This window comes from Schistocerca gregaria, chromosome 1 (assembly GCF_023897955.1).
Source record: "Schistocerca gregaria isolate iqSchGreg1 chromosome 1, iqSchGreg1.2, whole genome shotgun sequence".
Classification (NCBI taxonomy): domain Eukaryota; kingdom Metazoa; phylum Arthropoda; class Insecta; order Orthoptera; family Acrididae; genus Schistocerca; species Schistocerca gregaria.
In genome coordinates this window covers 1,052,575,188-1,052,858,196 of record NC_064920.1, presented here as the reverse complement: position 1 = coordinate 1,052,858,196, position 283,009 = coordinate 1,052,575,188, and the positions used below count along the sequence as shown (strand labels likewise).

The 283,009-nt window shown below is 42.4% G+C and overlaps 1 protein-coding gene across 1 annotated transcript; it reads left to right on the top strand.

Annotated features, from left to right (window-relative positions):
* The first annotated feature begins 50,779 nt into the window (after window positions 1–50,779).
* LOC126280991 (apolipoprotein D-like) lies at window positions 50,780–266,998 on the top strand. The gene is made up of 4 exons (XM_049979808.1): window positions 50,780–50,969; window positions 248,996–249,126; window positions 254,623–254,825; window positions 266,261–266,998. Exons 1-4 carry the CDS (start codon window positions 50,823–50,825, stop codon window positions 266,395–266,397), a joined length of 618 nt encoding a protein of 205 aa, XP_049835765.1. The 5' UTR covers window positions 50,780–50,822; the 3' UTR covers window positions 266,398–266,998.
* Window positions 266,999–283,009: the final 16,011 nt, after the last annotated feature.

The window sequence follows — 283,009 nt, the reverse complement described above, 5'->3', positions numbered from 1 at the left end:
CATTTAAGGTGAATCAATCTCACAGACCGTGAAATTTGACTAGGTCATAGTTTTTTTTTTTTTGGTTCTCTGCTGTTTTTGTGGAGTTACTTTTGGGGTAAGGCACCTAAAATAATATTCAGCAGACGCAAGCAGCAAGAATATTGTGTAAAGTGGATATTTGTGCATCTTACAGGATCTTGTAATTTGTACACTTATGTCTACAATTTAGATTGGAGTTACATATTTTGGTGAAAAAGTATCCAACAAGTTCCCATCTAATGTTAAACAGGAAATGGAATCTCCCTGCTAATTAAAAATAAAATAAGAAAACATATTTGATGGTCCACTCCTACAAATTGTCTGGTTATCTGCATTCAAGGACTGAAAATCCTATTTGCTGCACAGGAAAGGTAAAAGTGCATGACAAGTAGTACATTGTAAACATACCTTAGTTGTTACAGCCAAGTAAATATTAACCTACCAAGAGGAGAAAGAACTGAGGAAGAAGTAAATTTCTTTTCCTTCAAAGTGGCAACTTGTATTCTAATTTATAATGTTAGAATTGACCATGGGCATGGTGTGAATGGTAGGCAGGTGGGGGCTTGTTGATGTCATGAGGAGGTCACTGCTCTGACTGGTCATGGTGATGTCAGAGTTTGTTAGGGTCAAGAGAAGTTGTCTCAGCTCATGGCTGGCAGGCTGTTACGAATGCAACTGTAGGAACTGCACGTTAGCCCACTGTCATTGTTGCCTACATGATTCATACAATGTTTCTGTAACATGATTGAATGTATCTGATCTGCTAGTTTAAGATGAGCATCCAGAAGTTCATGCTGATGGGCAACTATAGCCAGTTGTACTTGCATAGGAAATTTCACAACCCAAAGAGTGCATAGCATATGGTCCAACTTGAGATGAATGTCAATCTGTGTAGAAAGATGGCTCCATAATTGTGGTGGTGTTTTATCACTAACGACATTGTCATAAATTACATGATGAATTTGTCCTCTGGAAAGTAACTCAAGTGACAAAGTAGAGCAGCTTACAAAGTTTTCATTTTACTGTCTGTTGGTAGCACAAGGATGATATCACTTATAGTATCTGTGGTGTCTCCTAAGTGACTTAGGAGCATAACGAACTTGGTGGTATCACGGATTGCATCATTCAGAGTGGAGATATTGTCCGTGATGGTGAACCACTGCACTGGTTGGTCTGGTCTCAAAGGCAATAATTTGGAGATGGATCCTGTAGTTGATGGGTTACCTTGATGATATTTGTATTGGGATTAAAGCAGGGCACATGTTACCTGACAGCAGCAAAATGTGATGCACATTAGACAGCGTAAAAAGTGATGCAGCCAGCTGCATGAATTTCAGTGTGGTCTTATTTAAGCACGGCACGGTTGACTGATCAAATGTGTTTATGCATATGTGCAATCGGTTGGGTTGTCTTGATTTGGGTGTGACTTGATTGCCGAAAGGAGTGGAGTTCCAAGTGAAATCACAAAGCTCATTGTTTAGCACATTCCATTGTTCAAGTTGTTGTACACTGATGTAGCACTATCCAAAAGAATGTCACTATCACTTTTTGTCACATGGACTGCATTGCTATCCACACTGGCAGGAACCATGCATGAAGAGATTTTGTATGTGAGTGAAATCTCAGAGAGTCCCTTGTACCAGTCAAGTTGAGTGGCAGCGTTCCCATAGTTTCAAGCAATGGAAAATCCTGGATGGAATGTAGCAATATAGAGAAGGAAAGTTGCTACTCACCATATAGCGGAGATGCTGAGTCACGATAAGCACAACAAAAAGATACTTCCATCTATAAACCTTGCCACAGTGACCCCATTCCAGTAATCCAGCAGGATTTCCAGTCACTACTAAAATCCTTAGGCCCATCCCAGGACCTCTCACCAGAGTCCATTTCTGTACTTGCTCCTACCACTCCTCGCACCCCCACCTTCTACATGTTTCCTAAAGTCCATAAACCCAACCACCCAGAATGACCCATTGTGGCCAGTTACTGGTCCCCAACTGAGAGAATCTCTGCTCTCATTGGCCAACACCTTCAACCTATCCTCCTATGTAAAAGATACCAACCATTTCCTCCACCGACTCTCCACAGTTCCTGTCCCTTTACCACAATGTGCCGTGCTCATCACTGTTGATGCCATCTCCCTGTACACTAACATTCCTAGTGCCCATGGCCTTACTGATATTGAACACTACCTTTAGAGACACCCTACAGATTCCAAACCAACACCCTCCTTCCTAGTCGCAATGACCAACTATATCCTCACCCACAATTACTTCTCCTTTCGAAGGCATTACCTACAAACAGATCTGGGGTACAGCTGTGGGCACCCACATGGCACCATCCCACACCAGCCTATTCATGGGCCATCTAGAGGCATCCTCCTTAAAAACCCAGACTCCTTAACCCCTCACCTGGTTCACATTCCTCCAGAACCTCAACAACTTCTCCCACATTTGCTTCACCTGGTCATACTCAACCCAACAATCCACCTTCCTAGATGTTGACCTCCATCTCAGAGATGGCTACATCCATATCCATATCAAACCTACTAACCACCAGTAATACCCCCACTTCGACAGCTGCCACCCATTCCATACCAAAAAGTCTCTTCCATACAACCTAGCCACCCATGGTTGTGGCATCTGCAGTGATGAGCAGTCTCTCTCAAAATATACTGAGGGTCTCACTGTCACCTTGTACAAAAACAAATCTCCCGTGCCTTTCCAGTCTCCCCCCACCTCCCTAAGTCCCACAGTTCGGCCACAGAGGAGCATTCCACTCGTAACTCAGTACCATCCGGGACTGGAGCAACTGAATTACATTCTCCACCAGGGTTTTGATTACCTCTTGTCATGCCCTGAAATCTGAAATGTCCTGCCCACTATCCTTCCCACCCCTCCTACAGTGGACCCACATTCGGGAGGATGATGGTTCAATCCTGTGTCCAGCCATCCTGATTTAGGTTTTCCGTGATTTCCCTAAATCACTCCAAGCAAATGCCAGGATGGTTCCTCTGAAAGGGCACGGCTGACTTCCTTCCCTGTCCTTCCCTAACCCGATGAGACTGATGACCTCGCTGTCTGGTCTCCTTCCCCAAACAACCCCAACCCTCCTACAGTGGGATTCCGCAGTCCATTGAACCTTCACAATATACTCGTTCATCCTTACACAACCCCTGCTCACAGTCCCTTACCTCATGGCTCATACCCCTGTAATAGACCTAGATGCAAGACCTGTTCCGTACATCCTCCTACCACCACCTACTCCAGTCCGGTCACTAACATCACCCATCCCTATCCCATCAAAGGCAGGGCTACCTGTGAAACAAGTCATGTGATTTACAACCACTGTGCTTCATTCTATGTAGGCATGGCAACCAACAAGCTCTCTTTTCTCATGAATGGCCACCGACAAACTGTGGCCAAAAAACAAGTAGACAACCCTGTTGCTGAACACGCTGCCAAACATGATATCCCTCATCTCAATGACTGCTTCACAGCCTGTGCCATATGGATCCTTCCCACCAACACCAGCTTTTCTGAATTGGACAGGTGGGAACTTTCCCTGCAATACATCCTACATTCCCATAATCCTCCTGGTCTCAGCCTTCATCAGTCACTGTCCTCACCCATCCAGCCCTCTCCCTGTTCCCATTCCAGAACTACACAGATGTCATTTCACCGTCACACCCAGTCTTTTAATTTCTTTTTGTTTCTCTCCTTTCCACTACTTCCTCCCCCCCCCCCCATCCCCACCTTCTGTCTTGCCATCCGTCCCTGCCTCAGCCTCCTCCTTACCCCCACCCAGTCACCACTCCCATCATAAACTGGTGCGTGTACTTGCATTGTGGTTTCTGTTCTCTGAGACTGCATATGCGTGTGCAAGTTGCATTTGTGTGTGCGTGTGTGTTTGTGTGTCTATTGCTGACCAAGGCCTTAATGGCTGAAAGCTATAATTGTGTGAATCTTTTTGTCGTGCCTGTCATGACTCAGCATCTCCGCTATATGCTTAGTAGCAAATTTCCTTCTCTAAAATTGTTACTCACATAGTTTGACACTTATTGGTGAGACTCATCACACACCCTCCCCTTGTTAAATTTAAATTTGGAATTGGGTAAACTGAACAGTTATTGACCATTTAAAGAAATTTTTCACATTTCATACAATAGAAGGGTTAATATTTCATTTGAAAATAATTTCAAATTCATTTTTAGAAAGCCTATTTATTCACCTAAACATGTACAGACAGGAGATGCATTAAGAAATTTTAAAAATAAAAACGAAAACTAGGATGATACATGCTAAAAATGTACAGTTATTTGCCACTTTAGACAGTTATTGGCCACTATAGTTATGGTTATGGGCCACTATGAGCTTTTCATAACAAATGAATATTCTGATAAAATTTACTGCACCAGGATCTTTGTCACAAGGCTGAACAATTGCTCATCATTATCATCATCTTCATCTTTGTCTTCTGCAGTGCTGAAATGTGCCTCTATTTCACTGGCATTGATGTCATTTGGCCTTACCTTGTAGCAGTCGTGACACAAAATTTCACCTCCATCTTGTCAATCAGGAATGTGTACTTTGTGATGCTCAGGAACACTCTTTTGAGGGAAGACTCTCTTACATTTATCGCAACATAAGCTGTACTTAACCTTAGCAGCTTTAAAACAAGCTGAGCAAGAGTTAACTGTCTGTAATTTTGTGAGTAACTTCCGCTTTGCAGTTATAGTTGAATAAAATGCTACGTTTGTCATTTATTTTGCTTCAAGTCGCTTTATTTTCCTTTCTTTCAGTTTCTTCTTCCACTTTGTGTTTCCCTTGCTTTTTTACTCACATGTATTTTGGTGCATTCTTGATGTTCGAGCACAAAATTGTCTTGGAACTTGCCTTTTCCCTTTGCACTTTGGCATGAAAGTCCACATGAGGAATTCCTTGATAGGCCTCTGTTTGTTAAGCCTACTTGTACTGCTACTGGTATAGGGCTCACGATGTAGCTCACTATCTAGTAAACCATGTGGTTCATTTTTTATCATCACCAAAAGTTCATTCTACAATTTTACAGGGAAGTAAATTTTCTCCTATTGGCATGGAAAAGCTGAACACTCTCTGGAACACAGTCACTGTATCCTAAAGTCACTAACACATCTCTGACTTGAATGGGGAGCCATCTGTTCTTTTGAAACTTCGCCCAGAGACAGCAATAAGTAAAAAAAGTCTCAATTGTCATTAATACATCTGATATCCTCTCTGATAATACTATTATTAATTCTTGTGAACCTCTCCACTCTCTTCTTCATGGCAATGCTGACCAATGTGCTGTAGCCATGGGAGCAAGTGCTCCTTCTAGCACTTCTGTCATAGAGGCATCCTTACTATTTGTGCTGGTAGCCACGTTTTTACACAGACATTTAATGTAATCCACAGCATTAGCATTGAGTGGGTACAGACCACATGCCTAGAAGCTATTGACTAATGTTTTTGATAGTATGGTAGGTGCTATTAGTTCTTTAAGAAATGGTGCAAATGATTCCTTCTCTAAAACTTCACCTGGGTGTTTTGTATACCAGTCTCTGACTGCTTTGCACCAACCTAGTTTTACTGGCTGAAATACAACTACAAATGCAGGTTGCAGTATCCTTTGATTAGATTACATTAGATTAGATTAGTTTTTTGTTCCATGGATCCGTGTTGAGGAGATCCTCGTGGATGTGGAACATATCATCTTTCATATATATATAAATGAATGGACACAGGCAGAAAGACACTCTTGGTGGAGTGGGGAGGTCATCCCTATGAAATCCCCAAACCACGTTCCCTACCCTCTGGCTCCTACCCTTGTAACCACCCCCAGTGTAAAACCTGTCCTATGCACCCTCCCACCACCACCTACTCCAGTCCTGTAACCCAGAAGGTGTACACGATCAAAGGCAGAGCCACGTGTGAAAGCACCCACGTGATTTACCAACTGACCTGCCTACACTGTGATGCCTTCCATGTGGGAATGACCAGCAACAAACTGTCCATTCACATGAATGGACACAGGCAGACAGGCCGAAAGACACTCTTGGTGGAGTGGGGAGGATTTCATGAAATCATCCCCACTCCACCAAGAGTGTCTTTCCGCCGTCCACCTAACCTTCGTAACCTCTTGGTTCATCCCTATGAAATCCCCAAACCACCTTCCCTACCCTCTGGCTCCTACCCTTGTAACCGCCCCCAGTGTAAAACTTGTCCTATGCACCCTCCCACCACCACCTACTCCAGTCCTGTAACCCAGAAGGTGTACACGATCAAAGGCAGAGCCACGTGTGAAAGCACTCATTTGATTTACCAACTGACCTGCCTACACTGTGATGCTTTCTATGTGGGAATGACCAGCAACAAACTGTCCATTCGCATGAATGGACACAGGCAGACAGTGTTTGTTGGTAATGAGGATCACCCTGTGGCTTATGACTCTTTACCCTCTCTCTTAAAACCCACATCCTTTCATCTTTCCTTTTCCTTCCCTCTTTCCTGGCGAAGCAGCCGCCGGTTGCGAAAGCTTGAAATTCTGTGTGTGTGTTTGTGTGTTTTATTCATTGTGCCTATCTACCGGCGCTTTCCCACTTGGTAAGTCTTGGAATCTTTGTTTTTATTATATATAAGCTGAAATAACAATACTAATAGTATAAATATATACAACACGTCATTTGTTTCTATTAAAAATTCATCAATGGAGTAGAAGGAGTTGGCCACTAGTAAGTCTTTCAGGCTCCTTTTAAACTGATCTCTATTTATAACTATATTTTTTATGTTTGCTGGCAAATTATTGAAGATGAGTGTTCCTGAGTAGTGGACCCCTTTTTGAACTAAAGTAAGTACTTTTTAGTCCTTGTGCAGATCATTTTGTTCCTGGTATTGTATGTATGAACTGAGCTGTTTGTTGGAAAAAGATATATATTATTTAGGACAAATTTCATTAAGGAGTAAGTATACTGAGAGGCAGTAGTTAGTATAGCCAGTTCTTTGAAGAGGTTTCTACAAGACGTCCTTGAGTTTATTCCACAAATAATTCGTATTACACGCTTTTGGACTCTGAAAACTTTTGTTTGACTTGAAGAGTTACCCCAAAATATTATACCATATGACATTATGGAATGAAAGTAGGCAAAGTATGCAAGCTTTTACACTTTTATGTCGCCTATGTCTGCTAACACTCGAATTGCAAATACAGATTTGTTAAGGCGTTTCTGCAGTTCTGTGTTTTGATAGTGCTATGATTGCACAGACCACCCAACTGTATGTGACATGCGATTTATGATCATCAACAAACAGAACCATGGGAAATTTTATTTCTTGAGAAATAAGATATGGGTGGAAAAAACTGGCAATGTATTCATTGAATACTTCAGATGTCATCCGTCCTCTGTCACTTTGAGCAAGTCCCCATTCAAATGGAACTGTCTGGAAAATCCTCTCTGGGATTTTTTAAAATAAATATATACTATCATTGGACAGCATCTGCTGAAAACATAAATATCACTGTTGCATTTTCCTTTGAAATTCCTTTGTCAACAGGGTATACGTTGTTTACCCGTTTTCTTGTGAAGACATGAGCTGTGGATGGAAAAATCTGAAACCTTGTTTTGAGTCCATTATTTATTCATGATGGGTTGTTCAGCACTTCCTCCAAATTTTTCTCTTTGACATAGTCTTCAACTTCATTGAACCATTTCCTAATATTTTCTTGTGAAACACGTACACTCGCTGCTTCTCTTGTCCTTCCTCATATTTCAGGACGCTGCCACAGTAAAGCCTGTGATGAAAGAATACAAACGTACTCACAATTCACAAGTTGTAATGACAGTAATAGGTTTCTCTAGGTCATATTTCCAAATAGGAGTGCAATGTCTGTATGAAACATAAACAATTTTCTTCTCCTTTACCTTCATCCAGTCATCACCAGGTCGATTATTTTTGAATGGGTTTGGTTTAGGTTGCAAAATCAAGAAATTCTGAATGCTTGAAATTACATTTTCTTTCCTCCTCCTGCGAAAACCTAATCTTGCCATATCTTGTATGCACCTTCAATGAAATGTGCACACTCATTAGCAGTGACATAGTCAATACAAAATAGGCTTACAAGGTAGCTCTCCTAGGCAGTAAAGCATGTGCTCGCAACAGGATACAGTCTTACCTAACTAATGTCTGATCTTCGTATGTGTGAGAATACGATTTGGACCATTAGATTTCTTGTGCTGTGGACTTTTTATTGTGAACTGCAGACTTGTCGTTCGGACCACATATTTCTTTGCAGCTGCCCTTAATTATATTCTGGAATTACTTATTTCTTGACTTGCTGCCTCCAAAGTATCAGAGTCACAAGGAACTCATTTAGGCATTTTGACTGCCTACTGATAATCAGAAATAAGTAAGGTAGTATAGAGCATAGTAATGGGCCATGTGCCATGTCATTATTGGCCACCTGGCCAATAACTGCTTACATAATCCACAAAAGGTAATATCTAAGATAGATATTTCAGAATAATAAAAGGGTGCAAGAAAATCAATGGTATACACATCAGCAATGATGATGGGAGGGGGGGGGGGGGGTGAGGGAGGGTCAATAACTAAATATTCCTCATTATCACAGTCAGTTATTGGCCACACACAATCTTACAATGAATCAAAATATAATTACTTGAAATTCATTGTCTATGAATACATACAGCTTCCACTTACCTACTAAACCATTCACAGGCCTCCAACAATAAATTTTCAATTACCAGAAAGATTCAGACTTTTTGTATCCTTAATGATTTAACAAGAATCACAATATCTACAATCAGTGTTATGCACCGGCAGCTATTAAATTTCTCAGAGTAAGCAATGCAAAGATAACACAGTAAGGCAGTCAGAGGGAAACAATGCACTGCCATCTGGCAGCTGAAATAATAAATTTCAATAAACCACTTCCTTATTTTGAAATGTTATGTGCCAGATGGCCAGTAACGGGCAAGTGACTAATAATTGTATGGTTTACCCTAAGTCTTCCTAATTCTTAACCTCACATTTTGTCCTCCAAAAACCTACTGGAAAAGGGCCTCTTCAAAAGATTACCTACAGAATTCGTCATGTTGCTCGCACAGTACCTTACAAGCACTTTCAGAGAAAAATACTGACCTGGTGCTGTGAGCACTGGAGCACCTTTAGAGTCAGCAACAATGATGTCACATTAGAGCATGTGCAGTCTAAAACAGGCAGCTGTGTTTCTCCCCTGAGATGATTGTAGAAGGCTGATCATCATTTCAGTACTTGACAAAAAAAGAAAAAAAAACCGACAACATAGGGCTGTAGATGAAGATGTTGAATGACACACATTTCACTGTCAAGAGAGCAGCCTTCAGTGAATACTGTCAAATGATCTTTCACAAAATCCAAAGAAATTCTGGTTGTATGTAAAGAATTTTAATGGCACCAAAAGTTAGTGTCCAGTCACTTTACAATGAGACAGAAACTGAAACTGAGATCTACAAAACAACAGCGGAAATGCTTAATTCTGTTTTCAGATGTTCAGTTACAAAGGAAAAGCTAGGTGAACTGCTCCAATTTAAGATAAGTGAAATATGTCAGGTAAGTGGCATTGAGTAAGAGCTGAAAACGTTAGACAGAACAAAGCTCCAGGGCCAAATGGAATCCCTATCAGATCCAATATTGAATTTGCAGTTGAATTAACCCCTCTTTAACTATAATCTACCATAGATCCCTTGAGCAAAATGCTGTGTCCAGTAGTTGGTACGAAGGTCAGTTCACATCCATCTACAAGAAGGGTAGTAGAAGTGATCCATAAAACTAACACTAAATAGCTTTGATATCGGTTTGCTGCAGAATGTTTAAACATATTCTGGGTGAGACATAGTGTGGTATCACAAACAGAATGGCAAAAAATTATTATGTTTCACGAGGGGGGCATGACAGAAAAAGTTGGAGAACCTCTGTCATATTTCATCCCATTAGAGATGGAATTTTGGAAAATCCCTTCTTAAACGACGCCTACAAAATAGGATCAACACCCTCTCAAATAGTGATTAGCACTGTGAGATGATGTGCCAGTGAATCAGTCAGGACATTTTCTTTTACATATGGAGATTATAGAGGTGTAATTCTCTGTGATGGGTAGATTGTGTTAGTGTTGTTCGTGTTTACTATTGTTGCCAGACCCAGTGAGGTATATAAGGGGTGTAAACAGTGATCGTTGTGAAAAACACAGAGATGCCACGTGTATTTGTGAGACAATGTTATTGTTATAGGCTGGACAGTGAAGGGGGAGGCGTGTTTATAGCGATAAGAAGTGCAATAGTATCGAAGGAAATTGACGGAGATTCGAATTGTGAAATGATTTGGGTGAAGGTCACGGTTAAAGCAGGCTCAGACATGGTAATTGGATGTCTCTATAGGCCCCCGGGCTCAGCAGCTGTTGTGGCTCAGCACCTAAAGAATAATTTGGAAAATATTTCGAGTAGATTTCCCCACCATGTTATAGTTCTAGGTGGAGATTTTAATTTGCCGGATATAGACTGGGAGACTCAAACGTTCATAACGGGTGGCAGGGACAAAGAATCCAGTGAAATATTTTTAAGTGCTTTATCTGAAAACTACCTTGAGCAGTTAAACAGAAAACCGACTCGTGGCGATAACATATTAGACCTTCTGGTCACAAACAGACCCGAACTATTTGAATCAGTTAATGCAGAACAGGGAATCAGCGATCATAAAGCGGTTACTGCATCGATGATTTCGGCCGTAAATAGAAATATTAAAAAAGGTAGGAAGATTTTTCTGTTTAGCAAAAGTGACAAAAAGCAGATTTCAGAGTACTTGGTGGCTCAACACAAAAGTTTTGTCTCAAGTACAGACAGTGTTGAGGATCAGTGGACAAAGTTCAAAACCATGGTACAATATGCGTTAGATGAGTATGTGCCAAGCAAGATCGTAAGAGATGGGAAAGAGCCACCGTGGTACAACAACCGAGTTAGAAAACTGCTGCGGAAGCAAAGGGAACTTCACAGCAAACATAAACATAGCCAAAGCCTTGCAGACAAACAAAAATTACGCGAAGCGAAATGCAGTGTGAGGAGGGCTATGCGAGAGGCTTTCAATGAATTCGAAAGTAAAGTTCTATGTACTGACTTGGCAGAAAATCCTAAGAAATTTTGGTCCTATGTCAAAGCGGTAGGTGGATCAAAACAAAATTTCCAGACACTCTGTGACCAAAATGGTACTGAAACAGAGGATGACAGACTAAAGGCCGAATTACTAAATGTCTTCTTCCAAAGCTGTTTCACAGAGGTAGACTGCACTGTGCTTCCTTCTCTAGAGTGTCGCACAGTTGACAAAATGGTAGATATCGAAGTAGACGACAGAGGGATAGAGAAACAATTAAAATCGCTCAAAAGAGGAAAGGCCGCTGGTCCTGATGGAATACCAGTTCGATTTTACACAGAATACGCGAAGGAACTTGCCCCCCTTCTTGCAGCGGTGTACCGTAGGTCTCTAGAAGAGCGAAGCGTTCCAAAGGATTGGAAAAGGGCACAGGTCATCCCCGTTTTCAAGAAGGGACGTCGAACAGATGTGCAGAACTATAGACCTATATCTCTAACATCAATCAGTTGTAGAATTTTGGAACACGTATTATGTTCGAGTATAATGTCTTTTCTGGAGACTAGAAATCTACTCTGTAGGAATCAGCATGGGTTTCGAAAAAGACGGTCGTGTGAAACCCAGCTCGCGCTATTCGTCCACGAGACTCAGAGGGCCTTATACACGGGTTCACAGGTAGATGCCGTGTTTCTTGACTTCCGCAAGGCGTTTGACACAGTTCCCCACAGTCGTTTAATGAACAAAGTAAGAGCATACGGACTATCAGATCAATTGTGTGATTGGATTGAGGAGTTCCTAGATAACAGAACGCAGCATGTCATTCTCAATGGAGAGAAGTCCTCCGAAGTAAGAGTGATTTCAGGTGTGCCGCAGGGGAGTGTCATAGGACCGTTGCTATTCACAATATACATAAATGACCTGGTGGATGACATCGGAAGTTCACTGAGGCTTTTTGCAGATGATGCTGTGGTGTATCGAGAGGTTGCAACAATGGAAAATTGTACTGAAATGCAGGAGGATCTGCAGCGAATTGACGCATGGTGCACGGAATGGCAATTGAATCTCAATGTAGACAAGTGTAATGTGATGCGAATACATAGAAAGATAGGTCCCTTATCATTTAGCTACAAAATAGCGAGGTCAGCAACTGGAAGCAGTTAATTCCATAAATTATCTGGGAGTACTCATTAGGAGTGATTTAAAATGGAATGATCATATAAAGTTGATCGTCGGTAAAGCAGATGCCAGACTGAGATTCATTGGAAGAATCCTAAGGAAATGCAATCCGACAACAAAGGAAGTAGGTTACAGTACGCTTATTCGCCCAATGCTTGAATAATGCTCAGCAGTGTGGGATCCGCACCAGGTAGGGTTGATAGAAGAGATAGAGAAGATCCAACGGAGAGCAGCGCGCTTCGTTACAGGATCATTTAGTAATTGCGAAAGCGTTACGGAGATGATAGATAAACTCCAGTGGAAGACTCTGCAGGAGAGACGCTCAGTAGCTCGGTACGGGCTTTTGTTAAAGTTTCGAGAACATACCTTCACCGAAGAGTCAAGCAGTATGTTGCTCCCTCCTACGTATATCTCGCGAAGAGACCATGAGGATAAAATCAAAGAGATTAGAGCCCACACAGAAGCATACCGACAATCCTTCTTTCCACGTACAATACGAGACTGGAATAGAAGGTAGAACCTATAGAGGTTCTCAGGGTACCCTCCGCCACACACCGTCAGGTGGCTTGCGGAGTGTGGATGTAGATGTAGATGTAGAGGTATCTGACAGATTTTGGAAGGGGCTTCATTGTGGGTCTCCAATTTGCTGGCTGGTTGAATTGTACAATATTCACTTTGATTTTATCCATACTGGATCAGAGGCCGCGGTTGTGAATGTCGAAGTTAAAAAATATATCGGCTCAACCACTTGTTTATAGAGTAAAACACTAAGATTGATGCGTTTCGGAAGTCAGGCTTCCATCATCAGAATAATAAAAAGTAAAAGAACCTGTTAAAACACGCTAAAATGGAACATGCACCAGGCACAATAAAAATGATAAAAAAATTAAAACATCATGGCTACTTCCCTTGTTGCAGCCGTCTTCCAAGGTGCATCTCCACATAGTCGCCAATCTTGGACAGCTTGCAGCTATACCAACATATTATTCCCATTTTTCCCTCTACTTACATACCCATCATATTCTATCCCAAGAAAATTCCAATCGCTTCCTCTCTGTTGCTAACATAGAACACCAAGCTCACTGTTACCTATCTTCCCAGTTATATTCCTAGCCCCATATCCTCTATTTAGATCAAAGCTCCAGTATCCCTTGTAGTCTTCTGACCACTAAAGCTCTTTCTTCCTTCCATAACCTTATGACTGTTAGAGCTGTAGACTTTCCAGAAGAAGTTTCTTCATCTACACTGTATTACTTGTGTTTCTGTAGTAATATCTAATAGGTTTAATCTTTTATTCCACATTACTTAAATGATTTTGTTAGTTTGAACTGTATGAACTATGTGAGTGTTCTTAATAATGTCACATAGAAGGAGGTGTAATTAGATGAATGACAAACACCAACTTTACTTAACGAAGGTTTATTCAGCACTTGCACATACAACAGCGCAAAGTCAACTGCCTCCAGCCACAACACATATGTATATACAAGGTGGTCCATTGATCGTGAGTGGGCCAAATATCTCACGAAATAAGCATCAAACGAAAAAACTACAAAGAACGAAACTCGTCTAGCATGAAGGGGGAAACCAGATGGCGCTATGGTTGGTCCGCTAGATGGCGCTGCCATAGCTCAAACGGATATCAACTGAGTTTTTTTTATAAGGAACTCCCATTTTTTATTACATATTCATGTAGTACGTAAAGAAATATGAATGTTTTAGTTGGACCACTTTTTTCGCTTTGTGATAGATGGCGCTGTAATAGTCACAAACGTATAAGTACGTGGTATCATGTAACATTCTGCCAATGCGGACGGTATTTGTTTCGTGATACATTACCTGTGTTAAAATGGACTGTTTACCAATTGCGGAAAAGGTCTATATCGTGTTGATGTATGGCTATTGTGATCAAAATGGCCAACGGACTTGTGCTATGTATGCTGCTCGGTATGCTGGACAACATCATCTAAATGTCCGGACCGTTCACCGGATAGTTACGTTTTTTAAGGAAACAGGAGGTTTTCAGCCACATGTGAAATGTCAACCACGACCTGCAACAAATGATGATGCCCAAGTAGGTGTTTCAGCTGCTGTCGTGGCTAATCCGAACATCAGTAGCAGACAAATTGCTCGAGAATCGGGAATCTCAAAAACGTCAGTGTTGAGAAAGCTACATCAACACCGATTGCAGCCATACCATATTTCTATACACAAGGAATTGGACGTCGTGTACAGTTCTGTCACAAGAGAAATTGCGGGACGATGACAGATTTTTTGCACGTGTTCTATTTAGCAACGAAGTGTCATCCACCAACAGCGGTAACGTGAACTGGCATAATAAGCACTATTGGGCAACGGAAAATCCACGATGGCTGCGACAAGTGGAACATCAGCGACCTTGGCAGGTTAATGTAGGGGTGCGGCATTATGGGAGGAAGGATAATTGGCCCCCATTTTGTCGATGGCAATCTAAATGGTGCAGTGTATGCTGATTTCCTATGTAATGTTGTACAGATGTTACCACAAAATGTTTCACTACATGATAGAATGGCGCTGTACTTCCAACATGATGGGTGTCAGGCACATAGCTCGCGTGCGGTTGAAGCGGTATTGAATAGCATATTTCATGACAGGTGGATTGGTCGTCGAAGCACAATACCATGGCCCGCACGTTCACCGGATCTGACGTCCCCGGATTTCTTTCTGTGGGGAAAGATGAAGGATATTTGCTATCGTGATCCACCAAAACGCCTGACAACATGAGTTAGCGCATGTGCGAACATTATGGAAGGCAAACTACTCACTGTTGAGAGGAAAACCGTTACACGTATTGCCAAATGCATTGAGGTTGACGGACATCATTTTGAGCATTTATTGCATTAATGTGGTATTTACAGGTAATCACGCTCTAACAGCTTGCATTCTCAGAAATGATAAGTTCACAAAGGTACATGTATCACATTGTAATAACCGAAATAAAATGTTCAAACGTATCTACGTTCTGTATTTGAATTTAAAAAACCTACCTGTTACCAACTGTTCGTCTAAAATTGTGAGCCATTTGTTGGTGACTATTACAGCGCCATGTATCACAAAGTGGTAAAAAAGTGGTGCAGCTAAAACATTCATATTTCTTTACATACTACACTAATATGTAATATAAATGGGAGTTCCTATTTAAAAAAATCGCAGTTGATATACGTTTGACCTATGGCAGCGCCATAAAGTGGGCCAACCATAGTGCCATCTGGTTTCCCCCTTCAAACTAGACAAGTTTTGTTCTTTGTAGTTTTTTCGTTTGACACTTATTTTGTGAGATATTTGGCCTGCTCACGATCAATGGACCACTCTGTATACAGCTACAGAACATTACAGTACAATGAATCTTGTCATTTGTGGATACATCTAGAACATACTCGACCCGAATATAGAACTTAAAATTTTACAGTTTAGGTGAGTTTTGAACTCACGACTCTCACTGCAAGAGTCATGTATTATAATCACTACACTACAGCGATTGTGCTTCTCAGTTTCTTCTGCGACATTGGTGCCTCCTTAAGAGAACAGCGTTTCGGTGTTACATCCTGCTAATCTACATCTACATATACATCCATACTCCGGAAGCCACCTGACGGTGTGTGGCGGATGGTACCCTGAGTACCTCAATCGGTTCTCCCTTCTATTCCAGTCTCATATCGTTCGTGGAAAGAAGGATTGCGATTACTAAATGATCTTGTAACGAAGTGCGCTGCTCTCCCTTGGATCTTCTCTATCTCTTTCATCAAGCCTATCTGGTACGGATCCCACACTGTTGAGCAGTATTCAAACAGTGGGCGAACAAGCATACAGTAACCTACTTCCTTTGTTTTCGGATTGCATTTCCTTAGGATTCTTCCAATGAATCTCAGTCTGGGATCTGTTTTACCGATGATCAACCTTATATGATCATTACATTTTAAATCACTCCTAATGCATACTTCCAGATAATTTATGGAATTAACTGCTTCCAGTTGTTGACCTGCTATTTTGTAACTAAATGATAAGGGAACTATCTTTCTATGTATTTGCAGCACATTATACTTGTCTACATTGAGGTTCAATTGCCATTCCTTGCACGATGCGTCAATTCGCTGCAGATCCTCCTATTTCAGTACAATTTTCCATTGTTACAACCTCTCGATACACCACAGCATCATCTGCAAAAAGCCTCAGTGAACTTCGGATGTCATCTACAAGGTCATTTATGTATATTGTGAATAGCAACGGTCCCATGACACTCTCCTGCGGCACACCCAAAATCACTCGCACTCAGGAACGAGTCATCAGTCCTGTATACTTCGACTCCTGATAACTGATGTTCGCCCTGGCGGTGATCTTCTTAGAACTTCTCTTGCCGCTACGTTCTTCATCTCCTTTCTGCTTGTTGTCTGTCGCTGGAGCTTCGAATTTACCCTGGGTTGCAGGATCCTTATAGAACTTCATTCAAAGGACGTAGACCGTATCTCTGATCTTTCGTCATCTTGTGTTGGGGTCGAAATCTTACAGCTTTATAAGGTCCAAGGTAGTGCCTTCGGAGCTTCCTCAGAGAGACCAACGTTCCGAATAGGAGTGAAGATCCAGACGAGGTCACCAGGCTGGTAAACAACAGGGCGGTGGCTCACGTCATACCTTCGGTGATCGTTTTCTTGAGCCTGCAGCGTGCGGAGTCAAGCTCACTGCCGAGCTTCCTCAGCTATGGTTAACACCTGGCTGACGTAGTCGTTGTCCATGTCATCAGTATGTAATGGAAGCACAGTGTCCATCGGCGTTGTCACCTCATGCCCATGCACCAGGAAAAATGGCGTAAATCCTGTGGTGTCTTGTTTGGCAGTGTTGTAGGCAAACGTCACGAAAGGTAGAAAAGCATCCCAGTTGCTACGCTCAACATGTTGATAGCATGTCGGCCAAGGTCTTATTAAGGTGTTCAGTGAGAAAATTAGTGTACAGATGATAGGCAGTTGTTATGTGATGCTTAGTGTTGCACTGACGGTTCATCTCCGTCACAAGATTCGATTGAAAAACTTTCCCTACATCCGTACTTAATGACCTTGGGGCACCGTGTTTTAATACAATGTCTTCTATGATGAATTTCGCTACCTCGAATGCTTCAGCTGTTTTCATGGCTTTAATAATGGCACAGCATGTCAGATAATCAGTGCAAACAATAATCCATCTATTACCACTAGCAGACGTTGGAAATCGTCCGAGGATGTCAATCCCAACACGCTAGAAAGGCGTTTCGGCTGGTGGAATTCATGTGAGTCGGCCAGGTGGTTTCTGAGGAACTGCCTTCTTCCTCTGGCTCTTTCGGCAGTGCGGCACATAGTGACAGACACTCCTAAATAAACCTGGCCAGAAAAATCTCTTGCGGATCCTATCGTATGTCTTAATAAACCCTAAATGTCCAGCCTCAGGTGTGTCATGGAATTTCTGTAGAACATCTAAGCGCATGTGTTAAGAAATCTCTGGTAGCCACATCTTTTCAAACGGATCAAAGTTTTTCTTGCAAAGTAATCCATTAACTACCTTAAATTGTCCTTTCACATCCTCTGACTGATTGGAGGCAAGCATAATTTGAGATATGTTGGCGTCCTTCTTCTGCTCAGCAGAGAGATCCTGGAGTGCAGCGAGGCAGTCACTATCTTCATCAAAAGTCTTGCTGGTAATGCACAGGGTTTCTTGAGAGACAGTCAGCATCTTGGTGTTTTCTTCCACTTTTGTACACTATGGTAATGTCGTACTCTTGAAGACGTAGTGTGCACCTGGCGAGTCGTCCTGTTGGATCCTTAAGACCTGTTAAGCAGCAAAGTGAATGATGGTCTGTAACAACTGTAAATGGCCTTCGATACAGATACTGTCGAAATTTGCACATGGCTCAGATCACAGCAAGGCATTATTTTTCTGTAGTTGAGTAGTTTCCGTCGGCTTTTGTAAGTGTCCTAGAGGCATAGTCTATAACCTTCTCTTTTCCATCTGAAGTCTGCACCAGAACAGCACCTATCCCATACCCACTGGCATCTGTGCGTAATTCTGTAGGTGCTATCTCATCATACAGACCAGATCAAGTACACGGTCAGTTGCCAGAGCTTTTCGCAGCACATCAAAAGAATCTTGTTGAGCACCACCCCAGATAAATTTAGCATCGGCTTTTAACAACTCTTGGAGTGGCCTTGCGGCGGCGTGGTTCCTTCCATCTCTTTACGACTAACCTGCACCTTCACCTTCACCTTCAACGTGAACCAGGCTGCAATTAAAGTCACTAATCTAAGTTTCGGGAGAAAGTTTTCAAATGAAATGAAAGGTTGGAAATTTTGCCCTCAATTAAAACATTCTGAAACTTAGGTGAACAAGTATCACTGCCAAGCCCGTGCAAGTCTTAACACAGTCACTCACAATCCCTTTAACTCACGCTAGCAAGTTTTTGGTGTTGCATTTTCCAAAAATGTAATAGCTACGAAAATACTGATTGTTTTTGATTGATAATGCTAGGCTCCGACTCTTCCCTAGAATACTCTGTCTTCTCTACCAACAGAGAAAGGTGCGCGAAGAATATTGCTTTACCGTCAGTTTACTCAACAAACAACATTCTCCCGCATCAGTCCGCGTTTTTCATCAATAATCAATCGCAAAATAGTAAACCTAACGACTGCACTTTTTACCCACGTAATTATCTAATATTCTGAAGTTTTGCTTATGAATAAAGTTATTTACTATTGTTATTTATATCTGAATTAACTTTCCACTTACCATAAACTTACTTTACACATCTATTCTACAAAAATTCCCTTTGTCCATTTCCATACTTCTTCGAAATGTTTCCACCACACTACATACCACTACATAACTCGTAAAACAATTATCTTCATATTAATCTTAAACCACACTCACGCATCATACATACTGCTAAAACACATTTATAACATTTTACATACACAAAAGACGTAATACCGGTAACACTTTATGAAAATACTAGGACAGTTTATGAAAAACATTCTATCGCTTTAATGCACTCTAGTGGGCACAATTGAAACTAAAATCACAGTCCCCCTATCCAATATTGTCCTCTATCGACTGATACACGGGCGCGTCCAGTCTCGCGTCACCATCTATCACTATCCAGCTGTAAGAGACATCTCCCACTTAACCGCCTCCAACGCAAGATCGGTATGCGGCGCTACGGCTCATCCAGAGGTCTTTGATAGAACGACGGTAATAAGAAAATAATCCGACGAAGCTTCTCACATATCTAACACTTTTAGGATTAGGAAATTCCGTTATAGATCTCATCTTTTATGGGTCTTGCAGCACACCTTCGTTTTACACAAGGTGTCCAAGTATTTTGATTTCTTTTGCTCCAAAGAGACACTTTCTTGGATTAAGTTTCAGTCCGGCTCGTTGGAGACACTTAAGAACGGCCCTCTGTCTTTTTATGTGTTTATCAAATGTCTCTGAGACCACTATAATGTCATCTAAATAACAAAGACACATCATCCACTTCAGGTGACTGGGAAGATTATCCATCATCCGTTTAAAAGTTGCTGGTGCATTACACAGACCAAATGGTATTACCTTAAACTCATACAGGCCTTCAGGGGTGATGAATGTAGTTTTCTCGCGATCAGCCTCGTCTACTTCGATTTGCCTGTATCCCGAGTACATGTCCATGGCTGAGAAAAACTTAGCCCCCTTCAGGTAATCCAGTGTATCCTCAATTCGTGGAAGAGGGTAAACGTCCTTTTTAGTTATCTTATTAAGCTTCAAGTAATCAACGCAAAAAGGCCCAACTGCCATCCTTCTTCCTGACGAAGATTACTAGTGACGACCATGGGCTCTGCGAAGGCTGAATGATGTCATTCTTCATCATTTTCTCTACCTCGTCGCGAATTATTCGACTTTCCGTTGCTGACACACAGTATACTCTCTGGCTTATTGGTTGGTGGTCTCCAGTGCTAATCCGGTGCTTTACCGTCGATTTGTCTAAGTTGCTCTTCACCTGTGGATCGAAGCCGTCAGAGAACTCCTGAAGAATGGCAAGTAGCTCCTTCTGTTGTTCCTTAGTGAGATCTGGTGATAGTCGAGCTAGAAAATCTTGTCTCGTAGTGTTAGCGCAAATTTCGCGCACAGACTCGGCAAGGGACGTTTCTATGACCCTCAGATATTCTGCAATTAACGGCTCGGCGTTTGCTACGCACATGCGTCTTGGAAGGATCTGAGGTTCTCGGCGGCAGTTAACTATCCACAATTCACAGAATCTGTTCTGAAACGAGACGACAGAGGCTGGGACGACGAGGTTATTCTTCAATGGCATGCTTCTCTTACATTCCACTGCAAGATCCATGGATTGATGCATGGCATGACACATGACAGTTACCTTGCTAGCGCTGACTGCAGGAATGATCACTTCATCCGCACACATAGTCTCCACACACTCGGATGAGCATCTCCCTGTCCACAGTACCTCATCTCGTCTAGCATAATCTTCGAGTGACCACAATCTATAACTACCTGAGAAACTTTCAACAAGTCCCATCCGAGAATGACAAATGGCTCTGAGCACTATGGGTCTTAACATCTGAGGTCATCTGTCCCCTAGAACTTAGAACTACTTAAACATAACTAACCTAAGGATATCACACACATCCATTCCCGAGGCAGGATTCGAACCTGCGACCGTAGCGGTCGCACGGTTCCAGACTGAAGCGCCTAGAACCGCTCGGCCACTGCGGCCGGCTCCGAGAATGATGTCATGACTACGCTCTTGTAAGACGGTGAATTCTAAGGACTGTATATGACCACTTATACCCACACGAATGACACATCTTCCTGTAGGTGGTCTGCTGCTGAGCTCCATGTTCAACAATGCACGGTAAATGGTGTGTTCCGAAACACTTGTGCGTGCACCAGTAGTGTGCTCTTTCGGCAGACATGCCACAAGTCACAGTCCAACGTGCTTTGCAGTGCGGATAAGCCTCTGAACCACATTGTGTGAAGAGTCGTTGATGTCCAGCCATTTAGCTCCTAGTAGTAGTTTCACTGTCTTTCTGCCCTTCCCTAGGTGCTCACGACAGTAGCGCGTGAACATTCGATCAGCTTCACTGTTTTCAAGGTACTAATTCACATGTTCTGCGTAATAATAATCTGCGCTTTGTCAAATTCACTTACCTCAATGGATTTCCCAATTTGCATCCCTTATTTTCGTTAGGGTGATGCTCTGCTTACATACTTTCGTTACCGCATCACGTGTCCCCAACGGCAACTGGTGGCATCCAACGTTGCCATTGGCAGTGGTCATAATGTTTTGGCTTATCAGTGTAGAATGGATTACTTCTGCGACGACTGGTGCACGTCACTGTCCTCGGACGTTCCTGTTTTCGCTGTTTACGATACCCGTTATCGGGCTAATTATGGCAGGAAACCGACACGATTTGGCTAGAGCGTTATTACTGTACTCAATACACAAACTGAAAGCTTTGTATTTATTTTGTTTGTTTGTTGTTGTTGTGGTTTTCAGTCTGAGGACTGGTTTGAAGCAGCTGTCCATGCTATTTTATGTGCTGGCCTCTTCATCTGCAAATAACCTCTGCAACCTGCATCTTACCGAATCTGCTTACTGTAGTCATCTTCAGATCTCCCTCTAAGATTTTTAACCCCTACCCACACATACAATTTCGTTCAGTACTAAATTGGTGATCCCTTTGTGTCTCAGAATGTATCATACTTACTGATCTATTCTTTTAGTCAGGTTGTGACACAAATTTCTTGCCTCCCCAATTCTGTTCAGTACCACCTCATTACCTACGCGTTATACCATCTAAATCTTCAGCATTCTTCTGTAGCACCACATTTCAAAAGCCTCTATTCTCTTCTTATCTAAATCATTTATCGCCCATGTTTCACTTCCGTATGTGGCTGAACTCCAGAGAAATTCCTTCAGAAAAGAGTTACTAATACTTAGAACTATACTCAACGTCAAGAAACCTCTCTTTTGGAGAGACGCTTTTCTTGCCACTGGCGGTCTACATTTTATATCCTTTCTACATTAGCTGTTTACTGTTTCAGTAAAAGTAGGCAGTGTACCAACAGAGCAAATCTGACTGTGCGACGAAGAAAGGAGAAAAGCCACAGGGTAGATATTAAAACACTTAGCCTGATCAAAGTAATGGAGGTGCAAATTGAAAGTAACGTAATTGTGATGTTGCCGAAGCAACTTAACGCTTCGACTGCCGATCACGTAAACCTCTCCGTTTCTTAGAATACCGGCCGTTTTTATGATTTTTTCCTACCTGTCTCTCGCAATGCAATGTCGACATACTTGATTTTGTATTAAACGACGGAAACAGTCGTACCCTGACAAATGACGGGATCGGCGGTCTACTGAAATTCTCAGTCGTAGCCTGTCAAATGACGGGATCGACAGTCTCTGAAATTTTCGCGTCCCAATGACTGACGGGATTGGCAGTTCGCGTATTAAGTAAAGTGGACAGATACAGTAAATCATGGAATAAGAAAGTACTGCAAAGAAAAGATGAGGAAATAAATTTGTCAAGAAATGGCATATCGGAATAAGAGATAGGTTAGTATGATATACGATACAGATGAAGGAACTTAGCGTTGGTAAGAACTGTCAACCAGAAAGACAGTGCCGGAGAAATTAAAGATTAGAATATGCCGAACAGATTGCCAAAGATATTTAGTATGTAAATGATAAAAAGGGGAACCAGTCAAAACATTGCTGATTTCTGTAAAAAAAAAATTAAAAGAAAGAGCAGCGAGAGAATTGTGGAGGTCATGGCATTGTGTCACTAAGACTTAACAGTCAGTCTCTGGTTTAAAAATATCCATCAACTGAAAGACGTACAGTGGAAACAGCATTCTTCCGTCAGCACAAAGCTGAGATTATATTTCAACACAACGTTGAATAGCGTGTTGCCTTCAATGCTGAAGTATTGTTTGTTGCTAGCAGATATTATACTTTTGTCTCTGGTTTACCTATTAGACCAATATGTCTTTGTATGGGAATACTTTTATCAAGATCAAATGGTAGTTGGCTTTTTCGTTAGTGTGAGTGATTTGTCCAATCTTTTCTTAACTAAACTACATACATGATAAAATTACGAGATGAAATACAACATAGGCGTATATTATTCTCTTCACCTTCATTACAAAAAAAATCCAATTTTTGTTTCCATCGCATTCTCATATACAAGGTGGTCCATTGCTCGTGACCGGGAAAATATCTGACGAAATAAGCGTCAAACGAAAAAACTACAAACAACGAAACTTGTCTAGCTTCAAGGGGGAAACCAGATGGCGCTATGGTTGGCCCGCTTTATGGCGCTGCCATAGGTTAAACGGATATCAGCTACGTTTTTTTTTTAAATAGGAATCCCCATTTTTATTACATATTCGTGTAGTACGTAAATAAATATGAATGTTTTAGTTGGACCACTTTTTTCGCTTTGTGATAGATGGCGCTGTAATAATCACAAACATATGGCTCACAATTTTAGACGAACAGTTGGTAACAGGTAGGTTTTTTAAATTAAAATACAGAACGTACGTACGTTTAAACATTTTATTTCAGTTGTTCATCTGTGATACATGTACCTTTGTGAATTTATCATTTCTGAGAACGCATGCTGTTACAGCGCGATTACCTGTAAATACCACATTAATGCAATAAATGCTCAAAATTATGTCCGTCAACCTCAATGCATTTGGCAATACGTGTAACGACATTCCTCTTAACAGCGAGTAGTTCGCCTTCCGCAATTTCCGCACATGCATTGACAATGCGCTGACGCATGTTGTCAGCTGTTGTCGGTGGATCACGATAGCAAGTATCCTTCATCTTTCCCCACAGAAAGAAATCCGGGGACGTCAGATACGGTGAACGAGCGGGCCACCTATCATGAAATATGCTATTCAATACCGCTTCAACCGCACGCGAGCTATGTGCCGGGCAACCATCATGTTGGAAGTACATCGCATTCTGTCACGCAATGAAACGTCTTGTAGTAACATCGGTAGAACATTACATAGGAAATCAGCATACATTGCACCATTTAGATTGCCATCTATAAAATGGAGACCAATTATCCTTCCTCCCATAATGCCACACGACAAATTAACCCGCCAAGGTCGCTGATGTTCCACTTGTCGCAGCCATCGTGGATTTTCCGTTGCCCAATAGTACATATTATGCCGGTTTAAGTTAACGCTTCGTAGCTAAATAGAACACGTGCAAAAAATCTGTCATCATCCCGTAATTTCTCTTGTGCCCAATGGCAGAACTGTACACGACGTTCAAAGTCGTCGCCATGCAATTCCTGGTGCAAAGAAATATGGTACGGGTGCAATCGATGGCGATGTAGCATTCTCAACACCGACGTTTTTGAGATTCCCGATTCTAGAACAATTTGTCTGCTACTGATTTTCGGATTAGCCGCGACATCAGCTAAAACACCTACTTGGGCATCATCATTTAGTTGCAGGTCCTGATTGACGTTTCACATGTGGCTGAACACTTCCTGTTTCCTTAAGTAACCTAACTATCCGGCGAACGGTCCGGGCACTTGGATGATGTCGTCCAGGATCACGAGCAGCATACATAGCACAAGTCCGTTGGGCATTTTGATCCCAATAGCCATACATCAACACGATATCGACCTTTTCCGCAATTGGTAAACGGTCCATTTTAACATGGGTAATGTATCATGAAGCAAATACCGCCCGCACTGACGGAATGGTACGTGATACCACGTACTCACACGTTTGTGACTATTACAGCGCCATCAATCACAAAGCGAAAAAAGTGGTCCAACTAAAACGTTCATATTTCTTTACGTACTACACGAACATGTAATAAAAATGGGGGTTCTTATTTTTAAAAAAACGCAGTTGATATCAGTATGACCTATGGCAGCGCCATCTAGATAGACGAGTTTCGTTCTTTGTTTGATGCTTATTTCGTGAGATATTTGGCCCGTTTACTATCAACGGACCACCCTATATAGTCTCAAAACAGCATTCATTATTTTCTTATTCTTTTTCTCCGGCGTTTCTCCCCAGGAGTTAGCAGTTTTCGACCTCCACGGGCCACTTTCCTGCCAGCCATCCGGCACTGTAGATCTATCTTGCATTGCTTTCTGTACGTATTTTCACAGTGTTAACGCTGACCTATTCCTCTTTTCAGGCTGCTTCCAGTTTAAAACCTGCATTGACCATCAATGGTAAGGCATTCTCTATCGCGTCTGTACTACAGGAGCGCTCCGTTCTCCAAAGCTATACCTCAGAAATGATTATAACGCAATGTACAGAGTGTCCCTTATGAAACCGGTACGTCTAACGTACCAGTAATCATCTCTGGTCGAACTGCTGGTAAAGTGGCAACACTGTCTCGAAGGTTAGTCACAACGCGTTTTACCGTAAAGTTGAGTGCAGTTGTATGTTCATGTGTCAGTTTTTATGAGAAGCTTGTATTGCTGAGTTGTTACAGAAACGGGGTAGTATGCATTGAATTGATATTGTGGAGTGTTACATAAAGACAGACTGTATCAAGGAATGTAAAGAACTGTTTCAAGCGAAGTGTCCTGGGAGTAAATTCCCCACTATGAGCACTATTCAAGTTGTGCACAAAAAATGAAGGGCTATAAAATCCGTTCAGATTGACAGCAGAATAGGCGACAGACAGTGAGGGCACCTGAAACTATAGACAGAATTCACATGGATATTACGAGAAGCCCCGCAAGTCGGTAAGGAGGTTATGGCAGTGGATCGATGTATTTCGTACATTGTGTCATCGTGTACTAAAAATTAAATGCCTGTCTTGTGAGTGTGGTACAAGAGTTGAAATTTGAGGCAATAAAACAGAGTTCATTATTGTAACTGGCTTTTAATATCAATTGCCAACTTTTGCTTGGACCCCTTACTTTACTTTATGTCCAATGAGACCTGGTTTCATTTATCAGAACTGCAGATATTGGTCGCAGGACACGCCACATATTCTGCATGAAGAACCTCTCCACTCAGAGAAGATAGGTGTTTGGTGTGTGTTGTCCGGCGTGTGCATTGACTCTTTCTGTGCAAAATCAACAGACGTAGTATTCCAACAAGATGGAGCTACCGCTCACACATCCAACCGAAGTATGGCCCACATCACCAACGTGTTCCCTGAAGACAGAATTGTCACTAGAGGCCTCTGGCCCCTAAAGTTCCTGGACAGAACGACATGTGATTTTTATTTATGGAGCCCACCAAAAAGCAAAGTGTTTGCTGACAATCCTCACACGACACACCTTCTTAAATGGAACACTGATAGGGTAAGTCTGTTTATATTGGTCAAAATAATGTACATTCAAAAGTTCCAAAAATAAGAGAGTCCAAGTTACCGAATCTGTCTTCCAGCTCCCTGAGCACTGTATCCAAAATATAGGGTGTTTATAAACTACCTTTACTGCTTAAGGCTTTAATGTCTGTAAAGCTATACTAGTTATCAACAAATGGTTTTCAACGTGCGATGAGACAACTCATAGAGCTTTGTTTTCCCATTCATACATATCAATGCGTGCAACTTTAGTGGCACTGATAATGTGTAGTCGGAATTCCATTCCTCTCTAAGTACGATCCAATATCTCCACGGTGACGTGTTCAAAAATACATTGCGAACGCGTGCCTGTAAGTTCCTGTAGTTCTTTAATCTTAGTTTGGTACACCAGATCCTTTACAAAATTCCACTGGAAGGAGTATAGTGGTGTGAGGTCAAGGGATCGTGGCGGGCATTGAATTAGACCATCTCGTCCAATCAACTATCCGGAAAGTTTTCGTTAGAAACTGACGGACTTTTAGAGACCAGTGGTGTGGTATTCCATCCTGCTTGATTATGACATCAGGTTGCAGGTGTTCCAGTTGTGACACAGAAGACTCCTGCAACATGTCCAGGTCGACGGAATATCCAATGAAAAAGGATGGACCAGTGATGCAGTTCTGCATCAGTCCGCATCAAACGCTGACCCAGGGACTGCCTGTTTCCATTTCTCGTGTGCCATGGGGATGCTGTGAACTACATATACGAGCGTTATAAAGATTCAGTTTGACGGATACATGGAACGTTGCCTGATAAGAGAAACGGATCTTTTCCAAAAAGTCATTGTATGTGTCAATCTTATCTAGTATATCCATTGTACACCGTTTGCGTTGAAGTTTGTCCGTAGACTTTACAGTCTGAGGCAGGCCTCGTAGAAATATAGCCGTAATTTCTTATGCAAGACACTGTGCGCTGTTATCGTCTCATTTCCAACTCTCTGCCCGCGGCGCGCACCGATTTTGTTGGACTTCTTGCAAACGCCTACCGCACATTGCTCACGGTGGCGCCTGAAACAGACGGACGAACCGCCCGCTCCCTATGGAGAATACTACCTGTTTCCATAAACGAAGTATTCCAAGTCCGAATAGCTGGTCGGGACGGTGGTTGCCTTCCATACGGCGTTCGAAAGCTTCGTTGCACTTAGGTATCGGACGACGTCTGTATGAAGCACGGCACACATTAAGCTTTGTCCTGAGGGGAATACATTTTATCAGATTTTCAAGTTCTACTTCGCACCAGAATTGCGTCACCTTGAAGGTAAATAGTTTTATATGTTAAATTATCATATGTTGAAAACCATTTGTTAATATTTGATATAGTTATTGAAGTCTTAAGTTGTAAAGATAATTTATGGACACCCTGTATTACAGTAGATTCTTACAACGTTTGTTTTCAAATTGACAACAGCGTCATTCCTAGGACGTCTATTTAGTCGTTAATCCGTACGTTGGATTTGAATTACTCTCTCCCGCATTCCTTAAAATCTGTCACGTTTGGTCAACATTTCTTGAAATTCATTAATTTTTGTTACAAATTAGCCAATGTCGTAAGTTTTGGAATGCAATATATCAAATAAGGAGTCAGTGTCGGGAAAATTTCTGCAAAGTCACTTAGAATGAAACTGACTTGCATCATGATTTCAGAGCCGTGAGTAGCATCAAACTATATGTAGAACTCTGTCGCATGGCAACTTGAGGCACTCGCTTCTTTACTGTCATACGTAGTGCTCGGAATATTTTTGGCGACTTGCAAAAGGAGTAGCAAGGCCATTCAAAATGAGCGAAAAATTCTGCATATTTTGATCTTTGATATGACTTACGACAGCACTGAATTCAGTCGACGAGTGAAATAGTGAACGAACGTTGCGGTATAAAACCTATTTATCAGTCTTGATTACAATCCATTCCCTAATTGCAGCTCCATCGTAGCTCTGAGCTTGTTCGTATATTTTGAAATTCTTACATCGTTATGGCCAACAACTTTGACATAATGAAACTCTGAGGAGACCTATAAGAAATTACATACATCACATACTTCATACAGAGTAACTTATCGCCGATCTTGTTTTATTCATGAACGTGTCTGAAACAAGAGCAGTCAGTACTACAGCTGATGTCGTAACCTGTATGTGCGCCACATATAGTTCCTATGAAAAGAAATGCATTGACCAGTAAAATTTGGAACGTTTACTTGCTTGAAACTGAAATAACGCAAAATTAATCTTGCATATCAACCCGAATTTTACAAGCAAAAAAAATTAGTTCTTCAGTATTGCAGCATGGGGTTCCCTGATGACAACGGAGACACTTTACAGCATATTTATCCGTGCTACGTCATTTTATAAACTATGTTTCCGAATCACACCGGATTTTACGTACGTCTACAAGTAGAGTAACTCTGAACCTCTATATCTGGAAACGGATACAGATATGAAGAAAATTTTCAAGGTTGTCAGAGAGCTCGATTTTAGGAATGAGCCGGCGGGATTGCCACATGGTCTTGGGCGCCTTGTCACGGTTCGCGTGGCTCCCCTCGTCGGAGGTTAGAGTCCTCCCTCGGGCATGGGTGTGTGTGTTGTCCTTAGCGTAATTTAGTTTAAGTTAGATTAAGTAGTGCGTAAGCTTAGGGACCGATGACCTCAGCAGTTTGGTCCCATAAGACCTTACCGCAAATTTGCAAATTTTCTTAGGAATACATTGTAAAAATTACAACCATTTGTTGTGCATAGCTGTCTCGGAATGCAAGGCTGGTTTTGGAACCCAAAAAACAACTATTTCGGATGCTTCTAGGTAATGGATAAAGATTTTTGAAAATGGGGAGCTGGCTCTTCTAGATAAATATCTAAAGAATATACCGTTCAAATGAGAGCCACAGACGGTGCTCCAGGAATCGACCTCTGGAAGGTCCAGCAACAAACACTTTCGCGAACGATGAGATAGGCAGCCAAGATGGTAACTCAGACTAGTGGCAGTCCAACGAATGACTAATGATAATCTTGCTGAAGCTACCTGACGTCCGATAAACCAAATGTAATATGGAACAATACGCCAATGCCGGAACCGCCGGTCTGCACTACGTCCCCAGGATACTGTGTTTAGGGCGCTCGGGATGAGAAAGGAATCACTACCTCCAGAGTAGAAGAATCACCAACCGGCCTACAATCAAGAAACCTGTTAAAACTACAAGCCTTACCGGACAGCAGCGGCAAGGCGAGGAATCGTACACTGCCGTTACATACACTAACCCCCAGGGCAGGTAACTGGGGCGTTAGCGGCCGCCAGACAAGAAAAATTACCGCTGGTTGAACTTAACAAATTGCAACAAGTTGAACGCAGTAAACAGTAATAAGAAGTCGAGGAAAGCTAATCAGATCCGCCTTCCACAAGCACTCCACTCGCTGCTACAAGCAGCAATACGAATCCAAGTCACTGATGAATCGCTAGATATCACAATGGTGGAGGTTTCTCTATTTGGATTGAAATGCACTCATCTTAAAGCTTGCTGGATCCGGTTTACAACGAGGTCTTGCACCCTCACGACCACAGCCCTTCCATCTGGCAGTCCATGCGTGCCGCCAGCGGTCCCGGCGTGTTCTGGCACTGCGCGGACCTGGCTCCTCCTGAGTCTCCAACCGAACTGGCCCACACACACGACCCGGAAAAACAACGATGTCTCCCTAAAGATAGGTCAACAGTCCCTACATATCGATAACCGCCGCTGCTGCCACTAGCGGACAGACAATGCTTGCGAAATCGACTGGCACCAGTCAACACGAGAAGAAGACAAACAACAGAGGATGAAAACCTACAAACAGCATCAACGCGAGTCACAGCACGGCTCAGTAGAGTAACTTTGAACATCTGTGTCTTGGAAAGGATAAAGATATCAAGATAACTTTCAAGGTAGTTCGAGATCAGGGTCTTAGGAATATATCGTAAAAATTTCAGCCATTTGCTGTGCATGGTTGTCTTCGAATCCACTGCTGAGTTTTGATCCACTGGTGATGTCGAAAATATACTAAAAACCTTTTTGTGAGATTTTCCGAGGAACCGTCCATGAACTAACGGTGTCTCCATAGGTCCCATTAAGCCCACCGTAGACTGCATAAAATGCAAAAAGAATCAACCGATTTGCCGAATTTCTCCATTTACTTAAGCAGGGGGAAGTGTGTAATATTCATATTTGACCCTGTAGTGTAGGATAGTGACGCTAAGATGATCTTTCTGTTGGGTATATAAATAGTCCTAGCCCAAGGGCTGTCCACAACAGCTGACCCAACCTTTTTATCGCCCATAAAACCCGAGGTCTGTGCACCGAAAAATTCTGTTTTTATGTCCTATGCATACTCGTACGCACAATACGCTCTTCACTGCAGTCTCTGGCGTACATACAGCGAAGCTCTAGCGTTACGCGTGTGACGCGGTCCCTCAAAAAAATAGGTAACAAACGAAAGCTAGAGGGCACTCGTGTGTTTACTCAAGGGTCTCGTTCGATGCAGATGGCTGTTGGTTGGAATGGGTGCAGCCGGCTGCAAATCATATATTTCGGCACGAATAGCACCTACGGCGTCGATTCGGAGTGGTCCTCAGCTCCCTCAGATGGCTGGGGCCGGCTGAGTTAGGAAGATAGATAGCCTCGCAAGCTGGATGGAGGCACAGCTCAGGACTTGCATCGCAGCACCCAGAACCGGTCGCGGTCCTCTGGTTAGGTACCGAGCGGAGTGTTTAAACAGGAGGCCTAAACGACTCTGCGATGGTCTCGTACGTGGATGTTCGTTCTCGGACGCGAATTTATTTATCTCCGGTGCAGGTTGGAGAATCTTAGGTCCCTTCTTGATTAGCCAGGTATGGACTATATACATACAGAAAGAGGTTATTCGGATTTTAGGGTACGTGTGACCTGAACATTTTATGTGCGATGAAGAATTCAGTCCTTAGATCTGAAGATAATTACATACTTTGTGCATTGAGATCAACATTCTTTCTGTAAAGGAGGGAAGAAAAAATGGTAGGTAGCTGTTGGAGCGTTCGCGATTAAGTCCTAGAAAGACCCTTTATTAATGGTACAAGTGACGACGTAGGGATGGGAATAGAAAGGTGGATGAAACCTGAAGTGAAATGCAGGGAAATCTTAAGTTTCATTTCGAGCCTATAGAGAATCGCAAGGAAAGACCGGTCGTCAGTGCGATGCGTTTGTTGCCGTAGTGTAGAGAGATTACTACACATTTAAAATGGGTATAATCTGAGTACGAATACTATGTTCAAGAATCACTAGAGGAGAAGGTATACTTGGAAATGGCCGGGAGATACGGCAAGATTTCAGTTAGATTACATCATGGTCAGGCAGAGATTCCGAAATCAGATCTTGGACTGTAAGGCGTACCCAGCAGCAGCTGTAGACTCAGATCACAATATAGAAATTATGAAAAGTAGGCTGAAGTTTAAGAGATTAGTAAGAAAGAATCAATAAGCAAAGAAGTGGGATACGTAAGTACCAAGGAATGAAGAGATAACGTTCAAAGTTCTCTGAGGCTATAGATACTGCGCTAAGGAATAACTTAGTAGGTATTTCAGTTGAAGAGGAATGGACATCTCTAAAAAGGGCAATCAAAGAAGCTGGAAAGATGAACATAGTTACAAAGAAGGTAACTGTGAAAAACATGGGTAAGAGAAGAAATAGTTCACTTGATCGACGAAAGAAGGAAGTACAAAAATATTCTCGTAAATTTAGGAATACAGAAATACAAGTGAGTGAGAAATGAAAAAAAAAAGGCTGAGTGCAGGGGAGCTAAAGCGAAAAGGCTACAAGAAAAGCGTGAAGAAATCGAACAAGAAACGACTGTCGGGAGCACTGACTCAGCATATAGAAAAGTCAAAACAACTTTCGGTGAAATTAAAACAAAGGATGGTAACATTAAGAGTGCAACGGAAATTCCACTGTTAAATGCAGGGGAGAGGGCGGGTAGCTGGAAAGAATACATTTAAAGCCTCGATGAGGGACAAGGTTTGTCTAATGTGATAGAAGAAGAAACAGGAATCGATTTAGAAGAGATGGGGGATCCACTATTAAAATCAGAATTTAAAAGACCTTTGGAAGACTTAAATCAAATAAAGCAGAAGGAATAGAAATTTCTAAAATCATTGAGAACAATGTCAACAAAACGAGTATACACGTTGGTGCGTAGAATGTACGAGTCTGGCGACATACCATCTGACTTCCGGAAGAAACGTCATCCACACAATCCCGAAGACCGCAAGAACCGTCAAGTGCGAGAATTATCGCACATTCAGCTTAACAGTTCATGTATCCAAATTGCTGATGAGAATAAAAATATGCATAAGAATAGAAAAGAAAACCAAGGTTGTGTTCGATGACGATCGGTTTGGCTTTAGGAAAGGTAATGACACCAGAGAGGCAGTTCTGACGTTGCGGTTGATAATGGAAGAGAGACTGGAAAAAATTCAAGACTCCTTCATAGGATTTGTGAATACGGTAAAAGTGTTCAACAATGTAAAATGATGCAAGATGTTCGAAATCCTGAGGAAAATAGGGGGGAGTTGTAGGGAAAGACGGGTAATATACAATATGTACAGAGCCAGGAGGGAATAATAAGAGTGGAAGACCAAGAACGAAGTGCTCGGATTAAAGAGGATATAATCTTTCGCCCCCTACTGTTCAATTTATATATAGAAGAAGCAATGACGGAAAAATATTCGAGGCGAAAGGATATTAATGATAAAACTCACTGGTGACATTGGTATTATCAGTGAGAGTGAAGAAGAATTATGGTATGTGTTGAGTAACGAACAGTCCATTGAGTACGGATTATGAATTGAGAGTAAATCAAGTAAAGGCAAAAGTAATGAGTAGTAACAGAAATGAGAAAAGCGAGAAACATCAGAATTGGGGATCACGAAGTAGATGAAGTTAAGGAATTATTCTGCTACGTAGGCAGCAAAATAACCCATGATGGAAGGAGCAAAGACATAAAAAGCAGACTAGTTTTGTGCAAAAGGGCATTCCTGGCCAATGGTAGTGAAACACGGACTGTGGGAAAACCGGGACAGAAGAAAGTCGCAGCACATGGTACTACTGAAGAATGTTGAATATTAGGTGAGCTGATAAGGTATGCAATGAGGAGGTTCTCCGCAGAATAGGCCAGGAACGGAACATACGAAAAAAGTGACAAGAGGAAGGGACAGGATGGTAGTATGTCTGTTAAGACATCAGGGAATGACTTCCATGGTACTAGAGGGAGCTGTAGGGGGTAAGAACTGTAGAGGAGGACAGAGAGTGGAACACGTCCAGCAAGTAACTGAGGACGTAGGTTGCAATTGTTACTCTGAGATGGAGAAATAAGCACGGGTAAGGAATTCGTGGCGGACTGCATCAAACCACTCAGATGACCGCTCCTTAAGAGAACTTGTAGTTTTACAGTAGTTCTCTCTCGATGTCGCAAGTTTTTAGGTGCAGAATTGTAAGAGTACATGTTATGGGTAAGGCATGAAACCCAAATGAATTTTTTTTTCGGCACTGAGAGCTCCCTTCTTCATGATATCATTATTCACTGACAGTTACTAGTGAAAATGTATTTACACGGTTCTGAAAGGGGTATGGGTCTCATGTGAAAGTTAAGGGATGAGAAAATCCTGGACGTTGTTACTTACTGGACTGCCACTGCACAGAAACAAAAACAATGAAAAGCTGTGGCCCCCTACATTTCTAGAGTATTGCTCCACCATGTGAAACCGTTGTCAAGAAGGCGTGAGCAGAAGACATCAAGCTAGGGTCGTAATAGGTCGGCATAGCCCACAGAAAATTGTAACAGACATAACACGGAGTAATTAGATGGGGGTCTTTGGAATAAAAGTGACGTTATTCTCGTGAAACTCCGCTGATTAAATGTGTGAATTCGATATATTCGAGAAAGACTGTGCGACAGTTCCACGCTACCATCGCATGTCTGACGAACAATCATGAAAGATAGTGGAGTTTACAGAGAAGTACAGTAATTTTTCCTTCGACCACAAGGAGATGGCATCAGATACGGCCAATCGATTCGGCTCCTGTCTGGGAGGTCGCTTGTCTGCAACTTAAAATGAAAGACTTTAAGATATTTTGGCTCAACACCTCGTTTTTGAGAAAACTAACCCTAAAGTTCAGTAAGTGCAGACGACGAGATTGACAGACAATTGAAAATTGAAAATTTTTTATCGTCGAATATGGGGACTGCAAAGCGTATTTTCCTAAAAAAAAAAGGGAATAACTGTCATGACCGCCCCTTATGTATCCATAATGTATACGCTTGTAAACGAAAGCTCCGCTGGCCTAGTGAACAGCCGACACGGTAGCTCAGCGTGTTTGGTCAGAGAGATGGTTGGCCTCTATACTAAAAAAAACTGTGTGGAAGGATCAACAAACGAACTTTAACGAATGTCATGTGGTGTCCCCAACGATCAACTACGAAAAAAAGCGTGTTCGGTAATAAAAAAAAACTGAGTCAAGGAATCAACGAAAAACTTGAAGTCTTGTGACGTCCGCCCAGACCAAACGTAACGAACTATATCTAACACAAAAAAGTAACAAGGCAATTGGCTCGGGAGCAGAGAACAAGAACGAATTCTGGTATTTTCTTTTAAGTTTTTTTCGTATCGAATTTTGTAGGAATCGGAGGGTTAATAAGGTAAGTAAAACAATAAAGAATAATGATGAGGTAGGCAAACAAATTTCTCAACCGACTTTGATTAGTAAAGAACTAAAATTTAATCCCACTCGCATTACAATGGCTCTTTCACTCATTCTGTTACATGTCCTCACTTTCCTTCGAACAACTACTTGTACGGAATATGACACATAAGGACTCAGCATAAACATTCACGGCATCAGCAATATCTAATGAATACGATACCCGCACAATTCTGTTGTTCCTTCCGAAGATTCGGTGAGAAACTGACCTGCTTTAAATATTAAGTATTTGTTTTTCGGGGGTCGCAGGTTCGAATCCTGCTTCGGGCATGAATGTGTGTGATGTCCTTACGTTATTTAGGTTTAAGTAGTTCTAAGTTCAAGGAGACTGATGACCACAGTTGTTAAGTCCCATAGTGCTCAGAGCCATTTTTTGTTTTTCGGGAATTACTTTTGATGTGACAAGTTATACGAAAACGCGTTGAAAAATCGGTGCTAACAGTATATCATGAATCACGCCATCAATCATTATTGCATCCGCGCGGTTGGGTAATATCCGTTGAGTTTCCAGAAAAACATTGCAATTCTGAAACCTCAAAATAAAATTCTGTTCCGCGCCTTAAACTACAAACAAGCGTTGTGCTGTTGGCTGTCTTCGGTCACTCGTGACAAATTCGCAGCAGTCTTACTTGGAACTGTTTTCGTGCGGCAACGCTCAAAATTTTAATTCTTTACTAATCAAAGTAGTTTGCGAAATTTGTTGTCCTTACCTTGTTATTATCCATTATAGGTTTACTTACCTTATTAACCTTCCTATTTGTACCAGTTTCAATCACATATGCTGACGAAAAGTGTCCAATCTTCATGTATCTATCGACCACGTCAATTCTGAGTCGACTGCACGTTGAGCCAACATATTTTAGAGTCTTCCTTTTTACGTTGTACTTGCACTAGCGACCTGCCAGATATGGGCCGAATCAGTAGGTCGTGTCTAAGGCCTTGTCCTTGTCACTAAGAGATTGGAACAGAGTGGAAAATCCTATATGGCTCTGCCCAGTAGTTCAGCAGAAATACTTCGACTTTCCTCATTCTGTTCGTCTGTTAGCCTGTGAGGGGCGAGTTTTGCATTAAGTTTCCGTTTCCCTAAATCTTCTCGTAAAATCTTATGACACACATCACGATTCAAATTAAGTTTTCTGATATCGCTTGCACAGTTGCACGACGGACTTCTTGCATTAATTGCTTTACGCGCTTCACGTTTGCATCAATATGTTCTGCAGACGGGCGACCAGGTCTGGGATCGTCTTGAACTGAATCTCTGCCTTCACGAATCCTTGTGCCACAAGACACCACTTCTTGGAAGTGCCCGCCTGCATATGCCTGCTTTCACAAGGGGTTTCCCGAGCTTAACGCAGAACTTTACGTTTACTCTTTGTTCATAATCAGCATCCAGTGTGCCACTGTAAGTAAGAAGCCATGAACCCAAAAACTGTGTTGCCAAGCACTGCCCTGCCACCTACTGAGTTTCTGCGGATACATGGCCATGTCATTTCAAGGGTGCACACATACCACATAACATAAAAACGTTTGTTTCTTTTTAGTATTGTAAACTAAGAAACGCCTCGCGGGATTAGCCGAGCTGTCATAGGCCCTGCAGTAATTGACCTTGCGGCAGGTCCCGGCGGAGGTTCGAGTCCTCCCTCGGGCATGGGTGTGTGTGTTTGTCCTTAGGATAATCTAGGTTAAGTAGTGTGTAAGCTTAGGGTCTGATGACCTTAGCAGTTAAGTCCCATAAGATTTCACACACATTTTTCTTAAACTAAGAAATGAAAAAAAAACTGTCCATTAACTTTAATGACAAAGTTAAAAAGTCTTTTCTCCCCGAAATGAACCTCGCAATAAAATAACGCTAAAAATATTACTTCGCAATGTGACCACTGAAGGAGGATAGGTTCGTTTATGGAACGTGCTTTAAGCTCTTATGGCTGCGAGAATGGCTGCCGTTACGTTGCATCATCGTGTTAAGACGACAACGAATATTTACTGGAAGACATTGAAAAAAATTATTTGAGGACAAGGAATAAATTAAATAATAAGAAGTGAATCAAGTAAATGTTCATGACATTATAATTAATGGCTTTTAATGGCTCTGAGCACTATGGGACTTGACATCTGAGGTCATCAGTCCCCTAGAACTTAGAACTACTTAAACCTAAGTAACTTAAGGACATCACACACATCCATGCCCGAGGCAGGATTCGGACCTGCGGTCGTAGCAGTCGCGCGGTTCCGGACTAAAGCGCCTAGAACCGCCAGGGTACCACGACCAGGATTATAATTAACATTGTATCAGACAGGACACTACCTATATGTGGCATCGAATGAGATAAGACTTGCACTTGGCGGCCGAACCCCCAGAAAGGGGCCTCCTGGCCAACGATGCCATACACTCATTTCATTTCCATATGGGAAATGAACCAAAACACTATTACCGGTGCCCACATAAGATTGAATGCCGCCTGGTCTCGTCGTGGGCGCTTGACACGGTGATGAAAGTATATAAGCGGAGCAGAGACGATGGGAAATCAAAAATGTACCACCAACCATTGACCTGACCACGATCAACGACTTATCTTCTGACAATCACCCTCCGGCGCATGACCATACCAAAGAGTAGGTACACCAGGAACGTCATAAAAAAGATGACTCACCAAAACACCCAAAGAAACCTTAAATTTACGATGGAGGACGATATAATCTATGCAGTCGATTTCCTGACCCAAAAAAGTCATTCGATATACGACAATTGTCATGTTCCCCGACCAGCTAATGGAAGATCTTCTCCATGAACTCGGACATAAAAAAGCTGACTGAGGTGCAGGTGACAAACTTATAGAAACCCCTAAGAAAGATGCCAGATGCATAGAGTGCAAAGGCAACTGAGCGTCAGACTTATGGAGTGGAAACGAGGAAGGTTGGAGGACAAGAGGGAGGCTTTCCATTTCCAATAAAAACAAGAAAGGCATTTGGTGAAAGCCATAAGAACACGACGACACGAATACGGAGCAGTAGTAGCTGTTTTATTAAGAAGTACGATGTAATATTCCTTCAGACACGTTTATATGTCCGAAGGAATAGGCGCCGCTGCGACTACAGCCGCCAAGAAATACAGGAAATGTATTCGCAGTTGTCAATATGAACCACTTTCGGCTGTATAATAGAAGACGACCGTGAAAATTTTGGCCGCACTGGTTATCTAACCCATATTTCCCGTTTCACGCGAGCGGACGTCTTGATAACGTTGGCTACGCGTGCACGAATCACGACTAGACCCAAATTCCATACGTCGTCGTCCTTGTGTCAAAGGACAAAGACATACAGAAGTTCGGGTCTGGCCGAGATTCGTGCACAGATAACCGAGGCGTTTGCTCGCAGAAAGCAGGTAATTCTGGTTCGAGTCCCGATCCGGCACAAATTTTCATTGTCGTCATTCTAATATACAGCCGAAGGTAGTACATGTTCGGAACCGCGAATATATTTCATGTAACTCTACGACAAGCGAAGCGAGCCTGAGCGTTTGCTCAGAGAGTAGTGTACGAAACTTTCCGGACAGCGTAAAATTGCGACGACACTTGTGAACGAAAAGAACTTTCCCACTGCACGACATAAACACAGAAGTACGGCTCGAGGAATACTGCACACTCCAGTTTGTAGAAGACTGCAGATGACGCCTGTTACCATCATGAAACATAAAGGCACATCTGCATCTGGCATGAACCGCGCGTCCATGAGCACCTGAAGAAAGTTCCGAGGAAACCTCTCGGACTTCAGTAAGTGTCTCCAATTGAATTTCTTTCCCCGATAATGGAAGAAGGCAAAAACCAGCTTCAAATCTTGGAAGTTACAGGCCCATCAGCTTGCTCAGCAATATGAGTAAAGTCTTACAAAAAGCCTTACTCAACATAATCTAACAACAGCTAACAGCAGATGCATATTCGGCCAGAACAGATTGTCCTCCAAATGAAATGCTGGTGCTTCTTCTGCTGAAACACGTTCGATCCTTTCGCCGACTTTATTCAACGTTTACGTCGACCTACCCTCGAGAACAATGTGAAGCTCGCGCAGTGCGTAGATGATACTGCGCTTTTTGATAGCAGTATACAGCTCTCTGAGCCCCGCGGGGTAGCCGTGCGGTCTCAGGCGCCTTTCCACTGTTCGCGCGGCTACACCCCGCCCCCTCCCCCCCTCCCCCCCCCCCCCGTCGGTGTTGGAGGCTTGAGTCCTCCCTTGGGCATGGGTGTGTGTGTTATCCTTAGCGTAAGTTAGTTTACGTTAAATTAAGTTGTGTGTAAACCTAGGGACCGATGACCTCAGCAGATTGGTCACATACAACTTACCATAAATTTCCAATTTTTACAGCTCTTGGAACATGTCGCCCATCTGCAGAAGCAGATGAGACAGCAGTTATACGTTGCGGGAGCAATGTCATCTTAAACGCAAATAAAACAACGGCTGTGTGTTTTTCAAAGAAGCGACCAGGTTTAGAAGTGCAGGTCCTAAGAACTCCATGGTCCCCTTGCGTGAGATACCTCGGGATCACGTTGGACACGGGTCTGTTTTTTCATAGGCATATTGAGACAAAACGTCAAAAACGTCATTCGGGTGGCAAAAATCCGCACATCCTTCATCCGTGACGAGCTCGAACGGAGAGCAAAAATCCACGTATACCAAGCTATGTCACTTCTGGCTCTTCTCTTCAGTAGCGTAGCTTGGGCACCCATATCCATAAGTTGCAAGTACTCCAGAACAAAGTCCTCCGATAAGTTCTCAGGGCGCCTTTCGATTGTTCGCGCGGCTACCTCTGTCGGAAGTTTGAGTCTTCCCTTGGGAAAAGTCAACGAAACAGATCTCGTGCGTTCCAAGCAGACAATTACACTCTTCAACAACGTGAGAACCACCGATGGCGCGATACCGAGGAAGCCTGGTTAAGGACGTCTAAGGTCCCTTGCAGCCCACTCCTTTCAAGCGAAGTTTTATTAAGACTAATGGGATAAAAAATTTCTCCCTAACCTGGTCCACTCAGCAATGGCAAATGTTACAACCAATGGGACTGTCACACACCACAAGAAAAAACAAGAAAAGACAAGGAAATCCTACTATCGACGACATGGGGCCGCAAGAGTGTATAATCCACTGATATAAGTGACTTTGAAGGAGCAGATTATTATGGTCTGGTGCCTGGAAACGAGCATCTCGTAATGGACAGATTTGTCGGCTGTTCGCGGCTGCGGTTGTAAGCATCTAATGAGTCTTTGAAGGACGGTGAAAACTTGAGTACGAAAAAAGGACGTCCACGCCTCATCACTGAACGTAGACGCTGGGCGCTTCTCAGCTTTGTAAAGCATGATAGACGACTCTCTGTGGTGGATATGTCCAACAATACAAAGTGGGTGCAGCCACAAGTGTTTCAGAGCACTCCGTTTAGAGCACATTGTTCGACATGGGCTCTGTAGCTGACCATTTTGGCCGATGCAACAAAACCCTCTAGGACTCTGTTCAGCCACACCAGGGTATAGTTTATCCATACTGAGGGGTTGTAAGTAGAGTTGTAAAACTACTGTGGACTATCGTAAGTAAGTGTAGATTACAGTAGCTTTCCTAGTAGCTTTGGTCAGTTATGATCGTAACTGCATTACCTGTAGAGTAGGTGTGTTGCATACCTGCAGGCGTTACCTTTTTTCGATCGAATTGTTTGCATATGCGATCAGTGTTTCACTAGAAAACCAGAGGTGATGAACCGTCTAGAAAGTAAGAGAGCATATAAAGGGCCACATAACCTATGGAGTATTTTTGTTATACAGAGCTATCCTCCTGTCAGTTACTTAAAAATAAACAGTATTCATAGCAAAATTGAAATTGTCGTTGTTTAATTCAGGTTTTATTCGAAAATTGTTGATTTATAATGTGAAATACAGGTGTGTTGTAGTAAAAAAAATATGCTATACGTATTTATCATATAGCGCTAGGAAACGCAGTTTTCTCCAGAAAGGTAAAATTAAGAAATTCAAAACAAGTACATATCAAACATCGCTTCAACACTTCTTCGAGTTTATACAAAACATGTTTCTGTTGCTGCTAAACAAGTTTCGCACGTATCCCTTATAAAAGCAAACTCTTACCTTTGATCGTGATTAAGAACACTCTGTTGTTGTTGTGGTCTTCAGTCCTGAGCCTGGTTTGATGTAGCTCTCCATGCTACTCTATCCTGTGCAAGCCGCTTCATGTCCCAGTATGTAGTGCAGCCTACATCCTTCTGAATCTGCTTGGTGTATTCATCTATTGAGTGCAAAATAACAATAAAAATTGTATAGATAATTCTTGTGTTTGTGCATGTAAACTGGACTTACTTCAAAATTAATTTTTTGGTTGTATAACAGTGTATAATTTACATGAGCTGCTAATTTATTTTACTTGTAAAATGCAGTTTATATATAGTAAGGATGTAAAATACACAATGCACTAACATTGAACAATGTGCGACTCTAATTATATGCAAAACAAGCGAACAAACAAAAAACAGTTCCTCTCTCACACATTTATTTATGATTATTTCTCTACCAGTGCTACCAATACTACTGATAATTCTACCATTTAGTGCTTCATTTATGTACTGCGCCAAAACTACCGAAACGTAGTTTTGATAGACTTCAACTGCAGTACTAACTGATTTATCACGATCTCCATGGTCAGAAGGCTTCAGGGAGCCTGTTTGTGCGCACTCTGTTTTGACTCTGCAGGCAGTATCCGTGCTAAATTTATCTTAAGAGTTCTCTATCGGGTGAAGTTAGTGGAGCTTTTATAGTTCGTACTTTTTCTCTGTTGGATGGTAGAGAATAACAAAGATAGCATGTTAGGGTGATAGACGTGAATGGGCCCTGAGGGATGTGGATCTGCTTCGGACAGCAGTTCTTGTATGTAGTTTCGAGACTCACCACAATGCAGTAGCAAAATCCTCGCCCTTTCCCCAGTTCCCATACTGTCTTTTATACTACTTCGTGTTGCAGTAGCAGGTTTCGTTTAGAACTGACCTTACACATCGTACACTGTCGGCAGAGCTATGACAACATGTTCCCATTTTCACCGAGTGGTCAAAAGATGGCCCTGTCGCACTAACTCAGATCACTATGCTTCTACACAGGTTGCAGAAGGTGGTAGATACAGCTCTCTTCGACTTTTGTTCAGTTCCGACTTAAACTGGAATGATCACATGCCCAAAGCTGCATAAATGGCAGCAGTTGCATGAGGCATAGGGACTATCTAAAATTGTACTGTAGCTGATAGGTTTGAAAAGGTCACTTGTTTCAGGATATGAGAGTGTCAGAAATATGATTCACTAAAGGCTGTAATCATTAAAAGACTTCTCCATAGGATCCAACTCAGGTATGTGGTTGAATGGAAAGACTTGATTCCAAATCCCAGACAGCATTTCTACCGGAGAGGGTAACACTAGATATCTGAAAGGTTTGTGTACATTTCTTACAACCTCAATCAGCACACAATCTACTGTTTGTGATCTTTCTCAATCAATCTTCGCCTATAACTCAGTCGGTATATCGCACAACCTCTGACATGGCATCAAGACGGAATGCATTACAAACACTGGAGAAATATCTGGTGGCGGCATGAGGTAGTTGCAAATACCGGTTTCATACCATGTTCCTTACCCAAATCACTTTTTAAATTCAGTGATTTTATCATGAGATTACTTCGTTGGCTATGTATAACAGCACTGTTGGTCTGATAATATACAGTCCAGCCATCACCGCCTGTATTCAGTGTCGCGGTATTTGTCTGGAAAAACCACTCCATTCGGAGGTAACGCCATGCATCGCCTTATAAAGCCAGTGGATACTTGTGTGTATCTGGAGGACCAAGACCTCTTGTGATAGTGATATGATCGTTGCGATCGTGTTTTTTTAACATATGGCGGTTTGAAAGATGATCACGCCTTTCTTTCTAAGACACGGTGGTACAACTAGCAAGAAAAATTTATGAGATATGTTCAGCCATCGTTGATTTTCGATCAGTATTATTTTGTATCGCCGACAGTCAGTTATTGGCCAAGTATTACACTTAGTAGGAGGGGATGTGTGATAGGTTCGCCTTGAACATCAGGTTTATAGAGTATGTGTGTGTTATGACATGTGCTAAGGAAATGAGTATGTACAGTTGTAAGGAACGTATGGATTTGACTTGGAATACTGTGACAGCAAAGGGAATAGTATGTCAAGTCATAAGTATGGTACAGAAATTTCTATTTTCAGAGTCACAGCCATCAGCAGGGTGTATTACTGATACTTCGCTCATTGTCGAATGTTGTCCAGTTAAGACCACGATTGTAATATTTAATTGTAAGTACAGTGATAAAATATATATGTGGCTTTTTTCCTAGGATGATTCTGTCTATGCGTGCTTGGCGTGCAGCGCTGGTGACCTGTGGAGGAAATGACTCACGTTTCTGGCTAACGGTAGGACCTACCTGAATAGAGAGGCCTGTTGGGATGCAGGAAAGTCCTCTAGACGACCGAATAGCAAACTAATACTTAGTATGTGTTGGACTGCTTTCAAGATTGCGTAGTTCATTTATTACACTGACACAAAACACATGCTCTGACAATACACAGCCTACAGACCTGCAAACTTCTCGCAAATTATCTAAATAATGCAGTACACTGATGTAAAGACACGTAAACAACTCGTAAGTTACCGAAATAATACAGTACACAGCATACATACCTGCAAACTACTCGTAAACTGTCGAAATAATGCAGTACAATGATTTCCAGACACGAAAAGCAAGTCGAAAATTGTCAATATGATGCATGTATAACACTCTGCAAACAAACTCACTAATTCTAAACTGTCCAATATGGATATGTGTTTGCACTGGACCATTATTCCCTCCCATGTAAATTGTCCGACTGACTGCTTCTTCACACTTCCCATCTTTATTTAGTTGCGAGAACATCGATTGTGGTGTGCGTATCTAGCAGGTGAAGCCATGTGGAAAATACATTTCCTAATTCTCTAGACATGAGAAATATCTCAGTTGACTTTGTAAATTATAGGAATGATTTGGACTCTGTTACATGACCAACATCAGTAGTCGCGAGTAAAAATATCAGTTTCCTCTACTTTTTTTTCGAGTTTTCATGTAGAGCTCTTCATAGACGGGATAAATGGTTTACAGCACACTACACCTTTTGGGCATCCAGTCTATATCTTCGGATATAGAGCGATAATGCTATGCAGGCGATAATGCTTCATCGCCTCCCACACAGTAGTAGGACACCACTCTGCACTGTTGCCAAATGTATTCAAGGTGACGGATCCAAGATGGCGGCAATAAATATGGCAACATGCAGTGATCTTATGGCAGGAAGTTCAAATTTTGCTGGGAAAGTAGGTCAATTGGGCTACCTCCACTAACCTAAACCCCTCCCTTCCCCCCTCCCCTCCTCTCGCCCAGCAAATGGTGGGAAGATCAAATTCCAGCAGGACAATGCAACACACCATGGCCACCTCCACTAACCTAAGAAACTGGCGGCAAAATAGGTCACTTTGGCTACTAACACTAAGCTAAGTCATCTGACCGCCACCTCTTCCTAGGAATTGGCGGGAAAATGACTCAGCCTGTTCTTGGCTGCTGAAGAGAGGGAGGAGTGTACTTTATTTATTCTGGAATAATTTACTTAGTGGTGGATTTCTCGTAGTTCATTTATTACATTGAAACAAAACACACACTCTGACAATACACAGCCTACAGACCTGAAAACTACTCGTAAATTATCTAAATAATGCAGTACACTGATGTACAGACATGCAAACAACTCGTAAATTACCGAAATAGTGCAGTACACAGCATACAGTATTCCAGTCTACTCGTAAACTGTCGAAATAATGCAGTACAATGATGTACAGACACACAAACAGCTCGAAAATTGTCAACATAGTGCATCTGTAATGCTCTATAAACAAATTCGCTGATTCTAAACCGTCCAAATAATGCAGTACATAGCCTACAGAACTGCAAACTACTCGTAAATCACCAAAATAATGCAAGTAAAAGGCTCTGCAAACACACGCACAATGCTTAAGCAGCTGAAAATAATGTAATGCACAAACACTCACTTCGCGTAACAAAAAACCTTTCGAACTATCGTCAACCATGATTATCAGCGAACTGTTCCAACATGCGCACATGTCGACACCACTACGAGCCACCAACAGACAGACAAATGCATGGGGCACGAGCCACTGCTCTCGCGCCGCTGCCAATGGCAGCCAGCAGGTGGACGTTCTGACCATTTTCGGGTATACAGTTAGAGTTCTTTGAGTGCTATACTGACGTCACATGCCTATGTAAATAAGAGTCAAGTCAGTCCCTGGTTCAGATTGGTTCTGAGCACTATGGGACTTAACATCTGAGGTCATTAGTGCCCTAGAACTTAGAACTACTTAAACCTAACTAACCTAAGGACATCACACACATCCATGCCCCAGGCAGGATTCGAATCTGCGACCGTAGCGGTCGCGCAATTCCAGACTGAAGAGCCTACAACCGCTCAGCCACGCCGGCCAGCTCACCCCCTGGGCCATGCGCATGTGTTTACCATTGTTGGCATGACACCTCTCTATCTGTGGATACTGATGTCACAGGTCGCGCAATAGAAATCTCTTCCGATGCTTCCCAGAATAGCACAGGGTGTATTGTACATAGTGATCCTAATGGGATGTGAGAGATGCGTCTAGCAGTGCAGGCATTTTCCTGCCAAGCATGGCTGACACATCATCACAAAATGTTCACATGGTGACTAACCATCTAAAAGTTTCTCAGTTTTATACAGATGTCACATGGCCGTGTAAATAAGAGCCAAGTCGACATCTCGGAAATTGTAAAGTGCTGCACAAATAGTTAATGATCGCTTTTGTAAGAGCTTTCATCTTGTCTCAGCTTGTCTGCATGGATATTCTTGTCCTAACATGACCTGTTAACGAAAATAGCCCAGAATAGCACCGACTGCTTTCTCCCTCGCGTCTGTAACGCGACACCTTGTCCATTACTTATCAGTTTCTTCTAGAAATTGGTAAAGTGCTGCAGAAATAGTTAACCATCGCTTTTGTAGGAGCTTTAGTCATGTCTCATCTTGTCAGTATGGAAATTCTTGTCCTAAGAGAACTGTTTACGAAAATAGTCCAGAATAATTCCGACTACATGCGTCCTGATGGTGCCAATGTGGCATACATTACCCTTCGTGTAAATCGTTAAGTCCTCTTTTCAACAAACATCTCCAAAAAAATTACGTTCTCACCGCTATGTAGACGCTCCTATGCCCCTGCAAAAACGATGTCTTGTGAATGAATGGAGCATTATGATCGGCTGTTACTGAATTAACCCGCCGAATTACTGATGCTGCCAGTGTGGAAGGACTGTCCGCCTTTTTCTTTCTGTGGATGAGACATTCAGCTGCAAAATTATTTTGTACAGATCGCCATATTGCATTGACAGTTAAACCCTGCAAAAGTGACCAACATATCGTCAAATATGGAAAGATTCTTACTTAATAACACTGCTTTGGCACTGAGGGCGGAAGCTTGAATATTAGAACGCGAAACAGATCTCCAATGCAGCAATATATCACCGCTCACCATGTCGATGCAGTAAACGTACTATTCATATCCTGAGACATACAGAATCGCCCCGTTCGCATCATTCATATAGCTATCGACTGCCAGACACTCGTACATATACCGCAAAGACAGACAGCACCATATATACTCCTCACAGCACTGATATTTCCCACAAGGTTGAGTGGTCACAAGTCATCCACTCCCGACACGTGACCAGAGCGCCCTCAGCAGACTGATGTCACTCTCCGAGCTGTTGTACAAAGATGGGCTCGTTTCCCCTTGGCCTACAGGGGTCACTGTTTCTGGTCCCAACCTGCTTGCTTGCTTGTTTTCTACATGAATCTCCAGACTCTGGGATTAGAAGAACACATATATATTCACATGCTTTGCCAGAATATTTTAGAATTTACGTGTTACTTCTCAATATCAAGCACATAGCAATATCGCCTGCATAGCATTATCGCTCTATATCCGAAGATATAGACTGGAAGCCCAAAAGGTGTAGTGTGCTGTAAACCACTTATCCCATCTATGAAGAGCTCTACATGAAAACTCGAAAAAAAAGTAGAGGAAACATATTTTTACTCGCGACTACTGATGTTGGTCATGTAACAGATTCCAAATCATTCCTATAATTTACAAAGTCAACTGAGATATTTCTCATGTCTAGTGAATTAGGAAATGTATTTTCCACATGGCTTCACCTGCTAGATACGCACACCACAATCGATGTTCTCGCAACTAAATAAAGATGGGAAGTGTGAAGAAGCAGTCAGTCGGCAATTTACATGGGAGGGAATAATGGTCCAGTGCAAACACATATCCATATTGGACAGTTTAGAATTAGTGAGTTTGTTTGCAGAGCGTTATACATGCATCATATTGACAATTTTCGACTTGTTTTTCGTGTCTGGAAATCATTGTACTGCTGCGGTTACCCTTGACGCAGCATCACAACCAGGAGCGCCTGCGATGTGTACTCAACGAGGAACCTGGGTGCACGAATGACAAAACGTATTTTTTTCGGATGAATCGAGGTTCTGGTTACAGCATCATGGTGGTCGCATCCGTGTTTGGCGACATCGCGGTGAACGGACATTGGAAGCTTGTATTCGTCATCGCTATACTGTCGTTTCACCCGGCTTGATGGTATGGGGTGCCATTGGTTACACGTCTCGGTCACCTCTTGTTCGCATTGACGACGCTTTGAACAGTGGACATTACACTTCAGATGTGTTACGACCCGTGGCTCTATCCTTCATTCGATCCCTGCTAAACCCTGCAGGATAATGCACGACCGCATGTTGCAGGTCCTGTACGGGCCTTTCTGGATACAGAAAATGTTCGACTGCTGCCCTGGCCAGCACATTCTCCAGATCTCTCACCAATTGAAAACATCTGTTCAATGGGGGCCGAGCAACTGGCTCGTCACAATACGCCAGTCACTACTCTTGATGAACTGTGGTATCGTGTTGAAGCTGCATGGGCAGTTGTACCTGTACACGCCATCCAAGCTCTGTTTGACTCAATGCCCAGGCGTATCAAGGCCGTTTTTACGGCCAGCGGTGGTTGTTCTGGGTACTGATTTCTCAGGATCTATGCACCCAAATTACGTGAAAATATAATAAAAAATGGTTTAAATGGCTCTGAGCACTATGGGACTTAACTTCTAAGGTCATCAGTCCCCTATAACTTAGAACCACTTAAATCTAACTAACCTAAGAACATCACACACATCCATGCTCGAGGCAGGATTCAAACCTGCGACCGTAGCTGTGGCGCGGTTCCAGACTGGAGGGCCTGGAACTGCTCGACCACTGCGGCCGGCAAAATGTAATCACATGTTGGTTATAGTATAATACACTCCTGGAAATTGAAATAAGAACACCGTGAATTCATTGTCCCAGGAAGGGGAAACTTTATTGACACATTCCTGGGGTCAGATACATCACATGATCACACTGACAGAACCACAGGCACATAGACACAGTCAACAGAGCACGCACAATGTCGGCACTAGTACAGTGTATATCCACCTTTCGCAGCAATGCAGGCTGCTATTCTCCCATGGAGACGATCGTAGAGATGCTAGATGTAGTCCTGTGGAACGGCTTGCCATGCCATTTCCACCTGGCGCCTCAGTTGGATCAGCGTTCGTGCTGGACGTGCAGACCGCGTGAGACGACGCTTCATCCAGTCCCAAACATGCTCAATGGGGGACAGATCCGGAGATCTTGCTGGCCAGGGTAGTTGACTTATATCTTCTAGAGCACGTTGGGTGGCACGGGATACATGCGGACGTGCATTGTCCTGTTGGAACAGCAAGTTCCCTTGCCGGTCTAGGAATGGTAGAACGATGGGATCGATGACGGTTTGGATGTACCGTGCACTATTCAGTGTCCCCTCGACGATCACCAGAGGTGTACGGCCAGTGTAGGAGATCGCTCCCCACACCATGATGCCGGGTGTTGGCCCTGTGTGCCTCGGTCGTATGCAGTCCTGATTGTGGCGCTCACCTGCACGGCGCCAAACACGCATACGACCATCATTGGCACCAAAGCAGAAGCGACTCTCATCGCTGAAGACGACACGTCTCCATTCGTCCCTCCATTCACGCCTGTCGCGACACCACTGGAGGCGGGCTGCACGATGTTGGGGCGTGAGCGGAAGACGGCCTAACGGTGTGTGGGACCGTAGCCCAGCTTCATGGAGACGGTTGCGAATGGTCCTCGCCGATACCCCAGGAGCAACAGTGTCCCTAATTTGCTGGGAAGTGGCGGTGCGGTCCCCTACGGCACTGCGTAGGATCCTACGGTCTTGGCGTGCATCCGTGCGTCGCTGCGGTCCGGTCCCAGGTCGACGGGCACGTGCACCTTTCGCCGACCACTGGCGACAGCATCGATGTACTGTGGAGACCTCACGCCCCACGTGTTGAGCAATTCGGCGGTACGTCCACCCGGCCTCCCGCATGCCCACTATACGCCCTCGCTCAAAGTCCGTCAACTGCACATACGGTTCACGTCCACGCTGTCGCGGCATGCTACCAGTGTTAAAGACTGCGATGGAGCTCCGTATGCCACGGCAAACTGGCTGACACTGACGGCGGCGGTGCACAAATGCTGCGCAGCTAGCGTCATTCGACGGCCAACACCGCGGTTCCTGGTGTGTCCGCTGTGGCGTGCATGTGATCATTGCTTGTACAGCCCTCTCGCAGTGTTCGGAGCAAGTATGGTGGGTCTGACACACCGGTGTCAATGTGTTCTTTTTTCCATTTCCAGGAGTGTATATTTGTCCCATGAATACCCGTTTATCATCTGCATTTCTTCTTGGTGTGGCAATTTTAATGGCCAGTTGTGTATTTGGTGCTACAGGCCTCCGGAAGTTTACCAATGACTTGTCGAGTCAGTGTCTCACAAAACCAGTGCTGTATCGTGTTCCACTGGTGGATCAACACACTACAGCCGGTGGTCGTAATGCTTTGGTTCACTATTGGATGCAGTCTGCAAGGCAAAAGGAATATATACTGCACAGTAGAAGACCAGTGCAGAACGGAGGAAGTCGCACAGTGGTGGCGAGCGGCGAGCGGCAGCGTTCGGCGCGGGCGCTGACCGCGGTGCGTGGCGGCGCTGGTGTCTGCGGCCGACGCGGGGACACCGCGCAGGATCCCGCCTCTCGCCACTCCGCCGCCTGCCGCCATGGCGACCACTGCCGCGATGTGTGCGCCCGCGCTCGCGCTCCTGCTGCTGCTCGTGTCGATGGACGCGCCAGGCGCCGCGGCCCAGAGGCTCGGGTTCGGCAGGTGCCCGTCACACCGCGGCATGCGGGATTTCGACATCAAGAAGGTCAGTCACGTCTCTTACTTCACAGTCACCCAGTCTGACCCCCTCTCGGCGACTCAGGCCATCAACAACAAAGCAGCTCTCATATGTCAGTGCTACCGGGCACACAGGAATTGTGACAACAGTTAGTCACCACGTTAACAGCATGTACAGGTGCTAGCTTCACTGGGAGAAATCTGTCAAGCGGACTGTGGTTTGTAAGCTCGATATTCAGTGAAGAACAAAGCACTGTTACGGTTCGCAGTCGAAGACTGTTCAACCTGGAATGAGATTTTCACTCTGCAGCGGAGTGTGCGCTGATGTGAAACTTCCTGACAGCTTAAAACTGTGTGCCTGACCGAGACTCGAACTCGGGACCTTTGCCTTTCGCGGGCAAGTGCTCTACCAACTGAGCTACCCAACTTGTGGCTTAGCCATGTCTCTGCAATATCCTTTCTTCCAGGAGTGCTAGTCCTGTAAGGTTCGCAGGAGAGCTTCTGTAAAGTTTGAAAGGTAAGAGACGACGTACTGGCGGAAGAAAAGCTGTGAGGACGGGGTGTGTCGTGCTTGGGTAGCTCAGGTGGTAGAGCACTTGCCCGCGAATGGCAAAGGTCCCGAGTTCGAGTCTCGGTCTGGCACAGGGTTTTAGTCTGCTAGGAAGTTTCACTGTTCAACCCGTTTCCTTGGGCACGGTTATACTTGTTTGATTCATAATATGAGGTGAAAAAAATAGACTGGTGTTAAAAATTGCACAGAACTTGTAAGAACCAAACAGAAACACTCTCGTAAGTTGTTTTATGGCACGCACTGACGAGGAGAACACGGCAACTCGATTCCCCAGAAACTTCACTGAGTGGGACAGGGGTCAAAATAAACAACACGCGTCTCGGCGTAGCTGTAGAACTCGATCGTTACTGAGAAAACGACGGTCAAAATTCGAGGTACTTTATGTGCCTTTTTGCGAATATACAGTTCAACCGAAGCGTTGGCACAGAAGCTAGCGTTGCGGCTTAACACTTTGGCGTCCCGTGTTCGTAACCCGCTTTTTTACTTTTATTTTTATCAGTTTGTGTACCGTTGTCTTTAGAAGTTTGTTACACGAATGTTTGCCAGTTCATATTGTTATAATGTTCTCCTTATTCGCTTGCTAATTGTATCTATGGTGAATTAATAAATAAAAATTAAATGAGTGAAAAATAATTTGGAATTGTTTTCGACAAAATTGATTCAAAATCAACTGCAAGCTTGACTTTTCGGAAAAGTGGTCCGTTATGCGTAGTTTGCCATGAAATTATTGGCATTTCTTGAAACCTTCTGCAATGTTAACGACATTTCTCTCCCGAGTGACAGTCATTCGAAGAAATGTCGCTGTGGCGAACCTGCCTTTATGCGATGCCGGTGCTACTCGGAATTTCTATGTTCCTAATGTTTCCACGATCGATATCATCCAAAGGTATGCATAAAATATGCGAATCAAGAATTGATAAAAGAGAATTTAAAAAAAACTTGAAATTGCCGTAGACACATACATAATAAATTAAGAAACATTCTACATGCTTAGACAAACGAAAATAAATAAATAAAAACAGTAAAAGGGTTTGGAACACAAGAAGCGGAAATGAGAAGTGACGACTATGTCACCAGAGTTACTGCGATTACCACGCGGTGAAAGACATCTGAAGAACGACGAAACCTTTGACGGCCGTTTTCTCAGAAATGGTCTAATATCTATGGATAAGCCGAGACACGTAGTCGCTTAGTGTGATTCCTCTTTCACTGAGCGAAGTTTCTGGGAAATCGGGTTATGGCACTTGCTATGTTCACCTCGTGAGCGATTTGATTTGAAGAATCCTTGGTGTTCATTGGTTCGCTAGACTAACAGCATTTCTCGAGAGACAATGGAGGCAAATTTGCTTTTCTTGAGAGTCTATTAAATGTTATTTTAGTCTTACAGACTCTTTTACCATTAAAATGTGTGTCTCTGATAGAGCTTGGACCTTTGTAGTTTCAACACCGGAGGCGGGGGTTCGCTTTCATCGCATTGTCTTTGGGGAAACAGTTTGGAACGTCCCCTTTGAAAAATTATTAAGTGACAGTGCTGGAAAAACTCTTATGTTATTTGATTTTCAAACAGCTGAGCCAAACTGAACGTACTCAAACATTTTTCTCTTTGCTCATTCTGATCATCACTAAACTGACACACAATATTTTAGCCCAACGCGATCTGGCTTTCAATAATCTTCACAAAGGAATGCCCTGACTAACAATAACCTATACCTTTCATGAATCACTTACCTCACAAAAATCTTCGTTACTCGGACTACTGCAATACAGCGAGCGCCAATACTGCCAGCTAAATAAAAGATCCTAACTAGTGAAGGCACTAACTACTGATAGGAATAGTTAGCAAATGAAAAATTTTGATAGAGAACAGATAATGTATTTACCTTAATGATGTTCAAAAGTCATCATATATATATCTATCAATTCATGACATCCGACTTTACAAATTTCCTTTTTCTGGCGGAATACGTCGTCCGATTATAGTAACCTCTCAAAACTCTGGCATCTCTTTCTCTCCACATCCACTACTCCTGGTGGCTCACCTCCAACTGTACAACGCTACGCGCTTTTCACATCCAACTACCCAACAATACACAAGCGAATATTTTAACAATGAGTCCAACCAGCCATAGACCGCACACAGCCGAGTCAGCGATTTTCATACATAGCACTACGTGACGTTACCAATATATAATCCTAAATAGCCTACTTGCAAGCATAGGAAACACCAGGTGCTGGACCTGTTTAATAGTCAGTTTGGTCACTAGATTTCGCCGATGTGTTTCTTCTTCTGAGATCGTCTGAAGAGCCTCACTGAGGAGAATTGTTGCATGTCATATGCCCAATGCTAACATCTGTGCGTTATTCTCCTGGGACGCTGGAGTCTTTGTACCACAAAAATATCTGTGCTACACATTTTGATTAGTTATTTCAATAAAATACGCCAGTTTAGTAGCTGAAAAGGTATTGTATTGTTTTCATCTCTTCATCATTGTTGATCTGGCATATCGGATGCAAGCAGCCGCAATATACAGGGTCTCGCAGTAGCGACCGTCAATGTTCAGCGATATAACAAGAACGACCATTCGAAGCAAAAGAGGTCTCGTATAAATAGGTTCTAAAAGGCATATCTTAACAGCAGTGAGCAATTTTTCATCTTCGATACAGTGAAACAAATCTCTTTCACTCTTTTCTTTGCTTTCGTTATTTTGGGAGGGGGTAGTATGGAGCAAAAAAAGAAAAAATTGGGCTCTAACATTCACATATAAAGGAAAACGAGCACTAGTTCCGTAGAAGAGATGTGTTTCGCAGTAGCGAAGATGAGGCAGTGCTGATAGCTCTTAAGATATGAAGTTTAGATTCAAAGTTTACTTGCCTTTTTTTCTTCGAATGATCGTTCCTGCCCTATTCCTGGATACTGATCATTCCTAATGGGACAACCAGTATTTTTACTAAAGGGGTGTGGAAGATTACATTCCTCAAATTCCAATTTGTTGATTCTGATTATTCATTGGACCGATTTCGGAAAACATGTTCCATCGTCTATATAGATATGATTGGTTTCTCAGATACATGAGATGATTGAATGTGCTGGTACTGCGAACGGCTGAAAGCAAGGGGAAACTACAGCCGTAATTTTCCCGAGCACATGCAGCTTTACTGTATGATTAAATTATGATGGCATCCTCTTGGGTAAAATATACCGGAGGTAAAATAGTCCCCCATTCGGGTCTCCGGGCGGGGACTACTCAAGAGGACGTCATTATCAGGAGAAAGAAAACAGGCGTTCTACGGATCGGAGCGTGGAATGTCAGATGCCTTAATCGGGCAGGTAGGTTAGAAAATTTAAAAAGGGAAATGGATAGGTTAAAGTTGGATATAGTGGGAATTAGTGAAGTTCGGTGGCAGGAGGAACGAGACTTTTGGTCAGGTGAATACAGGGTTATAAATACAAATTCAAATAGGGGTAATGCAGGAGTAGGTTTAATAATGAATAAAAAATAGGAGTGCGGGTTAGCTACTACAAACAGCATAGAGAACATATTATTGTGGCCAAGATAGGAACAAAACCCATGCCTACTACAGTAGTACAAGTTTATATGCCAACTAGCTCTGCAGATGATGAAGAAATTGATGAAATGTATGAAGAAATAAAAGAAATTATTCAGGTAGTGAAGGGAGACGAAAATTTAATAGTCATGGGTGACTGGCATTCGTCAGTAGGAAAAGGGAGAGAAGGAAACATATCAGGTGAATATGGATTGGGGGGAAGAAATGAAAGAGAAAGCCGTCTGGTAGAATTTTGCACAGAGCATAACTTAATCATAGCTAATACTTGGTTCAAGAATCATAAAAGAAGGTAGTGTACATGGAAGAATCCTGGAGATACTAAAAGGTATCAGATAGATTGTATAATGATAAGACAGAGATTTAGGAACCAAGTTTTAAATTTTAAGACATTTCCAGGGGCAGATGTGGGCTCTGACCACAATCTATTGGTTATGAACTGTAGATTAAAACTGAAGAAACTACAAAAACGTGCTAATTTAAGGAGATGGGACCTGGATAAAGTGACTAAACAAGAGGTTGTGGAGAGTTTCAGGGAGAGCATAAGGGAACAATTGACAGGAATGGGGGAAAGAAATACAGTAGAAGAAGAATGGGTAGCTCTGAGGGATGAAGTAGTGAAGGCAGCAGACGATCAAGTAGGTAAAAAAACGAGGGCTAATAGAAATCCTTGGGTAACAGAAGAAATATTGAATTTAATTGATGAAAGGAGAAAATATAAAAACGCAGTAGATTAAGCAGGCAAAAAGGAATACAAATGTCTCAAAAATGAGATCGACAAGAAGTGCAAAATGGCTAAGGAGGGACGGCTAGAGGACAAATGTAAGGATGTAGAGGTTTATCTCGCTAGAGGCAAGATAGATACTGCCTACAGGAAAATTAAAGAGACCTTTGGAGATAAGAGAATCACTTGTATGAATATCAAGAGCTCAGATGGAAACCCAGTTCTAAGCAAAGAAGGAAAAGCAGAAAGGTGGAAGGAGTATATAGAGGGTTCATACAAGGGCGACGTACTTGAAGACAATATTATGGAAACGGAAGAGGATGTAGATGAAGACGAAATGGGAGATAAGATACTGCGTGAAGAGTTTGACAGATCACTGAAAGACCTGAGTCGAAACAAGGCCCCGGGAGTAGATAATACTATTAGAACTACTGATGGCCTTGGGAGAGCCAGTCATGACAAAACTCTACCATCTGGAGACCAAGATGTATGAGACAGGCGAAATACCCTCAGACTTCAAGAAGAATATAATAATTCCAATCCCAAAGAAAGCAGGTGTTGACAGATGTGAAAATTACCGAACTATCAGTTTAATAAGTCACAGCTGCAAAATACTAACACGAATTCTTTACAGACGAATGGAAAAACTGGTAGAAGCGAACCTCGGGGAAGATCAGATTGGATTGCGTAGAAATGTTGGAGCACGTGAGGCAATACTAACCTTACGACTTATCTTAGAAGAAAGATTAAGAAAAGGCAAACCTACGTTTCTAGCATTTGTAGACTTAGAGAAAGCTTTTGACAATGTTGATTGGAATACTCTCTATCAAATTCTGAAGGTGGCAGGGGTAAAATACAGGGAGCGAAAGGCTCTTTACAATTTGTACAGAAACCAGATGTCAGTTATAAGAATCGAGGGGCATGAAAGGGAAGCAGTGGTTGGGAAAGGAGGGAGACAATGTTGTAGCCTCTTCCCGATGTTATTCAATCTGTATATTGAGCAAGCAGTAAAGGAAACAAAAGAAAAATTCGGAGTAGGTATTAAAATTCATGGAGATGAAGTAAAAACTTTGAGTTTCGCCGATGACATTGTAATCCTGTCAGAGACGGCAAAGGACTTGGAAGAGCATTTGAACGGAATGGACAGTATCTTGAAAGGAGGATATAAGATGAACATCAACAAAAGCAAAACGAGGATAGTGGAATGTAGTCAAATTAAATCGGGTGATGCTGAGGGAATTAGATTAGGAAATGCGACACTTAAAGTAGTAAAGGAGTTTTGCTATTTGGGGAGCAAAATAACTGATGATTGTCGATGTAGAGAGGATATAAAATGTAGACTGGCAATGGCAAGGAAATCGTTTCTGAAGAAGAGAAATTTGTTAAAATCGAGTATAGATTTAAGTGTCAAGAATTCGTTTCTGAAAGTATTTGTTTGGAGCGTAGCCATGTATGGAAGTGAAACATGGACAATAAATAGTTTGGACAAGAAGAAAATAGAAGGTTTCGAAATGTGGTGCTACAGAAGAATGCTGAAGATAAGGTGGGTAGATCACGTAACTAATGAGGAGGTATTGATTAGGATTGGGAAGAAGAGACGTTTGTGGCACAACGTGACTAAAAGAAGGGATCGGCTGGTAGGACATGTTTTGAGGCATCAAGGGATCACAAATTTAGCATTGGAGGGCAGCGTGGAGGGTAAAAATCGTAGAGGGAGGCCAAGAGAGGAATACACTAAACAGATTCAGAAGGATGTAGGTTGCAGTAGGTACTGGGAGATGAAGAAGCTTGCACAGGATAGAGTAGCATGGAGAGCTGCATTAAACCAGTCTCATGACTGAAGACCACAACAACAAAAACGTATAGGGGATTACAGTCGTGCTAAGACAGTAAATGGCCGATTTGATATAAAATTCTACCTCCCATTATCTCAGGAAAGTTAGCTTTCAAAGACATCAACCTCCAATTACTTCGCAAAGAAACGCGTAACAATTATCCCCGAACACCTTACTACATTTTTACGAAGATCGTGCTGACGTAGCACCGTGACAGAAATGTGAATTAATGTTTTATAGAAACAAATTAAGCGTAAACGTTGCATTCTTTTCCTTGTGCCCCTACCAAACACTACAGGCTAAATATTTCATAATCATATCAAGTATATTTCCTTGTGTTGTTTCCAACCGTGAAATATTAATTACAAAGAAAATAGCCTCTGGCTACAATACGTTTTATAACTTATTACAGGAACGATTTCAGAAGTTTCATTCCCATCAGTCTTGGGCAACAGACTACTAACAGACTAGGCAGCCTTGACCAGCAGCGAAGTGTCATTTTGGTGTGGTGTTGTGGACGTGGGCTTGCACACTTGCCATTCAGATGACAGCCAGCTGTGACTGGGAAAATAAAATCTTTTATCTATTAGATAGACACGAACTCCCACACCTACTACAGTAGTACAAGTTTATATGCCAACTAGCTCTGCAGATGACGAAGAAATTGAAGAAATGTATGATCAAATAAAAGAAATTATTCCGAAAGTGAAGGGTGATGAAAATTTAATAGTCATAGGTGACTGGAATTCGTCAGTAGGAAAAGGGAGAGAAGGAAACATATCAGGTGAATATGGATTGGGGGGAAGAAATGAAAGAGAAAGCCGTCTGGTAGAATTTTGCACAGAGCATGACAGCCAGCTGTGACTGGGAAAATAAAATCTTTTATCTATTAGATGGAAAAACGTTTTGTTTGCAACATTTAGCTACACCTTTCAGATACTTATTTACGTAGTCGCTACTCCAACTTAGACATTTGTCGTAGAGTGATACCAGCTTCCCAATATGTTCGTCATAGAAGCCAGCCGCTGGGTGATTTTCACCGATTCTCTATACTGGCTTGCAGCACGTTGTCTGTGCCAATACGCTGACCTCATAGCCATTCTATTTTCTAGGCATCTTTATGGCTCACTGTGTGATCAAAACTGAAAAGTGCATACTAGAGTCACTGCGAAACACATTTGTGCAAAGCTTCACTTGGTTTTAACTGGGGTTTTAAATTCGCGACCGACTAGTGGTTGAAAAAAAAAAAGCACTCGTATATTACTGTTTTTCATAGATTGTTCTGCGTAGAACTCCTCAGATACTTATTAAGTGTGTACATTCTTCATTTATACACTTTTTATTTTTCATTCTTTTCTGGACTGAATGATACTGTTTTTAATAACACTAAAGCTACAAACTAAAAATGTAGCTTGCACTTTAGTTGTGCTTCTATAGTAATTACGGTATTTCCTTCTTGAAGAAAGAACGCACAAAGTAGACACTTCCGCTTTCGTAGCTAATGTGCACTTAGAATATTAGATAAGAAGTACCACCGCTAGAAAGTCTAATGTACTTTATTCTCTGTCTGACATTTGCGAATGTAATGTGAAGAAATTAATTCTGATCTTTAGATTCAAAGGGAGAATTGTTACACGAAAATTTATGCCGAGAAATCATTCAAACGTACGTTCTTTTAAATTTCTGATTTTTTTTTAAGTAGAGAAAAGCAGAATACACTTGAGATAGGCAAATATATCCCCAACACATTTTAATGTGCTCAAGTATATCTACCAGTCCGGGACTAAGCTACAGAAAACAAGTACTGTTTGAAGAGTACTTAATCCACAACAATGTAATTATTCAAAGATCTTGAATGCTTCATGCTCCACAGCTTTAAGATGTTTGTTAAAGAACATCTTCCAAACACAATGAGCTGCACTTCAAATGTTTATTTGCCAAACCGGTATTCGGGCCAATAGCCCATCGTCAGTGGCATCTGATACAGAGGGAGAAACAACTGTATGTACAACATATACGAAGACAGTAACTTGTTTTCGAAATATCGGTTACTGTTGATGACCGTGCTGCTTTTCCCTGGAGTAAATGATGACTAACTGAAAACCTCAGCTGCGGATAGGTGTTGTTGATATACCTCGATGTGGACAGCTGAAAATGTGTGCCCCGACCTGGACTCGAACCCGGGATCTCCTGCTTACATGGCAGCCGCTCTATCCATCTGAGCCACCGAGGACACTGATGAATGGCGCGACTGCAGGGACTTATCCCTTGCACGCTTCCCGTGAGACTCACATTCTCAACTGTCCACAATTCTATAAGGTACAATACATATGTAGAATTGTGGACAGTTGAGAATGTGAGTCTCACGGGAAGCGTGCAAGGAATAGGTTCCTGCAGTCGCGCCATTCATCTGTGTCCTCGGTGGCTCAGATGGACAGAGCGTCTGCCATGTAAGCAGGAGATCCCGGGTTCGAGTCCAGGACGGGGTACACATTTTCAGCTGTCCACATCGAGGTATATCAACAATACCTGTCGGCAGCTGAGGTTTTCATTTCGTCATCATGCATGTACAACAGTTTCTACAACATAACGACTGCATATATAATAACAGAAATATAAACCTACTTACATTATGTATATCTGTAGCAACGACATGCGTGTCAGTTATAAATTCTTTGGGATGTTGAGCTTGGTGTGCATCTAGAAATCTGTACATCCTAGATACACATGTAAAAAAAAAGTTTTGCATCACCCCGGTTCCCAGAACTCCTGAAGACAGACGTTGACTGTGGATATTGTATCACAGACACAATCCCTTTGACTGCTCAGAGATGTCACTAAACCCGCCCAAAGATGTAAACAACCATGCATGAGCAACGCCTATTAAACGGAGGGGGTCCGACAGCCGATCAGTTCCAGTCATTCCACCAGGAAGGAGGTATACGCTCGGGTTGTCTGTAGTTCAGTCATGCCTAGACGGTCAATACCGCGGTTCGATCGCGTCTGCATTGTTACTATGTGCCAGGAAGGGCTCTCAACAAAGGAACTGTCCAGGTGTCTCGGAGTGAACCAAAGCGATGTTGTTCGGACATGGAGGAGATACAGAGAGACAGGAACTGTCGATGACATGCCTCGCTCAGGACGCCCAAGGGCTACTACTGCAGTGGATGACCGCTACCTACAGATTATGGCTCGGGGGAACCCTAACAGCAACACCACCTTGTTGAATAATGATTTCGTGCAAGCACAGGATGTCGTGTTACGACTCAAACTGTGCGCAATAGGCTGCATGATGCGCAACTTCACTCCCGACGTCCATGGAGAGGTGCATCTTTGCAATCACATCATTCAGCGCGGTACCGATGGGCCCAACAACATGCCGAATGGACGGCTCGGGATTGCCATCATGTTCTCTTCACCGATGAGTGTCGCATATGCCTTTAACCAGACAATCGTCGGAGACGCGTTTGGAGGCAAGCTGGTCAGGCTTAAAGCCTTAGACACACTGTCGAGCATGTGCAGCAAAGTGGAAGTTCCCTGCTGTTTTGGGGTGGCATTCTGTGTGGCCGGCGTACGCCGCTGGTGGTCATGGAAGGCGTCGTAACGGCTGTACGATACGTGAATCCAATCCTCCGACCGATAGTACAACCATATCGGCAGCATATTGGCGAGGGATTCGTTTTCATGAACGACAATTCGCGCCCCATCGTGCACATCTTGTTAATGACTTCCTTCAGGATAACGACATCGCTCGACTAGAATGGCCAGCATGTTCTCCAGGGTACAACATGCAATATGTGGTTTTCATGAGCAATAAAAATCACGGAAATGATATTTATGTTGATCTTTATTGCAGTTTTCTGTATAGGTTCCGGAACTCTCGGAAACGAGGTGATGCAAAACTTTTTTTGATTTGTGTATGTTTCATTGACACTCATGTCACTACTATAGAGACAGTACAATGTAAGTAGGTTATTACTTCTCGTTTTATATGTGCAGTTGTCAGGTTGTAGAAACTGACATACATACAGTTGTTTGTCCCTCTGTATCGGATGCCATGGACAACGGGTTATAGACCCGATTACCTATTTGGCAGACATAATGCAGCTCATGATGTTTAGATCTCCTTTAAAACCTAATTATTTTTACCAAAGGGAAATGCGTTGGCGACAATAGATATTTCAAGTCGATAACACATTAAACTTATCCGACACAGCACTAAACGCTTTCTATGAAAAATATTTCGAACATTTAATTCAGGAGCCCACTAAAATTGTAAATGGTTGCGAAATCACACTAAACCTCTTAGCAACAAATAATACAAAGCATATAAGGAGCATTATGACATACACAGGGATTGGTGACCACAAGGTCATTCTAGCGTGACTGAATGCCTTAATATCCAAAGACACTCAAAATATACGCAAAATATATACGTTAAAAAAACAGATAAAAATTCGCTTGACGCTTTCGTAAGGGACAGCCTCCATTCTTGTCGAACTAACTATGTAAGTTTAGACCAAACGTGGCTTAAATTCAAAGAAATAGTATCGACAGCAGCGAAGCGATTTATACCTAATAATAAGAGACGAAATAATGGTTCAAATGGCTCTGAGCACTATGGGACTTAACATCTGTGGTCATCGGTTCCCTAGAACTTAGAACTACTTAAACCTAACTAACCTAAGGACATCACACACATCCATGCCCGAGGCAGGATCGAACCTGCGACCGTAGCGGCCGCGCGGTTCCGGACTGTAGCGCCTAGAACCGCGAGACCACCGCGGCCGGCCTCAACAAAGGAAATAGGAGTAATGGGATGTATTACAGACCTTTGTCAATGACGTTAATTTTCAGTAGGATTTTGGAACATATGCTGCGTTCTAACATTATGAATTACCTGCAGGAAAACGATCTGTTGACACAGTCAGCACGGATTCAGAAAATTTTGTTCTTGTGAAACATAACTAGCTATTCTCACGAAGTAATGAGTGCTGTCGACAGAGTATATCAAACTGATTTCATATTTCTAGATTTCCAGAACGCTTTTGATACTGTATCTCACAAGTGAACTTCTAATCAAATTACGTGCCCATTGAGTATCGTCTCAGTTGTGCTACTGGTTTCATGGTTTCTGTCAGAATGGCCACAGTTAGTAATAAAGTGACTGAAAGTCATCGAGTAAAACGCATGTGATATCTGGCGCTCTCCAAGGAAATTTCGTAGACCCTCTGCTGTTTCTATATTATAAAAAATATACGAATGATTTAGGAGACAATCTGAGTAGCCATCGTAGATTATTTGCAAATGATGCTGTCATTTTCTGTCTAGTAGAGTCATCAACGGATCAAAATCAATTGCAAAATGATTTAGGAAAGATATCTGTATGGTTCAAGAAACGACATCTGTCTCTGAATAATGAAAAGTGTGAGTTCATTCACATGAGTACTAAAAGGAATCTGCAAAATTTCGGTTACGCGATAAATCACACAAATCTAAAGGCTATGAATAAACCTAAATGCCTAGGAATTAGAGTCACGAACGACTTAAACTGGAACTATCACATAAATATTGTTGACGGGGAGCAAACCAAAGACTGGAGAACACTTGGAAGATGCAACAAGTCCACTAAAAAGAGACTGCCTACACTACACTTGTCCGTCGTCTGCTGGAGTACTGCTGTGTGGTATGGGATCCTTAACAGATGAGATTGACTGAGGGCATTGAAAAAGTTCGAAGAAGTGAAGCACTTTATCACAAAACAGGGGAGAAAGTGTAACGTGCTTATGATACACGAGTTGGGGTGGCAATCGTTGAAACAGATTATCATTGCGGCGAGATCATTTGACCAAATTTAAATCTCCGACATTCAGAATTCGAAAACATTTTGTTGACACCAACCCACACAGAGAGAAACGATCATTATAACAAAATAAAGAGATTTTAGAAGTTGCACGAAAGTATGTAAGTGTTCGATTTTTCTGTGCGCTGTTCGAGAGTGAGACGGTACAGAAATAGTATGAAAACGGTTCGATACAGCCTTTGCCAGGCGTTCAAGTGTGAATTGCAGAGTAGTCTTTTAGACGTAGGTGCAAAAATCAGAAAATAACGCTACAAATTACGCCTGTCTCACAGAGAATGTGAATAATATAGTATCTATGATTATCATTTTGTTGTTTTATGGTAAATGGAGGGAACTTTTTCTTACAGTCGGAACCTACACTATGTTACGCATGCGTACGTGTTAGTATTGTAAATGTAGACGTCACCAAAGTAAGATCTGAGTTTAGGGTACTGTCGATGTTATTAGAAACGTAATATTAGTTTCAAAGTGGCCGTGGGGGGGGGGGGGGGTTGATTTAGCCAAACCTCGTAAAATCTTAATTACGACAGCCATGCGGGGATCTGAACGTTGCTCTTATCAAGTACATTTCCATTATTTTGACAACTATGCAGTCTGCCTCCGTAGTTTAATGGTTATCATTGTTGATTACGGAAGTTGAGATCCTGGGTTTGACTCTCGGTGACCACCCTATATGTGATGCAAGCGTCTGTGTAGAGGGTCCACTTAGTCTCAAGAGATAAAAACTGCTCGATTGAACGAGAAGCAAACTGGCAACCAAGCTGTCGAAGTGACGTCCAATAGGAAGGCTTGTTCCAGGCTGGGAGCCCCACTGTACCATGTCCATTGCCATTTAAACTTTTCTGGGATGTTTTACTTTTGCTGTCAACAACGTAGACATTTTGTCTTCGCACAGACATGGTATGAACCAACTCACATGGCATACATGCATAAATTTATATTTTCTTTATATCAACTACATCCTTTTTTGATTCTAAACCGTCGTTCAATTTTGTGTGTAATACCACAAGCTCACGTGCCAGTGCAATCTTTCTGTTCACAGAAACAAAATTTTCTTGTCTTGCAGAGGAAGCGACTCAAGCAATATCATCCATTAACGAGAAAACTTCTTTCAGCCAGTGAAGTTGACTAGTTTCATGACAAAGCCGCTTCTATGCACGCCTGTTACCTCGGTTACTAGCACGGAGCGAGGTTGAGGCACCGGATTCACATTCAGCAGTAGCAATGAAATTCCCCTCCGGTAATTCAGATGTAGGCTTTCTGTAGTTTCCATAAATCGGATAGGTGAATTCCGAGTTGGTTACTTTTAAAATATGGCCTGTGATTTTCTGCCTCATCTTAGTTCAGTCTGAATACGCACCCTAATGACTTAGTCGCCTATGGAACAAAGTGCTCTCAACATCCACACATCTTTGGGAGTCTGGTCAGCACTGTTTCCGCTAGGAAAGAAAAGAGAACAGCAGATACATGTACATTAACACATATAACTTAAATTCACTCTGTATATGAGACAACTCTCATATTGGCGAATGTTTTGTGACTTTTCCCACATGAACTAGGTAAAGCTGCCCTCAACTCGAGAATCTTTCTTAACACCACAGCGCGTTAATAAGCATGGTCCTGTTGGTGGTACAGGGCTTTGGCTTTCCACCGTTCTTTGAAGTGACTCACCCAGTCATTTACAGGGAAACCTACATTTTAACAAAGACTTAAAATACGGTGCAATTTGGCACTTTCCACAGCAATGGGTTCCAGAGCTGAAAGAAGCGATGCGACAGAAAAAAAGTCCTTGCATCGTTTGCGAGTCGAATCCTGGCTCATAAAAGTTGTAGTCTGGCGCTTACCTTCCGAGCTACTGAACCACTACGCCACCCACTAATAACAAAATGGAAACTATATACCTTTGAAGAAATCCTGTGCACCCGAATATTGAGTTTGAGAAACTAGGAAGATTGTGTTGGTGTCCATGTCAAGCATAATTTCATCTAAGCTTCGCGTGGTACAAGTACCTCACAGGGTAAATTGCCAACGAGTTTAGTTAGGACTAAGGGAGGGGGGGGGGGGGGGTAATGTTAGCTGACCACTCACAACACAGTTGCAACGGGCATATCTGTAGATATTTTTATATCCGGTATCTTAATATGTACACTCATCAGTGTGTCAGTTGTTTTTTCTGTGTCGAACAGCCTTTCGACAAGCACATCACAAACTTTACGACCTGATGTTTTCTGCACAACCATAACTGCAACATTGGACTGGACTACGCCTGTCAGTATAGCTCACCGTTTTGCGTCTACGCGTTCGCACTTCAACCCCTGACCTGATGCCCAAGTATAGTAAGCGTTAATGGCTTGCTCTTCCCACATATATTTGGAGGTAATAACCAACTTAAAAACATATGAATTGCATTAGCTACAATTATTAGTCTGTAAATGACGTAAATACTGATGCAATGTTGTTCAGTACACCGTCCGCAGTCGTCCATAGAAATACTTTTTACTGATACCCTTTACACCTTGTATTTTGCAAGTGTAAATAACACTGTTAAGGATGAAATATTTATTCCTTGTCAGTGAAATTCCAGTAAAATTTTGATGTCAAGTGTACCTATGCTACTACGATTTTACCATTAGGAAAGCTCAAACAATACCTGCCGTTCGGCATCTCGTACCAAACTGCTTTAAAAGAGTAATCTCCGACAAAGTAGCATTTTTGTTTTTCTTGAACCAAAGGTGCTACGCCACTGGGTGCTTGGTGACACGTAACGAGGACTAGCTTCGGCCTGATGCACACGTGAAATACAGCCGTTCGGAGTATTTGATGAGTAAAAGCAACACTATGTATGACGAACGTGCGGTGTATTACAATTGGAATTTCATCTGATTTCATATACAAGTGGTAATCTCGATATGTACATTTGCAGCTAAACGCGTTAATGCTTAATTATTTCAGTATGCTATGTGCGCAGAAACAATAATTTGGCCTTTGTCCTAGTGGCTCCCTCTGGAGCATGTGACCCACTTGAAAGGGTTCAGCTTTCTGCCATATCTCTTGTTCTTTCGAGATGGAGAGTCTCGCAGTCTGCTAATTAAACATTAAACAAAAAGCTATTCAGAAAATTACTTGCAGTAAACAATGTTTTCGCGAGACTCCTTATATTCCATAAACAATATATAACGTGAAATTTGGCTGGAGTCCGTAAAGAATTAAGCTTCTGAAATAATAGTATTAGCTTAATGAATTGTATATGTTTCGTAAATGAAGAAAAAAGGACTATTCTCATAAATTATACATCATTTAGATTAGAAAATCTCTCACAATTAATGTTCTTCTCTCCTTACTCGTTTCAAGACAGTTGGAAACGTTGCATCTTTCAACGAGGCCGCAAAATGAACAAAATGACGTAAAGTACCACCATCATTGAGGACAGAAGTCTCGTCTGACATACAACAGACTCTAGTATAAGACAATTTGCTGCACCCTGTTTGTCAACGAGTTTACGATCGTATCGTACACAGAGCCAGGGATTTGGCTTTACATTGACTTTCCCCCAAAAATGTGAGTCCATTAAAGCGTAAGATTTATGTCTTATATTTCATAATGAAACAACAGAACAAAGTCACGAAATTTATAGTCCTCGTTCGAGATCACAGTTTTGCTGAGTAGTCACAAGGATTTCTACGTGCCTTCTCAATCCCTGTGCAGTGGCGTTCTCTGAATAAAATCCTCTCTGCCTATCAGACACGATTCCGTTTAAGTCCTTGTGTATCAGCTCCACTGTTGTCAGGAACTAACTTCGTTGGACGCTGACTGGACGCAGAGAAACAATCGCAGAGAAACAAAGTTTAAAGAGATGCAGGAGTGATGTCGATGGCGACCACGTGGCACTTGAGGCCACTGGTTTCCGTAGCGCAACAGAAATGCCCATCGTTCCTCGACACGTCTCCAGAGACTTGCAAGCTATCGGCCTACCTCTGTAGACTCACACACCCTCCTGTCTTGCCCTACAAATGAAACATATTAACTTTAATTGGATTTTTTGCCGATGTTTGACAGAACACGACAAAAATAATAAAAAGAATGCATTTTTCTGATCACCTGCAAAATATAATTTAATAGATCATGAACCGTTTTTCAGGACAGTATCAGTAAACATATGACACAGAATACCAGCATTAAACTACAGTTTCCTTCTTCTCCTACGTTAAATTAAGTTCCATTTATTCAAATGCTACATTAAGATAGTAAATTCAATTTTATTTTCACTATTTTTTGCTAAATGTAACGGTTTCTGAGTAATATTAACAACTACTAATTTCCTTTGTCAACACTGCATATCTCATCATTTTATGTATCTTCCGCATGGAGGTATAGTAGAGGGAGTAGTTAATATGTCACATACTTGAAGCAGAAGTCCACCTTGTCACTTGCCCCAAACTTTAACTTCTGATGGAAGTGATTTGGTCAAAAATGCCAGCTTGCATCATTTACGGTTGTACTAGTCGTTCTAACTGTAGTCTAAAGTGCCAAGGAGTCTCATTTCCTTCATAAATGCACTCGTTCAACGAAATTTTCTTTTATATTCCTGAGTACCGGCTGTGTCATTTACTTTTAATGTAATGGTTTTATTTCTGACATTTGACTTTAGATTTCCATCTGTCCTATTCGAAAAGCTTTCTGTGTGAACGCTATGAGAAGGAAAGATTGGAAACCGAACAAAGAAGCGTAATACACTCCTGGAAATTGAAATAAGAACACCGTGAATTCATTGTCCCAAGAAGGGGAAACTTTATTGACACATTCCTGGGGTCAGATACATCACATGATCACACTGACAGAACCACACGCACATAGACACAGGCAACAGAGCATGCACAATGTCGGCACTAGTACAGTGTATATCTACCTTTCGCAGCAATGCAGGCTGCTATTCTCCCATGGAGACGATCGTAGAGATGCTGGATGTAGTCCTGTGGAACGGCTTGCCATGCCATTTCCACCTGGCGCCTCAGTTGGACCAGCGTTTGTGCTGGACGTGCAGACCGCGTGAGACGACGCTTCATCCACTCCCAAACATGCTCAATGGGGGACAGATCCGGAGATCTTGCTGGTCAGGGTAGTTGACTTACACCTTCTAGAGCACGTTGGGTGGCACGGGATACATGCGGACGTGATTTGTCCTGTTGGAACAGCAAGTTCCCTTGCCGGTCTAGGAATGGTAGAACGATGGGTTCGATGACGGTTTGGATGTACCATGCACTATTCAGTGTCCCCTCGACGATCACCAGAGGTGTACGGCCAGTGTAGGAGATCGCTCCCCACACCATGATGCCGAGTGTTGGCCCTATGTGCCTCGGTCGTATGCAGTCCTGATTGTGGCGCTCACCTGCACGGCGCCAAACACGCATACGACCATCATTGGCACCAAGGCAGAAGCGACTCTCATCGCTGAAGACGACAAATCTCCATTCGTCCCTCCGGTCTTGGCGTGCATCCGTGCGTCACTGCGGTCCGGTCCCAGGTCGACGGGCACATGCACCTTCCGCCGACCACTGGCGACAACATCGATGTACTGTGGAGACCTCACGCCCCACGTGTTGAGCAGTTCGGCAGTACGTCCACCCGGCCTCCCGCATGCCCACTATACGCCCTCGCTCAAAGTCCGTCAACTGCACATACGGTTCACGTCCACGCTATCGCGGCATGCTACCAGTGTTAAAGACTGCGATGGAGCTCCGTATGCCACGGCAAACTGGCTGACACTGACAGCGGCGGTGCACAAATGCTGCGCAGCTAGCGCCATTCGACGGCCAACAACGCGGTTCCTGGTGTGTCCGCTGTGCCGTGCGTGTGATCATTGCTTGTACAGCCTTCTCGCAGTGTCCGGAGCAAGTATGGTGGGTCTGACACACCGGTGTCAATGTGTTCTTTTTTCCATTTCCAGGAGTGTATGTTGGCAGCATTTTCGGTAAGAGAACATAGACCGAACATCAGTTCCGACATTTCGAATTAAGAAGAATGCTGAACTAGGGAAACAGTCTCTTGATATCACATACTTCTCTTCTTGGTTATTCGAAACGTATAACAAAAAAAAAAGTTACATTAACAAGGCCAAATGCTAGTGTTATTGGATCAGATACGCATTTAAGATCAAAAAAATGGTTCAAATGGCTCTGAGCACTATGGGACTTAACATCTATGGTCATCAGTCCCCTAGAACTTAGAACTACTTAAACCTAACTAACCTAAGGACAACACACAACACCCAGCCATCACGAGGCAGAGAAAATCCCTGACCCCCGCCGGGAATCGAACCCGGGAACCAGGGCGCGGGAAGCGAGAACGCTGCCGCACGACCACGAGATGCGGGCGCATTTAAGATCAGAAAAGCGTCTGAAAATGTGTGTTTCCCATAAAAGTACTGTAACGATTATGACAGAAATTAAGAAGCAATCGAAAACAGTAGACAGTAGTCTGCTAATGTTTTGCGGCATTTAAGACGGCGGCGTCGACTTCGAAGCAACGTACAACGTAAGTCTGTAGCACCCTCCCCCTTTATATACTTCCACAAACTTCTGTCTGTGGTTGCGACATTCAGTTGTCGCCTGACGATGCCTCAGGATGGCGAAAATCGGTTCCTGATCAAATGAACAATATTTCGAAGAAATAGTGGCAATTGTTTCCCATTTAATCTTAGAAGAAAACTGACCTAACCCCTGCAGTCGCTACTTCGTTTCTGACGACGACGATGATGATGATGATGTTGAAAGTGTGGAAAGCTCAGAGATTTTGATGGAACTGGTGTGAACTGAGGACCGAGAAAATTTTATTCTGATCCTTTTCATGTCCTGGAGGAAGTGAAAGAGTAGGAGGAAGTATTTTCAGGATGTTGCACGATTGTCCGATTCGATAACGAATGTTATTCATACCAATAACTGAAGGACATTGCTACGCTAATTGGTAAGCGACCACTTGTAATAAGAAATATCTCTCTTAGACAAACATAGCTCATAGGTAGCCCAGGAATGAAGCATAGTTTCTTGTGATAGAGGTCGTCTTGGAACATTCTATCAGAAGTCTGACGAAGGAAGGGTATGGCTGAATTATCTACAGCACACTCAAGCTGAGATCGTTCATGATTCTCACAGTGAATAACAACGATTGATTCCTATTGGCACTAAACACTCTGTCTTCCACTTCGACTGTTTATAAAGAATTCGTTAAGTTGTTAAAATCGTGCTAAGGCTCGTTGGTGCGCCAGCAATAATTCTGAACAGCGCTGCAAGTTAAATGTTTGAGATACTCGGAAGTGCCTTTCACTTGCAGGTTGCGCGCAGTGATCGCCCAGTTGGCCTTCAGTTGTTCCTCGGTAGCTAGCTTGCTACAAACTAACTAGCTCCTTCGGTCAGTTCGTTTCCTTCGAAGAAAACGGAGAATAAGATTGAAGTTCAGACTCATCGACTTAATTAAAGGAACCAAACAGCTAATTGAAGAAGATTAAACGTATTTGAAAGGTGACTGTCGACAGCTGTTAAGGAATGCGCAATTCGTAGCTGTCTATCGTCCTTTATTGTCACTAACGGTACTGGTTAATAACCACCATCACAGTATAGAAGTTCATATATTATTTACGTATATTCATATGACAGCATGCAACATGGAAATAAAATATGAACTTGTATACTGTAATGATGGTTGTTAAGCGAAACAGACAGTGGCGTGGCATGAATTTCTCAAATGGAGTAGAATGAGGAACGAGGAGCCTGTGGGACGTTTATGAAAATAACCCCAGCAGACTCCTGAGTGATTTAACGAAACCACAGAAAACCTAAATCAGAAGAGTGTGAAATACTTTTCGTGAATTCATCACTTATTGTGTTCAGAGATCAACAGAAAGCACCAGATCGATAGCTGATCGATTGCTGCAGACTAAAAGCTTTCTGATTTTGTGGCTTAAATTTACATATTCCTAAAGTTGGTTCTAATGCATTGTATCATACTTTTTACTACAGCTTATGATTACTCGAAATTTCCTTTTTCTTTTAACACCAAACATGTTACCTGCATTTACTTAGATGTCAGCATATGACTCAGCTTTTCACTTAGGGGCTCCTTTTTAGAGATCTTGCCTGAAATTTCTAATATATATTAAATTTCAAATCCACCTTCTTTTCTCAGTGAGAAGAAAGACATTTGGAGAACAAATTCCATGAGCTTCTTCTTCTAATTCTTCTTCTAATTATTCTTCTCCCTCAGGTATTAGACCTGCTGGTCCCTTGCAATTTCCTGATCCGTCCATTTTCTCTTGGGTCTACCAGTGTTCCATTTTGCTTTGGGCAAGTACTGTAGCAATTGCTTTCGGATACGTCCATCGCCTATTCTTTCCGCATTTCCTTTCTATTCTTTTCTGCATTCCTTAATCTTTTCATGTAAGTTATAAATTCCTACATTTCATTTTTTAATCTGTATCTTCTTATTGCTTCATGAACTGTTCTCAAAAACCTCGTCTCTGCTGCTTGGAGTCTACTATGTGTTCTGGAGTTCATAGCTCATTTTTTCCATATGATCCACAGGGAATTGCCATAACTTTAAGAAATTTTAGCACATTGTCGTTTCGTGCTTTTTCTGTGGTTGTTGTTTTAATGGCACCACTCATAATATTCAATCTCTCAATCTTCTTTTCATATCAACTTCGCCGAGATTTGACACGGCGCAGCCGAAAATCTGAATGAGTTAACTTCTTTAATAGTTTCGCGTCCTTATAAGAACTGACATCTTCAAAGTTGTGAGCCTTGAAATGCCGTGGCCTTTGTTTTATTAGTCGATATGCTTCGATTATGTTTCTCTGCTGTTTCATATACTTCAAATAGCCCTCTCCGTAAGTTATCTTCCTCGTCCAAAACTAGAAGACGTTACATGACACCCCTTCAGGCTCATAGTTGAATACTTCTCCTCAGCTCTTTATTACAGAAGCAGCCAATCCTCAACCTGAACACGCTGAGCTACGGTGCCAGCCGCTCGTAGTAACCGCGCTGTTTGAGGCCCTATACCACGGTTTGGGCCATCCCTCCCGCCGGAGGTTCGAGTCCCTCCCTCGGCAATGGGTGTGTGTGTTGTTCTTAGCATAAGTTACTTTCAGTAGTGTGAAAGTGTGGGGACCGATGGCCTCAGCAGCTTGGTCCCTTAGGAATTCACACATTTGAACATTTGAGCTACGGTGCCTCAGAAATGAAGTTATATGGTTCCAGAGACATTTATGATGTATATATGTAAAGTGAAGCGATCAAGGCCAGTATTTGAACCTGGATCTGCTGCTCACAAGGCAGAAGAGCTGACCGCTACTCCATCATGGCATGCAGCTGAGCTATCCAAGCACAACTGACGAACTGCCCTCACAGCTTCATTTCCGCCAATACCTATCTCATGCCTTCCAAGTCGAGTTCGGCGCACACTTTTTATCTGACAGGAAGTTTCACACCAGCGCACGGTCCGATGTGGAGTAAAAATCGATTCTGGATAGAATCTGGTCCTCAACAAACAAATAAATTAAAAAGTATAGGTGAAATACAACACCTTTGTTTGACCCCTTCATTAATGTTACGTCTATGAGATAATCGCACCAAATCCGGTAGGAGGAGAAACTGCAACAACAGCCTTGCAGAAAAATTGTTCCATTTAATACCTCTAGTTTATATGAACTGTGGCGTGACTGCTTCATATCACTTTGCGAATTTGTTTCACCTGTGTCACGAATACGCGATAATTAACTGTGTGAACTTAGTACATTTTGCTCGATGTGGCAAGTAGTCCAACTATTGTCAGAAGAGAGTGGATACGAAGAGCCTAGCAGTCCTGTGAAATGAACAGAAAGCATTTCACAGTGCCTCAGTAGCAGGGAACGAGTGTCTCCAGGGTGGCAGCCAGTTTTCTCGGAAATGGTCTTGTTTGCCGTTTTGCTTACTGTCGAGAGTTCGTGGCGCTGATTCAATGCTGCAGGTACGGTGCTGCTGGTTTTTGAGGGTGACTGAAGGTAAAATTTGGCTTTCTGTCTCTGCACGTCAAAGAGCAGGCCGCCTACGGTACTGACCAATGGAAAGAGACTTTCTGAAAGCAGTGTGAACCTCATAAGACGTAACAATGCTTTTCTGGAACGTTTGTTGGAAAGTTTCTACCATTTTCTCCCTTTACACATAGAAAAGGAACTTATTCGTCCGTCGCTTCACGGATCTTATCTGGTGCGACGGGTGTCCTCTCACTGTGCTTGAAGAATGTGAGTCTTGTTCGTGCAGTAGTGCAATCCGTCTTCTTAGCAGCTTGCATTTAACTCATTTGGTTACGCATCTAGAAGGCTCAGTTGTTTCTGCGAGCTGCCCAGATGTGGAAGTCTTATTCATTTTGCTCCCCGTTGTCTTCCAATTAAACGTACGCCTCACAAAACGTAGACTCATTTTATTTTAGTTTGCAACAATTTTGAGAAGATCGTTCAGTAGGAGTATTACTCATTGTCAGTTCTTCACTTTATTAGAGTAAATAAAAGTCTTATATTCTTTAACTGACTCGCGTTTTCAGATCCCTTATGTCCTACAACCTTCCTATGGTTAGGCGACCCTTAAATAACCAGCCGCATTTCTAGGATGTCTGGTTCTCTGTCACGAAGTTCCCGTTGTGAGCTGTGGGCAGGCAGTATTTTTTTGGAGTTGTAAGAGACGCAGAGGTGGTGACGAGTCTCAAACGCTCGCAGGTTTTTATAGCAGGGGTAGTTGGTGCACAAATTGTTGAGCCTTATTTCGACCTCTTCCACGCCTATTAATTGTCTCACTATTCATGTCATTTGTATTATATGCAGAACAGTCTCATATTTTGCGTTTAATTTCCGAAGGCATTAAATTAGATAATTACATGTCTGCATCATTACTACAACGGGCAGAAAGTTTTCAAGACGTTCAGCCGCATAGCTACTTTCGCAGAGACATCATCTTCACGAGACCATTGCGTTCTCCAGGTTCTCACTGTACGCAAACGTTTCGTAAGGAAGTGTGAGAAAAGATGCTTTGGAGTCTGGGAATCCCTCAGCGCAGGCTGTCTTCCCAGTCCTCCGACATCAATTACTCTCCTACAAGGTGTTCAAATGGCTCTGAGCACTATGGAACTTAACATCTGTAGTCATCATTCCCGTAGAACTTAGAACTATTTAAAACTAACTAACCTAAGGACATCACACAACATCCAGTCATCACGAGGCAGAGAAAATCCCTGATCCCGTCGCGAATCGAACCCGGGAACCCGGACGCCGGAAGCGAGAACGCTACCGCACGACCACGAGCTGCGGACAGGGTGTTGTGCGAACATATTTTGCACGTCCAATCACACGTATGTGCGCATGAAGGGCGTGAGAAGGGAAGAGGAGAGAGAGGAACAGAATGAAGCACAAGAACACTGGGAAACAGCATCGACTGGGCGAAACCTTTAATTAGGCTCTAAGGCAAGCAATGGATGGACGCCAGGAGGCGGTTCGCCGAGAGCGAGTATCCAAGGCGGGTGTAGCTAGCCGTCGCTGCAGCCCCTGGCCTCCTGGTTACATCACACACTCCGCCCACTGCCAAGCTTTCTCTGGACTCGCCAAGTTTCGCACGCCGGCGCGAGTACACCCACTCTCCCGTCACCACATGCCGTTAATGTCAGACCTGCGACAACAAAACACTCAAGACTGGTGTTTCAGGAACTACTCCTGTCGACACGTCCCCGCAGCCACCGGACACCCTAAATAATTAGTCGTTCCCGAGCCATTATTCAGTGGTTAACTGTCTACACTGACTTCTGACCATTTACACTTCAGCTCCTCTTTCCGTAGTCAAACCATGGAAACAATTCAGCAGCGAAGAGAGTTCCCTTGCTGGTGGGACTTATAACATCCCAGCTCCTTAACCAAATTATAACATCCCAGCTTCCTCAACCAAATTATAACGTCCCAGGACTTTCTGCACCAAATTATAACATTTCAGCTCCTCAACACCAAATTAAAACGTTGCATTAGGAGGTGTCTGCTTCGTGCAAAAGGTCTTGAGTTCATATTGACGACAATAAGTAATTCTTCATTACAGACGTTTATTTACAAACAGAACTGACAGACTTCACAGACTCAACAACTGACTCTCAGAGCTAACCGCACTGCATATCCGAACTGAACTGGCAACTGACAACTCCTAGGTGTATTAATATCTTTCCAAACAATGAGAGTCTTTGACAATGTTTTGTTTACAATACGATAGCAATTCACGACTTAAAACTAAATTAGACATTACAGAATTTTAGTACAGATTTAAGTAAGTAAAAGGATCAGTACATATAAATTCTTACAAGCATAATTTCCAAATAGATTTTATAACATTTTTCTACCAGCTTTTGGGTAACCTTCACCAGATTTGTACCGATGTTTCCAGAAATATCTTGACATTTGATTCTGGATATTTCTTGAGTGATTTAGAACAACTATCTATATGTAAAATGATTTAAATCGTGTTTCAAAACGCAAACAAATCTTTTCAGCAATATTTCTTGATACAAATCGTCTTTCGAAATTAGATTATGAAACAGTTTTCACAAGTTTTCGTATTTTTGCGATCATAACATAGAATTTCTCCATAGAAAGTTCCAGTAGTGTGCATTAAACGTTCATTTCCAGACTTTCTCTTTAGCTGGTGAGTTTTTTAAAAGTATCTGGTCCATATTATACGAAATAATTTAGCTCAAAACTGATAATTTGTACAATTAATCAGAGCTACAGCAAACAGTGAGTCTTTCTTTTACAAAATGAAATATAATTACAAAATTGAATGAAAATAGGTTACTAACACTAATATATATTTACATTAATTCTATTTTTGTTCTTTCTGTGCAAAATGTCCTAATATTGACACAGTACAATATTTAAACATCACCAAAGTTTCCCTTTACATTTTGCATATCTGTATCGACACCCCTAAAAGTCTACAGTATCGAATACTTCAATATGTCCTGTAATGTTACAGACTTATTCATAGATATATATTACATTTATTACGGGGCATTTTGTTTTCAGCCTGCGATCGGGTGCGAAATGGAAACCACAGAAAGAAAAGACTGTTTTCCAGAATGAGATTTTCACTCTGCAGCGGAGTGTGCGCTGATATGAAACTTCCTAGCAGATTAAAACTATGTGCCGGACCGAGACTCGAACTCGGGACCTTTGCCTTTCGCGGAAAAGTGCTCTACCAACTGAGCCACCCAAGCACGACTCACAGCACGTCCTCACAGCTTTACTTCTGCCAGTACCTCGTCTCCTACCTTCCAGACTTAACAGAAGCTCTCCTGCGAGAGCACTTGCCCGCGTAAGACAAAGGTCCCGAGTTCGAGTCTCGGTCCGGTGCACAGTTTTAATCTGCCAGGAAGTTTTATATCAGCGCACACTCCACTGCAGAGTGAAAATCTCATTCTGGAAGCATCACCCAGGCTGTTGCTAAGCCATGTCTCCGCAATATGCTTTCTTTCAGGAGTGTTAGTTCTGCAGTTTCGCAAGAGAGCTTCTGTTAAGTTTGGAAGGTAGGAGACGAGGTACTGGCAGAAGTAAAGCTGTGAGGACGGGGCGTGAGTCGTGCTTGGGTAGCTCAGTTGGTAGAGCCTTTGCCCGCGAAAGGCAAAGGTTCCGAGTTCGAGTCTCGGTCGGGCACACAGTTTCAATCTGGCAGGAAGTTTCAAAGACTGTTTTATTTGTAACATTTTCCAACTACGGCTTAATCATTTGTCATAACATGGTACGAACTTCTCAGGACACACGTCATATAAGGCAGCCATCTGTGATTTCCGCCAATTCTCTATGATGGCATACAACTCCTGGTCTGTGCTAAAATGGTGTCCTCATAGCCAGCGGTTCATGTGAGCGCAGAGATGAAAATCAGAGGGACCCAAGTTCGGGCTGAAGAAGGAAAAGCATGACTGTAATGTTGTACAGTTGCGTGTGCTGCATGAAATTAGGCGGAACCCCTCAACAGGACTGCAGACTTGGCAGGAACGCTATTTATAGGCATCTTTAAGTGCTCACAGGGCGTTCAGAGCTGAAAAGCACGATGTCATGCTATTGACGGGAAAATTAGAAATATTGCACATCACATCTGCGTGAAGCTTCACCGGATTTTCACTATGTTTTGATTTCGTGACACATCGGAATTTGAAAAAAAAAAAAAAAAAAGACGCTCTCGTATGTCGCCAGACACTCCTCTAAGAGGCGTCTAAGAGGCGTGCACGAACTATTCAAAGACAATAAAACAACACTGATGCGCTTTACCCGCGTTTCAAATTGGAGGCTGTCTACTGAATAGTTATACTTTTACACATTATCACCGGACTCATGCAAGCACTTTACGAAGCTTGGTACGAGTCTTTTTTTTCCCAGTATCGGAGAAGTACGCTACCTGCTCTGAGCACTAGCTGTGCGGTGGTATAATATAATAAATAATTTCTGGTGTGAGTGTTTCTTGCAATTTATTTTGAAAACGTAGAGTCATTTGTGCAACATGTAGTAGAAAATACATCCCTTGACAGTATGTCAAAGCGGAAAAACTGCTACAAGAAGTGACCGTTTCCCATTACCCAGTGACCGTTCTAACTCCAAGTATTTTCTAATGTAGGCGGAAGAAACGTGAAATACTGTTTTCTTCTCCTCCCTTCTCCCCACATGAGCAATAGATCTAGGGTATAACCCCGTAACTTGCTTTTTGTTTATAACTTCTGATTTAGTACATAGTACACATTTCGAAAATAGTAATATGTACACAATGCGTCTCGTTTACTATCGAATTCGGAACACAGTGAACAGTTTAAAACATGTCATGTCACCGCCTTAAGCTACTACTCTATAAAGACTGATTGACGATGTAATTTATATTACGATATGATAAGTGTCAAATTCATAGTTTTATCATCTGACGTTAACGATTTTATATTTTGCCGAACATGATGCTGTCTATACTTTTAGGAAACTGTTGATGGTCAGACGATCGAAACTGGTTGAGTAAAGAAGGAATTTTTCAAATATTTACGAGGAATGACCCATTTTGTTCAACATGCAATGAGAAATGAAAATCCTGTGTAGCGTTGCATTTTATTGTTGAAACATACAGCGCCGGTGCACCTTACACTACCTTGCTTCTCGCTCTGCTCTGTAGCCTCAGTCTCCTTTTGTTACTCTGTAACTTAAATGTTCATGTGAGTTAGTGCATGTCAAGAATAATGTACCTATATTCTCTGCACCAGTGAGTTGAAAAATGTTAGAAAAGTTAGGATTTAGCTTGCCGTCAACTCTAAGACTATAACAGGCGAAGAACGCCCTCGGATTGCAGAAGAAATCAGCCGTCTTCTATTCAAAGCTACCAATTTACCATACGTGAATCAGAAACAAAAAGAAAAAAATCTAAATCTGGATGTCCGGACATTTGAAAGTCGATATCGGAAGCATGTCCGCTTTGTAGAACTTTCATAGGTGGCGATCTGTGGTAGTTCTGATGACAGAGTAGAGTACTGGTGCCGGCACAAGTGTTTCGTAGCTCATCGTTCAGCGCACATTTATGAACATGGGATTCCGCAACAGATCATATCTAGTGTTCCCAAAGCTACTCAAAGACCTCATCAGTTACGATTGCTGTGGACACGGGATCGTCGAGACCGGACTGTGGATCAATAGATATGTTTCGCCCAATCGGACTAATTACGTTTCTTGTTCGTACGGTCAGACGAATCAGGTTTCCTGTAATAAAAGGTCAATTTCCTGTAATAAAAGGTCATGGGCCTTGTGCGCCACCCACGCTAATGGCTGCTCGAAACATACGCAGTGCCAAGGACTCAGACCGGCAGGGGCAGTATTTATGCTATGGGAGACTTTCGCCTGCGCTGCTATGGGACCTGAGACAGCAATGGTAGGGACCATAATAACTGTGGACTACGAGAACATTATTGCGGATCACCTGCATCCATTCGTGCTTCACGTTTTCCCTGATAGAGATGGTATCTGCCAGCAGGAATATCGTCAGTCGTGCCACAGTGGATTGGGGAGCATGATAGTGAGTCCATGGTGATGCCTTTGCCGTTAAATTCATCTAGTATTAACAAGGCCTCGGGAGTAGACAACATTCCATTGGACCTACTGACGGCCTTGGGAGAGCCAGTGCTGACAAAACTCTACCATCTGGTGAGTAAGATGTATGAAACAGGTGAAATACCTTCAGACTTCAAGAAGAATATAATAATTCCAATCCCAAAGAAAGTAGGTGTTGACAAATGTGAAAATTACCGAACTATCAGTTTAATAAGTCACAGCTGCAAAATACTAACGCGAATTCTTTATAGACGAATGGAAAAACTGGTAGAAGCCGACCTCGGGGAAGATCAGTTTGGATTCCGTAGAAATGTTGGAACACGTGTGGCAATACCGACCATACGACTTATCTTAGAAAATAGATTAAGGAAAGGCAAACCTACCTTTCTAGCATTTGTAGACTTAGAGAAAGATTTTGACTGGAATACTCTCTTTCAAATTCTGAAGGTGGCAGGGGTAAAATACAATGAGCGAAAGGCTATTTACAATTTGTACAGAAACCAGATGGCAGTTATAAGAGTCGAGGGGCATGAAAGGGAAACAGCGGTTGGGAAGGGAGTGAGACAGAGTTGTAGCCTCTCCCCGATGTTATTCAATCTGTATATTGAGCAAGCAGTGAAGGAAACAAAAGAAAAATTCGGAGTGGGTATTAAAATCCATGGAGAAGAAATAAAAACTTTGAGGTTCGCCGATGACATTGTAATTCCTTCAGAGACAGCAAAGGACTTGGAAGTGCAGTTGAACGTAATGGATAGTGTCTTGAAAGGAGGATATAAGATGAACATCAAGAAAACTGTAGGCCATAGCCTATTAATAAAAAGGAAGTGTGGCTTGCACTTTCGTTTCATTTACATTTTTAATACAACGTTTAACTTTTACTTTCTAGTCCTTTTCTACGCATATACACTCGCTATTCCTATTTCTAAACCCAGTTGTTACTGAATTTCCGGCAGTTATTTATGGAAGCTACAGTCGCACTGATCGAAGCAGTATTTTTGCTGCGATTCCCTCGGCCACAAGCGTGAAACCCTCTTTCTACGCTACTTTCTTCCGCTACACTGTTTTAGCATCGCTGGGTAGTTTTAGGTGTTTTATTTGGAGATAGCGCGTGAAATAAACGACCTTATTTATCTCTCAGCTTATGTCCTGACGTGAAAGTTATGTAAGTAGTAATCTTCCTCCACATCGTTTCCGCAGGGCTAAGCCGTTCGTCTTATCTCGAGAAGAACAACATCCTTTCTGCCTGAGCTATAGCCGTTGATTACAAACATAAAGGTATCGTCCTGCAGTCCCTTTTGAGAGCCCTTTTAAAGAGAAAGGAAGAGGTAGGAGCGATCGAGAGCGGTGTCATCTTTATAAGGTAACTGCAGTGAAAGGTACCAGAAATTCGATGAGTCCGAATTGGCTGGAAGTGAAGTTAATCGCCTACGCAAATCAGCGTTCTACCAACACTGAAAAGTAGAAGTTGAGTTATTTTGTTACCGAGTGTCAGCAACTGGTAATAAGATTCTTAAGAATATATTGTTGTTTAAGGCATAAAAGTATTAATCATCTTAAACGTAGACTTATACTTCTAAATAATGTGTCCCTGAGTTATATATTGTCCAGTTTTTGTTAATTGGAGTATTATGTAGACGATAACGCAAATTTGTTTCTACAAGCATTAAATAATTGCTGTGCGAAAAATCTTTCTTTTTGTAAATAGAAATTATGCAAGTGGTAAACTATTTAAAACTTTTTAATAAATATTTACTATTTTTGGCCAGTACGATGCTTAGCCTACACTACAGCATCAAGACGAGCCTTTGGCGTCAAATCGATTATCATGGTTGAATGAATATGACATAGCTTCTTAGTTCTCTGCAATGAAAACGTCCTTTAATTTAGGGTAGGTTTCAGATAAGTTGCGGTACTTGTCGGCTGCTGTTTTCTAACAGAGTGGTCACTTCTCCGTCAAGTTACTCATCAGATGACCTCACAAGGCTGAATGGGCCCAATTACAGTCCTCTCTCTGAGGTCAGTTCCTTGGTGGTACCGCGGAGCCGGGTGCTGTGGCCGAGCGGTTGTAGGTGCTTCGATCTGGAACCGTGCTGCTGCAACGGTCGCAGGTTCGAATCCTGCCTCGGGCACGGATGTGTGTGATGTCCTTAGGTTAGTTAGGTTTATGTTGTTCTATGTCTAGGGGACTGATGACCTCAGATGTTAAGTCCCATAGTGCTTAGAACCATTTGAACCATTTGGTATCGAGGATGGAAAACAGATTCGTCTGGCAGCGATACTCACTTATCACGCAACAACCGAGGTCTATTCAACGATCGCTGTCTGTCAATATCTGGTCGAAGCTGTGGCGAACAGTAACTGACAGTGTGTTACTCGATCTCTGCTTCCCAAGATCGACTCGTTGGAGCAAGTGAACAAATATTACGATTACACTTTCGTTGCATTGATCGTGTCCGCGCAGTTAGGTCTTCGCATTGGCATTAAACGTTCCTCAGACGAACCACACTATCAATTTTCTGAGGGAGCTCCGTGTTGTGTCTTACGCAACCGTGTTTCGGCGGTTACAGACGCAATTAAAGACGCACGGAACTGCGCAAGCGGAATAATTTTGAGTACGAACAGTCTAAACGCGTTAATGTCTTTCTGTGGCTATTCTCACGGGAAGCAGTGAAGAGCAGAACACGTCAGAGAGCTATGACGTGACGTGTCTGTGCAGGAAAGAAAAACTTTGCGCCCAAACGCATTCTCGCGCTCCGCGCAGCCATGCGAACTGACGGCGTTCTGCGAAGTGGAGCCAGAGTCATTGCGACTCAGACGACTGGTTATCACCGAGAGCTGCGAGGAGCCAAGGTTCAAGCTCAGTTCGTGAGACAGAGCTTCTCCGTTTCCATGACTCACGTTCTACGGTACAGCGAGCATATTTCTCGCTGCGATTTGACGCTCTGTTGACAGCGAAGATCGATAGGGAAGAAGCATAAGGCAGCCAAAAAAAATCTAACATAATAATAGTGAGGGGTTTTTTGAAGAAAACACCACATGTCAAAGCTCTGTTAGATCTGTAAGAGCAGCTTAGCACTTGGTGCCGGCCTTGTAGACGAACGGTACTAGGCACTTCAGTCCGGAACCGCACTGCTGCTACGGTCGCAGGTTCGAATCCTGCCTCGGGCATGGATGTGTGTGATGTCCTTAGGTTGGTTATGTTTAAGTAGTTCTAAGTCTAGGGCACTGATGACCTCACATGTAAAGTCCCATTTTTTAAGCACTTGGCGTTTTGCTTCTGGAGACAGGTAAACATTCGCGCCGGAATTAGAACCGTTGGTATGGTAAACAAGTCAGCACCAGCACGATTTTCAGGCGGTTTTCCTCGTTCGTCTAGGCAAATGGAGGGCAGGTTCCTAATCTCCGACATAGTAAGGGCAATCTGAGTGGTCTTCTGTTGCTGTATTGTACTTCTGTCGACAGCAGATGCTCCACAGACTTTCCACAAGAGTTTGTAAATATTCCCCACAGTTTCTTTCTCTGCAGTCAGAAATACAACGACCGCACGTTGCTTGTAACGTACGTCACTTACAGACGCCATTCTGAAACTGTCCTGCAGTTACGCTATCTGTCAGATGTGACGGAAACCTGATGCGTTCACTCGGGAGACTTGAAATGGAGAGTGACCAAAAAAAAAAAAAAAAAAAAAAAAAAAAAAAAAAAAAAAAAAAAAAACCGATATATCCACTTTTGATGTATTCGCGTGTTTGGGCTGTAGGGGAGAGGTACGGGAGTAATAACACATGCTGCCACAAAATAATTTTCAGCACAACGCGACATCAAATATTTTATGGTGTGTTTCTTCTTTTTATAGCTTTTAGAGCCATTTAGAGATCACTATTTGTTACTTTCTGTATTAACAGCAAATGCGGATTAATCGGTTTTTGTTCCGGCGCTCCTCAAGTAATACATATGTAACGTTTCGCATTCATAGCATTGTTTTCGACTGAGAAAAAATATGCTGTGCATTACTTTTGGGCAACCCTAGTATTTTCTTGTTATGAGTTAGGTCTTCTACTATTTGGTAGGAGTTACTGCCTGCTTGAACTATGTGAGCGATATGTTTGTCTATAGAAACAGTTTCGAGGATAAGCACACCTTACTTACAAATATATAAATCTAAAATAGTCTCATACTATGTACAGAAGCGATAGAAAAATTTTGCCGTACAAATGAAGGTTTTTCACGATTTTTTAATGTAACAGAATTTTCTCGGTGTACTAATCGTGTCAATTTCCATGAGGCTTATGATGAAACGTGGAACACGTTTGGCACAGTGTCTAAGTGGCAAGTATCCTATTACATATTCAGAGGTGTGGCATTCATTAGTAAATGGTTCAAATGACTCTGAGCACTATGGGACTTAACTTCTGAGTGTCATCAGTCCCCTAGAACTTAGAACTACTTAAACCTAACTAACCTAAGGACATCACACACATCCATGCCCGAGGCAGGATTCGAACCTGTGACCGTAGTGGTCGTGCGGTACCAGACTGTAGCGCCTAGAACCGCTCGGCCAGCTCGGCCGGCCATTAGTAAATCCAGTTTTTTCTGTCATGTATTACTTCTATAACATCTGGCAGTGATTTGTAGTTGTGAAAAATTCTAAATTACAGGTTTGTTCGAAGTTCACATTAAACTGTAGATGCCCCTGTAAGCTGGTGGACGTCAGTTCAAAGGCCAGAGGGAGGAGAGAGCAAATCACCTGCATTAAGACCGTGCCTAGTAAAACACTGAGGTGTTCGAATAAATATTCAGGTTAAGGAAAGCTTTACATTTTAATTCTCACCTACAATGATTGGAGGCGAGAATGTTTCTTTGACAAATTTCTCTGAAAGCGTACAGACTGACGCAGTTAACTGAAAGAGAAAACTGGGTGAAGGTCTTTGTTAGAGGCGAAGCCAAAAACCCAGCGTGGTATCATGGAGAGTGAGGCGACTGCAAACTCCCAAGACTTTGACAATATTCCTTAATCTCATGGTTGTTTTTGGGTCCAGTCATGAAGATGACAATATGAGGGCTATGGCTATCTATTAGAGATCGAATAACAGAACCGAAAGTGTTATTACTGTATTCCAATATCGTTCTTCAGCCCACGCGTCTTCTCGAATTCCAGCTAAGGCGCTGTGCTTCACTTATGCCAAAACACAATTAATAGCCACGGTTGCTGTGCTATAAAGATATTCACACGCTGATAAAAGTTGAAAGAACTAGTAAAGCGCTTCCAGTATATAAACATTTCGCGATATGCTGAAGTCTTTTTAGTATGGGGCACTATGTTTTTGCAGGGAAATTGGGATGGTGGGGAGGCGAACAGTTGTACATTAAAATATCTGTAAATTTATGTTTTGCTATGTTAGCACTAGGAGTTGAAATACCTCGATAGAAGCAAACGCCGATCGAAGGACGGTGTTGATTACAAACTATATTTCTCTCCTCTGAGAAGAACGGGCAATTTGCGGAAGCAGAAAACACGTCGGTGAACTATGGTGTAGACTAGCAGAGGGAGCAACGAACGCCAGCCTCTTTTTCGTACCTCAGGAGCAAGAATGGGGAACTCTGCGTTTCCGCGATCCTGAGTGAGTTGCAGGAACGCTGCGCGGGCGCTTTAGAAAGCCTCCAAGTGCCGCTAAAGAGGAGTTCCGGCGAACTCGCCAGGCTGCTCGCGACGCGCGACATAACGTAGGTCACCAGCACGTTACTCAGCACACACACAGGTCTGTTCTTGCTGTGAAATCGCAGCTACGTTCAACACCAATTCTCGCTAAGACGCTAGCGGCATATAGACGAAACACTGTGTAGAGGCAAAGACGTTTGCTACAATTGACAGTATCACATAGACTGTCCAAATCGCATGTACGCACGCGCTCAAAAACAAACACAATAACAAGTCTACTGATACGTACCCTCGAAAGAAACGTCAAGTCTGAACGAAACACTCACTTTCCAGTGCATTTACTCCATAACGGTATCTATTATTAATAATTACATTGAGTTTTACTTGAAATCCAGAGAAAAAAACATGAAAGTACCTTTCGCATGTGTCACTGCCAAGTACCACAGCTCGATGGAGTTTGGACATTCACAGAAAGAACTGTTACACGGTAGTACAGAAGGTAACTGAAAGAAATACACGTCGTCGCGATTTATGATATTCCCCTGCTCATTACACAAATCGGAACACGATTCTTAACAGAGTATGTAGACACAAAAGGACTTTCTTAGCAATCGTATAAAACCGCTCTCTTGACGAAAGATCTGTTCCTAAAGACTGGAATTTAGCACAGGTCAAAACAATATTCAAGAAAGGAAACAGGAGAAACCCATTGAATTACAGACCCATATTACTGACCTCAATTTGCAGTAGGATTTGAAGCATATACTGTACTCGAACATTATGAATCACCTTGAAGAAAATGACTCATTGATACATAACCAAAACGGATTCGGAAAATATCGTTCTTGTGCAACACAGCTAGCACTTTATTCCCACGAAGTAATGAGTGCTGTCGGCAAGGGACCTCAGATCGATTCCATATTCCTAGATTTCCAGAAGGCTTTTGATACCGTTCCTCACAAGCCACTATTAATCAAATTGCGTGCGTATGAAGTATCGTCTCAGTTTTGTAACTGGATTCGTGATTTCCTCTCACAGAGGTCACAGTTCGTAGTTCAAAATGGTTCAAATGGCTCTGAGCACTATGGGACTTAACATCTGTGATCATCAGACCCCTAGAACTTAGAACTACTTAAACCTAATTAACCTAAGGACATCACACACACATCCATGCCCGAGGCAGGATTCGAACCTGCGACCGTAGCAGTCGCGCGGTCCCGGACTGAGCGCCTAGAACCACTAGACCACCGCTTCCGGCACAGTTCGTAGTGATAGACAGTAAATCATCGAGTAGAACAGAAGTGAAATCTGGAGTTCCGCAAGGTAGTGGCATAGGCTCCCTGCTGTTCCTGATTTATATAAATGATCTAGGTGATAATCTGAGCAGCCCCCTCAGATTGTTTGCAGATGACGCTGTAATTTACCGTCTGATAAAATCATCAGACGATCAATTCCAAATACAAAATGATATAGGTAGAATTTCTGTTTGGTGCGAAAAATGCCAATTAGCACTAAAGAAACAAAAGTGCGAGGTTATCCACATGGGTACTAAAAGATATCCGATAAATTTTGGGTATACGATAAATCGCACAAATCTAAGGGCTGTCAATTCTACTAAATACCTAGGATTTACAATTACGAGCAACTTAAATTGGAAAGACCATATAGATAATATTGTGAGGAAAGTGAAACAAAGACTGTCCTTTATTGGCAGCACACTAAGAAGAAGCGACAAGCCCACTAAAGAGACAGCCTACATTACACTTGTCCGTCCTCTGCTGGAATATTGCTGCGCTGTATGGGATCCTTACAAGGTAGGATTGACGGAAGACATCGAAAAAGTGCAAAGAAGGGCAGTTCTTTTCGTGTTACCGCGCAATAGGGGTGAGAGTGTCACTGATATGATACGCGAGTTGGTGTGGCAGTCACTGAAACAAAGGCGGTTTTCTTTGCGGCGAGATCTGTTTACGAAATTTCAATCACCAACTTTCTCTTCCGAATGCGTAAATATTTTGTTGACATCCACCTACGTAGGGAGAAGTAATCACCATAATAAAATAAGAGAAATCAGAGCTAGAACGGAAAGATTTAGGTGTTTATTTTTCCCACGGGCCGTACGAGAGTGGAATGGTTGAGAAGTAGAATGATAATGGTTCGATCAACCCTCTGCCAGGTACTTAGGTGTGAATTGCAGAGTAACCATGTAGATGTAGATGTAGGATGTGGGATCACCACGGACTGCAGTGCATGCCCTCCGATGTGCTTCCATGTTGGCCACAAGGATGGTAAGAACTTCTTGTGGTGCAGCGGTCCATTCTTCCATCAGCGCGGTTGACGGTTTCTGGTCGTTGACGCGTAATGCACCCCTGAAAACACACACGCAGGGCAGTAGAGTGTCGCAGTAATATTGACTAGTAAGTGTACCGCTTCCAAAGATTTGGAGGTCAGCAAGCCTTCAAAAATGTTCAAATGTGTGTGAAATCTTATGGGACTCAACTGCTAAGGTCATCAGCCCCTAAGCTTACACACCACTTAACCTAAACTATCCTAAGGACAAACACATACACCCACACCCGAAGGAGGCCTCGAACCTCCGCCGGGACCAGCCTCACAGTAAGCCTTCCCACACCTAATACCTGGACCACAAAAGATCATGTTCGACAATGTTTCTCTCGCCGTGTGAGGATACGTCCAGAACAACTAATCAGGCTGAATCTGCTTTAATTCGAGAAGAACATCTATCCCACTCTTCGTTCGTCCAGTCCCTATGTTCTTAGCACCACCGCAAACGGTACGTCGATACGCGGGTATCACGGAACGTAACGCACTCGTCGACGCTCTCGAAGAGATCACCCCCCCCCCCCCCCCCCCCCCCCTTGCTCTTGCCGTACCACTGTGGAGCGCGAGATTGTGTGTGTCGCGTGCTGTGAAATTTGGTTGCACTTTCACTCGCTGTTTGACGTGGGCCCAGCCTTGCCTGTTTCACACTATAGCTGTCTTTTGCTGCTGTAGTTGGCACTGTCGACCACCTTTTCTCCTGCAGCGCCTGTGGTTCGGAGCGCTCCCCACGAACGTGTAACAGTGTTTTGAGCAATACCAATCGCCTGGAGTACACTCATCAGACTGCGTCCGTCTTGCAGTTGCCCGATGATTCTTCCCCCTGAGAAGTCATCCAAATGTGGTCTCTGGACCATGTTCTAGTGAAGAACGCCTGCACAGCGCAGCGTAATTCCTCACAGGCTGACACACACTGCCTTTTCCTGTTTCTCCAGCTGCCTCGTGAGGCGGGGACAGCCCCACTTTGCGCTATGTTCAAGCTGACCTCACGTCATGTGACGCACAGCTTTCTGTGCTCGACGGGGAGACTTCTGGCAACATGCTCCCTTGCCGTTATTTATTTCCGCCGCGTGGTTAATATGTTACATTACTTTATCTAGCCCGTCCTTAAGTTTTGCAGGACAGTGTACTATTCACGTAGATCTTGCTTTCCTTTCTAATGTTCAGACAGGGGTGCCAACTTTGGTGTAAAGCTCTTCAACACTCTCCCACCGGAAATAAACAAGAGACTGAGAACGCCAGTAAAGTAAGGAAATAAACAAGAGACTGAGAACGCCAGTAAAGTAAGGAAACGACCGTTACGGTAGCAAGTTCGAATCCTGCCTCGGGCATGGATGTGTGTGATGTCCTTAGGTTAGTTAGGTTTAAGTAGTTCTAAGTTCTAGGGGACTGATGACCTCAGTTGTTAAGTCGCATAGTGCTCAGAGCCCTCACAGTAACGTGTTTTAAGGCCGTCGCATTGAACGAAGATTATGTTGGAAAATAGGATTTTGTAGTCAAAAGAGTGGGGAATAAAATGGTGTATTCGAACCCTAAATGAAACAAACCTGCTTTCATAAAAAAATGTACTGCATTACTTATTGCACACTCCTCGTAATTGAAATAAAGAGAGTTGAAGTCATCGCGGCTTATTTGTAGTCCCAGAATCGTGTAAGAAGTCAATATTTCCTCTCCAGTTACTGTTCCATCAAACATCCAAGGCCCTATTACATCACGACATGAGATACCACACCAAACAGTCACCCCACTTTGATTTAAACGTCTTTCAAAAATAATTCTATGGTTCTATGCTTGCCAGTAGGTAAAATTGTGTCTGTTGACAGTGCCTGATAATTTGAGTTGTCTCATCACTCCAAATTATCTTAGAACAAACTCATTTTTATCTTTTTTTTATTCATTTAAATTATATCACAAAATTTAAGTCTACAATCATGATCGTCTTCCTATAACCCATGTATGAGATGCAGAATGTTATGTTTGAATTTGGCCTTGTGTAAAATTCTCCGCACAGAAGTTCTAAAAATATCCTTTCCGACAGATAGCCTACGACTAGATATTTTACTGCTCTGAATAGCCGCTTGTAAAACTTTAAATTTAGTTTCATCACTTATCTATTGATGGCCTATTTGACCTATGGCAGTCCGTTGCAGATCGACTTTTCCCTGAACGTTTCAGTAAATTGTAGGCAGCCTTCCTTGTAAGCTTAACAGTGATGACATTATTTTCCTCTCATTTATTATTAAATTGTAACCACTTTTGAACCACGTTTTTAAAGCAAACGCTTATTCCTCCTTAGAAAAAGTATTCATTACAAATCAGAATAAAAAATGAAAAATGTCAGAGATGTTTGATGTAATAACAGTACACTCTGGCGTTTGTATTAATAGTTATCTCGAAAGAAAATACAGCAGCGCACTTTAGTTTTTATACCTCTAATTATTACAAACAAACAAGGCTACCTTACGTTATCGATGGGTTACGACGGGTAGAGACTTTTGGTTCACCCCTGTGTAATACGAGCATATACGGTTGTAACTGAAATGTGTCCAGTGGCATCAGACTGTGGGACTGTGCGAAATTGTAATAGTCAACAAATAACTGGTTTCACTGAAGAATAATTGTTGAGAATGTTGGTAAAATTGGATTTTGGAGTCGCTAATCCAGCATTGTAGGGGTTTGCTGACGGAGAAGATGCTTTCGTGGACACAACTGATTGCGACAGCGATGACATAATTCTGTTGGCAGCAGTTCACTGCAAAATTTAATCTAGAGCTATCAGTACTGTAAGAAACCACAACTGCGACGAAGGCTGAACTGATAGCACCTCGCCAACGCAAGATCGTAATTGCATGCCTCCTTTGTCGATAGTCTGTGTTTCATCAACTAGCCGCATGTGAGTGTGGTTGTATTAAACACCCGACACACAGAGACTGTATGTACTAAACGGAGAGGAGCTTGTGACCCCCGGATGGCACACGGCGTCAGATGTGAAGCCCTGTGCCCACCGCGGACCTCGTGGCAATGAAAACGTAAAATCACCACGATTGTGATAAATGCGTGTTCGCCACTCAAGTAGAAACCTTTAACAGTCTTCCAAGGTTCAGTTAATAAAGATTACTATGGATACATGATTTCTGAACTAATAGTGACGAAGTCGGCGATTTTGGACGAAAGAAAAATTGTCTCATACTGGGCTGGCGTGTACCCATTTTCCAAAACTGAGTGTTACGTTTTGACCACTGCTTCACCTCGATTGATGTGGTCAGTTTCAAAAATTATTCATGTGTAATAAATCAATGTCATTTTACCGAATTTTGCTTCAGCTGGTATGCCATTACTGCTGTTCCTTTTCAGCTTTCTTGTTCTGACTACGTTTGTATCCAGTGCAGAATGTCACCGTGTAGTCCAGCGGACGTCAAAATGTGGCAGGCGGGCCGCATGTGACCCGAATGAAGTACTCGTGTTGCCCACGGTTATAAGCTGTATTTCATAATAACATGCATCTATCAGTTCAGAGACGAATCCAAAAACGTCAAATAACGTCAAGAATTTATTAGGGGTACAATTTTCCTGCTCAGAATAAAAACAAAAATACTTACAAAAACAGTAATGTTTTGATATGTGTTTAATTTTAATTGACGCTGATGAATTTGGGCGTGAGCTAAGTAAAGTTGGCTGCTCACCTTAGGGATAGAGGAAAAATGGTTCAAACGGCTCTGAGCACTATGGGACTTAACAGTTGAGGTCATCAGTCCCCTAGAACTTAGAACTACTTAAACCTAACTAACCTAAGGACATCACACACATCCATGCCCGAGGCAGGATTCGAACCTGCGACCGTAGCGGTCGCTCGGTTCCAGATTGTAGCGCCTAGAACCGCTCGGCCAATTCGGCCGGCCAGCCAGTTGACCTCGGTCGCTAAAACCGAAGTGTTGTAGGCTCTCCATTGTTACTGATCTATATTAACAACATAGGAGACAATCTGAATAGCCCTATTAGATTATTTGCAGAAGATTATCCCATTTGCCGTCTTGTAAAGTCATCAGATGACCAAAACGAATTGCAAAATGATTTAGATATCTGTATGGTGCGAAAAGTGGCAGCTGACCCTGAATAAAGAAAAGTGTGAAGATATTCACATGTGTACTAAAAGAAATCCGCTAAATTTCGATTACGCCACAAGTGACACAGATCTGAAGGCTGAAATTCAACTAAACACTTAGGGATTACAATTACAAATCACCTAAATTGGAACGACCACATAGATAATGTTGTGGGCAGAGCAAACCAAAGACAGCGTTTCATTGGCCGAACTCTCGGAAGGGGCAACATGTCTACTGAAGAGACTGCTTACACCACGCTTATCCGCCCTAATCTAGAGTGTTGCTGTACGGCGTAGGATCTGCATCAGATGGGTCTGACGGATGACATCGAAAAAGTTGAAAGAAGGGCGGCTCGTTTTGTACTATCGCGAAATAGGGGAGATAGTGCGACAGATATGATACCTGAATTGGAGTGGCAATCATTAAAACAAAAGCGCTTTCGTTGCGACGGGATCTTCTCATGAAATTTCAATCACCAGTTTTCTCCTCAGATTGAAAACTTTCTGTTGGTACCCACGTACAGAGGGGGAAATGATCATCACGATAAAATAAGAGAAATCAGGGCTCGCACAGAAAAAAATTAAGAGCTCGTTTTTCCCGCGCGACTTTCGAGAGTGGAACGGTAGAGAAGCAGCATGAAGGTGGTTCATTGAACCCTCTGCCAGGCACTTTATTGTGAATAGCAGAGTAATCACGTAGATGTAGATGTGCGTTACCAATTAATAATAAGATCAATATTTTCGGCGCGGAATGCCAATCCACAACATAAGTATTGGCTCTTGAGCAAAACAATTTGACGACTGGTCCGTAGTCTGAGTGATTGTCAACGTGTGTACATAAACGTTTTCTTGGCAATATAGCTGTAGTACAATGCTTTCATTCATCAAAATGTGTATCTTTAAGTGTTGGATGGTCTTCAGTTTAAGCAGTTGTGTGAATTCTCTAAAGCAGCGTTCAAGAAACAAGCAACTCATGTGTTACGTGAAGACTAAAGTAACATCGCTTATCCGCAGGTATTGTCTTCACATTGCTGCCTCTGCAGAATGAGAGGAATGAAGTCGGAAGAGATCAGCAGTTATGCGCCATTGTTTTGACGCTGCTGGGTCTCCTCTTACATCACGCCACACCAACGTGCGTCACAAGTCGGAGTAAAGTGATAAGACTGAAAACAAAACATCAGCTTCCGTGTTCTGTCAACGATCTCGGCCGGAGAAGGGGGGTAAACGCGTGACGTCTTCTGTTCCGCTGTCTGTCGCGCCGCTGGAAGGACCGAGGCTTACTGCTTACTGCTTCTGTGGAAGACAACATCTACCCGCATAAAGATGGTGCGATCCAGGCAAGGCCACAGAAAAACGTCGGCGGCGACCTGCTTCTGACCGCGAAGCGCAGACCGCAGTTCACGTGGAAGTCACTTGCAGTTAGTCGCCGTCCTCTTCTGGCTACGCGAAACGGAAGATGGCTAGCCGCCACTATTTTCCAGGGGTAGAAGACCTGCAGCCCTCTAAATTAACACTTACACCATACATACAACTGAGGTTAGGGTAAATGTTAATGAAGAGTTTAGTTAGTTTCGCATGCTATAAAAGTCATATATAGCAGAATATAATGCCGCATTACGTTACTTTCAATAATATTACAAACGAAAAGCACTGGTTGTGAATGTTCTACAATATTAATTTATTTTGTTAAACAGTTTTCGGCTTAGAAGACATCGTCAGACTTTAACTGAATATGTCCTCAGAAAGGATACAATAGTGGTGAACACATAGAAAGTGAGATACAAATACAGAGTAAATGTTATCTTTTACGGGGCAATAGTAACGTAACAAACGTATTAAGCAGTAAAGAAATGTAAGGCGAAACATTAAGATTGAACATAGAAAAAAACTGTGTGTGTGTGTGTGTGTGTGTGTGTGTGTGTGTGTGTGTGTGTGTGTGGTGTGTGCTAGCACACAGTTACGCTGAAGAGAAAACGTACATGTTGTAAAACAACCTAATAGTATATATAACTGATTAAAATTAAATTAACGCTCACAAAGAAATTAAATAAAATAAAATTTATACAACAGTACTTGTGTCGAAGAATGGTTTGAAATGGCATTAAATATGGAAGGTGATGCAGGAAACGAGTAAAAAATAGAGCAAAAGATATATTAACTAAACTACATATCAGTGGTATGAAGAATTTTTCTTACGCAGGGAGATGTACATATGATAAAACAACCTTATATGGAGTACATAGACAATCAGAATGAAATAAATAAATACAAGAAAACTAGAGGAATTGAGCGGAACAGAAGACAAAACGTACATGTTGTAAAACAACCTAATTGTCTATATAACTGGTTAAAATTAAATTCACACTCACAAAGAAATAAAATAAAATAAAATTTATACATAAGTACCTGTGTTAAAGAATAGTTTGAAACGGTATTAAGTATGGAAGAACAGGAGAAATATTAAGCTTAACTGTAGTTTGGGCGAAGGGAAGTATTGAGGTGTGTTTTATCATTTAATATTATGCAAAAGAATTGACAGGTGCTTCTATCTTAGGTTCTTTGGACGTATCTACTCTTAACATACATGACGAAAAAGTGAAATTAAACCAAATGTAAGACTAAATATATGAAAGTACTCATCATTATAAAAAAATAAATGTTTACGTTTCCTCCTTCTCGACTGTTGCAAGCACTCAACTATGAAATAACCTGCCCCATAACATCAAAAATAAATTAATGCCTTTATTTTTGATACAATTTTAGCTGTGCCTTTATTTCCTATAGTATTTCCGCATCCTACCATTTGGAGTCTTCCTTCACTCTAAGTCTTAGACAAATTACACCTATTCCCGCCTTAAATTCTACTCTTTCACATTCCACTTTTTACTATTCGGCTGCATTGTTTTCAAGTATTGTAATAGACCCATAGTGTTGCTGTTAACTTTAGCATGGTAAGTACATACATCTAGCAAGTGATCTGTTGTGATGTTAGAATAGACCAGAAGGCTTTAACGAGGGCACGAAAAATTACACAGTATATAAAATAAATAAATAAATGAACCACAAAAATGGGGAACAAATCACATCTATAGTATTTTACTGTATGTGTGCGATTTTTATAAATTTGTAATAAAACTGTGTACCTACGTGAGTATTTACACAAGCAGGGCCATGATGACAAGTCATGCAGCTGGTATATTCGAGCTTTGTGCGATGTTCATATTCACTATGCCAATTTTTTGCTTCACTTACGAACTATAATGTTATTCCAATTTTGTAATGACGTAAGCTGATAACCACATAATCTTTTCAGATATTTTGCACCTAAACAGCGATCTCCTCCTTTGAGTGGCAAGACGATGATTAGTATATCCTTTTAGGCGTGTCCAATTCACTCAGGAACTTGTGGAGTACATGAAGTGATTACAAAATGGTTCAAATGGCTCTGAGCACTATGGGACTTCACTTCTGAGGTCATCAGTCCCCTAGAACTTAGAACCACTTAAACCCAACTGACCTAAGGACATCACACACATCCATGCACGAGGCAGGATGCTAACCTGTGACCGTAGCGGTCGCACAGTTCCAGACTGTAGCGCCTAGAACCACTCGGCCACTCACTCCGGCCGGCTGATGTGATTACATATACAGACCAATAGCGCATGCGGTTCTGAGGTACCAGGTATCGAATCATGCTGAAAAATCCATATTAGTACTTGGTGTAGCCTCCACGAGCGGCGATGAAGACGCTGACATTGACATCCAATCGATCGTACAGAGGATGAATACTCTCCTGCGATACGTTATGACACCCCTGCTCGACTTCTTAAGTTGTTGGCTGATGAGTCACATGACTCGCTTCTCGTCTCATAACACCCGTACTCGATTGAACACAAGTCAGGATATTGTGCTGGCCAGAGAAGTTTCTGCACGTGTTGCAGAGCACGTTGAGTTTCACGGGCAGCGTGTGGGGGACCATTATCCTGTTGGAAAAACACATCACCTTCATTTAGCCCATCAGGCAGTTGGGCCCGCAGATTCAAGCGCTTGCACGCGCAAAAATGCGGTAATGCACAGACATCTGTGGGTCCATGGGTTACCACTTGTTTAAATGCTCATTACCAGTTAAAATGTGCGTTTTTCGAAGTGATAACTTTAAACTAGGCGAGCAAAAGCTACGTTTGTTCGGTCTGAGGAAACAAAAGGAACAGATCTGGTGAGACTGTCACTGACAGACTGCTTAAATTTGCCCACTCAACGACCTGATTGGCTAACTTCAGCGTCAAATAACACAGAAACGGTCCTACGTATCGAATAATTTTATGAACAATTAGTTCGCATCACAGCCTCCCCGCAAGACCTGTACAAGCTTTTCAGACTCTCTCTAACCACCCTGTGTATATATACGGGATGTACCTGGAATAAGAGCAGATATTAGTATTTGTGACTGAGGGAAGTGTACTGAACAACATTACATCAGTTTATCAAAACTAGACATGATTGTCTTATTTGGGAGTTCCGCGATCGTTCATTAAATAAAATATGGCGTTTCAGTCTTCGATTGCTATTCTTTATTTTCAATCAATTACCGGTTTCGGGCTAGCTGCCCATCTTCAGATCTTGTCTCAATAACCGGTTTCGGGCTAGCTGCCCATCTTCAGATCTTGTCTAACAGATCTGAAGATGGGCAGCTAGTCCGAAACCGGTAATTGATTGAAAATAAAGAATAGCGATCGAAGAATGAAACGCCATTTTTTATTATATCAGTACTTACTTCATTTTCAGACTAGTAATTATACCTACCACATATCATATGTTTTTGGGTTGGATAGTATCTCCAAGTACAAGAACAAGCCATTAATGCTTATTTTCCCCTTTTGCAGAAGATCAGATTTTAAAGTGTGGACATGTGAACGCAAAACGGTTAGTCAGCACTGAAAGCGTAGTTCACTTAGTGGGGAATTACGACTGTGCAAAAAACATCAGGTCGTAAAGTTTGTGACGTGTTTTTTATAAGACTGCTCGACTCAGAGAAAAAACAGCCAATGCAACGATGTGTGTGCATATCAAGGTACGACACGTAAAAGTATTTGCACTTTACCCGCTACGCACTGTGTACGTCAGTTTTTAATTTAAACGTTTATCGGCTCTTTGGAACTATACAGGTTGAGAAGGATTGAGTGGGAACATGTCAGCCAATACTCATAGAATCAGAGCTTGCTGTGGAATGCTCCAGTTTGAGACAGTTTTTAATTTCCGTGTAACAGGAGGCTTTCACTCTGTAGAAATGCCATGTTCGACGTACTTCTAATTTCCGCTGACAGGAGCCATTCACAGAAGCGCGCATCTACTCGAATCGTGCATTTCTAATTTCCGCGAAGTGGCCGATTTCTGTAGATGTTCATAGGAAAGTTTCATCTCCCCACATATAAGGTAAAGTTTTAAATATTTGCTCCGGTTAGCCTATCTTTCTGTTGATAATGCATCGGCCATCGGTCAACAGAAATGAAATTTATGCAGTAGGTCGCTTGAATAAATATAGAAGTTACGCTAAAAGCTGTTTGCAAGAGTATGTTGAAGCCCAAGACATGGATCTGCTTTTCGTAGGCTTTTCCCCAAACACGTTTCAAGAACGGATCAACTGATTTGTTCTCTTACCTTTACCTGCTTTATTTTCTTCTCAATTTTCACAAAAAATTTCCTCATCCTTTATAGAACATATACAGCCGAGACATTGAATTCAGTGCAGCTCATCGGTTGGAAATTAGATGATTATATTTTTATCATCGGCAGAATTTACATTATTTTTTTAAAAATATGTGGCGACTTTCGAAAAACTATTGCTAGTACAAAATAAAACATAATTTGGGTAACACATGCAATAATGTAATACTGTTACCACTTCTACCGCTGACATATTTCGTCGAGTGGAGGGAATACGACTGTCATTGTGTGGTAGTCTTCGAACTAAAAATGCTGTTTTTCGCGTACGAGTGATAACAAAAATCTGCCGTCAATCTTTCTGCATGGATTACATTGAGATTGCGTATATTTGAGGACTTACTTGGGTGCCAAAGCACTTTTTAGCGGGTTCAGAATTCTTGTGCAAGGCAGCTGCAAGTCAGCTGCATGATGTAACAACGCCCATAGTCGTAGCGTAGCGTGTCGTTCGCAGGCCATCGATTATTTGACAACAACAGATTGTATTTTTCTTCCAGATATCACTCTCGTTGATATTTGCCATGATTTCTCTAAAGTCAAAATGCTGCAGTTGTAAAAAGTGGCAACTCTGACAGAAGGTCTTAGACAGAAACTAAGACAACGAACGATTGACAGCCCGTATTTTCTTTTAAAACTCAATTGTGTCCCTGTGTTTGTTGTGCTGCGAGCCTTTTACTGAAACATCTCGCCAACGAAGTACCACAGCTCTGACAAAACGTGACGTGCCGAACGGAGAAACTATGGCAGGGCTGCTCTGGACTTACTGAACGGATACAAGCAAAAAGAAGTGGCTTAAAGTGGCGTCCAATCTGTTTTGGTTGTGGGTTCCTCATTATTCTATAGCCTAGATATATTTACGTGAAAGTTGTCCGTTCATATGTCAGGTGCACATTGTACGTAATACGTAGCTTTCACATCTGTAACTCTGAAATATGTGAAGAGGTGATCTAACCGTTGCAGAGAGGCGTTTTTCCTGTACGTAGTTGGAGTAAGGACTTTATTATGATAATTTGAAATAGTGAAATTAAAGGTAAACATATAAATAATGGAATTTGGAAGGAACTTGAATTTAGTGATGGAATATGCTAACATCTACATGACAGCAAAGAATTACTAGTCCTGGACTTGGCTCTTTGTTGAAAGTAAGCACAGAGTAGACAGTTCTTGTGCTCAAACCCATAACCACAAATAAATGTCTTTCGAAATTTTAAGGAGAGATAATTTAACCAATTATAGACAAGTGCTCATTTATACTGATAAAACCATGAAATACATCGAACAGAAATTGGTTTTGCTTTCATAAATCTTCAGCAATTTTATTGTCAGATACGTACTGTTAATTTCTATATCACGTTCAATAATCTTTGAATTATCGCTGTTTGTAGTACATTGAGTAAATGTTCAGAACTTTTTTTCACATGCACTCTAAGAAAAAAAGGCCAGTTATTTAATGGTCATCAAAAAAAAAAGTGGCGATCTGCTGAACCTTACCGAAAGTACAGAACACGCTGTTTGTATGTATCACACATATATGAAATATGAAAACAAAGTTCCAGACAACATGATTACGTCGCAATATAGAATACGTTTCCAGTATATTAATATGATGTTAGTGCTTAAAATAGACAAAAGGAACATGGCAATTTCGTATACTACCGGTACGAATAAAGTCAGTAATGAGCTTTATTTCTTCAAATAGCAACAACACATGAAGTGCTGAGTGGTTTTGTTAATGTCTGTGTCTGATGTGAATGGCATTCTTCTTCCAAAGTTTTACTCAGTAGGGGATAAGTGTAGGAGGGAGAATGCGAGCTCCAAGAAGTTATCGAGGGGTGACACGAACATTACCTGTAGCATTCAGGTCAAGAAACTGAGGTGGCCAATTCATATCCTGAATAGTTTGAAACTTAAGCTATTCATCGTTGGGACAAATCCTGTGTGGTCTATTGTTATCTTGTAGGAATAAATAAATATGTACTGAAATAGCACAAGGTCATACATCCGTTAATCTGAACACTCACAGTGCCACATGGATAGATATGGAGGTCGGTGCGTAGCTCTTCTATTTGTTTACTTGTGTCAGTATAAACATGATTAGCATGTTGATATGTTTCTGCATGATAACGTAGGCCACGTGTACGAAGGAGAAAAGGCAAAAGCAGATAAAATAATAAAACAAATACATACAGAAATTATACTGTTAAGCAGATATTTTCTAATAAAAGAAGTTGTAACTCCGAGAGAGAGAGGCATCTCTTAACGTTCATTAGATCAGTGTTTAATATGTTCTTGACGATTTGGTCTTGCCTTAACTAGGTACTCCATGATGCACAGTAGAGAATTTTAGTCATCGTTTGTTGCTCTCACCATTGTGAAGATTCATCTGTCAAGGCAGCCCCAATCCTCGATATTTTACTTGCTTCTTCTAACGGCACTCTTGATACTGTTAAGGATTTTCGCCACACGGGGTAGCCGCACGGTCTTCGGCGCTTTGTCACGGTACGCGCAGCTGCTCCTTAGCTTAGGTTAAAGTTAGATTAAGTAGTGCGCAAGCTTAGGGACCGATGACCACAGCAGTTTTGGTTCAAATAGCTCTGAACACTGTGGGACTTAACATCTGTGGTCATCAGTCCCCTAGAACTTAGAACTACCTAAATCTAACCTAAGGACATCACAAACATCCATGCCAGAGGCAGAATTCGAACCTGCGACCGTAGCGGCCACGCGGTTCCACACTGAAGCGCCTAGAACCGCACGGTCACAGCAGTTTTGTCCCATAAGACCTTACCACCAATTCCAAGGATTTTCACATGGCCCATGCTTCAAATCCTGGCCGGAGGATTTTCAGTGTCATGGGGTTACCTCTGGAGTGGTGGGGAGTCACATTCTGGTCGGTGCTCGAGCCTCAGAAACTCATTAACAAACTCAATGAATCCTTTTCACACATTTTTGAAGAGCGTTGGCTGTTCGTATGTATCACACACAGCAGATTATAGTTGCTTGGCTCTTCAAATTAGTTCCATCTTGACTTTAATTTTCTAGAGAAGTGTTAAAAACTAACAATACCAGTATCTTCCAGAACATGTGAATGCACATGGTTCTGTTTACTTAACACAGAGATGTTTACTCTCACAAGCAATTGAGTTAGGTACATTGTAGCCTCATGACAGCGACGACAAGTCGTTGGAGGGGCTCCACGAAACATCAAAAACGTGATGCATAGCTACTCAACTGTCACCCACAACTCTCGCTCAAAGGGCTCACAGAGGCGCTCAGGGGACTGTGGTCAGATAACCTGGAAACTTGAGTACTATTTGTAGATGTGGGCACTATTATGTCCATGGAGAGGTCCTCAAACCATTCTGATATAATTGCATTGTCCAGCCTTAAGATAATACGTAACTAGCTGCAGTGAACCCGTCTAACCAGTAGAGCATGCGCGGCAGTTAGTTATTTTAGTTATTTGCATGTTCCTTGGATCATAATTAAGGCATCTCGCTATGATGTTATACAACACAGTTATGAAATTATGGCTCATTTTGCCCGCAAAATATATGGCAATATGCTACTTACGAGCTTTCATACAGTGATCTGTTGCCCCATATCTTGAAAACAAGCACTTTCAATCGCTCTCCCATTTCTTAAGACACACTCACACTATTACAGGTTCAGGAATAGGTCTGTGGACTAGAAGTAGTTGTATTTGAATTTAAATTATTTGCAGCACAGGGCAGGTGATCAAAGATTTGTATAGCTGCATACATTATATTTTCCCATGCCACACTAAGGTTGAGTAAAGGACAATGAAAATAATTCAACTTCTAGTATTACACTCATGAGAGTTACTGTTGTTTTCAGATTATGATCGATTGTTGACAACAAACGTCATGAGGCAGTAAACATACTTTGTAAAAGAGGTTATTTGAAATTGATTGTCTCCCCTCTTTAAACATTTTAAACCACCTTCAAGCTGTGGTGTAGGGAAGAACAGAGTCTCCGCAGGCCTCCTGTAACATTGTATAGGCCTCAGCTGGAGAGAGCAGAGATGAAAGCAGAATTTCAAAGACGAATGTTGCCTCCATTGCAGCGGTAGGCGATACTGAACGTGTCTTCCTTTGCCTGCCTCTCACAGGCGGGAACCAGGAGTCCTAACAATGAAAGTAGTACGGCGTGTGTGTTGCACATTAAGCTAACAGAATATCATAAGATGAAATTTTAGCGCGAGAAATTTTGGCCACTAAAACATTATGACCATTTCTTATAGAACTGCCCTCGTACATACCTAATATTCTACAGATTAAATAGTGACTGAGCATTTGATACATGGATACATGAATTTTTGCTTTACATGAAGAATACGCTTGTTGTTGTTGTTGTGGTCTTCAGTCCTGAGACTGGTTTGATGCAGCTCTCCATGCTACTCTATCCTGTGCAAGCTTCTTCATCTCCCAGTACCTACTGCAACCTACATCCTTCTGCATTTGCTTAGTGTAGTCATCTCTTGGTCTCCCTCTACGATTTTTACCCTCTACGGTCCCTCCAATACGAAACTGGTGATCCCTTGATGCCTCAGAACATGTCCTACCAACCGATCCCTTCTTCTGGTCAAGTTGTGCCACAAACTTCTGTTCTCCCCAATCCGATTCAATACTTCCTCATTAGTTATGTGATCTACCCATCTAATCTTCAGCATTCTTCTGTAGCACCACATTTCGAAAGCTTCTATTCTCTTCTTGTCCAAACTATTTATCGTCCATGATTCACTTCCATACATGGCTACACTCCATACAAATACTTTCAGAAATGACTTCCTGACACTTAAATCTATACTCGATGTTAACAAATTTCTCTTCTTCAGAAACGCTTTCCTTGCCATTGCCAGTCTACATTTTATATCCTCTCTACTTCGACCATCATCAGTTATTTTGCTCCCCAAAAAGCAAAACTCCTTTACTACTTTAAGTGTCTCACTTCCTAATCTAATTCCCTCAGCATCACCCGACTTAATTCGACTAAATTCCATTATCCTCGTTTTGCTTTTGTTGATGTTCATCTTATATCCTCCTTTCAAGACACTATCCATTCCGTTCAACTGCTCTTCCAAGTCCTTTGCTGTCTCTGACGGAATTACGATGTCATCGGCGAACCTGAACATTTTGATTTCTTCTCCATGGATTTTAATACCTACTCCGAATTTTTCTTTTGTTTCCTTCACTGCTTGCTCAATATACAGATTGATTAACGTCGGGGAGAGACTACAGCCCTGTCTCACTCCCTTCCCAACCACTGCTTCCCTTTCATGTCCCTCGACTCTTATAACTGCCATCTGGTTTCTGTACAAATTGTAAATAGCCTGTCGCTCCCTGTGTTTTACCCCTGCCACCTTCAGAATATGAAAGAGAGTATTCCAGTCAACATTGTCAAAAGCTTTCTCTAAGTCTACAAATGCTAGAAACGTAGGTTTGCCCTTCCTTAATCTAGCTTCTAAGATAAGTCGTAAGGTCAGTTTTGCCTCACGTGTTCCAACATTTCTACGGAATCCAAACTGATCTTCCCAGAGGTCGGCTTCTACTAGTTTTTCCATTCGTCTGTAAAGAATTCGCGTTAGTATTTTGCAGCTGTGACTTATTAAACTGATTGTTCGGTAATTTTCACATCTGTCAACACCTGCTTTCTTTGGGATTGGAATTGGAATTATTATATTCTTTTTGAAGTCTGAAGGTATTTCACCTGTTTCATACATCTTGCTCACCAGATGGTAGAGTTTTGTCAGGACTGGCTCTCCCAAGGCCGTCAGTAGTTCCAATGGAATGTTGTCTACTCCGGGGGCCTTGTTTCGACTCAGGTCTTTCAGTGCTCTGTCAAACTCTTCACGCAATATCGTATCCCCCATTTCATCTTCATCTACATCCTCTTCCATTTCCATAATATTGTCCTCAAGTACATCGCCCTTGTGTAGACCCTCTATATACTCCTTCCACCTTTCTGATTTCCCTTCTTTGCTTAGAACTGGGTTTCCATCTGAGCTCTTGATATTCATACAAGTGGTCCTCTTTTCTCCAAAGGTCTCTTTAATTTTCCTGTAGGCAGTATCTATCTTACCCCTAGTGAGATAAGCCTCTACATCCTTACATTTGTCCTCTAGCCATCTCTGCTTAGCCATTTTGCACTTCTTGTCGATCTCATTTTTGATACGTTTGTATTCCTTTTTGCCTGCTTCATTTACTGCATTTTTATATTTTCTCCTTTCATCAATTAAATTCAGTATTTCTTCTGTTACCCAAGGATTTCTACTAGCCCTCGTCTTTTTACCTACTTTATCCTCTGCTGCCTTCACTACTTCATCCCTCAATGCTACCCATTCTTCTTCTATTGTATTTCTTTCCCCCATTCCTGTTAATTGCTCCCTTATGCTCTCCTTTCAACTCTGTACAACCTCTGGTTCCTTTAGTTTATCCAGGTCCCATCTCCGTAAATTCCCACCTTTTTTCAGTTTCTTCAGTTTTAATCTGCAAGTCATAACCAATAAATTGTGGTCAGAGTCCACATCTGCCCCTCGAAATGTTTTACAATTTAAAACCTGGTTCCTAAATCTCTGTCGTACCATTATATAATTTATCTGAAACCTGTCAGTATCTCCAGGCTTCTTCCATGTATACAGCATTCTTTTATGATTCTTGAACCAAGTGTTAGTTATGGTTAAGTTGTGCTCAGTGCAAAATTCTACCACGCGGCTTCCTGTTTCATTTCTTTGGCCCAGTCCGTATTCACCTACTACGTTTCCTTCTCTCCCTTTTCCTACTACCGAATTCCAGTCACCCATGACTATTAAATTTTCATCACCCTTCACTTTCTGAATAATTTCTTTTATTTGATCATACATTTCTTCAATTTCTTCGTCATCTGCAGAGCTAGTTGGCATATAAACTTGTACTACTGTAGTAGGTGTGGGCTTTGTGTTTATCTTGGCAACAATAATGCGTTCACAATGTTGTTTGTAGTAGCTTACCCGCATTCCTATTTTGCTATTCATTATTAGACCTACTCCTGCATTACCCCTATTTGATTTTGTGTTTATAACCCTGTAGTCACCTGACCAGAAGTCTTGTTCCTCCTGCCACCGAACTTCACTAATTCCCACTATATCTAACTTCAACCTATCCATTTCCTTTTTTAAAGTTTCTAACCTACCTGCCCGATTAAGGGATCTGACATTCCACGCTCCGATCCGTAGAACGCCAGTTTTCTTTCTCCTGATAACGGCACCCTCTTGAGTAGTCCCCGCCCGGAGATCCGAATGGGGGACTATTTTACCTCCGGAATATTTTACCCAAGAGGACGCCATCATCATTTAATCATACAGTAAAGCTGCATGCCCTCGGGAAAAATTACGGCCGTAGTTTCCCCTTGCTTTCAGCCGTTCGCAGTACCAGCACAGCAAGGCTGTTTTGGTTATTGTTACAAGGCCAGATCAGTCAATCATCGAGACTGTTGCCCCTGAAACTACTGAAAAGGTTGCTGCCTCTCTTCGGGATCCACACGTTTGTCTGGCCTCACAACAGATACCCCTCCGTTGTGGGTGCAGCTATGGTACGGCTATCTGTATCGCTGAGGCACGCAAGCCTCCCCACCAACGGCAAGGTCCATGGTTCATTTCGTTAGTAGAAACGGAATGTAGTTCATTGCTACTTGAGTGCAATATTCCTTAAATAACTCAATACATTACATTTTTAGTTTTAACATAGTTTGTATAGAAAATACATTTGTTGTATAAAATACGTTGATTGCAGCCTTACACAGGGAATGGAATATACTTCTGTCTACACATAATTAGACGAATAATACGTTATTGGACTGTGTGTTCTTTAAACAATATGCCACGTGTCGTTGGGGACGACGAACATCGGAATAAAAATTCTTCGAGTCTTCTCCTCCTAAGTGACGTTACTTTATTACTAGGATCTTAGTATGTGGTGTCACTGCTTGTGTCGGTGTTTGGTTGTTTTATACTTTTTACCGCCTGTTGTGTTGTTTGTGACTGTGGTATGGCATGCAGTGTCATGTTTTGTTGGTTTGGGTCCCTTACGTGATGATCCCATCTGAGTCATGTTCACTTAGTGCATTGGTTTCTTCCTCGGTTTCGGAATCTGTGGTCGTGCTTGGGTCCTCGCAGGTGGTTTGTTGTGCTGCTCGTCTTTGTCTACGCCTTCTTCCATTTGGGTTTTGGCGCTTGTATTCTTCGCGCAGAGTGTTCGATGCAATATCGGCTACGCTAGTTATTGTGTTCCAATCATCAGGATTAGGTATTATTCTGGCGATGCCACTGTCGCTTTGTATGAGGCTCACATGCGCTGGCGTGTTGCATAGCAGTGTGACATCCTCTGGTGTCCCAGTTTCTCCGTCGTGGGGTTGTGGACCACTGCAGCTGCGGCGAGGACGGAACCTCTGCTGTTGTAGAGGCCGTTGTAGAGGGAAGAGGCCGTTGTAGAGGGAAGAGGCCGTTGTAGAGGGAAGAGGCCGTTCTAGAGGGAAGAGGCCGTTCTAGAGGGAAGAGGCCGTTCTAGAGGGAAGAGGCCGTTCTAGAGGGAAGAGGCCGTTCTAGAGGGAAGAGGCCGTTCTAGAGGGAAGAGGCCGTTCTAGAGGGAAGAGGCCGTTCTAGAGGGAAGAGGCCGTTCTAGAGGGAAGAGGCTGTTGCAGTGGGAAGCTGACCTGGTGAACAAGGAAGGCTACCACAGGTTGTCAAAATCACTTGGTCCAGCAAAATACTTTCAGAGACATTAAAACACACAGTGACACAGATCATGCATTTCTCCCGATGATGTTCAACGAGGCACTAATAACAGTCAGAATTTCAAACCTCTGGAAAACTGCTAATGTAATAATAATCAGAAAATCAAATGACAAAGAGCCAGCAGACCCCAAAACGTACCGACCGTTCTGCGTCTTAAACACTCTCGCCAAGGTACAGGAAAGACTTTGTTCAACCGCCCACAATCACACAGACAGGTCCTCGGCCTAACACCCCATCAATTCGGCATCAGGAAAGATAGATCAATAGCAGACGGCGTCAACCAGCACTGACAGTAACAAACAGCATCGGCGACAGATACGTACTTGCCCCCCCATACGACTCGACATAACCAAACTGAAGAGAGTTGGGACGAATGAAAAATGCTACACCGCAATACTAAATGAAATGTCGCGCTGTAACGATTACTTCCGAGAAGCACTATGCAACGCCGAGACGAATGGTTCAAAAGACTCTGAGCACTATGGGACTTAACGTCTGAGGTCATCAGTCCCCTAGAACTTAGAACTACTTAAACCTAACTAACCTAAGACATCACACACATCCATGCCCGAGGCATCCATGCAATTTGGTAGGTCTGGGGCAGACCACACACTACCCGGGGATGCGAGCAGTGAGCGAGACTCGGCTAAGCCCGTCTCGGCATTGGTTCTAGGCGCTACAGTCTGGAACCGCACGACCGCTACGGTCGCAGGTTCAAATCATGCCTCGGGCATGGATGTGTGTGATGTCCTTAGGTTAGTTATGTTTAAGTAGTTCTAAGTTCTAGGGGACTGATGATCACAGATGTTAAGTCCCATGGTGCTCAGAGCCATTTGAACCGTACTTGAAGGAAATACAGTATGAAAATGCATTTTGTTGTTTTCCAAATGTTTATTAAGCTCAAATAATGCACAGGAAGATGCAACAATTAAATATTTGATTACTCAAAATAGCCACCCTTTGCTTTCATCACTGCCTTGCACACTCTCGGCATGTGTTGCGTCAGTTTTTCCAAGGTTTCAGTTGGAATTAATCTCCATTCTTGCTGCAGGACCTCCCGCAATTGTGACCCACTCATAATTTCCCGTTTTCGGATCCTCCTGTCCAATTCCTCCCATAGCATCTCGACTGGGTTGCAATCAGGGGATTGGGGCAGTCATTCCATGTTTTTCAATTTTTACGAACCTCTAGAGACTTCACAGAGTTCTGACACAAGCGAGACTTATGTTTCGGGTCGTTGTCTTGCTGTAAGACAAACCCTTTCCCAGTCAGACGCCAACCAGATGTCTTAGCTTGTGACTGGAGAATGGCATGATAATCCTTTTGGTTCATTTTTCCATCTATTTTTCACCAAATCTCCGACTTTATTCCCTCCAAAGGATCCCCATACCATCACAGAACCCCCTCCATGCTTTACAGTTGGAATTACGCGCTGAGCATTCAAGCGTTCATGGGGTAAACGGCGTACAAATTGACGGCGTTGACTTCCAAATATTTCGAACTTGGATTCATCAGTGAATAAGACTGTTCCCCAATCCCCCGCCGTCCAATGTTGGTGTGTCGTAGCCCACTGAGGCCTTTTCTTCTTGTTAACAGGGTGCAAAAGTGGTTTCCTTGTTGCTACACAACCTCGGAGGTTGTTGTCTGGCAGTAGTCGTCTATGTTGACTCACTCACCGGTGTATTCCACGTTGCGTTTAGTTCAGCAGTCAATTCACACCTGAGTAATTGGTACAGTTTTTAATCTGTTACGTTTACTGGTCACTACCAAATGCTTTTCTTGGCGTTCTGATATTTTCCTGGGTGCTCCTAGGCGAGGACAATCTCCATAGGAGCCTGTTCCTCGACGCCGGTGTACGGTTTTGACAACTCTGCCGATGGAAATCATCAGCTTCTTTGCTATTTGTGGGACAGTATTGCCTTTTTGGTGCAAAGTGATTATCATTACCCGTGATTCATAAGGAGTCTGGCACTCTGGGACCATTTTCAACTACTTTCGCGGCGTGTTATACCTTTATGTAAACAACGAACCTCTACATAGCCATACGGTCTACTCGCGCCACCTGGCGTGTTTAGTAGAACTGCTTGGACAGGTAACGTCGGTTTACATAACACGGAGAAATACTAGTAGGTTCCAATATGTATGTGTTCGTACAATAATTAAGCGTACAATACTGTACGTGTCATTGTTGTTGTTGTTGTGGTCTTCAGTCCTGAGACTGGTTTGATGCAGCTCTCCATGCTACTCTATCCTGTGCAAGCTTCTTCATCTCCCAGTACCTACTGCAACCTACATCCTTCTGAATCTGCTTAGTGTACTCATCTCTCGGTCTCCCTCTACGATTTTTACCCTCCACACTGCCCTCCAATGCTAAATTTGTGATCCCTTGATGCCTCAAAACATGTCCTACCAACCGATCCCTTCTTCTAGTCAAGTTGTGCCACAAACTTCTCTTCTCCCCAATCCTATTCAATACCTCCTCATTAGTTACGTGATCTATCCACCTTATCTTCAGTATTCTTCTGTAGCAACGTGTCATTATTAACCGTTATTTGAACTTGCTATTCCGTATTCTAACCAATAACTCACACAGATCACTTCCATTTTGCTCCGTTGTAATAAGCAGTATGGTGTTTCCAAACTTATGGAGGGCAGTGTACCTCTAGTCGGTTACAGTCCAGTAACTGTGTGACGCTGTGAGCAATGGCTTTCGCCAGGTATCCGCCTGCAGATGCCCGCTGCTTTCAGTTCCTTTCGCAATATTCGCTTAGAAACCGGTTGAGATGGGGTTCTATTCAGAGGCAGCAGCAATGCCTGTCGGATTTGAAACTGACTGTCGTTTTCACGAGGCGTGTGACTTGTCATCGGTTCCTGTCGGTTAGAACCTTTTAACGACCACTGTTATGCAGCCGGCCGCGGTGGTCGTTCGGTTATAGGCGCGCAGTCCGGAACCGCGCGACTGCTACGGTCGCAGGTTCGAATCCTGCCTCGGGCATGGGTGTGTGTGATCTCCTTATTCTAGTTAGGTTTAAGTAGTTCTAAGTTCTAGGGGACTGATGACCACAGATGTTAAGTCCCATAGTGCTCAGAACCATTTGAACTGTTATGAACTGCTACATGGCTGGAAGCTTTGCACAATGCTTTGCAGACCCGTTGCAGCCCGCATTGATATACCAGCAAATAGGGTAACTTCATTCACGGTGTGGTCAACGGCACGTACAAACTCAGTACCTCCATTCTGCCAGTGTGTCCCGTCTCCATGTCCAGCCACCTTAATGAGCTGATTCCATACAACTGACTGGCACTGCTGCTACGTCAGCAGTGGAGGATCATGTGACTGCGAGTACCAGTTCTACGGCATCTATAGCGCTTCAATGCGACCAGTGTGCTCCCTTTAAAGGGACGACAACTAATATTTGGTCTCTGTTGATCCACTGTGGACATGGGATAGGGGCTGGTCAAATATTTAACAATGAAATTCTCCAAAGAGCCGCGCAGTTGAGATTTTACTTTATTTTCGCTGCCAGCTTCGGCAGTTCATTATGCCATCTTCAGGCCCCATTTGAACCTTTCAAAAATAATCGGTATTGGCATACTGGGACCACATGTTTCTGGATGTCGTGAATTGTCAAGTACTTTCTTGCAGTCAGTCTTCGAAGGAAGCGTTTGTGAATTCACGACGCCCAAAAACGACAGCCCCACTATGTCAATATCTGCTGTTTTTTTAAAGGTGCATATGGGGCCTGAAGGTGGCGTAATGAAATGCCGAAACTGGCAGCAAAAATAAAATAACTTCTCAATTGCACGGCTTGTTTGGTGAATTTCATTGTTACATATTTGGACTGGTGAGCTCATTGGTTCGTTTACTGCTCAGAGAAGTAGATTCGTCAGAAGAGTTGTATTTTTACATTATTGTGTGTGTGTGTGTGTGTGTGTGTGTGTGTGTGTGTGTGTGTGTGTGTGTGTGTGTGTTATTATTGTGTATTACTGAAGAACTGAAGGGTGAAGTGGATGATGACACACTCCGTCGCCTCTCGGCCTACTCTAGTTGGACAGCATAAACGGGCTTCCCGTGCCTGATGTCCCCAACTGACCAACAGAGAAACTATTGAAATTTCGGGTTTGTTCCCGGTTCTAGGTCCTCACGTTTTTACGCATGCAGTCCAGTGATGACCTCTGCAACGTAGAAAATGACATAGAACGAGATCACTCTATTGTTAAGAGGGACCGATGACCGTAGCAGTCTGGTCCCTCTAATCCCCCAAACCAACCAACCTATTGTCAAGACACGGGACTCGCACTGGGGAGGATCGGGCTCATGTTATCGTCCGATCGTGTAGATAAGTTTCTCTTGCTTCCCGTTATTTACTTTAGGTTCCTTCCAAAAGGACGTGAGCAGTATACTTCAGCATCCTTGTCCAGTCCAGCAAGTGCCCTTTCTCCAGCGGCTGCGCCGTCGGCGGATCCTCGCTTTAAGGACTGTGATGTTTTCTTCCATACGCCGGAAGCGTTTCCTTGAAATTAAACCGAACCCTTATGAACCGTCTGATAAGTGGTACACCATCCGACTAAGATTGCGACTTTGGTCGTATGAAAGATAGTTTGCTTTTACGCAAGGCGAAAGACTCATAATTAGCTGTCAGTATAGCGAGGTGGTAAACTACTTTTTCCGCTCCCTCACCAAGTACCCACGAAAATTTAGCTACGTATTAGCCCATCTAATTACGTTACTGAAAAGGCAAGTAGCAAACTCCTAAGGAGATTCCCTTGATGTTAACGGGTTGCTCTTACTGTTTCAGTTAACAGTGTTTTTAAAAGTCCAAGTTCATCAGTATGTTTATTAAAACATTAATAATCTTAGTGGTGCTACAGAAGAATGCTGAAAATTAGATGGGTAGATCACATAACTAATGAGGAAGTGTTGAATAGGGTTGGGGAGAAGTTTGTGGCACAACTTGACCAGAAGAAGGGATCGGTTGGTAGGACATGTTCTGAGGCATCAACGGATCACCAATTTAGTATTGGAGGGCAGTGTGGAGGGCAAAAATCGTAGAGGGAGACCAAGAGATGAATACACTAAGCATATTCAGAAGGATGTACGTTGCAGTAGGTACTGGGAGATGAAGAAACTTGCACAGGATAGAGTAGCATGGAGAGCTGCATCAAACCAGTCTCTGGACTGAAGACCACAACAACAACAACAACAACAACAACAACAACAACAACAACAACAATCTTAGTCTTACGTAAATGAACTCATCGATCTTGCTTTTCATTAATATTTCAGATATCATAAAATAAATCAATTTCACAGAAGCAGATCGACTGCGCAGAACACTATTCATTACAGGCTGAACAGAGACTGACTGTGCAAAGCATTTTAAGTAAACTCTAAACAGATACTGACTGTGGACGGTACACAGTCCCTACTTAAAGGTTAACATATGAAAGTTTTTACGAAATATTGGTGAGCAGGGTGCGAAAGACATTTAACTAAACATTTAGTGAAATGTTCTACTTTTAGGGGCCCCAAGATTTAGTGTGTATGATCTTCCCTTTTAAAGCCTGTAAAGATTTTTGTTGAAACAAAATTTCACAATTGAGATATTTCATTAAACGTGTATAATAAGACGGTAATTTTGAAAAGATAACATATTAAGAAAACAACATTCTGGAATTCAAACAACAATAATGCTGATTAAAGACATTTCCTAAAACTTACATAGGTCTCGAAGAAAAATTGTTGTTTATGAGGAGGGAACTGACCGATTTCAAATAAATTGTGTCGGTCTAGACAAAGAATTATTCAAAATGGTTCATATGGCTCTGAGTACTATGGGACATACCACCAAAGGTCATCAGTCCCCTAGAACTTAGAACTACTTACACCTAACTAACCTAAGGACATCACGCACATCCAAGCCCGAGGCAGTTTTCGAACCTGCGACCGTAGCAGTCGCGCGCTTCCAGACTGACGCTCCTAGAACCACTTGTCCACCGCGGCCAAAATTGTTGTTTATGGGGAGGGAACTGACCGATTTCAAATAAACTGTGTCGGTCTAGACAAAGAATTATTCAAAATGGTTCAAATGGCTCTTAGCACTATGGGACATACCACCAAAGGTCATCAGTCCCCTAGAACTTAGAACTACTTAAACCTAACTAACATAAGGACATCACGCACATCCATGCCCGAGGCAGGATTCGAACCTGCGACCGTAGCAGTCGCGCGCTTCCAGACTGACTCGCCTAGAACCACTTGTCCACCGCGGCCGGCAAAGAATTATTAGCAAGATCGAGTAGTTATGTGAATAAGATTTTGCAAAATCTAAACTTCTCATATTTCCTAAAACTAGACTATCTATGGACAAACTGCTTATGAATCAAGCTTGAGGATTCAGTTAATTCATAACAATGAAGAATACACAAGTGAAAGCCTATAACAGATTTTGTTGCTATCTCATACATGGCTGTACCCGTTTTACGTAGGAACCACTTGTTTATTTTAGTACTAGAATGAAGTGGTTACGGCGAACAAGGGTTTATCGTATTACAAATCCTATGTAATATACACAGATTTACTCATCGCCTTTTGGTAACGTCTAGGGAAAACTTTACTTCCTTGTAACTTAGACGATGCGATTACGTAACAAGGCCTATATAGAGATAACAACATACGCAATGAACTAGCAGTGCGTATTAAAAATTCACTGGTTTACTCGTGTTTTACAAGACAAGCAAATCTACTGTTTTAATACACCACAGCTATCGTTCATGATTACAATAACTCCTAAATATTATCTTTTACATTCTGGAAGTCAATTGTCTAGGGAGGTGTGGAAATACTTGAGGTAGATCTCATTACTAGAGAAATAAGATTTCTGCTTGGATAGATTCAGTCTTTCTCTCTCATTTTCTCTCAAAACAGATATGATAATGTCACTAGGTTAATGTACGCATATTTTTTTCAATATTATTAAGATCTTCCATGCGGCGTGCAACGTGTTACCATATCCAATAGTGACGTATTTTTGGTGTTTAAACTAGCGAACTAATGTTGCTTTTGTGTATCTCCATTCGCAGCGAAACTGAGCAAGATCGTCACGTCTGAAAAGATGAGACTGTTCTCCCGGCACAAACAAGTAGGCCGCTTAAACACTGTAAAGGTGGTTTAAACATCTAGCAGCAAACCTAAGTAGAACATAAACCGCTAGCCAGTGAAAACCAACGTAGTGACTTGGAATTTACATTTATGTTTGTGTTTTTATTCTTCGTGTTGTAATAATTTCTGCCCTGTCGTTTCTTTGTTAAAAAACTTCTCCCGACACGCACACTCTAGAAATGTACGTAGCTAATAGTCACATGTTACTGAAGCATGGGTTATCAGCTGCTAGTAGGACATTCTTGCTATTTTGTTTTCACCCGGACAAACTTGAGCGCGTTCTGTTCTTGTAATTCTCTGCTTTGAAATCGTCTTATCATGTCGTTAATTATAACTGATTAATGATGGGCGGGTAGCAGCTAATTAATAACGACGTATTACATTCCACCGATGACATCTATAGTGTCAACAAACACTGTAAGTTTTTTGGTGATAAACTTAGAGTGAGCGAGAGGGTTATCTTAGGTCGATAAAAATGGGACTGCGCTTTGTAGAAGACCGACGGATGCAAAACGTTTATCACTGGTACGATTGTCGACTTGGGGAGCTGTGGCATCCATCTTCTGGCGTCGTAGCAGTTAGTAGGTTAAATGGTAGGCCAAAGCTGCTCAGCTGACGACGCTAAATATCGGCTTCATCATTCCTGTTATTTACAAGGGCAAGGACAAGACCAGAGCTAAAACAGTCCTGCATTCATACCCTCTTTCTCAAAGAAAAGGAAGTTACACAATGAATCTAATAAACTGAACTCACAGGACATACTGCGAGATTCTCACCGGAGATCACTTGCTGATTTTCAGTTTTGAATCATAAATTAAGCAAAGCGTGTCTTATAAAATTCAGACACCATGTTTTACGACAGATGTTGTGAACCACAAATAGTTTGAGGAGTGGCCCACTTTCACCATTCAGTGCAGGTCTGAGCAACGTGAGGTTACATTGATGTTGTGTCTAGTGCGAACACACCACCATTTGACGTTGACATGCGTTGGCGTCGAGTGGAAATCGACCTTTAAACAGATAGACCTATTGACAGAGGTCGCAACTTAGGAAGCTGTATACAGTGAGCCTCCCCTACCTGGTGTGTTATTTATGGACAGGATGTACTGAAAAGGTCTACGAAGGTTGCATCTACTTTGTCGTTCCACTGGGAAGACCTCCCGCGTTTGGGCAGTCACGAATGAAGTAGCGGTCAAGTGACTGACAAAGAACTTTGGCCTCAGTGACCGCCAAATTAGGGTGATCTCGCCCATTTCTGGGCAATACGGATCTCCAAACAATTTTAGACAGTAAACGTGTTAGACAGTAAACGTGCTTCATGAAGAACTTCAGTGTTTTGTTTACAGCTATGCACATTACACTTATACATGAGAAATGTCCATTGCCTCTCCCCCCCCCCCCCCCCCCCCCCCAGCACTCTGATAGCTGTTTGGCCGACGTAAATACTAAAGTTGTTTCAGACTTAATCGACCTCCTCTCTCTCTCTCTCTCTCTCTCTCTCTCTCTCTCTCTCTCTCTCTCTCTCTCTCTCTCCAGAATATAATACACTCCTCCTGCCTGAATGTTACTAGCAGGTGGTTACGCTGCTTTCATTGTGATTACTCTGGTGTGAATTATCTTATTCTGCTAGCGGTGTTATTTCGTTTGGTAGAATCAGCTTTTATCCTTTGATAACTTCATTCACATTTTTGACATGCGCGGTACAAAGTGAATCAGTGGATGCTTTAACACAGAAGGTATTCTGGTTATGTTTCAACTCAAAATCTTCGCCCGTATACATCATTTAAAGTTTGCCGTGTTAATTCCCCCAATCTCCTTCGCCGTTTAACATCTTGCTAGGGATCAGGAATATTCATCGTCAGTAGAATTAAGGAATTTTTACCTACACAAGACGGGTCGGTGCCAGAGACTTAAAAAATGCAGGCGTCAGATTATTAACATATAATAAATTAAATTTAATTATTTATTTTTATACCTCCACCTATCAAAAAATCTTAGCAACTGTGAATCCAGGTTCAAAGCAAATCAATTTAATTAAGTAATTTAACAGTCTTGAGAGGGTTGAGGGAATTACGACCACAAGTTAACGACCACTGCTGAGAAAAGCAAAACGGGCGCTCATACCGAGGAAAGAGAAACGCAGAGGAGAATATGAACTACAAAATTTCACTCCAGAAATGTCCGAAAGCATGTGGGTATTTTTATGCACATTATCACTTTTAGGTTCGTTGGTTGTTTCACGATAATCAAATGTAAAATGAATGAGTGTCTCTTCAAACTGGTGTTGACCTACGCTGCGTCAGTCAAACGGGCATATGTTCGAAAACATAAATCAGATGCAGGGTTTCTAGAAATTACCCTTACAGAATCATACGTCTTGTACAAGGGATTCACGCGACACTCCGAACTGTCACATTCGCCTTGGAAACTGAAAGTTCGCCTCTCCGTTTTCAATCAGTAGGTCGTGAGGGTAAAAGAGTACGCAGATACAATGAGCGATAGATACCTAGTCTGTTCCGATAATTGCCTTCCATAGTATTGACAAATTTCGAATGGCAGTTAATGAATTAAGGAATGTGAAATACGGACATGAAAAGTTCCAATGCTCATACTGCTTTAGGGATGCATTGCAAACACTGTCAGAATGCGTCCAAGAAGTTCCATGAAGCAAGGCAGTATCTACATTTTGTGAATTCAGCACGATATACAACAGCCGTATGTACTATAGAAATTTATTATATGAACTTATGTGCTACCAGTTTCGGAATTACGTTTATACCATCCTCAGACCCCACACGTCACAGTCGTGAAATCGCTATACACGGAAGTAGCCTTATAACTGGATCGGTGAATCAAATCGTTGTGCAGCAGCTCTTGGTGGCCAGGCGTCACAGACTGGGCCTGAAGATGCCATCAATGTAGTGTCGAAACTGGTAGCATATAAGTTCATAAAATAAATTTCTAGAATACATATGGCTGTTGTTAAGTTATTGCATCAAGAAATCTCAGGGGTAGTTCTCTCGTCGTTTCTAGGCACGTTAGGAGTGAAGTTACAGTAGCACGTTTGTCACGTTAAAATTCAGAAACTAAAGCGGGGCTAAAATTCAAGCTATTTTTGAACTACGGAAACACTTTCCAGTGAAGAGCCTTTTTCGGGCATATGTAAATTAAAATCACAGTTCCTTTCTGTGGACTGTAGTGTCTGAAACTGCTTGCAGCTTTATTGGTTACTCATTACAGATCACAGCTCCCTGCGCCGCACGAGCCACTTTAGTGTTCCCTTTTACACTGCTCAGTAACATTATCGCACTTTCAATGTTACCTTTATAAATGGGAGGAATCTGCCTTGAATAAAGGATACCAACATTGTAGAAGAATTTATGGCAATAAACGTTTGAAGCACAGGGATGCCTTGTTGTGGGAACCATGGATAGATTAGGAAACAAAAACTATGAGGGAATGGAACTTTGTGAAGGAGCTGAATGTCCGAAGGGTTCGCATTTGTTTTTCCAGGTCAAAAACGCTCGAGAAGCGGCACTTCAAAACTGTATTTGAATATGCTTAAATTTAACACGAATGATTTCTAACATATATGAGTGAAACATGAGTTGGCTAGGAATACCGAAAAATGTGGACTCTCTTTGGTCTGTACATCGTCATGAGTGATTATTTTACAAATTGTGACTGTCTCATTTCTCAACATTACTGACCTGTTTTCATATTGTAGTGATGCGTAAGTCACCATGGTGATCCCATAAAGACGTGTTTTGCATGTTCTCGTACATGGTCCATTGCGGTAGAAAATGATAATGTCCTGGGGGTTTAAAACAGTTTGGCGTTCGTCTTATGTCTCATGCTTCGCTCCAAGTCACTTTCTCTGTTTCGCGACCTCAAAACATAACTTGAAAGAAAGAAATTTGCGGCTAACGAAATCTATTGTAAATGGGTATTGCACAGAACCGGAAATGAGAACGATGTAGTCGCTTTGGATCAACGGCGTTGCACTTAATGGAGATAACATTGAGAAATAAGATGTTATTTACTACTTTAAAATGAATATAAGCAGTTACAACAGCAATAAACTTTTGTTCCTCATTGTTTACAAGATGTGTCAATATACCCTCTTATTTTCTTTACATGCTAAGATAATGAGCCCATGGGATATTTTTCGAGCCGCAATACTGCTTGTTAACGGGAATTCTAAAAAGAACATTTTTGAGTCATTACTCGTCAGACTACTTTGATCCGGCCCGCCACGATCTCTTCTCCGCGCTAACCTCTACACCTCAGTGCAGCACTTGCAACTTACTTTCCCAATTATTTGTTGGACGCAATCAAATCTCTGTCTTCCCCTACAGTTTTCATCCTCTACAGTTACATCTAGTACATTAGATGTTATTCCCCAATGACTGTCCCTTCCCGTCAGCCTTCTCCAGATGTTCCTTCGCCGATTCTGCGGAGAATCTTCTCAAATCTTATTTTAACAGTTCGCCTAATTTTCAACATTCTTCTATAGCACTACATTTGAAAATCTTCGACTCTCTTCTGTTCCGATAAAATGCGTAACAGCGGATCTAACATATCTAAACTGAAGCGAGTTTTGGTGAAACTTCTTCGCGTCATTGTAGAACGACCAAAGAACATTGACCTTCGTCACGCGGGCGTCTCGCTACGAACGATGCAGCTGACTAGTTTCTGTCGTCTTGATAGACGTTGCCTGAGTCAAGTCGGTTTCGCAAGCCCCTTATCCGGTTTCTGCTTGTCTGCCTGATGGATACTGACGCAAATGGCTGCTGCTACAAAGTTCACGATGCCCGTGACGTCTACTCTCCAAGCGGGATCGTAACTCTGCAGACATTGGCAGAATGTGAGGGAACCCATAACCAAACAATGGAACCAACCTACACAAGCGCAAACGAAAAAATCAAGAACACTGAACCATAGACACGATGGTAAATACTTTCAGATACGAAAGAGAAGGAGATAGTGGGCTGAAAATGTATGGATGAGAGAGAGCCGGTGGTTCTGAAAAGACTTCACAAGATGCACGAGATGTTTCCTTAACAACTGTTCAAGGTGGAGTCGCCCAGCTTCACTGCGACATGATTTCGTCGCTTTAAATTCCGTCGTACCCGTTCGAACAACATCAGCATTTGAACAGTGTCACAGGGAATCTCCTCAGTCCCTACAGGTATCTCGTATAAAATGTTTTTCACAGGAGCTCACAAAAGGAAGCCAAGTGAGGTCGTAATGACCGACCAAGCTGCCCAAGCGATCTCACCTCCTCTTCTTATTCACGTTTCAAGGAATGTTTAAAGGAAATTAACAAGAACTAGGTGTGCGGAGTCAGTTGCGAATTCATCATATTGGAATCGTATGGGTAAATGAAAATCGAGAGGGTCTTTTTAAAACGGGGGATCTTCAAGAAACGGAGCGTACAATGGTGTAATTAAACGGTGATGATTTAGAAATAGGCCTATTATTTATTAACCATGCTAGAACATAGGTTCACTCCATATCTTTGTTGATGGATCTTCACACAATAACTGTATCTTGAGGGATATCAGTAGTCTTTGCCTACCTTTTGCGACTGTTGGACATTCTGTCTCTGCAGAGACGGCCGCTGTGACCGAGCGGTTGTAGGCTCTTCAGTACGGAACCGCGCTGCTGCTACTGTCACAGGTTCGAATCCTGCTTCGGGCATGGATGTGTGTGATGTCCTTAGATTAGTTACGTTTAACTAGTTCTAAGTCTAGGGAACTGATGACCTCAGATGTTAAGTCCCATTGTGCTTAGAGCCATTTGAACTATTTTGTCTCTGCAGAAATAGGCTTCATCCGAGCAAAGTGAAGAGTGGCAATACGGCATCCACAGGAGCGGAAGTCATCAATAGTTACAGCTTCCGCTTTCCGTGTACGGTATCGACGTAGCTGCTGTTTCTGGTTTACTTTGCACATAGCACCATTTTACGTATAATAGTCCGAGTGGGGGTTTAAGGTGACTTCTTCGAAGTAGGGAGTCCGTCATGTTAGTTCTTTGCCTCGTTATTCGACTTGCCGTGCTGCCCTTAACCGTTTGAACAGACTTGGTGTTCGTCTTATCTGTCATGTCCGGTAATTTCTAACAGGGTGCAATGCATCTTCACTAGGGTTGATATGCCGTACCCTACAACTCGTTAAGATGTTAACAAGCAAACAGCGCATACACCCACCATCTGCAGTGCATTGGTGGAGCTTCCATTTCTCATTTATCTTTATGTACGCCTATATATTGGGCTTCTCTAACCTACAACTACATACGCAATAAATCAAATTTTTACTTTGTGTCGTAGGTTCTCCAATTCCACTGGCAAAGTTGTCATATAACACATTTGGCTTCATAACTCTCGAATTAGCCTTCTTTGGACCAAGTTTCCTCATGTCAAATTTACAGCATATCCCCACCATCCCTGAAACCTTGCATTATCTTCATCATCGCGGAAACTCTGCATTTTTGGATAGGGCACTGATAGAGGGCAGAGAAGACAGTAATGGGTAATGTCATATTGTGGAAGGAGTGGCAACCAAGTGCCGAATATGAAATCGCTGAGATCAGAAGAACTGTATTTAACTTCTGAAAGCGTGTAACGCTGTTACCACAATTGAACTATGTTAGCAAACACTGTAGATATACTACTACAGCGCCAGCGAGGTCAGTTCGTGCAGTTCACTAAATTTTTCAGTGAGGTGTGTTGTGAGCCTGCTAGAGTCCACAGCTTCCGAAGAAATGTTCAACAAGTCAGACAAGAGATTTCAGGAACTTATCAGATTTTACGTCGATGCTCGAAGATAGGTAGGCACGCATGCCGTCTTGGTCCGAGAAAGCAGATTCATCCAAATCCACCATTAAGCCTCCGAATTTAGCACAATAAAACGGTGACAGCAGCGTCAATTAGCACCCATTTCGAACGCAGAACCTTTTCCTCGAAGCGTTGGTAACAGCATGATCGAAGTATGCAGGACACCCCATCACCGGCATCCCGCCTGTGAAGGTATAGCGAAAGAACCAACTGGTAGGCTGAATGGCACAATATTTGAAAACAGATTCAGCTTTAACGGCAGTCATAGTCATTTACAATAGCAGCTTCGACCAAGCGAGCAGCTATTATAAATGTGTATCAGACAGCGGCTCGAGACGTCATAATGAAGGGAACCTGAGCCGACCACGGCTAGGTGAGATAACACTGAACAGTGAAGAATACATCCAGCCTACTTTGTTGTCCTTTCAGTAACGTCCGGGATGTGTGATCTTCCAGCAGGAAAACGCCCGTGCACAAATTTTCCCCTTCAACCTTCATGCTTTCCAAGATAGTCATCGGGTGCCTCGGCCAGCATGATGAAAAGACCTGTTCCCCATTGAGCATGCTGTAGGACGCTATAGGACGTTGTCCGTCTGCCGCCCTTTGCCAGCAACGTAACTTGGCCAACTGTGATGAGAGGTGTAACAAGTGCGTATGAATGCCTCTCAAGACGAACTGTATGCATAAGCGGATGACTTTACGCACTGCTGCCGCACTGACATGTACTTAGCTACTGAAACTGTTTTCCAACACGATCAGTGACAGTGATGAAAAACCCAATGGACAACTCGTATAACATTAAACATCGCTTCATGCTTGTAGTAACGGCTTTATGTATCACGTTTTTGGGTTCGATTAGTGAATAAGGGAGGGTCTGCCTGTGTTGCACTGTATTGATGTATATAAATTTTTAACACAAGTATCTAAATGTACAACTAAAATCCATAGAACTATCATTTAAGAATTTCAGTGAGCTCTGTTGATTGCTGGAATTGCTTTTCTAAATTGACATCTTACATTATATGAAAGGAGAAAGTAACGGACAAACGGAAACAAATTACTGAATTTTTATTTTAATATTATACCGTATGGTTATAATTAAGGTGCAGCACGGAGGCCCAATGTTTGCAGTAGTTATTATATGGCAGCGAAACTTGGTAGACATGCTGATGCGTTAATGCGGAACCGTTTTTTTTTTAATTAGTTCCAATTTTGGCCACCACATGCAGATTTGGCTCTGTACAGCATCTCGTCGGCGTTTCTGGTGGTCATATGGAACAAATTTTGTAAGCGGCGGTTGATAATAAAATAGACATCATGCTTTTCTCAATTGTTTGACTTTCACTGCCCACGTCCCGTTCCTAATCCGATGCAAATATTTCTATATGTCTTTCTTGCGTTTAAAACGCCAGGTATGCACCTGATTGCCAAAACTGGAACTATTTTGTTTTCAGGGTAAATCGGTTCCGCGTTAAGGTATTAGAATATCTACTAAGCTACGCTGCCATACGATAATTACAACCCACACTGGACCTCTGTGAACTACTACACTTTAATTACAACCACTCAGTACTTGGTGTCCTCTCCAACACTACTTCTTTAATCTCTGGTGGCAATAGATAAACGGCTGCTTTAGCTACGTATCCGTTATTTATTTTTATATATAGACTAGGTGTGAAAACGTACATGCTCGCACAGCATTTACACAGAAAGCTGTACCTATAAAAACACTTTTTTTAAAACTGGCGTTGAAAGCCCCCTCGATGTCGAGGTCACTGCAGCGGACCTGTAAGGCTACAGGATTCGCGAGAGTAAGAAATCTGCCCTGGCCTTATCGAGGGATCATCCAGGTATAAGGAGACAGAAAATTATAATCAACAAAAATGGTTCAAATGGCTCTGAGCACTATGGGAGTTAACTTGTGAGGTCATCAGTCCCCTAGAACTTAGAACTACTTAAACCTAACTAACCTAAGGACGTCACACACATCCATGCCCGAGGCAGGATTCGAACCTGCGACCGTAGCGGTTGCGCGGTTCCAGACTGTAGCGCCTAGAACCGCTCGGCCATCCCGGCCGGCTTAAAATCAACACGACTTGATTTGAATTTGTAGCTCATTACCCTTCAATATAAGTCATTGCTTGCAGCCGAAATATGGTGGCGAGAAACACATGAACCGAACCTACTACACTCCTGGAAATGGAAAAAAGAACACATTGACACCGGTGTGTCGGACCCACCATACTTGCTCCGGACACTGCGAGAGGGCTGTACAAGCAATGATCACACGCACGGCACAGCGGACACACCACGAACCGCGGTGTTGGCCGTCGAATGGCGCTAGCTGCGCAGCATTTGTGCACCGCCGCCGTCAGTGTCAGCCAGTTTGCCGTGGCATACGGAGCTCCATCGCAGTCTTTAACACTGGTAGCATGCCGCGACAGCGTGGACGTGAACCGTATGTGCAGTTGACGGACTTTGAGCGAGGGCGTATAGTGGGCATGCGGGAGGCCGGGTGGACGTACCGCCGAATTGCTCAACACGTGGGGGCGTGAGGTCTCCACAGTACATCGATGTTGTCGCCAGTGGTCGGCGGAAGGTGCACGTGCCCGTCGACCTGGGACCGGACCGCAGCGACGCACAGATGCACGCCAAGACCGTAGGATCCTGCGCAGTGCCGTAGGGGACCGCACCGCCACTTCCCAGCAAATTAGGGACACTGTTGCTCCTGGGGTATTGGCGAGGACCATTCGCAACCGTCTCCATGAAGTTGGGCTACGGTCCCGCACACCGTTAGGCCGTCTTCCACTCACGCCCCAACATCGTGCAGCCTGCCTCCAGTGGTGTCGCGACAGGCGTGAATGGAGGGACGAATGGAGACGTGTCGTCTTCAGCGATGAGAGTCGCTTCTGCCTTGGTGCCAATGATGGTCGTATGCGTGTTTGGCGCCGTGCAGGTGAGCGCCACAATCAGGACTGCATACGACCGAGGCACACAGGGCCAACACCCGGCATCATGGTGTGGGGAGCGATCTCCTACACTGGCCGTACACCTCTGGTGATCGTCGAGGGGACACTGAATAGTGCACGGTACATCCAAACCGTCATCGAACCCATCGTTCTACCATTCCTAGACCGGCAAGGGAACTTGCTGTTCCAACAGGACAATGCACGTCCGCATGTATCCCGTGCCACCCAACGTGCTCTAGAAGGTGTAAGTCAACTACCCTGGCCAGCAAGATCTCCGGATCTGTCCCCCATTGAGCATGTTTGGGTCTGGATGAAGCGTCGTCTCACGCGGTCTGCACGTCCAGCACGAACGCTGGTCCAACTGAGGCGCCAGGTGGAAATGGCATGGCAAGCCGTTCCACAGGACTACATCCAGCATCTCTACGATCGTCTCCATGGGAGAATAGCAGCCTGCATTGCTGCGAAAGGTGGATATACACTGTACTAGTGCCGACATTGTGCATGCTCTGTTGCCTGTGTCTATGTGCCTGTGGTTCTGTCAGTGTGATCATGTGGTGTATCTGACCCCAGGAATGTGTCAATAAAGTTTCCCCTTCCTGGGACAATGAATTCACGGTGTTCTTATTTCAATTTCCAGGAGTGTATTTCGGAAGCTGTGTGTTTCTTATCAGTTTTTTTTAAAAAATTGAGTAACGAAAATCATAGCAACGATAGCTATAGAGTAATACATATAAAAGGTACAATTTTATCTTTGAAGTACAAGAGCAGATTGATTTATACCATGAAGTTAAGGGCTATCGGGCTTGGCTAGCACTTGGATGGATGACCATCCGGATCTGCCGAGTTCCGTTGGCAAGCGGGGTGCACTCAGCCCTTATGAGACTAAATTTGGAGCTACTTGACTGAGAAGTAGCGGCTCCGGACGCTAAAACTGGTTACGGCCGGGAGGATAGTGTACTGTTCACATGGCCCTGCTTATCGGCATCCAGTGACGCCTATCCGCGAAAGACGACACGGGGGCGCGTCAGCACCGTTTGGCCCTTCCAGGTCTGTTCGTAAGGAGTCAGTTATTACATACTGGTCCACTTTAAACCTAGTATCAGTTCGTTTATAGGACTCCTATACCTTGAGTACAAAGTAAACAGATGGAAAAGAATGCTATGAGACGAGGAGCTCTTGACATCAGCAACTTACGTGTTTTAATAGCTTAACCACATAGCAAATCTTCAAAGGTGCAGTGCACGCCCTTCAACAGCATTTAAAATTTAGCCACTGAACCATCCCCGGATCGAATCCGCCTGGCAGATTAACGACGAGGGCTGGTGTGTCAGCCAGCCTGGATGTGGTTTTTAGGCGGTTCTCACATGCAAGTAGGTAAATACCGGGCTGGTACCCACGTCCCACTTGAGATACAGAATATGCAGACACAGAAAAATTATCATGCTTGAACGTGGTATGTGCTCTAGACGCACAGACGGATGAGGTACATAGATTTAGAGATCTACAATTCAGTCCTTCCACAGTTTTTAAATCGACTTTCGAACTGCGACGACTTCATCCAACCACATCGGAAAGAAACCGTCGTCGACTCATAATATACAATTGTATATTGGTTTTAACTTAGTGCCGTCAACGTGGATGAAAATATGTAAGTGATTTGCAAATACTGTACGTACCTCACAAACATTACTTGTTCAGTATCTCGAACAGCTTGAAAGTTTCGCTTCACACAATTACATCCTTACAAGTACCTAGTTTAGGATCCTCTGCCGTCTTTAAAACACTAAAAATCTGTGACACCCTATAGTGCTACTCATAGTACGTCACTTCACGAAGAATAAAGAAGTATAAGCCCTCATCGAATTCGACAGGCTACCAAGAATTGCCCAGATGGTACACTGATTGTGGTCTCTCACGTTTCTTCGGCGTACCTCATGGTCTACAAGTTTTTGGATTGGCAGGCGAGATGTCATTTTATGTTTACACGCTATTTCAACAACGTCCCTAGTTGTCTGTCATTTTTCGAGAGCAGATTTATTTGCTTGCTGTTTGGACGCTGACCAAGCTGTGGTTGGCTAGAGTCCAAACGGCAAGCAAATAAATCTGCTCTCAACATATGACGAACTAGTGAACTTATTCAATATTGGGTTAAAAGGAAACGACAACTCTGTCACAAAGTTAATAAACTTGTAGACCAGTTCACCTACCTGCAAGAAAGATCGGGCTGGTTTATTTACACCTCAAATACGATATACCGAACACTCCTATAGTCGACTGACATCTTGACATGTGAGTTGGGTGCATAATTTCTCTCCCCAAGCCTCTCCACCTGCACCAGTCACACGCACTTTCTCTCTCTCTCTCTCTCTCTCTCTCTCTCACACACACACACACACACACACACACACACACACACACACACACACACACACACTAAAGGGTGTCCGCTTCACATGTGCAGGCAGAGGCTTATGCCACTGTGGAGATGAGGCCAACTGATCATAAACAAGGAAGTGCCAGATCCGTTATGAGGAAACTTCCGTTTCCTGTTTTCTCTCGTAGTTCCAGCAAATCATACATTGTGTGTGCTTTGCATCCGAATAGCCAGCTCGTCTTCAGTTCCGCCAATCAAGTTATTTGCAAACAAATATGATGTTCTACATTTTCTACAATTTTCTCGGCAAGTGTCTCACAGCGAAATTCAGTCACCAAAATTCTGATGCAGGTTAAAACACTTCGACATATGTGCTGGAACAAGATCTTAAGTTTACAGCAGGGGCTTTTTCGATATCGCAGTTATTGCACTTTAAATTTTGTCTGCCGACAATGAGTGTCTACTGCTCCAAGGGAATATGAAGCTATTGAAGTGTTCCAGCTATGTTTGAGTTGAAACTGGCTACCGCATATGTTCACTATTTTTATCCATGTGTGTCTTATATACTAGTGATCCCTTTGTCTCTTCCCGTATTTGCATCCTGCCACAGATGACGTTACTTCACCAAAAGTAAGACAAACCGAAACTGTATATCAGACACACATCCGTTCTGGCAGTCAACCTTGTTGGTGAAGACTGAATGACTTCACAAGCTCGTTTCAAATCAAATATGACGTGATTTGTAAACCAGTAACATTTTATACAAGCATGCTACGGCCCAAAACTACCAAACTCAAACTCGCACGTGTTCGTAGTATTTCTTCTCTGAAGGAGCTTACTGATAATTTTTTCCGAATAACTCGACAGATGATAGCGAACTGAAAATGAAAAACTGTTTCAGACGTCAGCTTCCAGTTAATGAGGAGGGGGAACACTATAACGAAGCTCTGTAAGGACATACTGTAATATACAATGTCAGACCATGGACGAGTGCTGCGATATGTGCAAAATTCCGATGCCGTGGGTTCACTGTCGTCGATCATCCTCCACACAGTCCCGACTTGGTCCCATCCGATTTTCATTTGTTTCCAAAAGTTTAAGAACACCTTCGAAGACTTTACTTTGATAGCGATGAAGTGGCGCCGTCAAAAAAAACTCTGACATACCACAATGACGGCATCAGTAGGTCTCTCGTTGGAAGAAATGTCTTCATCGCCAGGGTAGCAATATTGAGAAATTAATTTGTACACTTGAAGAATAAAGATTAAGAGCGTTAATAACATTTCTTTTATTTAAAAAGCATTGAGATTTTTCACATTAAGAAATCGGAGGCATTACTTTTCAGCACTCCCACGTATAAGGGTAGTCATAAATTTTTATTTATTACCTTAAAAAAGATTGTCTGCCTCTTGTTGTTTTAGGTGATTAGTGATTTAAATCGTATCACCACCTAAAAAGAACCAAAAGAACAATTAAACTAGTGTATCATATTCTAAGCGATAATTTAAACCTTATGACTACCCCTCTTAACTAAAAACTCATCGTTTGGTTTTGGAATCTTGACAGTAGCCGTGTTTGCATGTAAAATTACGGTAATTCATGACGGAATATTATGCAAACAGTTCTTTTTAGAGTCAAAGATGTTTCGGCACATTTGTGCCATCATCAGTGGGTACACTTATTCAGGTCTGTAAAATGTAAACACGTTTCACTGGAATGCAAATTAGACCTGAAAACATTTTATGTCTAATTCGATTTGTAAGCTAGTCTTCTTAAGTAATTAAGCCTCCACTGAAAAAAGTTATTCTGTGGTTCGTTGACGATATAACAAGTCACTTTATCTATAACCATTACGTTGCTAAGCGAAAGTATTTCCCGACTATATTTTGTGGTTACTTTCAGTTATTTTTGTGGTATCTGTCCCCATCTGCATGTTCATGTGTTGTAGAAATTCGCGAAGAAACGCGGGTGTGTTTTTAGTTAAACATACCCACAAGTTGTTCATACTGTGTGCTTCGTCCTTGGAATTCCTATAATATCAATAAATGTACTGTGACACAAAAATTTCGCTCGTTTTTGACTTAATTATCACTGTAATATGTCGAAGATATGGCAATAAACTGTCAGCCTGTTGTGTCGGACACCCTTTTGCCCGGAATAGTCCAGCAGCTTGACTTGGCATGTACCCAGCAAGTCATTGGAAGTCCTCTACAGAAATTTTGTGCATTGATGCCTCTATAGGCGTCCATAATTGCAAATAGTTTGCCGGTGAAATATTTTGTACATGAATTCACCTTTCGATAATGTTGCATAAATGTTCTATGGGATCCATGTCTGGCGATCTGCCTGGCCAAACCATTCGCTCACATCTTCGTTGATCCATTATGGATCGTGAGACGACGGCTGGCATGAGCTTCTTGATGCAATAATTTACCAACAGCAGTATGTGTTATAGAAATTTATTTTATTTTATGAACTTCTATGTGCTACCAGTTTCGGCATTACATTGATGGCATCTTCAGGTACCTGTACAATGAGTAGAAGAACTGTACTATTATGAAAAATTTATAAAAAATGTAGAACATACTTTAACAATTGACAGGTATCATGTTAACTATATAAGTGGCTCAAAGAGATATATTGTATATCATTAAGACTGTATGTATCATTAGGGCACATATGCTTCTGCGTATGTCATGCTGTTGTTAATAGTTTTCCCTGTTTTTACTCAAATAACGCATGATATATGAACATGTGTGTACGCTATTATTAATAAAACCATAACACACAGTTGTAATAGGCCATGCAAGACATCAGATGTACTGCATACATTCGTATGTCCAGTGGAACAACGGAAGAATTTTTTAAATAGAAGTTACCTAATATAGATAACAATAAAATAAATTAAAATACAAGAAAATGTGACAACCATGTCAGAATACATAGTTACTTACGTGTGGTCTAGGGCGTATTATGTGTTGTACGAAAATCAGCTGCCGCAATGTTAACGATAAAAAGCATAAAAGAGTTTGTCTTAAAACCAAATTGCGTTTCCAAAGTAAACCAATGCAGTCGTACTATAAAATCATCAAACACCTGGCCATCGTAGACACTTCATTAGGGCCCTTATATAGGACAACCCCCTATTGTGCTGAGTGGATTAATGCAATGCTAGTAGCTGCCTCACGTGGTCATGGTTACAAAGAAGTTTCTCAATCTCCGTATACCAAGAAAAGTCTGTCTCCCTACATATAAGTCCTATATAATTATGCAGGATTATACCAAGTGGAATCGATTGAATAAAAAGGAAAGGTTGAAAAAGAGAAATATAGGAGGCCGCCTATATGTATGAAGATAAATCTCAGAATGAAATGTATACAATCCCTAAGACTAGGGGTATGACGTATAACCATGTCAAATCATTCTGAGGATGCATTAAATGCAGGTGTAGTAGCGTATGAGATGACTATCCGGATCTTAAGTACATCATACAGTGTCATCAATTCTGTCTAATGACCTTAATGAGTCAGAAACTATCTGCATGGGTCGAAAGAAGTTCATAAAATAAAATAAATTTCTACAATACATACGGCTGTTGGTAAGTTACTGCATCAAGAAGATTCGCTCGCATTGTCCACCATGTTCTTCAAACCAGTCGCGAATAACTGTGGCCCGGTGATGTGGCGCATTTTCATCGATGAAAATTCGATCGCTGTTTAGGATCACGACGTCCGCCATGGCTGCAAATGATCTTCAAACAGCTGAATTTCCAGAGGACGTAGCCCATTCCAGGTAAACACAGCCCACGCCATTTCGGAACCACATGCAGAATGCAGAGCGCCTTGTTGGCAACTTTGGTCTATGGCTTCGTGGGGTCTGGGCCACATGTGAATCCTACCATCAGCTCTTACAAACTGAAATCGGAACTCATCCGACCATTTTCCAAATGGTTCAAATGGCTCTAAGCACTATGGGACTTAACACCTGAGGTCATCAGTCCCTTAGATTTAGAACTACTTTAACCTAGCTAACCTAAGGACATGACACACATCCATGCCTGAGGCAGGATTCGAGCCTGCGACTGTAGCAGCAGCTCGGTTCCGGACTGAAGCACCTATAACCGCTTGGCCACAGCGGCCGGAACGGTTTTCCAGTTGTATAGTGTCCTGCCGATATAGTCACGAGGTGTTAGCTGCTAGCAAAGCCAGTCATTTCGGTCGTCTGCTGGCTTAATACGGCAAGAAAGGAAGAATGAATTGATTGTTGGTGTTAATATCGATCATGCTCCTTTACCTCCTCCGTATTACTGCAGATGACGTGTCACTGAGCAATTTTGTTCTGTGCATGCAGTATACGTGAGGCGCCTAGTTGTTTCCACTGCACTGTGTGGAATACGAAGGTTCTGTTATAGTTCACTAACCTGCTGTCTTCAAGTTAATGTCCCCAGCGCAGAAAACAGCACGCAGGTCGTAGGTTCTGTATCTTGAGGCTGAAACTGACTTTTATCGAGGCTTTGAGGGATGCCACTCGCGTATTTTAATATAGCAACACGAGAGGACTACATGATCTTAACACAACACCTTCTGATACACAAAAGTACATGATCAAACACAATGATTACGAAGATGTATCTTTACACTATTTGTGGCACGTGTCTGTGCCACATTACTACCGGAGTGAATCTTTTAATACTGAATACTGGCAAACACATCCTACGATAGACTACATGTTTGTTCTTCTCGACTGCCTAATCCAGAGTGACGAACAGACCTAAACACTTGGCGCGCCATACCAGAAAAGGCGTGACCCGAACGCTTCCGAAGTGCTTCGTCTGCAATTTCGTCAGTCTTTTGTTTTTGATTTAAATTGTTTTCAATAATTCTAAAATGACTGATTGATAGTCAGCTGTTGAGAGATATTTATATTAAAAAGTGAAGTCATTCCAATAAGTAGCTTAACTAATAATAATAACTATACTTTAACGTTTTGGCGCCCTTGCCCGGAACACGGCAGCCAATCAAAGAGCAGTAGCATTATGCAGGTGGTCTTTCTCACGGGAATGGTACCGAATCTAACATCTGTCACAGGTACCTCACACCACATTTCGTCCTCTACATACTTCTTGCATCTCCACTGCTCTGGGAACAGCTTCTTAGAGCGTAATATGATGGCTGTCTATGCCAGAAATATTACAGTAGCCCATTAAAGACAAATTTCATCACACCGTTCTAACGGTGTTGCTTGTCTGTTAGCACTCACAACTCTACTCAAACAACGCTGATCTCTATAAGTGAAGGCCGTCGGCCATTGCATTGGCCGTGATGAGAGGTAATGCCTGCAATTTGGTATTTTCAGCACACTCTTGACACTGTGGACCTCGGAATATTGAATTTGAATTCCCCAACGATTTCTGAAATGGAATGATCCATGGAGTGCCCCAACTACCATTCCGCGTTAAGTCCCGTCGTGCAGCGCAATCTAATCTACATCTACAACCATACTCCGCAAGCCAGCTGACGGTGTGTGGTGGAGGGTACTTTGAGTACCTGTATCACTTCTCCCTTCTATTCCAGTCTCGTATTGTTCATGGAAAGAAAGATTGTCGGTACGCCTCCGTGTGGGCTCTAATCTCTCTGATTTTATCCTCATGGTCTCTTCGCGAGATATACGTGGGAGAGACTCCTCGGTGAAGGCATGTTCTCGAAACTTCAACTTAAGCCCGTACCGAGCTACTGAGTGTCTCTCCTGCAGAGTCTTCCACTGGAGTTTATCATCTCCGTAACGCTTTCGCGATTACTAAATGGTCCTGTAACGAAGCGCGCTGCTCTCCGTTGGATCTTCTCTATCTCTTCTATCAACCCTATCTGGTACGGATCCCACACTGCTGAGCAGTATTCAAGCAGTGGGCGAACAAGCGTACTGTAACCTACTTCCTTTGTTTTCGGATTGCATTTCCTTAGGATTCTTCCAATGAATCTCAGTCTGGCATCTGCTTTACCGACGATGAACTTTATATGATCAATCCATTTTAAATCACTCCTAATGCCTCCTCCGCGATAATTTATGGAATTAACTCCTTTCAGTTGCTGACCTGCTATTTTGTAGCTAAATGATAAGGGACCTATCTTTCTATGTATTCGCATCACATTACACATGTCTACATTGAGATTCAATTGCCATTCCCTGCACTATGCGTCAATTCGTTGCAGATCCTTTTGCATTTCAATACAATTTTCCATTGTTACAACCTCTCGATGTACTACAGAATCATCCGCAAAAAACATCAGTGAACTTCCGATGTTATCCACAAGGTCATTTATGTATACTGTGAATAGCAACGGTCCTACGACACTCCCCTGGGGCACACCTGAAATCACTCTTACTTCGGAAGACTTGTCTCCATTGAAAATGACATGTTGCTTTCTGTTATCTGGGAACTCTTCAGTCCAATCACACAATTGGTCTGATAGTCCATATGCTCTTACTTTGGTCATTAAACGACTGTATCGAACGCCTTACGGAAGTCAAGAAACACGGCAACTACCTGGGAACCCGTGTCTATGCCCTCTGAGTCTCGTGGACGAACAGCGCGAGCTGGGTTTCACACGATCGTCTTTTTCGAAACCCATGCTGATTCCTACAGAGTAGATTTCTAGTCTCGAGAAAAGTCGTTGTACTCGAACATAATACGTGTTCCAAAATTCTACAACTTTACATCGGAAACCTTTCCACATGAATCACCTGAGTACCAACGATAGCTCCGCCAATGCAGTGCCCTTTTATACCTACTTTATGAGATATTACCGCCATCTGTAGGTGTGCATATTGCTGCCCCGTGACTTTTGTCACCTCAGTGTACTACTGATGTCACGAACGCACGGGCTATCAAGAATCGTGGTGGCTCTTTCCTCCTGCTCGTGGGTACGGTGTGCGCTCACTGCCTCCCTGTTTTGGCGCCGCCTCTGAGCGTCCTTAGCGAGACGAGTCCTTGGGAGAGCGGCGACCTTGCCCTTGTACGTCGCGAGTGCTCCACATAGGCGGCTCAGTTACACAGGCCGGAAACGTCGCAGGCCTACCACGCGACGCTCCCGCCAGAGCCTACTTTCGTTTCAGAGCCTGACGCACGCTGGGGCGCACCGACCAGGATGCCTACACCTCAGCCGTGCGGCGTCGCCGGGAACCGCAGAAGAGAAAGTAGCCGTTCTTTACTTGTTTCACACCGAGCTAATTGCGGAATCGTTGGGCGGGGCAGGACTTAGTCAAATGAAGCTGATTCTGAGGAAAAGCCGTCGACGACCGCTTAAAGGAATGAGGCGCTACTAACGTGCAGCAAACGGAGAATATCTACCAGGTGATAAAAAAAGCCAGTATAAATTTGAAAACTTAATAAACCACGGAATAATGTAGATACAGAGAGAGGTAAAAATTGACACACATGCTTGGAATGACATGGGGTTTTATTAGAACCAAGAAAAAAAAAACAACGTTCACAAAATGTCCGACAGATGGCGCTGGACAGCTACCGTGTCGGGTGAGAGGTACGCCGATATGTTACAGAATCGCATCATCCCCAGCCTGGCTGATAAACACCTGCTGGAACGTACGATGTTTATGCAGGACAGCGCTCCACCCCATATTGCTAGCGCGTGAAAGATCTCTTGCTCGCGTCGTTTGATGATGATCGTGTGCTCAGCCGCCACTTTCGCCATGTCCCCAGACATCAGTCCCTCCAATTATTGGCTTTGGGGTTACCTGAAGTCGCAAGTGTGTCGTCATCGACCGACGTCTCTAGGGATGGTGAAAGACAACATCCGACGCCAATGCCTCACCGTAACACCAGACATGCTTTACAGTGCTGTTAACAACATTATTCCTCGACTACAGCTATTGTTGAGGAATGATGGTGGACATATTGAGCATTTCCTGTAAAGAACATCATCTTTGCTTTGTCTTACTTTGTTACGTTAATTATTGCTATTCTGATCAGATGAAGCGCCATCTGTCGGACATTTTTTGAACATTCGTATTTTTCTTGGTTCTAATAAACCCCTATGCCATTCCAACCACGTGTGTCAATTTGTACCTCTCTATCTACATTGTTCCGTGATTTATTCAGTTTTCAAATTTATACTGACTCTTTGATCACCCGGTACATTTCCTGACGCTATTCCACAGTTCGAAATTCACACGTAACAACCAAGTTCAAAAATGATTCAAATGGCTCTGAGCACTAAGGGACTTAACATCTGCCGGCCGCGGTGACCGAGCGGTTCAAGGCGCTACAGTCTGGAACCGCGCGACGGCTACGATCTCCGAATCCTGCCTCGGGCATGGATGTGTGTGATGTCCTTAAGTTAATTAGGTTTAAGTAGTTCTAAGTTCTAGGGGACCGATGACCTCAGAAGTTAAGTCCCATAGTGCTCAGAGCCATTTGAAAATATGAACTTAACATCTGAGATCATCAGTCCTCTAGAGTTAGACCTATTTAAACCTAACTAACCTAAGGAAATCACACACATCGATGCCCGAGGCAGGATTCGAACCTGCAACGGTAGCAGCAGCGCGTTTCCGGACTGAAGCGACTAGAAACGCTCGGCCACAGCGGCCGGCAACAACCAAGTGAACTTCTTGTGTTTAAGATTGTCATATTTAGGAGGTCACGCCACAGTGACCCAATATTGGAGAAAATGACACACAAGCCACACACAGCGTACTAAACATTGTGCGACAATATTAAACAGATGATAAAAGATAATAAAGAGATTTCTTTCACACAAGGAACTAACGTTCGAGAACTAACATTTGTTTTTGGTAAATAAAGCAACCAGCCACAAATACTTTTAAAATGGTTTATTTTAGACACACAACCGATTTTGGGCATTCATAGCCGCGCGGGATTAGCCGAGCGGTATTGGGCGCTGTAGTCATGGACTGTGCTGCTGATCCTGGCGGAGATTCGAGTCCTCCCTTCGGCGTAGGTGTGTGTGTGTTTGTCCTTCGGATAATTTAGGTTAAGTAGTGTGTAAGCTTAGGGACTGATGACCTTAGCAGTTAAGTCCCATAAGATTTCCCACACATTTGCAACATTTTTGGGCATTCGTACTCATCAATAGATGACCCGCTCGGATAGCGGTGCTCGTTAAAGCCCTGATTCCGCGACGGGGAGGTGGACTGGCCGTAGATCGAATCTACGCGGCACGTTAACCACAAGAGCCGATGTGCAGGCCAGTCTGGATGTGGTTTTAGGGCGGTTTCCTTAAAAAAACAAATCAAACTGTGTGGGCCACAGACCTTTTCAAGTCTCAATCATCTCTGATGTACATATGCAGATTGAAGGATTTTCATTCGTCGCTTCTGTCTGCATATATACACCATAGATGTTTGAGACCTGAAAAGGTCTCTGCAACCATATAGTTTCATTTGATTAAAGCGATTTTGTCTAGGTTTCAGGTAGGACGCCGCCCCCCATTCCTCTTGATGGTGAGATACTATTCCTATTCGTTTCGGGAGCCTTTACAATGCTGTTCGAGTTTAGGAGACACCAAGTGTACTTCCGCTTGGACGGGAATTTGGATTGAGAAGGGAGGCGTGCTAGGTTAGAGCGTGCGGTTGTGAAAAGCTACTATGCCAGGGTGGCGTAGTGGTTAGCGTATCTTCCTAGAGAGCACGAGACCTAGGTTCAAATCCCAGCCTTGTACAAATTTTCAGTCTGCACATTTACGTTTAGAAATACTACAAGTGGTTGTGGTACACATGTTCCGTCCCAGTGGTTAAAAGGGTGGCGACAGGAAAGAGGCCCGGCCATCCCTTAAATTAACCATGCCTCTCCCATTAGTAACTGTGGTATCAACGTTCGATACCACAGTTTTTAGGGGTTGCAATTATCGACCGCGGTGCATATTACGCTACTGGCCATTTAAATTGCTGCACCAAGAAGAAATACAGATGACAAACGGGTATTCATTGGACAAATATATTATACTAGAAATGACATATGATTACATTTTCGCGCAATTTGGGTGCATAGATCCTGAGAAATCAGTACCCAGAACAACCACCTCGGCCGCAATAACAATCTTGAAACGCCTGGGCATTGAGTCAAACAGATCTTGCATGGCGTGTACAGGTACAGCTGCCCATGCAGCTTCAACACGATACCACAGTTCATCAAGACTGGTGGCTGGCTTATTGTGACGAGCCAGTTGCTCGGCAACCATTGACCAGACGTTTTAAATTGGTGAGAGATCTGAGGATGTGCTGGCCAGGGCAGCAGTCGCACATTTTCTGTATCCAGAAAGGCTCTTACAGGACCTGCAACATGCGGTCGTTTATTATCCTGCTGAAATGTAGGGTTTCGCAGGATTCGAATGAGGGATAGAGCCGCGGGTGGTGACACATCTGAAATGTAACGTCCACTGTTCAAAGTGCCATCTGTGCGAACAAGGGGTGACCGAGACGCGTAACCAAAGGCACCCCATACCACCACGCCGGGTCATCCGCCAGTATGGCGATGTCGATTACACGCTTCCAACGTGCGTTCATCGCGATTTCGCTAAACACGAATGCGACCTTGATTCATCAGAAAAAATGACGTTTTGCCATTAGTGCACCCAGGTTCGTCGTTGAGCAGGCGCTCCTGTCTGTGATGGAACGTCAAGGGTAACCGCAACCACGGTCTCCGAGCTGATAGTCCGTGCTGCGGCAAACGTCGTCGCACTGTTCGTGCAGATGGTTGTTGTGTTGCAAACGTCCCCATCTGTTTACTTAGGAATCAAGACGTGGCTGCACGATCAATTAGGGCCACGCGGATAAGATGTCTCATCTCGACTGCTCGTGATACGAGGCCGTTGGGATCCAGCACGGCATTCCGTATTACCCTCCTGAACCCACCGATTACTGCTAGTGATACGAGGCCGTTGGGATCCAGCATGGCGTTCCTGAACCCACCGATTCCATATTGTGCTAACAGTCATTGGATCTCGACCAACGCGAGCAGCATTGTCGCTATACGATAAACCGCAATCGCGATAGGCTACAATCCGACCTTTATCAAAGTCGGAAACGTGATGGTACGCATTTCTCCTCCTTACACGAGGCATCACAACAACGTTTCAGCAGGCAACGCCGGTCAACTGCTGTTTGTGTATGAGAAATCGGTAGGAAACTTTCCTCATGTCAGCATGTTGTAGATGTCACCACCGGCGCCAACCTTGTGTGAATGCTCTGAAAAGCTAATCTGCATATCACACCTTCTTCTTCCTGTCGGTTATATTTCACGTCTGTAGCACGTCATCCTCGTGGTGTAGCAATTTTAATGGCCAGTAGTGTAGTATCGTTGGACCCGCGAGTCGCGACCAGCGCCGCTAGCGCAGCTCCACGGCTTGTATCAAGTTTCTAGCGAGCTTTCGTCCATTCTGGCTCGGGACGTCAAGTAGTATAGCCTTCAGCTGATAGGGAGCAACCCCGTCAAGGCGCTTAGTATCGTATGGCCCAAGTCAGGCCTCAATAGCTATCTGTTTATTATTATATGTATGCAGGCAAGAAGAATCCTGCACAACCAATTAAGTCCAATATATATCATTTTTTATCAACAACTTCTAATTATTTTAGTCGTTGCAGATCCAGACCATGCAGCCAGCACCTTATCGACGTTACTGGCAAACCTGCTGTGATTTATGTTTCTATTTAGTATTGGCCACCAGTCAACATTGACGACGACTCTTTCGTCGTCATCATAACAGTAACGATATCAACACTGCACCGATGCAGGACTAAAGCACAAGAAAAAGAAGAACAACCAGACGCCCGTTTTCAGATGGCTAATGTTTCAATCACACAATGTTTTCATCAGCGGTGTGTCGTCAGCTCTAGTAACGTGTTCCAGTGGACGGCACTTCATCTTGCCACGGTCCCTTTAGTTTTCCAGGACAAGATACAAGATGTTCGACTGTAAACAGTACAAAGATTCTAAAAAAGTCACTGTGACACGTAAAACACGCTACTAAATATTATTCATGCCAGTTTGACCTTTACATTTGATTTGCACTTGAACAGAGTGCACAATATAGCTGGAAAAGATAAGTGCAGTGCCTCCAAAAATTACATTTACTGTAGAACTCGAAAAAGAGGATAGCACTCATTTGATCGATTTAGCAGCAATCAGAATTGTGGCAGACTTTTATTAGGAGTGTCCAGAAAACCGACGAACACAGATACAATTTTAAATGGCGACTCTACTCATCCAGCTAAATATAAATGGGTCTATTTTAAATCAGAGACCTAGGTTGCACTGTGCTCTGCCTGTAAGACTTTTAATGCCATACGCCAAACTGTTTAACAACACAACCGTCCATTTTATATTTATAGATTACTTTTACGAAATGTATGTCTGCTGATTTTTTTGTGAAATGGCTGTAAGCTACATTTTCGTGTAAAAAGACGGTGTGTTCAGTTTGTAAACTTTATCTTGAATTGAAAGTTCCGATGCATTATATTTATGGGTTATTTTTGAAACGATTGTAGGCTTACGTTTTAGACGTTAATTTGAATTGTAGTTGACAAAACCCATTGCATTTAACGCCATCTAATGGTCACACATTGGTGCATAAGTTAGTTCCTTCACTAAACAGCATTAGTCAGGGTACAAGCACACAAAATAAAATATCGTGTGACTAAGACCTCCCGTCCGGTAGACCCTTCGCCGGGTGCAAGTCTTTCGATTTCACGCCACTTCAGCGACTTGCGCGTCGATGCGGATGAAATGATGATTAGGACAACACAACACCCAATCCCTGATCGCAGAAAATCTCCGACTCAGCCGGGAATCGAACACGGACGCTTAGGATTGACATTCTGTCGCGCTGACCACGCAGCTACCGGGGGGGGGGGGGGGGGGGGGGGGACAGTATACAGAAGAAATGACCAGATAAAGTCGAGGTTTTAAATGTGGTATAGTTGCGTTTTATTCTGTGTATATTTTACTTGTCATTTTTTCTGTTTATCTGACAAATCATGATGATGGCTTGGGTCGGAACCGTCAAAGGTGTACATTTAAAAAAAGAAATTAAAACAGAAGTAGCGATTTAGATGAAAAATAATATTGATGTCTAAAAATGGGCATGACTATTGAAGCCGATTATGGCTCTGAAATAATAGCACTTCAAAAGTATTTGTGACAGGTTGCGTTATTCACCAACAATGATTAAAGGTCGCGAAGATTGGGCATTGATAAATTAATACTGATGAACATTTAGTTTTTTGTATACACAACCAACACCTTATAGCAACAACGTAAGCTAATAGAAACTATTCAAAATGACGACTCCCAGTCTGAATGCATGCTTTACAATGGCGTATAAAAATTACTGCTGATTCTCAGATTTCCCTGTTGTCTGTTGTACAATAAGATAAACAGTTACTATCATTCCAATCAGTTCCTCTTCCGTTTCTACTCGTGTTTTATACGTCTAAGACTTTATGTAACCCCATTACTGGAGCCACTCTGTAGCAACTCTGGATGTTTGGGGTGTCGCATTGTCCTGCTGGAATTGCCCACGTCCGTCAGAATGCACAGCGAACATGAATAAATGCTGGTGATCAGAGAGGATGTTTACGTACATGTCACCTGTCAGAGGCTAATCTAAACGTAGCAGGGGTCCCACATCACTCCAACTGCACACGCCCGCCGGCCGCGGTGGCCGAGCGGTTCTAGGCGCTTCAGTCCGGAACCGCGCGACCGCTACGGTCGCAGGCTCGAATCCTGCGTCGGGCATGGATGTGTGTCATGTCCTTAGGTTAGTTAGGTTTAAGTAGTTCTAAGTTCTGGGGGACTGATAACCTCAGATGTTAAGTCCCATAGTGCTCAGAGCCATTTGATCTATTTTTTGTACACGCCTCACACCGTTTAGAGCCTCCACCAGCTTGAACAGTCCCCTGCAGACATGCAGGGTCCGTGGATTCATGAGGTAGTCTCTATACCGGCACGTGTCTATCCGCAGGATACGATTTGAAGCGAGAGTCGCCCGACCGGGCAACATGTTTCCAGTCATCAGTAACCCAATGTTGGTGTTGACGGGTCCAGGAGCGGCGTCAAGCTTTGTGTCGTGCAGTCATCAAGGGTATATACGAGTGGACCTTCGGCTCCGAAAGTCCAAATCGATGTTGTTCCGTTGAATGGTTCGCACTCGGACACTTGCTGATGGCTCAGCATTGAAATCTGCAGCAGTTTGCATCTCTGTCGCGTTGAACGATTCTCTTCAGTCGAAGCTGGTTTCGTTGTTGCAGGATTTTTTTTTTTTTTTCGGCCGCAGCGATGTCGGAGATTTGATGTTCTATAGGATTCCTGATATTTACGGTACCCTCGTGAATTGGTCGTGCGGGAAAATCCCCGCCTCATCGCTACCTGGGAGATGCCGTTTCCCATCTCTCGTGAGCCAACTATAACATGAAGTTCAAACTCATATAAATATTGATTACCTGCCATTGCAGCGCAATAACCGATCTAGGAACTGCGCCAGTCACTTGTCTTATGTAGGCCTCGCTGACCGCAGCGCCATATTCTGCCTGCCTACATCTCTCTGTATTTGAATACGCTTGCCTATACTAGTTTCTATGGCACTTCAGTGTAATTTTGGCATGCCTGACGTAGAGAAAAGAATATTTGATGGAGATGAATGCTTGCTTGATGACTTTCGGAGCGCTGATGAGAGAAACTGTACTCATTTAGACAGGCGGTTCGGCGGCGGTCTGGTGTAAACACTATTTCGGAGTGACATGGCGACGGAAATGAGCTGTTGATGTTCACCCATACTGGAGCATAGCGTCATCTTGCAGATGGCGGCTCTCCGAAAATAAGTTAAGCAGGGCAGGGAAAGGGGCCCAGAGCTAACTCCATGCGAAACGTAACGATCCTGCAGTAATTTTAAATGCGGCACACTTTGCACTCGAAGAGTAGCTAAATATACTGCCGGGAAGATTTCGTGCTCTCTGCGCCCGATTTAAAGTCGCGTGATCAGTGTAAAGAACGGGGCACAAGCAGCTATTTACTAGCTTGTAAAATTTCTCGTACATTCTGTGCTCAAAATAATATCTTTTATTGGCTTAATGTTGCATTGAAAGTAGGCCTATCATTCTTTCAACTTTAATGTTTAATTTTATAGAGAGCGAAAATATTTTCAGAGCTTTCATACGGCGTCTGGATGCTTGAGCACCCAGTCTCAGCAAATAGAATTTATAACTTTGGTATTTGTATACTGGGTCGCGCAAAAAATACTTTTGAAATATACAGTTTAACTTTTTAACAAGACGTCGGACTTTGAGGTGGATATGTCGTGGAGAAGGGGGTGGAGCTCAGATTAGAGGATTTGGGTGTCATGTGGTTTCGTAGACAAATCGCGGTCACTGCAGGTGTATACTCTTTTCCAAATGACCTACAGACGCGTCTTTAACAGCCTCGAATTCAACTTAATGTTAATCTTCCAGCGTTGCTCCTACATGTTACCGCTCCCGATTACTATTGTAGCCCAAAATTCGAGGTGTCTGTCTCTCTCGAAACAAACATTGTTTCAAAACAGAAAACTATTTGTTTCATATAGCAGAAATCTCTAATATCCATGGGTTTAACATTTACAAGAATAAATTGCATTAAAAATTTTTTCGATTTTTTTTTTATTTTTCAACCAGCTTATAAGAGACTATTATAAGAAAAGATTTTCTGTCCAACTGTAAAGATCTGTCACGTAGTTTATAGTGATTAGAGGAGCGTAGCAGAATGTAAAAGATAGAATTAGTCTGGCAATAGCTAGCAAAGAGGCAAATGAAGAGCAAATTTTTTGACGCTCTGTTTGTGGATAGTATGGAAAGAAACTATAATACAAGGCGCAATAGAAAGTACCCCATAGAAAGTGCCCCCCTATTGCGCATTTAACAGTCATTCACAATCCATAAATATACACTGCCTGACCAGAAAGAAGAGAAGCTTCAAGACACGCTGACATCCGACACGTACATAGCATCTGCGGGTGGGTAAATGATTATAGATTCGCAATTCTTTGTGACGAGTAGAACGACCACCATGTTGCGTTACTAGCCGGCCGCGATGGTCTCTCGGTTCTAGGCGCGCAGTCCGGAACCGTGGGACTGCTACGGTCGCAGGGTCGAATCCTGCCTCGGGCATGGATGTGTGTGATGTCCTTAGGTTAGTTAGGTTTAAGTAGTTCTAAGTTCTAGGGGACTAATGACCACAGCAGTTGAGTCCCATAGTGCTCAGAGCCGTTTTTTGTTGCGTTACTGTTGTTCGTGTTTAGTGTTGTTGCCAGACGAGGTGGGTGTGTAAGGGGGGTGAACAGCGTCAGATGTTGAGTGGACACTGTTCAGGACAAAGGCATGCCGCGTACTCGAATGAACACCTGACACCATTTGAAAGGGGCCTCACTGCCAGTCTGCAGTTGGCTGGCTGGTCGAATTGTGCAGTACCCACATTTCTGAAGCATTCGTGTGTGAGAGTGGCTCGATGCTGGATGCGTGGGAGCGTGAGGGCAGACATTACTTGACGTCAAGGTTCCAATTAACCACGTCTGACCGTAACAAGAATGAGTCACCATGTTGTGCACCAAACACACGTAACCTCTTCACATCTGCTCCTCCTTCCGATACCAAGTAATGGTCTCTCTGTAACATTCTACGTCTTCCCGTACCATTGGTCAGACGCTAGCACTATTCGGATTAGGAAATTACCGTCCCTTGCGTGGGCAGGCGTTTACACCACTACACAAACGGCTGCGTTATGAGTGCTGCCTTGACTGGGAAGCATGGACTGCTGGTGGATGACGTCACATGGTGTTCAGCTATGAATCGTGCTTCAACACTACTCTGGATGACCAGCGTCGGCGAATTTGGCTGTGTCACTCCTCGTGTTATGCTGTGGCGAGCCATCGGATATCGCCTCAGGTCTCGTCTTGTAGTGATTGAGGGAACTCTGACAGCACAACGGTACGTCACGAACATCTTGCGTCATCACGTGTTGTCTCTCAGGCGACAACATCGTGGTGCCGTTTTTCAACAGGAAAATGCTCGTCCATACTTTGCACGCGTTTGTATGAATTTTCTGCGTGGTGTTGAGGTACTCGCGCTGCTAGCAAGATCCCCGAATATATCCCTGACAGTGTCTGTGGGACCACCTCGGCTGACAACTGCGTCCTAGAGCCAGTATCCAGGATATCAAGCACCAGCTGCAACAGTGGTGGACTAGCTTGAATCAAGTGAGGCTGAAACGGCTTCATGACACCCTTACCAACGGAATCGTCAGTGGAGGCGCTCTGTCAGTGATAAAGGGACTCATGCTGACAATTTCTTTGTAAATGATTCGATCCTGCAATCGCTGATAAAGCATTGCACACCCTCTCAATCCGTGAGGTTTTATTTCGTTTCCTCCCCCTCTTCTGGGTGCTTAACTTTTTTGTCTGGCAGTGGAGGTATGAAGATGTGTCAATGAATTTACTTTCGGAAAGAGGTGAAGGAAGACCTAGTTAGCGTGCTGACAAAATATTGACTATATTGTCACAGTAGGTCCACTTCGAAATGTTCCGGTACGGTTCTAGCATTTACAAACCAGGCGCAATGTGCTGTGTAGTTTTCCATCATCATTGTGCCTGTTCATACACTGAAGAGCCAAAAAAACTGGCACAACTGGCCAATATCGTGCAGGCCTCCGCGATCACCCAGAAGTGCCACAATACGTCGTGGCATGGACTCCACTAATGTCTGAATTAGTTCTGTTGGAAACTGACACCTTGCATCTTGCCGGGCCGTCCATAAATCAGTAAGAGTACGATGGGGTGGAGATCTCTTCTGAGCAACACGTTGCAAGGCATCCCAGATATGCGGAATACACAACGGAAACGAAAGGATGCAGGTGAACATACGGGATGCTTACGATCGCGTCGCCTGTCAGAGTCGTATCTAGACGTATCAGGAGTCCCCTATCACTCCAACTGCACACACTCCACACCATTGCACTGCTGCCACCAGCTTGAACAGTCCCCTGCTGACATGCACAGTCCATGCATTCATAAGGTTGTCTGCATACCCGTACACGTCCACCAGCTCGATAAAATTTGAAACCAGACTCGATCCGACCAGGCAACATGTTTCCAGTCATCAACAATCTATGTGTCCCATCGTACGTACGCCGACTGAAACACCACGTTCAAACTCACTTAAATCTTGATAACCTGACATTATAGCAGCAGTAACCAATCTAACAACTGCGCCAGGCACTTATTGTTTTATACAGGCGATTCCGTTGTGCATTCCGCATATCTGGAATGCGTTGCAACGTGCTGCTCAGAAGAGATCTCCAACCCCTCGCACCTTACCGATTTATCGTATATCTGGGATACCTTGCAACGTTCTGCTCAGAGAAGATCTCCACCCCATCGTATCCTACTGATTTATGAACAGCCTTGCAGGATTCAAGGTGTCTGTTTCCTCCAGCACTAATTCAAACAATAATCGCGTCCATGCCTGTTTACATATCTCTGTATTTAGATATGCATGCCTGTACCGGTTTCTTTTGCGCTTTAGTTTGTATGTGAATATGTCGTGACAGGAATTAAATAGATTTTCGGCACTCATCGTCGGGTTAAATGGTGCCCACTAACGATAGATTACTTGGTTTAGCATTTAAAAATTGATGCTTTGAGACAGTCTAAGAAGCAAAGATCGACCACCCCACCTTTCGGTTGATTCGTTTGTGGGGGTTGAAGGGACCAGACTGCAAAGGCCATAGGTCCTCCGCCTCTGGGGTATCTGGATTTCGTTCTAGCTACTTTTTCTGGTACATTAATAAGACAAGAACAGTAATGTTTTGATAGACACGCAGTTTTTTTCGCAAATAGTTCATGAAAATCAACGAGTTGATTTTTTGGGTGAGTAGGTCTACATGAAGCACAACTATGCATTCCTCACGTTCGTTTATATTTCATATCTAGTCTCCCATCTTTAATGTACTTCAGATCAACATTGTCTTGCCAGCGAGCACAAAAAAGTGGATTTTGTGATAGTCTCAGACGGATAAACACAATACAAGAAGTGAAATATTTTTTGACGTAAATGCAAACAAAAAAGTCCTTGCATTTAGGTGAGTTAACTGCTAGCTCTCCGGTGTACATTTTGCAGCTGTTTCAGTTCTAACGGTGCACTTTACAAATTGAAATAACCAAGCAAGTTCAACGTCGTGGTAGATAAAAACCAATTCTAATAGTTTATCATTTGTTTAGTTTTCTGTCACAGTCGCACATAATTTTTAACGATGATTAACATCGAACAATTACGTTCATTTTCAAAGCATACCTGCGTCTCTAATATTTGACTGTAACGTAATTTCAGTGGAACACCGAAAGACTTGTTCATACGCCAGAGCTACGTAACATATGTAAATCTGATGTATGAACAAGTCTTTCGAATGTTTCACTGGAATTATGTTACCACTTTGAAAATGAACACAGTCGTTATGTGCAGCTGTGACAGACAACTAAAGAAAGAAAATGAATTACTAGTTCTTTATTTCAACGCAGTGTTGAAACTCCACACAGATTCTAATATTTTTTAACAAAGAATATTTTGGTTTGGAAATCATTCGTACAACTGGATCGGTTGGCACCTGAACCAGAGAATAGTATGCCGTGTGCAAAGGAGGATAACTCATTGCTATGTATTTTACTGCTAGAATGCCATTACTGCGCACTTGTCCACTACAGTTTTATGAACCAGTGTTGTCATATCATATTTAATGTACAACGGTCATCTACAAAATTGAGAACCATACGCAATTTGCGAGTAAATTACATATTGGATGTATTTCTGAGTTTAAATGTGTGTATCTCAAATCTGATTCATAGTGAAATGTTCTTTATGGTTCAATGAAAATCAGCTAGTCAATGATATGTTCCTTTCAAATGATACAAGTATCATCCTTGCTGAATATATCGAACCGTTTTTTTTTTAAGTCTTATGGGACTTAACTGCTCAGGTCATCAGTCCTTAAGCTTACACACTACTTAACCTAAATTATCCTAAGTACAAGCACACACACCCATGCCCGAGGGAGGACTCGAACCTCCGCCAGGACCAGCCGCACAGTCCATGACTGCAGCGCCTTGGATCGCTCGCCTAATCCCGGCTATGGAACTGTTGAGACATAGCATAAATAGTATGGCGTAGCAACTCTGACCTACACTTACTCACAATGATGCCTCCTGAAAACACAGAAAGATAATTATAACAGCTGAACTCTAACAGCCATATTTTGTCAATTACTCTACAAAAGTTTCGTTTTTGGAATAGTAAATTATTTTTAATGATGCCGCAGGGAGGATGTGAGATGTTTCAGTGTTGATACGAAAAATAACTTTTGCTAATGAAATGACTCCGTAACATCTACTAAGTTGCCGTAAAATACAGGTAACACCTTGAATCTTGCAGGGCTGTCCATAAATCAGTAAGAGCACGAGGGGGTGGAGATCTCTTCTGAGCAGCACGTTGTAAGGCATTCCAGATATGCGGAATGCACAGCGGAAACGAATGGATGCAGGTGATCAGACAGCTACAATTTCCAGTCCCAGTATTGTTGCAATCAGTCAACTTGTGTGCTCATCCCTGCAGTTCCCCAATGTTACTCTATTTGTCGGCAGCTGTGACCGAGCGGTTCTAGGCGCATCAGTCCGGAGCCGCACTGCTGCTACGATCGCAAGTTCGAATCCTGACTTTTGGCATGGATGGGTGTGATGTCCTTTGGTTAGTTTGGTTTAAGTTCAAATGGCTCTGAGCACTATGGGACTTAACTTCTGAGGTCATCAGTCCCCTAGAACTTAGAACTACTTAAACCTAACTAACCTAAGGACATCACACACATCCATGCCCGAGGCAGGATTCGAACCTGTGACCGTAGCGCCTAGAACCGCTCGGCCACTTCGGCCGGCTTGGTTTAAGTACTTCTAAGTTGAGGGGACTGATGACTTCAGATATTAAAGTCCCATAGTACTCAGAACCTACAGCCTTACTCTATTGCTAATTTCGACACGTATCACAGAACTGTGAAGAATGTTTCAAAATGGAGTAACGGCAAGAGAAAGAGCTTACCACAAGCTACAGAATGAAGTAACATTGCAACTTTAGAAGATAAATTTTGTCTTGTGAAATGCTTGTACGCACACTACGTCTTCAGGCCACGAGTGGTCTACCGGGACCATCCGACCGCCGTGTCATCCTCGGTGGAGGATGCGGATAGGAGGGGCGTGGGGTCAGCACACTGCTCTCCCGGTTGTTATTATGGTATTCTTGACCGAAGCCGCTACTATTCGGTCGAGTAGCTCCTCAACTGGCATCACGAGGCTGAGTGCACCCCGAAAAATGGCAACAGCGTATGGCGGCCTGGATGATCACCCATCGAAGTGCACAGAACCTTATTAAAGAAGCAAGGGATGCGCAGCACTGTGATTAATTGCAAAATCACTGACACGATAATAAACTCGATTTGTTTATGGTAAAATCTGAACTTGAAATATTAGTTCCACCGCTTTGTGCAACACTTCTTGGAAGATGACAATTACTAGAAAGACTGCACAAAAGTGCACACCCGTTTAGCTTCTAGTTGGTTTTACGAGTTTGAGAGCAACCAGTTCCAGATCTTCCTTTCTGTTAAAAAAAGTGTCGACCTATGGCACTGGCAGACAGCAGGGGACCGGCTCGACAGCAGTGTCTGCGACGGGAAGGCTACACACTGCATTGTGTTCGTCACAATGGTTTTGCAGAATCTGCGTCTGGTTTTGAGCGGCGGTCATTTATATTTACGGTGGTAATTAAGAAACAGTAGTGCGATTCGTTGAGAGAGCTGCTCTGTACGAAGCAGGAAGGGAGCCGGGGTTTTCCCGCACATATCAGCGCGGCGTCAGCCTCTCTCGCAGCTGTTTCGAGACGTGCCTGCAGCCTGCAAAACCTGCCGCCGCTCTCCGTCCACTGCGGCTCGAAACTCGATACGGGCGAGATCAGAGACCGATCAGCAGATGGGCGTCTTCCAACTCCTCCCTCCACCTGAGGTCGTACACGGACAAGTGTGAGTCCAAATACGAAACTAAAGGCATTCTGGATGCCCTGTGAGGCACTCCTGCTGAGTAGGCAAATATTCACATTGCTGTCCTCGAGTGTATGCGATACATTCTTCCTTGCTTTTGTTTGATTATCGGTACGTCAGCTAGCATCCATGATTATTGTGATTTAAACTATGAAATAAATAACTGTAACAATCGCAAAACTGGTACCTATGAGATGTAGGCAACATTAGGATGGAAATGGTTCGGAATTTCACGCTTCCTGGCAAGTGTAATAGATACTGTAAGTAGGCTGTTTAGGTTTTTATGTTGGTAACGCCATGTAGCGCTCTATATGAAAATCACTGACTGTGCTGTGTGCAGCCTGTGGCTGGTTTGCATTGTTGGAATTTGCTATTGTAGTGTTGGGCAGCTGGATGTTAACAGCGCGTAGCATTGCGCAGTTGGAGGTGAGCCGCCAGCAGTGGTGGATGTTTGGAGAGAGATGGCGGAGTTTTGAGAGTGGATGATCTGGACGTGTGTCCATCAGAGACAGTAAATTTGTAGGACTGGATGTCATATGACTTTTCAACAATATTAAGGTAAATACATTGTTTGTTCTTTACCTAAATCTTTCATTTGCTATCTATGCCTATCAGTAGTTAGTGACTTCAGTAGTAAGAATCTTTTATTTAGCTCGCAGTTTTGGCGCTCTCTGTATTGCCGTAGTTAGAGTAATGAAGATTTTTGTGAGGTAAGTGATTCATGAAAGGTATAGGGTGTTGTTAGTCAGGGCCATTCTTTTGTAGGGATTATTAAAAGCCAGATTGCGTTGAGCTAAAAATATTGTGTGTCAGTTTAGTGATGATCAGAATAAGGAAAGAGAGAAATGTCTGAGTAAGTTCAGTTTTGCTCAGCTGTTTGAAAATCAAATAACGTAAGGGGTTCACCAGCACAGTAATTCACTAATTTTTCTAAGGGTACGTTTAAATACACGAATGTAAAGATATTGACACTACAGTTGGAGGAGAAATTTGAAGGAAGATGAAAACAATCATACTGAAGTGACAAAACATTATAAATTCATCTTCCATTATTTTTGCTTGGGAAAATATGTGAATACGTGAACACATTTGGACCTATTAAAGGAAAATAACTTCCAAGTGTTTAACAGTTGCTAAAAAAACCTCTCATGCCGAATATTACACAGGTTTCACAGAAACCAAATGTCACAGTAGTAGTCCAGCAAAGCACAGAAGAAGATCGCGGGGACGAGCAACATGCTGAACGGGGCAAGGGTGGAAAATGAAAGCGCTCATGGCAACATTAAGTAAGATTTCAATTATTCCCATATAGTGATTTAGGGAAATCAAGTAAAACCTAAATTAGATTAGCCGTATTGCAATTTGAATCACCTCATCCCGAACGCAAGTCAGAGCATAAATTTGTATGATCGTGATAATTATTGTCACTTATTATTTGAAAGTCTGTAAGGATGAATTTTCTTGGCAGTAAATTACCACATCTGCAATTTCATTCTGGAACTGGGTTTTCGTACATTAAGTATAGAGCGAAATATAGCCGCGGCACACGTGTAATGTAATCTTCCTCTCACTAAGTTAGCAACGGGCATTTGCACAGATTGTGTATGCGCCAGAGATGCGTCTAAGAGCCTCTTAGCTGATAAGCTACTTTTTCCAGCATACACTTTCGGAAAGAGTGGCCTTTCTTAAGTTGCGTACTGAATTAGGTTTGGCAGGAGGATGGGGATACAGTGCCCTCGGGCTGCGAAGGAAAGAGTTTCTGGGTTAGCGTAAGTATGTAGAAAGTTTTCCATTACGCCACGATAGCTTGTTCTCGTGTAGTCGTTAGAATGCAAACTAGTCTAGCGAGAGGGTTTGCCAGGAAGCAACACCCACCGTTGGGTCGCAATTACTGAATAGATGGCAGAGCCAGTGAGAATATCCGTGACTGATGCAAAACGTAACAAATCTGTAATGACGTGCAATCTGGATAAAAGGCTTAATTCTCAACAGTTTTCGAGAACTTTTCAGAACTCGTCAAATTGGAAAGTCCCTCAGTAGCCCTCATGGAGTATGAACCAAGGAGACGTCAATTGGGACACAGAAAAGACATGTTTTTGGAAGATGTTTTGTGATTAACTTTCCTAGTGGACGAGTTCCCTGACCCAAAACCACGCAGCTACATACTAAAACTTTATTTAAACAACCCAAATATTCCACAGGAACTGGTTGTAAAACGGAAGTCTCATTTGTATATTTCATTGATAACAGAGCGTAAACAATGTTTACCGTCAGAACGTTATGTCCACTTTTCGAAACCCCATAACCGTCTCCCATTATGAAACAGAAGTTCCAAATTTGGCTCAAAGGTGCCAACAACCTCCCTCTGCTATGGTGAAAGGGCGTGGCCTCCTTCGACATCGCCCTCGGGCTCGACAACGTTTCAAACATCAAGATGTCGACACGTGCGAAAAAAAGGCCAGAAGTTTATGTGACGTGTAAGCTGGGTTAATGATGCCAACTGACGCCTTCCTGAGAGACAATCTCCACTCATTCCAAATTAATAATATAAGTGTAGGCCAGATGTGGTTTAAATTCAAAGAAATAGTATCGGCAGCAATTGAGAGATTTATACCAAATAACTTAAACGACGGAACTGATCCTCCTTGGTACACAAAACGTGTTAGAACACTTGCAGAAACAACGAAACAGACATGCCAAATTTACACAGACGCAAAATCCTCAAGATTGGCGATGTTTTACAGAAGCTCGAAATTTAGCGCGGTCTTCAATGCGAGATGCATATAACAGTTTCTACAACGAAACTTTGTGTCGAAACATGGCAGAAAATTCAAAGAGATTTTGGGCGTGTGTGAAGTACGTTAGAGGCAAGAAACAATCAATGCCTTCTCTGCGCGATAGCAATGGAGATACTATCGAAGACAGTGCTGCCAAAGCAGAGTTACTAAACACAGCCTTCCGAAATGCTTTCACAAATGAAGACGAAGTAAATATTCCAGAACTCGGATCGAGAACAGCTGCCAACATGAGTAACGTAGAAATAAATATCCTCGGAGTAGTGAAGCAACGTAAATCACTTGATAAAATCAAGTCTTCTGGTCCAGATTGTATACCAATTACGTTCCTTTCCGAGTATGCTGATGCATTAGCTCCATACTTAACAATCATATGCAACCGTTCGCTCGACGAAAGATCTGTACCCAAAGACTGGAAAGTTGCACAGGTCACACCAGTATTCGAGAAAGGTAGTAGGAGTAATCCACTAAATTACAGGCCCATATAACGTAGATATGCAGGGTTTTAGAACATATATTGTGTTCGAACATACTGAATTACCTCAAAGGAAACGGTCTATTGGCACACAGTCAACATGGGTTTAGAAAACATCGTTCCTGTGAAACACAGCTAGCTCATTATTCACACGAAGTGTTGAGTGCTATTGACAAGGGATTTCAGATCGATTTCGTATTTAAGGATTTCGGAAAGGCTTTTGACACTGTGCCACACAAGCGGCTCGTAGTGAAAACGCGTGCTAGTGGAATATTGTCTCAGTTATGTGACTGGATTTGTGATTCCTGTCAGAGAGGTCACAGTTCGTAGTAATTGACGGAAAGTCATCTAGTAAAGCAATGATTTATGGCGTTCCCCAAGGTAGTGTTTTAGGCCCTTTGCTGTTCCTTATCTATATGAACGATTTGGGAGACAATCTGATCAGCCGCCTTCTGTTGTTTGGAGATGACGCTGTCGTTTATTGACTAATAAAGTTATCAGAAGATCAATACAAACTGCAAAACGATTTAGAAAAGATATCTGAATGGTGCAAAAAGTGGCAAATGACCCTAAATAACGAAAAGTGTGAGGTCATCCACATGAGTGCTAAAAGGAATCCGTTACACTGTAAATCAATCTAATCTAAAAGTCGTAAATTCAACTAAATACCTAGGTATTACAATTACGAACAACTTAAATTGGAAGGGACACATAGAAAATGTTATGGGGAAGGCTAGCCAAAGACTGCGTTTTATTGGCAGGACACTTACAATATGTAACAATCTACATGTAGATGTAGATTGTAGCACATGTCACTACAATTCTGACCAACGTGACTGTGGATGTGTCACCCCATGGGAAGGCCGTCTCATCCTCTCTTACCCACAGTTCATCCTTTATCTTGACGCCCGTTCGATGGGTGGTCAGAACCGCGACGCCTCAAGATGAAAACACTCAGTTTTTTTTATGGGTGGCCGAGGAAAACACTTCAGACAGATAGCTCAGAATCTGATACGAAAAGGTGTGAGGGGACGGCCAAAAGGGCGTCAATGAAACCATCCCTTCCCTTGAGGCGTCGATTCCCACATATTTCGCTGTTGGAAAGGACGGTTCGCTGTGCGATGAGCAACAGGGCGATGTTTTTGACAACCTTTGCCACTGCTGAGCCCCCGGACGAGTCAACCCTTCTCTACGGACGTTGTAGACTTGCAACAGCATCGAATGTTGTTACGCCCATTTGGAGTGTGTCACGGCCACTAATTTTGCTCTGGAGTACAGTGTGGAACCGCTACGAGCAGTTGTAAACCAATCGACGAAATTTGAACGTAATCTGAAGCAGCAAAGGGTGTTCGCGCTTTTTTTAGTCCTCATGGCACACTGCTGTGACGTGGTCACAGGTGGCGGGGTGGGGGAGGGGGGATTAAAACTGCGCTTTGATACGTGTGCGAATAAAACGGGGAAAAGACGCCCCAGTTCGCGGCAACACTATAGGTGTCATGCACATACCCCTGTCGGGCACTTTAAAATGTTCCTGTACAGAGACAGCCAGTCACTGATTGCTAGGAACTGGCATGACAGGTATCCTTCCCACTGCTCCCGCACCCCCGCCCCTCCCCCTCAGAATTCACATGCGACCAGCAGGCTATAATTCAGAGACGTAGCGCCACTCAGCTGAGGTATGTCGATGTCGAAATTGTTGCTTGTTACACTAGAGCTAGGAATCAGTGAATGGCTGTCTCTGTACATGGCCATTTTTAAAATGCCCAACAAAGGAGCGCGGTAGTTACCGGAGGGTGATGCTCAACTGGAGAGTCTTAGAGGGACCCTTCAAAGTTTGAATCACACATGTGTCAATGTAGCACCCTGTCCCATGATCACGCCACAGGAGGGCGCGTAACAAGAGGGCTGAGAAAGCATGAACACCCTTTGCTGCTTTAGGTCACGTCCAAATTTCGTCAAGGGGTTTTGAACGGTCTCTAGTGGTTCCATCCCTAGTGATTCCATTCTCTACTCGAGAGCAAAAATTGCAATCACAGAACACTCCAAAGAGGTGAGATCACGTTTAATGCGGTTTCAGGCACACGAAGTCCTTAGAGAAGAGCTGCATCGTCCGGGGGTGAAAGCAGCATCAATATTTGCCAATAACGCAGCTCTGCTGGCTCACTGCATTGCGAACTGTAGCTTCCGACTGCGAAATGTGTGGGAAGCAACGCCTCAAGAGAAGGTTTAGTTTCCTTGTTGTTCTTTATGCCAGCTCCGGGGACCTTTAAGTGCCTGTTCTGAACGGCGGTGTGTGAAATGTTTTCCCCGGACACACAAAAGAAAACCGCGTCATTTCGTTATTTCAGTTCTTGGATCTGCGGTTGTGATCTTCATCGCAGAGTCGTCAAGAGAAGGGATGACTGTGGCTAATAGAGAGAGAGAGAGAGAGAGAGAGAGAGAGAGAGAGAGAGAGAGAAGGGGGGGGGGGGGAGGTGACCTTCCCGTCGTGTGACACGTCCAAGTGTGACGTCACTAAGCCATCTAACACCTCACACGAATTTCTGTCTCTTTCTTTGCACGAGTCGACACATTGCTGTTTGAAGCCTCGCGGAGCCAGAGGGTGGCGTCGCAGGGAACTACGAACTGTGCTTCTGCATCATTACAGAGGATGGTTGTAGTAGCCACCTGTGAGCCAAATTTAAAACTACTGCGGCGCAATGGGAGACAATTACGGGGTTTAAAAAGAAAGTGAGCGTTTAAGTGTGTTGCGCAATGCCGTTGGAATAGGTCTTTGTGTCTTGCCAGCACGAGCAGCAGTATGACCACATGAAAATAGTATGCAAGGTTGAAGTTAGTTTACTGACACACCTGTACGTCGTAGCAACGTACATCGATGCTGTAGACTATGGCAACTACAGTCTTATTTGCAGTATAATACGTCAAATAATTTGTATGGCTAAGCATATTTTCAGTCAAAAGCTGGTTGTAATTTTATTTTCAGGTACTACTCTTTGCCTTGCTCCAGTACTAGAGAAAGAACGCATCACGCTGGAAGGACGTATTTTCGATTTGACACTAGAGTGCTTCCAGCTGGAAAGATGTACTTCGCGCGATTTTTAACCCATTACTTCAGCTTCTATCACTATCGACGATTACGTTGAGAGTCAATATGTCCCCAAGAAAATGTAATTTCATTAGATGCTGTACTTGATACAAAGGTCCTTTCACCAAGACGAAAACCTATACGCTCTTTTATTTAGGCGAGAGACGTGGCCCCTACTGATCGGCAGAGTTACCTTTCAAGTGCGGAGAGAATGTGAAATCCTGGTTAATTCCTTTAGCTGTACGTGAAGTTTTATCAGGAATTCTGAAGCTTCGAAAGATGAGTCGGTAGTGACACACCTCACAACACACTTCCCTTTGATTGATTAGCCAAGAACATACCGGAGAAGATTTTTTTTTTTTTTCGAAGGACCGAACTTGGTGAGGTTTGAGATTGAAATGGATAAACGGCGTTTTATAAGGAAAGCAACCAGTTTTATGTTTCAGTAACGGGGTTTCAATGATTTCGACGACATTTTCTTTTCTGGGCTTACAAGAACATAGGGAGCAACACACTGGGACGTAAGTATAGACTTTGGTCCAATAGTTTTCCGTCCAGTGGTCGGTTATTGGACTGAGAGCCCAAGCGCGGGACAGTAATTCCCTAGTGCCGGTGCTCCTACTTCCCGACCAGTGGCGTTGGCTACAAAAGACATGGCAGCGGGTCCGTTACTCCATTTCGGATAGTAGCCGCAGATGTGAATGTGTTACGATGTGCTTGGAGCGGTATTCGGTTATCCGACGTTGTGGTGGGCAGACGTGGTAGACTGTAACTTTAACGTCCGGTATGCCTGCCCTCGTGTCCAAAATCGGAGTAGTGTCACATCCGGATCCTCCGCAGATCAGGATATTGCCTGATTCAACCAACCCTCTAAATGAAGATCCACAATGAGTCGTCTTTCAAACTTAGTCAGTTGCTGATAACACTGTCTCGCACGAGGATGCGGCATCAGATCAAAAAATGGCTCTCAGCACTATGGGACTCAACTGCTGTGGTCATCAGTCCCCTAGAACTTAGAACTACTTAAACCTAACTAACCTAAGGACATCACACACATCCTTGCCCGAGGCAGGATTCGAACCTGCGACCGTAGCAGTCGCACGGTTCCGGACTGCGCGCCTAGAACCGCGGGCATCAGATCACTTAGCGCCTGACGCTGTTAACACTCCTGGTAAAAATGCAAAACACGAAGAACAGTAATGCATTCTGCTGAGTATGCGGCATCAGATCACTTAACGTCTGACGCTGTTCACACTCCTGGTAACAATGCAAAACACGAACAACAGTAATGCATTCTGCTGGCCGTCCTACTTGTCACAGAGAATTGCAACTCTAGTCATTGTCACACCTGTCGATGTTTTGTTCGCGTACGACGTTTCACTGACATCCGACCATGTCGTCTGGATGAGTCTCTTTTCTTGTCAGGTAGTAAAGTACGAGCCTGATTTGCAGTTAGGGGACCATGACAGGCAAGATAGTGCGCGCCCGGACTCTGCGGTGATTCTGCCCCGCAACTGTGATGGTTTTGCTCGTTACTCGGGATCGGCGTTCGTAGTCAGCTGGCGGCCCCAGCAGGGGAAAGCGGCTTCTCCGTGCCCTTCCGGAGAAACGCGCGCGGCCGCCGCCTCAACCCGAGTAGGAGTGGCTGTTTCAGCGCACGCGGTTCCTGCGCGCCGCGCCGCTTCGCGTCTCGCCGACCAACGCCGAACACTCCATTGTCACCGGCCGCCGCGGGTCTCCGCTTGCGATATATTTAACTAGACCGTGTCCGTGTCCGCGGCGTGTTTCACTGCGTTACCTAACATTACGTAAGAGACAGAACTACGCGGAGGTGGTGTGACAGCAGTCGACGAAACACTATTCGTCAATCAAAGTTCTAGAGATGCTTTAGGTCACGATCGACAGTCCATCGACCATGTGTGCTCGTAACATATGCCTGTGGTAAAAAATGCTTATTAATGTGTACACTACTGGCCATTAAAATGGCTACACCACGAAGAAATGCAGGTATTAAACGGGTATTCATTGGACAAATATGTTGTACTAGAACTGACATTTGATTACATTTTCACGCAATTTGGGTGCATAGATCCTGAGAAATCAGTACTCAGAACAACCACCTCTGGCAGTAATAACGGCAATGATACGCCTGGGCATTGAGTCAAACAGAGCTTGGATGGCGTGTACAGACACAGCTGCCCTTGCAGCTTCAACACGATACCACAGTTCATCAAGAGTAGTGACTGGCGTATTGTGACGAGCCAGTTGCTCGGGCACCATTGACCAGACATTTCAACTGGTGAGAGATCTGGAGAATGTGCTGGCCAGGGCAGCAGTCGAATATTTTCTGTATCCACAAAGGCCCTTACAGGACCTGCAACTTGCGGTCGTGCATTATCCAGCTGAAATGTAGGGTTTCGCACGGATCGAATAAAGGGTAGAGCCACTGGACTTAACACATCTGAAATGTAACGTCCACTGTTCAAAGTGCCTTCAGTGCCAACAAGAGGTGACCGAGACGTGTAACCAATGGCACCCCATACCATCATGCCGGGTGATACGCCAGTATGGCGATGACGAATACACGCTTCCAATGTGCGTTCACCGCGATGTCGTCAAACACGGATTCGACCATCATGATGCTGTACACAGAACCTGGACTGATCCGAAAAAATGACGTTTTGCCATTCGTGCACCCAGGTTCGTCGTTAAGTACACCATCGCAGACGCTCCTGTCTATAATGCAGCGTCAAGGGTAATCGCAGCCACGGTCTTCGAGCTGATAGTCCATGCTGCTGCAAACGTCGTCGAACTGTACGTGCAGATGGTTGTTGTCTTGCAGACGTCCCCATATGTTGACTCAGGGATCGAGACATGGATACACGATCCGTTACAGCCATGCAGATAAGTCACCTGTCATCTGGACTGCTAGTGATGCGAGGCCGTTGGGATCCAGCACGGCGTTCCGTGTTACCCTCCTGAACCCACCGATTCCATATTCTTCTAACAGTCATTGGATCTCGACCAACGCGAGCAGCAATGTAACGATACGATAAACCGCAATCGCGATAGGCTACAATCCGGCCTTTATCAAAATCGGAAACTTGATGGTACGCATTTCTCCTCCTTACAAGAGGCATCACAACAGCGTTTCACCAGGCAATGCCCGTAAACTGCTGTTTGTGTATGAGAAATCGGTTGGAAACTTTCCTCATGTCAGCACGTTGTAGGTGTCGCCACCGGCGCCGACTTTGTGTGAATGCTCTGAAAAGCAAATCATTTGCATATCACAGCATCTTCTTCCTGTCGGTTAAATTTCGCGTCTAGAACGTCATCTTCGTTGTGTAGCAATTTTAATGGCCAGTAGTGTAAATAGCTAGGATTTGCGTAGTCAATTTAGTCAACAATTACAGAAATGCGCTATACTCCTTGCCGGTTATTAAAACTGCAGCACAAATAAGGAAAGAAAGTAACGAAATTTTAATGTTGTAGCCTTTATTGAAACCTTTATTTCGCAAGATCGCAATGTAGGAAACAGTGAATATTAGTTTCAAGTGCTTAAACGACTATCTTCATTTCTAGAAATAGTTACACAGGACCACAAAAGATTTTCGTATTACAACAGCATTAACAAAAGTACTTATGCAAAAGTTGTTAGGAGTGTATAGCGGGATGCAAACATATAATGTCCAAATCAAGAGAATAGAAAATTTGTCATTGTAGTGTTAACATCCTATAGAAAAGACACCTGTAAAGCAAAATAGAATAAAATTAGAAGCATGCGTTCCAAAGGCAGTGCCCGAAGCTGTGTACAAAAAATTGCGGTCAGAACGAAGCATACAGTAAAATTTACTTTATACGTACGTTATTCGTATTGTACAACCACAGTTGTAGTAATTTGAATCTGACCTTTAATAAAGCACGATGCCCTTTAACAGTGACATTCAGAGTTAACCAGATTAAGGTTCAAAAATGGTTCAAATGGCTCAAAGCAGTACGTTACTTAACATCTGAGGTAATCAATCCCCCAGACTTAGAACTACTTGAACCTAACTAACCTAAGGATATCACACACATCTGTGCCCGAGGCAGGATTCTAACCTGCGACCGTAGCAGCAGCGCGGTTCCGGACTGAAGCGCCTAGAACCGCTTTGTCACAGAGGCTGGCGTACATGGGTTCACAGGACCTGTTGGTATGCTGGTATGTCCTCATAACAGCTTTTGCATAATTATCCTTGTTAATGCTATTGTATTCTGAAAAATGTTTGTGGCCTTGTGCAACTACTGGATTGGTGCAAAAGTTCTTAGCATTTCCATAAGTTCAATAAACACAATAGATACAGATAAGGAGACTTTAGTCATCAATAATATATTCTCCTTCCCTGTTTACAACAGTCTGCCAACGCTGCGGTAACTTTTCTCGACTGTAGCAATCACGTGGTTTTGAGGCGAAGAACTCAAAGAGCCATGTTCGGAGCGCATTTTCATTCTGAAAGGAAGTTCCTCGAGCGTTGTTCGACTGAGAGCGGAAAACGTGAAAATCTGAGGGCGCAAGATCAGGTGAATGGGTTGGATGGGGAATGAGAACCCATTCTAACTCTAGTATAGTGTTTTCTGTAACTCTAGCGGAATGGTCGTTTCTCTTGGTGATGGTTATGCACAGCATTATATTTTGTGGACATGCGCAGATCTTTTTACGGGGAGTTGCTGGTTTGTTTGGGCTCATACATTGTTTGCTTTTCCATATGACAGCATAAGGCTACCCTTTTTCGTCACCAGTAAAGGTACAAGTTAGGAATGGTCGGTGTAGTTCGCGAGTCAATTGATGACGAGCGAACAGAGATGCATACATGGGAACCCGTTGATTTTTATGGTTTTGAATGATAATTAATTGAAACCCCCAGCTGCTGACAGGTGTTGTTGGCATACCTTGATGGGGACAGTTACTACCTTCATGTATAGTTAAATGGCGCCGGCCGCTGGTGGCCGAGCGGTTCTAAGGGCTTCAGTCTGGAACCGCGCGACCGCTACGGTCGCAGGTTCGAATCCTGCCTCGGGCATGGATGTGTGTGATGTCCTTAGGTTAGTTAGGTTTAAGTTCTAGGGGACTGATGACCTGAGATGTTAAGTCCCATAGTGCTCAGAGCCATTTGAACCATGTTAAATGGCTAGCCGGCCATTGACCTTTGTCAGTGCGAGTGAGCACAGGTTGCCCGAACTCTTACGGGAATAGTCAACTTAAGAGGGCGCGAGTAACGAGTAGATGGGGAAAGTGTCTATTAGGAACATTAAGTATGCAGATTGTGGACAGTTGGGATTGTGGGTCTCACGGGAAGCGTGCAAGGGATAAGTCCCTGCAGTCGCGCTGTTCATCCGTGACGTCGTTGGATGAAATGGACAGAGCGTCTGAATTTGTAAGCAGGAGGTCGCGGGTTCGAGTCCCGGTCGGGGCACACATCAAAGTATGTCAACAACACCTGTCGGCATTATCATTTATTCTAGAGAAGCTACACGGTCATCAATGGTATCTGTTCTTTCGAGAACAGCTACTATCTCCATTTATGGTCTTGGCTTAGAGCGTGCGGTACCCATATACCCAATTTATGAATCATCCCAATCGTATGCAAACGTCACGTGATGGTGAAATGATCACAGCTCATCATATTTGCCAGTTCTCGAGTACACTGACCTGGATCATTGCGGATTAATGTGAACAATCTTCATCAAAACGGCACAAATGTTTCTTGTTCTCTCTTCTGCTGTCACCCCCCTTCTGAACTCAAAATGAAGAATATGTCCGAAAATGTTCCGATTTCTCCACTTGACACTATTTTGTAGCGTCCACAACTCCACCCACCATCACTAAATGAGCAGATGACAATATATAAACACAAATAGCAACATTGAACACCGAGCGAGGTGGCGCAGTGGTTAGCACACTGGACTCGCATTCGGGAGGACGATGGTTCAATCCCCCGTCCGGCCATCCTGATTTAGGTTTTCCGTGGTTTCCCTAAATCGCTCCAGGCAAATGCTGGGATGGTTCCTTTGAAAGGGCACGGCCGAATTCCTTCCCCGTCCTTCCCTAATCGGATGAGACTGATGGCCTCGTAGTTTGGTCTCTTCCCCCAAAACAACCCAACAATGAACAACATATAAAAATCGAACGCCGCGCGGGATTAGCCGAGCGGTCTGGGCGCTGCAGTCATGGACAGTGCGGCTGGTGCCGGCGGAGGTTCGAGTCCTCCCTCGGGCAAGGGTGTGTGTATGTTTGTCTTTAGGGTAATTTAGGTTAAGTAGTGTGTACGCTTAGGGGCTGATGACCTTAGCAGTTGAGTCCCATAAGATTTCACACACATTTGAACATTTTTTAAAACTGATCAATAAACGCACAGCAACCAGAATACCAACGTGCAAAACAAAAACGCATAGAATTTATGCACCAACCTAATATTTTCAGATCTGAAGACGCCGTTCAAGCAGTTGAAACTAAAAATCAATGTTTTCCACATAACGATCTTGGCCAAATAAAGGCGTTTTATAAAACTTCCACCAGTCAAGTGAGCAGATTGCTGTCTCCATTGTATGTCAGGTAATTAAAACGAAATTTTAAGTATTGTGCATAAACAGTATAGCAGGGAGATTACGTTATAGAATTTGTAGGTAATATGTGGATATGCAGACTGCGGAATTTATTACACAGAAATGCCTCCTCTAGCAGCGACAATGTCTAAAACTGCGGCTGAGCATCGAGTCAAACTAAGCTTGGATGACACATTACGGATACACCATCCCATGCTGCTTTAGCTCTATGCCAGAATTCATTTATTATAATGGCTGACGTCTCTGTCACCCCGTAACTCATGAGCAGGTGTTTTCAGTATTTCAGAGAGCTAGAGGACTTGCTTAACAGTACACAGGTCTAAAACACCCTCGGTATTGAGGTAGGTCAGAACAGCACAAGCAATATGAGGTTTCGTTCTGACTTGTTGATAGTCATGGAGGCCTCCAAGATAGGCCAGGCCACTGTCACTGGCCTTGAAATACACTCCTGGAAATTGAAATAAGAACACCGTGAATTCATTGTCCCAGGAAGGGGAAACTATATTGACACATTCCTGGGGTCAGATACATCACATGATCACACTGACAGAACCACAGGCACATAGACACAGGCAACAGAGCATGCACAATGTCGGCACTAGTACAGTGTATATCCACCTTTCGCAGCAGTGCAGGCTGCTATTCTCCCATGGAGACGATCGTAGAGATGCTGGATGTAGTCCTGTGGAACGGCTTGCCATGCCATTTCCACCTGGCGCCTCAGTTGGACCAGCGTTCGTGCTGGACGTGCAGACCGCGTGAGACGACGCTTCATCCAGTCCCAAACATGCTCAAGGGGGGACAGATCCGGAGATCTTGCTGACCAGGGTAGTTGACTTACACCTTCTAGAGCACGTTGGGTGGCACGGGATACATGCGGAAGTGCATTGTCCTGTTGGAACAGCAAGTTCCCTTGCCGGTCTAGGAATGGTAGAACGATGGGTTCGATGACGGTTTGGATGTACCGTGCACTATTCAGTGTCCCCTCGACGATCACCAGAGGTGTACGGCCAGTGTAGGAGATCGCTCCCCACACCATGATGCCGAGTGTTGGCCCTGTGTGACTCGGTCGTATGCAGTCCTAATTGTGGCGCTCACCTGCACGGCGCCAAACACGCATACGACCATCATTGGCACCAAGGCAGAAGCGACTCTCATCGCTGAAGACGACACGTCTCCATTCGTCCCTCCATTCACGCCTGTCGCGACACCACTGGAGGCGGGCTGCACGATGTTGGGGCGTGAGCGGAAGACGGCCTAACGGTGTGCGGGACCGTACCCCAGCTTCATGGAGACGGTTGCGAATGGTCCTCGCCGATACCCCAGGAGCAACAGTGTCCCTAATTTGCTGGGATATGGCGGTTCGGTCCCCTACGGCACTGCGTAGGATCCTACGGTCTTGGCGTGCATCCGTGCGTCGCTGCGGTCCGGTCCCAGGTCGACGGGCATGTGCACCTTTCGCCGACCACTGGCGACAACATCGATGTACTGTGGAGACCTCACGCCCCACGTGTTGAGCAATTCGGCGGTACGTCCACCCGGCCTCCCGCATGCCCACTATACGCCCTCGCTCAAAGTCCGTCAACTGCACATACGGTTCACGTCCACGCTGTCGCGGCATGCTACCAGTGTTAAAGACTGCGATGGAGCTCCGTATGCCACGGCAAACTGGCTGACACTGACGGCGCAGCTAGCGCCATTCGACGGCCAACACCGCGGTTCCTGGTGTGTCCGCTGTGCCGTGCGTGTGATCATTGCTTGGTGTCAATGTGTTCTTTTTTCCATTTCCAGGAGTGTATAATGTCCAATTTACCAGCTGAGATAACCGGAGGTGATCGTGTTGTGTACCTAGTGGTGCCTCATTCCATCTTGTCAGGTGCTGAGTTCGTGTGACCAGGACGAAGGCAACATGGCAAAGTCCGTTCTCTTCGGAGCTCCGCTACTGGACAGTTTTCCCCAAAACTGTTCTGTAACCTAATTAACAAACCTAGAGTACCAAGTTAAGTCAAATTACAAGCGATGAATGAAAATATACACATAACTGAAACAAACAAAAATGATCGTGAATTTTTATATGATAGTGAAAACTGTGAGCTCAGCCGGTTGTCTGACAGAGTGTGAGGACCACAGCAAGCGAGTCATAGAATTGTTTTTCGTTAAAAGTCAGAGTTTGTGGCTGGTAGGAGGTAGGCGACAGACGCTGTTTGTGACGGCGCTTGGTGCCCCGTGGCGGCCACAACAGGGAGCATGAGGTCAAACTTGTCAAGTTTTTAACTACCATTGAGAGAAGCAGCGAGAAGGACGCTTTCATAAAAGACAGGATTCTGTAAGGGGGTGGGAAGACATAAGACACTCAGAGTGAGAGGGATCTGCTGGATTCAAAGGAGGTCAGCAGTAACTGATGCAAAAGTTTTGTACGGAAGTGCAGTACTGGCCCACCAAAATTACTTTCGTAGTTGGAATGAGAACTCAAGAGTGTCTGTGTACAGTTGGCAACATAGGTCAAAACGTGGAACGATCCTCATAGTGGGAGAGAATTCCACTTCCTACCCCACTCTAAAAGAGAAATGTGCGTTACTGGTTGGTAACAGCAGATTCTTTAAGAGGAGGGAGATTACTGGTATTTTTATGGATTTATTTATTGCATGGAACGCGGAAAGTATAGGGACGTTTTAATATTCTACTTTGATGTGAAAAAATCTGCGGCTGAGGCTCATAAAAAGCTGGGTAAGACCTATGATGACACGCCTGTTGGTGACAGAATTTCGCAGAAAATGGTTTTCATGCTTTAAGAATGATAATTTTGACGTTGAAGACCGGCATGGTTGTCAGAGAAAGTTTTCGATCCTACTGCAACCGATGGGAACAATCACAGGAGACCGTTATCGAAAGCAATTGATGAGTTTGAGGCGAGCACTGAAAGACGAACGACGACACTACAGTAACAGACATGAAAAAAATGATTTTGCAGCTTGACAGTGCACGACCCCATATCGAAAATCCCGTCAAATCATACTTGGAAACGTTGAAATGGGAAGCTCTAACTCACCCGCTGTATTCTCCAGATATTCCTCCCTCTGACTGCCACCTTTCTCGATCTATGACACACGGCCGCGCTGACTGGCACTTGCGATCATATGAACAAGTGCAAAATTGGATCGACTCATGGTTCCCCTCAAAAGATACTCAGTTTATGCACTGCGGGATTCGTACGCTGCCCTAAAGCTAGGAGAAAGCAGTGGCCAACGATGGCCAATAGTTTGAATCGTAAATGTTTTGTAAGTTTTTCGCAATAAAGTCTCGAACTTCGAGAAAAAACGGCAGAAGAAAAGTTATAGACAAGTTAGATACTTGATACTAGTGGTGTACGGGGAAAACACTTCAGCTTAGACCTTCAGAGAGGGAGAACTTCCCCTTCGTGTGCACCTCCTGGTCGTCTTTGCCTCAGAGCCAATCACGGATACTGTTACCAAACCTGCAACTTTCAGCAACCACTGCAGCCACTCTCTGCAGTTCAGTTTTAGAATGATGGTAGGCTTTTGCAGTAAAAGCAAAATGTGTGAAAAGGCAGATGCAAAGTTATTTATTTGGAGCTAGGGTTTTTGCTATTTTGAGGTACTCACTCAGATAGTGAGCTCAAGGCAAGGGAACCGGTGCTCATATGTATTTTTCTGGGCCTTTCTTTCAATATGTTAGCTTATTACGCAATAATTGGCGTTTTTTGTGGACACAGCACATTGTACATCATTATCGTTTCTTTTTCCAATCCACCCACGTGTGACAAGATATTACTTCCTAAGTTTCGAATCCATTTGAACCATTGTGCACTTAGTAATTACCTGTATCTACGTATTCAATATTTGAGGTCAAGTTCATGCGTTTCAGCAATACACAGGACTGTATTGTGACCCTTAATTTCGTTCAGTAATTAGATGTAACTTTTTCTTATTATATCTATACGTGCTACAGTACCCACATTTCATGTTCAGTTGGGGCACTCCTGTTCAAATTCAGATGTTCAATAGCACCCATCATGTGACCTTGTCTTAACACTCCACGTAATGTTACGGAACGCAGTATGTTCACTGTACAGGATACCGGATTCAGATGTTGGTAGCATCACAGGTTATGCTTAGAGCTCAACTATAGTCTCAGAACACCACAGACAGATATCCAGAATGAGAAAGTTTGGAAGGTAGGAGACGAGATACTGGCAGAAGTAAAGCTGTAAGTACCGGGCGTGATTCGTGCTTCGGTAGCTCAGATGGTAGAGCACTTGCCCTCGAAAGGCAAAGGTCCCGAGTTAGAGTCTCGGTCGGGCACACAGTTTTAATCTGCCAGGAAGTTTCACAGACATATGTTTGCACGCACAACCAGGACTCTGAAAAGATGAGATGGTGCCACTACTGCGTCCAGCCTTGTCTTGGTTCAAATGGTTCAAATGACTAACCAGTATGGGACTTAAATCCAAGGTCATCACTCCCCTAGACTTAGAACTACTTAGACCTAACTAACCTAAGGACATCACACACATCCATGCCCGAGGCAGGATTCGAACCTGCGACCGTAGCAGTGGCGCGGTTCCGGACTGAAACGCCTAGAACCGCTCGGCCACAGCGGACGGCAGCTGTTTTAGGGAACTGATTAAGAGCAACGAGAGGACTTTGAACGTTCGTAGGCATGTGTTGATTGAAGACAATGAAAAGGCGATACTTATGATTGATGAGACAAGCAAAGATTCCGTTTCTGGGCTTCTGAGAAACAGCGAATAATTTTCCGCTCCATTCAGAGCGTTTAATGGTGTGGTGTGCGATTAGCAATATCAGGATCACTGGCCCGTATTTTTTTGAAGAAGAAAATAGTGCCTCTGTGACTGTCAACAGCGAACGTTACAGTCACATGCTTAAAACTGTCTGGCGTGCACAATTTCAACGGCGACATCGGCACAACAAGAGCAACGTCTATCTTCAAAAAGATGGTTCCACCCCTACGGTGCATGTGGGTCTGTGGGCGTGGTTTGTAGCACGTTTCCAGGAAGAGTTATTTCCCGTTTCGGTGACGTCCCGTGACTACTAAGGTCCCCAGATTTCAGCACTTGCGACTTTTTTGTGGAGTTACCTAATTTCACTGATGTAGTCCAACAAATCCCGCGACTTCGCTAATCTGTAGGAGGAAATCATGAAGGAAGTAGAAGCAATCGGATGTGAAAATTTGGACGTTGCTTAATTGATTTTCAGCACAGTCTTGAAATCCCCACCTGCGAAAGTGAACACCACCTACCGGACTTATGTTTCATTCCAATATGCATCTCAAATGGCATATGATTACAAAGTTGTTATAATGAATTCACTATTGCGTTACCAGTTAGGAGCATACTGTTCATTTTAAAACCGGCCGTTTCCTATCAGTCTCCCCGTACTTGTTTCCTAATTCCTGCTGCGAGAGCTGCCCCACATCTCTTCCACGTTCCATTCACGAAGGTAAATCGAACACAGAAGGCATCTCAGTTTTAGAAATGAATACATTTTCCGCCTGGACTATTATTACGTGTATTGAATAACAGTATACATTTATTTGGGAGGAATACTGTAACACCTCAATTACAGAAACCCTTACAAACAACCCCTTGTCGTAAGAGAGGTAGGAAAATTGGTCATCCTCACAGAGACGGCAGCCTCTGACGACAAATTTTACACTTGTGATAATTTGACCAATAGGAATGTAATGTGAATAATAATATTTATCATGAAATAGAGACTGAATGAAAGAATCTGATAAGATACGCAAGAAAAACATCAAAGAAAGAATTGCAAAATAATTAATATCGAAGGTTAAAGCCCAGATGGTAAATTGGCCAAAGATAACATTTATCATAGAAGAGATAGGCGCATCGAAAAGTTCGATGTGACTACAATGTAGCCCGGAAATGGACATGTTAGCTTCAGTTGCTATCTAGTCGCTCTTTAGTACTATAGGGATCGTAGGATACATGTAAGCGCTACTAGATTGTTTTAAGCTAATCGGAAGTTTGAAAGTTTTTCGATATAGACTGAAGCATTATTCAGAAGTCATACTAAAGTAAAGTCATCTTTAACGTTAGCAAGATAACGGGATACGGAGATTCGCGACGAAGTTAGTGTGAGATTTGTGATGGGACTGCCTTCGTGATACTGAATAAGCTCGAACATTCAAGGACATTTAAAAAGAAAGATCGCCGACAGAAAAACAATTATTAGTCTCGAGCAGGTAACACCATGGCCAACACGAATAACGTACAATTGCGCCGAGTTGTCATAAGTTGTCGACAACAGGATTACTGATGCAAACGGAAGCAATTCCCTGAGTGAGAAATCGGTGTGCGTGCTCAGCGTAGGGACAATTAATTACAAGGAACAATAAAAGTTCTTCGTATCGCCTACATAATTGAATAGACATTATCACGTGTATTATTGAAAATTAATTGATTATTAGAATATTATGAAGTGAAAAGTGAGTTCATGATTATTTAACAGTGAACAATCATCGATTTGTCCCAAGATTACGACGCATTCTGAACATTGCTTAAGTATATGTTATCTCTGGAATTACGTCGTGTGGTTATTGAACACGCGACTTGGCGACGTCTTGACGACGGAATAACAATTTATCAACTTAAAATCCTCGCAGTTTCATAATATGACCACGACTTGGGTGATGGATTGAGGATTCAAGACTTTATATTAACATTCAACATCCGTTATCTGATCGGACATAATAAAAAGAAGAAGTACAGTTAGCCAGTTCGCGCAAGCTGAGAATTCGGTATCGGACTCACAACAAAAGAAAACTGGTAGTCATCATTTCAGGTCAAGAGAGTCATCGAGTGGTGAAATTGCCGCGTTTAATCAGTGAAGAAGCAAGAGCGGCTGACACATTCAAACGCGGTGCTCTATCGAAATATTGACATTAATCAAGAAAGACGGCATCTGAAATATGGCCAAACCACGCGAGGAGTTTGTGTTTTTCTACTAGTTACATGGTGGCGTTGTCGTGAGCGACGGACGCCGTTCCACGTCATACCGACTGGGACAACCATCACCACCGAGTAGTGTCAACTCCAAGGAGACCCAGACGCCACAATACCGTCTTCTGCAAGACACCATTTTGTAGCTTTTTTCACCCAGATATGTTTCAGCACATTTTCTGTTATCTTCAGTGGATTTATTTGTTTATTTTCTGGGTGAAAATAAAAGTATAAAACAGTGACTTGCTTAAGGCGGAGTTCCTCTCCAATTTCGCAACAAGCACGGGATAAAGAAGAACTGTTTAACACAGTGCTGAAACTACGACGTGGCAGTAGGCCGCGAGCGTAAATAAATGAGAACTTACATCACCCGAGGGGAGGGGAGAAGAGCAGTGCAGGCCTCTCGCAGGGCTAGCCGCCAAATCCGCGATTTCTGGTTCTGAAAAAGCAGAACTGACGTATAGACATACGAACTGCTGACTCCTTCTGGTATTGTGAGAATCGTACTCTAACCCTATGATGAACCACTGTTAGTTTCTTCATTCATTTCAAAATACGACTAGAAAGCAACGGACAATGCACAAAAGCAAAGTAGGGAAAAACAAAGCATTTGGCAACGCCTACCGCCCAATACTTTCTGAGGTTGGAACTGTCGCAAAACTCTACCAGTATCTTATGCACTCATAATTCAAAACACCCACCCATCTAATACATTCCTGTTAGAGAGTCCACATAGTAACTGGAGAATGTTGTCATTTCTAAAATACAGCAGGACTGAGGAAACAATAATCTTGACAGGTCATGATGGGCCATAATGAACTTTTTCTCTATACCACATATCCTCTAGAAAACTAGAGCGGGTGTAAAATTAGTCTGAAACTGAAGCAGGATACACAATCAACAAATGGTTGCAAAATTGTTTGACCTCTTCAGCAACAAATAATCCAAAGCAAATAGGGAGCGCCACGACGAATACAGGGACTGGTGACCACAAAGTCGTTGTGGCGAGACTGAATATTGTAACATCCATATATATTTTTAAAAATATCAGAAAAATTCGCTTGACACTTTCCTCAGAGATAGCCCCCACTCCTTCCAAATTAACTGTGTAAGCGTAGGCCTCATTTGGCTGAAATTCAAAGAAGTATCGACGGCAATTGACTGATTTACCCCAAACGAATTAAGAGGAGATGGAACCGATCCAGCGAGGTACACAAAACGGGTCAGAACACTTTTGCAGAAGAAACGAAAAAATCGAGCCAAGTTTAAAGGAACGTAAAATTTCCAATGCCGATGTTTTCCTCAAACACTAAATCCAGTGTGGAGTTCAATGCGATATGCTTTTAATAGTTTCCACAACAAAATCTGGCAGAAAATCCAAAGAGATTCTGGTCGTATGTAAAGTAGACCAGCCCCGAGACACAATCGATACCTTTACAGCGCTATAGCGAGGGCAATGTTACCGATGACAGTGCCACTAAAGCGGTTTTCTGAAATTCCTCCACAAAAAAAGGCTAAGTAAATATTCCAGAATTCGATTCAAGAACTGCAGCAAATATGAGTAACTTAAAAGTTGATATCCTCGGTGTAGTGAAGCAACTCAAATTACTTCATAAAGGCAGATCTTGTAGTGCAGATTGCAAACCAGTTAGGTTCATTTCAGAGCACGCTGCTGTAAAAGCTCCATTTTCACCGACCATATACAACTGCCCACTCGACGAAATATCCGTTGCTTAAGACTGGTAAAGTTGCACAGGTCATACCAATGCTAAAGAAAGGAAACAGGAGTAATGCCCTGAATTAAATACCCATATGAGTGATGGCGATTTGCAGTAGGATTCTGGAACATATATTGTGTTCGAACATTATGAATTACTTTGAAGAAAACGTTGTATTGATACATATATGCGAGTACAGTAGCACACATGGTCAGCTCGGATTTAGGAAATATCGTTCTTCTTCAACAAAACTAACTCTTTATTCTCTTCAAGTATCGAGTGCTATCGACATTGAATCTCGATTCAGTATTTCTGGAATCCCATAAGGCTTTTGATACCGTTCGTCACAGGCGACTTCTATTCGTATTGCTTGCCTGTGTGTTACCGTCTCAGTTAAGCTACTGGATTCGTGATTTCCAGTCAGAAAGGTCACAGTCCGTAGTAACTGAAGAGAAGGAATCTGCCGTGTTATAGGCCCTCTGCTGTTCCTAATCTGTAAATGATTTAGGAGACAATCTGAGAAGCCATCTTAGATTGTTTGCAGATGATATTGTTATTTACCGTTTAGTAAAGTCATCAAATGAAAACCAATTGCAAAATGATTTAGATAAGATATCTATATGGTGCGGAAATAAGCAGTTGACCCTAAATAATGAAAAGTGCAGCTAATTACCTAGAGAAAACAGTTACAAGGAACTTGAATTGGAAGACGAACCAAGGACTGCGTTTCATTGGCGAAACGCTTAGCGGTTGCAACAGATCCACTTAAGAGACTGCTTGCACAAGTTTTTCCGTACTATCCTTAAGTATTACTGTACAGTATGGGTCCCTTACCAGATAGGATTGACGATGGACATCGAAAAATTTCGAGGAAGGACAGCAGCTCGTTTTGTATGAAGCGTGTTTTTTAAGTAAGGTCCGTTTGAACATAAGTACACAACGAAAGGTTATTTCAAAAAAGTAAATAAATTTTCAGAAAGTACATACTTCACTAAATTTTTCGACATAGTTGTCAAGTTTGTTGAAACACGTTTCATACCTGTCAACCGATTTTCAAATACCCTCTTCATAAAAATTTCCCGCCTGCTCCGATAACCAAGAGTTCACTGCCGTTTTCACGCCGTCATCATCATTTTAACGGTTGCCACTGAGATGTTGTTTGAGGTGGAGGAATAGATAGTAATCGCTCGGCGCAAGATCAGGACTGTAGGGTGGGTGATCTAAAACTTCCCAGCCGAAACTGTCCAATAAATCAAGGGTCTGACCTTCAATGTGAGGTCTTGCATTGTAACGAAGAAGAACAATTACCTTTGTCAGCATGCCGAGTCTTTTGTTTTGAATAGCTGTGCATAGCTTTCTGGGGTTCGACAGTATGCTTCTGCACTGATAGTGGTTCCTCGTTGAATGAAGTCGACCAACAAAACATCATGCCTAACCCAAAACACCGACGCCATGATTTTGCGCTGGCACAGAGTCTGTTTGGCCTTCACCTTTACAGGCGAGTGTGTGTGTCTCCATTCCACGCTCTGTTGCTTCGATTCGGGCGTGATAGGCGAAACTCATGTTTCGTCTCCAGTTACGATCTGACTCAAGAAGACGTCACCTTCTTCTTGATAACGAGTCAATAACTTTTAATCGCACACTCGAATCTTCGGTTTTTGTGGTCCACTGTAAGGAGTTTCAGGACCCAACAGGAGCACAGTTTCCTAAACTTCAGGTGTTCAGAAACAATGTTGTAAAGCACTGATCTCGACACGTCAGGAAATTCGTTTGAGCGACATGTTATTGTGAAGCGTCTCTTCTCACAAATCCTCGCTTTAACTGAAGCCACCAAATCGTCTGTAATCAAAGAAGGGCCACCAGAGCGGTCCTCCTCATGGACGTTGTCAAGGGCATCTTTGAATTCTCGAACCCACTTAACGCACTTTTTCACTCATAACAGTATCACAGTACACTTCGCAAATCTGTCCATGAATTTCTGCAGCAGACAGGTTCCTTGTTGACAAAAACAGTATCACTGAGCGAACCTCACACGCGGCGGGCGAGTTGATAGTCTTAACATTTTGAAAGCACAGAACATAACCGTAAATGTTAGCTACAGAACTGAATCTGAGCACAGTTGTCCCCGAGGCATGCCGTTACACGACGCACACGCTAGTTGCGGTATACTCGCAAATTACTAGTGTCTACAACAAAAAGTACCTTACTTAAAAAACACGCCTCGTCTTATCGCGAAATACGAGATAGAGTATCAGGGTTATGATACGCAAGCTGGGTGGCAATCATAAAAACAAAAGCGTTCTTCGTTACGGTGAGATCCTTTCACGAAATTTCAAACTCCATCTTTCTCTTCCGAATATGAAGATACACTACTGGCCATTAAAATTGCTACGCCACGAACATGAGGTGCTAGAGACGCGACATTTAACCGACAGCAAGAAGATGCTGTGATATGTAAATGATTAGCTTTTCACAGCATTCACACAAGGTTGGCGCCGGTGGCGGCACCTACAACGTGCTGACATGAGGAAAGTTTCCAACCTATTTCTCATGCACAAACAGCAGTTGACCGGATTGCCTGATGAAACGTTGTTGTGATGCCTCGTGTAAGGAGGAGAAATGCGTACCATCACGTTTGCGACTTTGATAAAGGTCGTATTGTAGCCTATCGCGATTGCGGTTTATCGTATCGCGACATTGCTGCACTCGTTGGTCAAGATCCAATGACTGTTAGCAGAATATGGAATTGGAGGGTTCAAGAGGGTAATACAGAAAGCCGTGCTGGATCCCAACGGCCTCGTATCACTAGCAGTCGAGATGACAGGAATCTTATCCGCATTGCTGTAACGGATCGTGGATCCATGTATCGATCCCTGAGTCAACAGATGGGGACGTTTGCAAGACAACAACCACCTGCACGAACAGTTCGACGACGTTTGCAGCAGCATGGACTATCAGCTTGGAGACCATTGCTGCGGTTACCCTTGACGCTGCATCACAGACAGGAGCGCCTGCGATGGTGTACTCAACGACGAACCTGGGTGCGCCAATGGCGAAACGACATTTTTTTCAGATAAATCTAGGTTCTGTTTACAGCATCATGATCGTTGCATCCATGTTTGGCGACATGGCGGTGAACGCACATTGGAAGCGTGTATTCGTCATCGCCATACTGGCCATCACCCGGCGTGATGGTATGGGGTACAATTGGTTACACGCCTCGGCCCCATCTTGTTCGCACTGACGGCACTTTGAACAGTGGACGTTACATTTCAGATGTGATACGACCCGTACCTCTACCCTTCATTCGATCCATGCGAAACCCTACATTTCAAGAGGATAATGCACGACCGCATGTTGCAGGCCCTGTACGGGCCTTTCTGGATACAGAAAATGTTCGACTGCTGCCCTGGCCAGCACGTTTTCCAGACCTCTCACTAATTGAAAATGTCTGGTCAATGGTGGCCGAGCCAGTGGCTCGTCACAATACGCCAGTCACTACTCTTGATGAACTGTGGTATCGTGTTGAAGCTGCATGGGAAGCTATACCTGTACACGCCATCCAAACTCTGACTCAATGCCCAGGCGTATCAAGGCCGTTATTACAGCCAGAGGTGGTTGTTCTGGGTACAGATTTTTCAGGATCTATGCATCCGAACTGTGTGAAAATGTAATCACATGTCAGTTCAAGTATAATATATTTGTCCAATGAATACCCGTTTATCATCTGTATTTCTTCTTGGTGTAGCAATTTTAATGGCCAGTAGTTTATCTTGTTGACGCCCACCTACATAGGGAGAAATTATCGTTTGAAGAACGTGCGGCCCAGAATCGATAAGCCAATCAGGAAAAATCTCCATGAGCATTAAGGGGATCACCTCTCCTACGCACCTAGTTGAAAATCCTCGTTCATAAGTATCGTCGACCCTTCAAAGCAGTTTTTTAAGTAATCGAATGTGTGGTAACCACACAGTGAGAGATCAGGACTATAGGGCGGGCACTCGAGCGTCTGTCTAGTGAGTGCGGTTGAGGATGAAACTAGCCTCCCACATCGACTGGCGCCTTGTGTCGAATCGCGACCAGCACGGAGCTTTGCGCACCATTCCAAAATGGTAGTTTCTTCGGCATGCTGCACTTTCATTTTCCAGTGGATGTCTGCCGGTGTTTGTAGCCAATAAAAGAAAAACAGCACGTTGGTCCTGTTTGGCCGCATTTGGTAATAACATCACTGAACCGTGGTTTGTTTTCAAAGAATATGCTTAAGAATTTATTTTATTTACTAGCGATTCATCAGGAACCTTAACACATTTAATCACACTATGTAAGCGTGGAAGTAGTGCCAGGGAGCAACTGATGAAATTATAATCAAATTCCTTTTAACAAAGGGGTATTTTATTCACGTCAATAGTGCCTAAAAGCATTTTTTAAAAGAAATAGATTTAAAATTATAATCAGAAAGCACCCTCTAAATATCGAGTTACAATTTATTCAGAGGCAGAAAGAAACAAGTTTTGACTGTATGTGCTTTCCGGCAGAGAATCTTGCGCTCCCTTCTGACATGGCCATAATTACGCCCGCTTACAACAGCCTCTGAAAGACTACACTGGTGGAAATCTTCAACACACCAGATTACTTTGAACTAAAAGTTTTAACAATTTACACAAGCCCAACAACTATGCACCCCCGTAGGAGGGATGGGAATTGTACAAAACACAAACGATTAAAATATTAACTTTGCCACCGATGGTGCAACTTGATTTCAACTTCTAAGAAATGTCTTACGGTGAAAGGGTGGCAAAAAAAAATGGCTCTGAGCACTATGGGACTTAACATCTATGGTCATCAGTCCCCTAGAACGTAGAACTACTTAAACCTAACTAACCTAAGGACATCACACAACACCCAGCCACCACAAGGCAGAGAAAATCCCTGACCCCGCCGGGAATCGCACCCGGGAACCCGGGCGTGGGAAGCGAGAACGCTACCGCACGACCACGAGATGCGTGCTGAAAGGGTGGCAACTTTATATACTAAAATAATCATTTACGTGAAATCCCATGAAATGCGATCTTATATAACATTCTATAAGATTGGCCAAACAAGTTAAGGTGCTCTACAGTACACAGATACCGCTTCTCAAGATGATGGGCAAGATCAAAACATATTTCAGGCATTAGGCCGTTACACTCCAAGCAATAAATTCGTTAACACACCAAATCCGACAAACATGACAGAGGCAGCTCCGAACGACAGACAGACCCTAACTGCCAAACAAATGCGAATGAGTGACAGGCAAGCAAGCTGGGGACGAGGGACTGACCAAGAAAACAAGTAGAATTTAACAACATATCACCAATCACTTAACTTCCAATAGACTGCGATTTCTCGAGAAGACCTGGCGCAGCACCCCCAAATCGCTCTCCCGAACCGTCCGCTGCCAGCCGCTTCAACGGATGCAGGAAGGCGCGCCGATCTCCCGTCTGACGGCGTCGCAGCTCGCACCGGCCAGACCGATGTCGTGGGTTGACTCCTGTTGCTCTCGTGTCGACCGCGAAGACACTACTCCTCGCTACACGGCGCGGCCTACTGGACTTACGAGGCGACCTCACATGCGTCGACGCTCAAGGCGGACAAGTCATCTTGTGTCTCAGTGCGCGACCGACCAACCTATCGATCCAACCGCCAGTGACCATTGCTTGAGCAAACTCGAGCAGACTGGCGGCCGAACGCCCAGACTCAGATGCAGTAACTAAGCCCCGACCGGGCGACCACTCGCTGAGTTTTCTTACTGGTGGAGTGAAAAGACTCTCATTTTGCTGACTTTAAAGGTTGATCCGAACGAGTGATATACTAGCACTCCGAGCGACAGACAACTAACTGCCTAACAAATGAGGACGAGAGACAGACTAGCAAGCTGGGGACGAGATACTGACCGACTGGCGAGCTCATAGCGCCCCTTAAATGCACGTGAACAGGCAACCTTTCCCCTTTCCCACCAGAGGGAGACACCAAAGCTGCGACTGCCACAGCGGCGCCACCGCCAGAAACGGAGGGCGACTGCTTCACACTACGCGCTGCGGCGCGCTCTTCAAAACAGCTATTTTTACCACGGCTCAGTCACCATAGTTCGCGTTTCCGTATTTGTCGCTCGGACGTCAGAAAGACATGAATGCCACACTAATCCCTTGCCTACATGTCGGTGCTTATACAGTGTCATCAGAAGCAGTCTGAAAAGCTTGTGAGGGTGCTGCAGGGTAGGCCGTGCTGACGATAATAATTTTTAAGAGAAAAATTCCATACTTTGTGACGTTCCCCAGTTAATTAGGGTTGAAGTTAGCCAGTCAGGCTGTTGGGCCAGTAAATTCAAGCAGTCCGTCAGAGAAAGTGTCGCCAAACGTGATGTTCGTTTGCTTTCTTAAAACCGGACAAGAGAGCAATACCTAAATTGGACATGGGACGGCAGTAAGGATCAAATCAGAGCCAAAAGCTGAGTAGTCGCGTGCGCTGACCGCAGCTCGTGGTCTCGCGGTAGCGTTCTCGCTTCCCGATCACGGGGTCCCGGCTCGATTCTCGGCGGGGTCAGGGATTTTCAAACGCCTTTACATGACTGGGTGTTAGTGTTGTCCTCATCATTCCGTCATCATTCATGAAAGTTGTGTGTTTGGAATGAGCAAAGGTTGGGAATTTGCACGGGCGCTGATAACCGCGCAGTTTAGCGCCCCAAAAACCAATCATCATCATCATCATCATTATCATCTCGTGCGCTATCATCTACGCTATGAGAAAAGCTGACATCAACTGCACGTGGCGGGTCGCTAGAGTTTGCGAGTGCAGCAGCCTGATTGGCTAACTTCAACGCTAATAAACGCCGAAACGGCACAACATATTCAGTTTTTCCGTGAACAATTGTTTCTCAGCAAAACTCATTCTGCAGCACCCTTACAGGGTTTTTACACTGATTCTAACTGTCCCGTACCGGAACTTTCTGGAAGATTAAAACTGTGTGCCGGATCGAGTCGCGGATTCAGGACCTTTGCCTTTCCGGGAAAGTGCTCTGCCATTTGTGATGCAGAGTGAAAATTTCGTTCCTACCCCGTATCGGCATCGCACTAGGGTTGCGTACATACTGCAGCAACGTCTTCAAGCGGAAACTGTTTAATCGTCCCTTGTAAAACAAGGGAAATCATATCTCGTACGGAAAATGTAAGTTTTTCCTGCGCGCTGTTCGAGAGTGGAGTAGTAGAGAACTAGTGCAAAAGTATTTCGATGACCTCTGCCAGACACGTAAATGTGAATTTCAGAGTTATCGTAGATACAGATGAATCTCTGTCTCCAGAGCTGGTGTAGTCTCAATAACTGGCGCTGATTTAACGGTTAATGTGGCGAGATACCAGCTGCATGAAACCTTGCAGTTTCTTTTTGCGGAAAGTGGACAGTGCATGTGTCAGTTTTCTGGACCATTGTCCTGGATTGCAACTCTCTGTTTCGTTAAGATACAAAATGGCACCCATAAATTTTTAATAATGTCTGAGACCAAGTCAGGAACAATGCTGTCAGAGTTTTTGCAGCTCGGCTGTAAGCATAAAATCAGCGAATGGGCTATTATTTTCTTTCATGTGAATACCTCCCGTTTTAAGTATCGAATCACTGAAGTCAATGTGGGCGTAGGCTTCCGCGGCCGTTGTCACAGTCAATAAAATTCTTCTGGGCTTGGGATCGCATTGTCAACCATAAAATTCCGACGTTTCCTCAGGGTGAATTGCTATCTCGACGTTACGTTTCACTTTCATACAATATTGTGCTTCAGACGTACTCTTTCAGCAACTTTTTCCTTTTATCAGAGATAGCTTTCGTCGCCTGTACTGATTGACTTTCCATATCTTCCTGAATAGGAGAATTTTTCACGTCTTCCATTACTATGGTCTTTCACAATTTTGGCACTACGTAATAGGTGTTCTCCTTTCTGCTGCTCCTTGGCACTTTCGTCTTCGCCTGGTTTATCCTTATGCCAACCTCCTATCATCCAATGATGAGGCCTGTTCTCCAAGTTCACAACGCTGTTGTGACTAACTGTTGTGTCTAACTGCCTGAAAATCTTGTGTAAGACTATTGAAAATACAGCGTGAGCACAAAGTCTCTTTCAAATTCTAAAGGTCGCAGGGGTAAAATACAGGGAGCGAAAGGCTATTTACAATTTGTACAGAAACCAGATGGCAGTTATAAGAGTCGAGGGGCATGAAAGGGAAGCAGTGGTTGGGAAGGGAATGAGACAGGGTTGTAGCCTCTCCTCGATGCTATTCAATCTGTATATTGAGCAAGCCGTGAAGGAAACAAAAGAAAAGTTCGGAGTAGGTATTAAAATCCATTGAGAAGAAATAAAAACTTTGAGGTTCGCTGATGAAGAACACCTTTGGCGACACTGTCTCTGGTAGACTGCTTCTATTTGCTCGCGCTAATACCTGATTTGCCAACTTCAATGCTAAATAACTCGGAAGTGGCGCAACTATCGAATATTTTCTTAACCTCCCCTGCAATACTTTTACCAAGGTTCTCAAACTGTTCCTGACCGTCCTTTATATTGTCGTATGCCACATGTCTGTGACAGTACTTAAGGATGTGTCACCAGCATAAACATCCTCCCTCTATTTTGTGTTCATTGAATGTAAACTGTTATTCCTCTAAAAAACCTCACAAAGTAGCACATATACTTCGAGCCAATGTGTGACTCCTCAACTCGAGCATTTCGCAAAACATTTAATAAATTGTAGAAGTTAGCAAATAATTCATGAATTATGCTTACAATCATAGAAGAAATAAGAATCCGAATGTGAACTGTGGTTTATCATCATCGACAATTGAAATCAACTGTTAGATACAAGTGTTCTTCAGACTTCTCCACGTTATAGCGATATGAACCCACGTTGCTCCTGTATGTTTTCTAGTCTCATCTACGTCCCTACCTAGCGTAGTTCCGTTCTTCGAATACTGCGAAGAACTTGCTTCGTCCATCTATCATATATTTTTCTGACCAAAAGTCGCGCCCAACTAGATTTTCTTTTCATTGCAGTCACCGTTAAGTCATCGTTACGTTTTCCATTCCAGTCTGTCTCCTGATCCATTTGTCTGTTTTCTTGCGTCTTGCACTAATTCTAAAGATGCATCTCTCTATTGTTCACTGAGCAGCTCTCTGTCTTGGAATAGTTTCCGCATTAAAAGTCCATTTAATATAAAATTATTTTTCGCTACTATTAATATATCGGTGTGTCAGTGACAGTTTCCTGACACTGATACCTACACTCGCCTGCATATTTGCGGAATCCTACTCTGTCCTCTGAACATTTTGGCAGTGCCCGGGTCGGGTGCAAAGTACTGTATTTCCCAACAGCCAACGGCCGCCAGTTCGCTACACCCACGACAGGTTAGCATGTGGAACAGGTGACGCGCCATCCATAAGGAGGGTCACGTACCACGGCGAATACAGCCAAAATGCAGTGCTCATTACCCAGGTATTGCTGCTTCCAACACCTCCATTAAGAGCATCAATCAGTGGCTCAAAGCATTACATCCACGGCCCAGTCGAATGTTTGTAAGGCCATAACAGTGCAAACGATCGACTTACATTTACGTATATGGAGCGTGATTGACTGTTTTAAAACCCAGCCTACTAGATGCTTAAGAATTATTAGCGACTCTTTCGCTGAAGTCATGGTAATGCAAATTGACGACACCTGTCAGCAGTTTTAAAGCGTGTTTTATAAATATTTCTCAGTGTTCCATAGTCGCACTGATGCAACACCGACAGTGTTGAAGAAGCAGGGAATTATATTAGCAACTGATCTGATACACTCGTAACAATGGTTAACCAACAGTTTTTTCGTACGTAAATTGTACCCAGTGTTTGGAATAAACCAAATATCGTCCGGATGTATATAGACTACACAACAAACCTACAGAACCTATTGATAAAAAATTAAAATCTTCTTTGCGGCAACCAGCATGGATTTTAGTACCAGACGACCATACTAAATGCATTTCACGCTCACTATATATGATTCCTAAAAGCTATTGTAAAGATTATTTGGTGGATCGGGGTTTCTCATCTTTCAAAACGTTTTGACGAAATACACTCACTTGCGATTTCTAGTATCATTTGCGACTGGAGTGTGGATTTATTTATGAAAAGGAAGCAGAACGTTATTACGGGCAGAAATAATATCAGATGACATTTAATGAAGCGTGAAAGGCACACTTATGAAAATACTGAACATATTAACTATTGCAAGGTGATAGTGTTACTCTGCTGGATTCAACCTGTAGGATTAAGTGTTTTTCTGAAGAGACGCAAAGTGAAAATTACCGCATATGGACCCAGTCTTCACGAGATTTCATTACGGTCAAAATACTGGCTGCTCTCTCTCTCTCTCTCTCTCTCTCTCTCTCTCTCTCTCTCTCTCTCTCTCTATGGGTGTACAGAAAATGTGAACTCGTGCCCTTCATATCAAGCAAAAAGCGTTCTAGATAATGTTTACGGGATTAATGATACCACGCTGGAGAATGAGCAATGTAAGCAGATATTAATCATAAAGATGCGATTTATGTCGGCCTGTTAATCCTGACGTAATGAGCTATTGCATGAAACAGTGAAATGCAAATAATACTAATAAAAAAGAAAACAGAAACTACAAAACGCTGAGCTTTTACTGCGGAAAACCTGTGTTCGAATACCGTATTGTTCCAATTGCGATTATTTCGAATTTGTTTTGTTCCTCTAAATCACTCCACGCCAACGCTGCGAAAAATGAGAAGAGTGATAACACTTATTAACTGCTCGAGTAGCGTAAATCTAAAACGACGAAAGCTTCGTTCCTAGACGATTGACCAATCTGCGCTTGTAGTCACACTGTAACGGTATAGCTATCAGCAGAGAATAAATAACCATTTCCTTTTCTGAAATGATAATCAAGTCTAGACCCTAAGCTGTCGACAGGCGTTGATATACATCAATGGAGCAGTTGAAAATGTATGCAACGATCGGGACTCGAACCCGGGATCTCCTGATTACATGGCAGACACACTATCCATCTGAGCCACCAAGGGCACAGAGGATAGTGCGACATGTCCGAAAGAACAGATACCATCTTCACATATTTCCTTTTCTTGTCAGGTCCTTATATACTGCTGACAACGATTTTATTAGATGCCGCCCACTATATTAAGAATAATAACGAAAGTAATGGACGTTACTGAGACAAAAATCTAGAAGAGTCGGCGAAATATGTGAGACTGAGACACACCTCTCAAACAAGGACCCACTATTTTATTAATACATCATCGCTGTAGATAAAAAAAACTGAAAAAAGAATGAAGCACACCGAGAAAAGTAGAACTGAATTCCATCAGTTGTAAATGTCTGGTAATAGCACACTGGACTGATGACAAGCTAAACAATATAAAATTAAGTATCTTGTAATAAAAGGCTAACCAAAAGATTAAACGTGTGTACAATGGCAAAGGTCAGAAGGCGTTTATCTGCTTTATGTATTTGTGTCAAATGTGTATGCTTCAATGACTAGATTGACGCAATACAAAAATGATGGACTTCGATCAAACAGAAGGGCAATTTATGGCATTTTGTCTTCAAACTGGAGGAAATAAAACAAGAATAACACCATTATTTCGTCAATGTATTATCACTACATCCGTCCCTATTAATAGGTCCCACAATGAAACTGGGCAATGCAAACATGAAAATCAATCGAGCGCTGTCTTTATCTTGAGAATGTTGTCTCGCTGCGTAATTAGCCTCACATATATCACATGCGGAAAAGAATAGTCGACCTCAGTATCAGGAGCGAAATAATTTGACATATTTATGGGCGTTGTGCACACGTCACACTACGATGCCGGAAGTCTGAATGATAAGAGCTTCTTGGAATTCAACATTTAGGCTTGACAAAGGATTGCCAATAATTCTGAAAGCAGCTCCGTAGGGACTGAAATTATGAAACAAAAATCTTTTTGTAGGCTACTGTTAACATCTGCATCTACTTGCGCTCAAAGACCTACAGCGTCATTTACGTCTTTATCATTACGAATCTACCTCATTTTCATTATGAACTACTGCGGATACATTTGATTTGAAATTGTGAAATAACTTCTTTTAAGATAACTCAAAAAGACAAGCAAATAACATTTTAAAGACATTCTTATGGCGCTGAAACAGTTTCCATATTTTTTAGATTTATTGCTGTTTTTATTTTCTGAAGAAGTAAAATGTCAAAGTGCGTATAATTTGGAATTGAGCTATTTTATTTTGCACGGCTGGTGATGCAACCACTTCATTGCACGTCTGTACTTGGATTATTTTACAGTTTCTGCGGGTGCAAAAGCAAAACGCTAAAATCGTTTGCTTTTCAGGTAATAACTAGAGTCACTTGTCATAGACGCCAATCTTTCGTGTTAAGACTCTTAGGGTGAAAGAGAATAGAAGTTATTCTTCAAATGGTTCAAATGGTTCTGAGCACTAAGAGACTTAACATCTGAGGTCATCAGTCCCTTAGAACTTAGAACTACTTAAACCTAACTAACCTAAGGACATCACACACATCCATGCCCGAGGCAGGATTCGAACCTGAGACCGGAGCGGTTGGGCGGTTCCAGACTGATGCGCCTAGAACCGCTCGGCCACAACAGCAGGCAGTTGTTCTTCAACGACCCCTATCGGTCCTCCGAATAAACTTTATCTCCGCGGACAATAATCCACTGAACTTTACTAAAATCCGTCGGAGGGTAATAATGCAAATGGTTAAATATCTTCTAACTCGGCGAGGGTATTTCCCAGATGAGAACGTCGTATACTGTTGATAGCTGGTCATTTAATACGCCAGAGGACATAAAAAATTATATGTATGTTTACCCCGAAATTTCTAGACGTTATATAGAATAGTTGGTTTACTGAACTGGGATTTCATTGAGGACCCCTGTCGAAAAAAAAAAAAAAAGATCACACACGTTGCTGTCCATATGTTCCCATTTCAAGGAAATAAGGAATCCAAAATCAAAGGCATATCCACTTGACTGAATACGCAGCCTTCTGATTCTCCTCAGTCTAAAAATGGTTCAAATGGCTCTGAGCACTATGGGACTTAACATCTGTGGTCATCAGTCCCCTAGAACTTAGAACTACTTAAACCTAACTAACCTAAGGACATCACACACATCCATGCCCGAGGCAGGATTCGAACCTGCGACCGTAGCAGTCGCGCGGTTCCCGACTGCGCGCCTAGAACCGCTAGACCACCGCGGTCGGCTCTCCTCAGTCTAACCAAACTTCTTAGTTGAATTTTCAGTTTTGGGAACAGCAGGTAGTTCATAGGTGATAAATATGAAGAATAAGATAGACACTACAGCGCTGCGACTTGCTTTTCAGCAAGAAGCTGGCAATTCACTGCTGCCTTCGTATACCAGTTTAATAGCTTCGAGACAGAGGTGATACCGGGCAGGCGTCAGCATGTGTTACTATTCTGATCGCAGTGCTGTGGATTGCAAAAGTGTTGAGAAACGATTGTCTGAGGTAAAAGTGAGTAAATAGTCAACCATGAAATATTTTATTTTAATCAGCCAACAAATTCGACACTGGAGGAAATCTGCAGTAGTTGTTGAGTATGTGCTTGTGGGAGGCGTCTTTGTTCTAAAGGAGTGATAATACTAAAATCACTTCTCCAAACAGAGACGAAAAACAACACTTAGTGGACCCATGAATACAAATCCTGCCTGTTCCACCCATCATTATAGAACCACGACGTCATCGAAATCATGAGCAACTCATCGGCAATGGATAAAGAATTCTTAACCTAGGTTTCGACTAATGCAAATTTGTCTTCTTCAGAAGGTGGCAATTTTACATTAGCAAGGACTAATGTACCATCGCCGTTTTTACAATTGTCGGCATAGATCCATTTGTCAAAATTAAAATATAGCCCTAGAATTAGAGTTTGTCACGTAAATATAAATTGGTACATGGATCTTTCTTCCCCCATGAACCATGGACCTTGCTGTTGGTGGGGAGGCTTGCGTGCCTCAGCGATACAGATGGCCGTACCGTAGGTGCAACCACAACGGAGGGGTATCTGTTGAGAGGACAGACAAACGTGTGGTTCCTGAAGAGGGGCAGCAGCCTTTTCTGTAGTTGCAGGGGCAACAGTCTGGATGATTGACTGATCTGGCCTTGTAACATTAACCAAAACGGCCTTGCTGTGCTGGTACTGCGAACTGCTGAAAGCAAGGGGAAACTACAGCCGTAATTTTTCCCGAGGGCATGCAGCTTTACAGTATGATTAAATGATGATGGCATCCTCTTGCGTAAAATATTCCGGAGGTAAAATAGTCCTCCATTCGGATCTCCGGGCGGGGACTACTCAAGAGGATGTTGTTATCAGGAGAAAGAAAACTGGCGTTCTACGGATCGGAGCGTGGAATGTCAGATCCCTTAATCGGGCAGGTAGGTTAGAAAATTTAAAAAGGGAAATGGATAGGTTAAAGGTAGATATAGTGGGAATAAGTGAAGTTCGGTGGCAGGAGGAACAAGACTTCTGGTCAGGTGAATACAGGGTTATAAACACAAAATCAAATAGGGGTAATGCAGGAGTAGGTTTAATAATGAATAGGAAAATAGGAATGCGGGTAAGCTACTACAAACAGCATAGTGAACGCATTATTGTGGCCAAGATAGATACGAAGCCCACACCTACTACAGTAGTACAAGTTTATATGCCAATTAGCCCTGCAGATGATGAAGAAATTGATGAAATGTATGATGAGGTAAAAGAAATTATTCGGGTAGTGAAGGGAGACGAAAATTTAATAGTCATGGGTGACTGGAATTCGTCAGTAGGAAAAGGGAGAGAAGGAAATATAGTAGGTGAATATGGATTGGGGGAGAGAAATGAAAGAGGAAGCCGCTTGGTAGAATTTTGTACAGAGCATAACTTAACCATAGCTAATACTTCGTTCAAGAATCATAAAAGAAGGCTGTATACATTGAAGAATCCTGGAGATACTAAAAGATATCAGATAGATTACATAATGGTAAGACAGAGATTTAGGAATCAAGTTTTAAATTGTAAGACATTTCCAGGGGCAGATGTGGACTCTGACCACAATCTATTGGTTATGAACTGTAGATTAAAACTGAAGAAACTACAAAAAGGTGCTAAATTCAAGAGATGGGACCTGGATAGACTGAAAGAACCAGAGGTTGTAGAGTGTTTCAGGGAGAGCATAAGGGAACAATTGACAAGAATGGGGGAAAGAAAAACAGTAGAAGAAGAATGGGTGGTAGCTTTGAGGGATGAAGTAGTGAAGGCAGGTAAAAAGACGAAGGCTAATAGAAATCCTTGGGTAACAGAAGAAATATTGAATTTAATTGATGAAAGGAGAAAATATAAAAATGCAGTAAACGAAGCAGGCAAAAAGGAATACAAACGTCTCAAAAATGAGATCGACAGGAAGTGCAAAATGGCTAAGCAGGGCTGGATAGAGGACAAATGTAAGGATGTAGAGGCTTATCTCACTAGGGGTAAGATAGATACTGCCTACAGGAAAATTAAAGAGACCTTTGGAGAGAAGAGAACCACTTGTATGAATATCAAGAGCTCAGATGGAAACCCAGTTCTGAGCAAAGAAGGGTAGGCAGAAAGGTGGAAGGAGTATATAGAGGGTTTATACATGGGCGATATACTTGAGGACAATATTATGGAAATTGAAGAGGATGTAGATGAATACGAAATGGGAAATAAGATACAGCGTGAAGAGTTTGACCGGGCACTGAAAGACCTGAGTCGAAACAAGGCCACGGGAGTAGACAACATTCCATTAGAACTACTGACGGCCTTGGGAGAGCCAGTCCTGACAAAACTCTACCATCTGGTGAGCAAGATGTATGAGACAGCCGACATACCCTCAGACTTCAGGAAGAATATAATAATTCCAATCCCAAAGAAAGCAGGTGTTGACAAATGTGAAAATTACCGAACTATCAGTTTAATAAGTCACAGCTGCAAAATACTAACGCGAATTCTTTACAGACGAATGGAAAAACTGGTAGAAGCGGACCTCGGGGGATATCAGTTTGGATTCCGTAGAAATGTTGGAACACGTGAGGCAATACTAACCTTACGACTTATCTTAGAAGAAAGATTAAGAAAAGGCAAACCTACGTTTCTAGCATTTGTAGGCTTAGAGAAAGCTTTTGACAATGTAAACTGGAATACTCTCTTTCAGTTTCTGAAGGTGGCAGGGGTAAAATACAGGGAGCGTAAGGCTATTTACAATTTGTACAGAAACCAGATGGCAGTTATAAGAGTCGAGGGGCATGAAAGAGAAGCAGTGGTTGGGAAGGGAGTGAGACAGGGTTGTAGCCTCTCCCCGATTTTATTCAATCTGTATATTGAAGAAGCAGTAAAGGAAACAAAAGAAAAATTCGGAGTAGGTATTAAAATCCATGGAGAAGAAATCAAAATGTTCAGGTTCGCCGATGACATTGTAATTCTGTCAGAGACAGCAAAGGACTTGGAAGAGCAATTGAACGGAATGGACAGTGTCTTGAAAGGAGGATATAAGATGAACATCAACAAAAGCAAAACGAGGATAATGGAATGCAGTCCGATTAAATCAGGTGATGCTGAGGGAATTAGATTAGGAAATGAGACACTTAAAGTAGTAAAGGAGTTTTGCCATTTAGGGAGTAAAATAACTGATGATGGTTGAAGTAGTGAGGATATAAAATGTAGACTGGTAATGGCAAGGAAATCGTTTCTGAAGAAGAGAAATTTGTTAACATCGAGTATACATTTAAGTGTCAGGAAGTCATTTATAAAATTATTTGTATGGAGTGTAGCCTTGTATGGATGTGAAACATGGACGATAATTAGTTTGGACAAGAAGAGAATAGAAGCTTTCGAAATGTGGTGCTACAGAAGAATGCTGAAGATTAGATGGGTAGATCACATAACTAATGAGGAGGTATTGATTAGAATTGGGGAGAAGAGGAGTTTGTGGCACAACTTGACAAAAAGAAGGGACCGGTTGGTAGGACATGTTTTGAGGCATCAGGGGATCAGAAATTTAGCATTGGAGGGCAGCGTGGAGGATAAAAATCGTAGAGGGAGACCAAGAGATGAATACACTAAGCAGATTCAGAAGGATGTAGGTTGCAGTAGGTACTGGGAGATGAAGAAGCTTACACGGGATAGAGTAGCATGGAGAGCTGCATCAAACCAGTCTCAGGACTGAAGACCACAACAACAACAAACATGGATCTTGCAGAGCTCACAACCGACGAGCTCTGCAAGATCCATGTACTAATTTATATTTACGTGACAAACCCTAATTCTAGGGCTATATTTTAATTTTTTACAAATGGATCTATGCTGACATTTGTAAAAACGGCGATGGCACATTAGTCCTTACTAATTGCCACCTTCTGAAGAAGACAAATTTACATTTGTCCAAACCTACGTAAAGAATTCTTTATCCATTGCAACTGGTCGGCTGTTTATAATTTTATTACGTGGAACCGTTGCTGTTGTGCAGCTATGTTTAAACTGCAAGAATTTTAGTTATTTTTCACGTCCCATTCGTTGGCTTCACCAGGTTACAAATAAAGTATCACCTTTCTTGCAGACGTATGCACTGGGGTACACTATAAATCTGTTTATCTCTATTGGATGCGCCAGCACACAAACTTATAACTCGAGCTACGCTGCGGATGAGTCTGTCACCACAGCACACATTTCAAAAAATAATATAGACAGAAAATAATTGCTGTCAGTCTCCTGTTCGATTTCGGTTTGCGCACTATGACGTCACACATACATGACGTCACATGGTATACCATCATTACGTCACAAGTCAAATGCGACGTTCACCATCTGTGGGTTCAAGCCACCTCATGTTCTTTGCTTCCCAGAGAGATGAGAGAAGAGCACTGCAATGCTCTATTCGACAACAGAACGTACAGAAGTGAGTTAAGATTGACATCACGTCCTGTTAGCACTAGCGGTAAGCTGAGAAGATAAATGCTAGCAGGTTGGGAAGTCGGGAGATGGTCATGCTCATAGCTTATGACATCGTATAGCAACATTTATTTGGTTAATGGGTTGTGGGTCGCGAGCGAAGACAGACATTCACAGAACTGTGGAGCCGGACTTAGCAGTCATCTTCGGGACCAAAAATGGTTAAAATGGCTCTGAGGACTATGGGAGTTAACATCTGAGGTCATCAGTCCCCTAGACGTAGAACTACTTAACCCTAACTAACCTAGGGACATCACACTCATCCATGCGCGAGGCAGGATTCGAACCTGAAACCGTAGCAGCAACGCTGTTACGGACTGAAGCGCCTAGAACCGCTAGGTCACAACGGCCGGCTAGCTTCGCGACCGTGGATCACGAAGAGCTATCGTGGATCCTCGATATTTACGGGACTTTGAGAAAAGTAGGGATAAACCATAGAGAAATACGGGTAATATACAAAATTTCCAAGAATCAGGAGGGTACAGTAAGACTGGAAGACCGAGAACGAAGAGCTGCGGTTAAAAAGGGTGTAACACAGCGATTTAGTGTTTCACATCTGCTGTTCAATCTATACATCGAAGAGGCAATGACGGGAAATAAAGAACTTTTTCAAGAGTGGGATTAAAATTCAAGGTGAAAGGATATCAATGATAAGATTCGCAAATGACATTGCTATAGTCATTGAAAGTGAAGAAGAATTACAGAATCTGTTGAAAGGAATGAACAGTCTAAGGAGTACAGAATATGGATTAAGAGTGAATCGAAGACAAGTGAAAAAATGAGGAGTAGCAGAAATGAGAACAGCGAGAAACTTAACATTAGAATTGGTGATCACGAAGTCGACGAAGTAAAGGGATTCTGCTACCGATGCGGCAAAATAACCCGCGACAGTTGGAACAAGGAGCGCATAAAAAGCAAACTTGTACTGGCAAAAAAGGAATTCCTGGCAATGGAAAGTCTACTTGTATCAAATCTAGGTCTTAATTTGAGGAAGAAATTTCTCAGAATGTAGATTTGGAGCACAGCATTGTATGGTAGTGAAACATGGCCTGTGGGGAAACGGGAACAGAAGAGAATGGAAGCATTTGAGGTGTTACTTACAATCCTTCTTGATTGCAAAATGTTTCAAAATGTTTATTCATATGACCGGTTTCGGCTCATCTAGAACTATCTTCAGATCTGGTATTTCGGTTACAGGAGTAACCCGTCCAAATACAGCGACTTTCACATGCTGCGTCACATAAAATTGGTTGGCAGAATGCACGTCATTTATATTAATTATAACACTATTATCGACAGGTGGCGTCTGGTACATTTGTTACATCACATATGCACATACTGTATTCAGTAGATTTTTGTGATTAACTTTTATCTCCAAAAATACTTAATTAAAATCTGTAGATGTCAAGGTTAAAACCTGTACTTATCAAAATTAAAAAAAAAACAGTAAAATTATCATTTTTATACGATCTAAAAATATAGAACGATTTCTATGATATGAATAAAGATTCTGCAAGTAACATTGTAAAATCACTGATTGCGGTTATCCTATCAGACGTTATGTCTGTTTTTGCAAAACATTTGAGATGTTGTTCTACAGGCGAATACTGAAAATTAGGTGGACTGATAATACAAGGGATGAGGAGTTTCTCCGGAGAATCGTCTTGGAAAGGATGTATGGAAAACATAGACGAGATAAAGAGACAGGATGATAGGACATCTTCTAAGACATCAGTAACTAACTTCCATGGCAATAGAGCCTGCTGAAGAGGGGAAAAATTATACAGTAAGACAGAGATTGGAAAACATGCAGCAAATAATTAAGGACGTAGGTTATAATTGCTAGCCGACCGGAATGGCCGAGCGGTTCTAGGTGCTACAGTCTGGAACCGGGTGACCGCTACGGCCGGAGGTTCGAAACCTGCTTCGAGCATGGATGTGTTTGACGCCCTTAGGTTTGTTAGGTTGAAGTAGTTCCATGTTCTAGGTGACTGATGACCTCTGAAGTTAAGTCCCACAGTGCTCAGAGCCATTTGAACCATTTTTTATAATTGCTACTCTGAGCTGAACAGGTTGGCACAAGTGAGGAATTCGTAGCTGGCCGCATCAAACCACTCAGAAGACTGATGACCCTTTAAAAAAAGTATAATCTCTGCCAGAGGCTGGAAATTTACTAACGACTGACTCTGCGATTACTTCTAGGAACGAATCCTTCATTTCACCAGCGCTGAAAAAAAGTTTAATAAACAGGCAGTAATAGGCAGGGCTGTAATCTGCATTTCTTGGATTATTTAACTGGTAATTTCTCACTCGCCTGATCTTTCTCACTGTAATTAACTATGAACGCTCGCGCGTTTGTGTGTGTGTGTGGGGGGGGGGGGGGGGTGTACAAGTGAGAGAAAGAGAGAGAGAGAGAGAGAGAGAGAGAGAGAGAAGGAGACTAAACAATATGGGGCGGGGGGAGAGAAAGTCGTTGTTATGCTTCTACGTCGCTGACTCACGTAACAATGTGAGCGGCGTGGTTGTTAACATTAGTAGGCTATCACAGCGGTCAAGTCACACCGTGTCTAAGTGTTGACTCGCAGTGGCTGTTGGCCAGGCGGTCGCCGGATCAAACCGGCGCTGCAACGTGCAAATTTCTCGGCGCGTCCGGAACGCGCATTGGCGGGGAGGCGGAGGTGGGTCTCTATTTGTGGTGGCCGCCCTCGCCGGCCGCCGCGACCGTCCGCTGGCGCGCGACAGGAATACTCCTCCAACTGCACTCACTGCCGGCCCTCGTTGCCCTGCCGCTGGGCACCAGTGGAATCAAGAAAAACATCGAAAGATTACGCCACTGTCCGGGGCATCAGTAACTTGTAGGCTGCCAAATTGAGTGAAGACTGGGTTAGATGGTAAGCTCACCGGACAAAATGCTATACGTCACCTCAGAAAATCATTGTCATCGCTGATTTCGGGCAGTAAAATGACTCTGCACTGCTAACGAAAGTCATGACAGTAAAGAGGAGAGCAGAACCAGTCGGTTGTATAGAATCAGCGTAGTAAAATGAATCGATGTGGAGACGTGACAGAATGGAAGAAAGAAGCTACACGGTTTGGGTATGCCATAAGTAAGGCTCTTTTATCTCGCAACAACCCTGGTTTCGGCGTGGGGCGGCGGAGGGGTGAAGTGGACTGTGGTAGCCGTCGTGGGGTTGTGGACCGCTACATCTGCGGCGGGGACAGAGCCTCTCCGTCGTTTCTAGATCCCCGGTTAACACACATACAAGGCTCTTTTAAGGGCGGGGGGAGGGGTTAGGACGCGAAACGGGCCGACTTGGAGCAGAAGAGGCACCACAGGACATTTTAATTTCCACTGTCTGTATTTTTACAAGTGAATTCATAAAACTTTGTCAGCATGACCATGAAGGATTCAGGATTCACACTCGTAGCAGCGAAAGTTCAAAAACATGATAAAATAATTTTTTTTAAGATATGAAATTTCATCATTTTTTCAGTTACTATTGGCTGCATTTGTTGATATAGGTATACTTTTCTTCATAAGTAAGACAGACTGTTCGATGAATTTTGCACAGCCTACAAACCATACTTACAGGTGTCTGAAACTCTAGAATCTATTTAATTTATGAAAAAATGAATGAGCTGTTACGTTTTAAACTTTATGTTTAGAAAAACTCAAATTTTGTAGTTAATTATCTCAATTTCTGCCACAGCTTTTAATAGATTTGGAAAATTCTAGAGTTTGATAGACCTGTAAGTATGGTTGGTATGCTGTGCAAAATTCATCAAAGAATCTCTCTTACTTGTGAAGAAAAATGTACCTCTAGCAACAAATGCTGCCAACAGTAACAGAAAAAATGATGAAATTTCATATTAAAAAATTTATTTTGTTATGTTTTTGCACTTTTACTGCTATGAGCGTGAATCCTGTATCCTTCCTGGTCATGCTGACAAAGTTTTATGAATGTACTTGCAAAAGTATAGACAGAAGAAAATACAATGTCCTGTGGTGCCTCTCCTGCTCCAAGTCGACCCGTTTGACGTCCTGCCCCACTTAAGAAAGAAATGGACGCACGACGAAGGAGTTATCCGATTGGGACGGAAACTGGTAGATGTCAAGTACACGTACAGACAAAAATGATAACATTTTCGGAAAAACTGGAAGATTTATTCACGAGAAAAGGTTTCACGAATTGAGCAAGTCAATAACGCGTTGCTCCACCTCTGGCCCTTACCCAAGAAGATGTCAGGCTTGGCATTGATTGATATGTGTTGGATGTCCTCGCGAGCGATATCGTGCCAAAATCTGTCCAACTGGCGCATTAGAACATCAAAAACCCGAGCTGGTTGGAAGGCTCTGCCCATAAAGCCTAGTTTACACGTCGACACTGGGTTGCGCCACTCGTTGTGTGGAATGAGTTCTACATCTACATCTACATCTACATCTACATCTACATCCATACTCCGCAAGCCACCTGACGGTGTGTGGCGGAGGGTACCTTGAGTACCTCTGTCGGTTCTCCCTTCTATTCCAGTCTCGTATTGTTCGTGGACAGAAGGATTGTCAGTATGCTTCTGTGTGGGCTCTAATCTCTCTGATTTTATCCTCATGGTCTCTTCGCGAGATATACGTACGAAGGAGCAATATACTGCTTGACTCCTCGGTGAAGGTATGTTCTCAACAAAAGCCCGTACCGAGCTACTGAGCGTCTCTCCTGTAGAGTCTTCCACTGGAGTTTATCTGCCATCTCTGTAACGCTTTCGCGATTACTAAATGATCCTGTAACGAAGCGCGCTGCTCTCCGTTGCATCTTCTCTATCCCTTTTATCAACTCTATCTGGTACGGATCCCACACTGCTGAGCAGTATTCAAGCAGTGGGCGAACAAGCCTAATGTACCCTACTTCCTTTGTTTTCGCATTTCCTTAGGATTCTTCCAATGAATCTCAGTCTGGCATCTGCTTTACCGACGATCAACTTAATATGATCATTCCATTTTAAATCACTCCTAATGCGTACTCCCAGATAATTTATGGAATTAATTGCTTCCAGTTGCTGACCTGCTATATTGTAGTTAAATGATAAGGGATCTTTCTTTATATGTATTCGCAACACATTACACTTGTCTATATTGACATTCAATTGCCATTCCATGCACCATGCGTCAATTCGCTGCAGATCCTCCTGCATTTCAGTCAATTTTCCATTGTTACAACCTCTCGATATATCACAGCATCATCCGCAGAAAGCCTCAGTGAACTTCCGATGTCATCCACAACGTCATTTATCTGTATTGTGAATAGCAACGGTCCTACGGCACTTCACTGCGGCACACCTGAAGTCACTCTTACTTACTTCGGAAGACTTCTCTCCATTGAGAATGACCTGCTGCGTTCTGTTATCTAGGAATCTTCAATCCAATCACACAATTGGTCTCTTAGTCCATATGCTCCTACGTTGTTCATTAAACGACTGTGGGGAACTGTATCGAACGCCTTGCGGAATTCAAGAAACAGGGCATCTACCTGGGAACCCGTGTCTATGGCCCTCTGTGTCCCGTGGACGAATAGCGCGAGCTGGATTTCACACGATCGTCTTTTTCGGACGACAGTGCAGTCTTCCTCTGTGAAACAGCTTTGGAAAAAGACATTTAGTATTTCGGCCTTTAGTCTGTCATCCTGTAGTTCAGTACCATTTTGGTCACAGAGTGTCTGGACATTTTGCTTTGATCCACCTACCGCTTTGACATAAGAGCAATTTTTCAAGTGGTTTTATATATGACGATAGCCAGGGCGACACCAGTATACACTTCATTTTCGTCGTTTTGTGGGTCCCTGAGTCGTGTCTGAAATGAAAGTTTTGGCAGCTGCACGTCGCACTAGCTGTAAGGAAGTTAAAGCTTGTTTCGTGGAATCGCCGTATAAGAAAAAAATAAGAAACGTGCTTCGATTCGTGACTGGATGAAGAAAATAACTCAGCTCGGTTGCTCAGCATCCTTGCTGAAATAATTTATAACCGAAAATCCAAGAAGTTCTTTAAATTATCTTAGAATGTCACCAGAACTGTTCACGTTTCTTCTAAATAGAGTTAATCATGCGATATGGAGTAAAGGTACTGTAATGTTTGAAGCACTGTCGCCAGGACAGAAATTACATATCATATTGCGTGCATTAGAATCGAGAACACCCGGCTTGCTGTAAGATACGGCTTTAGTTGGTGATGACGCTATTTCATTAACACAATAATTATTACCGTTAATGTTAATGATTATTAAACATTAGCAACAATAATTATTATAAGCAGGCCGCTTTAAGAACAGAATGGTTTGCGAACTACTCTCTTGAAGATAGATCTGTACTGTGGCAATATTTCAAAATTCTAACATATGTGAACTGGAAGCGCACTGCAGTGAAGTTATAAACAGATGAATATTGAATAAAGAATGCAGCTTCTTGAATTTGTATAGCCTTCCCTCCTGTCCACTACATTCCTTAGTTCGCCAACTCGAGCGATGGGATTTTAGTATTGTAGGCGAAAGCATTGCCGCAGCTAGAATTACACTTGCTTGTATTTATCTTTATTCAGTTGTATATGTGCTCCTAACACAATAAATTTTGCCAACAGCTCAGACATTGTCAAACCATCTATGTTATGATCGCACATGACGTTCTCAGCGGCAGCAATATGTTGCTTATTTTTGTAATCAGCATCACTGAAATCCCACAAACATCTATGCAAGGCATAGATATCCAAAAAGCGAACATTATTCTCCGTTTCCCACTTCACATTGCAGTTTGTCTACGGTCTACGAACACATATAACCTCAAAACTCATGCAACTAGTGTCGCCAAAGTTGGGACACGCCGAAAGTGCTTAGCTTCACCAACGAGCTGCGCAAACGGGCCGCACGCATGCGCAGTGGCCGATAGCGCAGTTGCCTACAACCTAGTGTCGTCGTGTAAACTAGGCTTAACGTTCGAGTCTTAATTGCGGAGAGACCCGGCGCTCTTGCTGGCCGAGGTAAGGTTTCGCAAGCACGAGACTAAGCAGTAGAAACTCACACCGTGAGCGAGCTGGCATTATCTGGCTGACATGTAAGCCCAGGATGGCTTAGCATGAAGAGCAACAAAACATTGCGTAGGATATCGTCGACGTACCGCTGTGCTGTAAGGCAGCCGCGCATGAAAACCGAAGGGACCTGCTATGAAAACACAATGACATCCCAGAACACGGCTCCTGGTTATCAGGCGGTAGGGCGGGCGACAGTCATGCTGTGTCCCAACCCTGACCGGGACGTCTCTAGCCACATCTTTGGTGGTCATTGGAGTTCATTTCGAAGCAGCACTCATCACAGAAGACAATTCTACTCCAGTCAATGAGATTACAGGCCGAAGACGTGTCTAGAGACGCTATGAACTGCGGTGTCATACCAGCTTGATTTGCACTCGCCATACAGACCGATAAACAGGAGTGAAGGTGTGGCGTGCCAATGCCTTTGATAGCAGGACCGCTTTGGTCGTCATCTGCGGCACCTTCACAGCGTACTTCAGTCCTTGACTTTTCAGACAAGCACCAGAGGGTTATCAAGTAACATAGTCTCTGCAATAATTCGCAATATCTAACCAGATACTGTTGGACCTTTACTTCTTCGAACCGTGCGGGAATCCAAGGTCAGCAGAGATTACTGCAAGCGCGGGCCGTATCTGACATTAGCGCAACAGTCTACTGAACTTGGCTCCTTTAGTAACGCCTTGTTTGTGTGCAGCTGTGTTACCTGTAGCATTTCCTTCACGAAAATGAAAATGACCTGTGCGCAGCCCAGTTAGCTTTCCGTTCATGGGGCATTTGCAGAGTATATTTTAAATACATTTTCTACCGTAGATCCCAGTCTACTAACTACAGGTTTTTCCCATCAGATAGCGATTACTTCGCCTCTGCTACATTTACTTACTTGAAAAATTCCGAGCTCTGTTACGGTTATTATTCCTCTACCCCTAAATTGCCCCTAAAGTTCATGACGCGCAATCTACTCTGAACTGTCGGGATAGACTGGTAATTGAAAACTGAATAGTTTTCAGCAACATATACGGGTACCCAAATCCATATTTTCCTAAAAATCGAGGAGAGAAACTTCTTCGACTGCCGCTTATGCACCCATAATACATGCGCCGTTATAGCGCCGCTGTCCTAGCGACCGAAGTATCTGACTGCGAAGCACAGAATCTGTGATCGAATCGCGGTTGCAGTCTGCGGTTTGTTTCATTTGCTTCTTTTTAGGATCAAAGCTGGTAGGAATAGGAGGATAAGTAAATCAGTAAAGAATAGGAACTATGCCGGCAAATAAATTTCTCAAACCACTGGCTTAGTAAAGAATTAAAATTTTAAGTCTCGTTGTATGAATAAAATTCGGAGTCAGATTACTGCGAAGAGAGCATTCTTGGCGCGTTGTTACGTAAGGGAAAAAACTAACTGTCGTCGCAGTTGGCAGTGAACGTAAAATAACCCATTCGTGGCCTGCGCAATATTCCATCACAGCTTCTGGAAAAGTGTTGCCGGCCTGCGTGGCCGAGCGGCTCTAGGCGCTACAGGCTGGAACCACGCGACCACTATGGTGCTAGTGCTCAGAGCCATTTGAACCATTCCATTTTTCTGAGAATGTTCAAGCATAAATATGACCCTGCAAAATGAACAAATCTATGAACAGAAAAGAAATTACACTAAATAGACAGTGAAGAGAACCTACTAGCAAGCGTGAGAGAAATACATTACTAATAGAGAGGTTGAGTCACTAACCATTGGCACCTAGAATAGCTCCGAAAGAATGACAGTAGCTGAAAAGTTTGTGGGAAAAATGTTGCATGGGACAACGGGGGACATAATACATAATATGACGTTGGTTTTATGTTGCTAGGGTGGATCGCGTCAGAGATAGGAAGGTCAACTTTGTTTTTTTTTTTTTTTAATGTGATGCTATAGTTTGGTACTTATTTTCTGACAGCGGCTACCGAGACAAATCCAATGACGTGTAACAGTAATGACTTTGAAGGTCAACGAAGGTCAGAAAGGTGGCATGAACGTCCATTTACAGAAGGTGTTCGAAGTGATGACCATTGGTATGAATGCAGTGCTGGAACCTTCTTATTATGGATTGAGTGGTATTCCTTATCACTTCGGCACTTACCAAAGGACATGCTCTGACAGTTCTCTCTCGTATATCGTGCAAATAATAAATATTTTCCGAATACAGCGAATCCATCTAACGTGCCATTGACTTATAAACACCATTCGATGGTTTCGCAATACAACACTAATAGGAACGGTAAGACTAGTATAGTTGAATCAAGCGAATGTGAATGATGTATTCCTTCGAAGAACAAGTCGATATGTTTCTCATTTACGGGAGAATGCCAACGAAATTCAATGAGAGCTAGAGACTTATATGCTGAAAGATTCCTCAACGTACTCACCCTACACGTCGTACATTTATATATGTGTATGATAAATTGAGAACAACTGGATCTTTAAAGCATCGGTAACATGTCCGGCAAAGAAAAGTTGCTAACGAGGAAACGGAAATTGATACTCTTGCCACTGTGGTTCGAGATCCTTGCGTTAGTTCGAATCAAATCGCAAGGGAATCTGTCATGGGCCATAGTAGTGTTGTTCGTGTTCTGCATCGCCATCCTTACGATATCAGTCGCCACCAAGAGTTAACTGGTACGAATTGTTTGCGTCGCATTGAATTCTGCCGATGGGCTCAACTTCAGATTCAGAGGGCTGACACATTTATTAATTTGATTTTATTTACTGACGAGGCTACATTCACGAGCCATGGACATGTTAATATGCATAACATGCGTTATTGGGCAACTGAAAAATCCGTGCTGGCTGCTGCAAGTTGCACACCAAAAACCGTGGTCCGAGAATGAACGGTGTGGCATTCTCGAGGACAAAACTATAGGCCCCTATTTCATCGAAGGAAATCTTAATGGTAGGAAGTACACCACATTGCTGCAAAAACATTAGGTCTGATATTGGAAGAAATACCTTTAGGTACACGGAACAGAATGTGGTATCAACACGACGGGTCTCCGGCGCATTTTTCGCTGATGGCCAGAAGAGAGTTGAAAAGGCAATTCTGAAATCGTTGGATCGGAAGAGGAGGAGATGTGTCGTGACAGGATCGTTAGATAGACTTGACGCCTCTGGATTTTTTTCTTGAGGAGATTCGTAAAATACAGTTCTGGCCATTAAAATTGTTACACCAAGAAGAAACACAGATGATAAACGGGTATTCATTGGACAAATATATTATACTAGAACTGACATGTGATTACATTTTCAGTCAATTTGGGGGCATAGATCCTGAGAAACCAATACCCAGAACAACCACTTCTGGCCGTAATAACGGCATTGATACGCCTGGGCATTGAGTCAAACAGAGTTTGGATGGCGTGTACTGGTACAGCTGCCCATGCAGCTTCAACACGATACCACAGTTCATCAAGAGTAGTGACTCGCGTTTTGTGACGAGCCAGTTGCTCGCCACCATTGACCAGACGTTTTCAGTTGGTGAGAGATCTGGAGAATATGATGGCTAGGGCAGCAGTCGAACATTTTCTGTATCCAGAAAGGCCCGTACAGGACCTGCAACATGCGGTCGTGTATTATTCTGCCGAAATGTAGGGTTTCGCAGGGATCGAATAAGGGGTAGAGCCACGGGTCGTAACACATCTGAAATGCAACGTCCACTGTTCAGACTGCAGCCAATGCGAACAAGAGGTGACCGAGACGTGTAACCAATGGCACCCCATACCATCACGCCGGGTGATACGCCAGTATGGCAATGACGAATACACGCTTCCAATGTGCGTTCGCCGCGATGTCGCCAAACACGGATGCGACCATCATGACGCTGTGAACAAAACCTGGATTCATCAGAAAAATGACGTTTTGCCATGTGTGCATCCAATTTCGTCGTTGAGTACGCCATCGCAGGCGCTCCTGTCTGTCATGCAGCGTCAAGTGTAACCACAGACATGGTCTCTGAGCTGATAGTCCATGCTGCTGCAAACGTCGTCGAACTGTTGGTGCAGATGTTTGCTGTCTTGCAAACGTCCCCATCTGTTGACTCAGTGATCGAGACATGACGGCACGATCCTTTACAGTCATGCGGATAAGATGCCTGTCATTTCGACTGCTAGTGATACGAGGCCGTTGGGATCCAGCACGGCGTTCCGTATTACCCTCCTGAACCCACCGATTCCATATTCTGCTAACAGTCATTGGATCTCGACCAACGCGAGCAGCAATGTCGCTATACGATAAACCGCAATCGCGATAGGCTACAATCCGACCTTTATTAAAGTCGGAAACGTGATGGTACGCATTTCTCCTCCTTACACGAGGCATCACAACAACGTTTCACCATTCAAGGGTGGACAACTGCTGTATGTGTATGAGAAATCGGTTGGAAACTTTCCTCGTGTCAGCCCGTTGTAGGTGTGTGTGAATGCTCTGAAAAGCTACTCATTTGCATATCACGGCATCTTCTTCCTGTCGGTTAATTTCGCGTCTGTAGCACGCCATGTTCGTGGTGTACCATTTTTAATGGCTAGTAGTGTAAATTGTTTATAAATACTTTCCAACTACACCCGAAAATATGCGAGAGAGAACTGTCAGAGCATGAGCTTAGATAAGCGCCGAAGTAATAAGGAATACCACTCAATCTATGATAAGAATATTGCAGAACTGCATTGATATCAATGGTCATCACTTCGAAACCTTCTGTAAATGGATTCTTATGCCAACTTCGTTGACCTTCAAAGACCTTACTGTTACACATCATTGGATTCGTCTCGATAGCCACTATCAGAAAATGAGTTCAAAACTATAGCATCCCATCTAAAAAAACAAAGTTGACCTTCTTATCTCTTACGCGACCCCACCTAGCAACAAAAAACCAACGTCATATTATGGCCTCCGTTGCTCCATTCAACTTTTGTCCCACAAACGTTTGAGCTCCTATCATACAATCGGAGTTATTTTTGTTAGCAATAGTTAGTGATTCACCCTGTAGAACAAGATATTCACGGTTGTCAGCAGATAGTATATAAGGCTTTGAAAACAGTAAATAAAACAGAAAAGAATAAAACTCATTTTAGCAATATTGCGAAATAAGGGTGGATTAAATACTAATATGGAAGCGACGAAAGAAAAAAATATCTAGAAATAAAAGTAAAAGGTCTAGATGAGTTAACAATTAAAGAAATCACAGCAGCCTTGAAAACCACAAAAAGTCGAAAAACAACAGATTTAGATGGCATTAATTCAGAGTTAGTTAAATATGGGGGATTATCATTACACTTTAAATTATTTCATTTTTTTAATACGTGCTGGTAGAAAACAAAAGAAATGTCTGTCATAACTACAGAGGGACAACCCCTCTTGACACTGGAGTAAACTTTATGCAAGAATTTTGAACCAAAGGCTAAAAAAAATAGCAGAATGTTTGCAAGTGGGGCACAGGTCGGATTCAGAGAGGGACGATCAACAACCGATGCAGTTTTTATTTTACGACAGCTTATTGAAAAACAGAGAGCTTTTACCAAGGAGACACCTACTATTTTAATACGTTTTGAGAAATCTATCGATAATGTGGTTAGAGAAAAGTTATGGAGAATAATGGAACACGGTGGCTCTTATCAGCTTCAAAATTCTGTATAAAGAAAGATTCGAAATTTTAGATACAGAAGGCCTATATTCAGAAACAATTCGTATAAATAAAGGAGTGAGACAAGGTTGTAGTTTATCAACTATGGTGTTCAATATTTACACTGACGACGCAGTTTGCAGATGAAATCCTACGATAAACAGTGGGCTACGACCACAAATTCGGTAAATCTAAAATCACTTCTATATGTTGATGATCTTAACCTGCTTTTTTCAAGAGAAGACGATTTAGAAAAAGGAATTTATGAACTAAATAAAATATGACGAGAATATAATATGAAAACACCTTCCAGTAAATCTAAGTCAGTGGCATTTTGTGCAAATTATTCAATGAGAACTAAAATAGTAGTTAATGAGAAAACAATAGAACAGGTATAGTATTTTAACTGTCTTGGATCTAAAATACCGTATGAATATGATGAAGATATGCAGGTTAAGGGGAATAGCTTTGTAAGTGGAACAATTAACAGAACCTTAAAGGATAACACACGGAAAGAAACACGATTGAAATTTTATAAAATAGTCGCTTTGCGGACCTTATTATATGGAAGTGAATTGTGGGTATTGAACAAGAACGGAAAACAAAAACAAGGAGTAGAAATGAGGTCTCTTAGGGCAGTGGGGGGATATAAAAATTAGATAATATACGAAATAAAGATATTAGAAAGGAATTGGAAATCTGGACATAAAAGAAAAATTGGATGAGACTAAAAATAAATGGCATGAACATCTACAATGAATGGATCTAGAGAACTATCACGTCAGATCCTTGATGCATCCCTAGTAAAAAATGGGAACCGTAACAGACCACAACTGGTCTAATACGGAAAGTGCAGAAGAAGAAGAAGCAAGCATATTACGTGTGCAGCGAGATCTATGAAGACTCTAATGAAGAAGTGGACTTTAATTTCAAGTAGCACCTCGAAAATGGTGGCGGGCACCTGGAACGTATAGAGAGAAATATGTACTAAATAAATTATAAATAATTATCGACAGTAAATGTTATAAAAATATTTGCAATCTTCTTGCGTTTTGTCGCCTTGATCTTAAAGATACTGGACTAAGCACTAACGCCGCCATGTTAGTAAAGCCGCGGGGGAGGAGGGGGGGGGGGGGGCAGAGAAGTAGTGCGTAAATAAGTTCATCTCACTTCATACTGCGTCTTACGAGACATCTGTCTGTTGCCAATGACTCTATCGGCAATATAAACAAGTTCTTGGAGATTATCTGACAAGTTAAATTGATATTATCTTGCAGTCTTGCCATCTCTATAAGATGTGTTGGTAACAGGAAATTTCGCTGTCAGTATTATCGTTGGACGCCCATCACCGAAGAGTGCTCTACAAACAAACATGGAGTTGCTGTGACTTAAATCGTGTAGCTGAGGAGATTATTGGAAATGAATCACAACATCAGTTGGACTCAGATGGAGAGAAGATAATTTTCGACCTTAACAAAGGAGTCATTCTAGCACTCATCTGATGTGGTTTGTGGAAGTTAAATAAAAGCTAATTGAAGTCTGGTAGGATGGATTCAGATCTAACAAGGATCAAGGGACCTATGGTACTTTATGCTTAAAATGGGTGCCTCGAACGGAAAACTGTGCCCAGCAATTGGAACACGGCCCTCTACATGAAGGGCAGCAAAAGTAATCTACAAAAATATAACCCATTCCTATTGATTTTCAGCTGTTGTAGTGTCCTAGAACAAATTCTGATTTCAATTATAATGAGGCATCGCGAGCAGAGTGACCTCTAACATGCCAACCAGCATGAATTCCGGAAAAATTGGTAATGCAACACCGAACACGTACTTGGTTGGTTCAAATGGCTCTGAGCACTATGGGACTTAACATCTACGGTCATCAGTCCCCTAGAACGTAGAACTACTTAAACTTAACTAACCTAAGGACATCACACAACACCCAGTCATCACGAGGCAGAGAAAATCCCCGATCCCGCCGGGAATCGAACCCGGGAACCCGGGCGTGGGAAGCGAGAACGCTACCGCACGACCACGAGCTGCGGACAAAACACGTACTTTCCCACATGATATCTTAAAAGTCATTAATGAAGTTAATCTGTTGGTTACACTGTTCCGATGGCCGTTGTGGGCGAGCGGTCCTAGGCGCTTCATTCAGTCCGGAACCGCGCTGCTGCTACGGTCGCAGGTTCGAATCCTGCCTCGAACATGGATGTGTGTGATGTCCTTAGGTTAGTTAGGTTTAAGTAGTTCTAAATTTAGGGGACTGATGGCCTCAGATGTTAAGTCCCATAGTGCTTAGAGCCATTGGGTACAGTGTTCCTTGACTTTCGAAGAACATTTGAATCGCTACTACACCAATTTTTCTTGTGTAAGTGCTGTCCTGTGCGACACCAAACAAAATTTGTAATTGTATTGAGGATTCGTTGGTAAGGAGGATGTAGTATACCGTCGTGAATGGAGAACAATTGACAGAACTAGAAATAGCTACAGACATTCCGTCGGAAAGTGTCTTGTGATCCTTGATATTCATGCTGTGTATTAATGACCTGGTGGATAATATTAATAGTAGCCTCAGAATATTTGGAGGTAACAAAATAGTATGTTCGCAGCTTGTGGTCTAGTGGCTAGCGTTGCCGCCTTTGGATCATAGTGTCCCGTGTTAGATTCCTGGCCAGGTTGGGGATTTTCTCTGCTCGGGGACTGAGTGTTTGTGTTCTCCTTCTCATCATCATCATTCGTGATAGCGGCTAGATTGGATTGCGTAAAACATTGGAGTGAGAAAAGATTGGGACATTGTACGGGCGCTGATGACTACGCAGTTGAGCGCCCCACAAACCAAGCAACATCATCAATAAAATAGTATCTGAAAAGCAACACAAACATCCAGTCAGATACTGATAAGATTTACATTTTTGCAAGAGTGTCGACTTGCTTTAAATGCGCAGAGATGTAAAATTGCGCATATTGCAATACGCAGAAAAGTGTGAGTGTAGTTTGGAAAGTACGCGGAATTACTACTAGATGTCAGCGCTGGCACAACAAGGTACCCGCGTAATAATAGGCCATATTTTATGAGCAAATGCGTGACGTGTCATTGCTGGTGCTACATATCTGTGGTGCAGAAATCTCTGTTGTTGTTCCCAAATACTGATCTGTGAAGATGGAAAAAATCGAGATACGAGCAGTGATTTACTACTCCGTAAAGAAATATATAAAACCAAAGGAAATTCAAGCAGATTTTCAGAACACAGGCAGACGGCTCCTTCATATTCAACTATTGCCAAGTGGACAAATGAGTTTAAATATGGTCGAGAGAGCTTAATGGTAGTTCGCGTAGTGAACAGGCAAGATGTACCACTACCCTCGAAATTATTGCAAAAGTGCATAAAATGGTCATGGAAGATCGCCAACTGAAAGTGCAAGAAATTGCTGAAGTTTTAGGGACGTGATCTGAACGGGAATATCACATTTTAACGGTGGAATTGGATACTAGAAAGTTATCTGCTAGAGAATACCACGACACTTAACGCAGGAACAGAAACACGTCAAAATGGAAATGCCCGAAAGTTTAACCCATTTTCAGAGCAACCAACAAAATTTTTGCCCCGGGTTCTGACTACAAATGAAAGTTGTATACATACACTGCTATACCCCAGAAAGAAAACAACATTCAAAGCAGGGGAAACATGTTGATGCACTGCCACCAAAGAAAATAATGGCTATAGCGTACGCCGGCATGGTCATATCATCAGTTTTCTGGGACAAGGAAGCGATTCTGCTGGTATGTTATCTTCCCACCGGTCAGAAATTACGGAATAATGTTAAGCCACCTTCACGGACCATCTACAGCAAAAGATACGCGGAAAAGAGGACAGGTTCGACAAGGAAAAAAGTCGTCTTTAGTCGAGACGATGCACGTCCACATACGTCTTTGTCATGACAAAAATGCATGAACTAAGACACAAACTGTTGCCACGCCCGCCTTATTCTTGTGATTCGGTTCTATTAGTTCTCTATCTCTTCCCCAAGTTTAAAACTTTCCTGGATGGACGGAGATTCTCCCCAAATGAAGAACTGATACCCGACGTTGAGGGGTATTTTGCATTCCTGGAGGGATCGAATTTTCGATATGGGAACAAGGCATCGCAACATCACTGGACCAAGTGGGTTAATGTACACGGAGACTACAGTGACAATAGAAAAGTTTCACGGATGTAAGTCGTTTCTTTCTATTCCATTCCGAATGCTTCGTATTAGTCTATGATTGTGAGTCATAATCTGCATCGGTCAACTCATAAAAATACCTGGGTTAACAGTTTGTATAGACATGAAATGGAATGATCACATAGGTTCAGTCGTAGGTAAAGCAAGTGGCAGACTTCGGATCATTGGTAGCAAACTGAGAAACTGCAGCCAGTCTACAAAGGAAGCTGCATACAGAACACTTGTCCATCTCAGAATAGTGTATTCAGGACGCAGACCAAAGGCCTACCAGGGGAGATCTAATGCATTCAAACAAGGGAGACATGTTTGTTTGACTCACGGGTGAGTGTCACGCAAAAAAAGAAAAACCTAAATTGGTAGACGCTTGAAGATAGACCCCCAGCACCCCGTGAAAGCCTGCTTATAAATTGTGATGAACTAGAATTAAGTGATGAATCTAGAAATACATAGGGTGAAGCACCTAAAACTTGCGCGCAAATATTGCGAAAGTGGAAAGTGCTATTGATGTGCGGTTTTCAGAGAATGGATTGGCATTCAGGGGCTCGTATTGTCAGCCAGTAATTATATTGTAATAATAGTTAGCGTATTTTTGTGCAAATGTGCAACTTTTTAATGGGAAAAATATCTGTTGACATTAACAAGCTAAAAATAGGGTAAGTGAGAATGTTAGTGGTGTTTGTTGCAGGAATCTAGTGCCAGTCTTTTACGAGATATCGTATATTGAAAAGCTCCCACGCCGACACTAGTACAATACCTGTGCATACAAGTGCATGCTGTACTTACGTGGATTCTGACCAGTAGCGAGACACCTGACCATGACAAGTTGTATTCAAAATGTCTGCCAGCAGTGACAGTACACGCATCCAGTTGGTACGGAACGACTGCTGCACACGTGCTAGCATTTCAGCGGAGATGTCCGAACAAGCTATAGTAATACGTCGTTGCTTATCATCGGGTGTAGCTGCTGAGTCCTTGTAGACAGCGTCTGCAGGGGTCAAATCCGGGGAACGGCACTCGGTGCCCAAACTCACGATTTGGGAACACTTCGTGAAGACATGCTGTAGTACTTCGTATACTGTGGGCTGGACAGCCATCATGTTGGTACCACAGGTTCCTCCTAGTCTGCAGAGGACCATCTGCTAGCATCCGTAAACGTTGTCCGTGAGGAGGCTGAGACAATTGTGCGCGTTCAGTGTTTCATCCATGTAAAACAGGCCTATGAGCTGGTGGTTCACTATCCTACACCACACGTTTGCACTCCATAGACGCTGACGTCCCACCTGACGAAGCCAATGGGGTTTGTCAGCAGATCAATAGTGCACGTTTCGGTGGTTTACCTGGCCTTGATTTGTTCAAATTGTTCTGAGCATTATGGGACGTATTATCTGAGGTCATCAGTCTCCCAGACCTTAGAACTACTTAAACCTAACTAACCTGAGGACATCAGACACATCCATACCCGAGGCAGGATTCGAACCTGCGACCGTAGGAGTCGCGCGGTTCCGGACTGAAGCGCCTAGAACCGCTCGACCACAGCGGCCGGCCCCCCTTGATTTGTAAATGATACATGATACAAGATACATGATACGTCTGGAGTATCCTGTCTTAGTGCCCATGCACAGAGGTTAGCACGATTTTCATAACCGTTACCGGCCAGTTCTTGATGGCAAGAAATGTGATAGGGATGGAACCTATGTCGATGGAGGCTGCGTAGGACAATTGCCTGACTAATGCCGCTGCCACTTCCGATTGCACGGGAGCTAACGTGCGGATCAACGGCAACAGCAGCAAGGACACTCATTTATTTCCCCCTCTTCTGTCGTCACTTGTTTCCTTTTGGTACGTTGTCTAGGTGTTACGCTACCAGTTTCACGTAACTGATTGAAGAAGCTGATAAATAATTGTCGAGATGGTAGATGTCTGTTGGTATGTCTTGCCACACGCAACGTACAAGAACGAACTGCATTCTTCCTACTCTCTCCATACACCATAAGCATGTCGGCGTTTCCTGGATTGGTAAATTCCACCGACAACTCACGACCTACTGGACTGTCACACACTAACTAACTAGCATGACTTAGTGCATTCAAGGAACACGCAATCACACTGTAAGCAAACATAACAGCGTACCTAACAACTACGCAGGCTAAAGGTCACAAACAAGTGTCGGTGCGGAAACTTTTCAGAATGATATCTCGTAAACTACTCGGACTATAATCCTGCACCAAACACCACTAACATTTTAATTTTGCACTACTTTTTGTCTCTCAATATCGATAAGCAATTTTTCCATTTAAAAATGTATGTTTGCACAAAAAATACGCTTTCTAAAAATTATTACATTTGTGTATTGGCTAATAATACAAGCCCCTGACTACCAATCCAAAAAAAAAATGGCTCTGAGCACTATGGGACGTAGCTTGTGAGGTCATCAGTCCCCTAGAACTTAGAACTACTTAAACCTAATTAACCTAAGGACATCACACACATCCATGCCCGAGGCAGGATTCGAACCTGCGACAGCAGCGGTCGCGCGGTTCCAAACAGTAGCGCCTAGAACCGTTCGGCCACCCCGGCCGGGCGACTACCAGTCCAGTCTGTGAAAACGGTACATCAATGGTACTTTCAATTTCCACAATATTTGCAGTGTAAGTTTTAGGTGATTCACCCTGTTTTCAACCCCTATCGCTCCAGTAGTCTCTTCGAAGACAAGAGTGGACAAATTATAGGGCCCATAGAGGCATTTAAGCAGTCGTTCGTGCCGCATTCCATATAGGAATCGAATAGAAAGAAGCTATCAGCAGTAGTGGAATGCTAAATGCCCTTTACATACACTTCACAGTGGTTTGCAGAGTGTTTATATTGATGTACATGTTGGTAGTGTTCGGTTCCATATGTTCCTGTTTATCAACTCTAACGTTCTAGGAGGTAAAATTTACGTAGTTAGTGAATACAGGGTCATTTTACCTTATTTTTCTGGATCTTCCCGAAACCAAATACCATATCACCCTGGTGCCTGAAGTCATAGTCAAAAAGTGAACTATCGTTGCAGTTACACATGTCTGAAAATATGGACTACAGTAACAATATATGAATAAATTAAACACAGAAAACCGAAGGAGGAGTATTATCATCTTTCTGTGAAAGTTAAGCAAGAAGATGTATGTGCCATTAAGCTAAAAATAATGACAAAGAAAACATGCACTCGTGAATACCTCAAGTCAAAGTCATGCAAGGTACTGAAGAATGGTTCCGAAACTGTAGTCAATGACCGAGCGAGATAGCGCACTGTTTAAATCACTGGATTCGGAATCATGAGTAGCGGTGTTCAAATCCTTGTTAAACCATAATTCTCCATCCGTCTTTAATGACACCGTCGTCAACCGGTCATTAAAGCTTTGTCCCTGTTACTGATGGGCCTGACATACAATTGCCCTGTTACGCCCCTCCTGATGTTAACTACAGGCTGCTTACGACTAAATATTTAACAGATACGGAGTTTTAATTCTGGTATGGGTGCTGCCGTGACCAAGAGTCGCCACGCCGCAGATGCAAATCGTAGTCTGAGCAGAAATTCAACGAACTCGCATCGATCTTCATCAAATTAAAATCTTCTATTAAATTCTAATCTTCAATAGCAGATCCTTTTCGCTAACAAGGAGACTCAGGGATATTTTTGGGCGTAGAATGTAAATGTAGAATCCCTTTCTTGGGAAAAGTTGGCAATTTCTTGAAACTAACGAAGTATCAGTCAGTCGATATTCACACGGTTTGGCAATCGCTGGTGGCAACGTCTTCTTTCATGTACATTTAGAATGAAAATTTCTTCTGATAAGCGTTTTTAGCGTCCATAGGGGTCTGCATAATTGCCTGTAACTTGATATATCTGACTTTCATTAACGTAGGTTAAATACCTATGTTCACTTATGAATGGCAATCAGAGATAACATTCTCACTAAGAACCGCGATAATGCAAGCTAATATATTAGATAACAGTCATAATCCGGTCGTATAAGTTCTTTACCAGAGCCTTATTCCAGTTCCTAAGTCAGTGCAAATCACTTGTCATAACTCATATGCACTGAATTCGTAATTTCGTAAAATAGTTCTCTGGTGCTTTTTAACCAGTAATTCATTGTTAATGACAGCTACATGAGAATCTTCAGTTCAGAAAACGTCTTTTAAAATCCGTTTGTGACTGCATAATGAAGTGCTAATTAATTAATTAACCATAAGAGTTGTTATTTTCATTTCCGACCACACATATGGCGTAATAATGTTTATTGTCATTAAACTTCCGCTTAGGTTCTTTAAAATTTCACCCGAACCATGTGATTCACCACTAAAGTTGCTTACCGAATCTTCCTGCAACTAGAAACCCTCAAAATGAAATATCTTCGTATGTTGTACCTATCCTATCAGGGACATGGCTACAATTCTTCTGAGAAATTCTCACGTTGCTTGAATCACCAACAGACACATTTCTGGTAGAACATAGCTTTTTAATGTTCCCCGTTAAGCATCAGATACAACAGTGGCTACAATTTCAATACTCTATTTACTTAGAAAGATAATTTAATAATCAAATTAAGTCACGACAGTGTCTTCCAGGTCGTTTGCTGCCCGCTATCCTTGGGTTGCACTCCAATAACGCTCGATTTACCCACTGCCGCACCGTCAGAACTGGAACATCTTGCCTCGACTCGATCGTTGAGGTTCAAATAGGGAACAAACATAGCATTTTAAGTACAATAATTCGTGCAACGTTTATAAAAAAAATTATAAAACCAATTTATACTTGCCCGCAGAACATATCAGTGTTTATCACGATTTATTGTTAACACTGCATAATAGCAAGACAGTTCTTCATGGAGACCTCATATGACAGCCACTCCAAAGACTGAAAGGTTCTTTACGCGCACAGTACATGTTTCCACGATACCAGAAACATTCACGTTGTTAATTATCCCTTCATTGTAGTGTTGTGCTCCTTCTACAGACACTTTGCACATTGTGCATCTGACATTCGTAACTATGCCCAGATGCGCTTTCTCATGCCACGATGTCACTTCAGTCCCGCAAGGGGAGGGAAGTCGTGTGCACTAGATCTCTGCGGTTTGTATCAAACGTTTGCCTGTTACGTATTTGAGGCTGAGACGCGTGAAACCACACAAACCTACCCTAAGACGGGCCGGTGTAACAGATCGACGGACGTAAAACAACATGAAGATTCCACCCTGATCTGCCACTGATCTGCGTATCGCAAGTTGGTGCTCGTCAGTTAATTGTCCGGCGGACCAGCAGTGTATCTTCTTAGCATGACACTATGTACGACTCGGAATACAGTGAGAAAGCAGAGTTCGTTACCCGCTATTGTGTTTAGCAAGCGAGCTTTCTGAGGGCGGCTTACCAGAGCTTGTCGCCCAGCTCCTTCGCAACCGCGGACTGTCGCCTTAACGTCATCCGTCGCCCACACGCACTGAGTCGCTAGAGCGAAAGTCCGCCACAGCTGGTCCGTCCTTCCTAGAATTACGCTAATCAGGTTACCACTTCATTCATAATAGCCTGCTATTAAAGTGAAACCTTCACCCAGAAGTTTCCTTCATTGCAGCTGGCACATCCGCGTTTTTTCTGCTAGTGACGGAATGGATCTCACGCTGCATCTCCACAACTGTTCTCTCGAATGTAAACTATAGTTAATGTGAGGCATTTACTGAATCGTGCTTTAAACTACTGGCATCTGAAATTCGAATTTGAAAAGACATCTTGGACTGGAAAAAGAGATTTTAATAAAACGCATGTAGGCATCTGACCCAACACGTATAAATGAAAGATGACTACATTTTAACCTTGTGAATATTTGACGATCATTTTTATTGTATTCGGGAATGAATGTCACTATTCAAATGTACAAAGTGCTCCCAGTATTTCCGTAAGTCTTGTACTCCTTATGCTTTTGTTCACCATCAACAGTAGCCATTTGCCTTCCACTTCTGGCTAAAGGTGTCGTGTAGGCTTTTCCTTACCTTGAGACCTTGAAATGCACGCATCCATGTACGTTTTATAACAACTACTATCCACCTTTCGTTAAGTCTTGTTACTTTGATAATCTCAACAAAACGTCAACGCTTTGACGAGAATGAAGTCGTCTGCTGGTTTAAGGCAGCTTGAAATCATTGAGTAACGCCGCCCACGGTCTGATAATGGAATTCATTACTTAATTTCTTATTCAGTACTTATTTTTAAACTCCTGATTGTGCGACTTTCATATACGGAAATGTAGTTACACCATAAAACATCAGCTCGATATCTTCGTTCATCACATCTTGTCGCTGTCGTTGTTGTTGTTGTGGTCCTCAGTCCGAAGGTTGGTTTGATACACCTCTCCGTCTTGTGCAAGTCTTCCTGTGCAAGACTCTTCATCTCCGAATAACTGCTGCGACTTATATCCTCCTGAATCTGTTTGCTGTTTCATCTCTTGGTCTCCCTCTACAGTTGTTAACTTTCACACTTTTCTCCAGTACTAAACTGGTGATCCCTTCATGTCTCAGAATGGGTTCTATCAACCGATCCTTTCTTCTGTTCAGATTGTGCCACAGATTTTTTTTCTATCCAATTCTGTTCAATACCTACTCGTTAGTTACATGATCTATCCACCTAATCTACAGAATTCGTCTGTGGTATCACATTTCAAAAGCTTATATTCTCTTCTTGTCTAAACTGTTTATAGTCCATGTTTCACTTTCATACGTAGCTACATTCCATACAAATACGTCAGTTACGTATCGGGTATTAATTTCTTGAACTTTCATTCCGGCTCTGGCTCTGAGCACTATGGGACTTATTATCTATGGTCATCAGTCCCCTACAACTTAGAACTACTTAAACCTAACTAACCTAAGGACATCACACAACACCCAGCCATCACGAGGCAGAGAAAATACCTGACCCCGCCGGGAATCGAACCCGGGAACCCGGGCGTGAGAAGCGACAACGCTACCGCACGACCACGAGATGCGGGCGAACTTTCATTCCGTTCTGGACTGATTTCCATCGTCAGCATTAATATGAGAGTGATTCCCATAGGCACGAATACGCTCCTATACTCGTTGTCATGATGTCATGCAAGGAAACAGCGTCCAAATGCCACCTTGAGGAATTCTTGCCATGGATGAAAAACATTCTGTGGCATTTCTTGAAGAGGGTAGTATGAAGCTACAAATTTTCCCGTCCCATGTCAGACATTCTCTACGGGTGACATATCTAGGGACCGGGCAGGCCAGTTACCTATTCGTATATTCGTCAGGGCGTCTACTCTCTGAGCTGTAGTGCAGTATATTGCTTTATCTTGCTGGAATACGCCAACTCTTACCCCGGATTTGAAGGGTATTACATATTGGCGACATTCTGTCTCCTTTCAACAATTACCAACTCAGTCTTGTTTTCACATCCAATAGTTCTCCTCTCCAGGAGTTGGGAGGTATGGATGGCTCTTGAGAATCCCTGCTTTTTGAAACGAAATTGTCGTATGGCATTGTTGACCGAGAGGCCCCATTCGGGGAATTACCAGACGCCAAGTTCGTTTTTTTGTTGTTTTTTTGTCGATGATACAAACATAGCAATAAATAGCAAATCATGTGTAGTCTTAGAAACATTGGCTAATAAAAAATTTGTGGACATTAACCACTGGTTGCTAGACAATTCTTTGTCACTAAACTTTGAAAAAACACACTACCTGCAGTCCATAACTTGCAAGGGGTGTCCCAAGAGTATATACCTAACACACGATGAGAAGCAGATAGAAGAAGGGGACACTGTTAAATTCTTGGGATTACAGCTTGATAATAAATTCAACTGGGAGGAGCACACCACAGAACTGCCGAAGTGTCTTAACAAATCTCTATTTACAATACGAACTGTGTCAGACATAGATGATATAAAAATGAAAAAGCTGGCATACTATGCTTACTTTTATTCAGTAATGTCATATGGGATTATTTTTGGGATAATTCATCAAGCTAAGCTAAAGTTTTCCGGGCACAAAAACGTGCAGTAAGAGTTATATGTGGTGTGAACTCAAGAACATCCTGCACAAGTCTGTTTAGGGAACTAGGGATACTAACTACTGCTACCCGTTATATTTATTCCTTAATGAAATTTGTCATCAAAAATATATCACTTTTTCAAACCAATAGCTCAATTCATGGAATCATTACTAGAAATGAGAATAATCTTCACAAGGATTTAAAGTGACTTACTCTTGTACAAAAAGGTCTGCATTATTCAGGAACTCACATTTTTAATAACTTGCCAACAGCCATAAAAAGCTTAACAACCAATGAAATTCAGTTTACGAGAAGGCTAAAGGATATGTTGGTGGCCAACTCCTTTTATTCCATTGATGATTTTCTCAGTGGAAATAGCTGATTTGTGTGTGTGTCTGTGTGTGTGTGTGTGTGTGTGTGTGTGTGTGTGTGTGTGTAAGTACAATATAACTTCTGCACAGTTTCAGTGCAGTAATGTGTTCATTGTGAATAAGTGTGTGTGTGTGTGTGTGTGTGTGTGTGTGTGTGTGTGTGTGTGTGTGTAAGTGCAATCTAACTTCTGCACCATTTCAGTGCAGTAATGTGTTCATTGTAAATAAGTATTATAGTAGTTCTATTACGTGTTCATTACCTTATAAATAAATAAAAACTTTTTTATATTGAGTGCATTAGTGTTTGTAAAATGATTCCTTCAATTGTGTTCATTAAAAATTGACGATCAATCAACTTGGGACCTGTGGAAGGTACATTAGCTTATTTGTTTCAGTTGTAAATATTTGTTATGTGTTATTGTTTTTCTGACATGTTCTACATCCTGGAGGACCTCCTCACTACGGATCAATTGGGATGAAAGTAAATCTAATCTTATCTCTAAGATCATGTAGAAATGGTGCTTGTCTCGAATTATAAAAATTCATCATTAAGGAGTGCATAAACTTGGTGCATTTTGGAGCGACTCAAGCTTGAAATTGTGAAACAAATTTTTGACGTGATACAGATCACCATGCGTTAGAAAAATAAAAGTTTAATTGAGTCAATATTCATTCTAAATACCATGCAGCGCTGTGTATTCATTTTCATGTCAAACACAACGAAGACTACTTCCTCCTGAACGTCGTTTCTCTATACAAATGAAGTGAATAGTTACATTTCCCTTTGTATTTTCGCACGAATGTGGTACCACTATTACTCTTCAGGTACGGGAACTTAATTATCGCGAAAATAGTGGCTTCAAATATATGAGTCCTTTGATGGTACCATAAAGAACATCGTAAATACTAAAATGCAAAAAGATTTTGTTGTTCTGAACTTTTTTACACCTAATCGGACGCGTCTATCCCGCCACTCGTGCAGGTTTAAAGGTTACGTTTCGCTACTGCGGTTTTATCTGCAGAGAATCGAAAACGTCGATTAGATGGATTCCTAAAAATGTAAATACGTTAAACGTATTCACAATTGCGAATGTGGACAACCATCATCTGTAGAAAGGAGATAAGTGGGAAATCCGGGTTTGTGTGCCGGTCCGGCACAAATTTTCATCGCCGTTCCAGTCTACAGCTGATGGTTGCCCATATTCCAATTGCGAATACGTTTACTGTATTTCATAACGGCTGTAGTCACCGCAGTGCATATGTGTCCAAAGGAACTTTACATCGCAACCAGAATAATAGAGGACTGCATCATCGAAAAAATATAAAAGTTCGCCGCTATATTATAAACCGAACCACAAAGTTAACAAAGGTAAGAAAACAGAATGTGGTCACCTCTAGAAGAGGAAAGATATTCTGAAACCGCCAAATCCACTTTTGTAGCCTGAAAGGCACATTTTTATGGCCTCTATAGTCGAGAGTACCAAATTCTGAACAGTAATACACTGATCCTGAAAATCTATTTAGAAGGAACTGCTTTCCAGACAACACTTCATCATTTGTTACTTCGTTTAATTATAGCAGAAGATGTGACAATGAAATAGTGTATCCAGGAATGACGCACAGGTTATTCTAAAATGAGGGTCACAAATCTCTCACTACGTTTACATGATGTTGTCAAACACAATTATCGGAAACTTGTTTTCTAGTATCTATTTCGGCCAGTCGTATAAATCCAGTATCGATTCTGGAAGTGCGGTATAAAAGTCGAATTTATTATTCTACAACCGATATTCACCCACAGATAAGTCTCTGCCGTTTTGGAAACGAGCTTGGGTTGTCAGGTTCCTACTTGCTTCCAAAAATACTGACTAATTTAGACAGAGATTTTGTGCAAACCAGTAAAAGAAATATTAGACTGAGTGAGGAAATATTCACCATCTCTAACTGAAGAGAAACTGTCATAGAGCTGATTAAATCGGAAACCAGAACAGCTGATTTCCAGACGTCATTCGTGTAAAAAGTCTGACTATAGGAAAACCGATATTTGGCCGATCTAGTAAAATCGAATCAGTTCTTAACAAATAAACTGGTCAAGGAAAACTCGGTTTCCTACCTTAGGTTTTCGTCTTTCGGATGTTATGTTGCAAGCAAACGAAGCAACTATCAACGGGCAACAGTCCTTTAGGAAAATCACGAGAGATTGACGCAAGCTGGATGGATGTCAGACAGGAGCTAGGCTAACGCAACTGGTCAGTTGGTTACGACAGCCAGGCTGTTTTGAAAAACGTCTGCTGGTGAGAACTAGCTTATTATCGCTCCAGATGTGGAAACAATAAAAATCCCGAGTGATTTGAACATGCGAGTACGAAACGTTAGTTATCGTGTCAAGTAAGAGACAATTGGTTTGCTGTTCTAATACTAGGCAACGTTCCAAGAGATGACTTGTGATCACCACGGTTTGCAATCTCTTATAACGAAAGAGACAAGGTACAATTAATCCTTTTAGGGTTCCGTAGCTCAGTCGGTAAAAAAGGAACACTTTTAGAATCACTTTGTCACCCGTCTGTCTGTCTGTCTGTCTGATTGATTGTCCGTCTGTCTGTTAAGACTCCTTTTTTCTCAGGAATGGGTACAGCTATAATGTTGAAGTGGAAATTTGTGGGAGGTCTTATGGAACCAAACTGCTGAGGTCATCGGTCCCTAAGCCTAAACACTACTTAATCGAACTTAAACTAACTTACGCTGTGGACAACACACACACCCATGCTCGAGGGAGAACTCGAACCTCCGACGGGGAGAGACACACGGACCGTGACAAGACGCCTAAGACCGCGTGGCAACCTCGAGCGACTTTCAAGCTGAAATTAATGTCAATTAGTAAGGTCTACGTTCGCCTGACGGTGTAAAACGTTTGAACTTCTAAGTCAATGCAGTCAAAAGATAGGACCATTTACGTCACATGTTTCGATACTCGCTAACTCTCATACCAAAACCTGTAGAAAACTATCCACTGGTCTACAATCATTAAATTCGACGAGAAGCAAGGTTTCACAGTGTAAGTAAAGGAAAATAATCTGAAAATTGTTAATTTGTAATTACATCACATAAAAATTCTTTTTGACGTTTATTACCCGCCTGTCTGACTGTCCGTCTGTTACGATCCATTTGTCTCAGGAACGGGTAGAGATGTGAAGTTGAAATTATATCAGGTACGGTCACTTGATGATGCAAAAATTTTAAGCTTATAATTCAGTAAATAAAAAGATACGGCCATCTATAAAGGTGCATTTTTCTCAGAAACATGCAGAAGTATCAAGTTAAAATAAATGTCAAATACCAACGTCTACGGTCCCTTTACGGTGTAAAACAATTAAGCTTCTAAGTCAATACAGTCAAAAGATACGGCCACATATGCCATATATTCTGATACTCGCAAATTCGCACATGTTCCCATACATGTCGGGTCTGGTGATGTCGCGGTAAAAAGCACACATGAAAACTGAGAGGTCGCGGGATTGAATCTCTGTCAGACCACGAGTTTTTCAGTCTCGGTTTTAACCTAGCCTTCACCTCTCAACGATGTGAGGAGTCTCTAGAAACAACACGTCGTTCGGATTCAACGTTAAACTGTAGGTCCCCGTTCCCCAGTTGGATAACTGGGCTAGCTTAGGGACACGCAAGTCGCTGGAGTGGCTTCCAATACAAAGGCTTGCACCAAGTCATTGACTCACACGAAATTATTATTATTGTTATCTACATACGAGGATTGGAACTTAAATAGTGGCAATTATTTATTCACAACCGATACAAAAGAGTTAGATGTTTGCACCTGCTACTGTCCTTCAAAGTAATTGCTAGCGTTGTGTAGAAACCGTTGCCAGCGATGTCGAAGGCGTGGAGCGGTTACTGCCTGTCGAATCTCTTCATCTTCGGAATCAAATCAAAGTCACAAGGACTTAAGCCCTGGGAGTATGGTGGGGTTATGGTGGATGGTACAGTACTTCCCAGTCCCATCGACCGAACAGAGCAGCCACAGCTTGCGCTGTAGGCGTCCGATGAGTGTCGTGCAAAATGATGAGTGGGTTGCATAGAAAGTGTCGCCGCTTCTTTCGCAAAGCGGCTCGCAGGTGATGCTCCAAAAACGAACAGTAATACTGTGAATTGACGGTCTGCCGTGGAGGAACGTTATGCGTTAGGATAACACCATCACAGTCGTACACGAGAACCTCCACACCTGTAGACCGCTCCATTCGCATCATCAACAGAACAGGCTCTGCTAACGGTATGCAACGCCTTCCACATCGCTGGCAACGGGTCCTACACAACGCTGGTGTCTACTTTGAAGAACAGTAACAGATGCAATCCTGTAACTCTTTTGTACCGGTTGTGAATAAATAGTTGCCACTATTTAAGTTCCAACCGTCGTACATAAATAAGTTTGTACAGAACCATAAGTGCGTGAGTCCTACTCGCACTAACCGTTTTTTTTAATATTTTATTGTTTGATTGCATTACAGCTTTAGAGCTAGATGTCCGATTCTTCCAAAAATGTACCAAAGGCAATATAGTCTGCCGTGCTTAGTTGCCGGAGCACTGCCGTCTAGAATGTGCCCACAAGCAAGCAAACTTCCGTAAATCGCTTGCAGCAGCTGTTTCTGCAAGTTGTGTGACGTGGAAACACTCCTAGCAAGTCAAAATCCGCTCAGTTTTCTTCGGCTTGCTGAAGAAACTTCCACAAATTAGTGAAAACAGTGATTTCTTGCCTCCTGCTACAACTACACGCCGAACTTGCCAGCTGCTAGATGACTTCCTCAAATTTTCAGAAGTTTTGTGGTTAAATACCTGTACGAAAATGCAAGGTCAGGTGGGCCAAAACAGATTATGATCTGAACTCCTAAACTCATATAATTGGTCACCACAGCCAAGGAAGTGCGAAATTAATTTACAGATTACTTTCTTTCGCGAAATGGCGAAGTAGAATCGCAGTACAGAGGTCTTAAAATTTTAGCACTTTTTTAATGTTAGCGTGAACACAAAAGCACTACATCTGTAAAATAGAAGAGAAATTAAAAAGTATCTCTTGGTGGTATAGCTTGCCGCGTTTTTGTAACCTGTTTTCGTATATTTGGTTGTACAACAGACAAGAAATGTTCGAAAGTAGCTTGTGACATTTTCTGAAAGTTTTTAGTGTGGACAAGATCTCCTGATTTTATTTCGTTCGATAGTGTGGATTGATAACTTATATATGTATGCCTCTGTATCCATTTGATCACCCAAACATTTCTTCTTATTGATGACTAAAGTCTCTTTTATGTATATCTGTTGTGTTCATCAGACATATGGAAAGACTAAATGATAATTAATTGAAACCCTCAGCTGCTGACAAGTGTTGTTGATATACTTCGATGGGGAGAACTGAAAATGTGTGCCCCGACTGGGACTCGAACCCGGGCTAAGCCATTAATGTCGCATGCTAGCAAAGGACTCTGTACATAATGAACTAACACCTAAAATATCTCTGAAATCTCAGAATTTTGCAGAATAAGCAGATTTTGTGCTTGAGAGTCATGAATTTGAGGCAGATAATGTTGTCCCTGCCTTCATTTGTTTTCTAGATAAGAAAAAAGGCCTTTAATTGTGCTGTGTGGGACAAGTTATGAGTTGGAATTCCAAAACACGAAGTATCATTACTAAAGGATATTTATAGCAGTCATACTGCACGATAAAGGTGCATGATGCGTACTTGGCGTTTTTCGATGAGACAAATTGAGTCACACAAGACTATATACCGTCACTTTGGTACTGGATGGCTGGGATGGTGGAATTTCAATTGGCGACAGGAAAATCAAAAATCTACACTTTGCAGGAAGTGAACTACAGCTTAGTGATATGTTCTCCAGAATGAACACTATTATTATAAACTTTCGGTTCAGAGATAAACTTGAAAGAGACCAAACTGGCCATTAATAATCGCAAAGATTTATATAAACCAATTTACAGGTTGCTTAAAGGATCTGGAGATGGTGAATGTGTATATCTAGGATCTTTGGTCAATGACACAGGAAAAGTGCGATAAATAAAAGCCCAACCGCAATGGTTAAACTCACTGAGAACCGGCAGAATCGGGAAATAACCCAAATAGCGAAGAAGATTGCTTGGTGGAATTATTGGTGAGTGATGTGTTGTTGTACGACTGCGAGGTCTAGACCATGGAAACTAGTGACAAGAGTTCAATTGATGCCTTCGCAATGTGGTACTTTTGCAAGCTGTCACCGTGTACTGAAGGAAGACTCGATGCTTCCAATATACACACATCAAAAAAGGTTTTGCATCACCCCAGTTCCCAGAAATCCTGAAGACAGACGTTGACTATGGATGTTGTATCACAGACATAGTCCCTTTGACTGTTCAGAGATGTCACTAAACCCGCCCAAAGATGTAAACAACCATGCATGAGCAGCGCCTGTTAGACGGAGGGGGTCCGACAATGCCATCATTTCCAGTCATTCCACCAGGAAGAACGTACACGGCTCGTGTTGTCTGTAGTTCAACCATGCCTAGACGGTCAATACCGCAGTTCGATCCCGAAGGCGACTTCTAATCAAGCTGCGGAGCTATGGGGTATCGTCTCAGTTGTGCGACTGGATTCGTGATTTCCTGTCAGGAAGGTCGCAGTTCGTAGTAATAGACGGCAAATCATCGAGTAAAACTGAAGTGATATCAGGTGTTCCCCAGGGAAGCGTCCTGGGACCTCTACTGTTCCTGATCTATATAAATGACCTGGGTGACAATCTGAGCAGTTCTCTTAGACTGTTCGCAGATGATGCTGTAATTTACCGTCTAGTAAGGTCATCCGAAGACCAGTATCAGCTGCAAAGCGATTTAGAAAAGATTGCTGTATGGTGTGTCAGGTGGCAGTTGACGCTAAATAAGGAAAAGTGTGAGATGATCCACATGAGTTCCAAAAGAACTCCGTTGGAATACGATTACTCGATAAATAGTACAATTCTCAAGGCTGTCAATTCAACTAAGTACCTGGGTGTTAAAATTACGAACAACTTCAGTTGGAAGGACCACATAGATAATATTGTCGGGAAGGCGAGCCAAAGGTTGCGTTTCATTGGCAGGACACTTAGAAGATTCAACAAGTACACTAAAGAGACAGCTTACACTACACTCGTTCGTCCTCTGTTAGAATATTGCTGCGCGGTGTGGGATCCTTACAAGGTGGACATCGGAGGACATCGAGAGGGTGCAAAGTAGGGCAGCTCGTTTTGTATTATCACGTAATAGGGGAGAGAGTGTGGCAGATATGATACACGAGTTGGGATGGAAGTCATTACAGCATAGGCGTTTTTCGTCGCGGCGAGAGCTTTTTACGAAATTTCAGTCACCAACTTTCTCTTCCGAATGCGAAAATATTTTGTTGAGCCCAACCTACATAGGTAGGAATGATCATCAAAATAAAATAAGAGAAATCAGAGCTCGAACAGAAAGGTTTAGGTGTTCGTTTTTCCCGCTCGCTGTTCGGGAGTGGAATAGTAGAGAGATAGTATGATTGTGGTTCGATGAACCCTCTGCCAAGCACTTAAATGTGAATTGCAGAGTAGTCATGTAGATGAAGGCATTGTTACTTTGTACCAAGTAGGGCTCTCAACAGAGGAAGTGTCCAGGCGTCTCGGAGTGAACCAAAGCGAAGTTGTTCGGACATCCCCCAGGCTGTGGCTATGCCATGTCTCCGCTATATCTTTTCTTTCAGGAGTGCTAGTTCTGCAAGGTTCGCAGATGAGCTTCTGTAAAGTTTGGAAGATAGGAGACGAGATACTGGCAGAAGTAGAGCTGTGAGTACCGGGCGTGAGTCGTGCTTCGGTAGCTCAGATGGTGGAGCACTTGCCCGCGAAAGGCAAAGGTCCCGAGTTCGAGTCTCTATCGGGCACACAGTTTTAATCTGCCAGGAAGTTTCATATCAGCGCACACTCCGCTGCAGAGTGAAAATCTCATTATGGATGTTTATGATGATTTCGATTCCAGTTTTCTGTACGGGTTCGGAACTCTCGGACCCGAGGTGATGCAAAACTTATTTTGTTGTGTGTAGAAGAACTAAGCGTCACAAAAAGTTTATCTTCGCTTGCGGCCAAAAATACTTCCTGTTCCTTGGGCACATTTTGAGAAGACAAGTTCACCGTGCAAGGCAAAATCGATGGCGGAACACCACGAGGAAGAGCTGCAAGCGTATAGTTGTAGCAAGCGAAGAAGATTACCGGAGTCCCTCTTCAGATTATATTAACAAGAGCTGAATGTAGCTGTGGACAGAGACGTCTAGTCGAAGATTCAGTTACGTAAGAAATGAAAGAAGAAATTATGTTATCGCACTCCGATCAGTTAACTGACTAATGATGGCGATTATTCTATTGCTTGCATACTGTACAGATCGTAATCGTAAGCTGCTATGGATCTCTTGTTACGTGTAAGTGAGGGCCTGAAGGCTCTAGTCTGGCCACTAGGAATAAATGCATAAATAAACACACTCTACGAAAAAAAAGCGACGCACCACAAAAGAATTATGCGAAAGGGACGGAAATCGGTAGATGTGGTGCACATCTACATTTACATTCACATCTACATTTACATCTACACTCCTGGAAATTGAAATAAGAACACCGTGAGTTCATTGTCCCAGGAAGGGGAAACTTTATTGACACATTCCTGGGGTCAAATACATCCCATGATCACACTGACAGAACCACAGGCACATAGACACAGGCAACAGAGCATGCACAATGTCGGCACTAGTACAGTGTATATCCACCTTTCGCCGCAATGCAGGCTGCTATTCTCCCATGGAGACGATCGTAGAGATGCTGGATGTAGTCCTGTGGAACGGCTTGCCACGCCATTTCCACCTGGCGCTTCAGTTGGACCAGCGTTCGTGCTGGACGTGCAGACCGCGTGAGACGACGCTTCATCCAGTCCCAAACATGCTCAATGGGGGACAGATCCGGAGATCTTGCTGGCCAGGGTAGTTCACTTACACCTTCTAGAGCACGTTGGGTGGCACGGGATACATGCGGACGTGCATTGTCCTGTTGGAACAGCAAGTTCCCTTGCCGGTCTAGGAATGGTAGAACGATGGGTTCGATGACGGTTTGGATGTACCGTGCACTATTCAGTGTTCCCTCGACGATCACCAGAGGTGTACGGCCAGTGTAGGAGATCGCTCCCCACACCATGATGCCGGGTGTTGGCCCTGTGTGCCTCGGTCGTATGCAGTCCTGATTGTGGCGCTCACCTGCACGGCGCCAAACACGCATACGACCATCATTGGCACCAAGGCAGAAGCGACTCTCATCGCTGAAGACGACACGTCTCCATTCGTCCCTCCATTCACGCCTGTCGCGACACCACTGGAGGCGGGCTGCACGATTTTGGGGCGTGAGCGGAAGACGGCCTAACGGTGTGCGGGACCGTAGCCCAGCTTCATGGAGACGGTTGCGAATGGTCCTCGCCGATACCCCAGGAGCAACAGTGTCCCTAATTTGCTGGGAAGTGGCGGTGCGGTCCCCTACGGCACTGCGTAGGATCCTACGGTCTTGGCGTGCATCCGTGCGTCGCTGCGGTCCGGTCCCAGGTCGACGGGCACGTGCACCTTCCGCCGACCACTGGCGACAACATCGATGTACTGTGGAGACCTCACGCCCCACGTGTTGAGCAATTCGGCGGTACGTCCACCCGGCCTCCCGCATGCCCACTATACGCCCTCGCTCAAAGTCCGTCAACTGCACATACGGTTCACGTCCACGCTGTCGCGGCATGTTACCAGTGTTACAGACTGCGATGGAGCTCCGTATGCCACGGCAAACTGGCTGACACTGACGGCGGCGGTGCACAAATGCTGCGCAGCTAGCGCCATTCGACGGCCAACACCGCGGTTCCTGGTGTGTCCGCTGTGCCGTGCATGTGATCATTGCTTGTACAGCCCTCTCGCAGTGTCCGGGGCAAGTATGGTGGGTCTGACACACCGGTGTCAGTGTGTTCTTTTTTCCATTTCCAGGAGTGTACATCTAGATGGAGGCTCTGCAAATAACATTTAAGTGCCTAGCAGAGGATTCATCGCACTACCTTCACAATTCTCTATTATTCCAATCTCGTATAACGCGCGGAGTAAACGAGCACGTATATCTTTCCGTGCGAGCTCTGATTTCCCTTACTTTATTATGATGATATCAGCCCCCGGCAGCTGAGTGCTCAGCGCGACAGAATCTCAGTCCTAAGGGCCCGGGTTCGCTTCCCGGCTGGGTCGGAGATTTTCTCCGCTCTTGGACTGGGTGTTGTGTTGTTCTCGTCATCATCATTTCATTCCCATCGACGCGCAGGTCATTGAAGTGGCGTCAAATCGAACGACTAGCATCCGGTGAACGGTCTAACCGACGGGAGGCTCCAGTCACACAACATCATGATGATCGTTTCTCTCTACATATGTCGGCCGACAGACAAACGATTACAACTTCAGAAAAAAAAGGTTCAAATGGCTCTGAGCACTATGTGACTTATCTTCTGAGGTCATGAGTCCCCTAGAACTTAGAACTACTTAAACCTAACTCCTAACTAACCTCTGGACATCACAAACATCCATGCCCGAGGCAGGATTCGAACCTGCGACCGTAGCAGTCGCGTGGTTCCGGACTGAAGTGTCTAGAACCTCTCGGCCACCGCGGCCGGCTCAGCAACTAGTTGTATTCGGGCCAGAGTATCACAGGACCCCACCGGACCTCCACATCAGACAGGCAGGGAGAACAAGTGCGCCGACTCCAATTAATCACCACCGCATGGCCAGCACAGCGGCGAGTCGCCTCCGCCCCAGACCACACTGCTCATATTGCTAGGCACAACCTTAGCGAAGTCACTAGTAGGTCACGCAGAGCGAACTTCATGTTCCGCGCAATACCCGGAAACCAACTGCCCTCTCGCTTTCCGCCGGCCACCGAGAATACAAGCCAGCGACGTCATAGCTTATCGCCACCGGAGCGCCACCCGCACCAGGACAGAGAACTAAAATCGATTACAGTGCGCGCTCTGAACGAGATCACAGGATAGCGGCGCGCACCATATCAGATGACGTCCAATCGTATCAGACAATCCAGTAACAGCTTGTATAAGGGCTAGAGGTGGACCAATGCGTTACTGACTTGCTCAGTTTGTTTACCTATAGACGTACATCACCTCTACCGATTTCCGTCCCATTCGGATAACTCCTCCGAGGTGAGTCTTTTTTTTTTGTCTTAGAGGCGATGTCGAGGATCAGTGAAGAGAAGTAGAATTTCGGACCGATTGGCTGGATACGGAAGGGCTTCTCTGATGAGGCGGTACGGGCCGTTCGCGAGCGGCAGTAGCGCAGGCGCCAGCGGCGCTGACTCAGATGGCGCGCATACCGTTCGAGGCGAACCCCTGCCGCCATTGAGGGACGCGGTGCAGCCTTTGCGCCGCCTTGGCACCCACACCCGATAGCTGCGCCAGGCCTTGACGCGAATTAAACACAGAGCTGTTTATACGCTGCCAACTTACTGTTGTGGTCCCAAACGCCTAAAGTGTCTCATCTGTCCAAGTCAGTAGAGTAATCTGATGTAATCCGGAATCCCTATTTTTACTTACTGTTTTTTCGATACTGTGAGTACACCATTTTCACAGGCCTGGTAATGATGTAACTGAGATATCTCTTTAAAAAGAGTTGAGAACAGATGGGTAAGTCTGGTAAATTTGTGTGAGGGAATCGAAATTTCGTTAAACTACACAAATGCTGCTATGCATGATGCTTGTTGCGGGTCAGGTAGAAGCTTCAAACGGATTCTACCTGCATTTGCTAGTTGACAGTATCTCAAGTGGTCAGTGTGGTTTGGCTTAGAAGAGGAGAACCAGTTTCATTTTGTTATGATTTATTTTCGTTTGAAGGTTTCGTAAGCTGAGACGATCAAAGACGAGTATGTGTAATTACGTACATGCAGACTCCGTGTCCGCATTCAGGCATATAAAAATCAATACATTTTTATTTCCATATTCCACTGCTGGCCATTAAAATTGCTACACCAAGAAGAAATGCAGATGATAAACAGGTATTCATTGGACAAATATATTATTCTAGAACTGACGTGTGATTACATTTTCACGCAATTTGGGTGCATAGATCCTGAGAAATCAGTACCCAGAACAACCACCTCTGGCCGTAATAACGGGCTTGATACGGCTGGGCATTGAGTCAGAGCTTTGATGGCGTGTACAGGTGCATCTGCCCATGCAGCTTTAACACGATACCACAGTTCATCAAGAGTAGTGACTGGCGTATTGTGACGGGCCAGTTGCTCGGCCACCTCTGAACAGACGTTTTCAATTGGTGAGAGATCTGGAGAATGTCCAGGCCAGGGCAGCAGTCGAATATTTTCTGTACCCAGAAAGGCCCGTACAGGACCTGCAACACGCAGTCGTGCATTATCCTGCTGAAATGTAGGGTTTCGCAGGGATCGAATGAAGTGTAAAGCCACGGGTCGTAACACATCTGAAATGTAACGTGCACTGTTCAAAGTGCCGTCAATGCGAACAAGAGGTAACCGAGACGTGTAACCAATGGCACCCCATACCATCACGCCGGGTGATACGCCAGTATGGCGATGACGAATACACGCTTCCAATGTACATTCACCGCTATGTCGCCACACATGGATGCGACCATCATGATGCTGTAAACAGAACTTGGATTCATCCGAAAAAATGACGTTTTGCCATTCGTACACCCAGGTTCCTCGTTGACTGCACCATCGCAGGCGCTCCTGTCTGTGATGCAGCGTCAAGGGTAAATGCAGTCATGGTCTCCGAGCTGATAGTCCAGGCTGCTGCAAACGTCGTCGCACTGTTCGTGCAAATGGCTTTTGTCTTGCAAACGTCCCCATCTGTTGACTCAGGGATCGAGACGTGGCTGCACGATCCGTTACAGCCATTCGGATAAGATGCCTGTCATCAAGACTGCTAGTGATACGAGGCCGTTGGAATCCAGCACGGCGTTCCGTATTACCCTCCTGAACCCACCGATTCCATATTCTGCTTACAGTCATTGGATCTCGACCAACGCGAGCAGCAATGTCGCGATACAATAAACCGCAATCGCGATAGGCTACAATCCGACCTTTATCAAAGTCCGAAACGTGATGGTACACATTTCTCCTCCTTACACGAGGCATTACAACAACGTTTCACCAGGCAACGCCGGTAAACAGCTGTTTGTATATGAGAAATCGGTTGGAAACTTTCCTTATGCCAGCACGTTGTAGGCGTCGCCACCAGCGCCAACGTTATGTGAATGCTCTGAAAAGCTAATCATTTGCATGTCACAGCTTCTTCTTCCTGTCGGTTAAATTTCGCGTCTGTTGCACGTCATCTTCGTGGTGTAGCAATTGTAATGGCCAGTAGTGTAATTATAAATTCTTCCGACAGAGGCTGAACATCAGCTTGCTGTAAGAGCTATTATGATAGGCACGCAAGAAAGTGGTAAACTCCTGACACACCGCAACAGCAGTAACAGGGTACACATTGCATTAATCGTGATTAGAATTATTCCCTAACCTCGTTATTTTCCAGATTGAAGCAGATTTACTTTCGTCCTCGAATTTAAAAATTTGGTTTGATGAGGAGCAATTTTTATCAAAGTGGGAAGTCATGTCCTCCATTTCTACAGCTACATTTGTACCACATAAGACATTCCGCAGTGCATGGCGGAGGATACTCTGTTTCAGTATTAACGATTTTCTGTCAAGTTCAGTTTGCTTGTTGAGTGAGAGAAAAGGACTCTCTGTATGCCTCTGAACGTACAGTAAGCTGTCTTATTTTGCCATCGTGATCAACAACGTAAAATGTACGACTTTGGTAGCAAAGTGGTCGCATAATCTTCTTCGAATATCGATTCTCTATATCTACCTAACAGAGTTTCGTGAGAACTACAAGGATTCACACTGAAGTTAGCCGAACATTTTTGTTACACTTTCGCCTGGACTCTATTTTGTACTGTTATACCAGTGACGCGTCTCTGAAATGTGGTGATCGAACGAAAATGTGGAAACACCGTGAAAACTGCTTAGTTGAATATCAACCCAGATGCCAGCCAGATCTGCAGTTTGCGCTGTTGTGTTTAATAGCTAACGGCACCTGTGCAATGTCCTCAACACGTTACAAAAGTCAGTCGTGGTCACAATAATACTCTGTGTAGTTGTGAGTGCATTACGTCGGAGCTACGTGAACTAGAACGTGGGCAGTTTGTTAGTGTTCCTGTAGTGAGTCATTCCGGAACCAAGGTGGCAGAACTGTTTGGTGTTTCAATATGAGCCGTATCGAAGATTTAGGAAAGCGAAAGAACAATATTCGCTAAGTCACTACCAGTAGGACAGAATGTTGGAGTGATGGTGAGAGACGTTGATCAAAGAGGATCATGACAAAAAAAATGAAGACGGCAGGTGCAAAAATCATTGCAGAATTGAATGTCGTACTCGCGAACCCTGTCAGCACCTAAACGACACGAAGAGATCTCGATAAGCGGGCAACTGCAGGGCAAGCTGGAACTCCAAAACCACTCACCTGTGATGAGGAAGCTATAAAAGTTGGAGTATCGAGCAGTGGAAGAAAGTCATTTGGTCAGATAAGTCTTGTTGCTCACTGTTTCCAACTTAGGCCCGAGTTAAGTCCCAAGAGTGAAGCATGGCGTTCGGTGATGATTTGAGCGGACATATCGTGGCAGTTACTCTGCAAGGTCGGATTACTGCCAGGGATTAAGTGAGCATTTTGGCTGAACAGGTGCATCCCATGGTACGACGTTTGTTTCCAAGTGACAATGGAGCGTTCCAAGACGACAGGGCTCCTTTCCACACAGTTCACCTGGTCGAGGATTGGTTTTGTGAGCACGAGGTTGAATTGTCGCATCTGCCCTTGCCATCACAGTCACCAGGTCACAGTATTGCTAATCCTCTGTGGTCTGGTTTGGAGGGAAGGATGCGTCGTCGCCGTCCACCAGCGTAGAGCGTCATCGTTGCCTGAACTTTCCACTATTGTGTATGATGAGTGCTATAAAATTCCCTTGAAAACGATACGGGACACATATGTATCCATACCGTGACAAGTGCAAGCTGTTTTGAATGCCAACAGGTTTCCTGTACCGCATTAGTCATTGAAATGTGTTGCGTTTTTAGCGTTTACGTATTTTTGTGCATGTTCTGTAGTTCGATGTCTTTTGTTAAGCATGATTGATAAGAACTTCAAAAGCTTGTACAGTATTGTACAACTGGTCGCACTATCGTCTTGTACGCGGTATCTTTAACAGAAACACTGGACTTTCCCAGAACCCTAACAACAAATTTACTTCTTTCATCTACATTCATTCGCACTGGTTTTAAGTGATGGCCCCATTTCATATTTCTTCAAATGTTCAAATGTGTGTGAAATCTTATGGGACTTAACGGCTAACGTCATCAGTCACTAAGCTTACACACTACTTAATGTAAACCATCCTAAGGACAGACACACACACCCATGCCCGAGGGAGGACTCGAACCTCCGCCGGAAACAGCCGCACAGTCCATGACTGCAGCGCCCCAGACCGCTCGGCTAATCCCGCGCGGCTCATATTTCTTATTAGGTGTTACTTCCAAATACTTATGCATTGTGATGTGCTCTAAATGTTCACCGCTAACCTTATAATCGGATACTACCTGTTTCATTTTCTTTACGGTAGGTATTATCTTGCATTTATCCACGTTTAAGTGCAGATACTATTCGTTACAGTAAGTACAGATTTGACTCTATTTGTTTTGCTTTTTTTTCTTAAAGATCGTCCATCTACGATACGTTCCTATAAACAGCTGCATCGTCATGATACCATCTGATAAATGGTTTATGTGTATTGAGAACTTGAGACCCTTGCGCTTCGTTAGGGTACACCCAACACCATTTCATTTCTGTATTCGGGGTATTCTGCAAAGTTTGATAAAATGTACATCCTAGAATAGAACTGGCCTCTCGATTGTGTCACATAAGTGTTCGATGGGATTCATGTCGGGTGATCTGGGTCGCCAAATCACTTTCTGGAATTGTCCAGAATGCCCTTCAATCGCGAGCAGTCATGGCCCTGTGACTTGACATCACTTTTTGGGAACATGAAGTCCACGAATGGTTGCAAATGGTCTCCAAGTAGCCGAACACGACAATTTTCAGTCAAAAATCGGCCCCAGTCCATCCCATGTAGATACAGCCCACACCATTATGGAGCCACCACCAGCTTCCACCGTGCCTTGTTAACAACTTGGGTCCACAGCTTCATGGAATCTGCGCCGCACTTAAACCCTACCATCAGCTATTGCCAACTGAAATCTGGAGCCATTAGATGAGGCCTCGGTTTTACAATCCTCTAGGGTCCAACCTAGATGGTGACTAGCCTAGGCAAGGTGCTATAGATGATATCTTGTTGTTAGCAAAGGCACTAGCATCGGACGTCTGCTGCCACAGCCCATGAACGCCAAATTTCACCACACTGTCCTTCCGGGTAAGTTCGTCGTACATCACACATTGATTACTGCGGTTATTTCACACAGTGCTGCTTGCCTCTTAGCGTTGGCAACTCTACGCAAACGCCGCCGCAGTACTGAATTCCCTAATGATTTCCGAAATAAACTGTCCCATTCCGCGTTCAAAAGCTGTTGATTCTCGCCTTGGGCCACAACCAAGCCGAAAACCTTTTCACCTGTGAGCAAATGACACCTTCGCCAACGCACTGTCATTTTATACCTTGTGTACGCGATACTACAGTTATCTTTATTTGTGGATAATGCTATCCCATGACTTTGTCACTTAAGTGTATAATAGGACCATGGTAGTCACTTCCAAATTTCACATTATTGAATAGCCAGTTGATTGCATACGCTTCACCGACAATCCCATCATACATAAAACCCTACTTGTTACTGGAAACAATATGGAAGAATAGCCGCAACGAAGCATAGTACTCTCCACCAATAACAGTTCATTGGAGAGCAGAGTGGTTAAAGCCTCCATCTCGGCAGATAGGTGTAGATTCTCTGTAATTTTTCTTAGTCGCTTTTGGCAGTTTTCAGGTTGATTAATGCCACACCTGACTTTTTTCACCTCTTTGCTCAGTCCGAGCTTGTGGTCTATCTCTTAAGTCTACCTTAAAGGATGCACTAAATGTTCAAATGTGTGTGAATTCCCAATGGACCAGACTGCTTAGGTCATCGGTCCCTAGACTTACACACTACTTACACTAACTTATGCTAAGAACAACACATACACCCATGCCCGAGGGAGGAGTCGAACCTCTGGCTGGAGGGAGCGCGCAGTCCGTGACGTGACGCCTCAAACCACGCGGTTACTCGGCGCGGCAAAGGCTGCACATTCTGCGCCTATTTTCGGTATTACAGGTATACTTTTCGCTAGGGCAGATAAAGTAAGGCTAATAAATTCTTGCTACACGCCATATTCGTAATCTGTTCTTACTGAAAAATGTAATTACCTCTTTAAAATTCCCATTTTGCTTGATACCTCTCACTATAGTCTGTGATGTTACAGCAGCGAGTGGTAGCGCTGTGGATATAGTGAGTGAAAATGGTTCAAATGGCTCTGAGCACTTTGGGAATTAACATCTGAGGTCATCAGTCCTCTAGAACTTAGAACTACATAAACCTAATTAACCTAAGGACATCACACACATCCATGCCCGAGGCAGGATTCGAACCTGCGACCATAGTGGTCGCGAGGTTCCAGACTGAAGCGCCTAGAACCGCTCGCCCACCCCGGCCGTCTGTAGTGAGTGAGATCAGGCATAATGGGAATGTTAGAGCGGTGGATAAGTTTTTCATTAAGTGTAGATTATGAAAAAGGTGTCCAGCAGGCATTTATTAGCAATATTTTTCTCCAGTTATATTATTCTATTGAAAACGGTAATCGTACGGCCGGAAGCAGGCGCAGAGTAGGCAACCTTGAGCTACACACATATCTGGCTGCATTCGTCGTAAAGAATGCGGCATCGTGCTTTTCTGCGAATGTTTGTTTTCACACTCTAAGCTCCTTGCCCCGCACGTCTTGAATCAACGTCCGAGACATGGTCCACAGATTATACGTCCGAAGGTATAACTGAACTTACAAACTCCAAAGGGCAGCCATATTCAGCGCACTGGTGCGAAATGAAGGTCAGGGGGAGGTGGAGAAGCCATTCTTCTGGTTATCAGGAGGACATTCGGATCTCACATCTAGACGCTGTGGGTTCGATGGATTGGTGGGGGCCATGGGAAACTCTCGGAGGAGAAAGACATACGGCAGCAAAACAGACGGCGTTTAGGGAATTCCTTATTGTTGCTACAAGCTTTAGGGGTTACAGGTGCACGACTTAATCCAGTGGTGCAGCGTGGCATCGACCCACGACGTCCATGATCTCCTAGTGTGGTTAGGCTACAGCTGCAAGTGATACCTTTGTGGATAGAGGACAGCTGCAGACTCGACCATACCTCGGGTAGACTGCAGATGGACATTCTAATTTGGCATTCAGTACCAAGATATGTTCAAAACGCCTAATTTTATTCATTTCTTAGTAAAAATATCCTAGGCTGCCTTTTTAGAAGCACAACAACATCTGGGACAGGTCTACGCAGTCGATGTTCTTTCGGTAGCTCCATTTCACTGTAATTACATTACTGGCCATTAAAATTGCTACACCACGCAGATGACGTGCTACAGCGCGAAATTTAAGCGACAGGAAGACGATGCTGTGATATGCAAATTATTAGCTTTTCAGAGCATTCAGACAAGGTTGGCGCCGGTGGAGACACTTACAACGTACTGGCATGAGGAAAGTTTCCAACCTATTTCTCATACAAAAACAGCAGTTGACCGGCGCTGCCTGGTAAAAAGTTGTTGTGATGCCTCATGTAAGGAGGAGAAATATGTACCATCACGTTTCCGACTACGATAAAGGTCGAATTATAGCCTATCGCGATTGCGGTTTATTGTATCGCGACATTGCTGCTCGCGTTGGTCGAGATCCAATGACTGTTAGCAGAATATGGAATCGGTGGGTTCAGGAAGGTAATACGGAACGCCGTGCTGGATCCCAACGGCCTCGTATCACCAGCAGTCGAGATGACAGGCATCTTATCCGCATGGCTGTGACGATTCGTGCAGCCACGTCTCGATCCCTGACTCAACAGATGGGGACGTTTGCATCTGCACGAACAATTCTACAACGTTTGCAGCAGCACGGAGACCATGGCTGCATTTAACCTTGACGCTGCATCACAGACAGGGGCGCCTGCGATGGTGCAGTCAACGAGGAACCTGGGTGCACGAATGGCAAAACGTCATTTTTTCGGATGAATCCAGGTTCTGTTTACAGCATCATGATGGTCGCATCCGTTGGCGACATCGCGGTGAATGTACATTGGAAGCGTGTACTCGTAATCGCCATACTGACGTATCACTCGGCGTGATGGTATGGGGTGCCATTGGTTACACGTCTCGGTCTCCTCTTGTTCGCATTGACGGCAGTTTGAACAGTGGACGTTACATTTCAGATGTGTTACGACCCGTGGCTCTACCCTTCATTCGATCCCTGCGAAACGCTACATTTCAGCAGGATAATGCACGACCGCATGGTGCAGGTACTGTACAGGCCTTTCTGGATACAGAAAATGTTCGACTGCTGCCCTGGCCAGCACATTTTCCAGAGCTCTCACCATTTGAAAACGTCTGGTCAATGGTGGCCGAGCAACTGGCTCGTCACAATACGCCAGTCACTACTCTTGATGCACTGTGGTATCGTGTTGAAGCTGCATGGGCAACTGTACCGGTACACACCGTCCAAGCTCTGTTTGACTCAATGCCAAGGCATATCAAGGCAGTTATTACGGCCAGAGGTGGTTGTTCTGGGTACTGATTACTCAGGATGTATATACCCAATGTAGTCACACGTCAGTTCTAGTATAATATTTTTGTCCAATGAATACCCGTTTATCATCTGCATGTCTTCTTGGTGTAGCAATTTTAATGCCCAGTAGTGTATCTCATATCTTTGTCTTGCCATTGTTGACACGTGGGAGCAGTTAGGTCGTTGGCCGAAAGCTCATTACATCTCTTCGTCCACGGAATAAACAAAAGGGATCATAGACGTCCCGCGAGGAACAAAACTGTTGTTTGAGATATCTTCAAATAGGATGTACAACTATCTGCACTTCGAAGGTTAACGTTTGTGCTAGCTTTACAGTTAGAGGACGACCTCGACTTCTCTTTGTGCGAGCCTCCTCTGTGTGTATCGCGCCACACGTCTCCCTGACCCCGCGGCCTATCTCGGGGTCAGCCTGCGTGCGACACCGCCAGATGCAGAGGCGGAGCGCGTGTGACGTCGGTGATAACCCAGCCGGCAGAGGTCTGGCCGGGCTCTGTTTGTTGACACCGCAGTGAGGCGGCACGGGCGCCCGCACCAATGTGCAAGGGGGCCCGCGGGGGCAAGGTTCAGTCCACACAAGCGCCGGGAGACTGGTTCGCACATGAATCACGTGTTTCATTTTCCGCATGTAAATATCCCTCATGGCAACGGCCTTGCCGCAGTGGATACGCCGGTTCCCGCGAGATCACCGAATTAAGGGCTGTAGGGGGGAAGCTGGCACTTGGCTGGGTGACCATCCGGCCGCCATGCGCTGTTGCCATTTTTCGGGGTGCACTCAGCCTCGTGATGCCAAATGAGGAGCTACTCCACCGAATAGTAGCGGCCCCGGTCAAATAAAACCATCATAACGAAACCGGGAGAGCGGTGTGCTGCCCACAGGCCCCTCCTATCCGCATACTCAACTGAGGATGACACGGCGGCCGGATGGTCCCGATGAGCCACTTGCGGCCTGAAGAAGGAGTGATTTTTAAATATCCCTCAATACCATCCTGTTCAGTCATATTAATGAGAACAACTGTCAGAAACTCGAACACCCATCGCCGGCCGCGGTGGTCTAGCGGTTCTAGGCGCGCAGTCCGGAACCGCGCGACTGCTACGTAGGTTCGAATCCTGCCTCGGGCATGGATGTGTGTGATCTCTTTAGGTTAGTTAGGTTTAAGTAGTTCTAAGTTCTAGGGGACTGATGACCACAGATGTTACGTCCCATAGTACTCAGAGCAATTTGAACCGTTTCGAACAACCATCTTTTGCAGCACTGATCACTGCAGGATGAGCAGGAGGAAATTCACTGATGTTCTGGAAGGTATCGACAGGGATGTGAAACCTTGTCGACTCCAGTGCTGTGGCCAACTGCACAAGGTTTCTTGTCTAAGGATCCACGGTGCCGATCGAGGTGATACCACAGATTCCTCGATTGGGCTTAATTAGTTAGTTTAGTGGTCAGGGGAGTACAGTAAGCTAATTCTCATCACTCAAGTACACTGTGATCTGAAAATTCGGAGGAGAGCTTCTGTGAAGTTTGGAAAGTAGGAGACGAGGTACTGGCGGAAGTAAAGCTGTGAGGACGGGGCGGGAGTCGTGCTTGGGTAGCTCAGATGGTAGAGCACTTGCCCGCGAAAAGCAAAGGTCCCGAGTTCGAGTCTCGGTCCGGCACACAGTTTTAAACTGCCATGAAGTCTCATATCAGCGCACACTCCGCTGCAGAGTGAAATTCTCAATCTGGTAACATCCCCCAGGCTGTGGCTAAGCCATGTCTCCGCAATAAATTTTCTTCCAGGAGTACTAGCTCTGCAATGTTCGTAGGAGAGCTTCCGTGAAGTTTGGAAAGTAGGAGACGAGGTACTGGCGGAAGTAAAGCTGTGAGGACGGGGCGTGAGTCGTGCTTGGGTAGCTCAGATGGTAGAGCACTTGCCCGCGAATGGCAAAGGTCCCGAGTTCGAGTCTCGATCCGGCACACAGTTTTAAACTGCCATGAAGTCTCATATCAGCACACACTCTGCTGCAGAGGTAAATTCTCAATCTGGTAACATCCCCCGGGCTGTGGCTAAGCCATGTCTCCGCAATATCCTTTCTTCCAGGAGTGCTAGCTCTGCAATGTTCGTAAGAGAGCTTCCGTGAAGTGTGGAAAGTAGGAGACGAGGTACTGGCGGAAGTAAAGCTGTGAGGACGGGGCGTGATTCGTGCTTGGGTAGCTCAGATGGTAGAGCACTTGTCCGCGAAAGGCAAAGGTCCCGAGTTCGAGTCTCAGTCCAGCACACAGTTTTAATCTGCCATGAAGTTTCATATCGGCGCACACTCTGTGAAAATCTCATTCCGGACACTGTGACCTGTGTGACACATTTCATTGTGCTGCTGGTAGACGCCTTCGTGCCGAAGAGAAACGAATTGCGTGTAGGGGTGAACACGACCCCCAATGATAGATGCGTATTTGTGTTGATCCATTGTGCCCCCCAGACTGATGAGATCATTCAAGGAATGTTACTAAACATTCCCCAGACCATAACTTGCAGGGTGTTTGGTTTCAGACGTTTCATTCCGTACACGCCAACGTCCATGTGTCCGATGGAGCATAAAACGTGATTCTACTGAAAAGGCAATCTGTCGCTGTACTGGCGTGGAAATACCAGCATTCGTCGCCGATGAAAAGCAGTCAGCATGGGTGCATGAACTAGGCACCCACTGTGGAGGCCCACATGCAGGAACGTTTACTCAACGGTCGTCGAGGAGACACTGTTGGTAGACCGCTGGTTCATCGGGGTGGTCAGTAGGTCTACAGCAGCACGTCTGTTCGTCCGTACACATCTTCGCAGCCGACGTTCACACTTGTCATCTATGGATCGTGGTGCACAATACTTGCCTCGGCGCCGGATTTGTATAGCAATATAGAGCCGTTTTCCCCTGCTCGTTAGACTTTAACTGCGGAAGCACGCGAGCATTTTACAAACTTTGCTATTTCGGAAAGCCAATGATCATACTCTTCTGGGCGTCGGATAAATCTGTCGTTTCCACTTAACAACTATTGCACTGTTTTCCACGTTCCCCTGACACGCTTTATATACCTTCCACTGCTAGTGCTGCCGTGTGCCAGCCGGCCGCTGTGGCCGAGCGTTTCTAGGCCCTTCAGGCCGGAACCACGCGGCTGCTACGGTCGCAGGTTCGAATCCTGCCTCGGTCATGGATGTGTGTAATATCCTTAGGTTAGTTAGGTTTAAGTAGTTCTAAGTCTAGGGTCTAATGACCTCAGATGTTAAGTTCCATAGTGCTTAGAGCCATTTGAACGATTTGAGCCGTCTGCCGTCTGTGAGTGGTTAGTACACGTTGACGTCGAGCATAGGTCGTAGTCACGTTAATGTAGCTGGACCGTGTAGTATCAAGTTCTTCTACGTCTACATCTACAAACATACGTCGCAAACCACCGTATGATGGATAGGGGAGGTTACCTTGTGGCACTAAAAATCGTTTCCTTTACTGTTGCATTCGAAAATGGAGAGAGGGAAAAGCTGCTGTCTTTATGCCTCCGTACAAGCCCAGATTTATCTTATCTTCGTGGTCCTTACGCGAAGTGTAAACAAGCACCAATAGAAACGTTCTGCAGTCAACTTCAAATGCTTTTACTCTAGATGCTCTCAATAGCGCTTCGTGAAATGAACGTCGTTTTCCCTCCTGGGATTCGCATTTGAGTTCACGAAGCATCTGTGCAATACTTGTGTGCTGTTCCAACCTATCGGTAACAAATGTAGCAGCAAAACCTCTGAATTGTTTCGATGACTTCCTTTAATCCCACCTGGTGTGGATCCCGGACACTCGAGTAGTATCAAGAATGGCTCGCACAAGTGTTCTATTCACAGTCTCCATGTGTTACGCTTTCCTAAAATTCTTCAATTAATACAAAGTCGACCATATTCCTTCCCTACTACCGAGCTTAAGTGCTCGTTCCATTTCATATCGTTTTGCAACACTATGCCTAGATATTTAATATGTGTACATGTCTCAAGCAGCACACTACTAATGCTGTATTCGAACATCACAGGATTGTTTTTCCTATTCATCTGCATTAAGTTACATTTTTCTACATTTAGAGAAAGCTCCCATTCGTGACACCAACTAGAAATTCTGTCCAAGTCTACTTGTTTTTTCCTAGTCACTTAGCGACGGTACCTTCCCGTACAACGTTGCGTCATCAGCAGACAGCTGCAAATAACTGCTTACCTTGTCCATCAGATCTTCTATGTATAGAGAGTAAGAGCAGTCTTATCACACTTCCCTGGGGCACACCTGACGATGCTCTTATCTCAGACGAAACTTGCCATAGAGTACAACGCACTGCGCTCTAGTACTTACGAAATCTTCGAGCTACTCACGTGTCTGAGAAGCTAGTCCTTAAGTTCGTACTTTCGTTAACAGTTTGCAGCGGGTGACGTAAATAGTCTGTCGGTGGGAACCGTGTCAAACGCTTTCTAGAAATCTCTGTGCTATCTGAAAGAACACATATTACAGTCATTGTGATGGTCAAGCTATAGGTACACCTGTTAGTCCTATGCTAGCTGAAATTTTGATTTACAGTTCAGCTCAAATTTTCCTACAGAAAGGGCCACTGAAATGCGAAATTAAATACTGATTCAGATATGTGGGTGATGTGCTGTGTTTATGGACCGATTCCACTAGACAGCTAAACATATTCCTACAACAATGAAAGTTCCAAAATAAGAAAATTCAGTACACAGTAGGGCTGGAAGGCTCTTCTATACATTTCTTAGACACGAGTATAGATATTAGCGCAAGGATAAGCTTATTTGGCATTTACACAAAACCCATAGCTACGCACGAGGTAATCCCTGCTAGCTCCAGACACCCACACAGCCACAGATATTAGAATCTACCTCTTGAACAGAACTACAGACCTTCAAACATGCCACTTCCAGTAAAGGCTCAAGCTTTGCTGTGCCTGATAATGTACTACGAGAAAAGAAAATGGCTAAAATTACACCACGCTGTACGCTGGCCAACACTAACATGTCAGTTGTTACAAAAACTGGCAAAATTTCAGTTGATCTCGCGATAAAATTAGTCTCGCATACCTGCATTTAATGACACCAACAGCATATCAAAACTTTTATTCATTAGTGAAGACAAGGTGTAATCCTTGGCACAGAAGGATGTGTATAAAATCACATTCAAGCACTGAGGAAAAGTATATATTGGTCAGTTAGACAAAATTGTGGCAGTTAGGTTATCTGAACACGAGAGAAGATGGAAATTGAGATAGAAAGATTCAACCTCTTCTGATCAACTTTTAAAAGAAAACAACTCACGCGTTGTAGAAAGTAAAGTTTTACATTCTGTTAGGAAAATAAAAAAGATGAACTTATTGGAAATACCGGATATCAATAAAGAGATAATCCGAAGCCAGCTTAGTACTAACTCAGTTTCCCTTTTCCCACTTGTTAAAATAAGTTTTAGTTACAAGTAATACAGTAAAAATTTACATTCAACTTTATTTTTCATCAGTTGTTACATGTACCTCCACATAAAAAGATTTGCTTCCTTTTTTAGTTAATGTAACTATTCTGCGTGAGAAAAGTGTAATGTTTTTATGTAAATACTCTGCACGCGATTTTCGTATCTTCTGTGTAAATAATACGTATTTGCGACATTCACGTGTCACCAGTGATGTTCTAAGAAGCCGAAAATCGGCTTGTGACCTATTAAATACAATTTTGCAGAACATTAGGAAGTGTTTACTACTTAATATCAACAAGTAAGTGTAGTTTGAGACCCATTAGGACCTAATTTATGCCTCATTGACGGGAAATGCATCCCCGTTCATTCCTCATCTTCCAGAAAATTCTCTTTACTCGCAGCTCACCTTAGAGCTCAAAGACTACCATGGGTCCTGGCCTGACACACCCACAATTTTTCTTAAGCCAATATCGAGGTCGTAATCTGCTTTGTCGATATGAACTCTCAAAAACAATCACTCGACCATGGAACCCCAAAACAATCACTCGACCATGGAACCATGCTAGCGTATAGTATGATCCAGTGAAGTCTAGGTGCAATTGCATCGAGATGGTTTGGCGTGAGAGTGTGACTACAGAGTGACTCTGGCGTGTCAACAGAGTTGTGTCCAGGTAGCTGGTGGCTCATCTATGGCCAGGGTCGTGTTCATTTCGTCTTAATTAGGTCCCTCTGTCCGGCTGAAACTGGCAGTGACAAGTGCACGTTTTGTGGACATTCTTACAGACCATCTGCACTCCTTCTTGGGATTAGAATATCCCGACGGGGATGCCACGTTTCATCGGCACGTCACCGTTCTTTGATTGTAGGCAGGTGAATTCACCACGAGCGCTCAAGTGAATTCACCACGATGGCTTTCCCTCTTCCACCAGATCACCAGATGTCAACCCAGTCATACATATCCAGGATGCTGCCGAAACCCGTTTGTGCTCAGTGAACACGGTTCAAACAACACAAGAACAGTTGTGGGTAGCACAACAAATTACCGCAACAACACAAGAACAGTTGTGGGTAGCACAACAAATTACCGCAACGAAAAACGCCTTTCTTTCAGTGAATGTACAACTCGCTTATCGTATTCGTAACACTCTCTCCCCTATTTCGCTATAATAGAAAACGATCTGCCCTTCTTTGAACTTTTTCGACGTATTCCATTAATCCTATCTGGCAAGGATCCCTTACTACATAGCAGTACTCTAGGAAATGACGACAAGCGTAGTGTAGGGAGTCTCTTTAGTAAGACTAGACCTGTAGCATCATCTAAATGTTCTGCCAATAAAACACAGTCTTTGGTTTGCCTTCCCCACAACATTATCTGTGTTATCATTCCAACTGAATTTTTTTATAACTGTAATTCCTAGGAATTTAGATGAATTGACAACGATGAATTTTTATGATTTGACGGGTAACCGATATATTCAGAGACAATTGTCTTTTTCACACCATGTATATATATTCTGTCTAAGTCATTTTGCAATTCACTTTCATCATCTGATTACTTAACGAGACGGCAAATGGTGACATCAACTGCAAACAATCTCAGAGCGCTGTTCAGATTGCCTCCTACTTCATTTGTATTGATTAGGAACAACAGAGAGCCTATGACACGTCCATGGGGAACGCTGAGTATCACTTCTGTTTTGACTCGATTTTCCGTCAGTTACTAGATACTACCTTTCTGACATGCGATCATGTAGTCAGTAACACAACTGAATCGGTACTTCATAGTCATGCAGTTTGATTATAAGTCGCCTGTGAGAAACTGTGTCAAAAGCCATCTGAAATATAGAAATATGGAATCAGTTTGACATCTCCTGCCGGCAGCATTCATTACTTCGTGCGTATAAAGAGCTAGTTGTGTTTCATAAGAATATTTTCTGAACCCCTACCGACTATGTGTGTATAGACCATTACCTTCGAGGTGTTATTGCATTTTTAAGTACTCATTGAAGAGCGACTCGCTATCATATAAAGGGCCTTTCCAGTTTTGACCACTCAGTGCGCATCTCTGTCCGGCCACTGCTCAAAAATAGCTCTAAGCACTATTAGACTTAACATCTGAGGTCATCAGTCCCCTAGACTTAGAACTACTTAAACCTAACTAACCTAAGGACATCACACACATCCATGCCCGAGGCAGGATTCGAACCTGCGACAGTAGCAGCCGCGTGGTTGCAGAAAAAGACAGAGGTACAACATGTGCATTAAAGATGTAACAAAAGCGAGCAACGAAGCCGATCTCGAAAGTGATTACACGGATAGAAGCACATAGACTGTATATGGTCTAACGTGATTCACGTAAGCTAATTTCATACTGTGCACCCAAACAGTCGATGTAAATTACTCACACAAGTCTCGTGTCACTCGAGGCAGAGCTGGCTGGTTAGAATCACGATGATGGAGAAATTTTCATCGTCAAAATGTAATCGGAAAGGGGAGTATGAGTCTTATTATGTACAATGTCTCAATTACTAGGCTGTGTGGTAGATCCGTGATTAGATTCCAAAACTTCCCACAGTGGTTCATGGAGTGATGGCATGTAACACTATCGATGGTGATCCGTGCGTTGGATGTGAACCTGAAATTCGATGTCCACCTTCTGTTCCACGGGAGTAAGTCATGTGTCAGTAATGTATTTCATTCTTTCTGTCTATTTCATGTCATACTCATCCTTCATAACGCAAACACATTACTTTGCACAAGTACCCATCACATCTACATCTACGTGATTACTCTGCTATTTGCAATAAAGTATCTGGCCGAGTATTCAGTGAACCACCTTCAAGCTGCCTCTCCACCGTCCCACTCTCGAACGGCGGGCACGAAAAACGAGCACTTAATTTTTTCTGTGCGAGCCCTGATTTCTCTTATTTTATCGTGTCGATCATTTCTCCCTACGTACGTGGGTGCCAACAGAACTTTTTCGCAATCGGAGGAGAAAACTGTTGATTGAAATTTCTTGAGAAGATCCTGTCGCAATTAAAAATTACTTTGTTTTAATGACTGCCACTCCAATTCACGTATAATGTCTGTGGCACTGTCTCCCTTATTTCGCGATAGTACAAAAAGAGCTGCTCTTCTTTGAACATTTTCGACGTCATCCGTTAGTCTCACCTGATGCGGATCCCACAACCGCACAGCAATATTCCAGAGCCGGCCGGTGTGGCCGACCGGTTTTAGGCGCCTCAGTCTGGAACCGGGCGACCGCTACGGTCGCAGGTTCGAATCCTGCTTCGGGGGACTGATGACCTCAGAAATTAAGTCCCATAGTGCTCAGAGCCATTTGAACCAATATTCCCGAATAGGGCGGACAAGCGTGGTGTAGGCAGTCTCTTTAGTATACCTGTTGCACCTTCACAGTCATTTACACGTTGTAGTCTCACATTTCGTGCTTCATTAAAGGTCGAAGAAAAGTCTCCATGAGTATCTTGTACAGGACAGCAATGAGAGGTTCCCATACTAGACAACGGGGGCGAACCAAAAACTAGTGTGACATTATGAAAAGTTTATCACGTCGATTAAGGACGGCCGTAGATCACCTGATATTAAACATCGAAACCGACATAGTGGGTACATTTCTACTCATCACAGATCGATATTTTCTGCACCGATCAACCTGGTTTATTTTTTTCAGTAGTATCTCTAGCTCAGCTAAGGCGAATGACGGGACGATTTATCCCTTCCTCCCCTGGATTAACGTATCGGATGGTTCAAATGGCTCTGAGCACTATTTGACTTAATTTCTAAGGTCATCAGGCCCCTAGAACGTAGAACTACTTAAACCTAACTTATCAAGGCCCTGATATCGCTTTAATACCAGTGACTGATCGAGGCTTTAGAAGACAGCTATAATTCTTTCGTAAACTTAGCAGTAACGTAACAAGCAATGCACGTTAAAAGAAAAACGACCGTATCACTTGGCATGAAGAACGGAAATATTTCGAATTTGTTTTTCTTTCGATGAAGGGCGATGTGCGCCTCCTTTTTTGTTTTGCTTTTTATGCTTCAGTACTCTTTAGGCTTGTCACAAACATTCGGATCGTTTGTCTACCACAGTAGAGAGAGAGTAGAGCAGAGTGTAACGAAAATTCTCACACTTTGTCATGCAGTGATTCGTCGTTACAAGTAACAATGTTACATTTCGGAGGTTCCAAATCTGGTACACATATTTTACGGTTCGCTCGCAGCGGCCCTAATGTCGCAACTTGATTAGTGGCGGTGACGTATCGCAGAAGGGGGACCCTGACAGGGAGAGTTACTTCCTTGATGCGTCGGGGGGGCCCCAATTGCGACCAATTGGCTCCCAGCGGCAAAAAAACACGTTGACCCTCACTGTCATCTTGTTGCATGCGTGAAATTTATTCTTTTCTCTCTGGAATTTTCCACTTTGAGCTTTAATGGGGCGATAGAAACCTGTTTGCTTCAAGCCACATGCAACAATTTAGTTCCATGTGTGTGGTACTCCTTGAATTTCGTCGGAACAGTTGAACTAGTTCCCTTATTCGAACCGGGAGAGAAATGGTTCAAATCCGTGACCGACCATCTTGAATTAGGTTTTTGTGATTGCTCTAAATCGCTTGAGGCAAATACTTCCTTAATCCGAGCTTCTTCTCCGTCTCTGATGACCTTTTCGTCGACGGGAAGTTAAACACTAATATTCCTTCCTTCCTTCTTTATTCGAGCTTCATTCATTAATCCATTCGCACATCATGTTACATAAATTCCGCAGTGAAAGAATGTTTTCAGCTATGTGGGACGAGTCAAATTATAAATTAATTGGTAAAAGATGCTACTGCAGGCTACTTCTGTAAGTTGGCCTATACTAACATAAAATTATAACTACCAATTTACACACAATGATAGTTATGCGAAATACTTCTTGATTACTTCAGGGAATGAGAGAGAAAAGTTAGAATGAATGGGAATGAGGGAAAAGAGGTAAGGTAAGTTGAGGTATCTGGTCCGATGGGGTAACTGAGTCATGGTTCTTTTTTCTAAAAAAATAGTGTGAGTAATTTCACTTCAAGTGACTGGGAGCACTAAAGAACGATGGCATTTCTCTTGAACATTAAGTTTCTTCTTTCTAAGTATTGTGGCTTTCGTGTCGCGTTTTTTTCGATTTTGTAGTGCTAGACTTCCTAGTAACGTAGTGCCATCTTGATTTGACAATATATCTACAGATTCGCTGTAAGTATTATCAGTGTTACGAGTAATTTAGCATAAAGCAGAATGATAATGAACATTTTAAATGTTCTTCTTCTGGTTACAAACTTGAGGGGGTGACCCAGTTACCCCCAAAATCTTTCTAAATTGGTATAAGCGGGCAGGGGCTTGAGGTAGGTGGGCTTGCATCAGACAATTTATTTATTACATGAGATTAGATCAGTACTTGTTCCATAGATCATGAATACGACACTTCGAAATGATGTGGAACGTGTCAGCGTAATAAAAGGTGTCTATACAAGATATTACATTAGACAAAATATTACAAGACACTCGATAATTTTTTATGAAAACAGAAGAGCCCTACGTTGCCAAAACAAGAAATAGTAACAAAGCTGTCAAAGTCCCTTAAAAGCAACTGTAGGGGAGACCGGGGACAAAAGTAACAGTTTGCATATGGCATATTTTTTACCTCCCCATAAGCTTTTGAAACAAAAGGAACTAAGGTGCGTGTTCTCTGAAGCTTTCCTAACACAAATGAGTTTAGTTTCCACAAACTTACATATATTTGGTATTTGTAAAACTAATTTTAAGGCATCAGTGTACCTGTTACTTTTGTCCCCGTTACTGGGGACGATAGTAACACAGGTAGATTACGAAAGTAACATGATAAGTTAAGCCACATTTTACTACCTAAAGGACTCATACAGTAACTTAAAGTGCATTACCATTATAAAACATTAATTAAACATCAATAAACTTCAATTCTCATTCGTTTAAAATTATTAATTGAAATAGCAATTAATAGCACTGAACGAAATCAGGCTTTATGAGTAAATGTTCAGTCAGTCAATGAAAGAGAAAGTAATGCATATCTCAGTCCCATTCAGATTCACAATTGTGGCTCACGTAAATATTACCCCTTTGGTACAAGTAACATGAGACCAACACACATTCCCAACACTGAATCCACTTCTCTTTGGGACGACTGTTGCGGAAAGACTCGACACATACAAGTCAGTTGCTATCATTGTCTTCTGACGATGTTTCTTCAGGTATTTTCTGCTTTCGCACTCTTGGCCAGCTGCTGTTTAACTTCTTTGCCACCTTTTTCGCCTGGGGACGGGCGTTTAGCTCTTCTCCTGTAGCTAGTTTCTCTGGAGTGTCGGTCAAAATTGCAGACTTTCTCCTTTTTCTTCCTTTCCTTGGACCTACTTTTGGTAATGGAGTGAAAATGATGCGCGAACTGAAGAAGATGATTGTAAACCACTAGGTCCTGCATCACAGACTCTGACATTTGAAAGTGTTTTCTAGCATATTGCTACTGTATCAGGATTAGATGTCATCCCAGCTACAGATGGGTTACTAGAAATCGCTAATGATTCTGCTAAGGACATAGTTTGCTATCCATAATTGGAAGCTTGTGCTGGGTCATCAGTGACAAAAGATGGTGCAAAATCGATTTCACTGAACGCATTCCTATTACATGGTACTATGCCTGTGCAGTGAAATCCTGCTGCAAGGTTTTTGGGAGTTACAGCAAGTGGAGGTGCTTACCTTACAACTGAAGGGATATCATAAATTGACATGGTCTTTCCCGGATGATTCTTAATCCAGTTGTCAGAAATAGCATTCACCATCTTTTTGAATGGACCATAAACTGAATGGTCTGGACGCTGCATCCTGTGTGTACAGTGCTGTGGGGATGACAGCATAACAATCCCCGTGCTTTCGCAAAAATTCAGGCTTCTTATGGATATATGATATTCGTGATTGTCTAAAAGCAGTAAACATTTGTGCTCAGGAGTTGGTTTAGCAAATTTTACGAAATGGTGCAAGAATAACAAAAATTCTTCCTCTTGCACCCAGCCACTCGCATTTCCTGTTCCAATGCAACCAATACGACTGTCTCGAATAAAATGGTCATGATACCTCAAGTGAGGGAATACAAAGAGAGGTGGTGTACTGTGTCCCTGAGCGATGATGGCAATAGCAACAGCGACAAGAGTGCCTCTTTCAGCCGACGTGGTAGCTCCTATCTGCTTTATTCCCCATTTAGCAACAATCCTGTTTGGGTTCTGAGCAGTGGTGACACCTGTCTCGTCCATATTCCAGATGTCCATGAGCTCTAACTTATATCTCTCCATATATCTCTCCATTATATCTAGCCAGGTTGTTGGCATTCACATTTGTTGGATTAAGGCTCGTTGCTCGAGCAAGACTTGTGGGTTGAGGCAACCGATTAGACAACTGGAGATTCCTCTTCATGAATGATGAAAACCAGTCTGGACCAGTAGTTTGATTGTCCAGTCAAGATGAGGGAACTGATATATTGTTTGTCGGTGCCAATTCGTGAGCTAATTTACGGATATCCTTAAGGCAAAGTTCGTAAAATATTTCCGATGTTTTAATCACTTATTCAGTTATAATTTTTTCTTCTTCATCAGAGAACACATGTTTTATACTTCTATATCCAACGCGAGGCACTGGTGTGCTGCTATCATTCATACGTTTCCCTTCCTTTTTAATGCACCGATGCAATGTCACATGGCATACATTGTGTTTCTTTGCTTCTGCTCTAATACTTATAATTTGCAACATCATCTGCTACAGTTTGATACACGAGTTGGTCCTCTTGTAGTCGTCATAACTCATGTTCGTGGCATAATTCCCTGTAACGAAATAACTAAGTAAATAACGAGTCTGTTCAGTAATAACGAGTTTGTTCAGCAAGACACTACTACTCCTAACACTAACATACCTAATTTACTGTTCACTAACGGAAAAAAAAAAAAAAAAAAAACAGGGAACCGCAGCTAATAACATTTTTCCGTTAAAGGGGACGAAAGGAACACTGATACTTTCGTCCCCAGCAGTAATGTTTCTTTTGTCCCCGACCACGCTTTTCTGTTTAATTGATATTTTAGGCACAATCTATACAAGTAATGAAAAAGTTGATAATGGTGGCATAAAGCTGAAAGTTTCACATAGTTAAATTATTACAATAGACTTACGTTTACAACGTAATGCCACCGTTATCACAAAACTAAGGAAATCGAGAAAACTTACGTGAGACACCGAAAAAACGTTTTACTGCGCCACAGATTAGATTAGTACTTGTTCCATAGATCATGAATATGACACTTAGTAATGATGTGGAACATGTGAGGTTAATAAAATGTGTCTAAACAAGATATTACATTAGACAAAATATTACATGACACTCAATAATTTTTTTTTCTTTTTTTATGATGTTTGGGAAATTACCCACTTACTGTATCCAAAAATTCATCTAATGAGTAGAAGGAGTTGCCATTAAGAAATTCTTTTAATTTCCTTTTAAATGCTACATGGCTATCTGTCAGACTTTTGATGCTATTAGGTAAGTGACCAAAGACTTTTGTGGCAGCATAATTTACCCCCTTCTGAGCCAAAGTTAGATTTAACCTTGAGTAGTGAAGATCATCCTTTCTCCTTGTGTTGTAGCCATGTACACTGCTATTACTTTTGAATTCGTTTGGATTGTTAATAACAAATTTCATAAGTGAATATATATTTTTGAGGCTACAGTGAACAGAGACTCTCCGGTACTGCCCAACAATTTGTAGGCAGTTGGGAAACATGAAGGGAATACATTGTTTGAATCACATGATTTTCGGAGCGACATGCGAAGGTAGAGGAGGTATGTTACTTTCATACCCTGTTACTTTTGTCCCTGGTCTCCCTTAGTAGATTCAAATATATGATTAGCTTCACTGATGACTTAAGTGACTTACCGAACATTTATTAATATTTTGTTAACTGCACGGATTGTATGTTTGTAAATATTCGTACCTGAAATTAGAATTTTTGTTTACTTTTAATTTTGACTGTTGTTCTCTAATAAAAGTTGGTGTTATTTGAAAATTTGATTTAATTTCGCACTTAATCACTGTGTAGGAGTAATCTTACATTGTATGACTATAGCGCAACTCAAATCAATAATATCATGTGTAATAACTGCAGGAGGCAGCACAGACATGTCTGTCTTCAGTACTTTAATGAAAGCCATGTAAATGTAAGAACCATTAAGAGAAGTCCCATGATGTTCAACAACAGTAGATAAAATAATGAAATCACATATACTTAGGGAATGACATGAAAAAAAGAAGAGTTTAGTATAAAGTTCGTTGGTTTAGCCATCTGAAGCAATCTGCCATGGGACACATATGCCGACTGTCTGAGATGTAAGCAATCTAAGAATACATTTGCAGTCATTATGATTAGCAACTTTTGAAAATATACTGTTATCCTAAAAGCTGCACACTTAAACTACAGAATAGAAATTTGATGAGCACTACCAAAGAAAATCCAAACAAGGTACTGATTGCTCAAAAAAATGGCAATAAGAATCATCTGTGGTTCTGAATATAAGGAATCATACACTGGCTTTTTTCCAAACACTTCATGTTGAGCATAGTAAATGCATATATCGTAAAAGTCTTATTGCTCGTTAAAAGACTGCATCCCAATATATACTCTGATTTGCATCAGTAGAATACCAGAAATAAGGAAAAAATTACACCAGCAGACAAAGAAAATCTCTATATGTAAAGGATCCACAATATGTAGGATTAAAGGTAGCCAATGCAATGCCCAGTAAACTTATGACTCTTTTCACAGAGAAGCTTAAGTTTCAGCTGAAAAAATTTCTTTCGCAGAACCCTTTCTAAACGTTATAAGAATATCATATTCACATGCAGAATTAGAAAAACTTTGAAAAAATATATAATTAGTGCTAAGCAAACAATTTGTTTGTCATGTTATTATATGTTAATCAGTGCCATAGTCACAAGATAATACTTTTTGTTAAATCTTAATATTTGTACCCATTTCAGTTTTTGTACATATGCAATGAATTATTTGATGCTGAAGAAATTATTCTATAATAATTATTATTATTAACATTATTGTTATTATTTTTAATTAAGTAAAATGGTATGGTAGTAAAATGTTAGACTGACACAGTTTCCATTTCAGGTTAAATTTTCCGTGTTTTATACAATTTATTTTGGGTGAATGGTCAACCCTGCAGACCTGATTTCTACATTTATACTTCCTAAATAAAGTAAATATCATCTCTAATGTCATGTATGTGAGATGTCTGAAACTCTTAAAAGAAGTGGTCCTTTTTTTTCCAGCTGTCCATCAGTTTTTGCAGATTTGAAATTTAAAGTTAAACACTTATCTCAATACATGTCATATCTACACCTTTGCTTGCCAAGTATGCAGGAGTGGTATGCTAAGTTTTGTGAATGTACCTTTCTAATGTAACCATGAGAAGATCCTTCTGCTCCTCTGGCACATTCTCCTGTGAGTCTCCAAGCTAAAGATTATGTGAATGTTCTGGAACATTCAAACACCTGGGTGTTAGCCAAAAATGTGTGCTAATTCATCTGTCTGAAAGTGTCCCTTCACTGCTAAATTAGAATTACATTCATGATTTTTTTATTGATAAATGTTGACATTTGTTTTTCTTGTTTTACAGTTTGAAGGGAAGTGGTACGAAGTTGAGCGCTCGTTCTACTTGTATGAGATCATCAGCAGCTGTACTTCAATCTACTTCTCACCAAAGCCTTCTGGAAATGTGAAAGTGGCTATTAAGACTGTAAACAGATTGTAAGTATTGACAGTTCAATTTATGGAATTAATTATGTCTGAGATTTTTGTGAAAGGGGGTGGAATAGCAGAAACAAAGCACAACTTCTGACATAACGAAACTCAAAACTCTTGAAAACTCCCATTAATAAAAATCAAACATGCTAATGCAGCCACTTAAAACATGAAAATACTTTCTATATTTTGTTTCATAGTTTTAGCTGCTGTAGTGGCTGGTAGCAAGAAAAAGAAAAATCATGATTTAAAGGTACAGAGCTACCTGAAGCTTTTAGAACTCAAAGCAACCTAGCATTCACATTTATAAGCAAAATAGCACTGAATCCTAGATGGAATCTGTTATGTTGTGGTTGTCGTCAAACTGATACTGAATTGATGTGTGTGTGTGTGTGTGTGTGTGTGTGTGTGTGTGTGTGTGTGCGTCAGATGGTGCATGATGCCAGTCCAGTTTTCAAAGATAATTTTTTCCTAAGATTTGGGGTAGACATCCCACCCCTTGCTGGTTATGGTCTTGATCTGTTGTGTAACCCTATATAGTGGATTCACAGAGTGACAAGTAATACTCCAGAGTTCGTTGAACAAGGTTTTGTAACTACTTTTTCCATGGATGAATTACATTATTCCATCCCTGAGGCTACTGTCATCATTGAGATGTTAAACTTTAACCTTCCATCATAGCTTAATTAAGATGAAGTTAAGAGTAGTGATACATAAAATTTACGAGAAATTGTTTGTGAAGTCCCGCAAGGTAGCATAACAATGAAAAGCTAGTGCATTACATTTATTCTTTAGTTGCCCCAATAATATTTTTGTTGCTTTTACACCACCTTAAAATTGGTGTGGATATCAATTTTCACAAACCTAATTGATATAGTAGCATATGCATTGCTGAAAATCTTGTTCAAAAGTATCTGATTTCATTAGTTTTCATTCTGGTATTTCACCTACTTGCTGTAACGCCATTGCATAGTGCCATTTTAAAATGAATAGGATTGTACTGCTAATTTGGATGAAGCCATCTAGTGGATCAGTAAATGCATTTAAAATGTTCCTGTTAATGAGTAAAAACACATTCATGAACTCAAGTCAAAGTGTATTACACACTGTTAACCATTCATAATAAATGCAAATCATTCAGAGGAAGATGCAATGATATTAGTGTGGTGAGTGCTTACAGTACTAACAGAAATGGATGTGTTTACCAAATAGAGTAGGTCCTACTGGTATTGCAAACCAATGACAAGGCTGAATCATTACTTACTGAGTTCCGCAAAGTTCAGTTGGGAATTACTCTTGCTGTGTGATATTATTATTACTGGCATACTAATTTCTAAAATGCTTTGATGTCCTTATTACAGAAGACAGCATCAGCAAGTGCTATCATTGTGAAACAATTGTAAGTCCCATTTCACAATACATAATGAAAATCCTTCAATCCAGTTGTCAGTGGAAATAATTGCAGCCCTTACTGAACATCATGACACTGTGATGGGTGCATAATGCTGATAAACTTTATCAAACAATCTAAAGTAATTCTTGTTTTCAACAAAGATGATAATACAGAAATGAACAACTATAGGCCTATCACAATTTTATCATGTTTCTCTAAAGCATTTGAAAAAATTATTTGCAAAAAACTGATGGGCATCATAAATACAAAAGGTTTACTGAGAATGTACCAACATAAGTTTAGAAACAATAAATCTATGGAAAAGGCAGTGTATAACTTGATGAATATGATTCTAGATGTGTTAGACACAAAACAACTCATGCTATACATATTTGTAGATCTTTCAAAGTTTTTTTGATACATTAGGTCACAAAATATTGCTTGAAAAATTGAACAGTATTGGACTTGCAAATGAATGGACTGCATCGCCCCTAAGCAACTACATACAGAGAGTCAGCATGAAGTACACTATCAAACAACTCAGTTGAATAACTGAAATCCAGTCTAGTAGTAAAACTGTTAAACTGTTGCATAAGGCATTCCCCAGGGCTCAGTATTGGGACCTCTACTATTCCTCCTATATATCAACAATTTTAGCCAGTATGTAGATGCTCATGTAACCATAATGTTCAATGTAACTGTACTCTTCAAAGAGGAGAACATAAACACAGTTCAGAAAGCTGTGAACCTGGCTTCTGAACAACTTAGCAGCTGGGCAACAGTCAACAGATTAACCAACAATACTAAAAAGACAGTTTGACAGCTTCCATGAACTTCCACATCACTTCAAACCCCTCTCAACCAGCTGAACAGTAAATAATAAACCAATAGTTACCAATGCTGTGTTCATATTGCTAGGTCTGTGGGTACAATATAACCTGAAATGGAATAAACATACTAAAAAGGTAAATGACAGAATAAGTACTAGCTGCTGTGTGCTGAAATCATGTATTAGCCAGAAAACAGTGCGCACTACACATACATAGAGGCCTATGTAAAATATTATGTGATATTCTGGGAAAAATCCACTTTCAAAATCCAGAATAAAGCCATGAGTATCATATCTGAAAGCATGCCTGGAGATTACTGAAAACCCATCTTCAGGGAGTTAGTGATCATGACACTACCTTGTCTGTACATGTCCCTGACAGTAAAATTTTTAAAGAAGCACATAGTACCGACGGAATCCAGACTAAAACAAATATTGAAGTACACAATACAATACCAGAATAAACACAGATCTGTATAAGTTATGTGCAAACACTCAACTTTGTAAAAGGAGCATTTCACTTGGGCCTCCAGCTGTTCAACACGTTTCTCACATGTATTGTGTGTGTTGAAGACAACATACAGTTTAGTAAAGCTTTGAAGTCCTATTTGCTGTATAACTGTTTTTACACTGTAAAAGAATACCTAAAAAAGTAATCCCACTGATTATGTTTAACTGTATATCATGAACTATTCGGTGAAGCTATCTTATTTACTCTGTTTCCATGTATTATGATACCATAGTCTATCCATAAAATATGTTGAGAAATTTTATCTGGTATCTGTTACAAACTGTGTTCTGTCAGGTCACCTTGATTAAATGAATAAAACTGAGGCTACACTTAACAAACTGTTATGGGAACAGCCTCTAGTATCTGTTTACTATATACCTTCACTGCACAGAGCTCAACAGTTTCCAAATGTTAGCTACATATTACAGCATTCTTACAAGTTTCATGACTGATGATTATGCTGAGCCAGCAGAACCATCGCTCCCACAGCTAGCAAGAGTGTTGTAATATGCTATATTAGATAGTTGTCTCATAGTGGAAAAACCAGAAGTTATCTTTTTCTTTACAGTTTAGATCAGATGTACTGCCAGTTGCATACAGCACATCAACCAAAATGTTTACAGCTTATATCTTCTCTTGTTTCTTCACAAAGCCTCCCTTAGCACCTAAAAGGAGAGTCAGCCACAATTATCTTTCCCCAAATCTGTGTAAGCATAAAATTTCTAAACACCATCATATGTCTCACAATTCAAATATTCAAATTAACAAAGAGTACACAGCATTATTTTATAAAAAAACTTCACACTGATTTGCTCACTGCACAGGACTACACTGCTTTACCACATTAATTCTAGCAATTATTTACAGTTAACTAACAACTTTTTGTTGGAAAAACTGCTAAGCATTAATAGCTCTTGTTACTGTATCAAATGAAGACCTCAACTATAAACAATGGGAAAGCACAAGCTGGTTATTTTGAGACATTATGCAGTATCATTGCAATAAGATCTCATAAATAAGATATCTGAATTACATCCAATGTACCTTTTTATGCATGTAAGTCACTGTTTTTAAACATCTCTACAGTAACAACATATTTTTAAGATGATAAATTGTACCCAACATTAAGAATTGGTCAACTGGTAGTTAACATTTTATATTTTCAAACTGCGTGCACTTAATAAGAGTAAGCATTGCTTATTTTTACAGGATGAATTAATGAAACATAATTGCAGAACCTCTAAAAAACACAAATTTAAAAGGTCTGAAATGTTTCTGTTTTTGATTCTAATGTTTGAATTGATAGTTTCGCAATAAAAAAGTATAACAACCTCAAATAATAGTCTATGATTCAGCACATCATAAAATTAATTTTAGCAAGCACCTTACAATCATACATAAAGAATGTTAAGAATCACCCTCAACATTTAAACCATCACCCTGTCATGTAAATACATGCAAACAACAGTAAGGGATACAGTTTAATACTGTTTACTTGCTTAAACAAATATTCACATTTACATGAATAGTAATGGTTTTTGAAGCATATTTATATTGATGAATATATTCAGGATGTTTATCTGAGTCATAATTATCTACATCAGCCTCAGATTCCTACAAATCATGCTTGAAAAGCATTTTCCTGACATGAACACTGCATGCATTGCTACTACTATTGATAGCCTTGTAATTTGGTACATAACACTCTACCATACACACATCTTGACAATGTTGCCATCTGCGAGAATCTGAAGTTGGAGATAGAGCTGCTGTTTTGTGGTTTATCGTGGAACTGTAAACTAATATGAACAAAGTGCATCATTCACCATGTTCTGCTTGCAATAACTCTATTTCTCACTGACTGTCCCTTACCATTGTTACAGCCAAGGTGTCAATATATGATAAATAATATCTAGTGATTTCTTCTATCTTAAAAGTAAGGCTTATACCAAAATTAAGTGTTTGTTACTTTTTTCTTTGATATTGTGCCTGCTTTCAAGTTTTCAACTTGAAGATCCGAGCAGGGTACTATTTTGCTTCCAGATATTGATTTAACATAAGAGGAAGCCATATTTGGCTTATAAAATAGTGACTGCATTATGCAGGAATAACGGTGTATGATGGTATTTTGTTGCCTGTAGCAATTCTCGAGGCTGCCCCTAATATGGGATACAGACACATGTTTGCAGCCACCTGCTCTGGGCCAGATGCTGCACTGCCTGTTCGTCTGGGGGAAGCATTTCATTTTCCTCCTACCATCCATTTCTGGCCCTGGAGATGTAGACTCTAGAAGTTACAACCCCCCCCCCCCCCTCCTCCCCCTGAAAGAGCAAAGAATATTTTCATGTAAGGGGAAGAACTTCAATTTTTGTCTCCTGTTTAGTAATATGAAGCCCTATGCAATTAATTTTTATTTGTTTTTAAAGTACAGTGCATAAACTATTGTTTCTTTGATAATAAGAGTTTGAGGATTTACTGAACTGTTTCAGTGTCGTGTCAAGTGAGTGTAGAAATTACATGACTTGCTCAGTGGACAGAATTTTTTGTAATTTTATTTTATTTATTTGTTTCTCAAGTTCATGTTCTGTTGAACATTTTTTCATCATATTTTCCACCTATGTCTGCATTTTCATCATACATATTATTGTTACCAGTATTCCAAAAACATGCTCACCAAATATGTGAAAAGTATATTGTAACATGAAAAAACAAAATTACAGTGTTACAAAAGTGGACAAATGTAAACTTATATCAAATTCTTTCTTACAGAACAGGCAGCATGAGTACAAGCCTTGGCTCAGCCAACCCACTCTATGAAGGTTCTGCAACTCTCAACTACAGAGTGAACACAAGGCTTCCTTCAGCAGTTGCAAGGATGATGCCTGGTGTTGGCTTGTACACAATTCTACATACAGATTATGACAACTATGCAATTCTGTGGTCTTGCTCCGATCTCGCTGTTATGCATGCAGGTAATTTTAAACCACTGTCTTAAAAATTCCTTGCTAACACTAGAACTAAAGCTATATTTGAGGAGCTATACGTAAATGCACATCGAATTGTAAAAACAATTCCAAGAATTCTTTCCATTTAGTTTAAGATCAACTACATAGATTTTAAAATTTTGAAATACTGGTAGAAAACTGTGTGCAAAATTCAACTAGAAAAATGTATTTACTATGCTTCTGTAAACATTCATTCCTATTTTGTATGTACACCATCCATTATTCAGTGGGAGTTTACATGCTAACTACCTAACAATAATGATTAGTCTGCTCAGAAACAAGTAAATTTTGTTGTACTGATGCATTAAGTTTCTCTTTCCAACACTGTTGCTCAGAGATGTAACATGCTGCTGGCAAATTACTTATCAAAAACTGGTTTCACTAAGTCTCTCAGTATGTTACATTTTTAGAATTGGGGGAGTGCAGCTTAAAGCATTACTGACCTGTTTTGGCAAAGATGGATTTACAATAATGATGTTTGTGTAAAAACTGAAACTGATGACTAGTTGTCCACTGTGTTTTGATGTATACATTTTGACTACCAGGCACTGAATGGCTGCTGCTATGTACGTGATACCTATTTATGGATACGGGTATTAAATAAATTACAAAATAGTCAAATACAGTACTACTACATTTTATTAACATAAAATATCAACAAAACTAATCAATTTTTGAAAATATAAGTAACTGAATAGATAAAAAATCTACTCACCAAGCAGTGAGTACAGGGAGCTAGCTTTTTTAGCTGCTGCCTCCTTCTTCTGGCAGAAGGGTTGAATGGGAAGGTAGAGGGATGAAAGAAAAGATCTGGCGAGGTATAGGAAAAAGGGTAGAGTTTGGAAAAGTCACCCTTAACCTCAGGTCAGGGGACTCTTACCAGACAGAATGAGAAGTAAAGGGCAATTTTTGGAGACTCCCCAACATTTGGTCTTTGCCTCTCACCCCATCCAGTAAGTCTCCCCTGACCTGGGGCTCTAAATAACTTTCCTGCACTCTATCCCTTTTCCTAAACCTCACGCCCTTTTTGTTTAGCCCCCTTCCTTTCCCTTGAACTATAACTATGAGTTATTGTGATCATTTCTCAGGTTTGGTTACTGATAATAACTTGCTACCAGTTCCTATGAATTTATTTTGTACACCACAGCACTGAAGATGATCACTATGTGATTGAAAATCGATTTTGCTATCAATAAACGATCAGTATTATGGCAAACTCTAACCTTCCTTTTAATTTAGTTTTTGACCTCCTCCACAACTTGTCTCAACCTGGAGCAAGCTCGACACTGAAACCCATAACTGTGGGAAATTCCCCATCCAGCATGGCCATTTCCAAGATATCCAGAGAGACTTTGTGGGGCCACTCCCAGATTCAAATGGATACATGTATGTCTTGTCTGCCACAACAGGACAACTCAGAGGGTGAAGGCCACACCTCTGACTCATAGCTTGGCAAACACTGTCACCTGAGCTTCCATCACACTCTCGATTGCATGCTTCAGCTGACTTGAGTCCCTGACACCTGACTGGGGCCAGCAGTTTGAGTCAGCCCTGTTCTCTGAGCTCTGCCACCTCATTGTGTGCCACTCGTCTCACATGAAGGACTACCATCCTCAATCCAATGGACTTGTGGAAAGGTGGACTGGGGAGTTTGTGTTGTAGTACCACGCCAATCGCCCAGTCACTTTCATCAGCCATTATAACCACATGGGCATCTGGTGATGAGTGGTGCTCTGAGTGAGCTCGACTTTGATGTTCTCGAAAGCTGCTTGCATATGAGGAGTTCAAGTGAGCTTTCATTTGCCCAGCACGTTCATTCTGTCGAGTGAAGTAGCAGAACAAGTGGTCCTGCAGCATGGGGGATGTGTTGTTGGTAAACATTAATTGCTCCAATAAAATGACGCAACTCTTGATATTCCGTTGGAGGTGGTAGGTTAGGGATTTGGTCTATCTTTTCTGGGGTGGGGTGGAAGCCCATAGCACTGACAAAGTGGCCTATGAATGTAACACATTTTTGTCAGAGTTGGCATTTGTCCTCACTGACCATACACCATGCTCTACAAGTTTGTTGAATATCACCTGAAGGTGTTTCTCATGATCTTGAGTTGTTTGTGAAAAGATGATTACATCGTCCAAGTAACAATAACAAAAGGGCATGGTAAAAAGACAAGTCATTAATGAATTGTTGCCAAGTCTGGGCTGCGTTCTTTAATCTTAAGGGTATAAAGAGGAATTCAAAAAGGCCAAACAGTGTAATTATTGCCGTCTTTGAGATGTCCTCCATGGCCGTTGGGATCTGCAAATAAGCTCTTTTGCAGTCAGTCACGCTAAAGATGGTTGCCACAACCAGTTTCTGGGAGAAATCCTGAATATTGGGCACAGGTAACTATCTGTGATGGTGTGGGCATTCATATGTCTATAGTTCCTGCATGGGTGCCACATTTTATCTTTTTTCATTCCCATAGTTATCAGTGAGGCCCATGCACTGTCTGATGGCCTGATGGTTTCCTCACATAACATTTCCCAGTTGCAGCCTTGGCTGTCTTAAGTTTGTGATGGCTAGGCAGAGGGGCTGGCATTGGACCGGTGGACCGAGGGTAGTGTTAATTCTGCCGTGCATTTTGAGGCACCACGTCATGGATTGCGTGGCCTCTCCCGCCTGAGGTTTGAGTCCTGCCTCAGGTAGGGGTGTGTGTGTGTGCTGTTCTTAGCATAAGTTAATTTAAGTTAGATTAAGTAGTGTGGAAATCTAGGGTCCGATGACCTCAGAAGTTTGGTCCCTTAGGATTTCACACACACACCAAACACGGCCACGGGCCAGGGGTGTGGTTGTCCAGTTGAACTGTGGTAGAGGCCATGCCTGTCATGAGAATCACTGAGTCATTCACAGCGTGTAATTGTATAGCAGATGGAGTATATTTTCCAGGTGCCAGCTGATATGGCAGCATGCTAATGTCAGTGCCCATGTCAACTAGGAAGTACTCTCTAAGATAGTTGTCATAGACGAAGAGCCATGTGCCATTAGAATGTATACCAAAGACATGACGAGTGTTGTCATGTTTTGTAGCAAGGCGGTTGAAGCAGGGCAGTGACCTGATGTGCCTGTGTCAGGCTGCTGTACTAGTTTGGGTAGCTGCAGGGTGAATGACGGTGGAGCATCGGTACCGAAGCACGCTTGGAGCCAGCAGGGACAGTGTGGACAAGCAGGTGCAGTGTTATTGCTGGGTGAGTTGTTGTGGCAGCTACACGTGGGTCAACAGCCAGGCATGAATGCAGCAGATGGTTGTTAACATTCTGCTACAAATTTGGCACCTGGGTCCGTCATTGTATCTGATTGTTGGTACCTCCCTGCAGCAGCATCTTGTGAAGCTGCTGCGGACACAGCATCCAAGAGCTCAGCTGTGATTGGACCAGCTTGGCAGCTGTTGGTTGACCGGGCACTGCACAGTGAGTACTGCATGGTCATCACCATGCGTGTGGCTGGTGTGCAGGCTGTCTTGAGCTGGCTGTAGGTGTAACTGGTGTTGACATTGGTGCCGGAGCCAATGTGGGCGTTCATCAAGGCGTGATGCGTGAGGGCAAGCATCTGGTTGGCAAGGCATAACTGGGTTACCAGCAGTTTGTCGTCATGCATTAGTATGGCAGCCTGTATATTTTCAGGCAGCTTGAGAAGCCTTAGTGGCCAGAGAGTACGATCTAGTAAGAGGTTTGTGTCAATTCGGAGTCATAACCTGTGCCATGGTACTGACTGGATCTTGTGGCCCAGAGACAGCTTGGTGATAGCTAGGTGGAGTTGTTCCAGTGAAAGCAACAGGCACTATAGTGTGAGCTTCTTCACAGTCTCGTATCAGTCAGTGGTTGGTGCGTACAATAGGAGGTCACTGATAAGATCAGTGTTGATGCAGAGGTGCTTCAAAAGCACTGAAAACTTGTGCCGGTCATACATGACCCCAGCTGACAAAATCAAGCACTCTCAGAGTACAGATCATACTTGCGGAGAATCAACTTGTAGCGGTGGCAGATAGAACGTTGTGTGTGGCTGCTGGTAATCTGCGTGGTGGCAATGGGCCAGTACCAGTATGAGGTTGTTGTACTCAAGTGAAGTACATGGTGGAGGTTTGTGAACACCATCTGGTGGCACCGATAGAAGCGTCAGCTGGCATCGTGGTGTGGTTGTCATGGTAGGTGTGTCGGGAATGCGAGTGTCATGACCGATTATCACAGGACACAGCATGAGTTTCGCAACTGGTGCATTTGCATCATGGAGGATAGCATCATAGTAGGGTACCGAGGAATGTAGCATGGTGGTTGCGTCCTAGTTGGTGGCAATCATAGCAGATGGCACATCGGTGTAGGTCACCCAAAGGGGCGGCTGTTGTAGGCACTCCTTGTGTTCCCATAGTGTGTGAGTCATAGTTGCGGTCAGGCATGCTGTATTGATATGTTGTGGTCACGAGGTGTGAAAAGCCTGCACAGTTGCAGGTAGACACAGTGTGGCTGTTTGTTGAGTGATGACAAATGGCAGGTGTGGACCAGAGCATGGCGCGGCTTTTGTCGGTGTGACATCGTTGTGATGACATGATGCAGGTCATGGCATGGCTGTAACAACTGTGACATCACCCAGGTGATGTACAGTATCACACAGAACATAAAGTTCAGGTGTAGGCCATGGAAAAACATGGTCTGGCACATGAAGGACACTTGTAGGTCATATTTGTCCACAGTAACCCGTAAATATTGGTTCTCTGCAGTGGAAGGCAGTCGTATATGGCGGCAATTGTTTGTCAACAACTGTGATGCTCTGGAGGAAGTCCATAATTTAGTACATTGCACATGGAATGTCGATACCTACTGAGTCATTAGAATGAAAATGAGTGTGGTGTAGTTCATAAACACTGTCACTGATCAGTATATTAGTAACACTGGTCAGTCGGTAGGTGCGGATGGTGGCAGGCAGACATTGTTCACCATGTGTGGTCACTGTTGATCCAACACAGTTAATTAAGGGAGTGGTAGGCTTTGTATTGCCACCTTCACTGATAACATCATACTTTGAAATTTAGTGTGTTTGCCTGTTCAGCGAGAGCTAACGATGCCCTGGCTTGGCAGTTGTTGAAACTATGGAAACATTGTCAACTGTTCGAGAACCACAGTTGCATTGGTTATATCATCTGGGAATTGACAGAACACCAAAATAGATGCACAAATAAATCATCTGTGAAGATTCCAGATGATGAAGCACCATTGTGAGGTGTATTCTTCATTGTGTGAAGTTTGTATCCCACAGCGATTGGCAGCATGCCAATGTGAGTATAGCTCAGTATTTCATGACACATTTGAAAAGAAAATAATGGGATCACCACTGTAGGCAGTGGGGAGTGAGCATGGTAATTCTGATGATAAATAATCATTCACACTCCCATCAATTACTAGGAATGCTTTTATTCTTGCAGCTTATATTCCATGTATGTAGCATAGAACACGTGCTGCAGAGAACTGGTCTGGCAAAGACACAGTTGTTCTTTCTGCAGTAGAGCAGCAATCAATATTATTGGGAAGGGTAGGGTGGTGGTGGGGGGCTGGGGGGTGGGGGTGTGTGTCAGTGGCTCTATGTCCCCACATGTATTTTACATGAATGACATGGGCAGAAATCTAATTAGCTATCTTAAAGTAACAGAACAACATAAAATTGTGTCTGTAGGCAATACCTTAATTTTTTTTATAAAGACAAGAAGTAACTTGTGACTGCTTTGAAAAAAGATAGGCTGTGCAAAATGGCAAGTAGAATTTATGAGGAAAAGATTAATGTAAATAGTGTGAGTAGTATGTCGGCAAAGGAGAAATGGTATTGTACCCTTGGACACATATATCTGAATGATCTGGATACATTGGGTAAACATCAGTTAACAAATGGATTTCGAACAAAGTTAGCATCAGTTTGTGAAGTGTAAAGTTTGTATTGAAAGTAAAATGAACCTGTAGGGTACAAGGATGAAAGGGGCAGAGTTTATTAGTTATTTAGGGCATTATATGGCTTGAAAGAAAGTCCTTGAGCATAGTATGATTGAGTGAATGAGTTTTAAGAAGTAAACTTGGTTATTGCCTTTACATACTGAACTGAAAATTATGTGATCCATACAACTGTGAGGCCTGAGTTTCTCCCAGTCTACATTATGTTCCAGCAATTCACGGGAATGCAACTGGGTAACATCATTGACAACTGTCAATATTTTGAAAGGTGGGCACTCACAAGTAAGAACTGTGCAAGGGAATTTAAAACCTCAGTTTACAGAGCGATTCTGAAAAGATAACACCACTATCGATAATCACCTGTTGACATGTTGATGGTTGTTGACGATTTTATACGTCTGCATTCCCTTAAGTTATTTGAACCTATATAATTGTGTTTGTTGATGGTTTTCTAATTTGTGGTAAAAGTAAGAAGAAAATGCAAGAAATCACACTCTTCTTCAAGTGATTTCAAATGAGGTCTTGGGATAAATATTGACTATATTTATGCAGAGAAAGTAATGATTCTTAGTTAGGAAAGCTATGATGAATCTCTAGCTATGAAATATCAGATTGAACATTCGAAGGCCTACAGTGTACCAATGGTAGTTAATTTGAAATTACAACCAGCACAAAGTGCAAGTCATGATATTAAATGCAGAAACTTGATAGGTGCTCTACCACACATTGGCTCAAGAACACAACCAGATATAAGCTACAGTGTAAACTATTTGAATAGATTTCAAAAATATGATTACTGAAAGTGAATGCTGAAATATTTGTATTAAACAAAAGCTTTGAAGTTAATTTATGGAAGGGCTGAAAATAATGATCTCTTATGTTGTTTTGTAGATACAGATTAGGCATGTGATTGTCTAGATTGTAAGTATACATCAGTGTAAGTAGTTAGATACAGACATACAAATGATTAGAGTTTCAGAAAAACTGGATGATTTATTCAGGAGAAAGAGCTTCACATATTGAACAAATCAATAATGTGTGGTCGATCCCTGGCCATTATAAATGCAGCTATTTGGCTTCACATTGTAGATAGAGCAATTAAAAATCATCCTGAGGAATATCATGCCAGATTCTGCCAATTGGTGCATTAGATAATTAAAGCCCTGAGCTGGTTGTAGGGCATGTTCTCAACTGTGGAGAGGCAGTAGTGTTTGGCAAGCATGTATACAAGCAGTAGAAACTTATATGGGTGTTCATTATGTTGCTGAAATGTAAGTTCAGGATGGCTTGCCATGAAGGACAACAAAACAGGGCATAGAATATCATTGACATTCTGATGTGCTGTAAATCTGCTGTAGGTACAACCAAAGAGGTCCTGCTGTGAAATGAAATAGCACCTGAGACATCACTCCTGGTTGTTGGATCCTGTGTGTGGGTGACAGTCAGGTTGGTATCCCATCTGTGTCAGGGGTGTCTCCAGACACATCTTCACTTCTCACTGGGGCTCAACTCAAAGCAGGACTCAGCACTGAAGATAAATTTGCTCCAGTCAATGAGATTCCAGTCCAAATGTGCTAAACACCACATGAAATGGGCGTTTTGGTGTACAGAGGTCAATTGTAGTTGGTCCAAGGGACACTGTGATCTCAGTCCCCCTTTCTGTGAGCCACCTATTAATGTTCTTGTGATTACTGAAACATGAATTGCACATTGGACTAATGATAATGACAAACCCAGGGCTCTGAGTGCCTCTTTGACAATTGCTCAGTTGACATATCCCCAGTTTACTATCCTTGCCAGCTGCACAATGAAACTGCTTGCAATGTCACACATTCATCCATCGATCACCAAAGTCTACAACTTTGCGTTTTCCATTGATACCTGAATGAACATCAGTTTGTAACCAGTTTGCATAACTCCTCATTTCTTCCTTCTTCTTCTTTCTTTTTGTCTTTGAGTGTATTTTGGAAATCTAAGAAACAAGGAAGTGTTACAAAATCTTCTACTTTCTCTGAGTATGAAGCATTGTCAAACACTGTCACTGAGATTAATTAATAATAAATATTTTTATGCAAATTGTAATGAGGTTGTTAAAAGTATATGAAGAAAACTCAGTGGCAGTCATTATTCCTAGATATAACTTTAAAAAATTCAAAGTAGGCTGAAGTACACTACCATTTTGTGAGTGAATGTTATAGGAACAGAATTATCAACATTTTTAAAGTAAATCCAGAAAACAAAGTAGCAGACATTTTGCCCAGTCTTTGGTTAAGGATAAATCTGTACTATTTTGAGAGATGTTGAATGTCATTTGACTGTGATATGAAGGTAAAGAGGTCTGTCGAAATGTGATAAGTTTATATTGATGACATCGACAGTGTTGAAGGCTCTCAATGAAATGTGTATATGTATGTACAATAGCCAGTGCCACACTCTGAATGTGTTCACTGTGTAAAGAGAGATGTAAATTGTATTTAACTTTTTGTTAATAAATTTTGTTAACAGTTGAAAATATTGTTCACCTCTAAACTTAGCATAATTTACAGAGTCAAAACTAGTTTCCTGAGTGCCATTTGATCCTTAATGACTATGAAAATGAATTACTAACACTACAACTCTCAGTATCCATGTATCCAAGCACAACTGGTGCCACTGAACAAAGTCATTGAGAGTGTTGCCGTTTTTTCCTTGGAAATGTATTTCAATCACTTCCACTTGTCCAATTGCTCTGAAATCCTACATATTGTACCTGTGTAGTCCCAGTGATGATGCAGTTACTTGATGCAAGGACTATAAGCTGATGCTGGAGGCAGGATTATCCAACTCGGTCACTCCCTGCCACCCCGCACATCTGTACTGCCTGCTGCCATGGCCCTTTCTGCCCCACTCTTGCTGAACCACTATTTCAAATAAACTAGGTCACTCTTAAAAACAATAATTTTTTATCAGAGATGAGTTATGAATATTTCTTTAGTTTCCTGTCCTTTTTGCGTGTGCCTAATCAATGAATTGATGGTTCTGTTTTTTTTTTTTTGGTGAGTGGTAGTCTTTTACTCCTAAAGTATTTACATTCTTGAAATAAAGTGTATCCATATGGATTAAATATACTGTTGTCACGAGAAGTTGATAAACTACACTGTGAATAATTAAATTTAATGAAATACTACATGAATAAGAATTTGGCAATTTTGTATACACATGGTACATGCATTACTTCTAGGTATACTGGAAAAGGAATATTTGCATGGGATTATAAGCTGAAGTCATACCATCATGCTACATCTCAGGTCATATCTCACAATATAGTAAAAGTACTTTTAATGATACAAAACAGCTGATTGCTCGTGTCAGTTTAGAAGCTGAAAGCAGCTCTTTAAATTAGCTTTTATTCAAATATATTCTGGTGTCCATACGTCTATATCCTTGTTTGCAAAAGCACTCAGAAGCATTACTTAAAGATCTCATCACTTTTATTTAAAAAACACTAAATTTTCAACATTTGTCCAACTGTAAGAATTTAAGTTTCTTATCTTAATACTCGAGGGAGGTGTGACGAGTGTGTGTAAAAACTATAGAAATTACAATTACATAATTTTTCAAAACAAATTATTGTGACACTACAAACTGAAGGCACAGAAAGCAAAAGTTACTAAATCCAAAAACAACAATGCAGGAAAAGATCTATTGCTACTTAATGTAAAGATGACACATTAAGTTGCAGACAGGCACAATTAAGACACTTACACATAAGTTTTCTGACGCAGCCTTCATCAGAAAAAGAAAGACGAATACACAACAGTCATTCACAGAAGTAAGTACACCTTACACACACATGATCAGCAGCTCTGGCAGCTTGGACTACAGACAAGCAGTCAAAAGAATGTTAAAATTACACCTTTTCAAATTGTTTAAAATTCTAGTGTTCTTCTGATTCATACTTGTTTCTTGTCTCACAAACTTTTTTATCTTTTCCTGGCCTAAAGATCTGTTTATTCTGTTTGTTGCTATCCCTCAAACAATAGTTCTTGTCATCCTGTAAACAGTCACTTATGAATGGATGAATTGTGAAAAGTCCAGGGTGGTCAAAAAGTAAATGTTCCAAGGATAAGACATCATTCATCTTTATGAAATGCTGAGTTCATGCAGGTGCAGAAAAGAATACATCTGTGTAGTATCAAGCTTTCATGTCCAGATCAGCATGATCGCAGACACAGCTTCAGGGCCACAACAGAAAGTAGATGATAAATTTAAATGTCATGTCACTAGGGCCCCTGTCGAGTAGACCGTTCGCCAGGTGCAAGTCTTTCAATTTGACGCCACTTCAGCGACTTGCACATCGATGTTGATTAGGACAACACAACATCCACTCCCTGAGTGGAGAAAAATCTCCAACCCAGCCGGGAATCGAACCCAGGCCCTTAGGATTGACAGTCTGTCGCTCTGACCAGTTAACTACTGGGGGCGGACAAGTTGAAGATAACTACTAAGGATTTATTTGTTCAGTCATGTACTTTTTATATTCTGTGGATGCCATCATGATTGAGAGTAAGCAGGGATGTGAATGGTTCAAGATCTATGTTAACAAAGAGAAGCAATTGTTAGAAACTAATTCTGTATAATTTGTTGATAGTTAACTATCATGGTATTGTTATTTATTGTTTGTACTGATTTAAAGAGTGAGAAGAGAGAAAAGGTGCAAGGAGAGAGGGATAGGAAGAAATCACAGAGAACTCCAATAGTCAATGAGGACCAGAACAAACCTTTATGTAATATCATGTAGACAGAGTTGCAGGATATGGAGAGTGAACTAGAAGAGAATTGTTTGTTGCCCTGCTAATCAGTACAGTTACTGCCTGTTGAGATCTTGTGATATTACTTGTACATCTAGATAAGAACTGAATAGACATTGAGATTATTTGTCTATAAGCCCTGTGATTGTAAGTGAAAGCTCTTTGGTGTAGAATATGTTCTTGAAGTGGAAGTACTATTAGTGGTTGTCTGATTGAGAAAAACATATTCTGAAACCACCAAAAATCGTCAGGACAGTTTGAGGATTTTGGGGATGGTGTACTGTAAAGTAGAAGAGAACTCTGTGTCCTCTTCTGCGTTCCTCACATTCTGAAACCATCAGAAATAATTAGATCAGTGTTGAGGATGGTGTACTTTAAAGTATAAGAGATCCCTGTTCCCTCTTTTGCTCTCCTCAGTGTACAATATAGATCACTACTTATGTTCCTGACATCAGTGTCTCAGTTTGAAATAACTACTGTTCTGTGAACTTAGAAATAACTGAATTATATATAGTCAATATAGGAATGACAATTGTTTTTACATTGTTGTGGCTTTTGGCTCCAGTCTACACACAGTTAGCAAGAGTTAGCCTTTAATGCTGTTTTCCAGTCATATTATTAAAGTACTTATATATTTTTCAGATTTGGTTTGGGTGCTGGGAAGGAAGAAAGAACTTCCAGTGGAAGTCCGAGCCCAAGTGTACAACAAACTCGTTGAACTTGGTATTGATACTGAAAGGCTCACACTATCACGTCAAAGGAATTGCCCTGTCTTTTAACTGCTTGGTGTTCTTCCTCAAGGAGTGAGAATGTACAGCAGATAACTCATACAGACATCGCTCAAGTGAAACATTGAGAAGTGGTACATGTAGCCAAGTAAAAACCCACAAAATGGCCTCTATAGATGTTACTCCAAAACTCTAAGATGAAATGCAGGATCTTTACGATCACAACACTAATATGGAGTGACAAGGCAGTGATGTGAACTTACACAATTGGCATATGGACTTCTTTCCATCAACATAAATTCATTTCCATAGTGCACATTCATTTACAAAATGTGTTTAACTTGAACGTTCTCATTGCACAAACTTACTCTGTTAGTGACATTCAAAATATTTTATTTATTTAAGTAACTCATGGCTTTGAGATTGTGTATGCACAGTCTTATAGTTGTTGTCAACAGTACTTGTGTATGAAGAGACTGTGCTTGGATAAGGATGTTCATCTCTTTTATATACTTAATACTTTCCTTTGTGTCAGTATTGTAAAAGTGACAGCCTGATATATTTTAATGATGTGTACTTCATCAGTGTATGATGAAATGCCTCATCTGAGTAAAATGTAAATCATTTTTTGATATTAAAAAATAAAAATTAATTACTGAAAAAGGGTGTAAATTTCTTCCTCATTAAACCTCATTATTTGGCAAAACAAGCCTTTTAAAAAGAAGAAAAGTTAGAAACTCTCCAGTTCATAGTATTTGTAGGCCCATATAGAAATTTTTATGGAAGAAACTACTGCAGCTGCTACAGATTACACATTTCATAGTTTCTATGGCTCATATATTTCTGCTGTAAATAATTATGAATAAAATGGAAGCTCTTCTGGAGAAGTATTTATTTTCAGATTATTTCTTTATTGGTCCCATAGATTATGATTTGGTACTTAGTTTGCTGAGATATACCATTGATTACAGATTAGAGTTTGTGTGCCATTGCAAACACTCTGAAAACTACTTTAGGTTTTAGATGCATTGCTGGCAAATGAAGTATCGTCAGGAGGTAAGCACTCAGGCAGCTGTGACATTAACATTAATATGATAGATGCTTTCAGACCTATTCACAAACATGCCAAGAGAAACAGCATTTCATGAAAACACAAATGACTATAAAAAGAAAATTTATGGCAAATCCCATCAGAGTAAAAATAAGTTTGGGTATTCCTAGTCATGTCACTTCTTTTCAAATTTGTATTTCACTGATACTGCTATTGGTATATTTTAATGCTAATTTGTCAGTGACAGTTCACTGTACAAGCTAGAAAGGTAGTGCTGCCAAGGAGATAAGAATACTCTGGATAAGATCATCTACTTAGGATTTAATATGCAAAGTGCATCATGATCAATGTATGAGTGAGGTAATGGATGCTGTTGGGAAGAATTTTGTGAGATTTTACCCCTTGGCTACTCATAGGGTTCTTGTTACATCTACAGCTTATCCAGTATGTATCACCTAATAGTTCCATTGAAGATGAAAAAGTAAAGAAGTACATTGACTACCAGTGCTTTTTCTCACCTTCCTATCTCATGAATGGGTAGAGGAGGCTTAGAAGATATATTTCCCCTCTCAGAATCATGAACGATACAATACTGTTTTTACTATGAAGGTGCTTGAAAATGCTCTCGCCTTGTCATGATCCTCCACTCTAGTACAGGATGATAGTCATATTAAGATGTTGGAGTACCTATCTCTTCCTGGCAAACACTTTCTCCTATGCATGGTAATCTAATCTGGACAGAAGGCCTGTTTCTCGGATGTTGGTGTGAAGACACTGTAATCACCATATACAATTCTGGTAAGGACAAACATCTTCCATCCAGCTACCACCCAATTTCCTTCACTAGCAGTATCTGCAAGGTGATGGCCTGAGTCTCAGAATTTGCTCACAAATGCACAATGTGAATTTCATAAGCACCGCTCTGCAGTTGATCATCTTATCACCCTGTCACCTTATATTATGAACAATTTTCTGTGGAAGTGCCAGACTCTACCAGTGTTTTTTGATTTGGAGAGGGCTTAAGGTATATGCTGGAGGATGCTCATCATTTGTACAATGCACTTGTGGGTCTTCCAAGGCTGTCTGCCCCATTTTATTTGAGACTTTTTAAAAGATGAGGTTTTTAAGGTTTGGTCTTGTTGAACACATCCATTGAGGAGAACAGGGTGCTTCAGGGTTCTGTGCTGTGCATACCCCTACTTGCCATAGCAATTAACCCCGTCGTGGACTGTCTCCTGCAAGGCGTCTAAGGGTGTCTTTTTGTCACTGACTTTGTGATTTACAGCAGCTCTCAATGGACCTGTTTACTTGAGCAACAATTTCAGCAATGTCTCAACTGTCTCTATTCACGGCTCATTGACAATGGCTTCCACTTTTCCACTGAAAAAAACTGTCTGAACTTCGCACAGTGTAAAGAGTTTCTTCCACCATCCATACATCTTGGTCCTGTTATTCTTCCATTTATTGAAACCATGAAATTCTTGGGGCTCCCCTTCAATAGGAAACTGTTGGTCCTCGCAAACATCATATCTGGCAGCATATTGTACCCAATCTATAAATACCCTATGTATTTTAAATGGAACTTCACAGGGTGTGAAATTTAAAAATCCTCTTCCACTTGTACCAATCCTTTGTCCAATCAAAAGTGGATTATGGATGTCTAGTTTACTCATCTGCACAACCGTCTATTTTATGTCATCTCAACACAATCCACCATCAAAACATAAGTTGGCCACTGGAGCTTTCTACACTAGCACAGTTATGAGTTTCTATGCAGACACTGCCAAACTGCTGTCATGTTGGTGAGATGTTCTTCTCAGCAAATATGCAAGCTATCTGTCTTCTATGTCCAACCATTCATCCTATGTATCCTTTTTTGATTGCTTCCTTGACCAGCATGCAGGGTAAGTGTAACTTCTTTGTTGTCTCCTGGAGTTCGCTTTCACATACTGCCTCAGAAGCTTAATCTTGCTTCACCTGCCATACCTCTGATGGGTGAGAGACCTTCATCATCTTGGCTTCATGCAGAGGTCCACGTTCATCTTGGACTTGGTTTGTCTGCCTAGGACATTACTCTAGATTCAACATACTGCTGTAAGTTTCTTGTGCACACAACTTGGAGACAGAACTTTCATCTACACTTTCACCTCCCAATGGTTTGGGAGGTGTATCTCTCATTGTGAGGAGATATTTTTAGCTAGAGTGCATGTTGGGCACTGTTGTTTAAGCCGCCATCATTTGTTAAGTGGAGACCCAGCACCACTCTTGCTTACCGCAACCAGTCATTTATAGTGCACCATTTTCTGACCAAATGCAGATTTTATAACTGTTTATTTTTTAATGTATGTTTGCCAATTAAATTATCGAATATTTTAGCAGATGCAGCATGAGATGTAGACCACATTTTACTTTTTTACTCATCAAGTAATATGATGAAGGAAATTTAATTTTCAAAGATTTGAACAACCTCCCTGAAGGGGAAGCAACTGTTTTTAGCTATCCCTCTATTCCAGTCAATTGATTTTGGTTCATTCGGTAATTGACTATTTTAAGTTATGCCATGGGTGTTTATGATTCTGTTGTTTTGTGCCATAAAAAAAAGGGAAAGAAAGAAAGGAAAAAAGTGCTTTCCCACTTACCATTCTTCTACATAATTTGATTAGTTAGTTTGAGAGTTATATCCATGTTCTAATATTCATGATAAACATTTTGGTAGGGAATGTGTCAGTTCAGTAAGAGATTGGAGGGACTAATAAGAAATGAAAACAACTTTACTTTACATTTGGTCACACTTTTACTGCTTGAGAAACATTTTGTTTTCATATGAAAATTGTCAAAGAGCTTTATATCTGTATGTTTCATTCCTTTATGAGCCAATCGAATGTTCATCAGAGTGAAGTGCAGATCATTTTGACTTCCAGCACTGTATTTATGAATAATTGTATTATTCTCAAATTGCAATGGATTGAAGCAACATATTTAATGAACGGATAAATTTACTGCAATTCTGAATGTTTAAAGTTGATTAAATGGATATCTTTAGTCCAATTGTGCATAACCAACTAATATCTTTAACAGAAACATCATTTATTATTTTCTCTACTGATGCCTCTTTGACCTGCTTGACAGTTTCGGGTGCATTATCTGCTGGATTAAATCTGCTTCCTGAGAGTAAAGTGGTCATTAACACAGGCAAAAACAGTAATGACTTGATCAAATCCTGTGGAATGATCATTTAGATTTCTTTAGGCAGGTAATATAATGTCTCAATTTGTATTAATTAAGTATGCTAGTGTAATTTTCTGCTTCCAGTTTCTTAAATAGAAACAAAACCAGGTATTTACTGAACCAAGTATCCAAAAAAACTTGATTTCTCTTATAGAATATTGTGACTGACACTATCAAATGCCTTTGATAAGTTGCAGAAATTTTATCATTTAAAACTGCACTGTGTATTCAGTGAAAGTATGAAATGGCTGCTGTAGTACAGCAGCCCTCCTAAAATCCAAACTGAAGTTGTCTAAGTATCCCATTACTACACAGATCCTCAAGTACAAAGGCAGTTAAATCAGTAAGGAGGTAAGGTAACGAGAGCTCATAAGTGTTTGTAAATACCCTATTTGAAACGAATTAGATAAGATGGTGAAAGTTTGTGAATGTAACATCACCTATAGATGGAGGTAACTGCACCATTACACTCCAACACAGAGGTTATGACAGCTACATTGTTGGCAACTGAAGCGCAAAGTGTAATTTTTGCATTTAAAAAAAAAATATCCCCATCTGCAGTTCATGTCATAAACTTGACATTTATGAAACAATTATAGGCTCATTGAAACAAATGTGGTTTTGGCACTAGAAATTTGATAACTGCAAAATGGATGCACAATGCAAGCAAAGAACAGGGCAGCCAAGGGAACCCACCTCAAAAAACAACATGCACTGTGTCAAAAGGTTGATTCAACCTGATCATTGCATTCATATTGAAATGATGCATCCTTACCATGTCAGGCTTGTCTGTCTGTTTTCACTGTGAACTGAAAATCTAACATTTCAAACATGGTGGTGCATTGTAAAATGGAAATATATGCATGTCAGTTGAAGACACTGACACACAATGTTGCAAGATATGGGCAATTTATTCCTAATGCAGTCACTGATGCCACATATTATTTACAAATATCCCTGAAAGAAATTCACAATGATTACTGTTCACTGCTGAATTACATAGTTACAATCTGATGATTCGGTACTTAATTACTTGCCCACCATCATCTTTACATTAACACAATCCTGATTAACTTCCACAATATCCCTATGTGATACACTTTACAGTGTTCACATTGGATTTTACCATTGTGATTGACATAGCCTGTGTGAGGCAGTATGGTTTGTTGCACCTACAAAAGAATGTTCTACTAACCTTTGGGTGATACTTCTGCAGCATACATGGCTGCCCTGGTATGACATACAGTGTTTTTCATCTAAAAATTCTGTAAAAAGTTACCCACACTAAACATGTCAGCATGGTACAAACAGAACTGTTTGCATGTATCCAAACAAAGGCCAATTTCCCCCCCTCCCCCCCCCCCCCCCCTTGATCAGATGACACACAGATCACAGAGTCACACTGACATATGCTTTGGAGCTTGCAGGGGGAAGAGTTGGCTCTGTTTGCTTTTTTTAGCAGTGAAGCCCACAACTTCCTCTAATTTCAATCCTTCTTCATTGCCTTTGAAAACGTTTTTGTACTTTTGAATTTCTATGCTATCTCTGTATGTCCCAAAGTAGTAATTATTAGGTCTTGCTAAAACCACAGTATCAGATAAATGAATTTTTTGGTTTCCTCATCCTAGTGCAAGATCTGCTATGATGATTTACCCATCTTGCATGGGTAACAATTGCTCTTGTGGTCCTTAGGGTGGGTGTTACTGCCCCTTTTTGCAGTTTCTGTGTATATTTGACTACAAGTGCCAGTGATTCTAGTTACTCTTGCTGTGGCAAGCAATGAGGGTAGGCCTTTTGCAGTGTTCAAGTATTAGTGCACCTTTCTGATTGGTTTCAACACTGTATCAATACAGTGTTTTCTGGAAGAAGCATGGAGATACTGACAGGTTTCAGATAGATTATGTAATGGTAAGACAGAGATTTAGGAACCAGGTTTTAAATTGTAAGACATTTCCAGTGGCAGCTGTGGACTCTGATTACAATCTATTGGTTGTGAACTGTAATTTAAAACTAAAGAAACTCCAAAGAGGTTGGAATATAAGGAGTTAGGACCTGGATAAACTGACTAAACCAGAGGTTGTACAGAGTTTCAGGAAGAGCATAAGGGAACAATTGACAGGAATGGGGGAAAGAAATACAGTAGAAGAAGAATGGGTAGCATTGAGGGATGAAGTAGTGAAGGCAGCAGAGGATCAAGTAGGTAAAAAGATGAGGGCTAGTAGAAATCCTTGGGTAACAGAAGAAATATTGAATTTAATTGATGAAAGGAGAAAATATAAAAATGCAGTAAATGAAGCAGGCAAAAAGGAATACAAACGTCTCAAAAATGAGATCAACAGGAAGTGTAAAATGGTTAAGCAGGGATGGCTAGAGGACAAATGTAAGGATGTAGAGGCTTATCTCACTAGGGGTAAGGTAGATACTGCCTACAGGAAATTAAAAAGACCTTTGGAGAAAAGAGAACCACTTGTATGAATATCAGGAGCTCAGATGGAAACCCAGTTCTAAGCAAAGAAGGGGAAGCGAAAGGTGGAAGGAGTATATAGAGGGTCTATATAAGGGTGATATACTTGAGAAGTCACGGATGCAAAATACTAACACGAAGTTTTTACAGACAAATGGAAAAACTGGTAGAAGACGACCTCGGGGAAGATCAGTGTGGATTCCGTAGAAATACTGGAACACATGAGGCACTATTGACCCTATGACTTATCTTAGAAGCTAGATTAAAGAAAGGCAAACCTACATTTCTAGCATTTGTAAACTTAGAGAAAGCTTTTGACAATGTTAACTGAAATACTCTCTTTCAAATTCTGAAGGTGGCAGGGATAAAATACAGTGAGTGAAAGGATATTTACAATTTGTACAGAAACTAGATGGCAGTTATAAGAGTCGAGGGGCATGAAAGGCAAGAAGTGATTGGGTAGGGTGTGAGACAGGGTTTTAGCCTATCCCTGATGTTATTCAATCTGTATATTGAGCAAACAGTGAAGGAAAAAAAGAAAAATTCGGAATAGGTATTAAAATCCATGGAGAAGAAATAAAAACTTTGAGGTTCGCCGATGACATTGTAATTCTCTTAGAGACAGCAAAGGACTTAGAAGAGCATTGAACGGAATGGATAGTGTCTCGAAAGGAGGATATAAGATGAACATCAACAAAACCATAATGAGAATAATGGAATGTAGTCGAATTAAGTCGGGTCATGCTAAGGGAATTAGATTAGGGAGTGAGACACTTAAAGTAGTAAATGAGTTTTGCTATTTGAGGAGCAAAATAACTGATGATGGTCGAAGTAGAGAAGATATCAAATGTAGACTGGCAATGGCAAGGACAGCGTTTCTGAAGAACAGAAATTTGTTAACACTGAGTATAGATTTAAGTGTCAGGAAGTCGTTTCTGAAAGTATTTGTTTGGAGCGTAGCCATGTATGTATGTGAAACATGAACGATAACTAGTTTGGACAAGAAGAGAATAGAAGATTTCGAAATGTGGTGCTACAGTAAAATGCTGAAGATTAGATGGGTAGATCACATAACTAATGAGGAGGTACTGAATAGGATTGGGGAGAAGAGAAGTTTGTGGCACATCTTGACTAGAAGAAGGGATTGGTTGATTGGACATGTTCTGAGGCATCAAGGGATCAACAATTTAGTATCAGAGCCCAGCATGGAGGGTAAAAATCATAGAGGGAGACCAAGAGATGAATACACTAAACAGATTCAGAAGGATGTAGGTTGCAGTAGGTACTGGGAGATGAAGAAGCTTGCACAGGATAGAATAGCATGGAGAGCTGCATCAAACCAGTCTCAGGACTGAAGACCACAACAACAACAACATGATACAGACAAAAAAATAAAAGGAAATGAGTGCCCTCTTTAAATTTATGAATTACTGAAATATATGGTGTACATAAAGTTCAAGAACACTTTCCATTATTTATTGCACAGGAAGTAAACATTTTACAGATATCATACATCTGTCATTTTGAAGAGAAACTTGAAAGATTTTTGTCAGTATACCACTACAGTGTAGTTTGATGATTTGCTGATAGTCAGCACTAGTTGCAAACATGGCGAGTTCCGGTGTGGAGGGAGCTTTGTGTGTGTTGGAGTTTGACAAAAACAAGTGTGCTACAGCTGTTCAATGGATGTTTAAAACCAAGTATGGTAAGAAGTCACCAACAAAACAAGGAAGGCCATTTACCACTGGCACAACAAATTCATTATGATGGGTTACTTGTGCCCAACAAAGAGGAGCGGACATCCCATTGTGAGTGAAGTGAATGTGGAGCATGTATGAGAGACATTCATAAGGAGTCCAAAGAAATCAGTGCATCGTGCATCTGTGAACTCGAAATGGCTCCCATGACATTGTGGAAAGTTCTGCGACAGAAAGTGTCTATCAAACCATTGAAATTGGAGCTAGTGAAGAAGCTCAATGGCAATGGGCAGAGATAAGCATTTTGAGTTTTGTTCACAGTTGCAACAATTGATGAGGATGGGTATGGCATGTTGATCACTTAATTTTTAGTGATGAAGCCACTTTTTATACTAACAGGAAAGCGAACAGGCATAATTGTCAAATCTGGGGTGCAAAGCATCCACACGAATACATTGAATTTGAGCATGATTCCCAAAACATAAATGTTTTTGTGCCTTGTCATGTCAAAGCTGTATAGGCCATTCTCCTTCACCAAAAGCACTGTCACTGGATATTCCTACTTGGACATGCTGCAGCAATGGCTGATGCCTCAAATGCAATTGGACTCTCCATTTGCCTTTCAGCAGGATGGGGCTCCATGTCATTTTCATCGTGAAGTTCGTGGGTACTTGAACACGGAGCTGCCACATCTATGGATCGGCCATGCTACAGAAGGGGACAGCTATTTCATGAAATGGCCTTCCCGATCACCTGATCTCACTCCGTGTGACTTTATTCTGTGGGGGCACATTAAATATCTGGTGTATGTACTGCCTCTACTATGTGATGTAGCAGAGCTCCAGGAGAGAATATGGGAAGCAGCTGCCAAAGTCGATGATACCATGCTGGGACATGTATGGCAAGAATTCAATTACTGTACTGACATCTGCCGGGTCACTCATGGTTTGCATATTGAATGTTTGTAAAAAAAAATAAAAATAAAAAATAACTTTCAGAGTTTCTCTCCAAAATGCAATATGTATGACAGTTGTACAATGTTTAGTTCTTGAGCAATAAATAATTGAAAGTGTTCCCAGACTTTATGTATATTTTTTGCTTCTTAAATTCATATCCTGATAAGTGATGTGATTGAGCCATATCATCCTTTGCTGCCCTCTTCTCCTCATTCATTCAATCTTTCTCAGCATTAATGTCTTTCCTAGCACATCATGTCTTCTCACTATGTACTAAAAGTAGATCAGTTTTTGTTGCAGTAAGAAAGCTTCCAAGGAGTAATCTGGTTGTATTTGCTGTATACTATTCTATTCATTTTCTTTGTGCTCTGTGGTACTCTAAGGAGTAAAGTTTCCTCCAACAACACATTTGTAAGTTGTCTATTCTTTGCAATTCACATTTTCTTATGGTCCAGACTTCACATACACAGATCACAACTGGAAAGACCATAGCCCTTACTACACAAATCTTTGTAGTTAAAGTTATGTCTCTATTCCTTAAAGCATTGTCAAGGCTGGACATTACCTGTCTGCAAGTAACATGGGTCTCTTTATTTTGTGGCTGCAGTCACCATCACAAGAAACCGGAGGTAACTGAATGTAGAAACTGTCTCCATTATTTCTTCTCCTTTATGCCAAGAAGTGATAGATGTAGAAGCCATAATTTTCATTTTCTTGAAATTCAGCATTACACAGGTCTTTGCACTTTATTTATTCACCTTCAGTAGGAGTATCTTTAGCTCCTCTTCACTTTCTGCTCTCAATATGGTATCAACTGCATATCAAAAGTTATTTGTTATTATTTATCCCAGCTGTTTTAATTCCAATTTCTTCTTCATGTAACCTGACATTCCTCATAATGTTATCTGTCTACACACTGAATAAATAAGGTGACGATAAGCAGCCTCGCTGTATTCCTTTCTCAATCTTGATCCCTTTAATTGCTCCATATATGGTTCTCACTGTGACTTCTTGGCCAGAATATAAATTTGTATGAAGTAAATGAGGTGATCTGGTACTCTCATAATGTATTGCACTCAACGAAGTCAAAGGCCTTACAACAACAATGAAGTAGAGATACACATCTTTCTGGAATTATCTTTCTTTCTTTATAGTCTGTATCGCAGATAAGTGACAAACATAGGGAAAAAACAGCACATTGCCAGGTAATTACAAAAACAAAAATACTTGCAAAATGCTCAGGAAAAAGTGTCAAAATAGACAGTGCCTCAAGAACAAAGTGTTGGATTTAGAAGTAGCTACAAATAATTTTGCTGATGTTTAATGTATGTCTTTATCAGAACGCTGGTGCAAGGAAAGTGAATTAAGTCTCATTACTGATCCAGTGTATGTAAAATGGTGGAGTATGCATTCATACAAAAATAGGATTACAGTTTAAAACAAAAACAGAAATGGACCATCTAAATACTTAGAAACATTTTGAATCATATGCCATAAAGATAAAAACTTAGGAGAAGAACAAACAACTAACTGTCATAGCAATACATAGATCACCAATTGGTAAAACTGCTTCCACATGAAACCACTCTTTGAACTTCAGTAGAATAACAGAGTTTTCATCTTCCCTTTTAGATAATATCTTCACAAGTAAGGAAAATAATATCATTGAGGCACAAAATGTAAATTTAGGTTTTTATTTTTTTATTTATTTGCACATCAAATTCCTTGGGACCAACTTGAGGAGCAAATCTCCAAGGCCATGGAACGTGTCAGTACTTGAAATTACAATGTAAAAGTAATAACAGATAAAAATAAATGTTTATGAACCCAAAAAATGTCAGTCCATAAGATTAAGTAAACACAGTCAATTATATAACAAGAATCAACTTACTTTTTCAAGGAACTCCTCAACAAAATAGAAGGAGTGACCCATGAGGAACCTCTTCAGTTTCGATTTGAAAGAGTGTTTCTTACTGCTAAGATTTTTGAATTCAAATGATAGCTTATTGAAAATGGATGCTGCAGTATACTGCACACCTTTCTGCACAAGAGTTAAGGACGTCTGATCCAAATGCAGGTTTGATTCCTGTCGAGTATTAACTGAGTGAAAGCTGTTTATTCTTGGAAATAATTTAACATTGTTAACAAGAAATGACAGTAAGGAATATGTATATTGAGAGGCCAATATCAAAATACCCGGACTCGTGTACAGGGGTCGACAAGAGGTTCATAAACTGACACCACTTATTGCTCAAACCACCAGTTTCTGAACCAAAAATATCCTTTTAGAACGTGAAGAGTTACCCAAAAACATAATACCATACAACATAAATGACTGAAAATGAGCAAAGTAGACTAATTTTTGTGTTGAATGATCACTCATTTCAGATACCATTTGAATAAATAAAAATGGCAGTATCAAGGCTTTAAACAAGATCCTGAACATGGGCATTCCCCGACAGCTACTATCAATCAGAACACCTAGAAATCTGAACTGTTCAGTTTCACTGATCATATGCCCATTCTGTGAAATTAAAACATCAGGTTTTGTTGAACTGCATGTTAGAAACTGTAAAAACTGAGTCTTACCATGATTTAGCGTTAGTTTATTTTCTACAAATCATGAACTTAGGTCAAGTACTGCACTATTTGAAACCAAGCCAATGTTACACACAACATCCTTTACTACCAAGCTAGTGTCAACAGCAAACAGAAATATTTTAGAGTTACCTGTAATACTAGAGGACATATCATTTATATACATAAGGAACAGGAGTGACCCTAGCACTGATCCCTGGGGCATCCTCCACTTGACCGCACCCCACTCAGACCCAACATCACAGTCATTATCAACATTGTGAACAATGACCTTTTGCTGTCTGTTGCTAAAGTAAGAGGTGAACCAATTGTGAGCTGCTCCCAGTATTCCGTAATGGTCCAACTTATGGAGCAATATTTTGTGATCAACACAATCAAATGCCTTAGTTAAATAAAAAAAATTGGCCAAGTGTTCAAAACCTTTTGTTTAACTCATCCAGTACCTCACAGAGAAAAGAGAATATAGCATTTTCAGTTGTTAAATGACTTCTAAAGCTGATACATCTGATTGCAAATCGTGTGATATAAAATGATCACTTATCCTTACATAAACAACCTTTTCAATAATTTTTGCAAACACTGATGGCAAGAAATAGGTCTAAAATTATCTACATTGTCCCTTTCTCCCTTTTTATACAGCGGCTTTACTACTGACTACTTTAATCGTTCAGGAAACTGACCATTCCTACAGGAAAAATTACAAATATGGCTAAATACAGGGCTAACATGGGCAGCACGGTACTTTAACATTCTGCTAGACACTCCATCACAACCATGAGAGTCCTTAGTCTTAAGTGATTTAATTATTGACTCAGTCTCCATCTTGTCTGTATCACAGAGGAGTATTTCAGACATCAATCTCGTAATTTGCCAAGAAAGTTATATGATTCCCTGAAGAAACTAAATTTTTATTTAATTCACCAGCAATGTTCAGAAAATGATTGTTAAATACTGTGCACATATCTGATTTATCAGTAACAGAAATATTTTTAATGCAAACTGACTTCATATCGTTGACCTTGTGCTGCTGACGAGACACTTCCTTCACAACTAACCACATGGTTTTTATTTTATTTTGTGAATTAGCTATTCTATTTGCATACCACATACTGTTTGCCTTCCAGATAACGTTTTTAAACACCTTACATTTTGATATAATTCCCGCTTTGTTCTACAAGGTATCCTTATCCCACTAGTCAGCCGCTGGGCTGCCTATTACTGCTAGTACCCTGTTAGAATGTTATAATGGAAAGCAACTCTCAAAGAGCATGAGAAAAGTGTTAAAGAAAGGATTATATTTATCATCTATGCTATGGGCACTATAAACATCCCACAACTCTTGTTCCTTGACAAGCTTTAAGAAGCTTTCCTACATAGTTTTTAATTAAATATGACATTTGTTTAAGTACTAAAGCCTTTTAGTGTTAAAATTTGTGCATCATGGTCTGAAAGGCCATTCACCCTTTTACTGATAGAATGCCCATCTAGTAATGAAGAATGAATAAAAGTACTGTCTATGGCTGTGCTTCTGTTCCCTTACACCCTAGCTGGAAAAAAATACAGTCTGCATCAAATCATATGAATTTATGAGATCTACCTACATCCTTTTTCTTGCACCATCATATACAAAATTAATATTGAAGTCACAACATATAACTAATTTCTGATACTTCCTACAAAATGAATCAAGAACCCTATAGCTTGAGCAGAATTGCTCTGAAGTCAGAGTTAGAGAACCTATAAACAACAACAATTAGAAGTTTAGTTTCACTAAATTCAGCTGTCCTGCACAACATTCAAATATCTGTTCAGTCCAGTGTCATGATATGTCTATGGACACAAATGGAATACTGTTTTATACTTACATAGCCACTCCCCCATCCTTCAAGGAACTCCTTGGGGAAAAAAAAAAAAAAAAAAAAAAAAAAAAAAAAAAAAAAAAAAAAAAAAAAAAAAAAAAAAACCTCTGAATTGTCAAATCATTTGAGTGGTGCTCTGATATACCAATAATTTCAGAGTCAACATCTATAAGCAATTCACTAACATTATCTCTAATACCTCTTATATTTGGATGAAATTTGCCAATTCCTTCTCTTCTTGGAAACATTTCATCCTTGGAAGGAGAGCCCTTAGTTAGAGGACTTCCTTTAAGCAGGTATACCTGTCAGCTGACTTCAATCTAAAAAAAGGTGCAGCTGTAAGTCCAACTACTACAGGAATTTTTCCATCTTCAAAATTATATACATCAATTCAACCATGAGGATCTAAAATGTGAGAATTTCAGCTTTAAGAATCAGACCCCTAGACAAGAAGAACTGGGGCCTACTCTATAGGAAATGATAAGTAAACTAAAATGTTTATTGTAATCTTACTCCTCTCAAATCTTCAGAAAAGACTTTGCTTATTGTGGACAATAGCTGCAACTAGGAATAGGGATGGCAGTTTGAAAGAACTTTGTAAGAGCAAACTTAACAAATTAGCACATACTGACAAACCATTTGGTGAAATGATGTTGAATGATGCCTTTAAAAGGAAATTACCAGAAAGATTGCAGTGGAATTTAGAACATGGACCTGACAATGGTCATCAACAATTTTTATGATAGGTTGACAGGCTTGATAGAGCAGTAGAAAGAAGTATGTACCATAATAATAGGAGTGATAGAAATCACAATGGGAGTAATCACAGAAACAGAGGTAATGGTAACTTCTATCAGGATAAAAGAGTCAATAGAGAAATTCTGAACATAATTAGGATAGGAATAATGGTGAGAACCATTAGCATTTTAATATAAGAAACAATCATGGAAGTAACTGCTCGGGAAACAGCAGTTCACCTCAATGAAGGTCCACAGTTTTGGGGGTGAGAAAACATAACAAGCACAGAACCTCCAATTTATACTTGCAATTAGACAATAATAACAGTGTTAATGATATGGCACATATATCCAAAATTGAACAAAAGGAATATCAGATTTCTCATTTATATTTTGATCAAAAGTTTTGGGATACTGTGATGTAAGTGCTAATCACAAACCAGAATGTGAGGGTAATTAGAATTTTGATGTAATATGTACCAATGATTTCTTCTCTTGGGTAGAAAACAGTGTTGTTGATGTATGTAAATCAGGTGATGATTGTATTGGATTTGAATTAGATGGTATTTTTGATGTACATGTGAATGAGAGCTGTGAGGCGACTGAGGTTGGTAAGTTTGAGATTGGTGGCTTACTGCAAATGAATGTAGGTGAAGTAAGTGACTTTGATGGAGATGAGACATGAGTTGTCAATGATGTTCATGAATTAATTTTAGTTTGGAGGAATAGGATGATGATGAGTATTAGAGATTTGTGGAGTTCAATAATAATGAAGTTTCGGAGTTATTTGCTAATGATGTTGACAATACATGTAAGGTAAGTGATGTATGTGATCTCATTAGTGAGGGTCATGGAATACCAGTCCAGTTAAAACAGGTTTTCATTAATGACATGCAGAGTAATGATCCAAACAGTAAAGGTGAGGTATCTGTGAGCCTGCAGAATAAAGGTGAAAGCTTTTTGAAGTTTATTTGGGACCAGATTGATGATAAAATAGATAAAGGTGCCTTCTGGAATAAGTTAGCTGTGGTTAGTCAGATTTTGTATCTCAGTTAGTGGAATGAAGTGAAAGAGGATCTAAGCAGGAAGTGTTTTTTGACAGCAATGTGTTGTTTGTTCCTTCTGTAACAAGTGATGTTAGTTGTGCCATGGAATCTATTCAATGTGTTCAATCTTTACCTGACCACATGAGTAATCAAAGTAATGTTATGATACCTATAAAGTTGATAAAACCTTGTGAAGACAGACATTTGATGAAACTGAAAGTGATCTTTTGCATGAAATGTCTGACAACAGATAAGATAATTCAGATTTTGGGTGTTATAACATTAAAATACAGGTTGATCAGTGGGAAAGCAACGGTTTGATTGATACAGGTAGCCTGCTTTGTGGTATATCTGAAATTATGGGACGAGATCAAGTATAACAAGAATGTTGTCTAAATGCCCACTGTAGGTGTAATGATAAGATGAGCTCCATGTAGGCAAAGCAAATTGGAAAAATCTCAGATACTTTGAACTTTAAGTATAGTAGACAAGACCTTTGAACATGCACGTGATCCCTAGTCTGTAAGAAAATATATACTATATTTGCAGGTTCATACAACTATATAATTCTGTTTTGTTATAGATTTGTGCTTTAGACTTTAATACAAATATGCCATATGACTAAATGGGTAGATCCTTTTACAATTTTGAAATGGGACAATGCCATTAAATATCTAGTAATAAATTTTTCTCGGGTGCTGCATCAGTGCAGTCTGTCTTTCTTGTGTACATCATTTCTTCTAATCTGCTAATCACTAGATAAATGTTATTTTAAGACATCTTTAGTATATCTGTGTGTATTACCTTACTAGTTCATTTTTTCATTGCATTTAGCTCTGTTTGTTAATGTACCATACACGTGAACCCTTTTTAATCCATTTTGACATAAACCCTGTGTACTTATTTTTTCAATACAGATAGGCACAACATAAGCTGTATGATGTGGGGGAGGTATTGAACAGCATACTTAGAACATGAAACAATGTTTGAAGATTTGATGTGAAATCTTGGGAGGAAACAGAAAGAT

What these genes read in the sequence shown, in the direction of transcription:
- LOC126280991 (XM_049979808.1), top strand. Translation starts at nt 50,823, where the DNA reads ATGGCGACCACTGCCGCGATGTGTGCGCCCGCGCTCGCGCTCCTGCTG. An exon ending in GGGATTTCGACATCAAGAAG is followed by an intron (nt 50,970 to 248,995) that starts GTCAGTCACGTC and finishes CTTGTTTTACAG; the next exon opens with TTTGAAGGGAAGTGGTACGA. An exon ending in TCTCGCTGTTATGCATGCAG is followed by an intron (nt 254,826 to 266,260) that starts GTAATTTTAAAC and finishes TATATTTTTCAG; the next exon opens with ATTTGGTTTGGGTGCTGGGA.